Below are 288358 nucleotides of genomic sequence, written 5' to 3' on the forward strand. Positions count from 1 at the left end.
AAGTTCAACTTGGAGCAATCTCTTCACGTTCCATCACACAAGTGTTTGAGTCTTTAATAAGTTAAATTAAGTAATACAAAAGACTTAAATGGTGCAAAAACAACAGCTGTTTTTTCCTCGTTTGCAGACAGCAGTCCACTCAAGACAACATAACAGATCATTAGATGAAGTGTCATCTGATTATATTTAAGACTATGACTTCCACCTACATCACTCTTTGTATCCAGTTGTGGCTCTTGAGGATGAAGACAGGCATGTGCTACTTTAATAACATGTTCAAGTTTCCGTGGCTGTTCTTCCACTTTTGCAGCCAAAAACAATGCTGTAGGAGAGATTATCTGAAGAAGAAAAACATATTTTTATTTACTTTTAAAAAAAACTTTTTACAGGTAGGACTTGGAGGGTCTAAGCTTGTAACTAGAGCTTGTAACTAGAAAAGGCTTAAGAAACCGAATTTGTCATTACAAAACCCCCAAATAGTTCTGAAATCACACACAGCAACAAAAATAACTAGTCAAGTTTTATTTTACAATGGATGTGATCCTCTCAGCAGCATAGGGAAGGAGTAACAAACGCATTTGTGAGATGCCTGAGGTCAAACTAATTCTAGCTCAACATAAAAGGAATAGAATGGGACTAGATTTAGTCAGACACGAAGGGGTTCAAACCCGACTGCTTCAAGCTAAATATACTTCATGAGAAAGTTCATCCAATTTCTTGCACAGCAGTGAGCCATTGCACCATCTTTTCTGTAAAAGTCAAACCAGCCGATCACAAGTTCTGCTGATATTTGCTTCTTCTACAGAAACTTAGCAGAGACCTTGAAGGAAAACAGCTCGTTACATCAACACAGGCTGTGTAAGTAACAAGCTGATAGAAACACAAGGATTCACAAAACAGCAGTTACATCAAATGTTGGTAAAGACTACAGATTACATTTAAAGATGACTTTTTAATCAAACTCTGGGTGTCACAAGCTGACAGCAAAGCACTGATTGGCACTGCAGTATCACCCAGGAGTCAGCTAGGGAGTAGTTTTGCTGATGGATCTATATATGGGACATGGCTAACCATAGATGACTTGGGAGGGCTCAAGAGTCCTCTTCACACGCAACGTCGGCCACGTCAAACAGGAATTAACGACAGCAGAAATCTTCATGGAGGCATCAGGAGATTAAATTGGTTAAAATTAAGCCAGTAGAAAGCATTTCTTCAGACTGAAATAGCTGCTTGTTGAGTGCTTAATTAATGCACAGTGCAAGCAGTGCAGGTACTGGATTTCTCATTCAGTGGCCAAGTAGAACTAGACTGACTGAACTGAACAGCAGGCATAGCTTCCCCTAAAGCAGGGGGTTAGGGGAAGGTATTTTGGTTAGCACACAGCCCTTTCCTATGCCAAAATACAACACTTGGTATGAAAATTCACCATATAATAAAAACTACACTTTTTGCCTCCTCAAAACCCCGAAATGTCCACCTGGATCTTAAGCAAAACTTAAGTTGGCAGACCTGAGGAACTCTTTCACCCTGGGAAGGTGATACCCTTTAATGCACAGAAACGTGCCATGAAGACACTTAGTATTGAAAAAAATCCAAACCACCCAAAACAAGTCACAGGAAATGAGTTCTTCTACAGCAGGCAGAAGAGCTGTTTTCTTTTTAAGAAACCTGCAACTCAAACCTCACAAACATACAAAATAAACCCCCCTGAAGTCAGATGTTGCTGAACAAGGCCATATCCACCCTGGCATTTAAGACTTCTGATGATTTTTGAGAAGTTCCAATCCACATTGCTTGAGGCAACGGCTTGAAATTCCCTTTGGTAGGGACATACTACTCGAAATACATCTCAGTTATCCCCTAGCACCAACATTCAAGCCTGAGCTCTTCTAGCTTTTTGTACAAGTTCAGTTAAAATATGACCTGGCATTTTCACAATTTACCTTTCTAAAAAAAAAAATCAGCTTCCAACAGTTACCATGAGATATTTACATTTCACAAAGCCATTCTCTGAACCAAGTCACCAATAACTGCACAATTAAATCCCCAGGAAATTCTCACTCCCTGCTATTCTACATTTGACTGCATTGAAGTTTTACTTCATCAGGCTGACTTCAGGATATTTTCTAGTTTACTGAACCAGTTCTAGCCAGGAAGTCTCCAGACAATTCCTGACCTCCAAGACCACAGCACAGTTCTGAAGGCTGGTGCCAGTCAAACTGATTAACTGGCATTTAACTCTGGTTCATCAGAAATCTATGTACACCCCAATTACCTGTGTCCTTACAAAAACCCCAAACTGTTGGCCACCAGGCAAAGAATTTCAGGTCTTCATCTTGGTTCCCACTTTCAGTTTAGAGGAGGTCAGTATTGTTGCCTCCCTTGGTATTTACTCAGGAAAACAGACATCCTCACAAAGTGTCAGAGTTGGCATGCACAGAGTCTTCAGTAAGATGACACACCCTGCTAAGCATATAACTGGCAAAGTTACTCAAACTCTCTCATTCATTTCTGAGTCTCAAAAATGACAGAAAAAGCAAAGTAGAACAAAAAAGAGGCAAATTTAAAGATACAAACTTGACTAAGCTGTAAGCTTCCTATACATAAAACATAGTTTAAAAAAGTTATCTCATTCAACCAAAATATTGAGGCTTTGAGTGGTATCTTCAGAACACCACACATGACTTATGAAATTAAATCCCATTTTTTGTACTGGCTGAGAATCTCAGAAACCAAATCTCACTGCAACAGAAAAAACAAACCAGGAGAGCCTTATTATGACAGTCTGAGGGCATTATACAGCAAGTTTTATTGGTCAGTGTGGTACAAGTCCTTTTTCACTTAAGTAGTACAAGACACAGTAAAAACTGTGTTGCTACAACAAAGGTATTTAGAGTAATCTCAGAACACACACACAGAGTTTCCAGGGAACTCCCTCTCCCTCTTAATGCTCATATTAGTATGTTTTCAGACTTTAGTGCCCAGTAGTCTAAGACACTGAATTGCCTATGATAGAGGTTTTTCAAGTGCAAACACAGAGAGTTGCAAGTTTTTTCTTCTTATAACCAGGAGCTCACATTGCATAAAACCACCAAATATGCTAAACTGCAAGATTAAAAACAGAGCTGAAGTTTCCAAAACAGCCTTGCTAAAGTTTGGCATGCATTATGAAAGTTTTAAGAACTTTGCACAACTGCAGAGTCAATTGTTTAGTTCTGCAGTTTGGACAGGGCACAAGAGATGGGGAGGGAATATTGTGGGATGAGAAACAAACCACTCCACATGACTCACCTACCCCACACTTCAGTGAAAAAACTCCTAATGCAGCCTTCTCTCCTAAGTTGTGCTGCATGTCACACAAAAAAAATCCTTGACATCATCAAGTATATTTTCAACTGGTTGTCTGGTATTCCACATAGCATTTCTAAGGATTATATTTTGAAATACAGCTACCATTTGGATGCCTTACCTCTCATTGACAGCATACCAGGGATTTTTCCCCCCTTCTCTGTTCTTCAAATCACACTGAAGAATAAGCCTCTAAAGGAGATATTTGCTATATAACAATACCAAACACACAAAGTACTACAGAAACAGTATTTCCAGAAGAATTTTAATTTTCAGTAAGTTTTAAGGGATAACAATCAGGCTAGTGTTTGCTATAAAAAGCCAGCACGCTCCCTCCCCACCCCAACATTAGCACTGGCTAACTTCATTATGCAGCAAGCCAAAGTTAACCACGGCCTGGCCAACAGTAAAGTAGAAAGAATAAGTGGGGACTGCTCCTGAGGAGATTCATAGTAGTTTCTGATGTGTTATTTGCATGGCTAGGAGGACAAGAATTAGTAGCCAGGGCACCCAATTCTGCTTACCAGAGTTTGTAAAGCAAGTTTCCACCCTGGTCCTGAGGGATAGCCACCTTGCAACATCTTAACCTGCTCTGTAGACAATCCATAGCTACTCAACAGTGACTTTCTAGCCCACAGTAACATCACAAAAATATGGATATTTGGTTATTAGAGCAGTAAACATAATACATTCAAAATGAATGAAGATACATTAACTGGTGTGGGCCACCCTTGTGGCTCTACAGATTGAATTGGGAATTCTGTTCCCTACCCACAGTCGACTCAGAATCTTGGAAGCCTGTAAAATTTAGTAGCAATTTATACTGAAGGAAAAAAATAATAATTAAGACAACAGCTGTTCAGTAAATGAGCTTTGCTAGAAGATCTGTTTATTAACAGCTAAGTGCATGCAACTTCCATGTAAGACATACATGTGTATTTGTATAATCCAGCAATTACATATGATGGTAAATATGTGGTTATACTTGACTGAAACCATGAACCTACCAATAAACTAAGAAAACAATGCCTGTATGTTTTTGGCTGGGGATCATAAGGCATTCTGACTAATGGCCATGTACTTTTCTAGTCCCAGCCTTCAGATTCCTTCTTGCCATGCATAAACATCACTACATGCACAGGAAGAAATACTAGAGATGCTCCATATACTGTAGAAGATTTTAGCTAGGTCTTAGCTTCAAGTCTGCCAGCACTTTACTATGTAGCTTCTAAGTTTCCTTCTTGCAGTGGACGAGTATTGTTACATTTTTTAGCTTGGCAAGTACTCTGGAGATTTGATATTAGGTATTTGTTACAGCCCTTGGCTTTTGGTGTCTCTGCAGAGAAACTGCCAGATGGTTTGGGAGGATCTTAAGAGAGTCACTTGTGTTCATTTTGAGACCACCCCCTTCAAAACAGGTAAGAATGGGCATTTGCCCATCAGTACACACACAGAGCTGCTGTCTGGCCTTGCTCTCATTAAGAGCTACAGGAGTAATCCAGCAGCAATCAGTATTTCTGAGTGCTCACTTGCAGTGCACTTGCCTCTAACTTCCATTTGAATAGGATTACCTGGGAATTAATTCAGCAACACACTGCCCCCTCCCACAGCAGCTGGGGTTTCCATGACATTCAGCCCCTACATGGCTTACTTGTGAATTTTAAGATTCATAAAGATAACTGCAGGCAGAATTTTCACAACAAGGGCGCTTTACAGCTTCCAGTTCCCAGTGACCTGCACTTTCCTGTGTCCAGTGAAAACCCCAGCACAGCAGCTAAAGCCTCTTGCTACCTCAGTCTACCCTGGATCACCAGCTGACAGTAGGAACAGTAATCTAGCAGGTGATGCATGGAACAAGCCTCAGCCACAGCAGCTCTGTGCAGAGCAAACTCTCCACTCCAAGCAGCTCTGCCTTAGTTTATCAAGTCCACAAACAGCCTCAGAAGACTTCAGATGTCTCACCAGCTCCTCTTCCACTGGCCAGAGGTTACTCCTATGTGGGCAAGTGCAGGGAAAGGGAAAAGATGGAACAAGTGCCTTCACTTGATATATTACAGAAACACTTTAAAAGGGCCTATTTCACCACAAGACTTGCTGGAACTTCATTCTCACATGTTCTATTGTTGCTCTAAAGCTAGAAAGCTGTTTAGGAAAGTACAGTTTGATATGTATATCCATTCAATATATAGGTCTCTTATCACTATATAAGCAAAACCTACATTATACATTCTTTTCTGGTTAAAGTTTATGCACAGTTAGCTCAGGCTGTGCATAAACACACTTAGCTTTTATTAAATACAGACACATAGTGCTGTGGTTTGGTAACAAGCTGGCTACAAGTTTGAATCTATCTCAAGAGTTTTTTGCACAAAAATAACACACTTCTGAAACGTACCTACAAACTAGCATCTCTTGCCAAATAAACACACCAAATAAGATGTCCATTTTCTCAGCCAACAATGAAACAAACTCAGACCAGACCAAAGAGTCTGTTACCACTGTAACACTCTGTGTGCCTGCCCGAATTTCAGACAGGGCAAGGTTTGCAAGACTTCCCCGCCCTTGGTCTGCTCTGGTCTAGACCATATCTGCTACAGTCTCAATCCCTTTATTTTACCATGAAATGCCAAGACTTGAGAAAACTCATCCTGACCACTTAGTGACATATCACCACCATTATTAACTGTTCCTGCAAAGTTAGTATAAAATATTGATGAAAAAGTAACTTAACACAAGAATACCTAGAATGTTATGTTACTGACTCTCTAACTATTCTGTCCAAAACCAGACACAAAAATGGCTTAAAGTTTTCAGCTTGGTATCTCAAGTTCTGTTCCTCTTGGAAAAATCACTCAACTGAAGACTTCAGCTCCTCATAACATACTCTATTCAGATGCAGCACACTAGGTTCATTAATTGAAACAAGAGGGACAGCATTTTCTCATCAGGCTTAAAAGATTTTTTCTTATCTATCTAATATGACTTATCATCAAGCCACTTAAGACTAGACTAGTTCAACGAATTCACACTGTTCCCTAAGAACAGATACATAATCCATATGGATACACACACACTGTAATTGCCAGACACACCATGCTAGCACTACCACTGCCTTCATTAAGAAAAACGTGTGTTCCTACACAGCAGCCTTTCAAACTACAGCGCCCAAGTGCCAGCCAGATCCCAAACAGCCAAATGCATCCTTCACACATCAGAAATGTGTCTGCTGCTGGTGCCTAATTTTTTTTTATGTTGATGGCAGAAGATAAAAATTCAGTTGCCACTAGTTAAAAGATTTCAAAGTTTAAAAGAGAGATCACTGCTGCTTCTCAAGCACTGATAAGAAGCCAGAATTCCCATCAACAGACCAAACTCTGCAACCCAGCAGAGGAATACAGCGCTCAGACTGCCAAAATTACAGGCGTGTTACTACTGCAAGCACAGCCATACTTACATTTCGATTAAACTTTGTGAAGGAATGATGCATATAAAACCTGTGCATGTAAACAATTGCGGTATTTATCGTCAGCTGGGATCTGGAAACTTAAATTAAGGAAACCACGCGAGGCACGGAGAGAATTGTTTACAAGAACTGAAAGCCGCGCGGCTTCGACATCAATCACCGCTCCCGACATCAATCACCGCTCCCGACGCGCTGCCTTCCACGGGGAATTAACTAAGGGCGCGACACTTCGGGACCGAACGACATTCAGCAGGGCATCTCCCATCTGCCTGGCAGACAATGTGGAGATTCCTACACCGGGCTGAATGAGAGAGAACTCCTCAAGGGGCGACACGCACCGACACACCGCCCAGAGCGCTGCTCCCTGCGCTCAAGCTACGATTTCGGGAGGGGTCTGAGGCTTCACCCTTCCCTGCTCTGGGCTTTTTAAAGAGAGGAGTCAGACCGGGGAATGGGTGAATGGCCGAGGAGGCGATGCCCGCCGGGGGGAACACGAGCCTGCGAGCAACCGGCATCTACTCTAAAGGGTCTCAACCCGCAGCCAGCGGTACAAAGGCGGCCGAAGGCTGCCTGGGAGACCCTGAGGCGTCCCCACCGCCAGCCCCAGAGCCCGCGCCCCGCGCCCCTCGCACACGCCGACAAAGGCGGCGACGCGGGGGCTCCGGGAGGCTCCTCCTCCCATTCTGTGCCTCAAGGCCACAGCTCCATCCCACGGGAGCGCCGGCCGCGGGCTGCCGAGGGAGCGGGAAGAGTCCCGGCGAGGGGAAGAGGGCGGCCCCGCCGCGGCCGGCGGGTAACGGCGCCGCCCGCCCCGGCCCCTCGCCGCCGCCGCCAGCCCGGCCCGCGGCCCCCGCCCGCCCGGCCCCGCTCGGATACACGTTGAGGCGCTGGCCCATATCTTGAATGAGGTTGGCCGCCTGCTGCCGGTACGAGAGCTCCTTGTCGGCCTCCACGCCGCAGCGCCGCGAGGGCGTGTTCTCCAGCTGCTCGCGGCTGAAGAACCAGCGCGACGCCGTCGAGGAGCCGCCGCCGCCCCGTGCCGCGGAGCCCGCGCCCGAACCCGCCGCCGCCATGACACCTCCTCCCCCTCCCTCCGCCACCCCGCCCGCCGGCGGCAGAGCCGCGCCCGGCCCCGCCTCCCCGCCCTCCATAGCGGCTCTCGCGAGAACTGGCGGCCCGGCGCCAGGCCGGGCCTCCCGCTTTTGCGCCCTGAACCATAGAGTCTGGCGGTAGCGCAGCTAGAGCGGCCGCCTGTGGGTGGGGAGAAGGAGACCACGTGATCTACGCGGCGGCGGCAGGCGACCATCGCTGCCGCGACACGTGACGCGCGGGGTAACAACAGCTCTAAGTCCTAAAGGCTCTCCGACATCCGGAAGTGACGGGACCGGGACCCTTCTCTTCAGTGGTTGGCCGCCGGCGCTGATTGGCTGCGGCGTGGCGGGCCCGTGACGCCGCGCGGATAAAGCCCTTCCGTGGCGCGCGGGGCCTCGTTTTGGGTTGTGGGTCGCGCGGCCTCGAAGGCGCCAGGCTCAGCCCGGCGGCACGCGGCGGCGGCGGCGGCGCGCGCGCTGTCGGAGGAAGCGGCAGCCGGCGCCTCCCGCCTCGCGGCCGCCTCAGCCCAGCTTCCCGCGGCCGCCTGGAGCGGGCGGGGGGCCGCGCTCACTCGCCTCGCCCAGCCCAGCCCGCTCGGCAGCGCCGCCCGGCCGGCGGCTGTGCCCGCGGGGGGGGTGGGGGGTCGGTGATCCGAGCGCGCTGCGTGCCGCTGCTCGGCAGGAGCTCGAGGCACCGCGCTGGGAGGGCGCAGGGCGGTACCTCCAGGCTCGGGTGGCTGCGGGTGGCTGCCGATGGCAGCGAGCGCTCCGCCGCCGTTTGCCTCCCCCGGGACCGTTACGCGGGCAGCGCTAACGGCTGCCAGCGCGGGGTCTGCAGGCGGTTACAGCTGGGCCCGGCGCAGCTCTGAGATGATAGAATCACAGAATTGTAGGGGTTGGAAGGGACCTCGAGAGATCATCGGGTCCAACCCCCCTGCCAAAGCAGCTCCCTAGGACTTATCACTCAGATAGGCGTCCAGACGGGTCTTGAATATCTCCAGAGATGGAGACTCCACCACCTCCCTGGGCAGCCTGTCCCAGGGCTCTGTCACCCTCTCTGTGAGATGCACGGGGGCAGCGCGCCACGGGCCCTGTAAAGCACCTGCACAGTTTCTACCTGCAGAGGGAACGTACCGTCAGACCTGTCGTGACCAGGGGCTGATGGGGATGGCGTATTTACTGCCTTGACGGCGTATTTCCCCATCATAAGACTCCTCACCCAGATGTGGCATGAGCATTCCCTGATTCCCTACAGTCCCCATGTCCCGCCCATCACTGCAAAACCAGTTCCAACCCAGAACTCCCTCACAACGGATTTAAGGCACGTTAAGGCTATCACGTTAAATGGGGACAAGGTCAAGCACCCCCCTTGAGCTCTCCAGTTTCATTACACCAGTAAAAGAAGGAACCAGTTACGCAATGAGGTGGAAATACAGATGGGGCGGATTGAATGTGACACTGGTTAACCCAACCTTGAATCCTCTGGTACGGTAGCGTGGGTTACGAAGCGAGACCGCCTTCATATCATGCCTCCCTTGGACATGTACAGCTTTCTGACCCCCAGCAGGTGCCACCCTGAGCTGTGCTGGGGTTAACTGCTGTGTCCTGGCAGAAGGATTCTCTTTTTAATGTGCACCCGTGGGGGAAAAGAAAAACAACATTGGTGCCACTGACCCACACCAAGGATACCAGACGTCTGTTGTAAGCAGGGGGCTGATCTCAGCCTTTGATTTTTGTGCCTTTAGCAATCTTAAAAGTGCAACGATTTACCTTGTGGTGGTGGTTTAGCCCTGGCTGGAGGCCAGATGCCCACCAAAGTCAGTCTATTACTCCCTTTCTTAGTTGGACAGGGGAGAAAATAAGGCGACTTTGGCCTTGAATTGCTCGTTGTTTATAGTTTAGGCTGTCAGAAAACTGTAACTGCTGCTTAAAGAAACTGTCTCAGCAGCACAGGCTCACAAAACTGCAACACTTGTTTAAATCACTGTGTAAAACTCATGAAGTTTGGGTGTTCAACTATAAAAAAGTTTTTTTCTTTTATCCTTTTAGTAACTGGTGGAAGAGTATTAAGAATGTGCTCGTCTGTAATTAGAATTTATATTAGCTTTGTTAATGAGAAAAAAGGAAGATGTGGGGAAGATTATATATATCCCCCTCTTAAAAATCTTAACACATCAAGAGTAAGTAGAATATCATTAAATAATGACAGTGCATAATGAATATGATTTATGCAGGGTATGCACATTAATTAATTGCCACGCCGAGTGCTGCAATCACCCGTTCAGTCACAGGTTAAGGTAATTAAATACTGTTCTTGCTACTGGAGAAGTTCCAGACCCTGATCCCCAAAGATGCTGTATTCTCACTAAGCTATCAGGTTTCATTCATTTTAAAAACTGAAGAATTAATAAAATGTGTTGGAGGAATCACAGTGGATTCTCCTCTTCATTTAAACATCTGTGAAAATCAAATATGCTGAAGGAAAAGAATATTACATGAGAACAATGTCGAAAAAAATCATACATTTAGGTGGTTCAACACTTTCATGTAGATACTTAAATAAAGGTCAACAGAAGTCTTGCAAACCTGAGGACAAAAAATACTGTTAAAGCTATTTTATCTAGGTCCTCTTTTCCATGAAAACTTGATATTCCCAGGGCCTAAATCTGTGAGCATCTGTGTACTTCAGCTTCTGATTTCCAGTTGACTTTTTTGGAACATACATTTTATATTTTTTTTTTTTTTGAGAAGCTACACAGTAAAGATCCAAATGCAGATTCTAGAGAAACATATAATTAACCTGCATAAACCACTTTTTGTGGGTTTTTTATTGTTTGTTTTGTTTGACACTGTGAAGAAGGACAAAGCCTTTTTGTATTTCAACAGAGACTAGTATCAGCAGGAACTTCTGATGTTCAACATCTGTCAGGTTCAGTCTGTGACTTAAGGATAGCTATGGACACAGCTACAAAACCAAATTCTGTCTAATGTTTTTTTTCCTGGAGTCCTAAGACTAAGCAGAGGAATGGTGACACCACATGTAGCTAGCAAATGGTCCCTTGATAATGGAGACTTTAAGAGCTCATCAGCATTTTTCTGACTCACATAAAATCCTCTGAGGAGGAGGATGCCTGTCCACTCACCAGGTAAGCATGCAAACCCATTTCAGTCAACAGTCAATAAAGCAAGCCATCTTTCCATTCCTAGAGCAGGACTCAAACTAGATAAATCATTAACATTTCAACATTTAAATTATCCAACCTGACTTTCAGAAAGGTATTTTTTGAGGAATGGAACATTAAACCATAGTGTTGCTAAACACTGGTATTTATTTTGACAGCGACAGTGAGACACAAAGTATTGCCCACACAAATACATCACTGCTGCTCCTACAACCATATTGTTCAGATTGTTTCTGACTAGTAAGTTGCCAGCGGCGTGGGCAGCAGCTGAAATGTGCAAGTCCCCACAGAGACCTTTTTTAACCTACTGTAACATGTATGAACTGTCAGCGCATCTACCTGCAGCACTGAGCTGAAGTGGGGTAATGCTGCAGTTTCAGTCAGTAAGGGCAAATGCTGCCTTTTACTGGGCATCAACAGAGCTCTGTTTAAATTCTGTTTGAAGATTGTTCCAAATCCTGTTTATTTGGCATAACAAAGACTGAAATGTAACAGATATGAGTCACTCTTTTCTCTGTTCTTTCTTCCTGGGAATCAAATCCTAAGGAGATGGCACTGATTATCATTCAGAGGTTCTTATTTTAACTGCAGAAGATGAAACCTTTCCTTTTGTATGAAAGCTGGGATTCCAGGGTTGTTTAAAGACAACCTAAATCCTCAAATATACCTATGCACACTCATTTCCAGCACCCTGGCTATTGTTTGGGAAATAACAGAAGACTGTAATATACTTGTAAAATTTATTTTTCATCTGCATAATTGCACATGCAAACTGAACCATCCCTAAAGATCCAGCATAATTTCTGAAGTTTGATCTCTTCAGTATATTCACAATTATTCAAACTGTTTTCTGCTAAGACCCAAAAATTCCAGAGCATTGCCAGCCTTGAGTTTATCCTGTGAAAACAAAACACATATATAATATATATGTCTGAATGCGCTTAACTCATATTTTACCTAAATTCTTTTACTCAGGCTTTAAAATGAGCTGCTATAAAGAGACTAAAAGTCTTCTTCCAGTCTTTGTGGGAATCAGTGGACTACACTGATTTTTCAATGCTTTAGCTCAGATCTAAATGTCAAAGCTTGAACAGGAAGGGAAAAAAAATCAAATGTAAAGATCATACCTTCAGTTTATTGTCAAAATCTTCCATTGACTCAATCAATTTCCCAGGTTCCAATTCCCCAAGTGGAAAAGGGTAATCTGTCCCCAGAATAACTTTGTCCTGGTAATAAAAAAAACATGTTGTACATATTAACATTAAGCAATATAATTGCACATGCTTTGTGGAATTTACAAGAAACTGATGGAAATTGCATGTATATATTGAACTGATGAATTATGAAAGTAAATATGAAGATCATCTTTTGAGTTCTGACCTTCATTAGGAAAAGAAGGCTTGAAAACAACGACTCAAGTTTATTTTGTGAATTTAAGTTTGAAAAAAGTATAGGTTATTTATTGGTTTTGTGATGTCCAACTAAAGTTTGTACTCATACTGCTTCTGCAAGTAGTTAGCCTGATATGCAATGATTAATCTTGGTTAAGTATTGCCATAATTAAGTGGCCAGTAAATGTTACACACAGTTTCCTTCTGTTTGTTGACTTTTTGGATTCTTTTTCATGTTCATTGCGTGCCCTGCACTGTTGTGTGCAGTCCAAAAAGAGCATGATAATTTTGGACACGTTTCTGTAAATATCTCAGGATACCTAAACTCCATCAGACTCAGTAAAGATGCTTGGATTTGGATTCTTGAATTTGAAATTCTTAACTACATACACACACACAGAGACACAGACACACACAAGCTTGAATGTGAGTAGACTGTAATAACAAATAAAAAGCAATCACAATTGTCTTTTGTGTGATACTTTAAAAGCTGTAGTAGCTGTACTGTGGTAATACTTAAACCATGGTACAATGTAGGATTACTACAAACATTTAAATAAAGTGTTTCATTTAACTAGCATTCAGCTTCAGATAACAAACCCAAAACCTCATCTACAAAGTTTCCTATATTTTTGGAAGTCTGTAAGTTTTTTAAAAAGTCATTGTCTTTAACTGTGACTGGGTATTAACTGTGCATCTGAAATGTGTATCTGAGAATATGAATGACATGATATAATTTGTTTCTGAAAGCAAGTGAATGAAAAGAATGTTCAATAAAACTCTGTATGCATCATTCCTGTTACCAGAGATCAACATAAACAGGCAGATCCTCAATAGGATGACTTTTTTACCCTGGAATGATGTCTCTCCATTTTATCTACCTTGGAGAGTGCATACTGCCAGCTCTCCTGATTTTATCAAATACCTATTTTCCTTTGAGCTTCGTCTCCTGGAGACATGAATATTTGAAAACCACAGTTTTCATTAAAAATACATGTTTTCAAATGCCTCATGAATTTGAAGTCAACTTCATGAATTGGGGTACCTGTTATAGTATTTGAATTCAGTTTCCAATACTGAAATAGGATGAATTTATGAAATGATTCGTTTTTCTTATTTATTAAATATTGCTTTTTTATTTATGTTTTTACCTCCAGTAGATGTCACTCGAGAGTCTCTGAAGAAACCTATACAAAACCTTACACGAAATCCAGACAGACAATGCACATTCTATTGTTCTCCCTGGATTGTTGTGTTACAATTTATTACAGAAATGTTGCCATGAGATTGGGAGAATCTATACACTTTCTCTACTAAATCAAGTTCTCAGTGTAGACTACACAAAATCTATTTGCATGTGTGTACGTTTAAGCAGCTAAATACATTCATTTATTTGTAATATTCAATCTGATACCAAGACATTCTCTTCAGATATGGAAACCAAATGTATGCCATATAGAAAAAAAAGAAACAAGTAACCAAGAAACATACTAGCTTTATAGGAGAGAATGGGTAAGGAAACCCAGTATTTGCCCAGCTGTTTTTGAGTGAAGATTAAGTAAGCCAGGAAGGTTGGTACAGTCTTATTTACATCTCCTATCTAACAAAGCAGAAGGAAATCTCATGCCCTCATTGGAATATTTATATAATTTCAACTATATTATTCTTTTCCTCTAGTTAAAAGTGTTTCATGGCTAATAATAGGATCTATTCAGTAGCAGTAAAATTAAGAGCTGTAAATTAGTAAGAAAAATTTAGAAGCAGCATTATTGCTCTGCTGCCAGTGATAGTAGGTTTTTTATTTCTACTCTGAGCTTCAGTTTTGTACCCATCAATATAATGGGGATTGCAATACCTGTCTTTATCTGCAGAGATTTCACAGGACTTGCTAAAGAATAGTTTCAGCATAATACATGTATTATTATGGTATTCCAAAGGATATCCTCTAGCTTTCCCTAGAAGATTTACAGTTCAATACCCTAATTAGTGCATCTCGAAAGGTACATGTGGCTAATGATTTACCTCAGTGGACCCTTCTACTCAACAGAACTTTCTTCACAGTAATAGGACCTGAATCTTAAAAAGCATCAAGCATGAATTTGTCCCCTTATATTAGAGAAAAATTGTGTTTACCTTGAATCTCACCTTCTTTGCTAATATTAGGGTACATCTCAAAAAAAAAAAGGCCATGTTGCTCTAGCTAGTTCAGCTCCAGTTTCTAGCCAGAGAATGTTTTACCTTCAGGTGATGGGAGGAATCATCATGGGAAAGTTTTTGCAGAGATTCACTTGATCATTTAATCCCCTGTCAACCCAGTTCTTCACTTTTTATAGCCAGCATCGTTAGGGATTCTGTGTTTATTTATATTCACTTCATGCTACCTCATCATAGGTGGAGCAAAGCACTGCAGCAATTTTGCAGCCTTACAAAAATTCTCTCTCAGGAACGTGTATTTCTGCTCCCTGTAACTGGGATAGGCTCCAATTAGCCTGCACCCAGACCTAAGGAGGGATGAAGTTAAAAGTATATGACTCATCACAACTGTCACTGGGTTTTAATATTCATGAGCTCAAAGCCAACACATTGCACTGTGATGCCAGGTAACGGCTGTTCCCTAAGGACCTGAAGCCATGTCTAAGCACATCTTTACACACACCGATGCCCTTCCCGCATGGCTCTTAGCTGTCCTCCAGAGAGCTGTCCTATTTCAAACCCTCAGCTCATAAAGTTACAGACCCAGCCACATTGTTTTCAGCCCAGCATTTATTCATCCTGTATCTGCTATCCTGCCACAACATGACTGCACTGAAAACACTGATAGACTTGACATTCTCTTTAAGCCTTTGCCTCTTGGAATGGTATTATGTAAGAATATCAACTTTCAGTGGAAAAAAAAGAAGGGACTTTTTAATGTTCATGAAGTAAAGCTTGAAAATATGATGTGGAAGCTTTTTTTCCCCAAGGATAAGATGCCATAGGCTATGAAAAAAAAATTATTTTCAAATTCTCTGAAGTGTTAAAAATGTTGAAGTTTTTGGCATCTGACTCATGACTTCTCAGCGCTGTGGTTCCACCTGATGTCATATTGCTTGAGCTCAAAGTACTCAGAGGAGCATTAAATAAGACACCAACATCTCATGTAGTATACTGGTCAAATCGATTGCAGTGAGAAATTTAATTTCAGAAGTCTGCTGACAAAACAAACAAGATACCAGAGAGGCTGTTGCTGAAGTGACTTTTAGATTACTGAATTAGAATCCATAACCTCTCTCTTCAAACAACTAAATTTCAGTTGCAGAGACTAATCATGATTAAGGACGAGTGTTTATGTGTCACTTCTTAGGAAGAAAGGTCGAAAGTTACAGTTTAAGTGAGGTGTGAAGAGAGCAGGTTCCCACAACAGCCATAGCTTACAGCAGCCTTGAGATGCAAAGCTGACTTGTTACTGTAAAGCAGAGCTGCTCTGAGACTGGCCTTCCACACAAGTTAGAACAGAAAAAAAGTTAAGTTTGTCAGCTCTCAGTTAAGTTTGTCAGTACAACAGCATTCTGTTGTACTTGTTCCTGCTTTGCTCTTGACATCTGCAGCTCAGCCTAACAAAAATCAGACCAGAAAGAGAATCTGTGGGTCTCTGCCACGCTGAGTCACACAGCTTCTAATTTACCAAGGTCTTTCTAACAATGGCAAAACATGTCTCTCAGCATTTTAATGTGGGGAAAAAAAAAGAGAATTGAGCAAATGATCTTGTCTCCTTGACAATAACAAAAGGAATCTAACCACCTTAACATGGCAATTTAAAATTCAAGAACTAGACTCATCCTTTCTATACTATAACTGCACGTAGAATGACAATATATTTAGGATGAACATCATCTAGATTTGGGGAGACCTCACAAAAGGAGGTAACTGAAGGCAAGTGCTAAGCTGTTACTCTGTAAGACTTGGGGTGAAATAGAAATGCACATAACATCCAGTAAAATTTTCAAATCTATTATAAAAACTACTTAAAGCCACTTGATTACTGCAAGCTACAGTTAGATTTAAAAGGTAATGCATAGTAAAATCTCCTGGACTGTTGCCCGTGATGTATTTACTATTTAGAGATTGATAACAGAAATTAACAGAGAGCAGTATTGGGATGGAGCCCTGGTATTTTGTTAGTAGCCTATCTGGTGCCTAAAACTTCATCCCTGGCACAGAGATCCCACCATCAGTGCTCACTAGGACTAACACTACCAAAAATATGGTTTATCATGTCTACATGTGTGGAAAGAACCTGGCTAATACCACCTGAGTTAATATCCACTCACATTAAGAAATTTCCAGTACTAACAGCTTATTAGCAGATCTTTTGACATATCAGCTATCCTAGGTTTTAGCTTAGTTGTTTCTGATGGAACTAGGCTGCATGTTTTCTTTGTACATTCTGTGGGGCTCATACCATAAATCTGGTTTTGGTTCATGGTGGATATAAGAGAGAGATATTCCCTATCCTCAAAGCTGTATTGTTACTGTACATGTACATACATATACACTTCAGAAAAACTTGCTGTGGTGTTGTTTCAAGCTGTAGTTGTTCTGCCATGCTGAATTTTTCATTAATCTTCAAATACAGAGTTTTCCTGAAAGGCACGGGTATGGTAAGGGAGGTGCAGGTAGAAGTCCAGTCTCAAAGCTACAGCTTTCCTGTGCAGCACAGACTGAAACCCCATGGATTTCCAAGGGTTGATGCTTGTGCTTAGACTACCAAGATACAGAAAAGCAATAGTTTCTTCTGTGTTACTTTTGGCTGGCCCAGGCAGTAATTTCTGTACCAGTTCTTGTACAGAGATCAGGACACAACTACAGATCTCTTCTTTTGTAGTGATCCACTGGAAGTTGTCATGAGTGCTGCTACCTTCACCCCCTTCCTCAGCATTTACTAATTATTTGAACGTATTGTGTTTTTCTTTCCCAAGAGGTACCCAATTTAAACAGGTTTCTAAACTACAAAGATTTCTCCATGATGTTTAATGTGGTCTCCAGGATCTTCACAACATTTTTATTTATTATTGACTCTTCTCTGCTTACAACTTTCCAAGTGGAACTGCAATTTCATTTCTTCAAGTGTGCACTTGAATTTGAAAAGCCATTTGAAGATCCTGGTTCTGAATGAAGCAGCGTTTCTTGCAGTCCCACGTTGAACAACCTTACACAAGGAACTAGCCTCACTGAACTGAGGCTTCTGAATTAAACCATTTCAATAGCATTAATAACATTATCAACATTATCAACATTTATAATAGCTCAGGTTCTGATTTTACAGGATGAATATGTTGTCTGCTTCCTGCTTGCTTCTTCTCGTGCTGTTTCATACAGAATTAAATACTGAATGACTCACCTGCTTCTGGAAGTGGAAGCATTAAAACTCACCTCGCCTATTACACTTGTTAGCAGCCGTAGTGCACCACGATCATGGACAAGAGAGTCTGTGTAAAATGAACCAAGGTATTTCCTTGGATCCACCTGATTATCCACTGCACACAAATCAGGCCGCACGTTGAATCCGTGGGAGATTCGCCCCACTGTGTATGGAAAAGCTCCACCTGCAAAAAGGTGTTTTCAGTAACACAAGCAGAAAAACATGCAGGAGGAAAAAAAATAGCCACATTATCCACAGAAATCTCTAAGTTTTACTGTCAGCTATTTAGAAACAAAGTGCTCTCTGCACCAGCAATATTTTAGTTTCTTTCTCTATTTACCCCACTTCTTCAATATGATAATACCGAAATTACTCCACCCATTTCCTTGTCCCTTTCTCTGAACTCTCCTGTCTCCTCTTCCTCCTCATTTCCATCAAAGGTTATTTTAACAGTTCAAACACTGTCTGAAACAGCCTAGAGAGTGTTCATTCAAGCAGTAGATCCGGCAGATACCTTCTTTGGGGTAATAGTACTCAGCTGGTGGCTGGCTTAAAGTGATAACCCTATTAGCTGGCATATCAGAAAATGCAGTTGTACCATGCCCAACTGAAAAGCAGGTGTTTCACATGGTATATTACTTACCCCCATGTGCAAAGCAAACTTTCAGCTTAGGAAATTTTTCAAAAATTCCTCCCATAATCATGGAGCAAATGGCTATGGTTGTTTCTGCTGGCATGCCTAAGAACAAAGAGAGCTTTATTTTATGAGAGAGCTTTTGTTTTTTTTTAATTCTCCTGTTTGAGTTTTAAATATTATCCTCATTTTCTTCAATTAGCCTCGAGCCTCCTGAAAAAAAAACCCAACAGTTACAGAGCAGCTGCCAAAGGTTACACATTATTTCTGTTAGAGAAACAGAGCTGAACGTTAACTGAACTGAGGAAACAGGATTGGAAACTAAGATCTTCTGAATTCTAAGCCCAGTTTTTTCCTACAGCACTAGGACAGCTGACAGGCAGGTTGCATATGTCCTGAACTGCACAGTACAGGCTTGATTCCCCAGTTATCCAAGCTCCAAGACAGGTCTGGAATACACAAGCTTCTCTTCTCCCCTGTGCTTCTGAGTTTCTTTTGTGTAGAAAGTGAGGCAGAAATGCTGGTGGATATTCCAACACAGGTTTGGGGTTTATTAATGACATCGTGCCAGTTCCTACAGTTTAGAAATAACTTCTTTTTCTCTTTGTCACTGGGTAGTTTGGATGTGTTGGGAACATAAACAGCAATTTAGGTTCCCACATCAGGTAGGTATCAGTGTCTGAGCATACCTAATATATTTAGAATATCATGCCATTTATCTGTCTAACTGCAGACATACAGCTTGGAAATTAGGAACTGAGTTCCCCTCATCTGTGGGGGAAACAATACGTATCCAGCTCAAAAGGTTATCTTTCATTAATGTTTTGCCATAGGCTCAGATGGAAAGTCTTACTAGGCTTACTAGAAAGTCTTATTAGGCTTACTAGGAACATGTTTTAATTACACTTCATTAAGTAAATGCAATCATTTTAGTCTCTTTTTAAATCTATGTGTTTCAGTCTGCTCTGATTAAGACTAACTGACATTGATTTAAAATAAAGCACTGGTGATTGTGACACTTTCTCCAGTGTATGTTGCAGAACATATATTTTATGTATATTGTGTGTATTTTTCAGAACACTTCTACTGGAGGCTGTGCAAAACCATTCAAAACAAAACAATGCAAAACAAAACAATGCAAAACAAAACAATGCAAAGCAGCATAAGTGAGGCTGGAACCAGCCCTAAACATTTATAACAGCATAAACTAATCCCTGTTATTCATTGTTATTCTGATTTGCCTAGCAGGGAAATAACCAGCAACTAGTTAACTCCCTACATCTCTGAGGAGCTTTCAAAGTCCACGTTTCAGCTATAGTTGCTATGAATTTAGATTTATTTCCTCCCTGATAAACCTATTTCTAGGAAATAATTGAAGAATTTCTAGGAAGTAATGTTTGGTTTTGCCTACTCCATCATTTACTCACACTATTTTTGAGGAGCTCATTTCAGAGACAATTCACTTTTCCTTAGCTATCTGCTCTCGGTAGATAGGACAAAAGAGAATACTAGATTCTGTTGCTATTATAATTCTAGGTATTTAAAAGTTAGACAAACTAAACAAGCTTGAAACTGACTGCTGAATTTGCACAACAGATTTAATTGTAATACTATATTTAATAAAAGATTGACAGAAAAATCACAGAGTTTTTCTCTGTACTACTACCTTTGTAACAATACTCTGTGCACAGTCCAATTACAGTTCATAAACGTAGATTAAGGAAAGTAAATATACACTCACCTATTAGCCAGGGAAACCAGTACTTGGACATCCTTCCATCTATCTGCATGTCCCAGGGATGCACAAAGAGACAGCAATTTAGTTGTTCAGCAGCCTGCAGCAAAAAGAAAAAAATCAGAACCTTGAGTAAACATATGAAAAGACATTTTTCTTCTTAGCCATGCTTTAAAGATTACCTGCAAAATTGTACTGAGCATTAGTAGTAGTCATGAAAATAGGTCCAGAAGTAAGAACTAAAAGCAAAGGAAAAAAAGTTCTTTTTGAGAGTTCTTTTGGAAGCCAAGTGTTCCTCAGATTAATGTGGCATAAAATGCATTTTTAGGTGTGTTTGTCAGCCACCCTGCAGTATAAAACTCAGTTCACAGTAGCATCCTTTTGGTTTCATTACATATGTAAAGATTAATTCTCTCAATTCTTTATAGAACCATTTTAGGATGGTTTTGCAGAATTGTTCCAGCTGCACTCAGGAATTTTCATTCCTGTTGCAGTACATTTGTCCCCTCTGGAATTTTGCCTGGATTAAAAAAAAAGTTACAGCTATTCCTAATCTACCCTAAGAGTTGTTTGAAACCTAAATGTATTCTAATCAATAATCCATTTCCACTCTGGTATATTGTTTTTTCCAAAACTACTGACATCTTTGGAAAGGAAAACAAAAGAACAATATAGGATGCTGATTTCAACCAAGTAATTTAAGTATGTGCTTAAATTTAAGTATACAGACATCAGTCATTCATATGCTTAACCAGCATTTAACAGCTTCATTTTGTCAGATGTATTTCTGGACCTCCTCTTGTTGCTAAGGAGATTATCACACATTTTTAAAAAAGGGGTTTATTTACCCATACATACATAAATAAAGCTGCAAATTTTGGATTGTATGGAGTAATTGCCATCTACATTTGCAAATTAAAAATAGCCATTCAATAGCTGGCTTGGTAGATTGATAAAGTTCATTATCAAATATGGCTTAATTTTGGCCAAATGTGTCAATCTTTACTATCCAGGGATGTTTCTAAAAGTAGCAGAGGTTACTTCCTACATGTGCTAAACAAAAGCTGAAGAATGTATGCTATAGGAGGTTGTAGTACAAGAGAAAGGCCCCAGTATAAGAAAGAAACTGGGCAGGGTCCGAAGACGGTGAAGGGACTAGGGCATGTCTCCTACAAGGAAATGCTAAGACAGCTGGGACTGTGTAGCCTTGAAAAGAGAAGGCTCAGAGGGGATCTCATTAATGTATATAAATACTTGAAGGGAGGGTGTAAACAAGATGACCCAGACTCCCTTCTGTGGTGCCCAGTGACAGGACCAGAGGCAATGGGAACAAACAGAAACACACAAGTGTTTCTTGTGAACATCAGGAAACATTTTTTTTTACCGTGGGGATGACTGAGTACTGGCACAGGTAGCCCAAAGAGGCTGTGGAGTCTCCATCCTTGGAGATATTCAAAAGCCATCTGGGCCTGGGCCTGGGCATCTGGCTCTAAGTGACGCTGCCTGAGCAGGGTGTTGGACCATATGATCTCCAGACGTCTCCAGCCTCAGCCGTGCTGTGATTCCCTGAATGTGTGCATCTCCAAGAGTGGAAGCTGCTAACTGATTGTGTATGACCATAAAAACAAATAGTCCAGATGCTGCACTAACAGGATTCTTGAATAAATTGAGCAATTCTGAAAAATAACCTCTATGGACCAATTTCAAGCTGACAGCTATAATAACCTGTGAAACAGATACAGAATGTATGATGATTACACTCTGCAATTTAGGCAAATGACCATCCTCATCTGGACCTGAAGCTATTTGAGAAATGCACTCTATAAATTAATTTGATAATCAGTACATTCAGTTTGGAACTTTTTGGTCTGTAGGGTACTTTGGCTCTATAGGTGTCTCTGAAAATCTCAGGGACTTTTATCAATTATTTCAAAAGGATTAGACACAGTAACTAGAACTCAGAAGCAAAAAGTGCAGAAGTGCTTTGTTTGGTACTGTTCTTTAACTTGCAAATGTAGAAGGCAGCTCTACAATGACTTTGTTATTATCATGAAGTATGTTTCAGAATGTTTTATATTGTGTCACTGTCATTATACCCTATAATGATTTATCATATATAATTAAAGCTGAATCTCTCTGATCACTAAGCAGCTTCAAAGGCCCAATTGTTTTAATGTACCTATAAATTTTGAGGATGACTGTAAGACCCAAGATATTTTTAGATAGGATTCCATATCACAGAATTACCTAAAATAAAGAAAGAAACATGTACTCACAGCATAAATATCATACAGTTCTGGTGCATTCAGGTCCCATTCATTGACATGAGATCCTATTTGTACTCCAGGAAATCCAAGTTCATTCACACAGCGATGCATTTCTTTCACAGCCAGGTCTGGAGCTTGCAAAGGTAATGTACCCAAGCCAATAAACCTCTTGGGGTACTTTTTTACTGTAGCAGCCAAGTCGTTATTTAATATCTGTGCTAGATCTAAGGTATCCTGGGGTTTGGCCTGGTAAGATATTAAGCAGAATAGTAAATTAAAATATAGTTCTCAAATGTTATCACCTTTGGAAGATATTGGATAAATGTCACTGAAAACAATTCAGAGGCAGGGTTCGAACCTAAAATTTACTTTACAGTTCTGTATGGCTGGAAATCATTAGGGCTAAATTCTGCCTCACTTTAAGACTGATGGGTGCTGTTCTGCTTCTTGTCTTGAATATTTTATCAATTGCTGTTGCCTTTACTGCTCAGAATGAGTGTAATAAAGCCCCAGCAGCTGATGCACTTAAGTATCGGGTCTTTTGTGTAAACCACTCTTCTGGTTTTGCTTATTCCAATGTAAAAACCTCAGCATATAATTTTTAAACATAGCAGTTACTCTTCTGTTACTGAGGTTGAAGAGATAAAAATAAGAAATGTTAGATGCTGGGGTATGAGAATTCTACTGAGAAAAATTGAGCAAACCCCTCTAACATTTAGAAGGAGATAACAGTCATAATTGTAATAAGGGAACTGCAATATCCATGCAGTCAGTTTCCCATTTCCCCCCCTAATACATATTTAATGTAAAATATTCCCATAAATACCAGAATAAAATTTTAAAGATAGGTCACCCAACAAGAAATTATGAAGATCAGTGCTGTGGCTACTACTACTACTACTACTACTACTACTACTACTACTACTACTACAACTACATGGCCTTAATGCAGTGATTTTTACTGCAGCTATCTGTTTATAACAACTTGGCTGGTACACATAGCTAAATAGTCAAATTGAGAATGTATTTAGAACAGCATTTTGCTATGATTTATCTTCTCAGACTGTTTTTATTTCTTTGATGCATTCAGGATCAACATGCAGGAAACATACTAATTTGAATTTGCTACTGAATTTTAAGGTTCAAAGCATTCTAGGTCAATGAGTCCCATGCCACATTTAAAAGAAAGTGGGACAAGACCACTTTTACAGCTTTTTTTTTCATGAGAAAATACAGATTGATGTCTAGCTTTCATGGAATATGTATATATACATTTACCTGCTAACCATGGATTCATGCTGTATAAGTTCTCTCTGCGTCCAGCTACCCCTATACGGTCCCCAGAAGAAATTCTTTCTTACTGGGTGTATTGAGAGTGGAGCTTTGCCAGGACAGTTGTCTGCTGGGTCTTCTGATACCTGGGCTGTTTTTCAGGGCAGAACAATTCCCCATTTACTTCAGTGACTACTTCAATCACCTAATTTATAGGAGGTTGCATTTATTTTATTTTAATTTTCTAACATAGGAATTACAAAATATGCAAGTAGGAACCTACCCAGTAGCTGAACATTACAGGAACTGTGGAAAGTACTTGGACTGTGACTCCTGAGTAAGAAAAAAACAGTTATCACGGTTTCTTTTTTTTAAAATTTTATATTCATAAGCTGTTAAAAAGAAAGCACTTTAGTTTGAAAGGTAGAAGGTAAAAGTTTTAATGGTAAGACTGATTTAACAGTGATATGGATACAATTTCTTTTGAGGATCATGGTAAGAAATTTTGAGTTCTATTGGCTCACTAGGATTGGTATATTTTTTACTAAATAGAAAAAGAACACACTCATATTCATACTAGATTATTTTGTAGACTATATGTATTGATTTTAGAAGTATTTGGTATGCACATGTACAATTAAAATAGCAATTTACTCTCACATAAATGAATGTGACATTAAACCAACAGAATACAGTATCTCAAGTTTGCTTTGAGGTGACATTTATAATACTTATCTAATAAATAAGTACCTCAGCTCAAAGATAACAACGTTATGTTAACAATGGCTGTTAAACAATGTGCTCCTCAAAGCTATATTGCGTTTGGTTTCATTCATCCTGTGTCTGGACTACTGAGGTTTTAAATATGAGAAATTATGACTGTTTTTAGAAAGAACTTTGATGTTAGGAAAAAAAAGAGAATTCTATGTTGTTTGCTTTCTGTTCCAAGGGGACTGTATGCCACAGCTTTGTGTGTGACAGGTTACAGAAATGAACACAACAAGCCTAGCAGATTAACAACAGAAGAAACAATAATTAGGACTGTGAAACATTTTTTTCTTTTTAATTTGAGGTCTGATTGTAATATTTATGCACATATTTTATCATGCTTTAAAAAACTTAACTTGGTTGTTATTAATGAAAATAGTAATGCAAAAGATGGCAGAAAAAACTCTAGGAGAATTTCTTCCAAGACAATGACCTTGCCAAAGCACTCAAAAGTTTTACAGAATTATTTATTCTCCTCAGTATTTTCAGTAGGAACCAAGAGGAGAAGCTGACTCTCTCTTACAAGATCTGATTAATATGTACAGAGGTCATGGTTTGGGGTTAGAAGATTGGGTGTGCAAAATTACATATATCTCAAAGTCCAGCCTTAGTTGTAAGACTCACCAATATGCTACTGGACACTTGATTAGTATGTTTGAGAACATTCACCACGTTTTCCACAATAAGATTTGCATCTGGTTTCAATCCATTTTTATGATTCTGAACAAATCTGGCATAAAACTGAGGGGTAAATTTCCAAGCTGAACACTTCTAGGCACTAGCTTTAGGAATAAGTATCAGCATAGGACAACCTCTATTTTATACCCTCTTCAGAGAGTTTTTCAAATGAGAAAATAATAATAATAATAAAAGGCCGTTATGTTTAACTGAGAGATTTTATCCAACAAATTGTAATCACTTGTACCACAGAACTGTGATGTTAATTACCTTTACAGCTTGTTTTATTGAGTGGATCAAGACAGAGGTTTGTATACCAAGTAGACCTAGGACATATAATTCTGAGAACTAATTTAGTCTCTTTGGTACACTGGCTACCATTTTTTATTACTGGAAAGATTTCTTGGGCATCACACAAACAAAGGAGGAGAGTGAGTGAGTGGCTCTGTGGTGTTTAGTTGCTGACTGGGGGTAAACCACAGTATATCTTACAGCGACTGAGACTGGTTTTGTTCTGTTGGACACTCCTTGCATCTTTGTTTCAAAAATTATTCCATGTTTGGGGGTTACACTTTAGGGTATAATTATCTCAGCCTGTGTTACAGAATATGGTCTTTGAAAGTAACTACAGCTTTGTAGACTGAAAAAGAATAAATGTAGCCCACGGTCTATCATTAGAAGACCAGTAGGAATGAAAAACACAAAGATATTTTTACACTTAATTGGTTGATGTCCTCTGAGTTCTGTAATAAAAGGGGACGTTTTTATGGCACAAGTCACCAGATGGTGCTGTAACACATACTTTTAGATTTTTTTTTTTTTTAACCAGATGAGCACTGTTAAACTTGTGGAGAAACACTATGAAATACTATGGTGTTGGCTTTATGATGCATTTTCTTTTCTGGAGACCTGTTGCAAAAATTTGAAAAAATTGGTCCTGTGTTTTCCCTTTGTCTACAGCAAATAGATGGGGCAGAATGGTTTTATAGAAACTTGCTATTAGTGTCGGGAGAAATATCTGAGAGGGAAAGATGCCCAAAGGCTATTTATGATCCACACTGTGTTTGAATGATGTAGAAATCCCCCAGATCCCTGAGGTAACCCAGGCAATGATTACAGTCTAGTCAAGGCAGCGTATTTCAGAGGGGCTGCAAAGACATTCTAGCATTCCCATTAACAGACTAATGGTTGGAGTCTGAAACACTGCTTCTCCAGGGTAAAAATGAGGTAGCTGAAAATTATCTAAATTGTGTTTACATACATTGCTCAAGAGCTCTTGAATTTCTAAATTGGTTTATGCTATCTGTTGCAGTAAACCTCCATAAGGAGAATGACCCAAAGTATCTCCTAACATGCTATCCCATGAAAGAAGGAAATAACCATCATAAAGATGCTACTTAAAATATCTGCTTTTTCAAGTAATTCAGATATTTATTCCTTACAGAAAGTTGGAGAAGATGTTCAAGTTATGTCTACTGAGAATTATCCAGGCCTTAATCTAAGAAAAAAAAAAAATCTTTAGTTACAAAACATTGTCTCTCAAAAGTAATTTGGAATTACAGTGTTAATAAGAAACCAACAAAAGTAGAAGTTCCTTCTCCCAATCTCAGTCTCCCATCTTACAAATCTTATTTAGTGGCATGTAAGTAACCTGATTGAAAATAAATCTGCAAATTTGGCATTTGGTTAAGTTTCTTTCTAAATCAGGAAAACTCTTTTTTCAGAAAGTAATTGCATCAGTTATGTAGGCTCAGAGTCCTGCAGCAAAAATACAGAATGAAGTTGGAACATGTAAACAGAAGAGTTAGAAAAGGAAACAAACATACAATAAATGTAATAAATCAATAAACAGAATCTTTTAAATATTTGGAACAAAAATGAAAGGGCTTCCTCTTTTATGTAAATCAGGTTTATACCTGGAAAGTATGTTGCCTTTTCAAGTCCACATTCATCCTTACTTACGTCACCTTGTATTAACAATCCCACCAAAAACATCTAATGTCTGAATATAAAGCATATCAGTTTCCCGTGACTTTCAACAGATTTAAACTAATGAATCATCATGCTAAACCTTTTATTTTTGATATTGTTATTGATCACTTTCGGATGCACTGAAGGGGACGTTGCTGTTATCCTAAATGAGACACAGAGATTTCAGTTCCTTTATGGAAGTACCTGATAGGTCCATCTCTTTAATCCGTACTTCTGGATCCCAGCAGTTCTCCTGAATAACTCTAAAAACCTTTCCATCCTTCATCATCTTTGCCTGTCCCTGTGAAATGACATTTTCATATATTATAAATGTGACAAAGTAGTACATGCTAATTTATGGTCGCTTGAGTATATCATGCTCCCGACAGAAATTTGAAGACAGAATTTTGTTCTTTTTATTTAGTAGGTATTTTTAATCAAAGACTATTTTAAAACTAATTAAAAAAACAGTCATTTATAGTTCAGATGGCATGAATTCATCACAATAAAAAAAATCCCTTTCTTTTACAATGTGTATCACTGTATTTGTTTGGAAAATATATCAGGTACCTTAACCTAACTTTATCCTCAAGCCAAATTTTGACCTCAAAACAATGCTCTAATTAAATCTGTACTAAATTTTCCCCTCGGGCATGTGTGTGCTCTTTTGAAGTCAATAGCATCACAATGATTCCAGTAACTACAGATATAATTGTGCAACTGTTAATTTCAGTCCAGTTTCATACCACCAGTGATACTGAGAGAAAAGCAGACCTGTTATATTTTCTTCATATTAGATTTCCTCCTGGGGCAAAAAAAAATCCTGAAGAATTTGTACTTGGGAAAAAAAACTAAATGTAGTATAAAACTGTTACTTGAATTAGTGCAATTCCTTCCTCACATGTCACCAATTCCCAAACTTCAAAATACTATCAAGGTAATGAAATTGAATACTGCTCCTTTAACTATGAACATGGAATCTTCATTTTTAAACTTAAATTTATGGTTGATCTGTCCATTGTCCAAAGTTGAGCAGACAGAGCATCATCACATTAAGCAAAGTAAATTGTAATAGTTGTTTGTATTCACATGTGCCAACAGACTTGTAAAGAGAGCCAAAAGCATCCTTCTGTTGGCTTATGCCTGCACAAATTGATGCGATACAATTCACCAATGCTTGCAAGAATCATAGAATCACAGAATGGCATGGGTTGGAAAGGACCCCGAGGATCATAGAACTTCAACCCCCCTGCCACAGGCAGGGCTACCAACCTCCAAGCCTGGATCTACACAGGGTTGCCCAGGGCCCCATCCAACCTGGCCTTGAACACCTCCAGGGATGGGGCATCCACCACCTCTCTGGGCAGCCTGTTCCAGCACCTCACCACTCTCTCTGTAAAAAACTTCCCTCTAATATTCAATCTAAACCTTCCTTCCTTTAGTTTTAATCCATTCCCTCTTGTACTGCCATTGCAAGGCCTGAGTATTTCTTGGTTACTTGCAAGTACTATAGGGATAAATGGATATGGGTGAAAATCAGAAGACCCACATGACCCTGTATATTGATGGGTAAGCATGGTCGTGCAGCAGACAACACACTGTATCTGCAGCTGGAAATTGGAAATTACATAAGAAAATACAGCAGCTACTATTCCTTCACCTTCACAGTGAACAGAAGCTAAGGGCAGGGCAGTTTTCTGACCCTTCTAGAAGAGGAATTCTCTCTCTCCAAAGGCCACTTCACTGCATTTGTTTATTTAGGATCCTGCATATTTTTCTAAATAAAACTCCTGTTAAATCAGAATATTCCCTACTAGTATGCTAAAATGGAAATAACTAATAAAACACTATTTCTTACAGAGCTGGGTTGCTCTCTCTTCATTCTGAGAAGTCACACTGTTCTTAACCTTGAATTTGTTATTAACTTCATACATCATTCACAAATATACTGCCCTAATGAATATTTTAAACCTCTCTTCAACAAATCTAACTGTGGTGCCTTGGCAAACTGTCAAGTTACTTGTTAGCTGTATCAGAGGTTGTGAAAATTACTTGAAATATTACAGTCAGTAATAACAACTACATAGTCCTGATCCTCTGATAAAACACTTCAGGTTCTTGAAAAATTGATTTTCCAACTAGACAGAAAGGTTTTACTGTAGCCATATACTTCAGTACATTAAAAAATATCAGCACATTGCTGCAGATTGCTTAATAAAGAGAAAAATATTTGGGGTGTGAGTGGAGAAAAATACAGAGCAGAACCATGTGTTGTATCACATAAAAATAGGTCATTCAGCATTTATTGGCTTACTGTTGGGAGTATTTCTGTGAACACAGGTGACTTTTAATTCTTTCCTCAGACACAGCTAAGGCATAGCAGCTAACCTGCTCCAATTTTACTAGGAACTCTGAGCTCATACCTAAATGCTGAGATAAATTCTCTGAATGCTGCAGTGGTTTGCAATACAGGAAAGGTTTCTAATAAGCCACGTGCTGCTTTCACTGAATAATTAGTTGAACACTTGGCTATTTTCATTTGCATTAACCAGTTCTTTGTGAAAACACTACAGGTCAAGGTTAAGCTCATATCATTGTGTGTTGGCAATAACAAATGGTTATGCAGGAAAGCAGAACATGATCATTTCAATAGATTCACACTCATGTATGTAAGGATAGAAAGACCTGGTCCAGCAACACTGTGACTGGAAAAAGGTTCGTATTGCTATAGTTTCTAGACATGGACACTAATCTGCACCTCATATTTTTAAAATGAGAAATTACTCAGCCTCCTCGTATGGGAAACAATTCTTAGAGTTTTTTTTGCATTAGTAAGACAGAAACCAGGATCAGGAAAAAAACTTACAGGTTCCAAAGCAACAGATGCAGTGCTCAAAATCTCACAAAACCCAAGAGATTTTCCTTTGTGAGATTAATAGAACTTTTTAAGGGCACAGCTGAAGAGTTCTATCATCCATTCTGTTCCATTCCATATTTAAAGCTTTAATTAATTTATGTGGAAATTAAGAGAGGGATTGAAGAATTAAGTCCAGCAGGCTGATTATATTCAGCAAGTTACCTTTAAAATTATCCCATCACTGAACTACTCAGTCACACCCCAAATTGCACTTCTTTAAAAATGCAGATAATTATTATCTTCCAGTATGACACTCACGTTTCTTCATAGAACAATATGAAAAACTTTTTCTTTTTAAAATGAATCCAGAACTTCACTTCCACAGCTCCAAATACCTGAACAGGATTTTATTTTGCCATGCACTTTTTTCATGCAACATTTTCAGACAAAAGTAGGCTAGACAGAATGTATAAGGCTATTATTGACTTGCTACAAAGTTCCTTTGGAAACTATTTTTAGCAAGGAATTTTAGCATCAGACCTGTAACAAACAGCTAAGCTGCTAAAAATGTCTCCAACTATTCTGCCCTTCCTGCACCTACCATGTTTCTCAGAAGCTGTGCCATCCACACTTTGGTTCAGCAGGTGGCTTGTTCTCTCCTCCTATGCCTGCATAGACTCAGATCTGGAATTTCAGCACAGTATCTATTTGCTTCTCATTCTTGGTCCCCACCTTCATATTCTCTGATCCTTTTCCATAAAGGGCTGTAAGGCATTGGACCCATTGCCTTGCATATTATAGAATGGCCATTGTGTTTCACTAGGTTGCAACAAATAAGACACTCTATCCAGTCTTGTATCCATTTTATCAGCTTTTTTCAGTTACTATATGCCTATCACAAAGAAGTATGGTATTACAAAGTGACAAGCAGATGAGGGAATGTCTAGTTCAACTGAAATGAAGAGAAACTATGTATTTCAATACCCTGGTTAAGTGGAAGATGCAAAGCTAGTTTCTCTAACAACAATAACAGTTGAATCTCTACAGAGAGTGAATGAACCGACCAGCCAAGTCACACGATTAGCAAAGAAACACTGAAGAGGCTGGGAACTATTTTCTTTAGAAGGTTACCCCAAATAGGGTGAGGCACTGTCACTTAGCTGAAAATGCGAAGTCCTAAATCTTTCTACCACTTACCCCTCTAGTTTTCAGTACAGAATTCCTATAGAGATCATGTCTGAATTTCAGAAGATGGAGACAGATTAACCTTTGTACAATGCAGTTATATATGGCCTGACAGTATGTAACACAGCTGGGTTTGGGCAGTTATTTGTACCCTTCACATGCTTTAGGTGTGTTATGAGCTGGCACTCTTCGTTGAGCTATTGTTGCTTTTCATTTTGCATCTTGTGTTTTCAAGCTTACTATATCCAAATTGATCTTTCTGCTTTTATCTACTCAGTCTCTATTGTCTTTGTATTGTTTTCCTTAATCACTTGGCTGATGCCTTCCATTGCTTTTATTCCTTTTATAACTGTACAACTCAAAATGTTCCTGAGGCAGGCAATTACAGATGAAGTTTTTCAACTTAGGATAGGTACCTATGACCTACTGAGGTCTTCTGAGACTTTTTAATGCCATCTTTCTAGTCTCTCTCCTTCAGAAGCCAATGCCATTTGCAGTGACAGGCTCTCCAAAAGATTCCTATGAGTGGGAAGCTGGCTTCCTGTGGCAGTGTTTGAGACAGACAGGGATATCTGACTGCTGAAATTATTACATGGTAACATCTTTAAAACTAGCTGGTACAATTAACCTAAATAGTAATTTACAAAGGAAATTCTTTTGCTATATTAGCCTTACCTCTCCAGGTCCTTGTGCCCTCTTGTAAAAAAGCACTAATACTGATAATACTTTAATGCTCTTATCAAAAGACAAACTGCAACATTTTGATATGGCTTTTAGAAGTTTTAAATTGTCATGTCACCAAATGTCACTGAAATTACTGCCAATTTACTCTAAGATAAGAATCAAGCTTTTAAAAAAACAATTCTGTCCTCATCAGAGTAAATACATGTATTCTGCTAACTTCAGTGCCAGCAGGATGGCCTCTGAATGCAGATGGACTGTTAGCAGAGACTCATGGCATCTGGAGACATTTCAGTTGTCCTAATGTAGCTCAGAAGTGCCTATGCAAAGTTAATAGGTGAAGTAAAATCAGACCTAGTCTGCCTTTTACTTTCCAATAAGCCTTAGGGTCCCACTTTTCTATAGAATGGTTCCCAAATCTATGGATTGTCCTTATTGTTCTTGTACTTAATTCTCCTTATCATGAAGTTACAGAAATTATTCCCTTTCATTCAGATGTGAAGACATTTTCTGAGTTCTTTAACTTCTACCATTTCCTTTTGGTTTTGCTTCTCATACAAATGACTGCATTTAACAAAAAGACCCCACCAGATCCAAATTTAATCTGCTTTAAATTGACCTATCTTATTGAAAAGAATTCCTTAGAGCCATCCAGTCCAAGTGTTTATGAGTTCGTATTCCTGATGACAACACACGATCAGTTTAGAGCACAAAACAGCCCAAACCTTGCAGTGATGATCCAGCTGTACCCATCCACCATAACCGTATCTCTGAGAAAGAAAGAAAAAAGAAGAAAAAGCCAATTTTAGTTAGCACTCTGCAATAATAATAAAAATCTCAGTTCTTACAATCCAGCAGGACCTTCTTCAGGAGAAATACTTAAGGCATATGCTTGAATTTGAGCCTACAAGAAGCCCCATTGCTTTCAGCAGAAGTACTGCATTTGAACTGGACTGGAGTAATGATGTTTGTAAATCTGAACGCTTAGCTCAGTCCAACAATGTTTTAAAGTGAGTTCTACATTTGATTTCAAAGTGCTTAAAGTCATTTACTATACTGAGGTTGTAACTGGAACGATTTTAACACAGAAAACAACAAATCAATCATTTGGCAATGTGAAAATTGAGCTGCCAATTTTCCAATCTATGATCAGTTAATCATTAGTACAACGATGTATTGATTCCACTTGCCAGCTTCCATGACTCAGCAGCAGGACTGAAGGTCAGTCTCTTGTCTATTAATATTTAAACAGCCAAGAGAAGCTAAAAAGGAGCAGCTTAGATGCTCATTGATTCTTCCAGAGAGATTCAAAATTGTTTCTGCAAAGAGCCAAAACCTAAAAAAGATTATTTCCTTTTATTTTCATACATTATCAGATGAGAAATAAAATAAATCTTGAGATATCATAATAGACTGGAAACAATCCTCAGAATTCCCATTTTTCAACAAAGAAACACGTCCAATTGGGTAAAAGCAAATGTTTCTTTCACTGAAGTGTAAACAATTTGAATTCAGCCCTGAACTTCCTGTGATAAGAAATCATTACTTAATGCCACAGTGAGCTTGCCGAGAGTAGGCGTGCAGAGCCAAGCCCCCAACTTCAGCCAATCAGAGACTCTGACTGGGGCTATGTTTTCTCTGGCTATGTTTAGTTGTGTAGCTATGCATATTGTATTTAAATATGTAAGTTTTTTTAACTATACATGTAAAGACATTTAGATCCAGGGAAAATTTTTGTCAGTGACACCTCATGAGAACTGTACATTTCCACTAGCTCCACGCTAATTGCAATTGTAAGCTGTGCAGGAAATTAGTACCTTAAAAGTGGTCATGGAGCATTTAGGCAGTAGAGAAACTCAGTGGTCTGATTTTGAACTTCATGTCTTCTTTCTTCCCCTCAGTTATTAGTTGGATGCATTGACAGTACTTATTTCATTTATTTCTATGAATTTTTATACTTACTAGGGGTTCCTAAGCTTATAAATAAGTATCTGGACAAGAGAATTTTCTAGGCATAGTTTGAAGGTTCACTATTTATAAGACTGTAAAAAAGGAAGAAAAGTTTAGCACTGTGTGTGCATGGTAAGATTGCCTCATTGGTTTTCCATGCATGAAATGTAGAGAACTATGTTAATGGCTTGAATTTCAGAGGACTCGAGGGAATTCTGAGAGTTGTTTCCTATTCTATGCCCATTAATAAATCATGGCATCAACTAATCTTTAGAACAGAGGAAAAAGAACCTAGCAGGTGGAAATTAACTTTTAAAAAATTGGTATTTGCCTCTTTATCAGTGTTTAAATAAATGCAGCCCTGGCCTACAGGGTCTAATAGTAGTGAATTCAGCCTTGATGTACATCCATGAACACCAAGGGATTCTTGGGGTGATTTTATCTCAGTGAACTTATTGTCCTTTTAAAGCATACACAGACAAAAAGAATCTTTAGGAAGAATGAAAAAACAGAATAAAGGAATTTTGTAGTTGGTACTATAGGGATAATTCAACAGAATCTGAAATGAGCAACAGTAACCTGCCTTTATAGCCTGGATATTTAAAGTGCTATCCTTTTAAAACAGACGTAATTGTTCTAAAAGTATGTCATCTCACCTACATGAAATAGTGTACATGGGTTTTTTCATTGAGGACCTTTTACAAATAAGAAGTTAAAATCAACCATTAACAAGAACTGCCTAGGCAAGTGAGGAAACAAACATTTCTTTCCAGGAGGTTTTGTGTGTAACAGCGTTACTTTTCACATGCATGAAAATCAGATAAGATATATGAAACACCTGAGATTTTGCCACCAACAACCTCAAAATAATTAATTGAAAGAAAGGAACAGTGTGTGACAAAGCTTCAGTTAGTGTGTCACATGCCAAAGAGCATGTCTGAAATAATGGTATTCTTTTGTTGGCAAAGACAGGCACAATGAAATCAAGTGGTTCTATACTACTGTCACACAGGGAATGCTCATGGCTGAAATAAGAAAAGGATTAGATTTATTACATGAAAACCAAAATTACACTTTCCACTCTCAAATCTTTTTCACAGAATCATGAATATTATTAATGACAAGAAGAAATTAGTGTCATTGAATAACAATTATAATACCACACAAAGATTTAAAGTTAAAACAAGTTGACTTATAGCTTCAGTGTTACTTTCTCAGTAACTGAAAAAAATAACAGATACTAGTAAAATTATGATCATCAATGAACCCCACTGCTATTGAAGTTAATGACTTTCATGCCTGAGGGCATAAGATGTGAATGAATTTTGTCTTTAATAACATTAAGCTTGTCTAATATTTGCTTATTTATCTTAATTAAAACAGAAGTGAGTACTGGTTGGGAACCTGTCAACTCTGGTTTTATTTACAACATGGCATTTACACCTCATCATTTGACAATTTTAGGTCTTGCAAAAGCCTAAGCAAAAATAGAATTGCTTCAGACTAAATAAAGAGTGGAGAACAGAGCCCAGTTTTCCATCCCTTTCTTACTGGGACTCCTGCTTTGCAAAGTAATTCAATACAAGTATCTTAAAGCTGGAAAAACAAAAAAAAATAGACAAAAATGTAGAGATATTTACAAGACAACCCTTCATTAATTGTTCTTTCAAAAATTAGATTGGTAGAAATGGTAACAAAAGGCACTGAATATCTAAACTCTTATTACCTTTTTTAGGTCAGGCCATTCCTTAGGTAGAATGTGGCTATGAATATCGATTTTCATTTTTGAAGTACCAAAGGAGAAATACCCTTTCAATGAAAATGTTTTCTGTGTAATTGCCACTGTTCTTTTTGTCCCTGGTTTAGCAGGTTATTAACTTTGGCTGCTGTTTAGATCCACCTGCTGTCTTATCAGTAGAGCTGGATACAGTGACCAACCAGGGAGCCTAAATCCCAAAGGATTGGCTCTAATAAAGGAAAAAAGGCTTCGAGCAGAAAGTCCCTGTTAATGCATAAACTACAGCTGACCGAGGGCAAAGGGAAAACGCATGGTTTTATTTGCACTATGAAAGGATTTATTTTACACAGAATCCAAAACGCAAGCTTGTTTATGGCTGAAAATCATCCAATAAAATTGAATTAGAATGTATTAAACATGCTGACTTGAATTTCTTCCTTTATCCCTATTAGATTCTGAAACAATTTGTAGGGAGCATATAATATACCCTTGGTAGATAGTCATACCTCCTCATGTACTCTCTTTTCCTTCCCTTGCATTTTCTTTAAACTTATATTAAAAAAAATCACAGAAACACTGAATGATAGCCAAATCTATGCTCTGAACTTTGTTTTTCCCTTCTGATTATTGTTTCACTTAAGATATTTACTCATGCTACTGCATAGTGGTGCTGACAGCCTTTCAAGCTGGCTCAAAACCTGGCAGAAGAATGGCTCAAATTACCTTAGTAATTAATATTAGTGGAGTACACCAGCTAGGATGCAGAAACTGTTTGCTGTAAGTTAAGCTTGACTGGAACTAGCTCAGATTTCCTGTGAAACTACATCTCATGTTCTGCCATTAATTACACTTCTTCCCTCAAGATACCCCTGCTTTTCTATTTGTGATGTCTTTTTCTCTGCAATTTATTTCCTCTATAGTTTTATTTCAATGTGTGCTACTTAAATAGTGTTTTCTTGCAAGAGCTGGCTAACTATTTCTTGATTTGTTTCTAATGAAGAATGCTGATTTTTTCAAAACAAAATGCTGTTGTGAATCTTGCAACTTGAAATTAAGCAACTTGAAAAACAAGTGCCTGTTTGTTTCATGCCTTCTCTGTTATTTTGTTTGGACTTCATTAAAAGAAAAAGTCTAGTATTTCCCTCCTTGTTCACTCATTAAGCAAGTCTGCTTTTGATTTAGTCAGTCAACCTTCTTAGAGTTACTCTTTAAATCAACTCCTTGTAACAGGGCTGGTTGGTTGCTTGATCGTGTGCTTCTCTGCAACGTGAGATCACTGAAGACTGAATGTTCAAAAAAAGTAGGGAGCAGCAGCTTCGGGAGAGTATGCCCTAAGTAAAGCTGGACAGCCAATAATTCACTTTAAAACAGATCAAAAACATAAGACTGAAAATAGCATTTATTTCCATCTTAAAATCAAAACCAATCTCTTCATGACTAGGCTGCTTGGTTAAGCAGCAAATTTGCTCTCCTGCTCCCAAATGTGATAGCTATGTTATATGATCCAGTGCTATAGTGTTAGCCTGTTGGCAAGCAAAGCTAAGAAAGAAGTATTGATTCAGCTGTGGGAATTCTGCATCATGAATCCTATGAATCCACAGACTTGAAGCGAAGAGTTCAAGTGAGTCTTTCAGTGAAGAGATGCCTGGAAGACAATTCCCTATTTAAGCATAGAAAACAGAGGTACTAATGAAGGAGAGGGGCAAGAAGAGATTTGTGTATCTGAATAGTGTGACTCCTAGTTTCTTCTCCTAAGTCACCATAGCTGCAGGCTGCCGTGCCGAGATCAGCAGCATTTCTTCAACAGTGTGCTTTGCTTTTCTCAGCTCTAAAAAAAGATGCAGTTGGTAGTTGCTGCTCCCAAGACACAGTTTAGCTTGCAAACAGTGCAGAACTCCCACACTGCATTTCATTTAACAAAATACATCATTTGGAAACCAGTCAAAGGCAAAACTTGTATCCATTTCACTTGATCAAAGTGAAAGTAAGACATCTCTCTATACCCAATATGATCCATTGGATCATCATCAGAAAGATCATCAGTGGCTACGAACAACAGCATCTTCAGTTACCCAGACATCCTACCTACTTTGAGAGCCTGGCACCTTCACTGATAGTTTTGACAATCTGTCTGATACCAGCGAGTGACTTATGCCTCTCAGTCTCTATATTTAGTTTGTGTCTTAATGCCACAGGATGCTTTTAGCAGGGCCCTTTGCTTTCTGTATCCACATGGTTGTGAGTTTCTGGAGCGTGAGGGATGTACAGGAATTGCTGACAGTAGCCAGGAGAAAAACATGCAGCTGTCTCAGATGGACCTACACAAACAGAACTGAACTTAAATTCACTGGTATCTGTCAGGCTGGAGGTCATGACCAGATGGAAACTCTCACATGCACAATGTGAGCAACAGAAAGATGTATATTACCATTTGTGGGCCCATATCAGACCTGAAATGTACCCATTCTCAGGCTACGCACAAATAATTTACATCCTAAAGAATTTGAATGAGACCACAAAATTGGTCAGAAAAATCTGAAAGATCAGCCAATGGAGTGCATTGCTAGAGTTGAGAACTAAAATACATACAGATTTCTTTCAGCCAAGCATGAGGGTGGGATGTACATTAAAATGGCATGCCCCACCTACCTCAGTACACTTCTGCATGGCATATGTATCTTTAAGATCACATGCAATAAAACATGGATTTTTTTTTTTGGGGGGGGGTGGGGGGGGTGGGGAGTGCATCACCTGCTCCCTATTTGTGTGGGTTCAGATGGCAAAACACAATAAGCAACTCCTTCAGGACAATTTAGCTAGAGTCTATTCAGGTCAAGGCTGATTTCAGGTACGCAGACACAAGCCTAGCAGAACTACAGGATTTTGTCTCACTACAGGGACAAGCACTAAAGTGAAAGTGGTGTTAGATGTAGGGCATTAAATGCTCTTTTCCAAAGCTATTTAGCTGCTTTTCTGAAACAGTTACAGAATCTGAGATTTAGAGTCTTCAAGCTGGAAAAGTGCTTATCTGGGAGAAAATATTTCCTTGTATCAGTGGGAATACCGTGACACAGCACTCTTCAAAAGAGGCTCTATCAACAAACATGGGTAAACTCTGCAGACAGCTCTGCCACAGACTTATTATCAAGGCAGCCCATTTTCAAGTAGGATGAACACAGAAGCAGAGAGGCAAATTCAGGACACTGTTAGAAAGTGCTCAAATACTTGTGCTGGTTTTTCAAACCTTCAGTTTTGCATGTTCTTCCCTGGCACCTGCTCTTTAAATTGCACGTTTGTGTGTGAAAACTCACTATTTTACACATGTGCACAGCTCTGGAAAAACAAATGGAGAAGTCTTTGTGCCCAGTAGCTAAGATGAAGTACTTAAAGAATATGTCCCTTTCTAAATGAAATAAATGTTGAGCAGCACACTTATATCGGTTGCTTAGCAACAGGTTGTCCTTTGGCTGTGCTGGGGACTACACCGGTCCTTTGAGACTGCCATTACCGACCTGCTTGGAAATGTCACATTTGGAAAGGATGCAAAAGTCGGTAATTCTATTTTTTTTTTTTTGTGGTATCAAATAATTAAACCTCTCCTATTAAATTAGCCTGATCACAGAACATTAACTCTTCTGGGGCTCCAGAGATCAGAGACTTTAGAGGAAGTGGTATGGTTTCCCTTCTACAGGGTATAACAACAATGGTTATGGTTTGCCTTCTAATGAGGGATAACGTTGTGCAGTTCCCATGCAGCACTCCCCATATGTAGATCTCGTGTGCTTTACAGTAAATGCTATTTTTGATAGGAGGACATTCATATGCCTTGCATAGCTACACCAGAAAGACACGTCCGGCTAGTTACACCAGTAAAATCCTTGACAAAGATGTATCCCTGAGAGTGGGTGGCATTACGACTCCCCATTCTTAAATGCCACGCACCAAGCACTCCACTGTGACTGTCTAAACTCCTGGTGGTTTCTACAGCTGGCTGGATTGCAACGTCTGCATTTCATTTAGACACGTTTACAGAACATAACAGAAAAGGTACATACATCTTCAATCTAGAGCCGCCATCAGCTCAGGATAGCAGCAGTGCAGGTGTATTCAACATTAAATACATTGTTTTCCAAGATGTGAAGGGTAGTCGGGTAGGTTTTTCATTTTGTTATTCAAAAGGCTTTGCAGAAACAGAGAACTGAAAGAGCCTTTGCTCTGACAAACATCAGAGCTGATGCTGGTCTGTATCTGAGTCAGCTTAGCCTTACAAAGAAGTTGGGCTTTTTAGCTCAGATGTGATGCTGTACTGATGCATCTCTGATGCTTCCAAGCCATTAAATTTGTGTAGCGAAGCTTTATGGTTGTACAAGCTCAAGATGATGCTCACCAGGTGGTCTCTCTATTAGACCTGCCACAGCCACCACAGTTGTGTCACTAAATTTATAGTGCAAAGGTAGCCAAGACTGCTGACGCCTTTGGCAGCACACCACACTGCTTTGTGACTATGAGCCTAGCAAGAGTTCTGATGAATCACACAGTGGTGAAAGCAAACAACGTGTCCTATGCCAAATTCCTGACCATTACTGTGTTCTCTGCTATGTAAGTTGAGCCTTAATAAATCCTCATTTAATTTTCAGGTTTCTAGAAAAATGACATTTCTGAAACTCAGCTCGGATTCTAAATCAAAAGACAAAGATAAGTATATCTTTCAAATAATGTAATTATTTTCTTAATACATTAAAATTGCAAATCACAATTACTGTGCATTTATTTTGCACAGAAATGTTCTATCAAAAATATTAATTATATATTTTCCAAAATGTGAGTACAAGTAAAATAGATGTTTTATATTTGTAGACACAAAAAATTAATAAAAAAGACTTGATTTAAGCACATATCATGCCAAGTGTCACTCTTGTGTAGCAGGAGCAACTAGACAGATACCAGTAGCATAAATGTGAGCCAGAGAGAACAGATGGAATGAATCTTACAGATACTGATATTAAAAAAAAAATAGTAATTTTCAACTCAATGCCCCATAGTAACATCTGAGATTGATGCAATTATTTAGAAGCTTGGTATCTAAATAAACAAATAATAACTGTTGCCAAATGTTGTCTTAGCAATTTTTTATCTGTATGTCACTCAACTCCCCACCTTTCTCTCCTTGCAATGGCCTCTCTGTGCCACTGTTTGGGGGTATCTGAAGTTTAGTCTTCTCATAGCTTTTACTGCTTTGGAAAGGAAGCCAAGGAACCAACATAAAAACCTGGTATCTGAATCTGTTCAGCCTCTTCAATGAATTTATACACCTGTCTCTAGAACTGCAGAGGCATGCTTATACCTCCTCTGCACTACTAGGATGGGGCTAATGAAACAGGCTTCTTCCTGGGTCCTCAAGGTCTGCTTGAGCATGAAGCTTTATCTTCCATCATTTCTGTGTAGCTGTAAAGCCCTGTCACCAAAGAGATCTTCTGCAAGGGACTAAGATGAAACCCTGGCTCCCAGTAAATGTTGTGCAAAGAGTTAGTCATGACTATAGACTGATGATGCATTTACTGAGTTTCTGAGAGACAGGAATTTTTCTATCTGTAATTACTGCAGTGAGTGCCAAAGTAAAGACCTTTCCAACTATGCAGATGTTTACGATGTAAATGTTTAGAGTTTAGTACTACAGCTGCATTTATTCATTCATCTGGAAGATGGAGCTTGGCAGAAGAATGTCTCCACTGAGGATTTCTAGAGCCTGCTTTCACTTGGTGAGTTCAGTTACAAACACTTTTCTGTCTTTAAGTCTCAGGATTTATTTTTCCACATACATTAGTTCCAAAATACTATTTATGCCTCAAAATTGTTTCTTTTGAAATTATGGACCAGATAGAGAATACAGTTCAGATTAGCAAAGGAATAACAAAGATCCAAATACTTTCACTCATTCTGCTTCTTCCACAGAAGTTGTATCAGGTGACATCAGCAAAGCAAACTTTGCCTGTGAGTTCCAGAAGTGGAAAGGAAAGAATATTACCTCTTTTATTGGCTTCTAAGAAAGATCTTTGTTTCCCCTATAAGATACTTTCACTTTGCCTTTCAGTTTCCTTTGTGGAAAGGGTTCCATTCCAAATTGAAACAAATGCTTTGATTTGTGTTTACTAATAAATATTTAAATTAATGCCTAACTTTAAAACAGTAGGACCACTAGAACTAGTAGCACTAAGTTAAACAAATGGTATTCGTTGCATTCCTACCTGAGTGGTCACCTCAGTCCTGTTTATATTTACATGCAACAAGCTCTACTAACAATTATACACACATAAAGACAGCACAGAAGGAATGGCTTCAGGAATGATACTGAAAGCTCTGTGGAAAGAGTCCAGACTACTAACTCATGGACTCCACTGAAGAGTCATTTTGGTTCCACATGCTCTAGCAAGCATAAAAGCTCCACCAAGTTACAGCCATAAAGCATGTGTCTTCAAGAATGATTCAGTAAATTTATACTATCCTTACAGCTAAACAGTCATGTTATCCATTAAAAAAGCACCAAACAATTCCAATTTGTATCATACAAAATCCAGAAAAAAAGACTTAAATCCCATGCAACTGCTTACTGCATCTTGAATTATTTTCTCAACTGTCATAATTAGTTTTTCCTCTCAAGAAAAGGCAGGTACTGTCTTTTTCATTTTAATTCCAACATTTGCAATTTAACAACATCCTCTCAGGATGAAGAGCCTTCTTCAAAATTACATAAAAAACAAAATCTTCCTGTCTGTGTTTAAATGTGCTTCATTAGTTTGCTTTTTTATTTTTTTTAAATTTTCCTCATTATTTGTGGAAAAACATTAAGAAAAGTGCACTTTCTTGGTCACAGCTGCAGCCAGGACTGTGCTGCAGATACATCAGAATCATAGAGTGGTTGGTGTTGGAAAGGACCCCAAGCATCATAGAGTTCCAACCCCTCTGACACAGACAGGGCCACCAACCTCCAGGCCTGGAGCTACACAGGGTTGCCCAGGGCCCCATTCAACATGGCCTTGAACACCTCCAGGGATGGGCATCTACCTCTCTGGGCTGCTCGTTTCAGCACCTCACCACTCTCGCTCTGTAAAGAGCTTCCGCCTAATATCTAATCTAAACCTTCCCTCCTTTAGCTTTAATCCATACCCCATTATCCTGACATTATCTACCCTTTGAAAAAGGTGATTAGCTCCTGTTTATAAGCTCCTTTCAGGTACTGGAAGGCTGCAATGAGGTGTTCACTTCTGAGTGCAAAGGTCATAAACAAAGCCACTTCCCAAATAAGATGTTTTTTTCCCTTAAGGACATTGCCACTCATCTCAACCTAGTATTTCATGTTAACTTTTTAATGATCTAAAAATATTGCAGAAGTTTTAGAAGTATAATTAATCATTTTGAACCCAAAAGAAAGTCCACTGAAGTCCCCAGGAAATCCAGTTGTTTCAGAAGACATCTATCAAGCTGTGGTTCAAAATGTAGTTTTAAGCTACTCAAAAGTCATACCAATTCAAATGAGGAATTACAGGTAAACTTTTCCAAGGGTTTAGCAACTAAATGCAAGGGCAGTTTAGTGTGCTGGTTTTGTATTATCTTTGATTGCTCGTGTCAGTATGGTGCTTAAAAAACCAACCCAAAAATAAACCCTAAAACCATCCCCAACTGCATTATAAAATCATAAATTTGTTAATTAAGTTGGTGCAGCTCACTGTGAATACTACAGGTTGCAATCTGTAGTGCATTAAGTGGAGCACCAAACTGTGACTGCAACGTACACATAGAGCACTTATTCCACATTGACTAGAATGGATTTTGCCTGTGGTAAGTGACATGAGCTTGCGCGGTCTGATTTTGTGGCTGATGTTACAATGTCTAAGTACAACTGGGTTGAACTGCTGCTAAGTATGGTGGATTTGTAATGAATGTTTTACACATTCTTATAATTCATAGTTTGTTGAATGGGTCTTTTAAAATTCCTTTGTCTCCTATAATACAGCATTTTTAGGAACAGAAAGAATACGTGTTTCCAAATACCCATTTTTCTAATGTGCTGGACCATATCTGCTCTATATTGTTAAAGAGCTGTATGTATTAAAATCTGAGGGCTTGGAGCATTACCATTTGGATCACAATGTAGAATACATACTTCAAATACTAGGGTTTGAATGTTGATTTTCAGTAAACACTCACCACTTACCAAATAATAAAAGAAATTCTCGTCACTAGCCTTTTTCATATGAAAATTTGCTAACTGGTGATAAGATTTGATACCATTTTTGAAGCTCTCAAGTTTTGCACCTTAGTAATAAACACTGTGTACTTATAGAAATTAACCAATAATACTAATAACAATAATTAATTTCTAATATTATTAACCAACAAAAACCTACACTCAATCTCTTCATCTCAAGTGACAAAAGGAAACCAGTTGCTCTAATTCAGTGAAATGATATCCTAGTCTATACTTGCAGTTTGTAGTCTCTTCAACAATATAACTGGAATACAGTTATATTGTATTCCAATATAGTGGCTTCTTCAATTAGTCTGTTTTATGTGGTACTCTGTACTTCACTCTAAATCTCAGAATTTGTTTCATTCTCACTGGTATGTATGACTTACTACATGTATACTACATCTTTCAGACTCTCATCTGCTTGCTAGGGAACTGGCCAGGAAATAGCAAAGGAGGGTTACCACAGCAAGATGGACCCTCTGCTGTATTCCCATGGAGACTTCATATTTAATTATTTATTGGTTTCTTGGGGAGTTTGTTGGTAATTTTTTCTTCCCCTCCCCCTCCTTTCTTCTTCCCTAACATAAAAGTCATGCACACTGCAAGTGTGTTTTACCCTTTGGGACCCAAAAATAATCATGTTCAGACATCAATGTCTGGAGGCCCATAGTTAGGTCCAGTGCAATCACAAGTTTGTCAAGGTCTGTACTGCCTAGAAGGCAACAGGATCTCCTACTGAGCCAGTAGCCAAGTATGTGCTCCTGCCTTTTCCTTCCTTCACAGCCTAGCTATTGATCACTTAAAAGTACAGATAGTACAGCAGGATGCTACTGCAATTCCAAACACATTCAAAAGCAAATACAGTCAGAATAACTGGGCAGCATAAGCACTGTGACATTGGTGAGATGCACAATGCTAGCCTTTTCCCCCACCCTGCACTACTGGTGCCCTTGTGTGTCTATCTTCAGAGCAGGGCAAACAGAGGACCTGAGCTACATTGTACCCTCCTCCCTAGTTGGCAACATCTCCCTCTGTTCATAGCAAAGAAATGTAGAAGAACAAAGCCCCTGCCATAAATGCATCTCACAAGAGCAGAGAGTGAGCCTGAGCTGGTTGGAATAAGCAAATGGTCCCTTACCTCAGCATGACAGGAGGTGTCTTAACCACGAGCATTAACTTGTGCTGCAGTCTCCATCCAACAGCGAGGCACCTGTGAACAGATTCTGCCCCTGCAACATGAGCTGAGGGATTAAGAAAGGAGAGGTTAGTGTGGGAAGAAAGATGCATGTTTGTCCAAACTTTCGTGATGCCCACCCTACTGACCTAAGATTCCACAAAGTTTAGTAGCATTGTGGCACAAGGCAGGTATTATGACATTTTTTGTATCAGTGTTACAAAAAAGCTGAATCATATTGACCATCATAGGCAAACACAAACCATAAACATTTCTGTGTCAAAGAATCCTATGTTGCATTATCTACAGCCATGCACTGTATAGGACAATTAAAATTAAAGTTTATTAAAGCTCAGAGGTGTAGCACAAGCAAAATAAACTATTTTTATTTTCTATTTAAAATTTTAACAGCCTACATTTATGTCAAAATTTTGGATAAGGTTTTAGAAGTGGCATTGGTATGTCCTCCTCGTAAAAGCCTGATTCAGAGACAAATTTTGGCACAAGTTTAACTACTTTTCTATTACGTGTTTGACCACCATGAGAATTTAAATGATCTGTTTAATACTGAGCTAATATATAAGTGTTTTCTTGTCTTAATGCTTTTCTATTATTGGTCCAGGCTACATGAAATGGTTCATCCAGCTTGTATTCTTAGAGCTGAACATTATACCAGATTGCTCCTTTCCAGGCCGAAGCCCCTCACATTCCACATAAAGAATCAAGAAAAAAAAACAAACCAACTCAGAATATGCAGTGCAGGGAAGTTTGCCCTGGATAACACTTGTTTGATCAGTAATTTGATGGGCACTCTTTTGTGAATATTATCTCTAGTTCCAGAAGACAAGTTTAAAATAAAGGACCACCTCTTCTCTCCCAGAATATAGACTTAAAATTGATACCCATGTACCTACATACACCAGCATGCATAAAAAATCAGCATGTTTGGCATGAAAAATTTGGGCTGTCCCGTCACCGCGTTCTTCTCCCTCTGTGGTTCCTCTTTACCTGCACCCCTGGCTTTGCTATCTGTCCCCATTTCACTTCCTCCCTCTTCACCCTGCTTCCTTGATTCTCACATACCTAGTCCTTGCCATCGCCTTCTTATTGCTGGGACTGTTGATTTCTCCATGTCTAGTCACTGGTAATTTTGGGATTAAAACAAAAGTCCCACTAGTCAGTTCTTTTGAATGTGTTAGACTTCACCCCACATCAGATGGTGCTTCACTGGTCATGGCCTTATGTTCTAGAAATTTCATGCTTGATCACCATGTAATTTTGTAAGGGATAGCAAATAGTTCATTTCATCCAGGTAGAGGAAACAACAGTGTATTTTAAATTTGCAGTGATAAATTATTCTGATAATCTATCCTGAATTAGCTCCTGAATAAAAAAAAAAATGAGGCTCTTTATTTAAAAGCAGTCCTCAGCACAGCAGCTTTACTTAGGATATCACTTCAGCTGAAGCTGTGTAGTCAGAAAGGAAGCAATTTGCAGCACTGAAGTCACTTTAAACGTTAAATGCAGAAAAGGTTGGAAGGGTTTTATTCCAAAAGACGCATTGCACACAGGATCAGATATTGTTGCCATGGCTGACTTCCTTTATTGCTTTGAGTAAATCCATATTTGATGCATTAAGGGTGGATTGGGTTACTGTTAGGTAGAAGTAGGTCAAGTGACTTTTAAGCCTCAGTTCTTTCACTCTTGCATAGAATAAGAAGAAACACCTTAGATCATTTCTCACTTTTAAAATCTTTAGCATGCACTATTACAGTTAAGCTCATAAATTAACTTGCAGTTAATGCATAATGCCATCTAGTGGAAAAATCAACAAGTATAGATGCAACAAGTCTTTAAATATCCCAGGCTATATGAATCTAATTAGTGCTGCAACCACTTGACAGTTTTAATACTAAATTTAAAGCAAAAGAACTATAACTTAATTTTCAAAACCTACATGAAAAAGTTAATCACAAAATTTAAATATCTTCCAAAGATATTTTATCTTCAAAGTTAAGATATGCAAAACAATCTTCGTGAACTTGTATTTATAATGATTGTATGATGTAAGACAGAACTTGAAAGGCCCTTGATTTTATTTCCTAATTTAATTCATTTGTTTTTGGTCAACAGAATTGCACACACTTCCAATGCAATAAAGTAGACAATTCAAAGAAGTTTACTAATACATCAGCCAGAACAACCTGTAATTCCAGAGCATTTCAGAATTAATGATCTTTATCTTTATATCTATGAGGTCACTTTTCTAGGTCCATAGATAAAAAAGAAAACAGCAGAAAAAAGAGCCTAGAAATTGAAGCCATACAAGGTCAAGGAAATCAGCTTGTCATAAAAAGATTAGGGTAGAATAAGGGTCCTAGAGAGACTATCTGATTGAATAAGTAATGTACTCCATTAATAGTCCTTCTTAAATCAACAGAAAAAGGAACAAACTAAGAGGAGTAAGTCATCAGAATTTTATCCTTCATCAAAACACAACACTTGCCCTTTATTGATAAATTAACTTGCTTTTAGGCATGAATTAGCCCTGTCTCTAAACCTCTGCACATTTTGTGTCAACCTATTTTGATATTACTTAATTTATCATCATTTACTAGGTAAAACCTTACAGTTACATACCCCCAATGCCTATATTGGTTGAATCGTACAAGTGTAGACCTGGAGGACCCAATGGAGATCATTTAGTAAGACTCTCTTCTCTGGGAAAGGCTGTAATACACCTGGTGAGCTGTGGTTACTGCTGGCTTTTTTCCCCAACTGAATTTAGAAATGCTCCAAGGAGGAAAGTTTCCACCATCTCTCTCAGTAATGTCTTCCAGTGCTGCACTAACAACACAGTGAAGAATATTTTTTCTTATGTCCTATCTGAGCTTCTCAAGACAGTTTGTGACCACTGGCTCAGACTATCCTTTCTTACTATGCTGTAGTGGGTCTGTAAAGGCATTTTGAGGCTGGAATTGACAGTGAGGTCTTAATCCTCTGTCTGTGCTAGAATATTAGCCTACTTGTTAAAAGTCTAGCTAATTACAAAAACCATATCCTTCCCACCTTGCATCTTTCTCACACCTTTATATGAACAGCTGCTGACATGGATGGCATAAAGATGTGGACAAGGTACAGACACTCTACTACAATTCCAGACTTGAGCTACCAAAACCTGTAACTGTGCTCTGACATTAGGAGCACCTTTTCTAGCAGTTAAAATCAGTGGCTGATAATGACCACCATAAGAGACACAGAAGATCATACATCCTCCTGCAGTGCCAGACAGAACTGTCAAGCCTCATACACTGAGCATGAACCCCAGGCAACTGCAGTACTGAGCAGTACTGCCCTACAGCTAAGTCTGTTTCCTGCACTCAAAGCATACTGCCCTGGTTAACCCAGTCAGGAGCCCCACGAATGCCAGCCCAATCTATGATTCACCAAACAGGGCAAGCTACAGTGCTGGTACATACCATTATCAAGACAGCAGCTACAGATTTCTTTGTCAGCAAAGAGTTGAGTCTCAAATGAAGAATTACTTCTGTAGAATTTCAGTAAAGTGAAACTGAGATGATTCTGGGAACGGAAATAAAACCCAAAGTTGAGTGCTCTTGCTTTGTTTTTCTCCCTTCTGCAAGCTGACCACGACAAACTTTCAAACTTGATAGAAATGAATTATTTTCCTTGTGACAGACAAAAAACCTATCTGAGCCAAATATGACTGATAGATGACACAGCTGAGAAGTTAATTTAGAATGCATCTCCTGCTAACAAATTATACATGGAGATTCTAAATATGACACAACCCAGACATATGGAATGAAGACACTTTGGTACCAAGATAAGACAAAATGTTTAGGTTTGGGGTTTTTATAATTAAGCTAACTGGTGAAAGCAGCAGACACTTCTGGACAAAGAAATCCTTCCTGAAATTGTAAAGACTGTACACCAAGCTACACTTGAGCATATTAGTTGGAAATTAATTAAACCAGTTGGTTTAATAAAACATGATTAGTTTTCTTTTGAGAGTTGTTGCCTCAGTTTGCCTAAATTTAAGTACATCTATACCTAATTTATACAGACCAGTGACAGCTGTGATAGTCAATGGATAAAGTAAAATAAATACATTTAGGTAAACTTTATCAGTAAAATAAAATCTCTTAAAATACATGTTTTCTAATAAAAAAGTGAAAATTAAGTGAAACTTCTATGGCTATAGAAGCATCGCTGCACCCTGATACTGAAATACATATAGCCTTGATGGTGGAAAGGAAGCTATTTTGTTTTGATTACTGTATGGCTGCCTGTCCCTTGATTATTTTTAGGCACCATCAACAGCTTTAGAGAAAATTTGAAAGAGGAAAAAATCGAATTTTGTCATCATCTGATTAAATTATATAACTGATATCTATCTCTTCCTTTTTGGTTATAGGGCAATTTTATTGCAGCAGATTCGAAATTTTACTGACTTTTCAAACTCCAAACTACAACTGCCTTTAAATTTGAATTTTACTGGTTGTTGAAGAAGACAACAATAGGTTAAGTGTTTTTAACACTCTTCATTCTACAGTTAGATTTGTAAATGTCAAACATCTGCTTGAGTAGATGTTAACAAACAAAACAAAATCATGGCACACAATAGAATGAAGAACATGGTTATGAAGAAAACGTTTTGTAAAAAAATTCATTTTGGCTGTGGCAGACACCCTTTTTCCAAACACTTTCTATAATCATCCTAGTAAAATACTCAAGGGGGAATGTTCAGAACCCTAGTTACAATTCACTTGGCATAAGAAAAGGATAAGATGTTCTTTGCCAACTCTCAAAACAATGTGGCTTAGCTCTGGCAAATACCATAACTCAATGTAACTATTCCTTTTTCTCATTAAATCCTTACCTTCAAGATAGGTGATTATGATTCTTGCAGGTTTTTTAATGCATAAGGTAAAATTTATAAACTATAAATATTTCATAAATGCCTAAGTCTAACCTGACTAGGAAACAAACATATGTCTACCCTTGCACACAGTCTTAACAAAACTTAGGTCTGATCTGGTGGGAAACAGCTTTGCTAGACATGTGCATTGGGAGGAATGGGCACTGGCTTATTTATTGTGCAAATATGATGGAAGTGTTTAGTCATTAAGATGCTTCTGGATAGGAATTATCATCAAGTAATCATAAATTATACACACAAAAGTATACATACAAAATTATATTGACTGTTGCTTCCTAGGAATTTCCTGTCTTTCTTTTTTTCTATTCTTTGATGCACAAATGAAATCTCAGCTGCTTATATTCATGTCACCTATTAGGCCATGGTTAGAGTCTCACTGGAAGAAGAAAGATCTCTCCACATTGTGTGGGAAGAGATCATTATTACGCAAGTAACAGGTTGCCACTGCTTTAAAATTCCTCTCCAGTACTTGTGAATATTACCAATAAAATAAAGCCACAGTTAAATAAGTCAGTTTTACTCAGTTACATAAAATGGAGAACAAAATGTCTTCAGTGATATAAAGAAATAACATTGCTTGGAATAGAGACATGTTATCTTGCATGACTGCTCAATAGTCCTCTGAACAAAACAGGAAGTTTAGTTTTTGTGGGTAAACCTTTGGTTTCCCTATCCACACAGCAATCTAATTAAAATCAGCTTTTTAAACAGCTTCAAGATGGAAAATTCTTACTGTGAAGAATATTTTCCAAGATTGTCTGCTCACTTTACGATGACATATTTAGCATTCTATGTTTTTATTCCTCCTTTGTTGCCACAATGGATTTCATTAATACTCATGACTCTTGCTAGCTTTGGCATTTTTTGCAAATATGATCCTGCAACAACATCATATAGAGGAAGAGTAGGTGCTTATGTGAGGTGTCATCAATTACTTACCAAGGTCACCACATGCTGTATTCTCTGGGAATCATATTATATGCACTCTTTCATAGCCTGGAGGAAAAGATACCGAATTATCATATTCTTTTTTCAAAATAACGTTCTGATTATTTTTGACCCAACTTAATATTCAGTCTAAAAGTGCCAAGAAGAGAGATTATTTCAATTTAAACTATTTAGCCCAGTGTAAGAGAAAAACAGTACATTGGATAATAATTAAAGTGTGCTCTGCAGTTTAAAAACTAATGTATAACTGTTGTACTATTGTTTTATTTTAAATTAAAAAAAAAGGTTAACTAATACTAGGTGGAGAGGTGTCAAGACCAAGTTAAAAGAATCTAGAGTAGAATTTCTCATCCTGTTAGCCCCTGGCACAATTTGTGACTACAGGTGATCTACTAAACAATAGCAAAACCCATTAAAATAAAAAAAACCTATTAAAATAAAATATTAGGTTCGTGAAAGAAGGCACTGAAAAACAGAATCTAGAGACTTTCATCACTAAAAAGACTTAATCTATTCATTTCAGCTGAGGACATGTGTCTAAATGGCAAAGAATGATCTGAAGCATCCTGCCATCTCATCCACACAAGAGGCACAAAATTATAGCTGATGTGCAAACTATCCAAGCTTTTAAACAGCATGAACACTTCCTGAAGGTGTTGCTCTTAGAATTATCAGGACAAATCAGCCTCAGACTTTGGTCCTAGAGGAGTAACACTGAAGATTACCTATAATAATAACCTGTACAGGACCGACATCTGCCTGTCCATTTAGAATTGGGTTGGTACTTGGTTTTGTTTCAGATGTGTCTTCTGTAAAACTGAATGGAGATGCCATTACCTCCTGCTGTAGTTCCATGTAAGTCACATTGATGAAAGCAAGAAGTGATTATTTTAATTTTTTAAAGTTCTTTTAATATCAGGAATGAGCCATCGATGACTAAACTAATAAACTGTCCTGACTTAACACACTGGTACTCCCCAACACTTCAATACAATGCCAATGACAAATTTAGAAAAAGGCAGTAGGAAAAGGCAGGTTTGTGTTTAGTATGTGCATGAAACACAGCCCTGCAAACAAAATGGTGAATGGTGATACTATCATTATCTTGCTCTTGGGCCTTTAAAATACCAAAGAGAAAAAAACCCTCTAAAAATCACTGGGCCAGCTGACCAACTCTTTCCAAACACGCAAGAGTGCTCTTACTTTAAGTGCTGCACTTAAGATGATGGTCAATATGGAACATTGACTAGTTAACATCAATGAAGTCAAGCAAAATTCCTTCTCAGGAGCCTCTGAATCCATAGCTGTGTTCTGCTACTTCAGGTGAAAACAGTCAGTAGCAGTAAAAAGAAAGGGAAAACCAGGAAGCCCAGAACATATCCAGCTCTCATTTTTAGAATGAAAAATGAATATACATATGCTAACACATCCAAACTTGCTTAGAGTGAAAACAAATTTATTTCAGTTCTGCAGAGACTGAAGAGGAATAACAAATGTTCTGCATTCATATAATAACTCTCATTGCTGAGACTTAAGGTGGGCTTGGAGGAAGAACCTCAAATCTGACTGATATTTCTCATTTATTCAATAAAAAGGAGAAGGAAGGGTAGAAAGAAAGAAAGAACCACCACAAATAACCACAACAAAAGCAGACCACAGAAAATCCAGGTGAAGAAAACTAAGAGAAGTTCTGTTAGTTGTTGATGGTTGCTGTGGTGCAGGAGACCTCCATCCTGTTTGGAATAACCTTTTTCTGAAAGTCAAAATACTATAGAAATTACAGGCAGTTGCAGCTGGGAACAAAGTTCTGCCAGCGTGTATTAATCTTGCACAGCTATAGATGGTGTCAGTCGATGACACCAGAGATGGTGGGTTTTTCTTTTCTTTTTTTTTCAATTGATCTTGGCTTTTCCTAATTCATATCCAACAAAGGAAGGTTTGAGTGGCCAAGAAATAAAATCATATAATTATATAGCTATTAGGGTCAGGCCTTTTTCTCTTCATGGACTTTGCCTACAGGCTTCCTCCACAAGAAGTCCAACAAGGCTGGAAAATAGGATCCACATCTTTAAAACCCTAGCCCTCTGGCATTATCCAGTGAAATATTCTTTGGGTGAGAGAGATGTCATGAGAAATAAGAGGCAATTCTGGAAAGCAGCTTCCAGCTGCTATGATATGGCAGTCTTTCTGCTTGTTCGTAGCTAGCTTGTATAAATGATCTGAAAGGCTCTTCATTCTAGATCTGCTTAATATTTTGAATTTGTATTTGCTAAATGCAGAGTATATTCCTTCTCACATGAGCTCATGTTTGAAAGCACTGAAGAGAGTAATTCAAAAGAAACTATAATACTCTCTGCAAGCCTTGTATTCTTTGCTATAGCCTGAACACTATATCATTTATACAAATAGAGACAGCTGCAGCCCCTGCTAGACACAGTTTCATGTAAGAACAGCAATGAGAACTGGAAAAAAAAGAAAAAGAAAAAGAAAAAGGGAATATATTAAAGTTTCAAACCTGTGGTTTGGTGTTCCTAGTTCCTGTATTGCTCCAAATCATTTGGAAACATACCACTTTTAAAATAACTGGAATTAGCAATCTCCAGGCACTTTTCTCTTGGGTCAACTTCAGAAAGTTGTAAGAATACCAAAATATCTTAGAGAGACTTAGAGAAAGGAGAGTGACTGGTGAATTTTTCATTTATGCAAGAAATAAGAAAGTTCCTTCTGGAATAGATGAGATACAGACTTCTCTCCCTAAAGGAGGAAGGATCCTGCAATGATTGCATTAGAGAGTGTTACATCCATTGCAGCAGTTTCAAGTGACTCTTCATGGCTTGTAGTGGATGCTCTCTCCATTGGAGTGTCTATCCTCAAACTTTCTCACCAAAGGTTTCTCTATCCCTGCCTGGTCCCAAAAAGTGATTTGGCCCCAATCTCATCTCTAACCAGGTTAAAAATCTGGTTCTACTCATTCAAAGATTTTCACTTTACAAACACATTTCAAGTGAGAGAACATGGCAAGTAACAAAAGCCAAGTCTTCTACTTTTCATTGATCTCACACACATACACATATGGATCTCGCTTCTCACAGGTTCAAGGTCACCAGAGCTTAACAGCCCATAAAGAAGTTACTGGTTTCCATCCCTCCCTACCTCTGCCCAAATCCCCAAAATAACACTTCCCTCAAAAGAACTCTTTTGTTAGATTATGCACATGAGAACCTCTTTTGACATTAACATCAAATAGGCAGTCTGTAATTCAGTATCCATTACACGAGGGAAAGGAAAATACTTTGGACATTGCTTGTATTCATATTAATGCTGATCCCACGGGAAGAGTAAGAGCTCTGGTATCACAATTCAGGATAGGGTAGATAAGGATGAAGGTGAAATTTAGGTGAGAGACAAGAAGACTTCAAAACATATTTCATATAGTAAGTAGATTATACACAAAGAAATCATAAGATTAGGTAAAATGCAAACACCAATCCCTCACTCCACAACAACCATCTCCATTCCACAAGGCTGTCAGAATGACAATCAGTTTCTAAAACAAAATTTTACGTCACTTACCTTAACATTCACTTACATGTACTTTTTCAAACAATTAATTCTTTAAAATACAGATGAAAAGATTTAGACTAACATGTAACATTAAAAGACAATTTTTAAAATGAAAACATTTTTATAGTGATGTTTCACTAACCATTCCCAAATAGCTACTACTAAACTACTGCAAAACTTTTTTTTAAAGCTGACGTCAACCAGATTGTGACAGTTTATAAAATCATTCCCTATGCTAGCACAGATATTAATTTCTTGCTGGCCTTTCCATACTTCCCAAATTTGCTAATTTGTCAGAAGAGAAAGGCAACCTGATCGTCATATAACTTAAATGGGGATTATCTGCATTTGTAGCTGAGGACCTGGACTGCAATGTCCAATTGTCTTCTAATATTTTCCTAGACAAAACACCATACCGTTTCAAAATTTACCTGCATGCTAGTGAGCATGCAACTGTGAGACTGTGCTGGCACAGAAAACGCTTTTGCTTATTTGCATCTTGCTATCTAGTCATTAGAAACCAGCAGAGAAGTAGAAAGCAGCTGTGGCATGGATCCATCAGTAAAATACACACACACCCCCCTTTCTGTTCTCAGGTTTTAGGGGTTTTTGCCTACGTTCTTCTGCAGCCCTAGGAACAGCAGGTGAGCTAACCAACAGTGGTCCTGAATGCCAGCAAGTCTCCAGCTCTCACCCCATGCTTCAACACTAGTCTGCTACACGTTCTAGGAGAGCTTGTAGGCTCGTATTGGTAAAACCAACTGTCGGCGTAACAAAACGTCAGTGCTGAGGGGTCTGAGAGGTACGTATGTGTGTGGGGATTCAGTCCTGCTCCTCAAAAAGGGCTTCAGTGTACGGGGAATGAGCAAGTCCCCCAGCAAAGGAGAGCTCGGGGTTTTTACCTGTGTGAGGGGAGAGGAGGTGGAGAGGGCTCCAGCTCTCACAGCCCTCAGGAGTGGCACGAGGTGTTTGCCTCACGCTCTGCTGCACAAGGGCTTCAGGTTTGGACAGTCACTGGGCAACTCTTCCCCCTGAGAGAGTCGGTACCGACAGAGGAGGAAAGCTGAGCCCGTCATGGCGATGGGAGATCGAGAGGCCTCCCGCTTCCTCGGCCAGCTCCGGGGACTTACTTTAAGCTCGAGATCCAGCCGCACCTTCGGCAGGTGCCTGCGGGCTCTCTAGGGAGAAGTGCGCCTGAAGCGACTCATCAGAGCCCTTCCCGCCACCCGTCCTGCCCCCACACGCCGCTCCGCACGGGGGCGAGCTGCCGCCCAGACCCGGCTCCCGCCCCCGCCCCGCTGCGGAGCCGGGCGCCGCTCCCGCCGCCGGAGGTGCTCCCCAGGGCGTGGAGGGGAAGGGCAGCGCGGGGAGGCGGCACCACTCAACCACCTGCCCCCCCCCCCTCATTCCCCCTCCCGCCGCCAGCGATGTTAGTGATGAGGCTGCCGCGAGGAGCGGCTGGCGGGGAGCAGCCGGAGGAGTTTGTTTGCTGCCTCTCCCCATCTCCCTGATGCTCTGAGCCGGAGTCTCCTCCTCTCCCCGGGCTCGCACCCGGGCTGGATGCTCCGCTCGTTTCTCGCTTCGCTACCACAGTCGCCAGCCGCTTCCTACCGCCCCGCAAGAAATGGAGCCGTCTGCTGCCCCTCTGGACACCACTCCGGACCCCGCCATCGTGCAACCCCCCGGGGCCAGCGCGCCGGTGCCCCCGCGGGAGCAGCAGCAGGAGCAGCTGCGGATCGGGGAGAGCGGGCAGTTCAGCGAGGGGCTGGAGGACAGAGGTGAGCACCTGCCCGTCCCTCATCCCGCACCCGCCTCCCTGCACGCTGTCCTCTTCTGTGGCATACCCCATCACCTCCCCTCTGTCCGGAGAAGCCCGTCTCCCATCCCCGACAGCTTTTCTATGTCCTCCCTGCGGCACCCTCACGCCCCGCTCTCCTGGACCCCTGCCTCCTCATTCCGCCACAGCAGCCCTTCCTGCCCACTCTTCTTCAGCCCTGGCAGCCCCACACCGACTCCTGCCCTCTTAACTACCCCCGCCAGAAGCTCTCTGCTCTCAGCCGCCCGTCCTTCTTCTCAGAGCCCCAGTCTCTCCTGGACTACCTTGCTTTTCCCCCACCCCCGGTTCCCCACACCTCACGGCAGCCCCGGGCTCCCGCGGTGTGCGGGCCTGCAGGCCCCGCTCCCGCCCTGCCCCTACCACCGCCTCAGCACCCCCCCGATCGCTTCCCCTGAACCCGCTGCTGGCACTCGCTAACTTTCCTCCCCCTACGCTCCGCCCTCGAAGCTTCTCCCCTTTTTAGTTCCCGTGCGAGCACCCCGCGACAGCTTTGAAATATTTTTATAAACTCTATTCGTGGCTGTTCCCACCTCGCCCAAAAACTTGCCTGCCTGGTGAGGGAACGGGTGCCGGCGGCACATGGCGACGCTCCCCCTCCACAGGCGAGAGGGAGAGCCCGGGCTGAGGGGCGCAGGTGGCGGTAGGGGCTCAGGAGGCTGCCGGGAGGAGCAGGCAGTGCCAGTGCCGGAGGTTAAATCGCCGCTGAAAAGCGGGGGGAGGCCGCTAAGGTTACCTGCGGTGGGGCTTGTGGCTGCCGCCTTCCGAGCAGGGAGCTCAACGGGGCGTTTCTGTGATGCTCCGCTACAGCCCGGGCTGGGTAGCCAAGTCAGGGCGCCTATCTTACTCCTTGTCTCCCTTCCCCTACCATATAATGAAGTCCTACGTAAAGAATTTTAAAATATTTGCCTATATATTTGACCGGGGATTGAAAGCTACCAGCTTCCAAACGTCGATACTCTTTAATGTGAAGCACACCCAATTCGGCGTGTGTGAGGCACTCACCTGCTGCCCATAAAGGCAGCTGCCATTTTAACCCTCTCCATTGCCCTGGTCTCCACAACGCCTCCAAGCTTCTCTTCCACACAATTTGTCTCCATTTTTTCTTTCACATATAGGGTTTCCTTAGCCTCTTGTCTTTTTGTCCTGTCTGGTTTTGCTTTCAGCATCCTGGAGTCCTTTTTATCTTCGTGGTCTTTGTCCCATCCTGCATGTAGCCCTTATATCTCCCATTCTTTCCCCAGCTTTCCAAATGCTCTTCCCTGCTCGCAAATCATAGACACAAAGTACAGAAGTAAAGGGGAAGAGCAGTCACCATCTTCCCTGACAGGTTTTGGTCATGTTGGGGCACGTAGTCCCTTTTCAAGGGGTACTCTCACTGTTACTGCTAGTGGCAGATAACAGACATTATGACTGACGGCAATTTGAGGCTTCAGTTCTGTTTCAAATAACAGGAACTGGGAATTTTGAATATGGTTTAAGCATGGGATTTTGCAGAAATTTTTAATTTGTTCCCAGTATGACAGAGCCAAAGATGAACGCTAACCCTTTTGCTATTAAGGGTAATTCCAGAAATGGAGAGTGTCTTTTGTACCTAACTTTTATCTATTTCTAGGAGGGAGATGAGATTAAAGCTGCAGATTTTATTTCCTCCTCTTCCTTCACAGGCTTTCTATGGCCCTTGCAGTATCTTTCTTTTAGTCTTTCCTACAGTCACTGACTCTCTATCTACCAGGATAAGTCCTAGCCATTGTAGAGAAAAATGTGATCTGCTTTTTGCAAGTTGTCCCTGTTGAAATTCTTATAGTCTGTCCTTTTAGGTTGTATTTTTTCTTATGATCCTTTCCAATGAATCATAGCAGATCTGGTTATAGAGATGATACTTCCATGTTTGCTAAAAATAAAACCTAACCCTAAATAGTGGAACAAGATACTTGCTCTTTAAGAGCCAGATCCAAAATCAGTGATAATTTTGTGGATGGGGTCCTTAAATTAACATCTTTGATGAACAATTTTTCTATTAGCCTTATCTCTTCCACAAATTCTAACTTGACATTTAAAAATGATCCCTTAGCCAAATAGAAAAGTACTTCTGGTAAGTCAGCATATGGTAAAGAATATCCTAGAATCACTTCACAAATATGCCAAGCTTGTGTTCTGCAACTGTTAGGCAGGTTTTTTTTCTCCTTCTGATTTTTTTTGTGGGAAGAAAATCTGTTAATATATGAAGGTACTGAAAGATAAAGTAAAAATCCAGTGGATTTATCCAGTTCATCATCTTTTCTTTACCTTAAGGATATCCGTGTGTTAAATAAATTAATGGCAATAAAATTATTCAGTATGTTAATTTTAGGGCATCAGAATTTTATCAGCAGATAGTATTTTTTTATTTTTGCAGCAATGCAGGTCATATTGAAATATTATCTTTCAGCATCCTGTGGATGCTTAAAACTTGTTTTCTTATGGTCAGTGGAAAAAATATGGAGGTTTACCTTGTGAATTGTGTTACTGTGTGTAAATTAATGAGCTATTGTTGCTTCTAAATAATTTTCACGCTATGGGCTGGGTAGTCATGTGAATGAGTTTGTGTTTTTGTGTGCTGTCCCCTAGGACACTCCTAAGAATAATATGATCTTTCTCAGTGGTGAAAAATGTGAATACAGAAAATTTATTTGAATTATTTTAGGAAGAAAGGGATCATGTTTCTGACAGCTAGAATATGCCAGCCATTTTGAGAGAGAGAGAGAGAAAGACACACACACACACACAGCAGAAGTGGTTCAGTTCTAATAAGGATTGCAGTCTCTGTCATACTGGACACATGCTTGACATTTGAATAGTAATCAGCAGTGCTGCACTAGCTGTGGGACTTATTGTTCATTTTTCAATTTAATTAGGATATTATTTGATTAGTAAGTATCAATTGTGTATGTTGGACTTCCCAGGTAATAGTGAGCTGTAGCCATGAATTACAGGATATCTGAAGAAAGAAACAGGTGAGGATATCTGGCATTCTGATCCATGCTTCTTTGAGGTTTGAAATATTGAGAATCAAAATTGGCTAAAGAAATATACTTTGCTTTACATTCCAACAAGATTTGGGTTGTAATTTAAAGTCCTTCATTTGGGGAGGAGGCAGGAGGGGCGAACAAGAAAATGTGAGATGTGGGGTTTTTGTATTTCAAGATGTATTGTTAAATTACCTCATATCAGTCAGTAATTAAACTGCATCATTATATGTAGTGGCAGAGGATAGGCCAAACATTGGGAGGAAAACAAATTCTTCACACAAATGAAAGTGGGTTATGTGAGAAATAGCTGTGTGGTACTATCAGTAAAAGACTCAAACCTTTCAGAGTTGTCATCTGGTAGTTTTCATGTGTTAGATGGAGAATGGGCAAAATAAGAAATAAACATAATTTCAATATAGGGCCCAGTAATTCTCCTGCATGCAAGTTTGCCAGTTTGCTTCATAGAGGGGAGCATGTACTGCAGAAGTGAGGTAGTATTTTAAATTTTTGTAAAACACAGTACAAGCATGAAATTTTCATAGTGGTTCTCTGAACTACCATAAAGTCACTCTGCTTTGTTGTAATTGAGATGAAACAAACATTAAGAATTTTTCCAAGAGGCATGAATCCCAGGAATTATGCCGGGATTAGAACTCATAATTTTGACAGGTTTCAAATGGCAGAATAAGATCTGGTGGCTTGAATTGTTACCACCCCTGGTTGCCTGGCCCTCTGCTGACACATTGCCACCCTGGAGGCATAGATGTCTGATTCACTTCTGAACTGGTTCCAAAACCATTGCAGTTTTCAGCCAGTATATTACAGCCAGTTGAAATTAATATCTGTTAACGTTAACAAACTTGGTTAAACATGGTGTGTGTTCAGGAGTACACTGATAACCAGATCAGGTGTCCCTGCCTTGGAAGTGGCAATAGTCATCAGCGAGAAAAGTGGGGAAAGTGGGGATAGTAACTGTTTCAGTTGTTGGTTTAATCTGCTAAACTGCCAGAGCCCCTGGTCTCAACCCTTTGTCCTGCTACTGCAAGGTTGTGCTATTAAACCTGTGCACCAATCCTATGCATTCAGTGCAGGCAAGTCCCTCTGAAAAGTGATTGTCATCTAAGAGGAACTGCTCACATTTTCTTGAGTAATTAATTAAGAGAGTTAAGTCATCCAGTCAGGTGTTCTCTCCAGTTAAGCAGATTTGAGCTGGAACTTGTTGAGGAAAAATAGTTGCCTCAAATTAGGTGCATGTATTAAGCACAAAAAAATCTGGATGGGATAAACAAAAGGTAAGTATCTTAAATTATGAATGCACTTTAAAAGTGGCTTAAGACTCAGTCTGGAAGAATGAAAGCCAAAGAACATTGTTATTGTCTTTATTTTTAACCTGAATTCCTCTCTGTGTTTTTACATGAGTGGACAAAAGACTACTACAAATGAAAGTATCAAAAAAAAAAGAAAGCAAACCCATTCCCTTGTGTGCAACAGACATCCCTGCTGATTGCAGTGAGGACAGAGTTGGTTCTTCAGTTAGTACTAGATGGGGATGTATTCTTATCTCACATGAAGGACATTCTGCTTCCAGAGGTTTTTATAACTGAGATAGTTTTAATTGTGAAGTATGCTTCTGCTTTTATACTCAATATGTGCGTTATGTTCCCATGTGTTAGTAAGTTATTTTGTAGAGACTGGTGAGCATGAGTTTTTCTCCTATGTGAATTATGTTCAGGATCCTGAAGTGCTGAAACAAATTTTGATCTGAGTTAGTACTTTCCTATGTAGAAATACAGGTGAAAAATGTTAAGAGATGTGAATTTCTGTAACTGGCCTAGAATGGCTTTGCTCTTTTTTTAACGTGTGGGTCTTTCTACGTGACGTCAACACAACCTGTGTGTGCTCTCCTTCCTTACACATTTGTTTCTTGTGGCTTCACTCAGTTAACCTTAAGAATGTGAGCAGGATTTGGTTCTGTATTGACTCTATATGTTATATAAAATGTAAATACGTGATCTAGGTCTGAAGTAACACAACTGTTTTTAAAAGGAACAATGTATTGTTCATACCCTCTTTGCTTATTGCTTATCAGGTTTACTAGAAAGCAGTACAAGGCTAAAACCTCATGAAGCTCAAAGCTACAGAAAGAAGGCATTGTGGGTTTCCTGGGTCTCCATTATTGTCACACTGGCTCTTGCAGTGGCTGCTTTCAGTGAGTATTGGGAATATTTTAAATTTCACACCTCTTTTTTTTTTTTCTTTTTTTTTTTTCTTTTGGGTGATCTGAATTTCTCTTTGTGGAAGCCTTCTTGTGCTTTTTTTTCTTCTTCTCAACTCCTTAAGAGGTTTTTTCTCTAGACTGCCTGTGTCTGCATGGTGCTTATTAATTAGTAAAACTGTTGGTTTTTTCTGCAGAGGGTAGGATTGTTGAAGGTCGGAGGAAGAAACAGGAGATGTTGATTTCCTCTTAGCATTATGTTCATTTTACAGAATAGTGTAAAAATCATTATGCAGTGGATTGCCTTTAACCAAAGAGGTCAAATATGACAAGTCTTAATCCACATAGGATTTGTAGTGGGAATGCTATAATAAAGAATAGTGAATTGTAAAGGAAAAATATAAAACTTACCTGTATTACACTGACAGATATTCTAAGACAATGCTAATCTGGAGAAGTGCCAATTTCTTTTTAAACCAGTGCTTTTTCTTTAAGTTTAGAGACATTTGTTTAGTTTGCTGGTCCACAAAGAATTTGGGGAAAAAATCCCAATGACAACAAAACCCAAGAAATTACTTTTATGTAGGAAAAAATGAAACATGTTTCCTCTATTTCAAAACAGGAAAGAATGCTACAGGGTGTAAATAAAGATATATTTCAGTTCAGTGCAGATTTGTAAAATACCACCTTTCTATCTTGGTATTAACACTGTGCTACTGTAAACCAAATGTGGAATCTGGAACAAAATCTTTGCAATGGCACATTCTCTGTTTAAAAGAAGGAAAAACCAGAAGTGACTGGATATACATGTTTATATAAACAAAATGAAAGCTCTTTCTAGGAGACAAATCATCTAAGATGTCTGAAAACATCATTCTTCAGCTTGATAAAGACAGACTTGCAATTTTTCTTTTCCCTGAAGCCGCAGCAGCATGTGTTTTATTATTCTAATCTGCAGTGTGCGACCTGCTGCTGGAAGTTGGTGTCAGCTCCCAAGAGACATTATTAGAATCTGACCAAATGGTCTCTGAAAACTCAACATACAACACTGGGAGCGATTTATATAGAAGCACAGGTACAATAATTTGATTCAAAAAGAAAAGGGAAGGAACACTTAAAAGCAGAATCCAACATTAAAGAATTTGAATGTTAACAAGAAAGCTGGACATCTGAGTTTCCATTTTGTTCTGCTTTATGGAAAAGCAATAATCTGTCTTTGTTACTGAAGCATCAGAAATTTAAATACTGTGCTATGAAATAACTTATTAACAATATAATTTTAGGCAATATTGAGAAATGGTTTCTTTTTATTTTACGTTTTTATTTGTTAAAATTGCAAGACGTAAGTATAAGATGGATAATTGAACACTCAATTTCTTTTTAAATGTTTTTTTAAAAAAACCCTGTAAGATTAATTAGGCTATCTGAAAGCTCATATTTCCTGTCTTCCTTTTTTTGTAGCACTCTGCCAAAAGAAATATTAGGGAAGGTAGTCCCTGCCTGGATATACTGTGACTGTGTACTCAGCTGGAGTGGATTTGCATTGAAATACTGAAATTAGTTGTTAGTAGTAGGCTGTATGTTTATGGGGTGTATCTGTGGTTTGAAATGGCTGAAAGTTTGGAGAATGGAAGAGGAATCAGCATGCAGATACATATTAAATCTGTATGGAATCTCTTAATGGACAGTTAACTTACATGCCACAAAAGCATTGCCATAAGCTTTTGATATACTTAGTATTAAAACCTTTTAATCTTTGAGGAAAATACAATGTTTCTTCTAGAATCTCTCTGTTCCCCCATGCAATTTCAGCAGTTCTGCTCAGTTTATCATCTCACATTGGCTGCTCTTTTCCTTTGTGCTGTCCTTTTAGCAGGTTCTGCTAGCCAATCCATGAGTTGGGAGACATGCCAGGTGACCAGAGTTTGCTGCCTGTTTGATATAAATGACTAGTTGTCACTTTGGGGTGTCTGATGCTGCCAATACTTTGCAAACACCTGCTATTTAAAGCATCCTTTTCCTTTTTTACCTCTTGTCTGTAATGGTAAAGTGTGAGCAATACAGCCCTGATGTATCATTTCAGTGGCAAATGGGGACCTGCTGTGTTAACCATCCAGCTACACAACTGTATTATTGTTACTCTTTCTGATGCCCCTATAGATTATTTCTATCAGTTTCTGATGTATCTTATATGCTTCAAAATACCTTCTTGCAAGTGTATTTTATGCTGCTGCTTTTTAACAGCCTATGCTTAGACCAGGGGTCTGACATTACTTGGTAACTGTGGTTTAAGGAATAGAGGGCATGGGGTGTAAGAAAAATACTAATTGGAGTGATACGTGTGAGCAGGGAAGCGGTTCAGGAGCCTTCTTTTTCTATGGGATGCTCCCTTCCTTGAGTGCAGCAGCTTGATCACCATCCTCCATTTCAAGACTAGTCTGTCTGCTTCTAAAACTATGTTTTTCTAGCTTGAGAGTAAGTTGGAATGGTTTATATAGACTGGTATGAGGTGTTTTGTGTTGATGGAATTATGATGATGCTCTGTTTGAACTCTGATCTTTCAATTGGTATATTTGAAAAAGATTGGTTAACCTCAAAGTTGTTCTGAATCCATAAAGTGGTTTATTTATTAGATTAATATCTGTGACACATGAGGCGTGAGATCCATTGATCTGAACTCTGGGTGTTAGACATACTATTAAAAAGAACCAGTGTATAGTGTATTGTGAAGGAGTTTAAATCCAAATTATGAAATACCTGTGTATGTGTAATTTACGTGCTATGTAACAGGTGCATGGTATGTATTCTCTACGGGATGGGCTGTTTTGTGGCCTAAAATACCAGAACACAGAAGATAAAATGCTGGTGTATGCATCAAAATGTTTAATCTCTATAGCTTTGGAAAGCTGAAGTAGGCTAGTCTAGATATGGAGTGTAATGAAATTGTCTTCTTTCATTCATTAATATTGAGAAACAGGGCTTACAGAGACCATAAAAGTCAGCCTTTTCCTATAGCTAAAAGAACAGATCTCTTACTATCAGGTGCTTAATATACTTAATTTTACTACAGAAATACTGTCCTTGCAAAAGACCATTTGGAAGCTTCAGCTGCTGTCTCTAAGCACAGCTCCTGTACTGTGTGGTAATTATTGTGGTCTCATTGGCTCTGGATGCTGTTGAAGGTGTTGCTCTCCAGTATATAGTTGCACAGTGCTTCAGTAAAACCTTTGTAGACTTAATTTTGTAGATTAGGTTAGTGGAGACCTATGGTATCATCTTTAGTGGCTGAAACTTAGGATCAGCTATGCATATTCTGACAAGTGGTTATGTATCTTATGGTCAGATACTGAGCAAGGCCTGATGAATAAGTTCATTTTAGTGCTGCCTGAAATATGCATGCTTGTAGAATTCTCACTGAAAATGGATTTACATTTTATAAATCTATAGTAATAAACTGAGACTGGGCATCATAAAAATTACTAAAATTAATATTTTTTTATTCCATAGCACTATAAGTACTGGAATAATAATTTTAATAATGTGTTTCTGTTTTCTGTAGCTGCAGTATGCTAGGCTCTTATTAAACCTAGTTGCAGAATCATAATAGAAGACAAAAGACTATTACAAGTGGAAGAGAACTTTGGTGTTCTGAATCCCATCTATCTTAGTTTCTTGATGTTTTTGGTTCCAAAATATAGTTTTGAAAAGTATGCAAACATAGCTTTTTTTGTTAGAGTTTAATTTCAGCTCAAGCAGCTAATCTCTGATAGTACTGTCAAAGCAGAAAACAAATTCTCCTTCTATCTGGTATTTCTTGTCCAGTGTAGACTTGTGATTCACAGAACGTAGTCTGTTCATTCATCTTCCTGATTTGATTAGCTAAAATTGTTCCACAGTGAATGGAGTAGTCATATCAATACATCAAAACAATGTATAGACCAAATTCTGCACTAAAGGCTCTCTTTGTGGGCAGAGATTGAGTAAAGATTTAGAATGTATGCCTTTGTAAATGTGAGCTTTGTAAAGGGCTTTCATGAGGCAATGGCAGAGAGAGAACTTGTAGACAGCCTGTCCTAGGGTGGTCAGAGCCTGGCTGAATGGGCCCTCCGTGCTAATGCTTCACTGGAACCCTTGACTGAGGATGTTTGGAAAATGCTGGGGAAATAGCAAGCAGGTTGAGAAATTGGTCCTCGTGGTTGCTTTGGAGATTACTCCTTTCAGATTGCTATAGATGATTTGATGGGTGAGCTTTATAGAAATAGCTGAAAACGTGAGTGCAATTAATAGGCCTGTGATTTGAGGTCCTCTCCTGAGAAGTGTTTATTCTGGTGTAGTAACTACGCATTCCTATTTTGAGCAGGTGAGTTCTATTAATCTGTGTAGTATTTTAGATGGAAACTTGGTAGATATAATTATGTAAGTGGGAGTGTTTTGTAGGATGAGCTACTGGCCCATGGATATGATACTGCAAATAGTATCCTACAAGATAGAAAAGAAACGTTCTGATTTTGTATACAAGAATCATCTGTGTTTCAAAGTGAATACTGAAAAATGATTTATTAACAGGACCTTCTACATGCTTGGATTAGAGTTTTGTTTGAAGTGCATGATCTATGTGCTTAGAAATTTCAGGGTAGAGCTTGCTTTGAGATTAAAGCTTCATTCTAGTTCAGACACGGACAGATTCAAATGCTAACAAACCTTAGAAAGTATGGACCTAGGTCCACTTTCTTCATTGGAATGACAAAATTGAGCCATAAAATCTCATCATCACTGTAGGACACGACTGCAAATTTTCCTCCCGTATTATGATACACTGTGGTGCACTGCAATTGGAGTTACATGGGACAAACATTGAGCAACTGAAGGTGTTATCCTCTAGATGCTCAGATGTGGATGTATTGATGTAATCTGTCATTCCTCATCTCAGGCATACTACTCAGACAGCTGAGTTGGGGAGTGACTATATTAATTTATTGGTGAATATATAATTTTCCCAGTGACCCATTCCTATTCTTGTGGAAAAATTAAATATATGTGAGCTTTACCTTATGTTTGCACAATTCTTAGTATACCCTGGGCACAGCTGTGATTAATAATGCTAATATTGGTACTGCTAATAAGGAATGTAGGTGAAAGCTCATGGTTTTGAGGCTTTTATGTTTGATGTCCAATTTAACATTCTTTAAAGGTCACTGAATTCCAGACAAGTGATGGGCATTTGGAAGTCAGGCCTATTTTGAAGAGTCTCAGCTGGGTACCTAAACAGAATTCTCCAGCATCACTACCACATGAAAAGTCTTGGTCTTTGTGTCTTTGTGCTCTGTTTTGTAGAGACTATATAGAATTGCATTTCTCACTCCTAAACACCTGGCAGGCGGTTTTGGTGTTGGTGTGGGGGGTTTTTTTAGGGTTTTTTTTCTTTGTTAGAGCATACTACATTTTTTTTCCAGAAAGTTACATTCCAAGTCATGATACCATGCAGATGCTTAGAACTAAGGAAAGGCTAAATACAGCTGTATGCAGATCCTTCATTTTACATATTTCTCAGGGCATATAATTACATCCCATACAGACAGATGCTTCCAAGCTGCAGTCTTACAAAAGTGCTAATGAAATATAGAACTTTAATTCCCAAGGTAGAGGTCTGATATTGGTGACACTTGTGCAACACCATTGCCCTCTTTATAGCTACATCACTACAGTTGAAAATGGTTTGGTCCTAACCATATTATACGTAAGATCTAAAGGACAGAAAAATCCATTGCCTGTGTAGCACTGGCAAGAGATAGCCTTTGGTATAGGTCAGTCTGTATTTAGTAACAGCAAAATTCAATTTTCATTCTCTGAAAATAAAATGAGAGGCCAGTAAGGGCCTGTCTTTTTTTAGACATACAAAACTAAGTGACTTTCTTGGGAGGAGAAAATAGCATATGGATGTCAAGTTCAAGACTGATAGCTGTTGAACAGAAGTATAGGTCTAAAATCTGCAGTGCTTCACACGTCATGAAATCTTTTCCTTAGCTGGCAGGCTAAATGGTGATGGAAGTCTGTGAAATCTAGAACAGGCTATGTAATGATGATCTCTGTCTATGTATTTGAACAGTAAACAGTTTAAAAAATTGTTGCTGTGGTGGAAGATATTAGAACTACTGCATTTGGGTTTAAATGCTAACCTTCAAAGCATACAAACCGTATGTATTTTTGCATTAGAAAACTGTGATTTAATAATTCCTTGTGTGAAGTACTGATTCCTTCCTGATGAGAGAAGATCATCTAAAGACTTTCGAAATTTAAACGGGATGCTGATATTGAGGGAAAACTAGTCTGTACGATGTCTGGACCAGTAAGAACTGTAATGCCCTTTATATGAATTAATTATAATCAATACATTAATTTTAGATTACATAATTCACACCATATAAAATATATAATATAAATGTTATAATATAATTTTTTTTATATATCAGGATATTTTGGCCACTCAAAAGCTGGTCATCAGGTCTCTGCTAGGATTCCATTAAAGCTCACTTTGTGTTTCATGCTTCGGTGGTTTCAACTAGGAGGATATAGTTGTGTTGTAAGGAACAATATAGAACTAAGTAAGGTAGGTAACTTGGAGTGTTAAATAATTGGGCTGATGTCAGAGATCCTATTTGTATCCCTGAGAATTATCTATGCTGTTGGAGGTAGGTGCGAGTAGAGGCTGAACACTTAGTGGGGAGGAGTTTCAGCATGTCATTTGGCGATAACTGCATGGTGTGGGAATGCTGTGCCTTGTGGCCATCCCTGGCCTGTATTGTGTGAAAAATGTGTATCTTGGCTAAAAGTAAATAAAATAGAAAAGGAATATTAGGTATATTGCACATGATTGGTGTTAACTGTTGTCCATAAAAATCTGCTTGACTTGAGTTTTAGTGGTCCTCTAGTACATGCTGGAAGTGCTCTTGCTTTATTGGTATATCGCATAGGTAAATGGTTGTGCACCTGCCGTTTGAAGGAGCGTGACTGCAGTCCTAAAAGTCAAATGTATTTTCAATCAATGGATGTATTATCAGTTCAGCAAAGTAGTACCTCAGCTGTTGCAGGCTTACCTTGTGCAAAGGCACAAACGTGTTAACACGTTTATGTTAACCGATACAGCAGTAGAATTTGATTTTCATTGATCATGAGATACTTTCTCTGCTCTCCCATTTTAAAAACACACTTCATTGCTTTTTGGTGAAGATTAACTTGCAATCCTTCTCTATGGAGCTGAAAATCAAGATTAATGAAAGAAAATGAATGTTTAATATTCATTGTACAGTATCACAAACTGAAGTTTATGAGGTTGTAAATTACTGCTGAATTAAAACAAACTTCTTGCACAGCTGTGAAAGTGATGAAAGGCAGAATGCAGCTTTCTTTTCCATAGGTTTTCTTCTGCTAAAATATTCACGTGTTTTAACTTAACAGACAGCAAAATGTAAACTTCTTCATTATTTAAGGTTTTTGATAAAAATGTATTTTTCTTTACTGAGGACATGGATAATGCTTGGTGTTTCTTGGCACTTTGTGGTTGTGTTTTTTTTCAGTAATGGCTTTTGAGTTCCTTTCACTGAAAGTTGAAGCTTGTTAGATTTTAATACTTCTTTTGAAGGAGAACATACTTTGAGTTGGTCGAGACACATGCTTCCCTGTTGCCAACTCTGGTGAACCAATGGTAGTGCTAGATGAGAAATAGGGGCATCTGAGAGACTGGGGGTATATGCAGAGGTAATCACTGGAGGTAATAAACTGTAATAGAACAACATTCTGCTCCATTAAACAGCAGTCTTGTCCACTGTTTTGGTCCTTGTTTCTGGCACTTTGTAAAATGGTGCTTGTGTGTGGTTTGATCTGTTATTGTACCTTACTGAAAATATTACACAAATATTAGTCTAAAGTAAAATTAGGTAAAAATACTGCGAGGCTGGGTAATTTGGTGGTGTTGGGTTTGGGGTTTGTTTTTAGGCTTTTTTTCATTGAGGGGATAGTATTGGGATGATAAGGACCTACAGTTGTTATGATCTCTATTTTTCATTCCTGGATTTTGATATCCTGTGAAGCAACTGTGTCAGTTTGTCAAGTCTTTCAGGTTGAAAGATTGGAAAACTTTGATACATTGTATTAAAAGGGTAATACAACCTGTTGAACACGGTTTTCTTCAAGTAAGGACTGAAACCAGAAGTCTGGAGACTGGGGAAGACAAGATAATTGTTAATAGATGTGAATTTGCTAACCAGCCTTCTTCAGTAAAAATGCAAAGAGCTCCTAACTATGTCTTCTGATTTTTGTGTGTGACCCATCACCATTCCTTTTTCCCCTGGAAGTGCACAAAAAGGCACAGAAGAGCTTAGCTTCAGAGTTAGGAGCAGCATATTAGTCAGTGTTTAGTCAAAAGAAGAGTGACCAGAAATAACCAGCTGGTATTTTTGCTAGACAGAAAAACTGGAGAGGAAGGGGATAGTCTGAAAAAATACTGAAAAATAGTTAGACAAGAGGCATCTGCCTTCCAGGAACTGCTGCAGAGTAAGTGGCTTGCACCACAAACTCTGCCTTTCTGGAGAGATCTCTGGGCGATTTTTATGCTAGGTGCAATGCTGAAAACATGAGTAAGACCTACTGCAGGACAGGATCCTCAGCTGAATCCTAAATGAAGGTTTCTCATCAGATGTGAAGACTGTTTATCTTCTGTTATTAAAGATTATGCATCAAGGAACTGTTAAGTATAATGTATATTTTTCAGTATATCAAGGTGAGGAAAATAGACCTCTAAGTGTGTTGTCCTTGGATTGCATTTCTAATGAAACATTTCAGTGGCCAAAAAATGACAGTATTTCCCCAGGCTATGAAAAGAAAAATCTCAAATTTTAGAGCAAAGTTTTATGGTTTTTTTTAGTGAGAGGTTTAATAGAATGGAAATGCATTCTGCAGTGTCATCCAAGATGTGTAGCTGGGGAAAAGCAGTTCCATGCATTCCCATTCTGGTAGGCCTGATAGACAGGTTAAAGGTATATTTGAAATGAGTCTGAATTAGAAAGTTCCTTAGAAATAGTGGTTTGTAGAAACCATACAACTTTACTTTGATCAAAGGAATGGTTTGAGATCCTTCTATATAAGAATGCTTCTTAAAAGAACAAATGCCTTCACATATAGAATAACAGATTTGTGGTGTTTGGAATGGTTAAACTCTCATTTAGTGTCAATTGACTTAACCCAGGAAAAACAGTTCCCTCAGTTCCATGGAGAACATAGGGCAGAGCCAAGTAACCACCATAAGACGTGGCTGGCATTCTGGAAGCTGGATACAAAACTGCTAGTAATTGCAGTGGTGACAGATCACTTCCTAACTATGTGGCTAAGAGTTCCATAATAAAACTGCTGAACAGCACCAAAAAAAAAAAAAAAAAAAAAAAGAGAGAGAGAAAGAGAGAAAAAACCCCATACTAGCATTGCTTTATGTTGATCAATTTGTATGTGTGTAAGTGCATGCTGCTGGGGGTATGGAAAAGCAGATGAAAGGCATCAGTCTTAGCTTGTTGTTTTGTAAGAGAGCAAATGAGGACTATATGTATGCCTGGAGGATTATTGTTTAACTCCCGACTTGACAGACATCACTATTCTCTGACTTGCTGCTGCTGCAGCTAACGTATCAGACCATAATGTCTAACTATGTGGAACTAATAGCACCCAAAAGAGCCCATTCATTTGCTCATCTTTGTGGCATGTTATAAACTAATAATAAACAGTGTCTCCCTTTTATTTATCATGGCTTGATATTTCTCTGTGCAATTAGCTGCAACAACAACAAAAAAAGACAGATTATTTAAAAATTCTCTCTAGCTGTGAACAAAACAGGTCAGTAAACTCATTTGTACAGATTGGTAGTTAAGGAAGTAAAATTGATACTTAAGTGCCTTTTACCATGCGAGTACTGATTGTGGGAAACCCCTGGTTACTGTTTGTACATGTGTTTAAAAAAACCCAACAAAATAAACCCACAGACCAAACACAAAGACTTGACACTGTCCCTCTCTCCCCAACCAATCCCACAAAAAAACCCCCACAAAATCCCCCAGAAATTCTGATATTGAGATATTTTGTATCCTGGTGAACACACAAGTAAGTCCAAGCAATGGGAGATTTCCTGCTACTCTCCCACCAAGAGGTTATTGTGTGTCCATTTCCCTGATGAGAAGCATTTGGTGGATGAAAACAGGAATTGGATTTAATGGATAATGTTGTAAGTAATGTTTGATGGCTTATGGGATGTTTAGGCTTGAAATCTCTGACATATACTTAATTTGTGGGGACATATCTTCAGTATTGGGGTACATAGATGTGTTGACTTCCATGGGTTTTAGAATTTAAATTTTAAATAGAGAAGCATCTGCTTTTAAAGCTTCTGGAAATTGATAGCATGAGGGGTTTTCAGACTTACATCTCCTTTTAGCGTTTTCTTGGGGTTTTTGATAGTTACTCTTGTCTCATTTTGTGAGACGGTATTTGCTTGAGGCAGCCTGTTTAAACTTTCACAAGCCTTTTTAAATGCTGAGAAAAAGAGGTGAATTAATGCTAACTCAGATCCTACTAGGTTCAGAGACTGGGCCAAGAATTTTCTCCAGGGACTATTCTAATCCTGCGCATAGCCCAAGTTTTCTTTGTAGCCTTGGGAAAACGATCTTACTGCTGTAAGCTTGTTCTTCATCTGCACCCATCAGGTTTTCATACATGAAAAAATAACTGATTTTGAAACCAAAATATTAGAATGTTTTGCAATATAGTAGTATTTGTGAGTATCCTTAAGTCTTCCATAGTGACAATAGGCTCTGAATTATGTGTACAGTTCTAGGCAGGTATTGCAGGCTGCTTTGTGTCAGTGCTAGACCTACAGATATGTGGGATAACTTCCATTACTTGTTGTTCACCTTGTGAAAGCTCTTTCAAAGTCACAGAATATTTAGTGCTGTGATGCTTGTGATACGTGTTTTGATGAATTTGGCTTCTTGTTGCTTGGGCAGTAGTAACTTTACAGTTGAGTAATGTGTTTTGGGTTGATGGATTTTGAGGAACGTAGTGTCATTCTTGTTGGTGTTTTGGTGATGCAGTTAGCCCACTTGCTGCTGACCTGGAACAAAGTAAAAGCCCTGCTAGAAAATTAAGAGCAAGAGGATGGGATTGTGCAGGGTGGTCGCTGTTGGTGGAACAGCTTCATGTTGTGCAGTGCCTCTCGAGGTTCGTGAAATGAAGGATTTAGAAACTTTTTTTCTTTTTTTCCTTTTCCCCCCCTCCCTTTTGTAGATGGTAGAGAAAGGTCAATGCTATTAACATGTGTTTTTCAGTTCTGGGAAAACTTGTGTTTCTGCTGTTTCTTTGAGTGACCATTTTCATTGGTCAGATAAATGTTGGAAAGAACTTTTTACAACTTAAAATTGCTCTAAATGAGTACCATTGAGAAATAAAAGAAGACAGAAGGACACTAGGAAATAACCTGCCTTGAATTATGAGTGCATGAAATTTCTGAGATCGAGGAAGAGATCCTTATGAAGGATGGCAGTTAACATTTTTTAAAGTCTCTTTAAGCAGCAAGATGGCTTTAATCATTAACAATTGTCAGCAACGCATTACTGAGGCCTTGACTTTTAAGAAAGAACCTGTTTTTTGGAGTTGTATGTTTGACCTGATGTTCAGTGTAACTTTTCATGTCAGCACAAGTCTGAAGTTATTTTTTGCAGGCCTGTGCTAGGTTTGTTGCACATACTTTTTTTTTTTTTTATAAATTAGTGCTTGATGTTTTGAAAGTAGGAAATTTTTGTAACAAAGCTCAGCAGTCCACAGTTCAAATGTAAGGTTTGAAAGCTGGATCAGAAGTGCAGTCAGATTCCATGAGGTTACCAGAATGCTTTCTCCTTTATTCCTTTCTTCACTTTTTTTTCTTCTTGCCAGGAGTTGAGCAGGTATTTGAGGTGTGGCTGGCTCAGGGGTGGCCTTCTAAAAGTAGGTAAGTTACATCTTTCATAGAATATATAGACAGATTGAGCACTGCATTTACTACTCTGTAAGATCTGCTGATAATTTATAATTGAGCTGGAAATATTTTTCAGGGTGTGACAGAAGGAAGTGAAACGGGTCAGACTAACTGCAGCATATGTACCTGTGAAGATTGCTGTAGTGTTAGAGGATGTGTCACCACTGTGGCTGAAAAAGTCAGCAAGGATTTATGATGGCTAAGGAAAGTCTACCAACATGAACATTGATACTGTCTACCAGAATGATGTCCTTAATGGTTCTCTTAGGTGATGGAAAGTTCATATATACCTGTTCTAGAATGGAGACGACAGTCTTGCCATGTTTTTTTAGAACAATAATAGACCACTTTCAGCATATAAAGTTTCACTTCATATTTCCTCTTGGTATGCATAGAGATCACTGTGAAACAAACGCTGTTTTGCAGTGACTGTTAGGCATGCTGTAGTTCAGTGGAGTTGGTGATTTGTTGCTCTTGTGATGTACTGTGTGCATTTTCTGCATAGGCTCACTGCTGCAATGCAGCTTTCTGTTCAGCAGAAAATATCCTCGCTACGTTTTGCTCTTACAAAAGCAAACCAAGCTAATACGCAAACTTCTGCAGTACAGGAAATATGGTCTGCTAAGTATGGTACAGACTTAAAACAAAACAGAAAAAACATCCCAAATACTGTGTAAAGTTTGTTTAAAAATTAAGACAGTGCTTATCACCAATTACATCGATTTTTCATAATGAAAAGCACATCATTTGCTAAATGTATGAGGTATACGTTTCTGTGATGATACATTCTTTTTGGTCCTGTTAGCCTGGTCATGTCAATGCCTGGCATAGAGAGGAGCTTTGGATAGATGGTTTGAGGAAGAGCTACAAAAGAACTGCCTGATCTTCCCAACTATTGCATGTAGTCTCATATGATAGTCAGCGTTTGAGGATGCAGATAGGAATTAGGTAAGATATACAGAGGAGTTCTTAGAGACAGAAGATTATATGCTAACAGTGAATCTTCTGGATCTACAGGTTAGTCCTGAGAAGGTTTTGGTGTCTTGTGTGCCACAAGTTCTGTTTGTCAAGTCTTTGAAACAGACTTTATTTGCAGAGCTCCTTTGAGTCCCTGAGTCTTCACTGTTCTGGTTCACACTAGCAATGCTCAGTGTCCCTGGAATGAGAAACAGCCAAAAGCTTGTCTAATCATCATATGGGCAGATGACTTGAGTGCTATTAAAGATGCATTTGTGGTTTTTTTTTTTTCCCTTTCCCTTGGTTATTCTTGGTTTTATTGTAAGACTGTAGAGGTGAGCACAATCAGCCTTTGTTTTAATGACAGCCTTGTCAATGTAGGTGGACCTGAGAATTTCTGTGATTTCCACATAATTCAAGAAAGCAGATATGCGTCTGGTTGGGAAGGAGGGAATGAATCTCGTGATGTCAATGCTGAACACATGTGGAAATGAACTCTTAAATGGATCATCCAGGGTAAACCACACCAAACTTGGCAGCACACCACTTTATGAACTGTGAGGTGATATTCAGTCATCCCGTCCTACATAGTAGAGCGTACACATGAAAACAAATTGCAAAATTGGGTTGCCAAGAAGCTGTAAATCAGTTTAGAAATGTAACATGAATGTATAAATATAGGAATGGAGATACTGTGATTTGAAGAAAGAGCTCAAACTGGTGTATTGCTAAGTACTGTGTGATAAGGAACAACATTGTTTGGATGCAGTGTTCCTTAAAAAGCATTCTCATTTTCAGATGAAATAAGCTCTCAAGGGAGTTAGGGCAGCTAAGGGACAAGGGTTATAAAACCGGGCTTGTACTCTTCTGCACTACAGTCAATTCCCTTGCTGCTTGGCACAGTGAGCAAGGTTGTTTATGGCAGATAATGATACAAAGCTGATTTAATTCAGAAGGAGAACGTCCCAGACTGTCAGTTTTTGAAACATGAGGAAATCTTAAGAGAAAAAGGTAAAGATCTGATTTTGCTTTTGCTGATGCTGTGTTTTGGTTGATTGGTTCTGGGTTTCTTTGTGTATGTATGGTTTTGGGTGTTTGTTTTGTTGATTTGGGGTTTTTTGTGGTTTTTTTTTTTTTCTTAAAGAATTCAGTGTTTCTCATGCAAGTATAAATAGGTTATTCATCAGAAGGAGAGGACACATGAGGACCTGACCTTTGCTTGTAATGAATCTGTTTAACTACCACCCAAGTGATACATTTTACAGTTAACTGTAGTTTAAGAAGTGATACTGCTACCTGTGCTTTACAGGCAGTCTTGCAGTTACATGTTAGTTTTATTCCAGAAAACTGCAGATTTGATCTTCAGTTTGAATGTGCCCACCTCTGGGGTCCAGTTAGGAATGAATGCAAATGGTGTGCTTTTCCTTTCCTGGTGGCCTAGACTTCACATCTGCAGTGAGCTGGAACTGCAAAAAGTCTTTGTCGCTACATGATGCAACACCACATTGCACTTAGAATGACTTGAATCGACTGCAGTCCTCAATCTAATTTAACACAGAGAATTAGGAATTAAGCAGAAGTTAGTACTTTAAATGACTGATGTAATTATTTGCTTTGTTTATTCAAACCATATTCATAAGCCGAAGTAAGATCGTGGTCTTAGGCTTTGAGATTTTCAAGAAAGAGTATCTTTTTTTGAGTGTTGGTATAGTGTAGAACATAGTGTAGAATTCCACGAGTTCTAAGAAAACTGACAGTGCTAGGATAGTTATAGAAATCCCAGAAATACAGAAGATCTTCAAGCAGGTTTAAGTGTAGTTGCCTATGGTTTTATTGCTTTTTGTCCGTTTGGCTTCATCTATTAAAAAGTCACAAATGTTCAGAATTCTAATACTGTCTTTTTGATGATCCTCAGTCCTCCTAATGAGGTTAAGTGGGATGGGATCAAACTTTATGCTTCCACTTCACCCATAAATATATCACTGTACAGTCTCAGGTAGGGATGAGAATCCTGTCCCCAAGGAAGCTTGCTTGCTTTCTTCAATACGTCCAGAATGCTATTTGCTAATAGTATTAAGAATTACAGAGAGTATTTGTTTTCCCCATGAAAAACATTTGCTTGGCTTTTATGGCTGTGTTGGAATGTGTTCTGTCTTTGGTTGTTATGATGAAATCCATAACTTGAATATAGTTTTCTGTTCATGAGTAATTTGTTAGTTTTGTGTTCCAATTCAGTGGTGGAGTTCAACTCAAAGTGGAAGGGACCTAAACCTTCATGTCCCACAGGTATATTTAACAATGTTTTAGTGCTTTATGTCTCTCTTGCCTTCTCTGTTCCCATTTTTATTTTAGGAGAAATCTAATGGCTACTTAGAAAAACATTGGGCTTTTTTTCCCTTCTTGCTCCCTGGAAGGACAAAAGGTTGTAGATTAGTACAGGAGCAATTCTATTGTGTTAAAGTGTCTGGAAGCACAGGTTTTACAAAAAACCCTGAAAAGTCAAATTCAGGCTCTGAAATTCGAGTAAATTCCTGTGTTTTAGAATGGGATGTGAATTCATGGAATGTCTAAAAAATTAAATGTATATTATTTTTTCATTGAGGGGCTAATGATACAGAGTGAAGTCTTCCTGTGAGGCAGTGGGGACTGAGGAGAAAATGAGAGAAACACCCTTTGATTTTAGGTTTTGGGATTTCTAAGTGCAATTTTAGGTCCATTTTGAAAGGCTGATAATCCTTGATATATAACGGTGTTCATTGAGAAACAAAGAAGAAGCAATAGCCACTGTTGAAAATACAGCTATTCAGTTTAATTTTTTTTACAGAGAGAACAATAGAAACAAGCCCTCTTTCTTTTTTGTACACAGTATGGCTGACTTACCTATAGAAAGAAGCATCATGTTTCAGCTGTATGATGTACGCCGGCATGCTCTGCTTTCTAGGCCAAATTTTTCCACCCTCTGTTGCTTTTTCCTGTAGTAAATGGAAATAACAATGTTTTATTTCTGTTTCAGAAAGAGTATCTTACTAAACTGTGTTAGCACTGCCTGGTAAAGAAAGTGCTTCAGATCACAGGCTAAAGGAGAACGCTGCGCTGCTATACAGGTCATTCTATCTTTGCTCTGCCCTCATCACCACAGCCATTTAGGCAAATTGCTGTTAAAGCAGTGTGGATCAGTACATGTAAAATGCTGGAAGAAGAGGCTAGCATAACCTGGAGTGCATAACTGTTCGGATGACATCTCTGAAGGCTACGTGTTTGGGGGTCCCTGCTGAGAATTAAGAAGGTGGTCTGTTTTGCTGTGTATGCCTTAGTGTGTGGTACACAACTTTCCTTTACACTTAAATTAGGTTTCCTTTCCTGAAAGGTGTCTTCTCCTGGGAAAAAGTATGCCACTATGGAATTTAACTTTTTTATTAAACTAATCATGCTATTCTGATTAAAAACCATGAGGTCTGTTTACCTTCAGTACTTAATCGCTTTCAAAGTTTTACTTAGTGTTTTGTGATAGTAGGAAATCTGACATGATACATGCATATTTCTATCAGCATCATTTAATCTGTTTCCCATATGAAAATAGTTACTTCAGAGCACAGTATCTTTATATGAGTTCAAAGATACAGATGAAGGAAATGGCACTGCTTTAGTTAGAGTTTTATTTACGGTATTTAGGGGTGTACTGGACGTATTCTTTATGCTCCCTGGATACACTTTCGTAGGCTGTTTGAAAAATCTAAGCCAAAAAGTACTGTTGGATGCTGGTTTTGGTGGGTAACAGCAGTACCAAGATGTGGCAAGCCTGATTTCTTGATTTCTACCTCCATACAGAGACAGACTTTTGTCTCCTTGAGAGATAAAGGTGACAAAGTTTGGTCATTGACAGCTATTAATCTTCTCAATTTTTCATTCACCTTCTTGTTGGCAAGGGCTACTGTACTCTGCTTTATTTCATGGAGGTTGTGATCCTGAATCACACTTAAAAGCTCATACACAGTGTCTGCCTCTAGTGCCATGCCCACTTCTACAGATTCTGATGAAGGAACCAGAACATCGTGTTACTTTTCTGTTTTGTGAAACGATGATTAAATCTGAGCTGGTTTAGAAAATAACATAGTGATTCATAGCACTGCACACAGCGCATGTTGGATTTTGAGATTAGTAAAAATAGCAGGAGTAGTTGCTTTGAACAACTGTCAAGTTTGCGAGTCCAAAATTAATTGACAATTTTTTTTCTTTCTCCTATGATTTGGTTGGAATATAGAATGGCAGAATTTAGCTTTAAGGGGTGGTGTGAAAGCAACAACCTGGAGACGTGAGTTCTTGTGTTACCACTCAGTCATTGGATGAAATCCATTTTTAAATCAGAAAACTTTCTTAGCTTTTTTTTTTTTAATGGAAAGATAGATAATTTATGTAGTAGTTTAACAACATTAAGCAACCACCTCTCTTGTGCTCACTGTATAAAGAATGATTGATATTTCTGATGTTTCATGGTATGAGTCTGGCTGATGTAGTTCATGCAGTTAATTGCCTTTAGCTGGAGTTAGGTCAGCCTTGTAAGTAGTGGTCCTCAAAGCAGTTGGCATTTGTGTGAATGGCTTTCAGTCCCTAGCAACTGAATAGCTTGTCATCTTAAAAAAATAAATTAGGTTTTCCAGTAGTACTTGATAAAGCAATTGTTTTGTAATTGAGGTTTAAAATTGAAAATGAATGGTTGGAGAAATAGAGGCAATCTTATTCCGGGAAAAAAACGTTCCCCTAAATGCTGTTTGTTGAGTGAGAGATTGACAGTCAGGAATTGTATTTGCCTGTATTTCAGCATCTGAAGAAGGGAAGAAGTAGTATGCTTTTGGTGTTTCCCAGACAGGGAGAATGAGGGAACTGATGTGGTCCAAACTCCAGTTATCTGTTGGGTTAGTAATTCTGAAAGAAAGATGAATACAAATTCAGAGTCAGATCTGGTGTATGCAGTGGGATAATTTATTCCCTCTGATAATAATAATTTATTTATTTATTTATTTATTTATTTGATGACTATATAAATTTTCTGAAACACAGTGAAAAGTCTTTCTCTTCTGAAGAAATAACTTTTAGAATACAAATTCCATTAGAATTAAATTACATGCTTAATAATTTAAGGTACTATTTTAGAATTTATAAAACCTAAAAGAACTGCATATTATCTCCTACCCCTTTTTTCCCTGTTCCTGGTTGGTTTTTTGTTTGGGAGTTGTGTGTGTGTTTGTTTTTGTTGGTTTCTTTTATTTCTCTGAGTGCCCATTGGTTTTTGGATTTCAAACTGTGCTTTGTTCCAGTGCCTGAACAGCACATTTCAAACCATTCTGATCACTAAACCCTGTATTTCACATTACATCGTTATCATTCTTAAGGGAAAGTCTAGTTTATATATACAGCAATTATTGTCATTAGGGGCAGGTATCTGTTCTTAGGCTGTTAACCAGGCTTTAAATAAGATTAACATTGATAACCTTGCGGTGTGGTTTCATGGGGGTTTTAACCAGGTCATCTTTGTTTCTGTGGTTGCCCTAGACCTAACTTGGCTGTTGTCCTGATCTTGCCTCAGAACTACAGACTTAGATCCCGAACCTGACTATGTTGCAGTATGTTATGGGTTTGGTTTACTTTTTATCACAAGCAACTTAGTGCCTGTGAATTGGATCATATTTACTATTCAGTGCCACTGGGAAGGTTACATTGAAGAAGAATCATTTGAATACTGATTTCAGAGGCCTAATTTTGACTTAGTATCTCAGATCACCTCTTCTAGTGTTTTCCCAGTGGATAGTTTTGTATTACATGGTGTTTTCCTGAAACTCTTTGAGTTGGTATAGAAATAATGCAACTTTTTTCCTTACCTCAATTTCAAGGGACGTTTGTTATCATATGCTTGTTAATAATCATGTTTATGTTTATTAATGTCAAAGGCCAGGACAGTGGTCTTCCATCAGGTTTCTTGTTTTCAAAATCTAATTGTGTGTTGGGGATTGGCAACTCAGGATTTCAGAACAGTAAAGTTTCACACCGTGTTTGCCATGGAGTGCCCTGTGTTAACAGGATTTTTTTAAAACTTATCAAGTCAGGTTTTGAAGTTTGAGTCAATGCTCAGTAAGCATTTAGAACTTTAGTAGGAAGCCTGTGAACACTAATGAAACGATTGTTTAATAACTGTTTGAGGCATGTTTTTGCAACATATATCTTTGGGAAGCACAAAATGTTAGTTGAAGCATGTTTTGTTAGAACCAAAGATGAAAAGATCGTTGTGTATCAGGGAAGTATATTAATGAGTTAGTAACAAATATTTATGTATAGTCAGCATCTGACCTGCACTCTGATTCGGGCATGTGTTGATTTTCCATGTGTAACAACACTATAATTATTAGAAAGAAAGCAGAAGTTGGTAATAGTCCTCATGGGTACTTCCAATAATAAATATAATTGAGTTCACTGAATACTAGACCTAAATGTGCATTGATTTTTTGAAAAGAGGAAAAAACAGGAAAATTATTTCCAATGAAATATTTATTTTATTACTGCAAGGGTTCAGAAGGAACCTATAAATTTTCAGCTCTGCTTTGAAGCAATCTACTGGGGGAAATTGTAATTTTAAAAACTACACCACAAGTTAAATTTATACCAACTCAAAACACCAAGCTATTTTAACAAGCTGTGTGCTGTATAAATGAATAGATTAAAGCTATGTTTATGCCAGAACCTGAAGGTGCTACCACTGTGGAGTTCTACACCATCAGCTTTCACATGTCACATGTCATTTAGGTAGGTCGTATCACTATTTAAACAGTGAGTCTATCAAAGGAAGTGCCTTTGAGGTGTCTGATCTGTTTCATCTGATAATTAAATGGTAATTATGCAACAAACCATTCATGTGAAAAGGTTTGGTTAGGGCAACATTGGAAATGAAGAGCTTATGTAGAAGTAGAGATTTTTCTGCTGGTACTGTGCACTTTCTTGATCCTTAAAATTGCCTGTATCAACAAAAAAGCTGTTCACAGACCTAGAATAAGAAAGACTCTACTGAAAGAAATTGAGCAGAATGTTCTAAAGTGGCAAGAAACTCCAGGAGAGAATTATAGAGAAACTTAAAACTGTCATGCTGTCATCAGTGGTTCAAATGTCTGGCATAGGACTTTCCACTAGAGAATTTCATTTAAAAGGTCCATTCTTTAAAATGTCTTGTTTTATTAGAGAGGAAATAGATTTTGAGCTAAATAAAAGCCTACCGTATAGTTCCATACAAAGTAAAGTGGTCTTTCTTGCAGAAATATTGGACTTCAATAAGCCCCCCTTATTGAAGAGTATTTTATAATCTTGATACTGGTTGGATACTGTCTAAAATCTCTATATCCAAGAATAGACCATATTTCCCATACTGTATATGAGCATGTTTTCCTCTGTAATGAATTCTGTCTCTTTTGTCTCCCAGATGTAGTTTTTTTACTGGATAACTTTGTTAGCCCCAGTTTTTCTTGTGTTTGTTTCCTAATTCTAACTTTTTATCATCATATATATTATATAGTCTTTGAAGGCCAATTACATACTGTACCTGAAGGGAATGGTTGAACTGTGTGCTTTGCTGCACTAGTGACTTCATAGCATGAGCTTTTCTGGTTCTGAGTTTGCAAGTTGAAAACACTTGGAAGAACTTGAAAATCTCACTTATATTTTTGGTAGCTAATATTTTGCCTAAGGGGAACAGTTCCTCCCAACTTATGCAGTGATTATTTCCTACCCTGGAATAGTGCCTTCTGATGTCTTAGCATTTGGAAGTACAAGTGATGCTTGATATAAATTATTCAGTGTTCTTGAAATATCACTTATAATATAATACAGTATAGTCTTACGGGTGGCTGCAAGATATACTTGGCCTGTGGGCTTACTTTGTGCAGACCTGGACCAAAGGTATTGAAGGGAGCAATGAAATAGCAAATGGCATGGGCAAGTGGTCTTCCTTGCTGCTCAGCTACCTTGTCACAGTTCTCTGGCTTTCTCTTATTTTGTCCCTTTGGACGTTCACCATTCATTCCTCTTATTAAAACAGTGGCCCTGCCCTCAGCTGGGTGGCTGGCTGTAAGCCGCAGCAGTTGAACTGATCACCTTCCACTCAAAGCTTCATTGGAAAAAGAAACTTTCTGAGTAGATCTGTTGAGCTGATCACATGTTTTATTTAGGTTTATGAGCAAATGCATTTCAACTTTGACATGTATTTGCTCATGCAGGTCTCACTATACATCCACAGAAAGAGGTGTTTTGTGTATGTTTAAGGAGTGTAACTGTAGTTTAGTCTCAGAGGTCTGTTAGGACAACACCTGTTCTCCAGACATGTCTTCAGCAAAACTCAGGAATATATTCGAAATGTAAGTGAAAATATCTAAAGTGTTTTTCTTTTAAGGAATTTTCTTCAAAGAATTAAACATATTTTAGTTGTTGATGAGTGTGTGCACCATGTCTGAAGTAGTTATGAGTTAAAACTTAGGCTCTGTGCTTAGAGGTCTGTAACAATCAATCTGGCATGAGGAACCTGAGTACTTTTCCGTATTTGCTCTTCTAATGCAGTAAAATCCTTCAAAGTCAGATGGAGTTACGTAGGCAGCACATAGATTGTTGGTATACAGTTTAAGGAGCACAACCATCAGAGAAAAGCTGGGCTTTATATTTTTGCTAATGGGATAGTAACAAGTAATGCATGTATATTGAATTGCCTGATTGTCATTAGTGGGCTCTGCAGAGGAACACGAGAGCCACAAATACAAAACATAAATATGTCAATGGAATCATTTTAGTGAGGCTCACTTAATATTAGAGGGATCACTTATAAAAGCTTATGGGATATTTCATTTATGGCTTGGTGCTTTGCTTTTCTTGGAAGAGGATGCTCTTTGGAATTATAAATACATTAACACATTTTATTCAAAAAAAAGTTTAAAGATAACCAATAATTGGAGATACCATCCTTTGCTGACACTCACATGACAGAATATACTAGGCAATTTTCTGGTACTTTGCTGGTGTCTGCTTGAACTGCATGCAATACAGTTAACTGGACTCAGGGCACCACAAAAATGGTAGCCTGGAATAATTTCTCTCTTGCTTTGCTCCCCACCCCCATTCCAAGTTGAGCATCCTTGCGATAATTGGTAGTGCCCTGGCATAAATAAAAGTCACTGTAAGACTTTCTAATGTATGCTGTCTACTAATGGCTCCAAAAAGCAGAGAACCAGAATGTCTTTCCCCAGTAGATTAGATGGTGGATGTTGTAGGATCCACTGCCTATCCTCCCTCCTGCTAAGGATCTTATTTTATGTCAGAATGAGTCCCTAAGAACCGTGTAGTATATATCTCTTTTGCTCAGATTCATCAGTGATATGACACAAAATGACTGTTGCTTATTAGAAGCATCCTTTTAGCTTTTTATTTAGTTGTTTACCCTAACAGTATTTTAAAAGATGCATTTTTAATGTGACGCACCTGAGTGATCAATATCATTAAAATGCATTTTAAGGAAAAGCTGTTGAGTGATTTATTCAGAAGATGCAGACCACGGACAGGAGATCCTTGTTCCTTGCCTGTATACAACTCACATTCTAACCATTAAGTCTAATGACAATAAGAAATGCCAGAATTTGCAGTTGCTGCTATTAATCTTTCTTAATGAATGTAAAGGGTTTTAGACCTTAGTTATGTAAAAATTGTTTTCAGATAGGAAGATTGTGAATTATTCATGTTGCAGTCATGCATCAACACGTATATGGGTCCCTTGAGAAACCAGTGCTGTGTATTCTACTGTTTGCTACGTTCGGTTTTGTTTTGTCAACATTTTGTGGGGAGATTGGCAATTAGTAAACCAGCATAACTGAAAGCTGCTCTCATAATAGTAGACATGGAAAAGATAAGTAATTTGATCCATTGGAAAGGATTATGTTTAAAATGTATTTGAATTTTTTCTATTTTATCTCCCTACTAATTTAACTGTTGCTATCTTTTAAATAAAATAACTGTAATAGGCTTAGAGATCCACTGAAATACACTTCTGCAGCCTCTGTGCATAATGGCCGTTGCTATGCAAAGCAATATTGCCTCAGACTGAGGAGATCCCAGGGATTCTTGGTGGTACATTGTGCTTAAAATGCACTTTTCACAATGACAAATGCAACCCAATTTAGTTTTATTTATTAGAGGATGGGGTCTCTCCCAGCTATTGCAAAATACTCTTGAAAGGCTTTTGTCTTTCTGTGCTCCATTCGCATAGCTTGCATGCATAATGGCATACAGCAATGCAATGATAGTCTGGATTTATGTGTGTAGGGAGCTATAGTGGATCTGGAGAGCACTGCTGTTCTGACTGCAAATGCTGCCTGTGTTGGAGCTCTTCATGTATGTTTTGACCCACAAAGGAATGTTCTTTTACTGGGGACATCCAGGTCATTATTTAGTGCAATGGCACTTGATTGAATGCTGGTTGGAGGGACAGACTACTAGTTAACACAGGTTAAATCAAAGATCTTCGTGGTTTATTGATTTATTAATGACTTGAAATTAACTGGCAATCAATAAATAGAACATTGAGGATCAATATCAGCAATGCAATCAATAAGCCTCCATATTAGACACTTAAAAAACATTTATATGCAATGGCAAATTTTTAAATATTATAACTAACCCTGGTATCCCAAGGTTATATATATATCTATATACACATCCCCCCCCCCCCCGATCCCCTCATTACAGAAAGAAAGGGCTATGAGACCACCATCTCTGGGCATGTGCTGGGCCTGTCGCGCACCCTGCCAGTTGGAGATGTGGGCCCCACACAGTGATATGCATGCAGGGTCACTACATGCTGTACCCCATACTACTGCTTTGTGGCTTTCAGTGCTGGCTCCTCACAGGGTCTGTGGAGGAGACTGCTCTGTAGCTCCTAGGCAGAGGTTGTTGTAATGCTGGTGGGGTGACTTCTGGTAGTGCCAGACCTGGTTCGATTACTGGTGTCTCTACCACTGCTTACCTGCTGTTGTTACATATGGTTATGGTCTTTTGTTTCAAAAGTTTCCTCATATTTCTCTTTATGTCATCTTTAGCATAGTCAGTTTTGGGCAGATGCTCTTTTTATGTCTTCTTCCCAAGCTTTAGTGATGACTTGAATCCTGGACATTTTGTCCTCACAGACAAGGAGTGATGAAGGTTCTTCCCCTTTCAATTATGCGTTTTAAAGACTGATATTTCTTATTCTCTCTGTTATGAATTCATACAGGGAGGCCAAAATTTACCAAGCTGGTTGGGCCCTACAGGGATCATTACTTTTTACATTTTGTGGAAATGGAACCCCAGAGATCAGAACTGACAATTTGTGGCTTAAGTGACAGGGAGAGGCAACTCTGTCGTCTTGTTCTGGAATTCTTATATGCTCCAGCCAGCTTCAGTTTTTCTGATGTTAAAGCTATGATAGGTATTGAAGTTGTGGCAATAATTAATATTTTGTATGCATCCATATTTCTTCTTTGCATTAAAGTCTCCATGCAGTTTTTTAGTAGGTTTCATGTGGATACCTATATGATGAGGGACCTACAAAAAATATGATTGTAGAAAGGGTATTATCCCTGGGCTTTGGCTCTTTGTGTTGAGGAGTAAGAATTGCAGCCTTCAGCATTTCTGGAAACTCTGAGAGGTGTAAGCGTTGGCTTAGCTAAAAAGCTGAGTAATTCACTCAGAAAACAGTGAACAGTCTGCAGAGTGGGGTTGATTTTTTTTCTTCCTCTGAGCTCTGCCAATGTATGTTATGGAAAAATGGCTAAATGAGGAAACTCATGAAAACATTTCCTCAATTCACACCTCCCACTCAACTGACAGTTCAAAATCTGAGTCAGAAAGGCTAAGAATTTCTCAAAAGTACTGTTGGAATTTGGCATGGACTTTGGAAACAGGATTTCATTTTCAATTTGTAGTACAATGCCTACTGCTGTCATCAGCTGCTCGAAGTATTGACCAGTAAAGGTCCTTCACTGAAGATTAATGGTTCCAAGTCAATTTATTTTGTTCTCTTCTCACCTATTACTCAGATTTTCCATATCAGGAATCCTTTAGACTCTGTTTTTGGCAGCGGAACAGCAAACGGCTGTTGTGTTAAATTCAACTTCCTCTTCATGTTACATATTTTAATAGATTGTGTTGAACTGCACTGTCCATAGTTATCTAAAGAACAGAAGTACTAATGAGTTGCCCTTGTAACAGTAAAAACCAAGTGTTAATTCTCTGAGCACCAGGAGGCAGTTTTACTTCAGGTATTTTGTAGGCAGATGTTTGTATAACACACCCCACTCCATAGAATAAAAAGCAACAGCTACTGCTTGTTGAACTCAAAATTTCAGCAGCTGAAAATCAGACATAGGAGATTCTGAACTTTGAGCCACCCCAGATGGCTTTGGCTTACCCTAAAATATTTCCCTTTATGTCATCTTCTTTAGCATAGTCACTTTTGGGCAGATGCTCTTCTTATGTCTTCTTCCCAAGCTTTAGTAATGACTTGAATCTTGGACATTTTGTCCTCTCAGACAAGGAGTGATGAAGGTTCTTCCCCTTTCAATTATGCATTTCAAAGACAGATATTTCTTATTCTCTCTGTTATTTTCAAAAACACTTAGACCTCATTTTAGGAATATTTCTTTATTATGACAGTTGTGAGTCCTATAGTTCATCGATCTGTTGTACCATGAAGGTAATGCATACAAAAACTGAGAAAGTAAGAAGGCAGTTCATCAGATTCATATGGTGATCATGAAAACTTGGTATAGTAGTAGAAAGGAACCTTATTCATAACAGGTTTAACTTGGGTTTTTTGTTTTTGATGGGAGCAAGGGGAGGGATAGGGAGAAAGTTTCAGAATAAGCACCCGTGTTATACATATTATTTATTTACATTTATTTATTTGAATTAGTTTAAATTTGAATACCACTTGACATAAATAGGATTGCCTTAGTGCATGTGCTAAGGCTTGAATTGAATTTGATTCATGATGGAATTCTGTTCTTATTTTCAGCCAGTATTAGTCATCTCCAGGATGACTTTAACCTGCACGTTGTTAGTTGTATAAAGGTTTATATGTGATTCTTCAGTAACAGTTGAAGAAAGTAAGTTTCTAGGAACTTGGCATGTTCAGAAGCATTTTCAGTAGCAAAACTGATATTACATTATACCAGAGCAGTATGAGGTTTTGTACTCAAGTGGTAATTTTTCTCTGGAGTTTTTTGTGGAGATTTTGTTTGTGTGCCTTGTTGTTTGTTTGGGTTTTTTTTAATAAAATAGAATCTGATCTGTTTGAACATACACAGTTGCTCTTTTTGCTTGATGTTTGCTCTTTTTTGCTTGGATAAACAGAACTGGCATCATGTAAGTAGAATTTAATTCTAAACACTCTATAGAGTCTTTTAGCTTCGATTTGAGCAATCTCTTTCTGTGTATTGCAGTTTTAAGTCTTGTTTTTGGGAAAGGACTGACCACAATAATACCAGTGGTTCTAAAAACACTGGGACATCCAATATTCTTTCTGAGGATTTTAATGAGTCTTTCAAAAAAAGCCCCCTACTTATAAGGTTAGTGTTTATATAATTTTCTTGTTATGGTAGACTTCAGTTCCATGGTTTGTGTCATTAAGTGCATCTGTTTTGCCCCAAAATTACTCTTCTTGTTGACATTAATATTTGTGTTTCAAGGTCTGCGTTCTCAATAGCAAGTTTGACAGGGAAAATGGAAAATTCTGCTCTAGGGATGCTTGTTATACATATGAAAGTTTGTACCTATTGTTTTATTCTAGTTATTGTAAAAAATAGAAATAAAACAGATTTATTTTTTTATATAGGCATTTGAATACAATAAAATTAATAATAAAAGAAAATCAAAAAGGAAATGCTTTTGTTCTTTAAATTTGAGTGCCAGCAGTCTTTGTGTGGTACAACTAAGGAACTCAAAACTTTGTTGCAGTTTGATGCTGATAAAGATGTAGTTACTCTGTAGAGGTACACACTAGATGCAGTCCTTCATACTCTCCAGAAGTGAGTCTGAAGCATCACTACATTTGTACTTGGTGAATAAGTCTGAGGGGAGACAATTTTGGTGGCAAATGCATATAGCAGAGAATTGAAAATAAAAATGTTTCTCATAATAGTAATGTAGAGATTAGTGATGTATTCTCCTCCTGAACCTTAGCTGTGCTAAGAGAGAAGAGTAGCTGAGCCTGTAGTTGCACATTCATTAATGTGGGACATTATTTTGCTAAATGTATTGTCCAGATGGCTTTGTTTTGAATATCCCTTTCCCTGTTCACTCTGCTTGATCTGAGAATTCTGTGAATACACCAGTCTACTGACCACATCTGTAACATCTGCAGAATCCCCACCATATCTACTCATCATCCTCTCATTTGTATGCCACAGGCAGTGTGACAATTTCATGTTACGTAGTATAACTTCTCTTTTCTGAGCAAAATGTCTTTGCCTTTCTTAGGAGGCATTAAGGGAGCTGGACAAGTAGCATGGTCTGAAGTGTCCTGCTTTCAGATCCCGTGCATGACAACATGGATGAATAAATGTAAAATCATTTACTGATGAAAGAACAATTGCCAATGTTTGGGGTAGAGCTGCCAGATGTGCATTAAATACGTGTGGTAACGATTACTACTCCTTTTTTGAAGACTAAATTCCTTACCCTTTACTGTATGTGAATAAGAATGTCTATGCTCAGAAATCTTCAACAGGGTATAGTAAGACTAATCTATTTACAGTATCTTTATAGCCATGAACAATAACAAAATATCCCTTAGATTTCTACATGTTACCATGAAGACTGATGTGCGAAATAATATCTATGACTCTTCAGTCATGGGTTTCAAAATATTAGATAAGTTTTAAAACAACACTTTTGAAATAGAACACATTTTGACAATTAAATAGTTGATGATTAAAAAGCCATAGGGTTGGAATATTTTTCATTATTTAAACTTCAAAACTTAGGTGCCTTACTTGCAAAAGCAATCCCTCAAGGAAGTATAGATAGGACTGTGAGGTACACATTTAATTAAGATGTTTCTAAAGGCTTTCTAAAGAATGTTGTCTTTACTGGTAAACCATCAGCTCTTGTTGAGCAGTTCATACATTTCTTTGCCTCTTTTTTTTTTTCTAAAAAAATATTCTTTTTATCTTAGCATGAGAATGCTACATGGAAGTGCCATCGGACAGTTTACATTTATCTTCTTGAGTAAATTCAATTAATAGAAAAACATCAGCACATTACACCAGAAATGCATTGTAACTTTTTATGAATCTATTATAGGTAAGGATTTTTACCTCTTTTGGTCATTAAAGGAAAGGTAGATAGTTTTTCATGTATAGAAGTGTACACAACTTTTTTCTTTTTTCTTTCTTTTTGACAAATATTCAAGTTCTGCAACTGCATAAACAATCCTTGACTTTGAGTAGCTCTCTTGACTTCAGTGCTCAAAGTTCACATCTTGTAAGTACTCGGAGGCTAATGAACTTAGATGATGTCTTCATTAGGATTTTTTGTGGCTCTGGAGTTTCTGGCAGAATGCTTCCACGCTGCTAGAACTTAGACACACTTGGCTGTGTCTGCTGCTGTCAAATGTGCTGCAAATGCTTGCTCAGCAGTGAATAAGACTGCAGTGTGCAGCTGCCAGCATTGATGTATGTTTTTTTCTGGCTACTGGATAGTTGGCTGAGGTATCATTTTGCTTGTCTGAGTTACATCTACTCACATTACTGTACAATGCTGCTCAGATTTTGGGAGTAGGAGACCCTGGAACAGAACTGTCATTGGTATGCCTTGGAAATAACGGAGGAGGCAGCAGCAAGTCAGAACAGTCAAGGACAGCAGCAGCCAAAACTCTGTGCCATAGTTTGGTTAGCTGGGAGGAGGTGAAGGAATAAACTCTCCTACTGTGAGGGCAAGTCTGACAGCTCTCTCTTCCTGTTACATCCCTCCTGGTTACAGATGTCTAATTTGTTGATTGAGTTACAGTTTGGGAGAGATTTAGTGGTTATAGGTGTAATTTCTGTAAAATCTGGTGGTCATGTATTAACTAAAGACACAACTAGACTTTTTTTTGTCACCTGGTCACATGAGTATCCGGCAGCTGTGGCTTAACTTTTTAAGGAAAATGAAGGACTGTGAAAAGAAAGTCAGTAAGGAATGTGTAATGATAAATGGCTGAAAAAAATATTCTTCAAGCACATACTGCCTGAGAGTGATTATTTATTACCATGTGTTCAGCTCTGATGGGAGCAGCAGTTCAAGGTTTCTTTTTCAGCTTATTTGACCAGTATATTGAGTCATCTTACTACCTTTATTTATCTTCTATTGCAAAAAGCTTATAGGTAGCAACAGTGCATTGAAACTCATGATCTCCAAATCCCAGTGATAAAGTTGTAACCTTGCCCAAATATGTTGTAATTCTCAAATTTCAATTCATCTGTCACAGATAGCTTTGATCCTAAGCCAATAGTAAGGTGCACATCTTAGTGGCACTAACAGAAGTGTTCTCAAAATACATATTATATACCAGGACTTCAGCTGTTCTGGCAGAATGAATCATGTTTGCATCATATGAATATATTAACCACATGTTAGTACTTTTAGGTCTGGCAGACAGGGCTGCATGTTTCAAAAGCATCATAGAGCTAAAAGTGAGACTGCCACAAATAGTATTTCATTAGTAAGTAAGTTTCTTGATTGGATTTGCTGTCAGAATTAGACATTACAGGAAAAACTGAGGAATTAAGGAGTTCTTAGTAGGGACATTTACAAGATTCCCAGATGAGCAAGAATTTCTGTTTGGGAAGAGGCTGCTTGGAAAACTTGTGACTTCTAAGAATTGGTCTTTGGTCATTATAAGTGCAAAATTCTCTTCTGTGCCTGTCTTCAGTTCTGCTAGTAGAAGGAAAAAGAAGGGAACTCTTGTACCTAATGAATGACATGCAGCTATTAGATATGCTTAGTTTTTGTGTTTGTGCCCCAATCTGTCAAATAGTTGCTTAAACATGCTTCTTATAATCTTACTTCAGAGTCCTGCCTGGAGTTAGATGATTTTGAAGTATAATAGAGCCTTGGGTACTCTGCTGCCCAGGACCAATTAACACAACTAGGTTGTTATCCCTGGAATACCGTGGTTGAAGGATCCCTAAGCATCTTTGGTGTATTCCCCCATATTGTGCTCCATATAGCATGCCAGGTTTCTTAGAGATGTCTGTGGGTTTTTTCCTGTGTGTTTTTTTTTGTATGGTGAAATCCTACTGAGGATAATTGGCAATTAATTCTGTGAAAGTTATCTAAGTAATGGGAAATTGGTGTCATACAACTTGGCTCAAGAGATAAAAGGAACCTATGTGTCTGTATGCAGCAATGACCCTGTGTTGTCATTCCTTAGTGTATTTCAGGGATGTAAAGTCACAGGTCAGGAGGGCTCCAAATCTTTTCATATTTAACCTATAATCTATTAAAATAATGAGTTACTTAAGAGAACCTGGATAATCTTACAAGTTTAAAAGGAACATTAAGCATGGCTGAAATTGCCAGTTTCTGTGGGGATTTATGGAATCAGGAGTACTATTTGGTACATCTGTATTGATGAGATTCATAAGGATCCTTCCTTTAACGCAAATTGTGACTAAGCGACTTGCCTATCATTTATCACCTATCACTTACCACCTTTTGAAGCAGCACACCATCTCCCGTGCTAGGAAATGCTATATTTGTAAGCTTGTCATTTGCAATTAGAAATAACTTTGAGGTGTGGACATTCATCAGCAAAAAGGATGATATTGTGATTCAAGACTCTATCCATTTGCTTAATAAAACCTTTACTGTAGTGGTGGTAATTAACATATAGCATAAGAGTCCTAGCAGAGTAAGTTTAAACCTGCCTTTCCACCAGCAGCTCCAGCCTTGCATGCGCCTTCTTTTGTAACTTGCATGTTTGCACTAGGTACAGATTTTCAGATGTAAATTAGATAATCATCATTAGATGAGGAGCGGGCATGGTGGTACAGTTTTAAAATAACCCTATGCCCTTCTCCCCTCAATGCAAATCATATTATGGCACTATTCACACTATTCAAACAGCAGACAAGGGCTAAATCTGATGCAAAGGCACATCCTCTTTATTCCAGAAGGAGCAAGTGTTGATTGAACACATTTATGGAACATCCCTTGAGCCAGGCAGCTCTGTTTATAGTATTTGCCTTTGCTCTGGAGGAAACTGATTAACTCTATTTAAATGCTGCAGCAGCCACAAAAAGTGATCTGAAAAGAAAAATTAGAAGGTGAAATATCTGTCTATCTGCCTGCCTTCTCTATAAAGAATAGACAGGGAGTCATTAAAGATGAGCCTGATCATATCTCATGCATTTCCTTATAGGTCATTACAGCATTGCTGTGTATTTGCAAACAAAAATACCCTGCTCCCCCATGTCATCTTATTCTGAACTAGCTGTACGTAAGAAATAGAAAATTTGCATATATGTTATGAGACATCAGTAGAAGCCCCATTTTCACTGTGTGGAAATAAAGGCACAGGATGGAGAGCTCACACTGATTGATTTCCATTGTGGGCAAATGAACTGAAGGACGTGGTTTTATAAGGGTGGTCAAGTGACGCTGTTCCTGATGTGAACAGTGTCTGCTGCAGTCCGTGTGCTCCCAATTCTATGAGCTACACTGAGTCCTAAGTAAACATGGATGGAAATTATCAGCTGTACTTGCAAAGACGTAGGTCTTTCCCCTAGAAGATGAGCCTACTAAAAAAACTGGTCAGTATCAAAAGCAACAATGTAAAGTGATGGCAGTGTATGAACTGTGTGCAGTTTTACATTATAATACCTACATGAATGTCTTCACAGGCCTTTGCACTGGAAGAGTACTGGGTTTTTTTGAAGAGCTGACTGATCTTTTTTCTTAGTGTTTGTTCTAAAATTTGTTTAATGAAATGAAAGCTAACAAGATATATTTTATTTCTAGGTTTTTTCCCAAATATTCTTATGAATGCAACTAATAATTGAAAATAATGGAGTCACTGTTACAGGTTTACATGTATGTGATAATAGAAGCTATACCCTATTCATAAGGTTTTTTTACTGATTTTCAAGTGCAGAATACCCCAAGAGAAAGCATGGCATCATGTTTTGTGCTTTGAAGCTTGATAAGAGATAGATGGGAATGGTGTTATCCTAAGAAGATTTTTCAATGTTTATGAATAATATCCAAAAGAAATTAAAAACTAAAATGTAAAAAACCCTCTTAACTGGAAATCTGTTAAAAATGCTCAATACAGAAACATATACAGAAATGCTTTTACTTAAGTTTCTACATGGAAAATAAGCTATTGGAACCTTCTTTTCCAACACACGCATTTTTCAGGACAGAAAATTTGTCCTTTCTGTACTTAAGATATAGAGAGCCTTACTATGCTGCTTTTTGTAAAATATATTAATGTTATGCTGGGTGGGACTATTGAAATTTTTCATTGTTCAATGAGTAACGTCATGACTGATTTATCTAATATTTCTTTCTCTGATAAAACTGAGAAGAATAATACTGCCCCCATTTTACAAACAATAGCTGCATGAGATGTATGAAAGATTTATGTTCATTTATACAATATTTAAACTCAGAGCACTTTGCAGCATGGGGAGATGTCAGAGTTGTCATGGCAACAACTGAAGATGTATCATAAATGGATGAAGCAGAAGTCTTAGGCTTGTCCAAGCTGAAGCCAACACCTCATCTATTGTTTTGAACCTGCAGCCTAATGAGCTGAATGCTGCTTCTCTCCTTTTGCTTTGGCAGCATATATTGTATTAGATAGAAAAAGGAGGCTGGCTTTGGGTATTCGAGCTTGCAGACTTTGTTTAAGCCTGTGTACAATTCCCTTTGCAGTCTTCCACTTGAAGTGTTTTCTGCTGATGACACAAGGCCAGGACCTGATGAGGAATCTGCTGGTGATGGATGTTGACAAGTCTAGCTATTGTTTCTTGCTTTTGTAGGCCAACTGTATTTCTCTGTCTTATCTCACAGACTAGCTCAGTATTAGTACAGTTCTATGTTTCTACAAATGGAGTAGTATACTGCTATAGCTATCAGCTCAGTTTGGTTTACTTTCCTTCCTCCCAATGCTTGTGTATTTGTGCCTACATGTTCATAGGAAACACACAGAAGCATATTTAGCGTTGTTGTGCTAAACTGTCCCTTTTGTTTAATTGGAAGATGTGTGCAAATGACTAGTTTGGATTTGGTTTGATTCGGTGTGAATGATTCTTTGTTGTATTTCACTGCAGCTTCTTGAATTCTTAGTAACAGACAGGGGCTGAGGGACTGGCTTTGGCCAGCTGCTTTTATCGTGTTTTTCATCACTTGAGCAGCTTTGTTCTGCAGCAGTTCCAAAAAACAAAGGAAAAATAAGAATACATGCTTGTATATGTTTCATGTCCTAATAATGTTCTTATGTGTCACAAGAACGTGTTCCACTAATATCTATAATAAAGAGAAGACCTGCATATTTAAAGTAACATAAAGGGTATTAATTCACCATATTATTTAGGAAATTTGAATTGCAGGACTTGCTATGCGGTCATTTGTCTTAACTTTTAAAATAATCTATATGGAGATCTGAGAAATAACATGCAAGGTATCTGTTTATCTAGCCAACATTTCTGTCTGGTTGCAAAATAAAAGGTAGTTACATATTGTTCTTCAAACTGTGTTAGTGTTTCTTTAAGAAAGGCTGTAATAAACTTTTAGGTAGATTCTTGAATATCTCTTTCAGAGTTTAAGGATGAATCAGTACCTTTCTGAAGTGCTTTGGCTTTTTTTTTTGCCTATGAATCACCATTTTTTCTTAATTTGATAAGGAACTGAAAATGTTCTCAAATTCTTGTGGAAAAACTATTGAAATAGCAGTATTCAAACACAGGGCTTAGGTAACACTGAAGGAACATAAGTGCATTAATTTTGTTAGAGTTAGATTAGTTTCAAAAATAGGACACTTTCTTTGAGGACCTTTAAATTAGAGCTTTGTTGTGAACTACCTTCAAGAGTGAGTTAGCAAAGAAGCCAATAAATTATTTAGAGTTTTATGGTTTAGGCTTTTGGTCCTTTCCTCTCTCTAAACTGTCACTGTTGTAACTCAAATGATTTACGTGGTTTTCATTATATCAGTTTGGAACGACGATATTCCAAGAGGTAATTCATATGCCAGACCTTTAGATAACATGACTGGGTGAGTTGTACCCCAAGATTCCTCTTGGGTGTTTTGTGTGCTCTTGTGGCTGATGACTGAGTGCATGATGTAGTACCAAGTGCCACAGCAAAGAAAGTGTACTTGTAGTCCACCTGGTGACTGGTCCTGAACCATGACTCTTCTTTTTCTGTCACATATTTATAAAAGATGTGAAGGAGGCCAGAAATAAGTAATGATTTTCTTTGAAAATACAAGCCTATAAACATATACATATAGCATAAAGATTGGCTACTGGATCAAAAATCTCCTTGGTCAGAAAGCCTTTATATTTGCCTTAAGTTACTGCGAATCCATTTTACAAATATGATTAGGGCTAACTGTCTATAATATATGTGTTTTCAATTATAATTTTTATTTTATCTAATAGTATCATTAATCAAGTTATCTCTATAATTTCACAGGAAATTTTTAGAATTTTTTACCTCACTCTCTTCAGAATGGGAAATTTGTAAACTTAGGCTGAGTTACAAACACAGTCAAGTATATAAAGGTTAGATAATCATGTACTATAAATAAGCATATCTGAAGAACATGATGTAAATTTGCAGTGTCTGACACTTTGGACAAGATCTTCTCCCATGCATGCAGTCAAGTTATCATGAAATACACTGTGAGGTGGAGTTGTAATGCTCCAGAACTCACAGTAATTTTTTTTTATTATTTTGCACAGGCAATAAAAAGTACCTGCTTCTTTCCACTTCCCAAAAGTCAGTGACTTTTTTCTCATACAATATTATTAAATGTAGTAATAAAGCTTACTTGTTTGAGTGTTGCAGTATCTTCTGACTTGAGAGCTGACCTGCTTGGAGGTAGAGGCAAAATATTTTTTAGTCTTCTCTCATGCTTCTACAAAGATATCTAAATTCTATGTATTAACTTTAGATCGTTTACATTAATTTCACACTGCTAATTTGATTCTTAATTTTGTTTTTAAAGTGGCTTCCTTGGCTTTTCATTAATTTCTGTTGTCTGCAAAGCATGCTTAACGTTGTAGTATGGCTGGAAAGAAGAGATGATTAAGAGCAGGGGAAACAATACAATAATTTGTGAACTTCAAAGGGTGTCTTACCTGGGAAGGAGGCTGAGAGATCATCAAAAGCACTAAGTTAACATAGTTGGAGCTATAATTGAATATGAAATTCCTATCCTGGTTTGGAAGGCTTTGCGAAAGGAACATCTTTTCTTCATCAGGCCGCAGGCAGCTCAAATCACCAGGGGCAGGGGTGTTTGCGTCATTGAGGGAATTGGACCGAAGCTGCACTGGTGCATCAGGCCAAGAAAGTTCAAAGCCTTTCTTCACCAAGAAGGGAAGTGGTAACTTCACACAGTCAGAGTAGTGAGCATGACATGTTTGGCCAATGTGAAATGCTGCGATAGTGTTAGAGTTCTCAGGAATCGTCTTAGACTGAAGGATGAAGGTTGGTGACTACATATTAGAATTAATGGATTTTTTTAAGTAAAAATCCAGCATTCTGGTATTAGTAATTCCAGGTTTCTCCTTTTAGAATTAAACAAGTATTCTCAATGTTATTTACAAATGGGAAAAAAGTATCATTGGTTGATGCATGAAGCAAATGAATGACTAGATACTGGCTGCTCTCTGAACTCAGAGCAGATGAGGTTCTAAGAATGATAAAAATGTGTGTGTTTTTTCCCTTTCAATAATCTGAAGAAATGTTTGGATAAAATTTTCATTGCCAGCAAAAAGTTTTAGAACTGTTGGTGTCATGATTGCAGAAGGTACATCAACCCTTTTACTTCTGCTCCTGGCAGAAAACCTGAGACTGGACTTTCAGGGACTTTGCTTATCATTTTAGAAAAATTAAGACAGGAGAGTTTACATAACTCCCTGGATTGTTGGTGCTTAGGGTCTTCCACTGAAAAAATCATTACATGTCAGTTCCACTTTAAACATTCCCTGTATATTGAAATGTTTCTTTATAGTTTTGATGCAGTTTCATCACCCACCCCCCCCTAAAACAACAGAAAAACACCACAAAAAAAGTAACAGTAAAAGCCTTTTGTATGTTAAAAGAAGAAGTATATGCTGGTTGCTGTAAAGGGGACTGTGTCTCTAATGCTTCAAGGTCCTGTTCCTCAGAGTAAATGTGCACAGTAATTGATGTGGTTTTATTGCCATGCCTACATGTTGTAAATAGCAACTTTGTAATATCCTCATGTCTTACCACATTTTTTCTGATGTTACCTGGACAATTTTTTTTTTCCAAATAAATCCAGTTCATCTCATGGAGACAGGATTGGAAGTTCTCAGTTACTTTGATCGGAATTCGTAGTAGACGTGTCAAGACAATTACTCTGAAATTGGATAGGCACAAAGTAGTGTCATCATTTGCTATCTTTTCTATTAGTTTGAGAACTCTGCATCTTTCAGGGAAGCTGTTACAATCTTCCTGGTCTTGTGAATTGCTGAGTAGGATTTTCTGCTGCTACCTGTTGTCAAGATTCTGCAACTAGAAGAATAGTGTAATAGTTTTTGAATGTTTTTATTAGAAAATCAGCATTAGATGTTCCCACGCATTAAAAAATTACTTCCAGAGCTTAATTAAAACGCACAGTGCAAAGGGTATTTGTTATTGAGACTATACATTTTATTGTAATTTTTACTTAATTGCTTAGAGCCCATAGTTAATACATTGGGTTTGCTTTCAGCTTGTATACAAACCCTGTCTGCAGTGCCATTTTGTGTGTGCATGTGTCTCTGTCATTCTTGTGGCAGAGCATCTCCATATTGCTTCACTGAAGCAGGATTGATGACAGCCTCCTTTATTGCAGCCCTTAGCAATAGATTGTTAAGATTAGTGCATTGTCTGAGGAGGAGATTTGTCTGAAGGTTTGCAGTTCCTTCCTACAGTTAAATTCAACAGAGACACATCAGGCAGTTGCTTCTCTCCCAGAAGGTTTGTTTATATTCTGGCCTAGAAAGATAAAAAAGGTAACACAGATTATTCCTTCTCTTTCTTGTTTTCTTTCTGACTTCTGATTTGTTTAGAAGAATTGTCTGTGTTCAGAACTTGGATGTTAAATTAAGTTGGTGTAAGAAGAGTGATTTTTCATTGCTTGGTGACCTGTATTAATGGAGCATTAATAATCCAGCTCAAACTTTAAGATTTCTTTACTTTCCACCAGCTGTAAGTAAAGAAGCAAAGCAAGAGCCTTCTGTGCGTTAGTTATTGGGCTGAAATCCTGCTAACAACACACCTGTCTTAAAGTGCCTGTCTTAAAGATTTATACTGGTATGGCTTCCTACCTTCTTTTTTGGGCTTACAAAATGGTCTTCATTAAGAAGCGATCAGGAAACATAATTTCCTCTGTGCTTAGAGAACTCCAATAAATGGCTTTATACATATTAAATCCTAGCTTCATCACTATTTTGTCCCTCAGAGCCCTGTTGACTTGGTCTGAAGTCAGTATGTTCACCAGTTCTCAGACACAGTGAATAGCAATACATAAGCTTCCAGTTCTCTCCCTTCTTTATCAAGTACGTTTTACTTGCAGTTACCTGAACTTTTTAACCAGTTTCTGCAATTGTGTAAAATTGTGACAGTTTTCCAAATTCATTCTTGTTCCAAAATAAATATTACTTTATCCCAAAATAGCTCTTCTATGTTTGAGCTTTGATGATTTGTTAAATATGCTGCATACAACAATTCTTGAACATACAGGCCAGGAAAGGGACTGCAAGTGATTTTGCACTTTTTAATCTGCAGGTTCTTGAAGTTTGGGATTGCTGCTGTGTGAGTCTGGCAAGCGTAGGGTGTTAAATGGTGGGAATTGGAATCTTCAATTGTTAAAACTGGAGATTAAATGGAAAGATTTAATGGGGTATGCAGTAGCTTATTTCCTGTCAAGTAGTACCTAGAAGTGTCCTTTGCATGATGTGCTCTGTGTTCAACATCTTCACCTCTGAGAATGGGCCCTCAGGCTCCTACATACTGAAACAGGCTGTATGTCTACAGCTGGAGAAGTCTAATCAATGTCTTCTCCTGTGGTTAGGTATTTAAAACTTTTTGAACCAAAAAGCAACTTTAAATTTTCTAACATGTATGTAAAAGCCAGGGTTAAAAGCTTCCCTGCTAATTCACTGAAATGTCTGGAATGGTTTGCATTCTTAATCTCACTTTGTAAAAAGAGAATCTCTGTAATATTGTGCTATATTCTGGCAGCCAGCTTAATTGTATTTGGCAGTTTGTTTTGGTTCTGTAGCAATTTACGAGCCATCTAATTAAAATGGGGGGTACCATGATATGTGACTTATCTCCAAAATTGATAGGAATGATGAAAAGGCTGTGAAAATAAATAATTGTTTTTCAGCAACCAAAGCTTTTCAGTTCAAATCTCTGCTGGTTTTAATATTTCTAAGGTCATTAAAAATGCTCAGAAACCAAATATTTAATGTGAGATTAAATGTCACGAACGAGAATTCCTTCTGGTCTTGTCTTCACATACCATGTTCCATTCTTTGCATGTGCAGGAAACCTATGCATAGAGAAATAACAATATGCCTCCTTTTTCTTTTCTTTTTTAAATTTAGTATTTTTGTATTTTATTTACTTATGATAAGGAAAACCTATCAATCTTTCCATTGTGACACTCCTCTTGTGTTGTTCTCACAGACAATTCGACTTTTTAAAAGGATACAACTTTTTAAAAGGGTAGACAAAAGGATTCAATTTTTTAAAAGAATAGACAATGTCAGGACAAGGGGGAATGGATTAAAACTAAAGGAAGGAAGGTTTAGATTAGATATTAGGAGGAAGGTTTTTACACAAAGAGTGGTGAGGTGCTGGAACAGGCTGCCCAGAGAACTAGTGGATGGATGCCCCATCCCTGGAAGTGTTCAAGGCCAGGTTGGATGGGGCCCTGGCTTGTGTAGATCCAGGCCTGGAGGTTGGTGGCCCTGCCTGTGGCAGGGGGGTTGGAGCTCTATGATCCTTGGGGTCCCTTCCAATCCATGCCATTCCATGATTCTATAATTCTATGATTCTAATAGATGGATTCAGTTGTGCCATTAGTCCTTGGCTAGAGTAGGAAGTGTTAGGGAAGGCACCGATCCACTTGGAGAGAAAAAGTGGGCCAGAGCTGCGTCCGATCTGACTTCCAGGCTAGAGTGACCATTCCAAGTCCTGGGATCCACTGAATCACAGATGGGCTCCAGCCAGGGCCTCACATTTTTAAATCCCAAATGGGTATGTGCAAATGATTTGTTCTATTTCTGTTTATCTTAAGAACAGAATTTCAGGACTTAACCACCTGCTAGCTGAGGGAGGAACCAGACAAAAATACCAAGGAAAGTGACAAGCAAGTATCTTATTTTACCTTTGTTCCTTCTGACAGATTTCCTGTTGCAATTGTGTGATTCTTGCAAAAAGAAAAAACCACAACCCACAGATAAATAATTACACTAGAAATCATGTTTTGGTTTTTTGTTTTGTTTTTAAAGTATGAGCCTGTCTACATGTTCTCATTTAGTTTTTAATAATTATTTTGGCTGTTTTCATTATTGTGTGTCCAACTGACAATTTTTGTGTGGACCCATTATTCTGTGTCCCAAATTCAGTACTTTTCAACGGTATCTAAAACAAGGGATGCTTAAAAATAGTCATGGGTCTCCCTGCATTTGTGTTTCAGCAGGGTCTGTAATAACCTATTGATGGGCGTGCACCATTCATATCAGTTTCAATAATTATAATTACATCATACCAATGCAAGTTAAAGGACAATACAAAATTATTTTTAATATGACTGTTTTCCCAGCACTTGATACACTTCTGAAGTACTGCTACATTTCTGTATAAAAGGACACCTGCTTTGATTTTCAGAAGTCTGTTGAAATACTTCTAGTATAAAAATAGATTATCTTACAACTGTTAAGTTAGGGGAATGCCATAAAAATGATGCTGATCACTTCTAATTGGGTGACAGTTTTCAGTGAAGTTTGCATTGCTAAAAGTTAAAGTAGTGCTTTGAGAATATCAAATATCATAAAAGGCAAATCACTATACTAATCACTTTATTCAAACATGTAAGATAATCATGGTGCTTGATGTCACTAGATGCTTCCATATGGTAAAATGATGTGTGTATAGCAACCTGAAGTGCGGAAATACTTTTGTTCCATTGTATAACAACCATAAAAAAGGGAATGCTTAAGGGTTTTGTCGACAGTTACTTACTAAGACAGTATGATGTGTGAGACTATGACAACCACATGGACCTGGATGCTTTTTCAAACAATTATGCTTCCTCTTCAAAGTCTAGTTGTTCTAGCTATTAAACTTATTCTACATCCCTGATCTTCAAATATCTCCTAAGATCCCTGATCCAGTTCTGTTTCCTTATTCATGAACTAGGTAGACTAATTATGTGGTTTGATTTATTCTTTGAGGTAGTTCCAAATACATGTCTATAATGACCTAAAAAATATAACTCTCTCCACAGACATGCTGAATTAAAGAGTTAAAATCCATCAAATAAAGGAAATAGATTGTAATATTTTTGGAAAACACTCTATGGTAAATACAAAATTTTGCTATTCACTGCTGCATCCATTGAGCTCACTAATGCTTTACTGAAATTCTAGGGAAAAAGATATTTAACCAAAAATTTGTATATTGACATTCACATGCAACTCCAGTGAAAAGATTATGATAATTATGTTGTAACTAGAAACTTCACCTGTGTTGTGTTGTGGACAGCAGATTGTAAGAAAAGGTTCTTGCAGTTAATGTAGGAGAGTGGGAATTTACCCAGTGCTTTTGTGGACTTGTTCGAAATACTCACCACAGCTAAAATGGGTTTCTTTTCTCCAAGTTCAAAGGCGGCCAGGAAGAATCCAATTTGTAGATTTATACCACAGATAGATTGTTGTTTTTTTCCCCCTTATATTATTTTAAGATCTCTATCTAAGGTACAGGATAGTTGGAATACGTCTAGAAGAAATCCAACATGTGGCAAAGCTAACTAAATCCTCTCCTAATCTTAATTCTCTATGTTGCACTCCAGTCATGCAATTTATATGGAGTAGAGGTTACACTGTAGTGTGATTCCAGGTGTTTAAAGCTGTGTTATGTTTGTCTGCTGGTGTGAGGAAAGCTGGATGATTATTTATGTTTTTAAGAAGTACTTTTAAATTGGACTTGCATAGTTTTTTAACAGCAGCAACGATTTTTTTTTCTTTTTTAATGCTTTTGATGCCTGATGTGTCACAACTATTGAAAAGACAATTAACAGTCAAGTCATGATTTAAATAGTAGCAGGGAAAAAATAAATAGTATGCTGAATCTGGAGGTTTGGCATTTGGAGTTTCAGATATATTTCATTTAGTCTAAATTTGGCAACCTTCAAGTTAAGCATGTTTTTAAAATTAAACCACTAGTTGTCTCTATAGTAGTGGGGAGAAATAATGGAGGATTGGGGAATGTAGTTCTCACTGGTTGTGTTCTTTTAAATGTGGTTATGTTCTAAATAAAAGCTGATTAGCAATATTTTTTTTCATATAGACACCAATACATAGCACAACCAGCAATCATTTATTTGTTGTGAGTTGTGCTGCAGTTAGCCTGGATCATTGCATGTGAATTCTGTGGCAGTGTGTATCTCAGCTGTAGCTTGTGTATGATATTATTTATCTTTTTGAAAGGATCTCCATGTCTTTTCAATGTGACCACAGGTCAAGAACATACCAGAACCCGAGAATAACAGCAGTATTTCAGGTGTTTATTAAGAATTAAAACCCTTCAATAACCAGTAAAATTGCTTAGCCAATATCCAACCTATTACAGCTTTGGGGATACACGGATAAGATATGAGCTCACAGAATCTCTGTGACTTTTCTGGAAACTCAGTTGAGTCAGATAAGCATTTACAAACCTTCAGCTCAGTCTTCTGGCTTATTCTGTTAGCTTGGGTAAAACCTGTTTTAAATCAGCTGACCAAACTCCCAAGATTAAATTCTTTTTGCTGGGTAGCATCCGAATGCTTCTTTGCTAACTTTGCCTCCAGTCAGTAAAACACAAAGGATGAGGGAAACGTTGCCTTTGGAGAGTCTCCTAGGTCATTATATCTGGAATACAGCAAGTTACAAATCTTGGCCACAGGGCTTTAGAAACTGCTGGTTTGTATGTCTGATATCACTCGACATTTCGGGTCATTTGTGGCTATTTTAGCCAACATACCACTTGTTCCTTGTCCCTGTCTCCCTGTTCCTTTGGTTTTGGAAGCTAGTTTTGTGCTTGAAATTATAAGGCCTGTGCATTTTAGGTATAACCTGTAAAAGCTGCCTTGGTAAATGAGCAGTTAAGCATATTTGCAACATTCTAGACCGTTTTGGTTGTTATATTTGGAGTAGGGGCATCAATAATAGATTCATTAAAAGACAGTGTGCTTTAATGTCATTGCACTGAGTTATTTTGGGTGATTCAAATAACCTCATTTGAAATACAACAGATTAAACTATGCACCAGTATGTTCAACTGCAGAGAATTTGCACCATGTGCCTGGAAGAAAAAATAGTACATTTCTTATAGATCTTCAGGTGTTGTTATTCCTGTTCTTAAATGCACACGTATGCATTTAGTATCCTGATAAAGCTCAAATGGAGCTATAACATATGGGCCCTCTTTTAGTTCCTGCCCCCTGGAAAGCCAAAACTAAGCAAAAATACCATTCGTCCTCTTTTTTTGCATTTATTTGTGTTCTTTTTTTGAGATGATCTTGTTTGAAAACAGAAGGTTGGCACCTGAGAAAGGAAGCACGGGAGTGTGTGAAGCAGTGGGATGCTGGACAGGAGGGGTCCTGCTTTCCCCCAGAACTGGCAGTGCAGTGCAGTGCTCTGCACAGAACTTGCACATAACATAATATTACCCCTGCATGGACTTTTGAACAATCCTGGAAATTGCTCTGAGCTCTGTCTTATTGGACTCTCCTTCTTTCCCTATACAAATGGTTTCTCAAGGTCATCTCTAGCTGTGTGGGAAAGAGTGATACACAAAATTGACTGCTTTGGTGTATTTGGCTGTTGTATACTCATTAAAGGTGGCAAGGAAGGTCTGTTGTATATACAAGTTATTTCAGCAGCTGTTAAATGAGAGCCTGGGAGTTATTTTTTCTGAAATCAGGAACAGATTTACCCTTGGGGTGTGTGTGTGTGTGTGTGTGTGTGTGTGTGTGTGTGTGTGTGTGTGTGTCTCCATCACTTAAGGTTTGCTTGGTTTTTTTGTATTACTGGTATGCTCTTGGGGACTGTCTACTGTGTGTTGTAGAGAAAGATGGCTCACTGTTTTCTCCACATGGCTAACTTTTTCATCATTCAATCAGTAATACTTCTGTTGTTTATTTCTTTTGTTAGTTTGTTTTGGTAGGATTATTTCATAGTTCAGGACTCAGAAGTCCTGCTTGGGCTGTTCAGTTCTGGGTGATCTTTTAGTAGTGAATGGGAAGATGAAAACAAGTTAAACAGAAGGGAATGAGGAGACCAAGTAAGTTTTAGGACTGCACTGCTTTGCTATTCTTTGAGATTGTTGTGATTGGTGAGCACCACACTATAATTTTCCTACAGTCTGGGAAATCTGTGTCCAGGCTCCTGTATGAAAGCCAGTACTGCAAATATTTAACCCCTGAAATGGAAGTCTTCTGATCTTTTACCATGAGGCACCGATGCAGCCACAAGATATATCCCAAAGACATGTGAACTAAAGTGAATGAAAGGAGAACTGATGCTTAATTCTTGGATATCTTGCAAATAACTTTGCAAGAATCATGAATATAGGTTTTTTTTTTAAAAAAAAAGAAAAGATCTGAAATTGAAAAATTAAGAAACAAATTATTTAAGGTAGAAAAGGCTGGAGTCAGAGGTGATAACTTACTGGTTTTGCTAATGTGTCAGCAAACTGGAAAGAATTGCTTGGATTAAACACAAAGGAAAATTTTGCACAAAGCCATGCAGTTTTACTGTTTCTATAGTAAGAAATGGGAAAATCTTCAACTGATATACACTGTTGTAGTTCACTGAGTAAAATGAAGTTACAGAAGTTTGCAGCTGCTTGACCATTGCAATAGTTACAAACAAACAAAAGCTATTATCTGTGTAAAAGAAGGAGATGGTAAAGCTGATTGATTAATACTTTTCTGGGGATTGTACTTTCTTTTTGAAGGAAGTACTAAATCCCATATTCCTTAGCTTTATTGCTTTTGTACGCATTTAGAACCCAGAAGATTCATCCCTGCCTACAGTCCAGGTGATGGTAGATACAGACTGGGAGATGCAGCAGCTGCTCTGAAGTGTATATAATTGGTACATAAAAAAATCAGAAAGTGGAAAAAGAAAAAGCTAGAGAAGAAACAGGGGTATTTTCCCCAGTTTATACTTACATCAGCATGGTATTGAACTGATTTTGTATAGATAGGTTTGGTTCAGTTTTGGGATAGAAATATGAGTGTAGGAACATGACATTGATAGCTTTAGATCTGCCTGTGTAGATTAGATTTGAAATACTGGATGTTTAGTGGCCATTTGTAGCTAGTGCACTGATAGCAGAAATTCTGGGCATGTGCATAAAGAGTCTTAAATCTTGCTCTACCAAAATTTCACTGTGAGGTGAAGTTGCCTGAGCAAATGTATGTGTACCTGTTGGTCCAGGTCAGTACAGTTCATTACAAGTATTAAAGGTATCGGAGTCATGTCTGTTCTTTGCCTTCTGTCATTGTGAGGGATTTTTTTGGTAGGTTTTTAAAAGTATTATCATTTTGGTGTTCTGTGCTTGGAATGGATTTATGTCAGAACACTTATTGTAACACTATTATTTGATGTTTTAGCAACACTGGGTGATGAAAACAGACAGTATTTCAGTTTCACTTCTGATTCAGTACAACTTCCAGTTCCGATTGCTTGTGACTCTGTACAACCTGCAAGATATGCACAGTAATGTAAACAGAAATAAATCCAGTGCTTTCAGTGATGTTAAGATTGCCTACCTGATTTCTGCTAAGTGCAGGCTGTGTGCTTTGAAGCTGTGACATTGTACATACTGACATCCAGGTGTGTCTTTCAAAAAGGTTAATTTCAAAGTGAACATGATGGACAGAGTAGCTGTTTCTCTGTACCTTCTCTCATTTGAAGCCAGACTCATCCCTGTTTCGGTGAACTGGAGGCAGAGTTAATTCCCTGTCCTATTTCTTGCCTCCTACGTTTCTGCAAAACATGTTCTCTTCCAACATAGAGAAGGAAGTGAGAGGCCTGGGGTCGCTGCAGAATCCCAGCTCTCTTGAAACACATTTTAGGTGGATTAAACCTGGCAAAAGCTGGTGAGAGACTATATGGCTGAAGAGTGAAATTGGAATTCTTTTGTAGGGTTAGAGCCCCTAGTTACAAGATTTTTGAGGTACATGGAAACTAATTTTCTTGAGGGTAGAATGTGTGAAATGGGGCATTTTTCTTTATTTGGAATCACTTTGGAGGAGGTGAAGGAATTACAGCAAAATCTGACCTGTGGGTTGGCAGACTTCACAAATTGATGTTGCTGTGCAGGTGGAGGCACTGGTAGATTTGTGGCTTACAGTGCTGGCTCTATTTTTAGTTTCTGACTGCTTGCAAGTTCCGTTCACAAATGTCAGGGAAATGCATTATGTTTACCTGCTTTATTGGAGAGGTAATAAAATGCTGTCTGGTTGAGCCAATAAAATAGCTAAAAGCAGGCTCCCACAGTCATGCCAGGGTAGCTGCTAAATGTTTATGGTAGCTCCATAGGATCGTTAAACTACCCATGCTGTTTTTTCCTCGTTACTTGTTTCCCACCATTCTACTGATTCAATACACAGTTTAGGAATCTGGGAATGTTTTACATCGGAGGGTCACCTGGGAATAACTGTAAATATGTATGGAGAAGAAGAAAGGTGAGGCTTCAGTAAAAGCTCAGTGATCCATCCCTGCAGTGCAGTATGTTGCTCCTGGAGCACAGCAGTGGTACTGGAGGCATAAGGACCACTGGTTATTCCTTTGTCCAGGGGTCTTCAATTCTTGGATGCTAAGTATTTCCCTAAATATCCTTTCAGCTGCAGTACCTAGAATGGAAAGCAGTTGTCTTTAGAGGATGTGGTCAGTCTGTACCCTGTCAGCCAATATTAGAGTTGCTTTCTCTGCCATAGATCCTAAACCCATGGACAAATGTCCCATTTAAACTGGGGTGACTCACTGGTGAGCTTTGTGACTGTACTTGCTAGCTAGGACTATTAATGTGCTCAAGTTGGGGCTGAAGGTGCTTTAACGTTGTTATTGGAATCTGAAAGACAAATGGGTTCTTTTTCCCACTAGAAAACCAATATGTAAATAAATACTATCACAATATATATCTCCAGTCACTACTACTTTTATTATGGCCTTTTACCTCTACAAGTTAGTATTGCAGGGAGTCATTCCTCCAGTTGTATTCACTAGCTAGCAAAAATGTTTGAGCAGGCTTGTGGCACTGTTAGTTAATACATGTTTTCCATTACTGTTTTAGATATCTCAAGCCAAACAGATTGTGTGTTAGTGCTGTGGATATTCACTGTGGTAGAATACATAAAAATACAGACAGCTCTCATGCTGAAGACCTTATGCTTTAAATACACCAAATATGCCCCTATGAGCATTCTTAAGGTGTAGCTATCTGTATGCCCTTCATCACCTGTAGAAATTATATTCCCTTTCTAAGGGAACCACAGAGTTAATTTGGTTTAGGACTGGATTAGAGCATGGAAAAAGCTGGCAATTTCATAAAAACTGAGAAGCTAATTCCACTACAGAGGCAAGCTAGAAATAGAAGTAGGAGTAAGAGTGTGGCTTTGAACTGCATCATATGAAAGCAGCAACGACAGGAACATTGCAAGCTTGTGTGTACCTGTGAATGCCCCTTTCTTTTTGATGCAGTTCTGCAGTTTTTGAAACTGTATGCCTCCTTAGAGGCATGCAATGGAAAATTGATAGGTGATATATGATTATGCAGTGAAGTGCCAAACTTGCAGCTGGATCGCTGTAAGTTAGCATCAGCTTGTCAAGTATGAGTCTTCCCTGGTATGTCTGACCAAGAAACATGGCCTCTTTTTTCACCTAGGAGATGCATTGTAGTTTGGGTTGGAAGGAACCTTTAAAGGTCATCTAACCCAGCCTCTCCTGCAAGTAGATCAGCTTGCTCAGAGCCCCATATGATCTGACATTGAATGTTTCCAGGGATGGGGCATCTACTAGCTCTCTGGGCAATCATTTCCAGTGTTTCACCACCTTCACTGTAAAAAAAATTCTTCCTTGTACCTAGTCTAAATCTACCCTCTTTTAGTTTAAAACCTCTTGTCCTGTTGAAACAGGCCCTGCTAAGTTTATCCCCATCTTTCTTTGACCCCTTAAAAGTACTGAAAAGCTGCAATAAGGTCTCCCTGGAGCATTCGCTTCTCAACCCCAACTCCCTCAGCCTGTCTTTATAGGACAGGTGTTCCATCTCTCTCTGATCACTTTTGGGGCCCTCCTGTGGACCTACTCCAACAGGTACAGAGGACCCCAGAGCTAGATGCAGTACTGCAGGTGGGGTCTTACAAGGGTGGAGTAGAAGGTGAGAATTAAAAGAAATGGGAGTCTGTGAACTTGAAGACTTTACCTTGTGTTTTGGCCAACTGTAATGATAAATTCCAAATATTTGTGATATCTGGCGTGCTTCTGGCCACAGCTAAGTCTTAGATCAATGATAAAAGGGTTGGGTTTTTTTTTTTTCCAAGGTTTAATTTTCTGTCTATCCAGATAAGTGCCACAGAACTGCAGCTTGCTGTTACTGAAAAGAACAGTCAAACCATAGTGGCTCTGTTTTTCCAAGCTGTTCTAATGAATACTGAAAATCAGATACTGTATTTGTCAGCCTAAGATTGACAAAGTTGTTGATGAGTCTGGATGGTTTTTATGTTCAATTGTTATTTTTACAAAAACATGTTTTGCTTAGTAAGTTAGCTGATATGTGATTATAAAAGGGTAGTAAAATGAATCCTTTTAGGCCTTATTCTGAGCTCTCAATATTGGAACTAGAGTGCTGTGCATTTTAGTCAGGAAGCAGGAAGCAGTCCTGTTCTTAATTGACAGACTACAAAACACGGCAAGAAGGTTATTGCTGCTCAATGCTTGAGAGCCTGACATAGCCATAGTGGTGCTGTTAGCTGCTGGGAGAGTTGCAGTTTGATTCAGTCCTGTCTCGAGGTGAAGGCTGTGGTTTCAACATATTTCTACTCAAAACTGTATCTGCAACGCAGCATGTCTCATAGACTGTTTCTGAATGCTATGCTAAGGTCTGCCCCATTATGGTTTTGAAGAAAGAAAAGCATCTCTCAAGAGCCCAACCATTTCCTGCAGCACAAGCCCTTTCTTCTAGACCTTTTTAAAGTGCCAATCAGGTCGTTCAACCCATGTATTGAAACTAGTTTTGCAGTGCTTGGGCAGGAGAAGAAGGGATGCAAAAAGGATTTGAAGTGATTCTAAATAATATTTTCTTTCCTTCAGCTGTCTCCGTAATGAGGTACAGTGCATCATCATTTGGATTTGCTGTAAGTAGAGATACAATTTCAATATTCTCTACCTTTTCTAATGGACTTTTTCTGAACTTGAAATACTGTATTTTTTTTTTCTTACTGTGAGTTCATGGCAGGGTGAGCAAAGTCAATGATGGATTAGAAAATAATAACCCTGGAAAGGATAGTAAAGATACTTTCATTATATTTTGTCAGTTTCTGACTAAAGTCTTATACTAGTTTTAATATCAATACCTATATTTTGTCATTGATACTATCCTCCAGATATGGTTTTCTCCTACAAAATCTCTCAGCTTAATCTGTTCTGTTGTTGAACTTGAGCCAAATTCTCATGTTCCCTTTTGAACTTTGTGACCCTTTTTCTATTGAAATCTGTAGTAAAACTCCTATTGACTTTGGGATGACAACTTTCTTTTCTAGTAATTGCTGTGAGTTTCCTAACTAGTGGCAGAGAAAAAAAAATGAAAATATTCCTAATGACAAGCCTGTAACAAATTTCAAATATATTGGCTTTTGCTTTCAAATTGGAAGGTTAGATTGACTCTGTAGAAAGTTTGACTTGAGGATGAAAGCTCTTGTGGTGGGACAGGCCTGTGTTTTGGTGTTACCTAACAAACTTTGATTTACTGGAAGTACAAACGTGGTAGACTTGCTGGTGATAGAGAATATGAAATCTGGATACAGTGGGATGTTGAAAAAAGTTAATATTTTCTTGCTTTGAAACAAAACCTTGTATGGCAGAAAACTAGTGAGTTTGAAGGAAAAAGGAATGCTGGAGGGGCATATTCAAACACCTTTTTTTAAAGAGTCTTTGCATAAGAATCATATTAATATTTTAACTCATGTCATGCCACAGTGGCTGACTTAGTGTTAGGTTTGGTTTTGTTTTTTACTTCTCAGCTGGCAATGGATTACAAATGAAAAAGTTTTAATCCTTTGATTGATTTACTGAGCTCTGAATTGTATCATTGTGCAATAATACATGGCAAAAAGAAGATCAATTTAATAAAAGTAAATCCTGCTTTCATTAAAATGGTTTATTTGAAGCTGCTTTTTGCCTGTGCAGCAGGATAGTAAATGCATTACTGTTGGTACAGGGCACATTTAATGGCCCACAAAACAATTGACTCTGTGTCTCTTTCAGTTTGATGCTACCCTGGATGTTTTGTCATCAGCGATAGTTTTGTGGCGTTACAGCAACGCAGCTGCTGTGCATTCTGCACACAGGGAGTACATGTAAGTACACTTAATTACTTTTGGCTTTGATAGAGGCCTGCAGAGCTTTTGCTGTCAAGCTGTGATGCTACAGATTCCAGAGCTTTGACAAAAACCATTTTGTCATGTCAGCAAGTATTCCTTCCTTCTGCCAACTTACTGTTTGGTCCCAAACATATAGCCTTTCCTTAGGCAAGCCTCCATGTGATTCAGATTTTCAGTTTCTTTTTAGCCAAAACAGTAATTGCTATGGCTTTGAGGGTTCCTCCTGCCCCTTGTAGCATCTGTATCAAATGAGCTGTATTTGCAGTCTGTAAGGCATTTGTAAATATTTTGTTTTACCCCTTATTCCATTATTCTTCCTAGTGTTTGATTTTCGAATTGATGCTTGTATTATATTTGTGCTTCCTTTAGCAAGATTGGAATATGAACTCCTCTTTGAATGTAAGGCATTTCAACTGCTAGTGATATTATTAGAAGTTAAGGTTACAGAACAACTGATAAGCTTGAGCTTGTATCAAAGATGTGATAGTAGGGTGACACAGTTTATTGTGACTGCTGTACAAAAAGAGAGATGCCCTTTTTATTGCAGAGATATTGAGTTTTGGTAAGTAAGAACATATCAATACTTGCATGTTGTCTTTATGGAAAAAAGTGTATGCTTGCAAAGTAAGTATATTTAATGATGGCTATATGGATTCAAGGGATAAAAACATCTTTAATTTGCTGTGCAGTATTGATTACAGTGGAAATTTTCTGCATCATTGTGTGTTTCTATATGCCATGCTTGTGGTAGCGGAGATGAGGTGGAGGTTGGCTCAAGAATTGTTCTAGCTAGTGTGTAAAGATAACTTTAACTGAGATTTTGGGTACATCTAGATGAAGAATTGTAGGACATCATCTGCTTTGGTTTTGTTCTGTGCTGCCATTGCTATCGGTGTCCCATCTGGCTTGTTTGAAGATAGTTCAGCTGTCCCTTGGAATGGAATACAGTTTTAGGATAAGGGGGGATAAGGTAGCTTTCATTCTGAAGCACTTCTGATGAAGTCTCTTCTACAAGAAGGGAAGCCTGAGGAAACTGAGCTTTTACATAACTGGTAGGGTCAAGGTGGTTTGGGTTTTTTTTTGTTTGAAAAAAAAACACACAGAGGGGACTATAACTTGTCTTCACAGTCCTTTCCTGAAAACTAAGAAAAGATTAAGCAGTGTTTTTGCATGCATTAACTCAGCCTCATGCAACAGCTTGCCAGTGCTGTGAGTTCCTTTCTGGCAGGGCTCCATACATAACAGTTTGGAATAAAAGGCCATGGAAGATTGATGTGGCATTGATTCATAAAAATAAATCCAGAAATATGTGATTAAAATTAGTCTTCCTGCACAAATTTGGAGATCTTAACAGACATTTCCTGAGTATCTTGCTTTTGTGGGCGTCCACAGAGATTCCTGTCAACATTCAATTAACATATTTTTGAAATCTCCTTCTGCTGAGCTTTTTCAAGTGAACCTTGTAAAGTGCTTTATAGAGAAAATAAATCCCAATACAAAAGGAGAATCAACATATCCCTATGGCTAAGCCAGCAAAGTGAACAAATAAAGTAGAAAACATATTTTCCTGCTTTTTATGCTCATTTTTAATTTGCTTTCATCTAATCCCTCTGCTTTACATAAGGCTAAATTAAGTCAATGAATTACTTGCCATGCCCTCTAGTTAAAGACAGCTAAGATTACATGATGTGATCAGTACTGAGTGAAAGAATGTTACCGTATGCTGGGAATATGAATCACTGGATAAGCAGTCTGGTTATCCCTACTTTTCTGGAACTGACAGGAGAATCATCACAGTACCAGTACCGACAAGTAAAGCGATGGTTGAGTCTCTTAAGGCAATTCTTACTGTGTCTGACTTCTGAGGGAGACACATTTCTAATTTCCTGTTGTGTTTAATCAATATCTTGCTGGAAAGACTGCACATCATTATTCTTTCCTCCATGCTGGGAAACTGTTGCGTGACTCCTCTTGGCTGCTTTTTTACCTTTTCTATAATATTTGCATTATACGTGCTGTAACTTCACCTGGTCTTTCACAGTCCTTGCTTTCTGTGTGACAGTGTCTCAGTGGGTAAGGGCTGCTCTCAGAATCCTGGACAAACTCCTGTAGGTGCTTAGGTCGTGGTCTGTGTTACTCCTGTTTCTGTGTGCCTACCACACTTTGCCTTCGTGCAGGAGCTTGTGCAAACTCTGCAAAAGCATTACTCCTGTTTAGCAGAGTAAGGTCTGTCAGAGTGATTTGAGTTTAGTTCTTTATCTGTGGGTATGTCTTTTGACTTAAACATGACATTTGTCTGGGTATCCTAACATAGTAATGGGAGGTCCTTGAGAAAAGGCAATGGAATTGCCAGTTATTATCCAAAAGTTCCTGTTTCACTAACTTGACAGCAAGAGACTGACACAAAATCTGTTGGCATGGGTGGAAAGCCTTTCATGGAAGGGCAGCACTAGATCTAGTGCTAACAGTTGGCTGTTGTTGAGAGAGAACATAAAGATAGAACAAAACCCAACCCCCCTAGAAAAAGACAGAGAATACAGCCTGACTCATGATGTGGTATGAACTAAACACTTAGACTAAAATGCAAAGATGTAAAAGAACTGTGTAATCTTACTTTAAGATGTAGCCATATGGAAGTTAGAGATGCAACATTTCATGAGCTAATACTCGGAATGAACAGAACAAAACTATTTGCTGTGCCAAATTCTGCTAAGCTGAGCCAGTGCATTTCCATCTTACTTCAGGGGAACTGTAGTGCTGAACCATCACGACAATTTGTCCTGCTGAGTTTAATATCTTTCATTTTTAGTAGTTTGTTTGTTTTTTCTCATTTTCTGGGGCATGGTAAGAAGGTACTTTTTCAGCATACATGTGAACTAAGTTATACAGTGTATGTCTTTGTTCATTCTCATGGTGGTTTAGATGTAGCAACTGCAAAATATATTTTAACTTCCCTTAGTGAGCTGCCCCTCTTGAAAATTATTTTATATTGATGGCCTGAGAAGCTAAAGGTGGCAGGCTTCTTATTGATGGGAATTTTCCTTGTCATAGTGAAAAAGTGTATCTGGTTGTGTTCAAGGTATGTCTTAAATTATGATGAAATGTTTATTGTTTTATTTTTAAATATACCAAGTGTCTTTGAAACGATAATGTATGTTCGTCAAGATAGGGTATAAAGCACTGCAAGACTGTAGGCTGTATGAGGCACTGCTTGATTCTTCCCAGCTGCCTCGTTAATGAAAGAGTGTGTGGGAGTGGGATGAATTTGATGTGTTTGTTACTGGTACTTTTTGGATGGTTTCACACTTCGCCATCTTTCTGTCTTGGCAGCCAAATAAAAGAGGGTAAAACCAGGCTACTACGTTTTCACTTATTTTTAGAAGAGTGGTAGAAGGAATTGTGTGTCTTGAGGAAATCAAAAAATTGGGAAGGACCATAGAGATCTGGAAGGAGAGTCACAGTACATAGTTCACAAGAGCTTAACTGCTCAGCATGATCTTCTGGGAGGCAAGTTAAAATGCTGGAAACATCTATGTGAACGTAGGAAATGTCTCTTGTTTGATTCCTTCTACTCAGGAAAACAGTACCTTCCTCATGGTAAATTGAGTACGTTGGCAGCCTGCTCAGGTTAAAGGGAGTAGTGCTACTTCTTGAGCTATAAAGCAACATCCTTATGGTTGCATTACACTACAGCTTTTTTTTCTCTACCCCTTTTTTTTCTTTGCTAATGGGTTTTGTTTGAGCTTGTATGTTTGGTATTTCAAAAGCTAACTCTGTGCAGCATATTTAACGTAGTGATTCTTGACAATTGCAGCTGGTGTTTAGTATATATTATTTTGTTGATGGTACCAAGTTAAATTTTGTGTTTCCCAAGAACCAGTCTGTCAACATCTTTCTTAACCCAGTGCCAGAGTAAATAGGAAACCTTACTCATAATGAGCAAGCTGGATAAAGCCAAGAGCAGAAAGCTCACGTTTCTTTCACTGTTGAGGTTTGGGGTTTTTTTTTGGTATTGCATATGTCAGACTCAGCTATCTTTCCTTTATTATTTTAATAAGAAAATGAAATTGTGTTATGGCAAATAATTTCTAATGATCTTATGGTGCTCTCTGTTCCTATTATATAATGAATGCAGATATATCTGTCTGTTTGTTGTGGGGTTTTGTTTGTTTGTTTGTTTTTAAATATTGGTGAAGCTGTCCTCCAAAACTTTGGCAGTAATATTAAAATAAGAAGAATTACCCTGTGGCAGATGGGGGTGCAGGTATCACCTCTGCTGGGAGAAATAGTCATTGCTGGTCTTGTGATTCTGGAATGCTCTATCTTTATGGCTAGGATGACACTTTACCTGGAACTGTAGGTGGCATCAGTTATCTCAGTTTCTTAATTTATTTTGCATATCTTTTCTTACCTGATGTTAGGTTTAAATACAATGCATCAAGAATTGGGAATGTCTTGCAGCCTTTGCAGCTTTACAAGTAGTCATTATTTACAAACATTGCTGTGTGTCAGTAACTCCACTTTGATCTCCATACATGAAACTTCATCTGTAGTAGCTGGATTTGATACTGTCCTAGTACCAAACACATTGGTCAGTGAAAAATACCTGTCTGGAGGCTTTGATCCTCAATGGGTTCTTAAATTATGGGGAGAATGAACCTACTTTCACATCCAGATGAACACAACTGTGTTCCACCTTAGTTTGAGCTAAAAGCAATCTCTAAGAAAGGTATTTGAATGCTCCTGAGAGACAGAGTAAATAAGAGACCTGACTGATAATGAGCATGTTGGATGCAACTATTAGGAAATTTCTTGTATCTTTCACCACCCACTGACAAAAATGTACATCTTGGTTCTAATCTCTGTGTGTGCATCTATATATATGTATATATATACACACACACATGCACGTGTATATACATCTTCAGTTTATAAATGCTCAGCACTGTGTCTTTTTTCTGTCTGATGAAGGAAGAACTTGGTGGTTCACTGGGGTTTTCAGTTGTCAGAGAACTCTAGGAATCCATTCTGTGAATATCTATACATGTGGCTTATCCATTACATAGTGATATGTAATGAAGTGGGGAAGGAAGGGAATATTCTGACCCTTTCCTAGGGTCAGAATTTTACCACTAGGAGTGAAACTTACAGCTATGTAACTGTATGAAATGGGAATTAGGATATTTAAAAACATTTTATGAAACATAATAATATCAACAGTCCTTTTAGAATATCCAATAACTGCAAAATTACCAGTGTATACCCATCCCTTTCCTTGGTTGCTTGGGACATTCCTGGGTTCATACTGTGTCAGCTGTTTTTTCACAAGACCTGCCTTGCATTCAGGTTTTGATTCTAAGTAACTTCTGCAGGTAAATTGGGCAGTGCAGCAAATAGGCATATTAGTGTTTCAAATACTGCCACAGATCTGTGGATGTTTATCAAGCACAAGGATACAGCTTAGAAGAGTTTTGCTTTTATAACCTTACATCTTCTCAGGCCTGTGACCTTTGCAGAAGCCTAGTGAAGTGATTAGAAACTCTTACTGGTTGCTTAGTTACCTTCTATCTGGAATTTAAACTTAAGTGAAGAGCAGTAATAAAATAATTTGTACAACTCTCTGTATGGTAAGTAGACAACCACTCAGTGTCGTGTATGCCTGAAGGAACTGTCCTTTGTTGTGGTGTTCTCTTTGTCATCACAGGTATTTTCTGGAAAAAATACTCCCTTGGCAGATTGTTCTCCTGCTTTTTACTTTCTGGTGCAGTTCATTTCTGGAAGATGGGGGAAAATCAGATATGTACATGGTATCCTTCCTCAGTTGCTAGAGAGGAGTGCTGTATGGCTTCATTAAATGATACCTTACTGCTCTGCACCACATTATCTCTGAATTGCAAATCTACTTCTGCTCTGTAGTCTCCTGTCCAGTTGCTTATGGCCTAGTACCGAGCACTCCAGTGGCTTTCATCCTACCAGTGGTTTTTGCTTTGAGGAGGATTATTGGAATTGCCCTTTATTGCTGCCCTGTGCTGATTCTGCAAAGAGCAATCACCATTGCCACCTCCAGCAGAGCCATGTCTGCTGATAAAAGAAGTGGGCATGTCTGTGTGGCTTTTGGGTACCTGTGGGGAGTTTATATAAAGGCTTCTTTCTTACTGAGACAATGTGATGACAGTTTGGACCCTAAGACAGGATGAGCCTTTCCTTCCAAAGTGATCAATGCCCCTTTTTCACTCGTGCTTGTGTTCAAATGACACCCCTTGAGAATATTTACCCCAGGGTTTGGTCATGGGGAGTCTTACTGACATTATACTACATATATGTGTATTACAATTAGGCATGGAGTATGGGGACAGTGATGTATTCTGCTCTTGCACCCAAAAAGCTTAAAAGAATTAGAAACCACCGTTCACAGGAGGAAATGGCTGTCATTCTGCCAGGTTATGTCTGGCTCTTCTTTTTTTCCCCTCTGTTGCAAATAAGAGGGCATACTGATCTGTATGGTTGCAGGATATATTCTCTCTTGGTTCACAGAATTAAAATCCCCCAATTTTCAGTATTAGGACTGTATTTAAATGTTCTTGTTTGGATTGGCTTTGCTGTACTGGTTAGCCCAACTAAATGAGCACTGTCTATTTAGGTAATGTTGAATGAAAATAATCCTCTCAATGCAGACCCAACATATCAGTCACATTGAAAAAAACTGTGGATAATTTTATCTGTGCCATATATACGAAAGAGACTTGAAGCACAGATGGCAAAATCCACACCTACCCACAGTTCAGGGCAAACCTCTGTGGCTGGAGGAAAAAACTCTTTGTGATGACTGAATGGAATAGCAAAGTGATCTGGAAAAGTGTTGAACGCCTGGAGATAGCCTACAAACTGCAAATAGCTAAGAACATCCCTCTGCAGCTCTTGTTTAGTTCTCAGCCACCATGAATTGGTCCTCACGTGGCACGCACTAATCTCTTCTACCCAGTGGAGCATGGTGTAGAGTTGGCAAAGTAAGTGTTCACCTATGCTTGTATATCTGCTCTACAGGAGGAGAAACAGAGTTTCCTTTTAACCACACGGAAAAATTGTAAACCATTCTGAAATATTCAGTCAAAATACTACATCCAGGTACAGTGCTAGACACAAACTTTCAAAGTGCTTCTTTAAGTTGACTTATTAAAATGCATGATTTCTCCATCAATCCATCATCCCATATTCAAGCAAAAGTGAAGCAATTGTCAACTTTGCTCTTATCCAGGCAAAATACATGTATACATACATTTATGCACACACAAAAAATCCTCACACATAGAATTTATATTAAATATGAAATAGCAAATGTATATATTTATACAGTCTAAAATCTGTTTCTAAAAGTGTGGCATCTGTAGACTTGGCAATGATTTTACTGGAGCTAGATGTAAAATCCATCTTATTTACGAAAGCCTTTCCTTTTACTTCACTGATACTTGATTAGGCAATATTTGTGTATATTGTCTAGGATTCATAGCCTCATATATATCTATCAGAGAGGTGGTGGTGTTCTGTACTAGAATTTGATGATCACCGTAAAAATGACTTGAGAAATTCTCAAAAAGCTTTAATTTCCAGTTTCAGGGGCATAACAGACTATCCAATCACCTGCTACAATGCTAGGGGAAGCAATGAGCTCTTCACAAGCTAGAAAATAGGTCATAAGAGTTTTCAAAACCTGAGTTGTAGAAATGTCTGTTAGATTTTATTGGTAGATATTTAATACCTGGAAAATCAAATTACTTATGGAACTGTTGCCCCAGTTCAGCTGCATGATTTTAAACACACTGTTCTGCAGTGACTACTTGAACTCCTGGGGATAATAAAAGTTTTAGAAGGCCTGTAACATTTTCAACATGAAAGGATTCCCTAGCATAGCTAATCTGTCTCAAGTATGAACAACATTTCCCCTGCATGCTTTTAAAGAAGAGGTTAAGGCCATATAATAACACAATATTTTTTTTAATATAATAATTGAGAAATTGCCTTTTGATGATCATTTGGACTGTTACTTGGATTCTGTTTGGGGGGTTTTTTGGGTTTTTTTTTTTTTTTGGTGGTAAGAAAAAGGAGTAGATGATGCAGATTCTGACAGTTGGAGGTAGATTATGGACCTCTGTGATAAACATTGAGCTCACTTCATTGCTTTTATAGTGTATTTTAAAATGACTCTATTCCCTCTTTACCCAGCAACAGACAGATGTAAATACTCTGAATATCTGTGGCAGCTCTATAGTTCAGTTCAAGACTTCCAAAGTAACTAAACCTGGTAACAGATAAGCTACATCACAAACATAAACAAGCAATGTAACTGTAATTGGACACAAAGAAGCTTCAGATTAGCAGTGGAGCATGACAGAGAAGCAGGAATGTCAAGACTGATGCTGATATTGCCTCTTTTGCCTGCATATAAGAGCAATATGCCACAGTGGCTAGGAATTGTTCATTTTAGAGTAAGCTCTTTGATGGATTTGAGAGACAGATTTTACAGTCTTCACAGTTCTGGATGTCACCATAATGAAATACGTGGCTAGAATTATCTCAGCAATATTGCAGAGAGGGTAGCAAGGTACAAATGTTACTGAACAGCCACATTGTGATTTTAATGCCCCTATCTTTAAAAAACAAACAAACAAACAAACAAAAAAAAAGGTAGCTGAGCTGTGCTTGTGACACTGCATCTGAACAGGCCCTTTCCTGCCTGGAGGTGTGGTACCCAACCACAGAGACTGACTCTGCTGAGTCTGGGGTGTGGGCAGGGGTGGCTGTTGCTGTGCTGACATTCGTAGCATAGCTGCTTAGGTCTACTGCTCCTGTTTCTTTACATGCTCTTCCTTGGTGGCAGGAATGGTCCTTGCTCAATTATTGCTGTTTCTCACTTGTGTGACAGCAGATGAGGATGTGTAGATAGCAGAGAGGCTGCTGTGGATGGGGAAAATAGTTGTGAGGAGAAGAAAAGCTGTGGGTCTCTGGAGAACATGGATTGCAGTTAAGAACACGGGAAGAGAAAGCCAACCCTTGGCATGTCAAATGATGGCAAACCAGTACAAACACTTTTGGTCCCTTCTCTGTGAAATATCCTCTGACTTTTTCCCCTTCCCATATTCTTTGTCCACTAACTTAGTTCTGAGCCCTCTTCCATTTTATCTACCATGTTCCTCTTCCTCCCCATTGTCTAGAACCCACTGGTTTTCCATGAGAAAATAATTTGTTGGTGACTAAAAGCTGAGCTGTTTTCTCCCAAGTTCTCACCCTTTGAGCATCAGCATTCAATTTTGTCCACTCTTGAGAAATCTTGGGCTGGCTGTGACTGGAATTTTGTATTTGGCTACTGTCATCAAACTGTAAGAGCTTCCATAATGCAAATATTAAATGAAAGTAGGGCTAACTTTTGTTTAAACAGGCTGACTGCCTCTCATCTGGAAGGTGATTATTGCAAACTCCACGTTACTGGTGAAGGAGCATTCACAGAATGCAATTTGTATTTTTTTTTTATGGGAACAAAGAATGAAAACAGGAGGACCAGCAAAGCTGAGAGAGAAAAAGGTTCCTGTGATGTGGCTAGACACAGAAGACTATTGAGAAAAATGTAAAGAGAGATACAGAATTAGATAGTGAATAAATACTGTGTGCTTAAAAATGTCTTCCTAACTCCTGACATAGCAAAAATTCCTTGGGTAATTGCATTGTGTGTTGTGCCATGTGATTCTCCTGAATGATTCTATACGTGGTATTCACTCTGTCACCCACTAATAATAAAATCCTTTCAAATCATAGGGAAACAGGAATTAGTACATTTATAGTTTTTTTATTGAAGTAATTACTTTTATTGTTTATATTTTTTGTTCCTTAAACTCCAGAGATTTCATTAGTGGGTTTATTCAGAGATTAAATCCTGTATCCATCAAAAAACTGATTTGCTTAGCTTTGCCAAAAAAGCTCACATTACTCCTGGGCTAAGAGCTCATACTGCTCTCATTGGCCTGCAGCTCATTTTAATGTTAAGTTACAATTCCTTACAAAGTAATAGTTTAAACACTACCTCTTCATTACAGTGATGAAAACAGTCTGTAGAGATTTTAACATTTCCTTTTCTGTGGGCTATTAGTAACCATTAGTACTGAAAGATCTTGACAGAGCCTGCAGAGATAAAGATTTTGTGAATAAAAATCTGTAGGATCATAGGATAATTCAGGGTGGAAGGTGCCTGGGGAGGTCTCTAGCCCAGGCCCTTGCTCAAAGCAGACTTAGCTATGGGATCAGAATAGTTACTCAGAGCTTTATCCAGTCAGGTTTTGAAAACTTCCAAGGATGGAGATTCTGCAACCTCTCCAACCTCTTCAGGCAGACTGTTCCACTACATCTATGGCAGAAAACTAATTTATCTTAGCAAAATATACCACGGTGAGATGCTTAACAATGAAAAAAATACAGTATTAAAATAACCTATGGTCAACTGGTTCTTGGAAGCTAACAGAATTGTATGTAAGAATTAGGAGTATTGTCTTTTATTTATAGTATTGTAGCTGCTAGAGAATTGGATTATGACCTGAAGCTTGTTTTGGTGGCAGATTTGCAAATGTGAGAATACATGTTCTACGTTAGGAATATTAATAGAAATTCGAGTCATTTATAATATCTTTTCTCACAGTTCTCTTTTTCATGTTTATCTCTGTAGCTCTGCTGAAATTATTAAAATATTAATATTAATAAGGTAAGAAATTGTTTTCAAATATAAAGTAATCTTGGTACAAGAAAGAAAATTTTTTTACAATGAGAGCAATCAATAACTGGACCAACCTCTTTGGGGGCATGGTAGAAATCCCATTGCAGGTGGTTTCCAAATTGAGATTGGACTGGGAGCTAGATAATCTCATCTGGGGTCCCTTTCCCATGGACCTTGTGCCAGATGATTTTTTGAGGTCACTTCCAACCTGGGCTGGTTTGTGGGTGTGTGAGGTTCTTTACACTTGTAAAAGTGATTAAAAAAATGCAATAACTGAATCAAAAAAGATCAAGTAATCAGAGATATGGAGATGAATCAAAAAGGTGGGAGGATAGCACAGTATTTGACAAGAAGGTTAGGGTTTTAATACTGCATTTAATTCTATCATATGCTAACAAACCTGGGAAGTTATTAGACTGCTACTGAAAACCTGTTTTTATTCCACACAGTGTCATCATGTTTCAGGGACTGTTTTAATGAACTTGACGTGTGGTGGTGAAATAGGTTCCAGGTTGTAACAGACATACTACCAAGTACATGAGACCCTTTCCCTCTCCACTGCCCCAAAATAACTGTCTCTAGGAGCTGCTAACAAAAAGTTAACACATTTTTTTCAGACTGTATTTTTATGTATCACTTATTTTTTTTGCTGAATCCTTGAATCTGTTGTGCCACCTTTGCTGCACATGAGTGTCAATTCACTGGAGAGGAATAATTATCAAGAGCTTCACTACAAACCCTTGTTGGTATTGTGCCACTGTATTCCATTTGCCAGAAAGGTAGGAAAACAGGAACACTTACCAGTCACCCTTCTGTACCTTACCACAGATCTATTTTTGAGGTAGTATATAGCAGAGCTTGTCACTGGGGGTGTATTTGTAGCTTTATTATTAATATCTATTTCTTTTTAAACAAATGTTAGAAAACAAGTAGCTGAGAGTCTTAAATCTGCAGCATTCAGGTGGACTGCTGCTTACATGGAAGAGCAGTCCCTTTGGCTGGAATGGGTCAGTGAGTAGTCAGTGTGGCAAGAGTCATGTTAAGGTAAAATTGCTTTATTATGTTGTAGAGTAATCAGCATCTGAGTGAGATTAGTCTTTAGTTCTATGATGGAAATACTATAGAATTTCAGTCTGTAGGGAATCATAACAAATAATTACAAATGTAGGGCAGAATTAAGGATAAATCCCTGAATTAGAAAGCTTTTTTGCTGTGTCTGCTAGATGCAAATGAATTGAGTAGTTGGACTTTTTCTCCTTAGGAAATTAAATTTGTGATAAAAAGAGGAAAAAAAATAGTTAACTTACTAAGAAAAACTTGAAATTTGAGTTTGTGGGGTCTGAGCCCCTCAATCTCACTGTTTTTCAAAGCTACTTGTTTTAAAAGCAAGTAGTTATGCAAAGCAACAACTTTTTGACTTATACTATCAGGTGCTTACAGTGATAGATTTCCTTTTCTTGTTTCTGTAAGAGTTGTGAGAATTTGTCATCAAAATGAGAAATTGCATCTATTAGACCTGTGTACAGGGAATGCCTTATGGAAAAGATGAGGTGGGAGCTGCATGTCATGTAATGCAGTTACACTGATCTTATTATGATGGATGTGTGTGCAAATATCCAGGACTGGTGTAATGCAAAATAGATATTTACTGAGTTGTATAAATATAAGAGGTTTCTAAGTTATAAATGGGATGTTTATGGGTTGCTAATATCTTCTGGATTTTCAGATAGAAATACTGCATCAAAAACACATCAAGAAATATCTCCAGCAGATCATGATCTGTTACTGTGAACTATAGCAAACTAAAGAAGACTTGGTGGCTTCACCATTAAAATTGCAATGCTAAATTTTCTTTACTGGCAATTCAAATTACATTACACTCCTAGTGCCATTGCTCTAAGAAAAAAAACCTTTGGAAGTTTGAGATTTAGTTCACATAGGAGTTGATTATTGCCTGGATGTCAGAGAGATGCTCTTGCCTTGTCCTTTCTGGATTAGTTTAATATTCTTTAAACTATACTGAAAGATTCCAGAAATCTTACTGCTTCTGAAAAGAAAATCATGGCTTTCCATTATGTTTTAAAATGTTTTGACTAAATGGCCTCTGTTCCTCTTTCTTTTTAGAAGCAGTTTTACATGGAACTGAAGGAAATTTCACATTCATGCATTCTTCATTTGACCTGACAGACCTGTAGTGATCACTTATTTTACATTATAGATCAATTATATCTCTAATGATGTAGTAGCTACTTAGAGGGAAGCTCTTACACTAACTTAGGTAGCAATGGCTGTAAAATGAGTACACTATCTCCAGCGGGTGCTGGAGGAGTAAGTAAACTGTACTGGTGGCATATGATACACGGAAATGTGTTCATCCTAGGGGTCACTGGATAGAGACAAGCCTGTCTTTTAGCAAAAAGATACCAACATTTTGGAATATGAGAGCATTAGGTGGACCACCAGTTATTCCAGAGTGCCTGAACTGCTGACAGTCAACATAGAGGAGCTTTGACATTGAGGAGAATTTATTGCCCCAGCTTAGAATCACCATAGTGTAAAATCTTCACTGGATTTTCAGTCAAACCTCACGTCTGTACAACTCTTTCATTAATTTTTATGGGTACTTCTGAGCTGACTTGAACTTGTTTAGAAACGGCAGTTGGCTCATCTAATTTAATGGAATGTTATTAATGAAATTGCATTTGCCAACAACCTTGGCATTAACACCCTTCCTCTGCAGTTGGAAACACTATTTAGTTACAAACCAGTCGAGTAATTGTCAGCAGATGGAAGTTAGCAGGCTTGTATTAAAATTTTCATTGTCTAATGGCTTGAAAATAAACCAAGCTTACAATAACCAATCACAGTTTGTTCATTATGTATTACAGTTAAAATTTCAGATTAATTTTTGGAGGTTTCTTATTTTGTACATTTGTACTTGAATTTTGCATGATTTGCAGTCTAGGTAGAAATTGTTTTTCTGGCAAATGAGTTTGAAAGAAGGAACTATGCAGTATCTTGTTCTAGTGGTTTTTCAGATAAAGTGATACATGCTCAAGAAGACAAGAAACATGTATTTTTGAACTTAAAGTACTATGCCATTACTCATGAATTTTGCATGGCTGTGGATTCTGAAAGTCAGCATATACAGGAGAAGGTAGGCTTGCTAAATAGGATGACTGAATGCTGATTCAAACCTCAGACTGCATTTCTGTCTGCTATTAATACCCTTGTCACTGTTATTAACATCTTCCTTTTTTCTTTCTACTTTTAGCTATTTCTGGTTAAGTAGGTGTTTGGGAATTCTTTTGACACAGTAAAACTGATCTGGGGAGTAAGAGAAGCAGCTCAAGACTGCTGAAGTCATTACTTATCTGCTGACATAGGCAAAGATGCAAAGTATTTGCTGTTAGGCTTGGGTGGTTGCAGAGATTAGAGACAACTCCAAACTTTCCAACATAACATTGTTCAGATTGGAGAACTGACTCCAGCCAGTGGTCAGAGCAAGTGCTGGTTCCCTGGACACATTAGGCTTGTGCCAGCAAGGCTCCTGTCAGCCTTGCTGGTCTTCATCAGAAGATGTGTGCAGGGAATAGGAGGTGTGCTTAGGGAAGGTGAGAGTGCTTTGCTGTCTTCTTTCCCATACTCTTGGTATTCAACACACGTATTAGCACTAGGAAGTTTAATCCATTGTGTCCAACTCACTGAATTGTGGTTATGTTGGTTTAAGCCTGCTGGGAATGACAGAAAAGCTTGTCTGTCAGCAATGCTTTCAGATGAAACATCAGCATATTGTTGGATGAAGTGTATGTATCTTAAGTCAACCTGTCACTGGCTCAGCAAATGGCCTTAGGCAAGTCTGTCAACTTTTGTGGACCAGTTCTGCGTTCAGGTTACCTAATGCTTGCATTTACCCCAGGTACATGAGCAGAACTTTTAGTATATATTTCTGTACCTCATTTTAAGAAATAAAAAATTACAACTGTGAAGAGTTGTGCAGTTTAAATTTCTTAGGTTATGGCAGTACTGAATACTACAGAAGTAATACATAAAGTTTGTTCTGAGAAGTTTTGAGTTTGACAGAAGTAGGTCAAGAGGCTCTGGACAGGTCTCTGGAGTCATCCATTCTGATAGAGTGAAACTTCCAGTCTCTGAAAGGAATCTATTGCAGAACAGGGACCTGCTTACAAATATGCATTGGAAAATGGAAAGACCTCTAATTTTCAGTTTTACCTTTTGGGAGATGAGTCTCCTCCCATCTGCATTGCCCTTTAATGATCACCTCTTGCTATAGGATTCACAGAATCCATCCTGTGAGTTTCTCCTCTATCACAGATGATAAGCCAGTTGTGTTTGAGTCTAAGGGAAGGACTCTACCATAACCAGACTGTCACAGGCCTGCTTTTGACCACAGGTTATGTTTAAGAAGAATGAGGGCTGTGTTGCCATTTACTACAGGGGTGTTAAACATCTTTTGAAATTGCTGTGGCAGAGGTTTGCCTACTTGAGATGAGTAGTTCATCTAGAATAGCACTACATTGCTAGGAAGGATGCTAGACTTATGTTATCTGTACTCTTCTCCAGAAGGGTACTCCCCCTTACTGAGAACTTGTCTGTAGGATTATGTGGATTGCCCAGAGTGTGGTTTAGTGTCGCTTGAGTTGGGGAATAAAATAACCAGCTACTTGCCTGTGCCAGTGCTGCAGCTGCGTCTTCTGACTTAGGCAGAGCAATGCCAGTTCAAGTACAGCCTCTAGATTGAGCTTGATGTGAATGTTACATGTGCTGCCAACCACCAGATGGCCTGATGCCTGAGTTGTTGAAAATAGTACCATGGTACCAGAATAATTATAGCATCTGTAAACTCAATTAGCAAATAGGTATCAAATAATGAATAACAAAGGAAGTAGGGCTTTTGAAGAAAAAGATACAAGTGATTCTTCTTAACTACCATACTTTAAAATTGCTCTTACTGTATATCTTTAGTAAAAGGTTTCATATGAAGAGCTATTATTTCAAAAATTATGGTTATATTAATACTGTAGTAGACTATCACTTACTGTTTGTGTAGGGGAAATCAAAGGCTTATATCCCATTGTATGTTATGGCAAAAGGAACTCTCTGAGTAGTATCAGTCCATATGTTTGAACAAAAGTAAGAGTTTTGTTTTTCACTGTGAGGTTCTGGGTATGCATTATGTGCTTACTAAGTCTTCTTGTGCCTGTGTCCTATATAACATTTAACTATTCTGTTACTTCTCCTCATTAACCCATTTGTTTGCTTGTTATAAGACTGGGTTGTAAGCTCTGCAGAGCGGGTATGGAGAGTCTAATTCTGCACAGCATCTGATTCTGATAAGATTTTGATGCTTATTTAGGTTTTGAGAGATCTTTGGATAGCCTATGAAGTGATGCACCTACCCACACTTTTCTCTTCTTTTACTATCTGCACTTAAAAATGTTTTTTCTTGGAGATTTGGGGAGGAAACAGATGTTTCAGGTTCTGTTATGCTACTGATCAGACTTAACAAACATCTGTCCTGGTTTGGTAAAGAGAATGAAGTTCCCTTGATTATTTCTAATGTGAGATCCTAGCAAAACAAATAAACAGAGAGAATCAGACCTCTAGAGGACTCTGTGATAAATCATCAGGGGCAGAAGAGAGGCGTCTTTCTCTCTGGCTCTGAAACATCATCTGGTCTGCCCTGTTTTCTCACACACCTGGGTTTTAAAAGCTGGGAAGGACCTGGACTTTATATTCTCTTCTTTAATTCCAGTTTCTATCCTTAGCTCCTTAAGATTTTATTATTAATATTCAGTAGTGTGTTATCCTTCAGAAGTTTGAAAATTGATAACTCCAAATATGTTTTTAACATTTCTTTTTCTTTTTTTTTCCCCCCTCAGAGCTTGTGTTATCTTGGGTGTCATATTCCTCCTGTCATCTATATGTATTGTGATCAAAGCCATCCATGATCTTGCGAAGAAGGTGCTTCCGGAAGTGGTAAGGTGATTCACATTCTTTAAAATGTTCTCTTTATTCCCTACACTGCCAGTGAGACTGAGAAAGGCCAGTGCCTCCTTCCAACAAGCCCAGCTGAACTGGGCAAAGCTGTAGGAGAATGCATTTCCTGCCTGGCTGCGCAGACTGGTCCTAGTTTTCAGGCAGTACTTTTTCTTTATGTGATGTAGTCTAGACTTTATGGGTTTTTATAGGCTTGAACCCATCTCTTCTTCTCCATGGTTACCTTTATGGGCCAAAACCTTCTCAGCATAATCACTCAGAGCTTTTATACAGGAGTTCACTTACAGAGAGGTCCCTCTAGGCTTGATGAAAGTAGCAGAACTTTATGAGAAGAATGTTTCCACATTTAACTGTTCCAATGGCTTTAGTAATTTATTTTTAATGTGGAAAATTCTGGTTTTGGATTGTATTTTTTTGTTTTCCAGCTCTTGCCTCCAATACCAGAGCCATGCGCGAGTAGCAGGAATGAAACAGGTGAGGGGAGCATGTTGGGTGAAAGGACTGGCTCACCATGGAACATCACAAAGGGCTTTTCTCCTGCTCTCTGCTTTCTTTTGGTTATGAAAGCCAGCACCTATCTGGCCTATAGAGCAGCTCTCCCCAGCAGCCTTTCTCTCAGCTCTGCTCTGTCCTGTCCTACTTGCTTCCTTTCAATACTGGGTATTGACTTCCCTGAGCTCTACTCATCCAAACCAGCTACTCATTGGGAGAGCCATTTGGCAATAGTTCCAGTCTCAGAAGAATCTTGCAAACTTTCTGAAACAAAATGAGGCTTCAGTTCAGTTACTGTATATACAACCTGACTTAGACCTCTTGTGTTCAGTCTTCTTGAAGTTTGGTCTGTTTGTAAGTGCAGGCAGGTTTTCACATTGGGCTTCACCCTGCCAAGTACCACTCTCAACACATCACTAGAGAAACCTACAATCCTTGTTTTAAACCAGGAGATGGAGGCAGAGCTGGAAAAAAAAAAAAAAAAAGCCAAAATGGAATTTCAACTTGTTGCCCACTGTTAGCAGTGCAGATGACCTACCGAGTCGTGTGCTCCCATGGAAACTTCCAAGAAGCCAGACAACTAGAGGAACTTATTTATAGTAATTTAGCAAAACTTGGGCCAAGTGAATAGAATAGCAAAAGTCCATAAACTCATGCATTAGTGAACTGCTGCCAGGTGCATTGTTTGACCACAAGTCATGTTCTCTTTCCAATTTACTTTTCTTTTCCAGTCTTCATAATTTACCGCCTCCTCACCTCTGCCAGCATAACAGCACATGTTGTTGTTCACCAGCCTGGTTCTGTCAGAATGATCTAGGTTAGCTTAAACACTTTGAATAGTCAGTTCTTAAACTCAACTAAAACATTTTGACAAAACTGGGTTAGGGAGTGAATGTGGATGCCATTGAGCAGTAATGCTGAAGGAGATCCTGGTAGGGGTGAGGGGAGACCCTGAAGTGATGGCCAGCTAAAGGAAAACCTCCTAACTTGGCATTACCCAAACAGAGAATACAGCTACAGTTTGACTCTTGTTTAATTAAAAAATATATATATATATACATATATATATGTAGTCTTGACTCTGTGAAGCAGAAGTTGAATAAGATGGGAGGTTACAATAATAATTAAAACACCCACTTGGTGAATTTATGTTAGTGTAGATCAGATAAATATTCATGTGTCAGTGATTCATTGGGAGCAAATGCCCTAATAACTCCAGTAGCAGCAACAAAAATGTAAAAGGTGTGTCATCTGTATCTCATTCTTCCATCATTGCAGGTAGATGCTCTTTCTTATTGGGCAGAAATGTATCCTACTGCAGCATACATGTTATTTATGACTTGCAGTCATGTAGTACTACTTTTTTTTCTTTCTTTTTTTTTTTTTTAATTTTTGAAATGCATTTACAACACGTTAAAGTGTGAAATCAGACCTCCAGAAGGGCATCCCTGAAGAGAAAGTCCCATTACCTTTCAGGTGTCCTGTAAGAGTAATTTGTACAAATTCGTTTTGTCTCGGATTGCCTTGTATTCAGACTTCTCACTAAAACTGTGCCAAGCAGGTAAAAGTTAGGGTGAATGCTTCTTACATTTGACATGGTATCAGAATAAATAGATAATCTTGTTCTGGGACATTGGGCTGAGTGTTCTTGTCCATTTAGGCAATCAGCAGTTTGAAAGCTATGTCAGGCAGGGCACAGACTGTGGCTGGCTGGTGGCAGGCTGAAAGCTGCATACACACACGTAAAGGAGTTTCATACCTTGCCATTCTGCCTGGAAAATAGCTCAGAATAAGGGGTGAAAAAGAGATGGTACTTCTGCTCTGTGTGTCTTAGATGACATGGCAAGGTTTCTCATTTCAAAGTCTTTCAGTGCATCTCCCTGTGGGAAAAAACTGATTCAGTGAGGGTTGCATGACAGGTGAAATATCTCTGTGTAAACTAAGAGTAACACTGAAAAATGTGGAGACCGAGCATTGCTGCTGCAAGTCATGGCCAGTGAGCTGTTATGTGTATGAGTTGCCACATTAAGAACAGTTGGGGGAAAAGGACATTGATTAATAGAAACCTTTTCAGTTGCTCTTGCTGTGCCTGAATTTGATGCTGATTTTCTGTTTGCGTAATGCTCCAGTAGCTGCTCAGTGTCTCATCAGAAATAGTCATTCTTTGTAGTAGTTTGTGTCTTTGCTGATAGAGTATGTTCTCAGCTAATCTGCAGCTGCCAAGGCGATACCACTAGCATCTTAGAAGGGTGGAAATCTGCTCAAATTAAATCAGTAAGGCAGAGAAGTTTCTGGCTCTACTCTTTTATCTAGACTTGCTGACTTCTTGGACCACCATTGAACTAATTACTAATAGAACTAATTACTGTAATACCCTATCATATAATTTAGTTATAATTAATGGACATACAGGGAAAAAGAAAAGAACAGCATTTTTTTGCTAATGGGGTTTTGCATAGCAGTGAAGTAACAGAGTTCTACATCAAAATAGTGACCTGAAATGTGTTCTGATGATGACACATGTGTTACTGAGATTTCATATTAGTGTGCTACGCTGGTGCCAAGGAAGTATCCTGGTGGTGTGAGCAAGAACAGAACATTAAGACCAAAGAAATTTAGTCTAATTCCACCAGTGTCACAAACTGGCATAAAACTAGGGTGAAGAGCTCTGTACTAGACTAAGAAGACGTATGCTTCAGCAGAAGTTTCACATGTGAACCACGGTTACATGGGGGTTTTTTTCTGGTACAGTTTACATCTTTATTAGTCTTTCTTGAAGCAAAGCTCGTTGAAATTGTGGTTATTTTTTTCAAAGCTTTTTGTGACATTTTAGTGGTCTGACTTGAATTTTAGGGGAGATAACGTGGCTAAAACCCAACTGGATGATGAACACAAAGCTAGTATTGTCAGTCTTGAAGACAGAAACAGTTTGGAGTGCATTGCTCTACTGTTTGGGGAGATTCAAGATGAATGTGATGTTAGACTGCAATGTTCTCAGATCTATGAAGTTTCTTTTTATAACTTCATGTGTGGTAAACTTCAGAGGCTTTGTCATAATTGAAAACTTGGACCAGTTATAATTTCTCTGAGTTCATTTTAATTTCTCTGAGTTTTGGAGAAAATAGTATGATATGAGCAATATTCACTTAAATATGAAACAGGGCAAGCAATTAAGTGCCTGTGTTAATTGTGAGGTGCTATGATTTAAAATCTAAAAGTGTAGTCAGCTGCTTCTGAATCATTCTGGATCAATTACACGAAGTTCATTATATTTCTTGTTGCATATAAAATACATTGGTTACTTATCTGTCTTAATATGCACGTAGCAAGAAAAATACTGCTTTGGAAAGGATTTATGAGATCTTTGATGTGGAGATTCTGTTGTCCTTGAAGTGGAACTCACTAGAGTTGTCATGAAAATACTGCCGATGAGATAAGATATAAAATTAATGCAAGTAAGAAATCATTTGCAATGCTTTTTCAAATGTTTTGAATACAGATTTTATTTTGCTTATGTGGTCATTTAGAAACAGGAGTCTGCAGTGGGGGTTTTTTGTCATTTCATGTGATGATTTCAGCCCCAGGTCTGACAGTCCTCACCAGGATTCAGAGAAGCGAGAGTGACATGTTTACAGGTTAATGGCATTTCCACCTTGAGTACCCCATCCTGTAAGGGACTTAAATGTTCACAGTTTCTTGTTAGGCTGAAGACAGGAGCTATCAAATTTACAGGACAGGAGCTCAGGTTTAGCTTGATCAGGCTTTTTTCAGTCACCTGTTTGAATTCTCTTGTATTCCATGCCAAATGTAATTTCACTGCAACCCTGCGAATGGCAGCTCCTGATCTGCACTGGCAGGGAGGGCAATTAGAGCTCCTGACTTCCTGCATTTCTTAATGCTGCTTCTGCCATTCTTTTCTGCTTTTGTATGGTTTACCCCTTTGTCTGTGTTAAATAAAAATAAATATTAGGTAGTGTATGTCACTAAACATGCTTTGGGCACAGGCTGTAATCCTTTTAAATGCTTCAAAACCTTGGGAAACACAGAGACTAGTGTATTTCTCCTTTTAGTTACCTTGCTTGATATGCCAAGGATTGTAGTTACCTTTGAAATAGCCTGTAAGGCAGAATGTGAATAATTAGATAGTTGGTTTGAACTATGGATTATTTTAATGGTAACTGTTCATGATGTTGACTCCTGGTAGTACATGTGTTGTACATGCAACAGCAACCGTGGCCATGCTGTGTTGGTCTAAAGGCCTAGATTTTGTAGTCACTGACTGTCTTTGTGCCTTTTTTGTGGTGCATTGGGGCTTTTTTTGGATTTTTTTGTTGGGTTTTTTTTGTTCTGTCTCCATTTTCAGATGGGGAAGCCTCAAGAGTGCCCAGGATTCCTAGGGGTCACCAGGGATTTATACAATATATCCCTTTTTCTTTTTTTTCCCAAATTACTATTGAGCACTGAATTGGTATTTTTACAGCATTTTAACTGCAGATTCTATCTTTTACAGTTAATAGAAAGTTCAGAAATTGTCCCTATTAGGTAAGCTTTGGGTTTTCCCTGTGCACAGTACTCTACATAATAATTAAAAAGAAGCCTGCCCTGAAAAATGGCATCCTGTGTCAGGAGAGTTGGCCAGTGAATTAATTATACTCTTACTGTATAATTCTGTATTTATATTAATACAGAATACTTAACTGTCATGGGGAAAAACTTCTTTTCACAAAACTGATACATGTATTAATCCTCAGGGTTTCAAGACACAACCCTTGGTACTAGCATTTTGAATATTTGCAATGCAGAGCAGTGTTTTCCAACAACCGATCCATAGAATTGATTTTATTATTGTGGTTTTAATTAATTTAATTAATAAAGTTGGGAACTACAGAGTTGGTGATAAGGTAGATACAGGAGAAATATTGCAATTGATGGGATCTGCTTGTCCAAGAAGTCTGGAAGCTGCCAGTCCAGAATATAGGCAGTGAGAAGTATAAAGCTTGGACATTAATTTTAGTGAGAGTCAGGTCTCTGATTTCTGTATGGAGGAGTAATTGATGAGAATAAATCTTTCATGTCCCTTCCAGAGAGATCTGTCTGTCATCTAACCTTACTTTGAATTTGCAAAGGTGCTTCATTTTCCTTTGGAGGCCAATTAGTGTGGGGGTGTGTATGTAGACGCAGTTTCTGCATGCATCAACGCTTACTCACAAGTCACTTTCTTTATCAAGCTCTGACCTCCATTCTTATTTGCCAGAAAATATTTTTAATTAACATTTCTAAATTCATAAAATAAATCTTTATGTATTTGGTAAGATGTCCTGTAACATGTAGGTGTGTACATGTGCTTTATAGAGCACATACAGCATCCCCAGCCCTTCCCAACATCTTCAGTCACACTTGCTTGTGATCTACAGTGGATCTGCCCAAGCACTTATGTGTATGTTTGCAATGAGGAGTAGCTGTGTACCTGCTTTTTTACACCAGCAAAACAAAAAAAATAGGAAAAACCACAAAATCCAAAGAAAACAAGTTTTAATTTTTTTTTTCAGGAAAGAGAGATGTGCCATTAATGTGTGGGAACACAGCTACAAATACCACTTCTGTCTGTGCTGTTCTCTTTTTTTTTTCATATAGCTGTGAATTTCTTACATAGCTGTGAATCTTTATTCTTTGAGGGTCTGCTTCAGCACGGCATGCTGCAGTTATTATTTCGGTTTCATAGCATCGACCCCTAAGGAAATGTTTTTCACTGATCAGATCTTTCTCTTCCCCCACCCCATCCCCCTTTTCTTTGTTCCTAATACACTTACTGGAAGTGCTAGAAGAAGTAGGCCAGCTGGTCTTCTTTCTGGGGAGTTTGGAATGAAGATTTCTGATTATTTTAGCTGTTGTTCAATACACCTGACTTGTCAAATATGTATTACCTTTGGAATATAAAACCTTCAGGTTTTTTTTCTACAAGTTGAACCCAAAATAGAATCACTTCTTGTTGGCTACAAAATGATTTACTAGGTTGTTTCCCCCCTAGCTATCAGATTCAGAATAGTTCCCTTATTGTTACTCGCAGCATTTGTTCTCCAACTGATTTTAGCTGTAATAAGATAATTCTCACTAGGAAAAGGAATGGTAGTTCCTTTATTGGTGCTTCAGAGAGCGATATCCTCAACCACTGCTGACCCTGAGGATTTGGTATGCACGCATTTCATTACAAATGAAAAGGAATAGTAATATTGCATAATATTCATGCTTGAACTTCTGTGTATATTTTAGTGATTTTTTTTTTTTAAATATATTGAGAAGGGCATTTAAATGCAAATTAAGCCTAGGTTTTGACCATTGTCTTGCATTTGCATTGCTAGCGTTAATGTTTGCCATCCTCTGATAAAAATCCTTTTTCATTTGCCCCTTTACCTTCTTCATGTCAATGACTGTATATTCTTGGGTAGTATAAACATAGTTTAAGTGTAAACGGCGTATTTTATTTTGACTCTTGCCACAGACCTTTTCTTGTTTATTAAAGAAGGCTAAAAAAGCCCAACCCAGCCACAGTGAGAATGACTGTTTTAATTTCACCTGGGGTTGTAAATCAATATCCATTTACTATTCAGTTACTGCTTGCATTTCCCTAGGTAATAGTATAACACATGTAATGTCAATGCAGTTTGGCATTTGTCCTCATTAGTATGGCAAAGGACACTTTTTTGCAAGAGTAAGCAAGCATCATGCCATATTTCTGACATTTCCTGCAGAACAAAGAAGGAAAAATGTAATCAGTTTGTGTACAAAAGAGGTGCAGCACATCTGACGTGGCGCCTCCAATGCTTTTATAAATGAATTCACTTGCAGGATTAGGCTGCGTGTAATTCTATCATATGCTATTGATTAGAGCTGAGACGGGAAGCCAGGGATCACACAGTGAAGCTTTTATGAGTTCTGATTTATTTACTAATTTCATTGTATATAATAAATACATCATAAATACATTTAACAGTTCCAACACTTGAATTACAGCTCAATAACAATATAGCAAAAAATATTTGTGATTATATATATGTATGTCCTTATATATACTTCCCTATAAATTTCTGATCTATATATATATAATTTATTGTTTTCCAAATTCATATCAAAGTAGCATCTACATTAATTATACATTAGAATCCCATTTTATAATTGTTACCTGTTATGTATGGTTTGCCCTTAAACAGTGAATTTAACACTTGTGCTTTTCAGAGGTTGGTGAGAACATTGTGGATACATGAACCAGTTAGTAAGTCAGGGATAGGAAAAACATATCAGCTATGCTCCAGTCATTGTTCAAGGGATTGGTGGAAAGTCTCATTTTCAGGCTTTACCACACAGTGATAAGAAATAAAAGTTGGCAAGTGCTAGCCACTTGGTAGGTTATGTGAGATGTATGACTGGTCTCAGTCCCTGCTGACTGGAGAAACAGCAGCCTCACTAGAGAGGCACTTCTGAGGGCAGGCAAATACCAGTTTAAATTAGGGTGTATAGCTGTTTGATGCTAAAGCAATGTAGGTGAATTCTGGCAAAATATGAAGCAAAAGTGATCTCAGAGGTTCAAGCAGACCCTCTGCAGGAGTCCTAAGGTCACCTAAGATAGTTCTCTGGATTCAGTTGTTGGTCCCTGTGCCCCTGCCGCAGCATTCAGTGAACCCTGTCTTTGTTATCTGTTTCTTGAAGAAGTGCTCTGCACTGTGGAATTGCTTTGTCACAGCATGTCAGCACCAAAGATACAAGTTTAAACATTCATATTTTTTGGTACTAATAATAGGTCTTTATATCACCATGTGAAGAGACTGTCTCCAGCTTGAGTCAGACACGGGGCTGTTGGTTTGTTTTCTGACAGTGAAGTGCAATTAAAACTCTTGCCCCTTTTGAAGTTAGTTGGCAAGAAAGACCCTCCAGCTTCCCAGAAGCTCCCTCTAGACTGATTGCATAAACTATTTATTACTTGGGAGAAAGTGTGATAGAGATTTAGACCTTTTTTTAAAAAAAAAAAAAGAGAAAGTGTTTGTATTAGGAACATCTCCATTACCATTTATATACACAGAGTCTTTCAGGGGAAAGCGGGGGTAAAACAGTCCTTTTTGGTTAAGCACCATGCTGCACAGAGGGGCTTTTAATGATCTGACAGGAAGCATGCCTAGATGATGTGTGAGTGGCAGAGGGACCTGGAGGAGCAGGAGGCAGTGGAACATGTGTGGAGGTGAGGATGAGGAACGAGCTGGTAGCAGGACTTGATGGGTGCTGGAGAGAGAATGGTGAGTGACCAGTCACGTGGACTGAAGAATGGTCATTGTTAGAACCTGTGGGACAGATGGTGAGCTGCAGAGACTGGCAAAATTAGTGTTTAGCAACACAAACTGAGCTCAGTTTGTGCTAGCCATGACCTCGCTCCTGCCAACTGCATCTGTAGTGTTCCAGTAACGCGTCCCTGCCTCCTCAGCCAAGATGAGCCAGGCTCAGCAGAGAAGAGGTGTAACACCATGAGACACTGGCTTCTCTGAGAGGGAGTAAAATTGGCATGGAAAAGGTAGTACTAGTAATTTCCAGCTCCTGCTGACTTGGGGAGGTGGGATCAGCCTTTGGGCAGTTCACAGATGGAGCTGGGGGAAGGCAGAAGAATGGAGACTTGCAGCTGACCTGGGCAGTAGAAGCAGCTTGTTTTGGGGTCACACTAGAATGAGCTACCAAGGAGGACCACAGAGTAGGATCATACGTAGATTTTAGTCAGTATTGTATGCTTTGTGACCACTGGGGAGGAACACTGAACATGACTTCTTCCTCCTGTATCAATGAATTCCTTTTCTCTCCACACTGCACACATTGGGTAAAATGAGAACATTCTTACATCCCAAAAGTAGAAGTGAAAGGGCTGTAGTTAACAAGGGAATGAGAAGGGAGTTGGTAGAAATAATATGTGAAAGCAGGGCAAAGTTTTAGGGTCAGAATTAGTGATCTGCATTCTAGGAAAAGATCAGGAGCCAAGTCAGCAGAAATGTAGTTACTGGCAGGGAATTGGGTTAAAATATCTCCACCTAATAAGCCAAGTACTGAAGCGTTCCCTGTGGTATGCTTTTATTTTTTTCCCCTGCAATAGATCTTCTTTTGGTGAAATCTCTGAGAGCAGGGACAGAACTGTTGTTGCATTTTTCAAGATCCCTCTTAGCTGTGCTGGCGAGGACAAGCATTTGGATGAAGTGTAGGAAGGCTGCCTGCTGACTTCTGTTATTCCTGTTCTGGGACTGAAAGAAAAGAGCATCCCAGGCAAGCTTGCTTTTGGGAAACTGTCACTGCATAAAATTTTGCATAAAATAAACCTTAAATGGGAACATGGTAACTGTTAGAGTGCTGTGTAATGAGGTGGCAGTCCAGGATGAGCACCTTACTTTATGTAAAGTGCTGTTATATACACAAAGCCATCTAATAAAATATAAGTGTCCTTTAATTAAGGTCTCATGCACAGCACAGTGGTAATGAGGGAATATGATGAAAAGAAATAGAGAAGGAAAGAGCTTTATTTGCCATGCTGAGAAAGCCTTTATCATATGGAAATTATCAGAATTTAAATTTTTATCATCTGTCACAATTTGCTGCTGCCTTAATTAAAATAACACCGGGGCCCTGTACGGTGACTCTGGCTAGATGCATCTCGTGCTCCTAATGACTGTCAGATGGGAAGGCAAGGGGTACAGAGAGGGCAGGGCTGCGGGAAGATCCAGAGGGAGATGGTGCCAGATGGCCAGGCTTATTTTATTAATTTAGATCTCCATTATGGCTTCTCTTTTCTTCATTTCTCCAAAGGATGGGTTAGTTAAATGGGAATCATTTCACAGCCACAGTTTGACGTGGTTAACCCTTGAGAGCCCATAGTGCTGCAGCACAGTGCGTGTGTCAGTCCCCCAGCTCCAGCCCTGGGGGGTTAGCCCACAGCAGCCTTCCCTCGAGTAATTCAGTGAATCCCTCTTTGCAGGCACTTCCTACCACGATGTTCTTACTTGTAGCATACCAGTGCAGCCAGCCACTGTCCTGAGCTGGTTCCAGCTTCTGATTGCTGGACCAAGGCTGCGCTGAGGTGATGTTTTGAGCCCAATTCTGTCCAGGCTGCTGGGCTTCCCCGTGTATTTTGGGCTCATCTCTAAGAGCTGCAACACCTTGTTTGTAGAGGGGAGCTCTTGCCTGCCTGCACGCCCAGAAAGCACAGCAAAGTACTGAGGAAAGTGAAGATCTTTTTTCCTTCCCCCCCCTCCCCGCACTGGTTTGTCTTCTCTCAGTTCGGCGGTGTCTGCCGCCTCCCGGTGTCTGCGGGAGGAGCTGCACGCAGCGGGCGGGGTGCGGGAGATGCTGCGTCCTCTCGGAGGCTCAGAGCCTCAGCAAGGAGTGTTCCCTTCCCAGGGCCCTCTGGGCACAGCGCAGGGCAAGAAACGGCAGAGGTGTTTGCATGGAGAGCAAGGCTGTTTGATTTCTTCCCTTTCTGTGTACACTGTGGTAACAAAGGAGCTGTGGTTTGTCAGGTCTTCTGCGTTACCAGTGGTTATTTGCATTAGTAATAGCAATAAAATGATTGCCCCTATGATTCAGGAAAAAAACCCACCAATTTTAGGAAGAATTTCTAGTTCCTGAATCTTCCATGAAATAAATTCTTGTTCATTAATTCACTTTGAGTTGATTCAGAAATCTTTATCACATTTGAGTCATTCTTGGATTCCAATAAAGCAGCTAGACTAATTTTGATCACAACCACATAACTGAGCAAATAGCAAGATCCATTTCTACTACGGGTTTAGTGACATGTGCAGGAAAAGGTCTGAATTAATTCCAAAAATCTATAGTATGTACCATGACAAGAAACAATGAAACAAGCTAAACAGGGAATAAAGCATAAAATTTTCAAGAATCTTAATTAAATACTTGGAGTTTTGAGCATCTCTCACAATAATTATCAAAATTGCTCATATTGAGATTCATATTTTTTTCCCAAACTATGTGAAGTTCTACCTGTTTACAGGTCCATCCCCAAGAACATCACAGGTATAGGAAAACAGCCTTTTGTCAGCCCAAGGCTGACTGTAGAATAACTTTTGACAGCAAATTGATACTGTCACTGTCACTGGGTCTACAATGTTTGCTTCTGTGCTAATGACAATGCCTGAGCTTTGCTAAGAGAACAACGAAGAGAAGATGTAGGGATGCTAGGGATGCCTAGGAGCCTTCAGTAAGCTTTTGGAGACTCTGTGGAGTGATGATGAAATAAGAGATCTCATGTAGTCATTGAGCATTGGCAAGTGAGACACGGGAGAAATGCAGTGTTGAACAGTGAGTTACTCCATCGAGCGCTCACCCAACACACCTTGCCTGTGGAAATCTGGGGCTTGCCACTGGCCTGTGCACAGCTGAGAGCACATCAAGTTTGTGCACCCCTTTGCATCACCCTTTCCACCCCCTCCTCACTCACCATGTAGTGAGAGGGGGGGTTTGCTTGCCACGCTTCTTGTTACAAGTGATTAAAGTGAAAGCCAAGCCCGTGCATCTCTGGGAAGCTCACATTCTGTAGGACAGGGTGGGAATGGCACTCCGCAGCCTGGCGTGGTGATCATGAGGGTGGTGGAGCGTATCATTCTGCTTCAGGTTATTCTGAGGTCTTACACATGTAGCATATTAAATATTAGGTAAAACATCTAATAAAATATTAGATGAGATTAAGTAAAATCTCAAGAACAATCCGAATTTGCCAGACTCTTAAGTTAGAATAATTATTTGTTAGAATAATTTTACAAATGCTTTTTATCCTACCTTTACCTCTTGAGTTCTGTTCTCACTGCTTCTATTTTACTCTCTTTCCTTAAGTGCTTTTTTGTCTTAATATTTAATATTGTACCAGGCCTAGAGAGAATGAAAATTATATGACATTAAAAAATTGTATAAAAATACATTGAATGATTTATTTTGGATGTGAGTACGTTGTACCAGTAATCTAATTCCCAGTATCTTCCTAAGCAGCTTTCAAAACCATATTTTTTATTTCTTTGGGTTTTGAATTGCTGTGAAAATAATGAAAATGGATGGAGCTGATGATGAATCATCGTGACAATGTTTACTATCAGGGTGGATTTTTTTTTGCCAGAGTGTTTTAATCAGTAACAGGGTCCCAGTGGCACTGGCCGACTTTATCCACAGATAAAAATAAATACAAATTCTTGCTGTTTCCTTTATTTGTACAGGTGATGCAACAGCTTAAGTTAAGGTTTCTATTACAAGTAATGAATGAATCTGTTTCAAAGCTCTGCGGTTAGATGGCAGGCAAGCTGACTTAAGAGCTCGCTTGGGTTTCTCTGTGTAGCTGATGGACCTCCAGTGGGGAGCAAGGCATGGGGACTCCCTTTATAGGCACCTTATTCCAGTGCTGGTGTTTCAGTGTGTGTTTCTTCACACTCCAGCCAAACACCAGGTAGTCTGCAGGCAGAGGTAGGTGCCTCCAGATAACCTTTGCAAAAACACGTGTTAAGCAATAATTATTTGTCCTTATTTGCTCTACATAGACACTCAGCTTTCTGGTGAGGGAGCCTAGGGAGCCCACGTTATAGGTTAAAATTAAGCAATGGGGATTTTTCTGTAGCTGTGAAATGAAAATCCATGGAAAAATTCTTTCCTAAGAAAGAGCTGAACCTGACTTGGCATATCAGTATCAAAACTCTTAGGGATGTAGCTTGGACCAGACTTTACTTTAGAAGAAGGTAATGAAACAAAACTAAAGCAAGTGCAGGATCAGAAACAATATTAAATGGTTACTTCTCACACAAAAAATCAACAGAGGTCTGGTAAGTGGGTTTCTGCTCTCAAGCCTTTATCCTGCATGTGGGGACTTCATTGCTGGTTGCATGAGGCAGACCACAGTTTGCAATCAGCCTGCAGGTATATATAACCTCCTGGTTCTGAGCAGTTTGGGTCAATTCAAAATTGGTTGCTTGGAACTGCCCTCAGTTATGCTTGCAAAAGCAGCTACTGATGGCAACATAAGCCAAATAAGCACCAGCTGTCGATGCCATAACTCAGGAAATCTTTTTCTCAGATTGTGTACTTCAGTGGCACCAATAATTACACAATAACTACGACTATTTGTCATTTATTATGTAGCCCAGGACCAGGAGGCATACTAATGTCTGACATCTTTCCTTTCAGGATGACTTTTTGTATAGCGTCTCCGTTTTAAGTGGAATCCTTTGCACTGTCTTGGCAGTAATCAAATTTATGCTGGGGAAGGTCCTCACAAGCAGAGCACTGATAACTGATGGTGAGTGTGAAGTCCATCCTGTTGCGTTTATAAGGCTTTTCCAGGTAATGTAGACACACAGGCTGTGTGTGAGCCCTGCACAATGACAACTGTGGAAGACCATTGAAATAAGTGCCACTAGGAAATGTCAGGAAAAGACCCCCAAAACCCTAGCCTGTGGTACCACCAGCCTCTTTCCTACATACTTCAGCTGAAATGGGTATGTCTGGTGGAAGTCAAACAGCTAATTTTGGATAGTAAGCAATAATAGAGAGTTAGAGGTAAAGCATATAATAAATGAGGGGTGTGTTAGTCAGAGGTTCCTACAGAGGGGAGATAGGACACCAATTTATATAGCTTTAGTGAAGTCACAGCTATCCTCACTGCCTGTGCCTGGTAAACAATTTAATCCCTACAGTTATATATATTTTAACATATTTATATATATAAAGTGCCTATCACCATATTGATAAACATTCTTTGGTACCAAAGCAAGTCTGTTGCAAAAAGTGCAGGACTCACAACCATCTTTCATTTCATACATACCCTCTGCAGATGTGATTTGCCACCATAGTGCTTTTCCTGCCACTCAGGAGAGCTGGTGGAGCAGTGTGTGTGTGTGTGTGTGTGTGTGTGTGTGTGTGTGTGTGTGTGAATCTCATCTACTAGGTCCTTAGAAGACCTCACTGTGTTGGCTCAGGTGTTGGTTTTAAAGGTATCCTTAAAGGTGCACTTTAACAGTAGGCCTAGATACACCTCTTGCTAACAATGCTCAAGCTTGTAAATCTTCACAAAGTGATGGGGAAGTGCTCTGCAAACAAGTGAGGCCACAGTGATGGTGGAGACTTCACCCTGCCCGACAGATCTCTGCCAGACTTTATCTGTAAGCCTGGGACAGTTTGAAATGCTTGGTAAGCACACACTGTAGGGTGCTAATGATTCATGGATTGTGGTACATAAGTTGTTGCACTCTGCTAAGGTTTCACTTTAAGGAAGTTCTATTTTCAGCTTACTGTAGGAATACATCCAACTGCTTTAATTTGAACAATATAAAATTTGTTTTGGTGATGTGCAATGCCACATATGATGAGTATTTATATTTTATATCACCCCATTCATATAAATACTTAGTGAGTATTTTTATTACAAACACAAAATAAGCAAAAAAAGGATCAAAACAGCAGTGCAGAGGCTAAGATTAAGCTCCCAGAATTTGTGATTCTTTCTGAACAGATCACACTGTTCAGTAATCTTACCCTTTCTATGGACTCTGCCACCCTAGATGCTTTGAAACTAAAAGATCCCCAACTTGCCAAAAGGACCCTGGAAAGCATCCTGGGAGCTGCAGACCAGGGACTATGACTTCTGTCAGAGTGTAAGTGGGATGTGTTGAGCATGTCAGAACTGTGCCTAGGCAGGCAAATGAGGAACAGTCCATTTAAAAAAAACCACATGTATCTTGTTTGTAATTCAGAGAGGTTTTTTCAGACAAAATATTAGCTGAAAAATTCCTGAATCACTCTAGCTCTGAATCGGTCTCCTGCATGATGCAGAAATCTCTTCCCCCATAATTACATCCTTGTGCAAATTGTATTGCTTCTGAGCTGGAGACTGCTCATTCTTTGATTAAAAAAATTAGGGAATAAAGTATACAATTACCTGGAGCTGCTTTTTATCTCTCTTTTTCTCTCCCTCAGAACTAGTTTAGAAAATGTAAGAGGCTGGTCTTACTGTGTGTGGTTAAATATCTTCTTTCACAAGATATATTTACATTTATACTTGATTTATTAACAACCAGGAGGAGATAATATGATTCAGCAGCTAAGACAGATTTAGCACTCCTTTTTTTAGTGTTTTCTGTTTCCTGCTAATTTACCCCCTGCGATCGCTGCCTTGTAAGAGCAACAAACTCTTTTGAGTAACAAAGCCATACATTTTCCTTCCTGAAATGTAGGTTTATTTTCAAGACAGCAAATTCTCCCTTATGCATGTCCATCTTTATTAATAGTTATTTTAAAGAGTAACTTTGGCTTAGTGTAGGACTTGACAGCACTGTCTCTTCAAAGCCTAAATGTGTGAATCCTAATAATGCAAAATGTTACTTGCACAATTTGTTCATAGCCAAAGCTCGTGGCCTTCTGGATACTAAGCCCAGCCATTTCCTATCTTGAAGTTTGTAACATCTCTGAGGGCAAGTGCAGATGTGTGACAGTTAGGTGATGTCAGCCAGCTTTCCTGTAGGTTTTATGAACCTGTTTCCTTCCCAGGTTTAGCCACCTGTTTTTTTCCTGTCCCAGCCTTATGCACAGAGCGTGGCAGCTGCATTAATACCTGTAGCCATGACGTGATTTTCTGGCATGCCAGCAAAGAAAGGTTTGGCTGAATGACAGTCAGGAAGAGAAAACAGTTTCCTTTGTAAGTAGCTTTTAGATCATTTAGAATCATCAGCCAATAATGGCAAAAAATGTATTATTCCTGCCTTTTGCATATCATGCTGATTTGATTCTGACTGGAGCAGGGGAAGTAACAGTGGTTTCAATTTATAGTTAGAGACTATTAAGTATAAATTAATTAAATATTCTTGATACAAACACACACTACATTTCATTGACATGTCTTAGCAGTAAAAGTCATATTCCCAGGGAATAAAAAAGGGTGAGGATTCTTCTAGACGAGAGTGTTGACAGAGTAATTGTCTCATGGTTTAACTATACTGGCATAATTCATTCAATAATCAGGAATTTACATGCAATGCCTGTGAAACCAATTGTAGAATGCACTCCTTAAGTCCAAAAAACTAAAGTCCCCTAGCCTTTTTTCTTTTGTAGGGCTGGAAGCTCAAAACATTTGTGTGGCTTGTGCAAGTATTTCAGCTGTAGGGATACTGAGGAAAGGTCAATTTTTAACCACGTCTTTCAGGAAGATTTAATATGATTTAGGTAAGGAGTGGCTGTGTGAGGTCTGGAGTGAAGTTCAGGAATGTGTGAAGTTCAGTGTGTGATGTTGTTGGTGGTCATGGGGAATTGGAAGAAAAACTGGCTACTGTAAGCAACAGCTGCCTAGAATTGACTCACCAAATCAAATAGGATATTTGAAGTTTGGGTTTTTTGTTTTTCATTTGTTAACTAGGTTAAATGGTACATGCATCTACCAAATGAATAGATTTTCAGGGGCATTTGGTTTTGTAGCAGTGATGTCTTTTGGGTTATGGAGGGGGGGAAAAAAAGGGAATTTGGGGAAAAATTAATACAAGGATTGCTTTAAAAAAGCCCAAACCATAACCCAGTCAGAGAAGAGTTGGAGGAAAATGGCATTAAGTATGTCAAAAGCTGTGGGAGAATTTTGAAGGGACCATCATGGAGGCAAAGAGAAAGGGTTTAAAAAAGGAAGAGAAATCTGAAATGATGTTCATAAAAATTGCAAATAATAGATATAAAGCACCTGTGATATGCCTAAGGCATAGAGGCATAAATAGAAAATATCCCTAAAACCATCCTGTTTCTCCTCTCCCCTGTGCCACAGACATGGACATTAATACATGGCACAGGTAAAAGGTTTCAAGAGAACATCTTTGAAACGTTGCTGTGTAAAACCATTTTCCTGTTCACGAGCTCTGTGGGTTTGCTGGCCTCCAGTTTGCTCTTTTTCAGAGAAATTGAGAGCCTCTGGGTACCTTATGAAGCAGCCCTTGAAGTACTAATTAGGGATATTTGCACACACATCAGTGGTACCTGGGTTTTGAAGATGTTCTTTGGAAGACAGCTGGGCTGCAGCAGTCATGCACAGGACTGCAGCCAGCCAGCTGTGCTGTTTTACAGCTCTGAGATCTCTCATTCGTGAGGATAACCTACAAGAGACACAAGTGCTTGGCTGTCAACGTGTAGCAGGTCCAGTATTTTGAAGGAATATTTGCTGTTGGGACAATTAGCATCAAGAGGTGAAAGCTGTATGAAACAGGCAGCAAATAGAATGAACAGAGGCACCGCTCAGTGATGTCTCCTGAGGGTCTGCACCCTTTCTGGTGGGACTGGTGTAACTTTGCCCTGTCTCCCTACAGATTCCCCCCTCTTAGGTGAGATGGTTAAAGCAAATTCCTTGAGAATCTGTTCTTTAACTATTCTTTTTTTCCTCTTGTAGGTTTCAACTCTCTTGTAGGTGGAATAATGGGATTTTCCATCCTTCTTAGTGCAGAAGTTTTTAAGCACAATTCTTCTGTCTGGTATCTGGATGGCAGTATAGGAGTTTTAATTGGACTTACAATATCTGCCTATGGAATCAAGTGAGTATCTCCTGCTCACAGGTATTTTGGTATGTGCAGCACACTGGCTGCTTAATGTAATAAGCCATAGCTCTTAAAGGCTTCTGTAACTCCAGTAAAATCAGTCACTGGAATTTATTAGACTGGCTGCCAATACTGGAGCAGAGTGTGTGGAAAGGGATAAAAGATTGTGTGTGTCTCATCAGTTATAAAGAAGCCAGGACTTGAAAAGAAATTTGAATAATTTTAGAAGGCATTTATATACCTAAATTTGGAAATACAGGGTTTGAAAAATTGGAAAAATTACCACAAATCTCTGGTAAAAATCATTCCCTGTTGCTTTTATGGCACTTTTCTAAGCACTGTTTTTTCCAGAGAAAGTCTAGGTTAAAGGTAAGGTATCCAAGTGTAAAGAATGGTCTTGCTAGCAATTTCCAGCCTGGCCCTCCCCTATATCAACTTCAGAACTGAAGCTTATCCAGTTGTGTTTCAAATCTTTCTACTGAGTTTGAAGATGCTTTCTTGATCATGACACCAGAAGTAGAATAAAATCAAGTGAAGCTTTGCCATGCACTTCAATACTGCCACAATTTCCTGTGGCTGCATGGAATCTGACTAAGGGGTTTGCTTTTCATCCCCCTTTCTACCATAACAGAATGGGGAGACATAGCACCTTAGCAAGCTGGAATCATGCCTGTTGAGAAGCAGACCTTGGCCAGGCTGCAGTGGGCTGTCATCTGGAAGCTGTGTGGGGTTTTTTTTAAACTTGGAAAATTAAATGAACATTTTAATGGGGAATACTATTCTTGGGAAAAAAAAAAATCACTATAATCACTATTTCCATTGTAAAACTAACTGTTCTGGAAAACTGTAGAGGTAAATCTGTAAAAAAACATTTAAACATACTAAACAGCTTCAGAAACTTTTGTAGAGCCACTGAAACTCAGGCTACATCCCTGCCAGGAGTCTGCTCATGTGCTCAGCCAGTGCCTCACCAAGAGATGGTGAAGGCTAATGAAAGAAAAAACTAAAATCTGTTTTGGCAACTACCCCATTTTACAGCTTGTGCAACTACTCCAGTTCTTCTCTTAGAGCAGCCTGGTGTGAAACAGGTTGCTGCAACCTCCCCTGCACCACCAATCCCTCCATGGCTTCTCCAGCCAGAAGCAGCTGCTGCCGTGCAGTTCAGGTTCTCAGTGCGGCTGTGCTTCCTCCTGTTTGTTCCCTATTCCCTTTGGGGCACGATTAATTCTGATCAGGAGAAAGCAAGATAACACTGTTTGTTAGTACCTCTGAGTTCTGAACCTGTAAGCAAAGAGAACACCCAGTTGCAGGGCCTGCCTGTGTCACTGCATCAACACCCCTGTGCTTTCCTCTGCAGGCTGCTCATCGATATGGTGCCCCGTGTAAGGCAAACGCGCCACTACGAAATGTTTGAGTGAAGCTCACGCCCTCTCCTCTGTAAGGACTGTAAAACTACAGCATCATACATTTTGGCAAGTGGTGCCAACGGTATTTTACTAAATATGCAGTTTGTTTCCCCGTGGTCTGGTTTTGTTGAAGTTTGTTTTAATGGGAACTCTCTCTGTAAAACTGGCCTATGTGCACACTGCTTGCAATTCAGCGCAACAGCGGCGTTGTTTTTTTTTCAGAGTATGCTATTGATTCCTGTGACAATAGAAAACATGCAGTTTGCAGTTTTAACCCAGCAGCCATGTTGTATATTCCAGAGTGAAAGTGTTCTCAATGGTGTGATAATGATAAGCCTGTGGGTAAAGAAGTGCCAGTTTCAAGATCTTGGTTTTTTTCCCCCTTCCCCCAACCCCCAGCCTGTATTTTCCCAACACTGTGCTGTAACAGAAGTACAATCCTTGCTAACCTCTTCAGCTAACAGAGTATCCTGTGTAGAGTCTGGACACCGAGACCTGTGTTGCTTCAAACACTTAAGTAGCTACTTCCTTCCCTCCCCTGCCCCTTGTCCCGTTCAAATGGACGCACAGAAAGAGCAGGTACAAACCTTTCTGTGACCAGAGAGCTACTTCAGTTTAATCCTCAGTTAACTGAAACTATACCTCTTGAATTTAAATTCTATTTTCTTTCTTAACGAGACACTGTTCATAGCTTTGCATGGACCAAAACAAGCACACACAGTATTACTGTACAGACCAAAGCCAAAAACCTTGGGCAAGGAGGAGGAGCTGCTTGAGGAATGGGATTTTCGTCTTCTATTACGCTATGCGCAGCTGTACCAGCCTGTGTGACGTTGTGGTTGCTCTGTAGTCTGGCGGTGGCGCAGCGGTGGCTCAACCCGGTGGTGAGATACAGATCTATTTATTAGATTTAGATTGTGCTGTAAAGTGTCGCTCACCTTCCATCACACATCGTACATAGTACTTAATAGCAGGTTAAATTATTAAAGAATCTTGATGTATAATCAATAAAACTGGTATCTATTTTCTACGGTATCTGTAAGTAACATTTGAAAACTATTTCCAGAATGTATCATAGAACAAAGTCTTCCTGTATAGCAGCCTATTAAACTGGATTCTCTGGCTAGATCTACTCTCTCTTTATTTTATATATTCCAATGTGTATATATAAAATACGTATTTATATGTTGTTTCCAGAACACAGAACCAGTATTGCTGCTTCTGTTTATTACAGGTGGAGAAAAAGATAGACAGTCCACTGTAGAGTTTGAAATAGGACCATGGTAAGTAGCCAAGGCCGTGACAATATGCCACATAAAGCAGAGCAGATGTGCAATTAGAGGGTTCAGTGATTATGGACAGTGAAGACATTGATTTTTATATATAATTTCTTTTTTTTACTGGTGCCTTGTGATGCTAAAACTGTATTTCGCATCATGAGACCCTGGTGAGGTCTCAGCCAGGTCCTCAGGGATCTTTAGTAAAAGCCATCTCCAAATAATAGCTGTGTAGGAAGAGCCCACCCAAAGGTTGCGCTGACCTGAGGGTGCCTAGATGAGGTGGGCGGTATTGGAGAGATGAGTCGGTTCTGCCTGTCATGGGAAATTCTTTATGGCAAAATGAATTTGTTCTGCTGCTGTACTTTATTACATCTGGTTGGGATCAGTTAGGTTTGTATAAACATTTGTGTGCAGACTTGATTACTGTTGCTGCTTGTGCCTTGCTGTCACAGGGTGATGTTGAAGCTCCTGATGTCACTCAGCAGTAAGTTGAAAGTAAGTACAGTGCTTGAGGGACAAAGCACATACTTCACAACTGCATTCCACAAACACTGCATAGAGATGGTAAAGTGCAGGAGCTGTCACTGTCCCTATCACAGGTGGATTTTTAAATATCATACACTACCCCACGACCCTTCCTCCCATGACTTCCTAATTTATTATGCTTTTGCTTAGTCCTGACACTGTGGAACAGAGCTCTGCCAACTGGTTAACTACCTTTGGTCAGGCATCTTCAGCCTCAGGATCAGAGCAGCAGGACCTGCACCCACCTCTATTAGACATTGCAGGGGTTAGTTGTATTAGTGCTGTTACCCTCCTCTGCCTACCCAGGGAAGTTGTTGCCTCTCCTGCCCCGTTGCTAGTTGTTAGTGACACTTGGGAGCTACTACAAGCAGGGCCCTGTGCTCCAGCAGCCTGGTGGTAGCAGAGGGCAGCGCTAACAGCTTCTGAGGGAAGGGGAGGAGGTGTAATTGGTTGTGGCAAGGTATTAACTCCTGATGTAACCATGAGACCAGTGAAAGTATGTAGGACTTCAAGCCAAGACCCCACTCAACCATGAAATAATTCTGCTATAATGCTGAGTGTAAATAGGAGCCCAGGACTAGGCAGATGTGTACGTGCGTGGAGCAAAGCTAAGCACTGAGTAAATGAAGTTTCACATGTCTTTCTGGAACTCCACAATGCTCCAAGAGGATGTTTGTAAGTACAGACTCCAGCTGCATAGCCTTTGAAATGGAAATGTGGTTAAACAAGTTAATAATACTTTTAAAAAATCAATTAATTTACACCAGTTGCCCTAACTTTCCAGTTACCACAGGTGCTTCAAAGCAGTTCTGATACTAGCAGATACATACAAGTAAAGAACTTTACTTAAAGGAAAAAGAACAGGAACCAATGACACTCAGAAATGGAAGCAAAGACATGCTGATGAAGCCAGCTGCCAGCAGGAGATGTTGCATGGTACGTGATGATAGGAAAGAAAATACCTGTGCACCCCACTTACCAAAATCCTCTGCTCTAGCCAGCCATCCTCAAAGGTAACACCCTGAGTTGCTTTTCTGTATTAAATGTCTCTGCCAGGTGAATTTTCACACTCAGAGACCAGCATGCTTCCAGCTAGGGGAAGGTGGGCTTTTTGGAAGGTGAGCTAGCGCAAAAGCACCCGTGCTAATCGCCTGACACCAACATTAGAGCGCGTTTGGTGAAGGCTTCAGGGTTCAGACAAGGAACAGCACTGGCCAGTACAGAGACTGCAAACTGATGCTTGTTATAGTCTGGCCAAACTCAGAATTGCAAATCGATTTCTGACAGAGTCACCGTCACTGAGCAGATGCTTTGAATTTGGCCACAGTGTTCAGCAGCGAAGCCGGCTACCCAAACCTGGTGCAGCAAGGATTACACCACCTGCGCTCGGGAACATACACCAGGTAGCCATGAAGTGTATTTTAACAGCCAATAATGAGAATGTTCCAGTGCTAGCTAAAAGCCAGATGGCTGTTTTTGAACCCAGATTGGCATCAAGTACTCGCTAGACTACCATCCCCTTTCCTCCTAGCACTAGTAAGTCAGCCATAAATAAGCACGATCCAACCACTGTGGAAAAATAGAGCCTCAAACAACAGGCCTTGCTGAAAATTATGTTCCAGAACTGGTCCTGAAGCAGATGAGACCCCAAACATGAAGCTTCTCAGACAAAGGCAAATTCAGCTTTATGTCCATTTGTATCAGGGAAAGTACCACGAAGTTCCTTACTGCTACTCATGCCCCTTGCATTGCTGCAGTCCCAGCCCTGGGGAAAGCAGCAGAGGCTGGCCTGGCATCCCTTTGTGTGGCTGGTTCCCGGAGATGCCAGGTCACTAGACAAATACTAAGCATTAACAATGCACACACCAGGAAAGTGGTGCCAGCCTGGCACTAGATTTATACTGGAGCAATGCCTGTATTGCCCCTTCCCCTCTGACATCTTGGATGTTGTGTGAAGCAGGTGCTATGTGAGCAGAGCTGGCCCTGGGGCTGTCGCAGGCCGAGCTGGGAAGCACTTCGCTGTGCTTGCAGCACCCCCAGTTTCTGACCCCAGCTCTGAAGAGCCTGCTGCCAGTGCCCCTGAGCACGCTGTGACAAAGCACAGCCCTGAGCTCATTTACAGAGGACCAGTAACAGAAACACATTCCTGTGGCCTGGCTGGTGGGCCTGCCTTATGGAGGGTTTAATGAAGTCAACTCACAGATCTTTCCTCTCCAGCTCCTCCCACTTTGTCAGCACAGCTGCTCCTCCAGCAGCCTCCAGCCTGCTCACTAGGAGTATGTGAGGGCAGAGCAGGAGAACCCCGGCCTGCAGCTCCAGGAGTGACAGGCACAGGCACTCACAGAGCCAGAAGCCTGCAGAGAAGGGCTGCTCCCTTCTATGGTAGTTGGGCAAGTAACCAGGAAACATTTTGTCAGCTAACACACTAACACCGTTCTGAGCTCACCTCCTTGTGACACAGCCCTGACCAGCTTGTCTTACCCTTCACCTCACCACAGAGCAAGGAGTGGAGTAAAGGTGACACCTGCTCTAAAAATGACTAAGTGACAAGAAATATTGACCTCCTTTTAACAGGGTCTGACCCATCCCAGAAAAACCCAGTGTGCACCATGGTCTTGGGCATAAAACGTGGATTCCTCCCTCCTACAGAGGCAGGGAGGAAAAAGCTGAGGGGAACGAGCAGCCATCACATCCAAGAGCCCTGTACCTATTACTTAAGTTGCAAGCAACAGTTGTTACTTGCTGAAAGAGCAGTGCCTCACACCTTGGTATGATTGCTTTAGAGGTGGTGTTACCCTTTCACCACTCTCGTCCAGAACATCCCACTTTGAAGCGTCCCTCCTCACAAACAAGCTCAGAAACATGCTCAGGCAGATGATGCCTTCAGCCAGCCAGTACTCCGAGGTCATGCCACAAGCCTCCTGGGAGGAAGGATCGCCAAGCCAAGGGTCCACAAGATGAAGTAGGACATACACAGGGACTTGAACAGCTGCAATTTGTTGGGGCAAGCAATATTAATTATTTTTTTTTTTTTTTGGCAACAAAGCTCAACTGCCAGGATTTTAGTTAAGGACAAGCTCCATGACCAGCAAAATATTAAAATATGCAGCTCCTGACATGCATAAACATTAACACAGGGCAAGGTACAGCAATAAACCAGGGTGCTCTGCCTCCTGCACACAGAAGAGGAAGCGCCAGTGTGAGGTGAGGCTTTTGAGACTGCAAACTGCTTCCATCTGTGGATTCTACCAGCTGGCATTTCAACCCAGTCTAAGCATGTGGGAGCTGAAGGATTCCATAATTCAAGCTCCCCAAAGCTCTTTCCACTACAGCTGCACACCATGCCTATTTTTTATTCCAAGTTCCATTTTTTTCATACTTTTTTTCCCATTATGTGACGCTAACGCAGCTGACTCGAGCTGCTCCCCATTTTACAGATGTCTCCTTATAATGTCAAAGCTGAGTAGTGATTAGAAGAATGAAACAGGAAGGAAAAGGTTTCCAAAAATAACCAGAACAAGGGCACTGACTGAGCAGCGTCCTCCAAGAATTCATTCTGCTGTTAGGAAACATTTGGGAATTATGGAATGTTGAAGATAACATAGAACCACCAAACCTGTCACCCATTTTCATCAGAGGTGAAGCGTGCCAAGAAAATACCTGTAAAAAAGGGGCGACTGGTGAGGGATATTCAGGTACTTCACCTCACTGAAATAGTAGTAAAAGGCCCTCACAGCCACACTGTCTGCCCCGTGCAGCAGAAACACATCACATGTAGCCACAGTGCCCTCAGGTCCCAAATCCTGGCCAGGGAACAGCTTGTGCAAATGGATCTCCAGTCCTACGGCCCCAACCCTCTCCCAGCCCGTGGGTGTTTCACCTGCACACTTCACAATTTTTTACTCTTCAGTTTACTACTGCATCCTGCTCCCACACTGATTGTTCTACTGCCCTTGGACACCTCCATCGACACCTCTCGCCATCCCTAGTGGAAGCTGGCACCAGAGGAGCTTCCCCTCAGCCTCAGCTGAGCTAAAACTGAGGGGAGGCAGAAACAGCTGTGACAGAAATCAGCTGACCTTTTGTGTAAGAGGTTTCACTCTCTGGACAGTTATACTTACATATTTTGGGTGTTTCTGTTCGCAGCCTCTGAGGTGATGTAACACGGTGTGCTGAGTGCACGCTCCGCTCCCCCCACACCATGTAACTTGCATCTCTGGGATAGTTTTGGCAGAGACCACCTGGGGCCCCGCTCAGCTGGTGGCTCCTGCAGCACTAGCTGCTGTCAGCTGCAGCATCCTCACAGCAGCGTGGGAGCGATGCTGGCTGAAGCAGTGCAGGCACGTGGTGCAGTTTCCTGCTTCATCTCTTGTTCCGTGTGTGGTCCGTAAGCCAACCGAGCTCCCCCTGTTTATGCCTGGATCGTGAAGGGCAACACTTCCTAAAGCTGCTGGTTGACCATGATGTAGCTTTTCTTTCTGAACCCCACAGTATATTGCACCAGTAGATCCCATGTGCTACCAGGCAATTCTGCAGTCCTCCTCATGTGCTGAGATTTTCTAAGAAACCACTTAACTACTGCTGGGGCAAAACTGCCCTCCTAAAATCGACCGTGAGTTCACCCATTATCCAACCTGCGCTTAAACCAAACCAGTAAAAGGATTATTACTTGCCTGCTGTTCCTATGGTCCAGGTGTGGGTAGACAGGACTGTTTACACTCCCCTCAGAAGGGGTGGGCCAGCAGCAGAACTGCAAGGGTAAGTCACACAAACGTGACTTTGGATGAACAGCAGCTCACAGACTTCCCGCTGAAGCACAAAGCAATCAAATTCAAATCACACAAGAAAAGGTTTATTGAAAAATAAAGTTCTCCCTAGGTTTTTTTCTACAACAGTGAAAACAAAGCATTTTTCTATACCATTAATGTACAGACAGTTACTTTTCTAGAAACAAAATAAAATAAAAATTAAAAAAAAATATTAAAGAGATCGCATCCTATTGAACCCCAGTAACTTGACAGTATCTGAACCACTGTGTTCTTTCCTTTTGGAGTGTAACTGCTTGAACGTAATATAGTGGAACACAACCATTTAAATAAAACAAAGGATCAACCTCTTAAGAGAGAATTCAAGCCAAACACACACGGTACCAGCCTGACCCTGAAGTTCTCATGTACGTGTAAAAACTCTCGTTGACTCCAAACTACCATCTGCAAAAAGCAACAATCTCTTCTATTTTTACAGATTTCAGTAGGATTGTTTTCAGCTTACAGTGCCACAGGGACTGTTCAGAGAATCCCCTTCACCCATGGAGAAAGATTGCTTCAGGGAATGATCTGCAGAGCTGCTCCAAATTCCCCTCTGGAGGATGTCCCTGCATCCCTGCACCAAGTGGCCAAGCAAGCTCAGGGCGACCCAAGTTACCTTTGTAAATATTGCCTCATGTCTGTCCTTCACCTCCCCGAAGCTTCAGGGTAACTCTTCTCATCAAATGATTGTTCTGCCTGTGGTAACACCTGCTGCTCCCTGCACCGTGTTCCCTGGTAAAACCCAGATAAAATCATGACTTATTAAAAACGGCTTTTGCTGTCACCATACTGCAAGAGGCCTGTTCATGAACTTAACAGACTAGCTCTGGGTATTCCCTGTAAAAATTAACAGCCTTCTGACAGCAATTTAACTTGATTTACCCTCTACCCAGCTGATACTTCAAACTACGATGCAGCTGCTGGAATCTGTGTCAGGCTGCGTTGCGTGCCCATTGCCAAGTCCTGGATGGCTCCAGTAAATGCCACGGTGTTATTTACATGCTCTCCTTAAGCTGAGGATTGTGCACGGCTGGTCACCAGTGAGCACTGACCCAGGGTTAGTGTGTACAGGGATGGCAGCACAGCCTGACACTGACCTATTTCCTGTGCGGAGAAGCAGCCGCGTGTGATCGCTGGTGGGGAACGCGAGGACAGTGGAGTCCACAGTGCTTCCACTCTTACACAAGGCAACAGATTTGGCTCCCAGGTACAGCCCAGTTTAGCACCTGCACTGCTCCTCCCAGCAGAGAGGGGGTGCTACTCCCTTGATACACTGAACTGTTTCAAAGCAGTTTCTGGGCAGGCAACACGACCTTATTACTTGTGTTTCCAAAGCTCGGAGGACCCGAAGGTGTTTGACCCATTTAATACACAGGCAGCTAAGTGCTGCCGAGAGGCCGGCCGAATTGAACACACCATTGGATTCAATCTGTGCACGTGGAAAGGGTTAACCCTGTAAAAGCAAGATGTGTTGGCAATGGCTGCACTCGGTCATTTTTCCCAGGAAGGAAGAACAGGAGCGATGCCTCACGCCCGAGGCGTTCTGGGGCTCAGCCTCTGGCAATTTCAACACATTCCTACAGTAAACATCTTACACGTGATACACAGAGTTTGCTGGTTACACATTCCATTTAAATATAATAGTCAGAAATTACAAGCTAATTTAAGAAAAACAACCTATAAAGTTGCTTAAAATTATGAAGATGAGGTTTAAGTGGCTGCCTATAAAACAATTTGCTTTGATGTTACATTTACAGCAATATTATTAAAGCATCTCTCAATGAAACTGCCTGTCCTGGGACTTTTCAGCCTGAACAAAGGCAAGTATCTGTCAGTGCATTATTCTCCTCGACTTTACAGTGGTCCCTAAAACGATGGGACCGAAGGAGAACTACAAATGGAATGAGATCACAAGTCCAAAAGAGGCAAAGCAACTGTAGGGCAAACACCACAAAGAAACAGCCACGCCAAAAGCTAGCACCCCTGGAAAAGAGACTGAGATTGGGAACTGGTAACTAATAGTCTCTTAAATAAAACATGCTCAAACAACAAAACAAACACCCCACCCCTCCAACTCCACACCCCAGACTGAACAGCTACTTAATCAGGTTTTGCACTGATACTGATACCAGGTAACACCGTTAGTCAGAGATGATACAGGCTGTAAGAGCGAGCAGCAGGGGCTGCTGACAGGGTTACAACATTACCTGCAAGCGCTGGGTCTTTATCTTGTAAGATACAGCGCTTTATTAAAAAGGGAGAGCTGCTTTTTTAATTTGAAGAAAAATTACTGGAGGAGTTCTGCTATCAGTGAAGCCAGTGGGAGTAATGAAGTTAATTAGACTTGGATGAGATTGTATCCAGCCTGATTCATCCCATTTAATTTATTTTACTAGCAAAATCTGGTCCTGAAATGCACTGTGAGCAAAACACATACCTGAGAAAGCAATTTGGATTTTGTTTATGTGGAAAGTGCTGCAAACTCGTAAATCACCTTTGTAATTTAGACGTGCCACTCATTCTTGAGAGGGGAGGGCATGCCTTTCATATCAAGGATAACCTAAGGACATCGGTGAGGCTATTAAAGGACAGCAGTACGACCTGTTTAAGTGAGAAGACATGGGCTGACAACCTGATCTGTGGCTGATACTGCCAAAAACTTTCAGCAAGTCCATGTGCTGGTCACCACACAAGGTGCCAAAGGCAGCACAAGGAGCAGGGCTGAGTGGGGAAGATGCAGGGTCCTGGCTCTGTCCACAGCCCCATTCTGCCATGTCCAGCTGAAAATCGGTCAGCAGCTATTTTGCAAAATACTTTGAGGAAAGTGGAGCATTAGAAAGAAAGAAAACCATCTGCAATAAGCTGAATATCCAGAGTTCCCTCCCCACTGAGAGCTGTAAACTCAGGTATGGTAAAAGGATCATCGGCATCCTGGTGGCTCCAGGAAGCAGCCCATGCACGTCCACGTACAGACGCCTCTATCTGGAAAGCCAACCCCTTGGAAAGGTTCCTGTGGGTTGTCAAGGTTCCTGCTGAGCAAATCGGACTCGGCTGTTCTGGAGGTTCCTGTCAGTCTCCTGAGGGCTTCAGCTCGCTCCCAGGTCCCATCCCAGCAGGAGTGCTCATGTCAGTATTCAGTAAAGGATATTTTGCTCTCAGAAGCAATGCTTTGCAAGAACCATTAAAGTGATAGTTTTCTCTTATTAACCCTTACCCTACAGTTTTAGAACAGCTTTCCTCACTACTTAAAACACTTTGAAATTCATACTGCTAAGCTGTAGAGGCATCAAGCACTGCTTTAACCTGTAATTAGTGTTCCATTATACTTGTTCAGACAGTGTCCTTAATCCAAACACCCATCCAAACCCCAAAGTGAAAAATAAAAGGCACATAAACATTAAATATTTGTAGGAGAAACATAATCTGATATAAACAAGCAAACACACAGCTGCAACTATAAATTACAAAAAGAAACATAGAAACTAAGCAAAAAATGCAAAAAGCAACTCTATTTATACATGTGCAAATCAACTTGCATATATGAAATAAATGAGGTTTTTATTGGCATTTTTAAACAGTGTGTATTTACCAACCTTACCTTTCAAAGGCAAGCCTTGTATGTTTATTTTAATAAATATGTAAATGCTTCTCTCAAGTTTTCTAATCTCGTAGGAACAAGATTTTTGAAAAAAAAAAAAAAAACAACCCAACTAGGTCACATACAAAAATACAAAATTTTAAAACAAAGAATGTCTTGATATGAGAGATATGTTTAAAAGCTTGTAAAATGTTTTTATATTCAACTTTTGACATTATTTTTTCCCCATCAATCTCTGATCAATATATTCAAATGCAAGTCATGCAAAAACCTGATTTCTGAGTAAAGGAAGCTGCAAGCTTTACTGTCAGACTGAACAGCAGCAGCACAGTCCCACCTCTAACACCCCTGTTCAAGTGCAACAATTGGACTACATCTTTATTCTTTAATTACGAAGGAAAATAGCTCTGGAGCTTGGACAGAAGGCTGCCCTCTATCCTGAAACGTGGAGATATATATTACACTTCTCAGTAAATGATTCAAATTTTTAAATAGTCCTACATGGATGTGCCTGAGTGCCTATCTGCAGGAGGATGCACCGCTCACTCGGGTACTGACCAACAGACAAACGCTGCTGTGTGCTGGGAGTGCCGTATCGGCTTTAGGAGAAATCCTGACACAGTTTATGCACTGACACTTCTCACACCACAGCCTCCTTTCACAGAAATTTAGCTTAAAGCTGTGTTTCATATTTCTTCAGAAAAAAAATGTTTAAAATGGATAATAGAGGCCTATCAAATCATACACCTTGAATCTTTTTTCCTTAACGAGTCTTCTTTACAGGTTTCACTGGACACGACTGATTCTGAAGCCAATTCAGGTGGCCTGGCCCTGCCTGAACGGCAAGTGGCATCGCTGTTTGCAGCTTCATCTCTGCCAGCCTGCAGTAACTCCCTTCTGCAGCCTCGAAAGCAGCAGTGCTACAGCTTGAATAAAAGCCCAGAGCTTGTAACAGACTCTGCCTGCTGTGGTAAAGGCAAACTTAGCATTAAGCAAAGCAGCAGCCCAGGAAAATCGTATAACAACAAATACCAAAACCCTCCCAATCTTTAAATTTAAAAGGTTCAGAGGCAAAATAAAATGCAGTATATGCCATGAGAACCATACAGGGGCCAGGGGGTGGGGGAAAACAAGCAAATACATATTTACAGCAAAGAATTACACTACAGCAAAACCCCTGTGTGTTTTGCATTCAGTGCACACACACAAACCTGTTTCTGTGTGATTCTGAGATACCTCATTCCGAACTAAGTTCCTGCTTGAGGAACCTCAAGATGAGCGGGTGAAGACAAGACCCGCGGCTGCCTTTACTTTCAGCACCAGGCAGAAGTAGATACTTCCTTTAGCATGTAGGATTTCCCAGTTGCACCAGTACACACAGGGATGCAGGGAACATTTTACATAACAGCAAATGAGTTGTTGCACCTGCTCAGACCCCCTGTCCGGCCTCCTCCCCCAGCTTTTCCAGGGAATTTAAACTATTGCAATCTCTGCTCATGCTGACTGCAGCACATGCCAGGCTCTGGTAACAGTAAGGATTTTCACACTAGACTGTTTTCTTTCCATACAAAAGTTTGCCTCCCGTTACAGAACCAGCTGTTCTGCTTCTGGAAAATTACTCTAAAACACAGCAGATTTTATCGGTATCACATCCCAGGTACTGCTGACCCTGCAGTTCAACAGGTCCCACTGATCCTTTTTGGATACTCAACAGTCCCTCGGGATTGAGTTCCTGTATAGTCCACAGCCACGTTGTGGAGTGTTACAGGGTAACACTGGCAGGAGTGCAGAGGCAGGAAACAAAAACCTTGAAAAAGCTAATCCGTTGCTTTTAAATTGAAACTTGAAACATAAGCTGTTCTGTTCTCCTGTTCTGAGATTTTATCCATGATTAAATGGTGTTTCCCTTGCTTGATCTTTGGTATTGATCAATATTCACACACAGATAAGGAATGCCAGTTACAAGAACAATCTGAACCAACCAGATACATCCAAGAAAGGAAAATTTACACTATTTCTGCTTTGCACTATCACCTGGTCACGTTGGTTGGTCTTTATGTGGATTTGAGGGTTTTTTCCACTCTGATCAGAGCACGTCCCAGCTGTAAACCTGCAGACTAAGAGTGCTTTCAAAACACACTGCAGGTTGTTCCTCACTAATCTGAGCACGGTGTTTCCTGACTACAAATGGTGCTGTCACACATGCCACCTCCTGCTGGAAATAACAGAAATTACCTTTATGAAAAGAAGGTGGGTTAGAACATTCAACTTGCTGCTCTAAAAAAAAAAAAAAGAAGTTTGATTTGAATTCCAAACCCCCGACTTCTCCCATTCTAAATTTGTACCTGGTGTGCCTGGTAAAAAAAAAAAAAAGAAAAAAGAAAGAAACACTCCCCAAAACAGAAAAACTATCAAAGGACCCACGAGATTGATCAATGCTTTTCTTCGCAGTTGTCTCCTCTCAGAAAAAATTTCTCTTTAAAAACCTAGCTAGTTATGAAGACATTTTACATTTCTACCATACAATAATTATAGTTAGCTTAGTTTAACCTTTCTATGTCATTCAGCAACACTTTAACTACTGGAAGCTGTAGCAAACTGAGGCTCTAACGATAATATTGCTCCAATGATGCTGAATACTTTTTGCTTCACACAGTATTTCTAGTAGACAGACTACAACAGAAGCATGGGCAAATTCCAAGGATTACTCTCCAAATGGGACTAGTAAACTGCAACAGGTCCATTTTGAAGATGGCAGTATGTTTCTGTAGCTGTTCCACGCTGAAGAATGCCACAACCCGCGTCAGCTGTCGAGTCACCAAGATGATGTGTCACACGCTGGCAACTGCCTGTTTGCTCCTTCATGGTACTCTCTGTTTAGACTGCTCTGATGCAGCAGCGGTGATGCAGACAATACCTTGTTGTGTACAAAGATTTTTTTAAAAAAAAAAACCAACCCTACAAACCAAAAAGGAAAGAAAAGAAAAAAGACCTGGGCCCACATAACCCAATAACAGGGTACAGAGCTCTCCTGTGATTCTGAGTTCTTGTGAAGTAAACCACTTTATAGCCATACAAGCTAAAGCAGTACCCAAAACAGTGCACCTAGAATAAAATTGTTAGTCCTCCCTCCCCTGCACCCCTTCCCTCAAGCACATTTGCTTCAGTTTTCTACTGGAATGAAGTTGAGATCCTTTAGCTAACCATGATGGGGGATGTCCGATGTCCTAACTCATAAAAAAATAGAAAACACTTCACCCAAACAACAAAAAGGAGAAAAAAACCAAACCAAGTATTTTGATGGGTCTGGGAATTTTCTACAAACTATTCTGTGCAGTCTTCTTCAAATCACTGTAGAACATGAAACTCATTTCTTTTTGCAAACAGATGAAGGAATCTGAAGAGTTACACTGCAAGTGTTCTTACAGGAAAAAAAGATCAGTTAGCCGTTGGTTATGAATCCCTCCTCTCTTAGTAGGTAATTCTGCCCAGCAATGATAGCTCTGCCCGCAGCAAAAAACCTGGACAAAAGTGCAGGAAGTAATAAGTAGCTCCTCTCCAAACTACTTACATTTTGTCCTCAACTCAAAAGCAGCTCTGCTGCTGCTATAGGCAGTCCTTACAAAGAGCAACCTGCCCCTTAATATAGTCTCTGCAGGGGCAGATTCTTCTGTGGGTTGGGTGGGATCCGGCGCAGCTGAACAATAAGAGGTCACCTTGGAAGACACAGTGCTTCCTTCTTCCATCGAAAGAGGGGACCAGAATATCGTTTGCAGATTCCATGGTGAGACATTCGATATTGTGCCTGAAAAGCAAAGCACACCATCTAGATCACAGGAGTTGGGTACAGCTTTCATCCTTCCTCTAACAATCACACGCTGTATTACACCCTAAATCGAGTACATGTAGAGCTGCAGATTTCCCAGAACACGACTCGCATTTCTTTTCAGTGCAGATTCTGCAGAGGGCAGTACAGCCTTTGCCAGCTTCACTCCCTTTCCTAACGATTAGGAAGTTAAAAAGAAGGAAAAAAAAAACCTTGTTTGTTCCCTAAAGCATAATATTTAAACACACTGTGGGTTTCTTATAAGACAAACCCAAAAATTCTGGAATCAGGAGATGCTCTCATTGACTACAGCAAGGATCTCCTTCCCCCAGACACGCCACACGGTGCCAGGCAGCCCTGGGTACCTGGAGGTCGTTCAGCCAAACTGGGGGGAAGGATGTGGTGGGTGATGCCACTGTCACAGCAGAAGCTGGTCAGAGCAGGACCCACCACTCCCAGAAACAGCCAGTGCTCTCTGGAGAAGGAAAAACTCCAGTTGCCATTTTCTGACCACAGAGCTGAAGCATGAGGGTAGCAATTCCAGCAGAGTCTTGTTTTTCACTTATTCTGGAAACACTGGTAGCTTTCAGAGTTCAACAGATTTATTTTTTTCTTCCCCACACAGAATTAGAATTTTGTCTAGACAGCTAGAAAAGGAGCTTGACAGAGTTCTTGAATTGCTTCTGAACTCCACTGGAAATCATAACTTTTCAAACAAAACACCAACAAAAAAACCTTCTACAATTTAATTTAGCAAAAAGTGGAGCTATAAAACGTAGAATGCAGGTTCCCTAGCAGCTATGTGCTGGAGCCCAGCTTTGAGTGCTTTGTTTTCATCTGGAAGGAACACAGACACACTCCCAAAGAGACAGCACCTGAAAGCAACGTTAATTTCCTTAATACATAGCTGGTGTACTTCATAAATCGGTACTAACAACAACTAATGTGCAAGGGTTTAGAGTTCTTTACCTAGGCCACTGCTGACAAAAGGTTTGCAGGACAGTAATTGCCAAGTGCCAATGAATATAGATGTTTCAATCTGGATGTTAAAGACGGACCTCAGTCAATACCAGCAACACTTTGGAAGTGCTGTATTTAACACTGTGTGACTGACTGATAGGAATCTCTCAGTGTCTGCAGAGCTCTACTTACTGCAACAAAACTGCTTGGTTTCTGCCCCAGCTGAGTGAGCACAGGTCGGGTTAGTGCTCAGAGCCCCACAAGCTCACTGCCTGGCAGAGGCTATGGAGTACAGCACCCGCTCAGCCAGGGCTGCAAAGGGGCCATCCAACCCCAATGACAATCCTGGCATCTGCAGCACGAGCACCTTTGCTCACTGCAAGCAGCCCAACATCAAAGGGCACAGACAGGAGATGGGAGGGAGGGGAGGGACGGGATGTGAGTTTCTGGCCTCGGTGCTGTGCTCCTCATTGCAAAAACACACTACGTGGAACGGTGCTCTCAGCACACAGTAACTCCTACAGCCACAGCTACAAAGGATGGACAGCCAACCACACAGCTTGCTACAGCCAGACTGTACTTCTCTCCCCACCTTCCCTTCCACAGAACTTGTACATTAAACTTCAGGTGTGGCACAAACTGGTACCAAAGACTATCTTTGTATTCTGAAGTACTTACCTAAGCAGAGCTTTGTCCTTGTTAAGATGCTGGAAGAAGGAAGGCTCACAGATGAGCTGGCTTTCCTGACAGACTTGTTTACAGGATTTCCCAGGTTCAGCAATCTTTACTTGAAGGGCACTTAATGGGGGCCACATCACCTGCCCGTGACAGAAATCCTGCAGCGACAGATCATGTTTTATTAGGATGCATTCAGTGCCTTGACAGCAATTTTCCCCATTAGTAAAATAAGTGGTTATTATCACACTCATTGTGCAGCTCATGTCTGTTTTATTAAAATCAATGATTGAAGCACATTTAAAAATATTTTAATTTTTTTTTAGCATAAGGGAATTATCACCCTTGATTGCTACTGGAAATATGGTCCTATCATTCTTCCCAAGGAAGCTTCTTGTCTACCTTTACCTTTTAAAACTTATCATAAGCAACTCTAGCTGTTCTCCTTGCTTCCACATACCCAGCCTGTTATGGATTTCTCAGTGACTTCTTGCTTCACTACCTCAGCACAGCCACAACTACTCTTGTAAAAACACAAACACCAGGAGGAAGTTGTGGTAGGAGAATTCCAGAGGAGGCTGGTTACCTGTTAGGTGAGAAGTGTCTCAAAGTGATCCCTGTGGAGAGCCATGGGGAAAGGATCGTGAGCTCCTAGCACTATGGAGTGAGCTGAACTCATCAAAGCCTGAAGATTTCTATAAAGCAGCCAGGACTCAAAGAGTCTGTTTACTGCTCTTGGTTGAACTGGTAGTACAAGTGCTCCCTCAACACTGGAAAAGATTGGCTATAAATGATGCATGTGGTGAGGTGTCACCAAGGCAGAAGAAGGGAAGGAAAAAACAATATCTAAACACACCTGCTAGCAAAAACTGTTCCAAGACAAGGTCTTATGGTCCTGACATTTAAAATGAGAAAAAAAAAAAGCAAAGAGAAAATGTTAATGGCTGGTTTTATATACTGTGCCACGGTACCAGCCATTATTTTAACATTTGGCAATTCTCATCAAAAGGTGATCAAAACATTTGGGCCCAGTCCATCATAGTTTGCTTTCTCCTGACAAAACTAATACTTGTATGAGCAGGTCCCGCGCTGTGACATAGAGATTAGAAAGGCTGAGCTATGTGCAATTTTAATGAAGCGAAGAGCCCAAACCTTTATCCAGTTCTCAGTATCAGTTTGGTGGGTTTTCTCTGTTAAGTACCTTTGCCCCAGTCTATCCTGCCCCACAATCCTACATGCATAAGGGTAAAATAAAGAAAATATGCAATTTAGAAGATTAAGCCTTACCAGAGACTGCATTTATGTTTGCTTTACCAATAACCACAAATTTTAAGGCGACACAGGCTTAGTTCTGCCGCCAAAGGAGGTGTCCTCCTCCCTCTGGCTTTCCTGCTCTTGGATGAATGTCCTCACTCACTCCCTTCGCCAAGCTCTGGTGCTCAGCTGACCCTCTCCTGAGCCAAGTCTCTTTGTTAAACTAGTAGAGCCCTGCCAAAAACATTTTCAGCTGGGTTACCAAGTATTCTGCTCCACTACATCTTTCAAAATCAGCACGTCTGTTCCACCAGCTCAGCCCACCTCACCCAACAGCTCCCAAGTTTGCAAGAGGGAACCCTGCAGCTGCTCTGGCTGCAGTTGCCTGGCTGCTCCTTTGACTGCAGTGACAATTTAAGCAGTCACACCCTTTGGTTCCCACCCTGCACTACCACTGTGCAGTGCTGATCTAACTGTTTGTGCAGCCACAGAGCAAACAGGTTCTAGGGATGGAGTCTGCAGATGGCACAGAGGCACCTAACAGCCACACCGGGCTGCTGGCAGGGACAGTGCACTGGCAGGAAGGAACAGCTTGGAGCGAAAGCTCTTCTAATCCAGCTGAAGGTGGCACAGCTAAATGTAAAACCAGAGCTCACAGTAATTCCTTATTTCAGACCCCAAAGCCTGTCAGAGCTAAAGACGCAGGGAATTCACTAAACCTCTCTTGGGAACACTGCCCACCCCCTCCTTCGGGGCCAAGGCACCAAAAGGGGAACTCCAGGGAACGCCTATAAAACCTACAGTCTCACTTCTCCATAGGCTGACTTGTGGGTGAGTATAGCTGGCCTCATCCTCTTCACATTCAAACATTCCCTGAAGACCATCATCTCGTGGTTAACGCACCCCACAGCCTTTAAACCAGATCAGCTCCCTGCATCTGGAAGCGTGTATTGCTTCCCCTGTTCTGCCTGCCTCCCTCCACCAACTCTTCCAAATAAGGCCTCAATCTTCATTTTCGCTTCATCTGACACGTTCATCAGGCACAGTGCTAAGCACACGCAGCTAATAATGACGCTTAAGCATCCTGGGGACTGTGAAACAATAATGACTTTTGACAGTCAGTCAAAGCAATGAACAAAATTACAATGCTCTATTTACTTCTGAGAAGCACACAGTACAGGCCAGGGCTTAGCTCTTGGGGGAGGTCCAGAAGGGAGAGAGAGTTTTGCCCCACAGATGCTGTCTCTGGATTGTCTCTTTTTCTCCCTTACACTGAGCTCTGTTTCTCCCTGTATTGACAAAACCTCTCAATTACACTGAATGCCAGCAGAAGAATCGAAAGCAGCAGAGATACTTTTACAGGCTGTGCCATCAATATGGCCAGAGAAAGCAGGAAGGGTTTACTGGCAGGAAGCTGGAAGTACCTATGTGATGTTGGCTACCCTTCCGATCTGAGGCTGCATTACTCTTTATCACTGTCTGTAATACTGGCCTCTTTCAGAACTACAGGAACAGGGGCAAGTGCAGTGCTTTTGAAAGAAATCCTGGGAGTTAACTGGTGTAACAGAGATACACGTTACCCCTATCTCTCTTCTGCAGCAGCCAGAACAAAAAGCAGAGCTGCCACCACAACAGATCTGGCCTTGGGCAGAAGTCTGAGCCAACATACCATTTCTAGAAAACAGGATCCCATGTAAATCTCTGCAGTTTATTACTCCAACTCAATTCCTCTGCTGCTCTCAGCTGGCAGTAATGCATGGGGACCAGAAGTCCTTTAAGTAACTGCTTTCCAAACCATTTGAAGCTTTATCGATTAAAACTAAATTCTTGAAAAATCCACCCAGAGGCTTTAGCCTGAGTGCAATTCTACCACAAAACTATCTCTATATTTATGTGATACTTCATGATCTAAAGACTTTTTTGTGTGTACATAGTGAAAGAAATCACATATACACTGAAAAATAGCTTTATCTTTCTGCTTTGATATAACACCGAGGACTGCACAGCTACTATTTCTTCTTCAACAGCAACAACAGTGAGGAGCTTTAAAAGAGAGAGTCATCCCTTTGACATAAAACAAAAGATCCATCCACAATAAAAGTTCATACCTGTCTTTCAATGAACGCATTCATCCTCTGAAGCATCCCCTCACATGTAAATTCATAGGGCAAGTAAGGGTCAATCTGTGGAAACAGAGTGTGTTAGGTTTACAAGGTTTTTTGTTTAAATGAATTTGCAGTGCACGGTGTGATACCAGCTTGCATTCCAAATACTACATTATAGCTTAAGCAGCAACAATAAATGCAAATAAACTCATTAACAAAATGCAGTTTCACAAAACCATCAGCAGTTGAAGCTTGTTTTTGCTCCTTTGTTACTGCAGTAAAGGTTGCTCAGTCGTTATCTTTAAGGAAACTCAGGGTATGCTGCAAAGTGATATAAAGTTAGCCTGAGACAGTAACCCTACGGGATTCCAGAGCTCCTGGCTTAACTAAGTTCAGCTCTGGAGCTGAAGTGAAAAAGAAAACATTATGACAAAATAAGAGTGTGATACCTTAGAAAATTACTTCCAACTTCCTCCCCCTTCCCCTCCTGCCCCCCATGAAGTGGCCTTATTATACCATGGAAGTGCATGAGCACTTCAGTGGCCATTACACCAAGGCTACAAGATCAAGCACAAGTGTTGAGCGTGTATTTGGACAGCCTGCAATGCTTTAAGAACCAACAAGGAAACTTCCCCACTGAATGATCAGAAAATAGAGACTGCTGTAGAATTTAAATATGACAGTCACATTTCTATAGAAATTCCCTCATGCTCAATTTTTTTCAGGTAAAAACCTCACATCCCCAGCACTAAAACAGGATAATCAGACACCACGGAGATGTAATAATTTTTCCCCCAACAGTCTGCCAAAGTGCAGCACTCTGCTTTAATTAGATTAACATTAGGAAGCACTCTACGTGCAGTACACAATACACCTTGAGCACTGATGACACATTGAGAATACATTTCTCACCTTTTGATTCAAAATTGATTTCACAGCCTTCTCAACTTCAGAGAGATCATTGATGTCTACAGTCCAGACATGGGGCTTCCCAATGTAAACTTCAGCATAGGGATGCTGAGATGTCAACTGAAAGGAGGAAATGATGTTAGTTAAAATGAGTGCATCAAGATACCCTTCCTTCTCTTCATCAGACTTTTTGGATGAAATGCACTAGGATGACACAAGAAATCAGCTAGAATCTACCAGCCGGTGTCACTCCTTTGAGTTCCCTTTCAGATTCCCTCAGTTTGAGCTTAGAGTGAATGTAGCTGGAAAATGGAAAATCGTAATAATGCACCTCACAGCAACACTTGAGCACCTCTCCTTTGTAGCTTTGCTCCTCATAATGACCCACACTGCAGAAGAGGGGATGGTTACTGAAATCACTTTTACCATGTGATCCTGCTTCCCCACAGCTCATTCACAGAGCAGCCCCGTGTTTTCAGAACCTGTAATTGCCACCAGTCCCGGTTAGACCTGCATGACTGGCTTCCTTGCCCCATCTCATCTTCAGACAACATCCTCGCTCTGTCTCTCCTTCAAATTTCAAATATTTCCAAGCTACTCTGAGCAGCAGTGAATAACGAATCAATTACATGGGTTAGATGAATTCTGACTCTCGCTGCTGGGAGTACAAGGGTGATTTGACCTCAACGGGAGCGCTGACTGGTGTTTCGCTCACCACCGTGTCAGAAAACAAATTCAATAAATACCCAAGTGGATAACTAAGAACAGTCATACTAGAGATTACTTTCAAAACTAGGCCAGCACTAAAAGTCATTTTTGTGACAGGTTGCACAGGAGCGAGAGGAACATGCAAATGAACGCTGGGAGAGGAAGCAAAAACTGCTGAAGAGAAGGGGAGTGTCTCACAACGGCCACAGAAGAAAATTGCTTTTAAAATAAATACCAAAAAATCCCCTGCAGGATAGATTATTCACAATTTTTATATAGCTGCCTCTTTATGCACGATACAAAGAAAAATCCAGCCAGTGCAAAAGCTGAAGTAAGAAACAGAACCTGCTCCCACACTGGGCACACACCATACTAGCTTTCCTCCTCAAGCAAATGCAAGAAATCATTAAAATGTTGTTTTGCCTACTGTATTCTGCTTGTGGACAGGAGAAGCCAGTCTGCTAGTCTCATACTAGATCTGTGGTCCCAGACCAATGCTGCTGGACTTTGCTGGTTCCCACCCTTGGCTGCAGGGCAGCATGGTGATGAGGGCGGGTGAACTGGCTGGAAGCCTGCGGCTGGGGCCGGTCACCGGGGCTGCCTCTGCACACAGACGGCTTCCAGAGCTGCCTGCACTCACCTGCAGCCCACTGAACTTCTGCTTCCATTGGCGTATTTTAGGTTTTTCCAAAAAGTCCAGGCCTTCTTGAAGGCTGATATATTTTAACATTATTTCAGTAATATTTCTACTGCCACTGAAAAAAGGTACTTCAAAAATCTGGGTTACCAAGGCTGAGTTCCCTGGCCACTGAAGTCTGGACTTCAGACAGCTATAGCTACATTCCTACTGCTTTCAAAAACAACAAAATCCCTTCTACTGCACCTTTAAAATTATGACCATAAAACAGTGTTTTAAATTCCACAAAGCTTTAGGAATTAAGCCTTGGACCTCTCTTTCTCTACCGTCTCAGAGAGCACTATTAAAACCAGATCTCATCTGGAAGACGAACAACAACATTTCTCAGTAGCTGTTTTAAATATTAAAAGAAACGTTTTCATAGCACCAGTTTTTCTACATCTATACTCAAAAAATATTAAGACTATTTTCTAACACTGGAATGCTTTAACTAGCCAAGGTTTAATGTTTTAGGTATTTAGGAAATACCCCCCTATGTCCATAATTACTATCTCAAGTAATTCTTAGATTACCTTAGATATCTATAGTAATTCTTAGGTAGATTTGGAATTTATTTCTAATTTCAGCTCTTTTTCTTTTTCTCCTTCCCTCTTCCTCCCTAAAAGCAGGAAATGAAAGAAACCACATCCTCCACCAAGCGTGCAGTTCATCCAGATCTAGAATAAAACATTTTCATTCTTGGGCAGGGTGGGATGTAGAGTCGAGTACAAATATTGGTACAAAACAAACTGCTTGAAGGTGAACTTTTTTTTTTCTTAGGAAAATCATGCCTCAAAATAAAACAACTGCTGATCTAAAATGGAAATTAACGTTATCACTTCCGTGTTTTGAACATAGTCTTCACTACAGAACCTCATCTTGGGGGTAGAGGGGAAACAGTTTAATGCCCAAATAAAGTCTATCTAGAAGAAGAAAGAAACAGCAATTTGCAATGGTTGCTTTAAAAAATACTAAACACTGATTTTACCTTCAGATTTGTCTATGGAGAATCAATTTGCTGAACTACAAAAGCTTTTTTTGTTCTCCTTTAACACCTGAAAAATCTAAGAGAAGGATTTAAGGACTTTCTTAATCCCAAAGAACCAGTACACGGATTACTGGCAATCGGATCTAAACACAGTTACGAAAACCAGTTAGAGAAAAGGTTACTCTTATGACTGGTCAGCAGAGCATGTGAACACAGCAATATTCATGATGAGTGTCCCTTATATTGTTCTGTACTAAAGCAGTCAATAGGGATTATTTTTCTGTCCTAATCAGGTGCACAGTATTTCTGTTTGTGCCAAGAAGTGTCAGCAGGGTTTAGCACAGCACTCTGAGTGTTAAAATTCCTACTGAAAAGTTTGGTTGTTCCAGATCATTTACTGACACTGACCAGTTACAGCATCTGGGCACAGAACAACTGGAAACAAGACAGTCAAGTGACCCACGGAAGAAAAGCTTCGAAAGGTGCCAAGCCCAAGGAGAAAGTTTGAACAGGCTATTTCCCCCTATTACTAACAGAGAGCTTTCCCTTCAGATAAGTTTGCAAAGAAAATACATCTCTGAACAAGCCATGGGTAGAGGCAAAAGTGCTAATATCAGAAATGGCTACAGGCTTACAAGCAGGACAGGCAGACTTTTACCTACACTGAAGAAGAAAAATATTCCAAAGTCAGAGCCAGGATGAGGGGCTGCTTTACTGTGCCTCGTCTGTCTCGTACTAAACACACTGGCTGTTTGGAAAGCCTGAGGTTTGGCTTTCCTGTTCTATAGAAGAGTCAGTTCTCCAAGTATCTTCAGTGTTTAACCACAAGCACGGTGGGCTGTGACCAGTATACCTTAGCTCAACAGAGCCCTGAACAGGTCTTTTCTGGAGAAAAGCAACATATTCCAACACACACACAACCACCCACAAACACCATTCTTATAGTTTCCTTAAATGCCTATTTATTTCCTGCACAGTACAGAGCAACGTTTGTTTCTTCAACAAATAAAATTGCTTTCAAATGAAAGATCATGTATCAGATGATATGATCTCTTCCTGAGCAGAACATCAGGCATTCAAGTGAAACTTCAGTTTATGATCAATCTATAAGTGTTAGCAGAACGTACATATAAGCACACCTAGAGGCAAAGCTTAACAGGATGTTAATGAAAAATTTTGATTACCCTATAAAAATGAGGACAGTTAACCCCACCAATGACTAAAGAAAACGACAGTTGACCTTTTGCAGTAAAGTGTGAACAGCTATGCACTTCTTTCCTACTAAAAAGAATTCTACAATCCTTTCTGATAAAGAAGTTACCAAGACTGATAAAGCTTACCTCTCGAAGTGTAGGTTTGCCTTTGAAAAATTCGGTGTTTTTGCTACTTTTTGGTGGGTTAAATCTTAAATTTAGAAATGCACATCCATTAGCAATAGCCTCTAAAGGAGCTGGCCCTTCATATGGAAATCCAAGACCAACAAACAGCTGAAAAATAGAAAACAACAGTCTTAATTTTTGTCATTTAGATAAACTGAAATCTAAAAGGTAACTTAAAAAAAATTAAAGCATTTTAAACGTACCAGCCTAAGAATAAAGAGTAACATTAAGAAGAAAATGGTTGACATTCAGCAGCTCACTCCCTCCTACACAAGCAGCAAGGGAGTGTCCTGTAAAACACATTTGACAATAATCTTCTGTAACGAGCTGAGGTGGTTTTTCACAGAGCTGAGACAACAACAGACCCTTTCAGTTATTTTTTCAGGGGAAAAATAATTAAAAAAAAAGTCATTTGGTGGTTTGATTGGTTTTGTAATGAAACCGCTGGGAGCCTCTTGCAGGTTTTACTGCGGCAACCTCACAGAACAGCTACATAACTGTTTCCCCCCCTCTCCCACACCAGCTAACCTGCTGGTTTTGCCAACATGCTCCTGCCAAACTGATTAACCCTTCTAATTAAAACTGCAAACAGCAGCTGAAGGCACTGCACCGAGGCAGCAAGAGCTCCGGGAAGGATAAAGAGGCTCCAAGGTAAACTGAAGGAGGAAAAATGCATCACGAAGCTATTCTTACATCAGCCAAGATCACAGGTGCTCTGTAAAAGGCAGTGCTTGTCTCCCATGTAAAGAAACGTATTATTTTTCTCCAGAGTTGCCTGGCTTTTATTTGGATTTGGACCCCTTTCCTGGCCAGACAAAATTCAGGCAAAAAAGCCAGAATACAGGATTCTTCATCTTTATTTGAAAGTGTGTGTACCACGGGAGAATTACAAGCTCTGATTCGTAACAGTGATTTCTCTGCACTGCCAAATGACTTAGCATGTGTGTGTGTGTATAGATATAGCCACTGTTCTTTTCAAGAGAAGGAAAAGCAATCTTCATAGCCATTAGGCTCATGTATACAGGATGTACATGTTCAAAGAGGTCAAGTTATACTATTCTGCATTACATTTTCTGCAACACAGAAGTAATCCTAGTAGCAGAAGATTCGAAACTGAAGGTGCTTTCTAGGAGCTGATCTTAACATAGATGCATAAATCTGTAGCCAGCGTTGTGGTGCACAGGCTCTGCAGCATCAATCCTCTCTGACCCGTGGCAACAACAGAACGAATTCGGAGTCGGCTCATTTAAAAAAGAAAGTGAACACTTCTCAGCATAGTTGAGGACAATTTTCCCTGCATGGAGCGGAATACTTTTATTGCAGTTTTCAATTTTAAGGTTAAAAAGTCACCTACTTGCAAAAAGTTTCTCAGCCATCTTGCAGATTTAAATCTTACAGGAAACTCTCCAGTGGGTGATAAAAAGAATAAATATCTGGAAGACTATCTCCACTAGAGCTGGATTATCTAAATTTGGAGTTTATATATGGCTTATGTTACCTTTCAGTCAGAAGAAAACCCCAAACCTGTCCTAAATTTCATCTCAAAAGAAGTTTATTTTAAGGAAAGGTAATCTCTTGAAAATAATGAATTACGGACATGAAAGCATTTCACGCAATCTGCACACATAACCTTATTTATTTAAACTACTCCTTAGTTCTGGCAGAAAACCAGCTGAGAACCAGCAATTAAAATCATCTGAAGTATCAATTCTCATATGATCCTGCCTCTGTCTGTTATGTAGAGAACGCTGGTTTGTTTGCTTCATTTTCCCCTGTTTTAATAACCTGCTGCTGTGCGGTGCGGAGCGGTTCTGTGTCTGACTGGTCCGTTTGTTTCAGAGGGAGCTCCGTGGGGAAAGAAACCTGGTTTTATGTTTTGACAGCACAGAGCACACTGTCAACACTTAATCTATAATAAATAGCTTACCACCTGTTTCACATCCATTTTCCAACCTTACCTCTTACACAGCATCGTACCTTTGAAGAAATCTAGCAAGCAGGATGTGTCTGGCTGCTAGGACGGTGGATGCGTGTGTGCTGCCTGTTGGCCTGAGGTTCCAGCTGGGCTCACAGCTGCCCGCAGCCACCCACACCTCCTTCTTTCAACCATCAAAATCTTCTATTGCTCTCCATCGTACTGTCACCAGGTCAGCTGAAATTCCTAAACTGAATCTAGTCCCTGCTCCTGAAAGTTGCCCCCTCCTGGTTAGGGAGCTAGTATTTTTCTATGGTATAAAGAGCAAAACTGAGCAATATTTTCATTGCCTCAAGGAAGTCACATTCATTATGATGGAAGAAGCAAACAGAGAACACAGGTCATTTCTGTAACTGTTTCTTATGATGCTCTAATTTGCTAATCCTCTGACTTACATGCAGCTTGTTATTTCCAGAAAGGCTAAAACAATCTGTCAAGGTGCTTCCTAAAAGTATGCAACAAGTGCTGTGACTCATTTATTGAAAAAAGCAGTGAAGGGGGAAGAAAAAAAAAAAAGGGGGAAAAAAAAAGGAAAATGTAGAAATAATAGGCAACAATTTTAAGGTACCACTGAAGCAAGCATCCGTCTTCAGTAGAGTTGAAGTTGTTGTGGAAGACAAGGCTGCTTCTCACAAAACAATAAAATTTTACAACAGACTGTTTTGTGATACAAACACACACTGTTGCCTCCACATAAGGTTGCTGACTATGACTGTTAGGGTACTCTCTTACTGGATGCTGTGCCTGGTAACAGTTCACTGTGGGCAGCTGCTTTCACCTTACAGGTGAAGATCTGGAATGCAAACCTCCAAATTTGACAAAGGTGGCAATTTACCTGAGGATACACATGGTTCAGAAGTGTTAGCCCCAATCTTGCTTTGTTAGCTACAGCAGAATTGCTATGCAGACTAGAATTCCTTTACGCTTTGCTGCTTGATTAGTGCTTAAAACCATTCCCTTTTCTGCATGTCAGCATTTTTCTCACCTTTCAAATGCTTCTGAAAGCCAGACCGTTATTTTTCATACAGTGCTTTAAGTAGGGACACACCACTGCAGGCTCTGTATGCTAATGCCCCATCTATCAAGATGATTGCTGGGAGAAGTCTGCAGTATAAAAGTATATCTAAAGGAGATAACAGCAAATACAGATGTAAAATGATTGTGGTAACAGCAATGTGTGGGCTTTTTAGGTTTATTTGGTTGGGGTTTTTTTTAAAAGAAGAACCCACACAAGTTCTTCTACCCAGGTGTGCCTGTGCCTATAGGGCTGCATGAATCAAGCAGGGGGATTCATATCTGCAATCTCACTTGCCCAAACTGGGTAAAGCAGGTGTTGAAACCCTCAAGCAGGAATACTTTGATTTTCAGAAGAAAGGCTCCTCAGGCTCCTTTTCTGCCTCTGTAGTGAGCTGAACCCCTGGTTTGGAATTTCAGCCTTTTGAGTTGGCCACCCAGCATCAGACCAGCCAAGACCCCATTCTTTCCTGACTATAATGCAGGCAGTCCTTTCATGCTCTAGGAGCTAAGTGGAAACCTCTCTGACATGAAACGTGCTTCACAACCACTCCTGTGAAAAAAGCGTGGGGGGTTGCTTTATTTTTTTGGAAACCTCTGACTTAGTTGACACTAAGCAGTTTATTTGTGGCATTTACAGCACTGGATCAGACTACTATTGAAATGATTACTTGAATAAACAGTCTTTCTAAATGACAGCCAAAAGTATAAAATAAGGAGCGCATGTTTTACTTCACTGACTGTAAATCTGACTGGCTGAATATTTAGGAGGAAAAAGAAAATCATATTTCAGAGACTAAATGAGTGTTTATCTCTTCTCACCTCTCTAACATTACTGCGCTCGCTTTAATCTATCCCATCGGGCTGGTAGGTTTATCATCACTTTTGTATGCTGCCTTACTGAACTTATATTTTCTTTTCTGAACCACAGAAAAGGAAGTGTAGCAAAGGCTGTTGTTAACTATCTTGATATATTTTTCTCATGAATACAAAATACGTTCTGGAGAAATTCAATCCTTTTGTGATTGAAGCAACTTTAGAATAGAAACACTAGTTAAATGTCTTTTCAGCTGATCTTATGAAGCATGTGGAAGTATCACTTCATAAAAGGCAATATAAAAGAAGTTTGTTTTCCTATTTCTGCTTATCCAACCCTGCAATGGGATTTTTCCCAACCTGTTTAAACAAACCCTTGTTCCTACTTTTATTAATCACCATTTAGTAACAGTAAATGCCACTCTGGAAAAGAATTTGGTTTCCCTCACAAATTCACAGTGACTCAAAGTAAAAAGTTGCATCTGAAACTTTCTCAAAAGGACGAATATTTCTCAGGAATGCAGTACTGGTTCCTTCCAAGACAGTCTGGTCCAAGTCCTCCAGCTGCCCACTTGGCAAGAAGCCACGTAAGTTGGCAGGAAGGCTGCCTGCTCGCCTACCCTATTTTCCTCTGACGTGATGAATGGCTTTACATCTTCTCATTAGGAACTGGTGACATGTCTCGGCTTTTGTCACGCACTACACAGCTGAACTAGCCATGATGAATCCCAAACAGCCCCCTCCTGCTTGGAAAAATGCACTTCTGAAATGCGTTGCCAGTGAAATGGCAGCTGCATGCTTTTGAGAATAACTGATTCCTGCACCAGCTACTGCAGAGAGACCACGAACATTTTGGGAATGTACAGCTCTGGGAAAGAATCAGGAGTGAGCGGTCACCTACCAGTATTTTGGGATCCAACTGCAAAATGGAGCAGTGCAACATAAAATGACACTTCTGATTACACTGAATGGCACGATTTGTTAAATTCTGAGCACTATGTGTCAGCTGAAAATGAAAACGCTTGTCAGCTGACCTAACAAAAACTTGTTACCACAATGTTGAAATCACAATGAAAGACATCCCTTACCACTGGGTCTAAAAACATATGCTTAGAAAAAGAAGAATCTGAAAGTTTCTGCAAGCTTAAAGACAAAGTTTGCTCCTTGGAGACAGCAAACAACGGGCTCAGATAGTTCAAGTGAACATTGTCCCCACAGATGGCGATGACATCCTCGAGTGGTGGCTCTGATTGTCTAGTGACAAAACCCCGTAACTAAATTCATTATGGGTCTCTGGTCACGTTGCCTAGCGATTAAAGTGATTATGATTAAAAAGTGTCCTTGAATATCACTGGATATATGTGCACAAATACACAAGACTCCTCAGGGCACAAAGCTCCCATTCAAATCAACTTGATTTTAGTGGAAAGCCTGCACTTATTTCAGCAATTCAATCCATTTGATATCAACACAATTGACCTACACGTGCTGCAGGTGGCCTGCGGACACAGGTGAGTGGGGTTTTATGCTGTGTTAAAGGATTGTCTCTTAATGGAAATCAAGATCTGAACCTGAAGTATGTCTCTTCATCAACACTGAGAAGCAACCATATGCTAGCACAGAGCAGCCAGCGTACCTATGAGATACTAAACGTGAGCTAGGAAAAGAGCCCAACACAAAACACAACTCAAATCCACCTCCAACTGAAACAGTCCAAACAAATTAGAAGGTAAATCTAAGTTTCTACTTCCAATCTCAGGATGCTGCTGTTTTTCTTTTTCTGTTAAACAAGATCTATTGGAACAAGTAGATATTAGACAGGAATAACCACCAAAATTGATGACACAGCCATATTTCATTTAATGTTGTTGCAACATCAGAAATACACTGCACTGCCATTTGCCAGACAATAGTAAGTACTAGGAGAAGCAACTGCTTGTCATCAGGTTTTCTTAGGCTGGCTGCATTATAAATAAATAATTTCCTTAAAAGGAAAAGAGCTTCTGTCATTTGCAAATCTGCTAACAAAAGCTCAGAAGAGCCATATGAAAATACTGCTTGCAGAGTTAAAAAAATAAACTTATTAATAAAGATTGTATCAAAAAGATAATATGATAAAAGCACTGGCTTCCTGATACAGGGTTCTGAAACAGCAATGTGTTTCTCAGTGCCTTCTACTAAGAAACACAGCAAGTTCTCAAAGGATTTTCTCCAATTTCTTCTGCAGAAAGAAAACAACCCAAAAAACAACGCACAGTATTATAGAAACCATTAAAATGTAAAATGCTTGCAGGATGCTGAAAACAGTAGAGTGTATTATGCTTTTCACAAAAAGAGTGTTTATAAAAATAAGCAACTGGCTGATCTTGGTAATATTTCACAATCACAAGACAGTATCTTCCATCTGATATTGCAATTACTAGTCAAAACCTGAGTGAAACTAGTCTGGCTACTTCCTGTGTCACAAAACCCCCATAACTGCACTGTGCTGAGCTGCATAATATCTATTTATCAACCCAAATTTGTCCTAAATTGAATATGTCCTTGCAATACGTCCAAACAACTAGATGAGCTATCTACTTATATACTGAAAATCAAGATTTTTAGTGTAATATATGCAAGAAGGTTGATAAAGAATTAGAGGAAGACTTACTTAAGCATAACTATTTGTAGGAACTGTACTTTGTAAATCATGAGGACCTTTACAATTCTGTAGGAAGTCCATTAGCTTACTGTATTATTCCAGTGAATAAAACTTTCTTTTTCTCTCTCTGCTCCAGAAAGACATGACTGTTCGTGCTTGGGGTTATTACAATGTCAGTATTTTTCCTATGTCAGTATTATGATTAACACAGCCATTTCATACTCCACACAGGCTAAAGCTGTGTAATCTCAGTATTATCTATGACGAACATAAATGTTGACTTTTTAATCCACAACATTATGTGTATCTGTATGCATCAAATACATACACACAGCGGTTGCTTTTAAAAAGTCATAATTTGCCAACAGCTGTCACACAGAGATGTCAAATTACCATCATTTCCCCAAATATTTCAAAAAGGAGATCTCTGCAGTTGTGTGGGAAGACTGGGAGGTGCTAGCTTTTTTCTTTTCTTTTTTTAATAGACTCTTCTGTAGAAGTGCACAGCAAGAAACTATCAACAACGGGGAGTAAGTGGTGCAGTTCCACACATTTTGCTAATTTTAAACACACAAACCATTGCTTTCACCAACTGAAAGTTAAACATCCTATTCAAATGTAATATACTAAAGTGTTTTAATGTAAAGTGCCACAAAGATTATGAGAATGGCACAGAAAACCCCACAAAGCATTCTAGCTATGGGGACAAAAGTTTATTTATGCCAATGTATATGCTGTCCCTTATCTTGAATTCCCTGGACCACGGGGCCACAGGCAAAGCACGTTTTCTCTTTTGCTCATTCGCTCCGCACAACTGAAGCGGAGGAAGAAGCTGAATGGAGAATGAAGTCCTTGCCTTTCTTCTTTTCTCCCCCAGAGAGCAGGGTCACTCTAGGTTAAAGTCATTGGTAGGGCAGAGCAAGTATGCCTATTGTACAGCTTTCAGAACTACCTAACTTTCACATCAGGGATGTAAAACAAAGCACATTCTCAACTGATAATCTCCTTGAGCTAAAGATCACAGCTAAGAAAATGAAAAATGCATTTATCCATGTTTCTCAGGCTGGCTGTTAAATGTGTCTGCAACTGTAGGTTGTCATCACAATTTTCTAATAATAGCTGTCAATCCACAAAATATGGACATGATGAGAAATGTATTCTTAGCACACAGAAGACAATTTAATCTCCTTTACATTCGGTCTTATATTTTTCCAATGCTTTTAAATTAGGAGCTCATTCGTAGGAGGTGAAATTCATGCACTCAGATACTATCTGTAGCTATTTTTGCCACTACTCCCTCTTGACAAACTTACTTTGGTTTCTCTGAGCAGAAACTGCAGATCCCGCCCACTGAGTATACCATGGTTTTTTACGTAGCCGGGAATATAAATAGTGCTTGTCCCATGAACTGTTCCGTGGACTTCCATATAGGTGTGGATGATGTCCAAATAAGCCTTCTTATCCTGTAACAACAACAAAATATTTTAAGTCTTTATTTTTTTCTCTCCTGCCATAAAGCAAAGTTCACTCATATTAATAAATTTCAATTTCATTTCATTACTAATTTTCTTTTCTACCAGATTAGAAGAAAACTGTAGCTTTTTTTATTCATAGTGGAGGTATAAATAAGTCAATACTAAGGTCCTATTAATTTCTAATTGGCCAAAAACCAGGTCACCATCAGATAGCTGCAACCTCAGCATGCCTGAACGATACTTGGACAAAAATGCTAAACCCCTCATTTTAATACATCAGATTTTCACTCTGTCCGAGATGCAAAAAAATTAGTGATTATTTATCTTCCTTGTGAAGAAAAAGGTTAATTTTACCTTAGTAAGATGTACTCTTGCCAGCTGAATAACTGATAAATACCTAGTATCTGCATCCCATGAGGTATCTACAAATATTCCCCTTACCTAAAGTTTTAAAGGTATTTTGGAAGAGGCCTACAGAAGAGTGGCTTAAGTGTTGCATTGAAAAAAAATAAAAATAGTATGCCATCCTAGTTTGCAAACAAGAATTACTTTAATTTCCAATGCCATATGTTTTTTGAGTTTTAAAGACTAGTAGCATTCCAAAAGCAATTAGCTGTAGACTCTATTTACAGCCAGTACACAGCACAGATCAGAGAGACTCTCCCTCAATATTTGCACATAGTCTTAGCAATAGCTCTGAAATCAGGCAACACGTTTCTGTACTCCTTGGCAGCATGAGAGTTTAAGAATTCCACCTTCACTCACCATTTTTGTCATGTAAATTCTGTACACTGTTCCTCCACAGCCTTGTGTAAAAGCTGGCCAACAATTTTACTGCAGTTCACTCAAAGGGCAAGCAGAGTGGTGAAAATCCTGTCTTTTCAAAGCTTGCAGGAGCAGTATGCTATCAGGCCTAGCTGAATGAACCCTATCATTGCTCTTGAAATTTTCTTGCTAAATTAGCCGCTGGCATATATTTGAATACACAGGGCATTTAATGTCACATAACAACTGGCTTCTGGCTTTGGCTTGCTCTACTGATGATACTGTATGTGCTGAAGTGGATTGCCTGCCTCATTACTAAATCACCCTGTACCGGTAGCTATGCCAAGGCCACACCAATCAGACCATGTCCCGGGCTAAGGATTACATAAACCAGCCAACAAACGGAGACAAACGTGCTCTCTTGTTTGCTATGGTTGCTGTTGCTGTTAGTCAACACAAATTATTAAAAAAAACTCCTAAAGGCTTTCTCTGTTATTTATTTTTCCCTTAACACTTCACACGTTTGAATTACTCTGAAAAAGTGTTCCTCCCAGTATCTGCAAAGCAGCGTGACTAAGAACTGGTGAGAAGTTCATGTATTTTGTTTAGAGAAAACACACAGTAGAACTTTTTCCTCAGTAGGTGTGCAGAGGAAATAGAAACGGAGCAGCCTGGCCTTCTCTGCAGAGCACAGCAGAGGCCTGTCGCTACAGGCAGGACTCAGTCCTGCCTGCCTCGCTTCCGGAACAAGCCGGGCCTACGAGACAGGCAGCAGGGTTCTGAACGGGAGGAGAAGGCAATGAAGCAGAGATACAAATGCCACGATCTGCCTAGAACACTAATGAATGCGCCTCAGGTCTTACTAGCTCGTGTCACAGAAACTGATAGACATGAATGCACTCTTAACTCAAAAAAATAGAAGCAAGCCGCTATAAAGAACAAAATCGGGATTACCTGAAATTGCCCTTATTTTCAAGATTTCGGTGACAATTTTACAAGCCTGTAACAGAATATTTAGCTGCTCTAAAATAAAATCTGTGACATTAGAATTATGTAGTCTTGACAATCTTTCTAATGGTTCCTGAGAAACTGCAGTGTTGGCTTTAAGACTATTGAAGATTTTATATAGGTTCAAAAAGCAATTACTGAAGAAAAAAACAGGAATTGTTATTGAACACAGAGACATAACTTTTGCTCCAAGAAGCCCATGAGCCGCTTGTCATTGGTGGCACTGAACCATGATTTCACCTTCTTCCTCACACATCAAGTTTTGGCTATTTTTGGAGTCAGAACACTGGACTTGGATCTGAACTGGCCTTGCTGCCATCTCCTTATCTTTTTAAACTTATTTTCAAAGATTAATGTAAAATTGACAGAAGGAAGCATAACATTTTCACGTGGCTCCTGTTTATACGTGATGCCAATAAAAATCTAGTTGGCTTCTGAGAATCATCTGTGAAGTTTGTTGCTTAAATTCTGCTGGAAATGCCAATACATCCAATGTGCCTTGAATGTAGCCTGAAGTATCCCCCAAATCATCTCTCTTCTCTATGTATGTGCTGTCCTCTATACAAATACCAGAAATACCAGGACTTGATGAGTACAAAGTAGGGAGTACAGATTTTAAAAAAAGAAAAAAAAAAGTACACATATATAAAAAATAAAATAGTATACTAAGGATGCCACGCTGCAGTATTTTTAGGGAGGAGAGCAAGGGCTGTTTTTACTTAAACCCTTGAAGTTACAGAAACATGTAATAAGTATCACTAGTAAATTCAAATTAGCTGAGCAGAAATATTATATTTAAAATTAATGTATAATCAATCAATATGATCTTGCAAAGCAAAGCAAAAGCAGAGTGATAAAATCAGCATGTTTTAAGCATCTCCATAAGTGCAAAGAAATGTTAAATTAACCACCCATAACCTTAGTACAGAACATTACTTAAGCATGCAACTGATGGTTTTCCTGGTTCAGAGTCTAAAACCACTGATGATAAATTTAGTATCCCAAATAGCATTATTTAGAAAAAACATGGACTTTAAAATGGCGTCACTGGGTTTTCACCTCCACGAGAAGGGTAACTGCAGTAGACTGTGCTGTAGAGCCTATAGAAATCATTTTTCCTCACAAAGGAAACCTCACTGACAGATAAGTGTAAGTAAAGGGATCATTATGTAAGAATTTTATTAATTAGTTTCCAAACCACAAGAGTAAAAACATGACAAAGCAACACACACAAGCTGGGGAAAGTCTTTCATCCCATAAGGGGCAAACCTCCTTTTAATCAAAGGAAATTTTAGAAGAACAATAGGAACAGAGCACAGCATCTTTGCTTTATTCTCTGTACATAAAACAATTGTTTTTAATTTTTCCAACAGCATTTCTGAAGGAAACAAACCAAAAAAACACCCCCAAAAACTCAGAAAGCACAATCCACATAACTGTCACTCTTTTATTCCCTTATGCACTTTGAGTCAAAAGCAACTGCTTTCATAATCATCTGTAAAAGTACCATAAAAAAAACATTACCACTTTACACCTTGCACAGAACTCTAACATTTGTCTCCTTTTGCATTTAAGTAGTCTTGAATTTCCACATTCCTTGAAGGAAAGCATTACTTTTGGATCACAAAAGTATGTGCTGTAATGAACCACTTCACAAAAGTAATTAAGACACAAAACTCAATTCTAAATATTAAAACCACTGAATTAGAAATGGAGAGCATAAATATGCATTTATAAATAGAAAGTAACTAAGCAAACAAAATATCAACATTCCTTCAACTGTTAATCCACTTCCTGAGTTTGCTTCATCGAGTGCAGATACAAATACTCTTCTATCTTAATGAATTTGCCAGTAAATTCCAGATTTTTACTTTCTCCAAAATGAATTCAAAAAGAAGAGACTACAGGCTGCTGGCTAGTAATGCAAAACTAACATTCTCTACAGAGTTTGAGTCAGACTGCATTATTCACCTGCTGTCCATACTGCAAATGCATGAAGGATAATCCCAGAAAAAAACCAAACCAGAGCCACAAATACCAAATCACTTCTTTTAAGATTCAAAATTGGAGAATAACAGTGAGTAACAGTCATACAATCCTTTTTTGAAACAATTTTCAGCAGCTAAAATAAACATGCCATTCAAAAAAGTACTTTCTGTTGATCATTGACTGCAGAACTGTTATTACTGCTCTTCAATTATTTCCACCCACTTTTAAAAGCACCATCATAAGGCCTTTCTTATCAAAAAAATCAAATGACAACTGTCTCATAAGTCTTTCCCTAAGATAACGTTGACAAGAAGACACAGTCTGAAGGGTTGAAAATTTAAGTTTGGTGGGTGAAAAATTTAAGTCAAAAAGCTACAAAAACATGTGGTAGAAGCACGATGCATTAAGAACTAAATTCTGCTTTTGGTTTGCTGGTGTGGTAGATGGTGGCAATTGGCATCTGTGCCATCAATGTGTTGGTGCTTTGCAGTTTTAGACTATCCAGGTGCCCTTACAGAACACCAGACACTCAGCACTTAATGAAACTAAGCACCATATATGCAGAAATGCAGGCCAGCTACACTACAGAAAAGCTTGAATCAGAGCCCTAAAGATTTACAGGTTGGAAGTTCTAACTGCACCATGTATGTAAACCAGCCCATATCCCCAGTCTCACTTTCTTACATTGAGTAAGTCGGAACACATCAATTTTACAAAGCTTGGACAAATGTAATGCAGAAAAATAAGTAGTGGGAGAGATCTTTTTATTGCCTTCAGCTCTGGGGTTCCCAGTACAAGATAGATATGGAACTGTTGAAGCGAGTCTAGAGGAGGCCACAAAGATGCTCAAAGGGCTGGAGTACCTCTTCTAAGAAGGTAGGGTGAAAGAGTTGTGTTTTTTTAGCCTAGAGAAGGCTCCAGAGAGAACTTACAGCAGCCTCCCAGTACCTAAAATGGCTACAAGAAAGCTGGAGAGGGACTGGTTGCAAGGGCAGGGAGTGATAGGATAAAGAGGAATGGCTTTAAGCTGAAGGAGAGGAGATTTAGATTAAACGCAAGGAAGAAATTCTTCTCTGTGATGGTGGTGAGGCCCTGGAACAGGTTGCTCTGAGAAGCTGTTGCTGCCCCCAAATCCCAGTTTCTACTGGGGAAACTAGAAGACAGCACAAATGCTGGAGAACCGAAGGTACAACAATATTCTGTGGGTTAAACCACTGGTAAAACAGAGATGATGATGTCTTTTGGATCTCAAATGTGAAACTTTCAAACTGCTGGCCATGGAGTACTTAATGCAGAGTACTGAGTTTATAAATGGATCTGGAGAGGATTCCATGTTTCATGATGAGTGTGAAGAAGTAATGTGAAACTAATAAAGTGCAAACTATAACCATATAAACCCAACAAAATTACAATAGCCAACAGAGATTTGAGGTATTCCATGGCAGAGAACATCACGGAAGCAAAAAAGATTGCATAGGCTCATGATCAGACAAGTGCTTTGAAGTTACCTCTTGCTGAGATCTCAAGAGTGTCTCAACAGTCAGTTTATCAAGACAGAGACATTTAGACAACACCTTGGGCTGAAAAAAGCTGTAAATAAAGAGAATATGCTAAGGAAGCATGACACAACTTTGCCATGTTTTTGCTCTTCTGTGAATGTCTACTTACGGCTTCTTTGCTAGGTGCCTACCACATACCTGCATAAAATACACATTAGCACATATATACATATGTTATTTATTTGCACACACATAATCTTTGCCCAAAGAAGAAATAAAACATCAGAGTAAAGACCTGGGTTCTTCAAGATCTGCCAGATATCCTGCTTATTCAGTTCCCTATCCTTATATTTATTTCATTCTTCGTTTGTTGCAGTTGCTTATCCATGAAGTTTTCTCCTTTTCCTACACTGAGGGTTTTTTTGAAAGATTTGACAACTTAATTGTCATGTAACACACACTAACACCTAACCAGGAATTTCTTGTCCTTTGAGTGGAAAATTCCAGAGCTAACAATGAGACTTACTTGTGCACTGGAAGCGCTGAAGCACAAGAGTGAATATTTATTGCAGAATAAAAATAGGAAGTGAGACCACCGAAAGAGAAGGTTGTGTTGGTTTTGTACTAATCAAATACTAGTAGATGACTGAGTTAATCGGTATCATAAGACCTCACTAGTTCATTTCCCAGCTGCAGAGTTCTACAAAAAGGGAAGCAGATCACTGACGTGTCTGAAATGCTGAATATTAATGGAAAACATTTTCTGTCTGTCCTCATAATAAATGAAATTCAATTTGTAATACAAATGCTGAAGAATAAGCCTTCAAACCTGTACACACGTATACTTATTTAGTGCACTTAGTTGCTAATTTGCTTTGATTTACTTATGTTTTGATCTATACTTCTTTCAGAAGCAAATGGTGAATATCAGGCACGTTGGTAACTAGAGTGTCTGGCTCATTTTAATATATGGCATAAAGCAGGACAGTGCTCCTGATGCCTCATGACAGCAACCAGGGTAGGCTTCTATCAAGAGATAAGCCCACAGTGCCACTGCAAATTTGGAGGAAGACAAGAACACCATGAGACAAGTTCATGAGTGCCCTCATGAACTGAGCTGAGAAGGGTCTTTTCTCCCATGATGTTTGGTTTAGCTTAAAAGAAATGAAGTGAAATGTTCAAAGTCTGTTGTCAAACGTGAAGCACAAAAAGAAGAGAAAGGCAATGCTGCCAACAGCCAGACACTGATCTTTGCTCAGAACAGAAATATTCCTAGAATATAATTATTCTCTCTGACTTATCCCCACTTTCTTCCTCCCACTTCATGCAATAGGGTATATGACAGGGAAACCACATGTGTCACAGAGGGCAGAAGTGAGTAAGAACAGACTTGGTTATGGACTTTCCCATTGAGAACAAGTTAAATGCAACCATTTGCCATCTCTGATTCTTAAAGCCAGCTATGCAGACTGCATGCATTCAAGAAGAATGTTCATCTTGTCAAGTGGCATTAGTAACAAACTCGCAGATTGATTTGTCTTTAAATATATAAATATTTTAAAGACAACTCCAATAAACTATAATAAATTCTACTAAAGCAATCATCACTGAATTGTATGTTAGGCACTGATTGGTATTTTCTGACACAAGCAAAATTCTGACTTCCCTCACAGCACTCCACCAAAACCCCAGCAAATAGTGTAAAATTATCCTTGACTCTTTTTTTCTTTCTAGGATTAAGGGTAGAAGTGTTGGAATAGTATGACAGAAAGTTGCAGAAAGAACAACAAAGAAAAAGACTTCCACAAGAGTCAAGATGACATGAAAGGCTTCAAACATTCCCTTTTAATTGCAATATTCTGTAATTAAAGCCAATTGTGATAATGGAGAGCATTATGGCTTTCACTCATATTTTATTCACTCCTTATTTTTCACTCTGGCAGAGATAGAACTCTCTACAATTTAGCCCTGTCAGAAATCCCAGACAAAAACCCAAACCTTGGATTACAACAAACATCCAAAACTTGGAAAACGTTGCCCTTGAGAGCTCTCCTCTAAGGATAACCTTTTAGAAATGTAGTGAAATTATTTATCTAAAAATACTACTCCTATTTGTAACCCTCAACCTACTTAAAAATGATTCAGTTATCAGAGGGAAGGTAACAAGATGTATCTTACAGTCTCTGCAGCTTATATCCTTCTTGACCTCCAGCAAGATGTACTGAGACTTTCCCACTGTTACACTGGTCTCAGGCCATGGACTGACATTTTTTCCTGTATCCAGCTGAGCTAACAGATATCATCCCTGTATTCCTCCCACTGTTACTCTTCACATTCATACCAGAGTTTTGCCCCATTGAGTGATGTGTGAAGATAGAATATTGTCTGTTAGCAATCCATAATTCTCTTTAGCTACAATAACCCAGTTTATGCAGTGTAAGGGAGCTGTCTGAGCTAGCCTCATCCACAATGCTCAGTCAGGCAGCAGAGCTGGGAATATGCTGAAAATGGCAAGTAATTTGGTATGCCCCTGACTATATACAACCATGATGGCAGTTAGCTCTTCTAGTCCCACCCACAGGGAAAAAGGGTCCTGTGTGTACTTCAGTTCTGTTTCAACCTGGCTGGTTTAAAATTAATTTGCAACTGATATTCTCCAAAAGTACCTCAGTCTGGGACCAGAATGCTCTCCCCTTCATACTGTCCTTCTCTAAGGACTGATCAGACCCAGCAGTGACACATGTATTCTGTGAAGATTTACACTTTTTGTTAATTGACCATGTTCAATATACATAAAAGTAGCAGGATAAATAGATTAGCTGGGTTCAGTACAAGCCATGGTGGCAGATGAAAAGGGATCCAAACAGAGAAAATGAAGGAAACATGAAATAAGCATATTACACAGACACAAGATTAGTCCAGGCTTTCTGTTCATCGTAAGAATTGGATTTTATCACTCTAGATAAGACATCCTACACTGTCACCAATTCAAAACCTGTCTGCAGAGATTACACTTTATGTACCAGTGCACATGGGCCTGACTGCAGTTACAGCCTGCAAATTAGATTTAATGTGCCTGATGTAACAAGCATACAGTAAGCATTTTAATATGGCCAGGTATTAAATCACACATTTTGGAAGAAACAGGACAGGAAATACCTATAGAAATGGAACAGGGACTTGAAAAGCTGTAGGGCTAAAAATAATAATAATAAAAAAAAAGATACAAGGATTTTGGCTGAGAAGTCATCTAAATACAAGCTCCTAATGGTGAAAAGAGGACCCATGTAATAGTGCATATAGTATTTCACACTGATTTGGTGCTGGGATGGCAGTGTGCCCTTTGCTAACACTTTTCAAGAGGAATGTGAACAATCTGGAAATGGTTGAGGGAAAACACACATGAGAACACTTAAGGATTAGAAAGCACAAAGCTCTCACTGGTTCAGCAGTTCACAGGCTTTTCAGGAGACAACTACAGGTTAAGTTTGACCTCAACCTATGTATTCCTAAAGGGAAACAGGACAGAAACATCATCAGTCCAGTAGACAGTCTGTAACTGCTACTAAGACTGGAAACTACCATTTGGAAATCTGTACTAGAAATAATGCAAAGTCTTAAGGGAGAAGGCAATTAACTCAGGGATTTTACCATAGGAAGTAGTGGAGTTTCCATCGTGAGCTATTTAATAATCCAGATTGGATGTTCTTCTCCAGAAAGTCAAGGTTTTGTCTTAAACAGCCCATGAATATCCTGTGTGTCTCACAGAGTCTCAGACTAGGCAGTCACAAATCTCCCCTCTGGGCATATAAGCCATTAATACCTATTTCTGAAATCATGCAGACTGAATAAACTGAGAAAGATATATATGTCAGTGAAAAAAACCCCACCCCTGGTGACTAAGCAAATCTCTTGTTCCTTAAATCCCATCTCCAACAGGTTGTTCTGCTGATATGCACTACAAATCAGGTCAAGAAGCACAATGAGTACTGCACACAACTGTTCCAGAGAGACTGATAATGAGATCACGGACTAAAAGCACAAGAGCCTCAGCTAGAAGACTTGAAGGAAAGGATCCAGCTCTGCTCTAGCATTCTGCAGACAGAAGAGACTGCAGATGGGGTCACACCAAGTTGTTCTATACCCTGAGCCAAACAGACTAATTGTCACAGTATTTGCTACGATGCGATGTGAAATTTCCTTTTAAGACACAGATTAACATGGCTTAGTGCAGTAAGCTCACTCAGATACAAACCTGAGAGATCACAACCAAAAATACAATTAATATACATATTTTTCTCAGCACAGAAGCCAAGAAGCATTCAGCTCTATCTTTCTGCTGCCATAAACACTGGCAACGTTCTCCAATTTCTTTAATTTTTTGGTTTGTCCCAGAGATGGATCACTAATTTGTAAGTAATTTCTCAATAATTTATGCTATATAATCACAATTATCAAAATAAATGTTGCTTTTGTGTTCAGAAGACTGTGCAAGACTGATATTCTCATGCCACTGAAGAGAAAAGGGAAGAAAATGTGAGAGATGGGTGCTCTCAACGTTGTCCTATCGCTTGGTCACATGCATGGCACAGCAAGGTCTGATCAGTTCCTTCTTCAGTTGACAAGAGACTTAATATCTGTTTAGGCAGGAGAGAAGGCATATGGAGTACATGGGCACACAGAGCAAGAGGTAACTTGGAGGAAATTCAGTTATTAGCAGGTAATCACTTCTCTTTGAAAACCACATGGGACTCTGCCAGGTGTGGCAGCCTGGAAGGAGCGCTAGAAAAAGACAGTGGACAAAAAGCTGAGACCGCAGTGAACTTAACAACAAGTTAAGTTGCTTCCCCAAGCCTGGGGAAAATATGACCAAACCTTGTGTTATTCAGCAGATGGGAGACAGGGCAGTAATCCTAATATTTAATAAAAAACCTGCTGATATCATTACAGGGAGATGAAATGAGATTGAACATTTCCAGGGGGGGCTTTAGTGAAACACAATTTCCAGTTGAAATGCAGAACATTTTTGATAAATATAAGAAAATAAATAATTGAAAGACATGTTTGCTTATGACTGATTAAAGTTCATGAAGCCTCTGACACCCTAGATTTCTTGTTACTTCTAACACCACCTACATTTTCCAAAATTATTCCGATGCCAGAACTGTAAAAGCTTTTTATTCTATCCAAAAGGTGTTCATAACTAGCACAGAAGCTTCCTCATCAGAAAGAATTCAAAATATTCCATATCATTATTTAAATATGCTTATTTTTAGAAAAAATAAACCCTAAACAGAATTAAAGATAAGGGATACATTTTAAATTCAGAGTTAATGCTTTATTATAGTGATAAAAATAAATTTGCTCAAGTGTATGAATATAGAAAACTCACCTTCCAGAAATTATCTACTTTGCCATAAACGAGAGATTGATTCTGCCTTTTGATGTCATTAATGTGTTTAATATCACTGGAATTCAGATGCTGCTCTACCACAAATCCAAGGAAGCTGTTATCCGGAGTGTGAGCTGCAAGAAACAGAGCATATTCAAAACCTTTTGAAGTAACACTTAATGTGACTAAAGTGCGAGTGTTGTCAGAAAAGTAGGTTTAAGGAACATAGTATTCCACAGATCACTTCCTTCACATTCATACTGAGATACATTTGTTTGCTTTATTATCAAGTGTAGTTCTTCATAATTTTAAGTTGTGCCACTTATGTCTACTGAAGCAAGCAGGTATTTTCTGGCAGTAACAATTTTGTAGCTGGACTGAGGCCAATGAGACTCATTTTGTGCCTCCTGAGCTTTATTTTACTGTTGGAGATAAGAGAACCAGAAGAAATCCAGCTTGACAATCTCAGAGATGCAAGACCAACAATTTGAAAAAAGCCCAAGATTTGTGTCTGTTAAAAAACCTGATTGTTTCTCAATGTCATAAATAAATTTTAGTAAATGTGCTGGGTTCACCTCCTGTATTGGAAGAGCTAACACCAACCAGCCAACTCACTGCATATCCATACTAATTACTAGCCTACAGAGTCATACTATGCCAATCAAAATACATATCTCACTGCTAATTCACTTAGATAGATCTGTCATAAAATATTGAATGGTGACAACTGATGTTAGAAAAATTGTCATGTTAATTCAGTGCCCAGACAAATAAAGTTCATACTAAGGATGTGCAATTTACTTTTAGTTTTCTGCATTATTTTTAGCCTCTGTTGGTCTCTGGCCACAGTGACACCCAGCAATACCAGCTACTGTTTTTCTCCTATAAAGACAGAGACCTATAGGCTCACAAACTTCTGGGATTTGTTGTTGGTTTGTTTTGTGTGGGTTTTTGGTGGTTTGGGTTTTTTTTTCCTCCCTTGCTTAATTCCAGAATGGACTCCAACATTCAGGGCTCCAGGTAAAAACCCATCCCTACCATACAAAAATTTCACAGACGTGTGGGATTTTTGCACCCCTTTGAGAAGCATCACGGCCTCCCTAGCCTATGTTGAAACAGGCTGCAATGAACATTAGGATCTCCTCTACAAGCCTCCTTTTTAAATTCTGGCACTCAAACTGACTAATTGTTACAAAGCACACTGTGTAAAGTTAAAAAACAAAGCCAAATCCCAAAGACAATGCCCTAAGCACTTAAGATACATGCTAAGCCTGCAGCTGGAGTTCTAAAAAAACCAAAAAACAAATACCCCAAATCTATTGCAATTATGAGGTTTTCCTTTTTGATCCCTGAAGAATCAGCCAACAGGATAATGCAGCAGAACAGAGAAACCACACTCAGCATACACTTCCCTCTGCCATTAGATTTAGTCTTTCAAATGACAGTTACTCTTCTTCTGCAAAAGAAATGCCTCAGCAACAGCCAGGCACTTGCTTAGGCACAAGGACTTGTTAGACTTCAGCACAGCAAACGGCGTGTTGCAAATATGCCCTAGAAGGGGCATTTTTCCATCCTTTCATATTTTTGGCTGACTGCATTCAGAAGGAGAGGCAAGGCAGTATACACTCAAAAGAAAAACAAACCTTTGTTGAAGTTAGCACTTAAGAACCGGTGGAATTCAGTGCCTCAAACAGCACTGAGATTTTTTTAAGCAAGATCATACAGTTTTAAAACTACCAGTGCAGTTATTTTACATAAAAATAAATTAAATCAAAAATAAAAAAGGGAAACCCCCTCCCCCCTCATGCTTCTGGAAAGCTCAGAGAACAGTCAAGCATTTAGCACTATGCCACGAGTTTGAACATGGCTTGCTTGTTGCTCAGTAATAATTTTCTGCTCTTATAATCATGAGTTCTTAAAACATTAATAGAGTCTGGGGATTTTGGGAAGCTGTCCAGAGTTCCAATCCATCATAAAGTCTTTACTGATGTAAAGCATGCACTTTTAGCCACAACCCCATAAAGATGGTGCTGTCTCTGTAGCAGAGAATAAAAAACAAAAGAGAATTTTAAATGTTGCAAAGCATGCTGACTCTTTTGCACCTAGTACAAAAAGCAGCAAAATCCTTGAATAATCTATAGCACTGGAATCACTCATGCTTCAAAATGAATTTGCTTGCAGTTTATTTACCACTCTTCCTGCAAAGGAAAATCCACAGTCATCTCCAGTAGTAAAAATGTGAAATAGCTATATATTGAAATTCCAATAGTCATAGTCTTCTGCAAATTCATTATGAAGTGATACGCTCTGAACAAGAGACTGTAGCAGCAGCTTTTACTGCCAGAGCAGACATCATCTCCACAGAGATTTACTTTCTTCTACAATTCATGGAGTGGGATTGAGGAGTGCAGACACACAGCACGCAGCTGCACCACAAGTATTCACACAACTGTTTTCCTCAAGTGCATCATCACCCTTGCTGCTGTCTTCAACAGGACTGCACACAAATTTCCCAAGAGCTGGACTACTTAAATAAAGCATGATGGAGCTTTTGGCTCCTTTTCTGTTTAGGACCTAAACCAATGAATATTAGCAAACCAGGTGGATGTGGAACAAGCTTCGCTTACTAAGACACAAACTCTGCAACCACTTCCAAGTCACACTTCCCCACCATGCATTTTGTTACTTGCTTGGAAACAACTGTGAATGCAGTCTTTTATCTTGTGAACAACCTTCACTTATATTTCTGTGGAACAACTTGCACAGCAACTGTTGACAGACAAAATATGCCTCTCTCAAGAATTTTACAGGGCAACTCAACTCAAAAGCACGTCAACCAGGCAGCAGCATGTATAATTCTCCTATGAAAAGCAGAAAAGTTTGAAAGATTTGACTAAGAAGTGTGATGAGAGCCAACAGTGAACGCACTGGCCTTAGTCTCAAGCAGGGACCACCACCAAAGTTTGGAGGTCAGGCAGGTCACTACCAAGTGTTTCTTTACAGACTTGGGCTGAGAAGTTTGTGCATGCAACAGCATGCAGTTTCCTCTTTCCAAAGTCTCACACACCCTCAGCCTCACTGGCAGGAGTGAACCTTTTGCACCTTTCAGAGATAAACCCAGACTAATGCTACAACATACAAAAGAAAGATACTTTGCTTCTAGAATTTAGTGCTGTAAATTCAAAGATAATGGCTACTGCAGGTCACTGATATAATATAATCTGACACAGTTTATACAAAACTCTTTTGTGTTGTGTCTTTTTCAGTTTTGTTTTTGGTTTGTTTTTTTCCCCTAGATATTTAATGATACTTCAAACATCCACAGCAGTGCTGGAATCTACTACTTGTTTTTCAATATCTTTGTGCACTCCTGGCAAATAAATGTGCATTGGGTCCCCTCACATGCTCACAACATGAAACTAAGCTAAGTGAAAATTTTAAGAAATCCACAAAGAAGTAGAGGCAAAAACCCTAATTTTGAGGAGTGTTAATTTATTAATCTTGAAACATCAAAGGAATTGTGCATCTCAGTAGTTGTGGGAGAAAAAAAAAACAAAGCAGAGAGACACCACCACAGTCACAAACTTCAGTTTGATTCCACAGCAGGATTTCAGAAGGCAAAACTAAAAAAAGCTTGAAGGAAAAGCCAGTCACTGCTTTCCAGAGGTGCCCTCAGAATAAAGTTCCCTACCATTATTCATATCAAGTTGATACTGTTCTTTTCCGATTGCTGGATGAAAGCATGATAGGGCAAAGCCTACAGAGACTTATTGACACAATTCTGCCCATTCAGCAGCTGCATTCCATAAAACCATCAACTTCTCTGTTGTCGAATAGTTTCGATTGGAAAAGGCCTTTGAGCTCATCAAGTCCAACCATAAACCCAGCCCTGCCTCGCCCACCAATAAACCATGTCCTGAAAGCACCACAACCACACATCTTTTAAACACCTTCAGGGGTGGTGATTCACCCACTTCCCTGGACAGCCTGTTCCAATGCCTGACAATCCTTTTGATGAAGAAATTTTCCCTTATATGTCCCTGGCTCAACTTGGGGTTATGTCCTCTTGTCCTATCACTTGTTACTTGGGAGAAGAGACCGACATCCATCTGGCTATGACATCCTTTCAAGCAGTTGCAGCAACTAATAAGGTCTCCCCTCAGCCTCTGACTCTCCAGGTTGAGCACCCTCAGTTCTCTCAGCTGCTCATCATGAGAGCTGTGCTCAAGACCCCTCACCATCTTCACTTGTAGTCTTTGAACATGCTCCAGCACCTCAATACAAAACTTCTACAACTCCAAAGCAAATTATCTAAGCAAAACTCGACAAGCTCCAACTTATTTGGAATCAGGAGTATACTTACGGAACATTGTATAAAACTGCTGTGGATTAAGGTTCCACTTTCCCCACGGTGTCTTGTGGCCTTTAGACTGGGCATAATGGGCATGGTTAAATTCTGGTTCAGTTCCAAAGGAATCCAGAACTCTTAGCATACACCTAAAAAGGAATTAAAATTTATGTAGGCACACAGGTATATGTATATATAAGCAGGTGTGTGTATATACCTAGGAATGCTAATTAGGATGTGTTTTGCTTTTGTTTGCAACTGTGGGTGATTTATAAACAGAAGGCACATTTTAATTACAATTTTTTTCTGTTTGTATTACATTCACAAACACATTACAATCAACAATTTCAAGGATATATCAGACATACAAAACCAACCCTAGAGCTTATTTAGGGTGTCTTTGTTCTTTAACATCCAAGCAAAGCTTGCGGGAATTGTACTGTGGTCACCTACATTCCTGGGGCTCTGAAGTAGAATTTAGACATAAGAACAGAGAATTCTTCATTTGGTTTCTAATGTTCTCACCCATTACTATAAAACCAATGCAACATGTCAAGAAGATCAGAGCAGAATTGTACTTTGTCTTTAGACAATTGTATTTAGTCTCCAGGTTCTGACTTTCAGGTTAATTAGATTTACTGGAGAAGCACTGAAGAGAGTTTAATTTACTGAATGTGCGTAGTCAGACAGGTCATTTAGTTGTTTTATCATTAAACACTTTGTCAGAGACTTTTGAAGAAATACTATAACTGCAACAGCCATTCTACAACTGAGAGGAACCTTGGCATCAGATTAGAAAGGGTCTGGGATGAAAGATTCACCCTCAGTCCTTTAAAGTCCTAATAATTCCTTGAAAAAAATTACTTCATTTACAAGCAGATCCCTTTAAAAAAGAGCCCACAATACATGAAAGGCAGAAATCTCAGTATGATGATGAGGGCAGACATTGACAGTTGGACTTAGTGATCTCAGGTCTTTTCCAACCTTAAAGGCTCTATGATTCTATTCCAGCATACAGATTCCAGAATTCACATTTCCAAAATGCAGCCCACCAAACCAGTGACCACTGACTCCACTGCAAATGAACAGGATTGTATAGCACCAGAACTGCTGACCTTACCATTTTTCAGTCCTCCACAAATGAAATTTTTGGAAAAGACTTATATGGGATGTGTTCCTACATGATGTGCCACCATGTTATAAAGTCATGAACTTTCACCACAGTGCATTGTATCACTGGGCTTGTAAATGCCAAGGAAAAAATGCAACTTCACAGGTGACAGAGAAGTGAGGTAGCTGCAAAAATTGCCCTTAAAAATGTCTATATTTCTCACAGTCTTAAACATTTCCCATGCCCCAATTCCCAATACCAACATCAGGATTTGGGATTTAAAATCTGTCAGAATTTAGCCTTCCAAAAGGTGAAGGAACTTCACTCAGTTTTCAGCTTTCAAAGATGAAATAATCCAGTCCCAAAAATACATTTATACATTTCTTATGTGTTGCTCCTTTCTCTAAAGTATCCACTGAATTGTGAAATAGAAAAAAAACCACTTCTAAACTCTCATACGAAATGTCACCTTTGTATTTGAAAGTACAAATAGAGGAAATTTACTTTTTTCCCCTCTCTATCTTCACAGAGATCTTTCAAGCAATAAGAAAGTCAAAATACACAGCACGTTATGATTCACCAAACCACAAAGCTGACAGATCAGTTTCTGTGCAGTGCTTTATGTCAACTGTTCTCAATGAAAATATTTTACAACAGTGGCAATTATCTCTGCATCACACAAAATACTCCAGCAGGACCAAAACAACTTCTGCACTGATGAATCATTCAGTAATAAAAGCCCTTTTATTTCTTGGCAGGCCTTAAAACAAATTTCTTATCAAATATACAGCTTTTGGCCAGGTACTTGAGTGCGGGGGAATAAAAACTTGGTGAAAGCTACTGAAAAACTGCAACATCACTGGAATTTGTCAAATTATATAAGTAAGGAGCACTATATCACATGTGATCATCTCAATGCTTTGTTTCCTCTCTTTTTTCATGCACTGAGATGCATTAACTGTTCAGTGTCTCTATGCCAAATACACACAGGGTCTCTGAGGCAGGACAGGATGTGGGATGCAATGGAAACTAAGCTGAGCCAGGAAGCAGGGGAAACAGACCAAAAAATCATATGATTTTGGGCATAAAGTTGGCAAAGAGAGAAAGTGCAATTATGTGCAGAAATGGTATGAGAGATCAAAGGTTAAAGTGGTGAACTTAATCACTGAATTGCAGCAGGAAAGGACTGTGTGGTGGTTCAGCCCCAACTGGAGGCCAAACACCTACCAAAGCCTCTCTATTACTCCCCTTTTCAGCTGGACAGGGGAAAAAATATATATATTGAGAGGCTCAGGAGTGGAGATAAGGACAGGGAGAGATCACTCCACTCTCAGTGTGATGGGCAAAACAGACTCAACACCGAATAAAGGAAAGAAAGCTAACTTATAACACTGCACACCCAGTGAAACCGGAGTCGGATAATAAGAAGTGACACCAGATCTTAAAGCACCTCTCCCCACACCTCCTCTCTTAGCAGACTTCACTTTAGCCATGATTTCGCTCCCTTCTTCCCCCCACATCACAGTGTGGGGAGGGGCAGGGAATGGGGGTTTCAGTCAGTTCCTCACAAGTTGTTTCCCTTCTTAGCTGGGGGGGGGGGCATTCTGCACACCCTTCCCCTGCTGCACTGTGGGGTCCCACCCAAGAGACATTCCTCCACAAACATCTCGTGAGTACTTTTTGGCAGGGTGTCATCTCCTCACCATGTGCCTCAGCACAGCCCCCTTCCATGGGCTGCTGACCTGAATTCGCGCCCAGACTGCTACAGCCTGGTCCCCCACAGAGTCAGAAGTCCCCCAGCACACCTGCTGTGACATGGGTTGGTCTCTTCACAGGCTGTAGATGGAATCTCTGCTGCCTGTCATTATCAGGGGGATAATGTCTGCAGGGGGACAGCTTGCTTCACCATAGTCTTCTCCACAGGCTGCAGGCAAGTCTCTCTCTCTGGCACCTGGAGCACCTCATCCCCCCACCCCTCCTTCTTCCCTGGCCTTGGTGTCTGCACAGTTTCTTACATCTTCTCACTCCCTTCTCTGGTGGCAAAATGCAGCTGCTTACATTTTTTTCCCTCCTAAACGTGACTCCCAGAGGTGCTGTGACCATCACTGATGGGCTCAGCCTTGGTCAGCAATGACTCTCGCCTTGAATTGTCTGATGTTTACTCTCTGGGCCCTGCAGAGAGCTTCTGGCTGCTTCTTGCAGAAGCCACCCCTGCAGCCCCCCCTTCTCTACCAGGACCCAGCTACACAGAACTGCAACAGACTGGTAAAGATTGAAAATTTAGAAGTGAACATAATTAATGTTTTAACCTTTTTGGGAACGCCTTGGTTGTCTGCCCAAGTACCATATTCCCCATTTGTTTCGCTTAGTGGTTTAAAACTCTTTCAATTGAACTATTTTAAAGTCAAAAGGGGAAATCTGCATACAACATTTTAGCATTTCTAATGTGCAATAACTCATATCGAAAATGGCAAAACAGTTTGGGTTTTTTTTTAATCAGGGATATATTTTAAAGAAGGAGGTTAATTTAGTGTGATTTTAACTGTAGGTTTTTCACTTCGGTCTCACTTGCTTATAGAAACATCCATATTAACGTCTTCTTTTTTGGGCTTAGAAAAATATAACTCAGGATTATCACCATTTTTGAAGTGAGCTGTTTTCCATAAATATTGGACGTAAGCACAATTTTAGCTGGGCTGATCTAGTAAAAAAATTTATACACATTTATTCATATCCTTCTTCCACCTGAGGTTATAATATGCTTACATATGCTTCACCTTTGTTTAAACAAGCAATGCTGTCCAGCAGCACCCATTGCTGTCAGCAGCTAGTGCTCACGTCAGCACAAACTGCTAAATAAAGTGTGCGTATATGCCAGTGGCTGCAGACATCTTCCTGGGAGCAAGCTGGTCAAAACCCAACCAGTTCTGGTTTGGAAACTCTGTGGGTGCACTGAACTCAGAGACAGCAACCTGCAAGCACAGGCACACGGACTCCAGGCTGTTTCGGCTTATGTCTAGCCAGCTCAGCTCAGACCTGCCTATAGAAATCCTTTCAAACACACACATCAACTTTCAGGCCACCCAGTCCTTGCATTTAAAATGTAAAAACTTAGTCAGAAAATAACCCTTCTAGAACAGATGTATTCTGGAGAACGTGTAAGAAGCAGGAAAGTTGCTCATTTTTCAGGGTAGCTGTCATGATAATTTATTTCAAGAATAAAGCCAGTTGGATTCTTGGCATATGGGAATGAGTCATTGCTAGAGAGACTGTGGAAAAATGAAAAAATACCAGATTCTTATGTGCTGTATGGAGGATGCGGGTGCTAAGAAAGGCAATGAGTTCCACTCCTTAAACTATATTAAGCTACTAATTTTTATGTTGCTTCATTGCACATAAATTGCATTCAGATATCCAGACTTCAGAACTGAAAAACACGGCATGCCCAGGCGTTCTTCTGCTTGAAAATAAGGTGCACTCAAAAATGAGATCTCTTTTGCTATATTCACACTATCTACAGCACCAATTATAGCACAGATAAAGCACGTACTACCAAGAGTCATTGGTGCCACAGATCTCAGATGTACAGAACACTATTTCAGATGTTCAGAAATGCTCAGAGCAGCAGGGTCATTCTTTTGAGCTAGCAGCTCTAGAAACCTGATTTGCAATTACCAAACATTTCCTCAGGGCTCAAGTTGACTCACAAAGATGATAAACAGCACTTTTAGCAAGAGACTGTTCTCAAAGCATAGGTGTGTTCTACCACTCTGTTCCAATCTGAAGTCAATAAACAAGTTGTAATTTATTTGTATTTGAGACTGGTCTGCATGAACCAGACTGAGCTGACCAGCACATCTGCTGAAAAATACATGGAGTAAAGCAGAACACTGCTTTCAAGACAAAGAATTATTCCTACTGCTGTTAAATACAACTGAGAAAGTGAAGTTTGTAAAGAACAAGGGCTATAAGGCAGCTTTATTTGTGACTACATTTCTTTTGCTAGAATGAATTAAACGAAGATATATATTAGAAAATCTCATTTAAGAAATACTGAGACCAAAACTACAAATATTTCTCCAATTGTATGTGATGTGGACCTACCTGTGTTTTGTGATCTTGCTCTGGCAGGTAGGTTGGACAAGATGATCTTTCAAGGTCCCTCCCAACCCCTACTATTCTGATTCTGTGAATTACACTCTTACACTGGACTTACTAGGTTTAACCTAAAAATATTTTGATGACACAATTTACAAGGTAACTCATGATGGCTAGAGAAAAATAATGATTGTAAGAACATCATTAAATAGGAGGTATCTTGCACAAAGCTATGAATTAATTCTGCTGATCTAATAAATTCTGGTAGTCTCTGCTAGACTCTGGACCTCATTTCGTACGTGGAATTTGAGGAACAGTATCAAGCAATTAGAGAGATTCCCAACAAAAGTAAGAAGTTTCATGAAAGCTCTACAAGACCTGAAGTATAAGAAAGCATTCAAAACCATGAATTAATTTTCAAGAAAAGCAAATGAAGGAAAAATCAGCACATATGATGTTCTAGAGGCTGGCAGAGAGGATAAGGAAGTAATTCCCCATAACCCTAGTAGAGTAAGAGTAACAGTTTCAAGAAATTAAGCCAATAAAAACACTTTAAAGAAAAATTTATTACTATAAAACAATAGCTAGGGTTATCTCTTGGGACTCTTCAAGTAAAAGGTAGACAAAAATACTCCAAGAATGACATATACATTCAGTCTACTTTTCGGAAGGGCATGGACTAGATATGCTGTAGAAGAGAGGCTTCGAGTAAGATTTTCTTCTTCAAAAGCCTATCAAAACTCCTATACTCCCCTAAGGTATTCATTTAGAGTTAAATTTAATTCTACTCTACTAAAGCAGAGAAAGTCAGTCATTACTACAAATTAGGAATCAATGAAAAACAGATTGACAATTTAAGATTTAACGATTCATGAAATAAGCAGGAAAAATTGAAGAGCTAATCTAATAATCTCAAAGTCACGGTGTATTTCTGTATCTCCGTTACAGAATATATCAAATAGGAAATGGAAAATGAAAGGGAAAAAACATTTTGAATTTGTATGTATAGTTTTATATCCTGATCACAATACTGCATGTGATTGCCTAGTGAAAATTATATCTGGCAGACAGACAACCAACTGTAGCTCAGTGGAAAATGGGATTATCTTTATTAGCAGGCTCCTAAAAACCAGAATATCCATTAACTCCTCTGCTTCAAAAAAGAGATTAAGACTAATCTAATCTGCAACACTGATCACAGTAGTCTCATTTAAAATTACACTGCAAAGGCCCAATGCTCTAGAAAATCTTGAAGTAGAGAGAAACAATTCTCCTGCCAGCAGCAAACACCTTTCAGTACCTTCCTTCAAGTAGGATTTACTGAACTTTATGGATCATGAAACACAGCTAATTTGGTAAGGTAAAGAAAAATCAGAGCCAGTGACTTAGATTTGGATTGATTTCATGCTGATACGTATTTTAGATCAGCAAGACTCACTTGTGTTGTACAAGTTACTGGCAAGAAGAAACGCAGTAAAGCTGTACCAAGTAATTTCTTGTGACTGCCATCTCCATTTCTAATGCAAAGATGCTTACAGAGTACAAAAGCAACAACAAATGCAGTTACCAGCAAGTTTACTCTTTAGAGCTACTCCTGAAGACAACTCTCTGCCTAGCATCTTAAGGGATGGAACAGAAAATATTGCACTGTGGTTATTGGGGAATGCAATTAGAATGGATAAATCTCCACAATGACAAGCAAAACATGCCTTTTGTATTCCAAAGGCTTTTCTTTTCTTTGCTCTGAACAACATAATATAATAATCTCTCAGTTTATCTACTGATTTACGGAACAAAAAGGAGGGAGGTGTAAAGAAGGGAGGGAAAGAAAGGCCAAGATGTTGAGTCAGCAAGATTATACAATTCTTGAAGATTAAAAAATATTTTAATCCAAGAATCCCAATTTGTTAGGTAGGGAAGGGAATAAAGTTGGTATGCAACACACAGGTAATTGCCCCTTTATTACTAAGAGTTAGAGATAACAAAGTGCCACATTTTTACTTTTAAATAAAATCAAATTCACAGATATATGCTCACCTCAGTGTTTTGACATAGCACTCAACAAAACCTCTTTAACAAAGCACTTAAGAGGTCAAATAAGTGTTAATACTTACTGGTAATGTACCCATGATGGACCAAGGGTTTTCTTGAACTGAGTGAGTCCCACAATGTCAATGTAAATGAGTTCTACAACTTTGTCCCCCTGGGTAGGGCAGCCAGATCTGTTACCAACAACCTTCTTCATAATCCTAAACAAAGAAGGGAGGAATGTGGAAAAGTATTACTTTCTAAATGCCTTAAATAGATGCTGCAATACTATTTATACCAATAATTTCCCTTTCAAAAAACCTCCTATCTTTTTCAAAGCAGGAAACACGTAAGAACATTGAAATGCTAAAGATACTTGGCATTTAGCAAAAATCTGTTTAAACATCAGTAAAACGCTGATTTTTACTAAAAAACTCATATAGTTTAAGAGAGTAATACAGTATGAATGCTTAAAATAGTGTGCTTTGAAATTATCTGAAATAAGTTCTGACTTCTATTGATGGCTTTACAGCATAAGTGCTTCCCATAAAATTGTGTCATGTTTGTTATAGAAAAATGGAAGCTACCGAAAAGGTATATGTGCTCAAGCTTAAAACAGACAGCTGTTGCCTAATGCTGAGCTAGTATGCAAAGCAAGACAAAGAGGAGGCACCAACTTGAACTAACATAAGCAATTATGTACATCAAAAGTAACATGTTTAAAGGATTTAAAGCTTTATATTAAAATAATCAGAGACTGTGTAAAGAATAGCAGAAGCTGAAGGAGCTGACGCAGAACTAGGCTAGTCTGTAACATTTCCCATTACAGCTGGTTGAAGCACCTGGAATGTTCAAGTATAAGCTGCTTAGTTTGAATATTACAACGTTCATTTATGAAGTCTCAGGAGCCTGAAGCTACAATGAAAACACATTATCTTTTTCACAGCACATATACTTAGCTCATGAAAATAATCTTATTGTCTGTTTAGTGAATTATCACTTTCATTTTAAGCTTCAAGAAATTATATAGTGTTAATAAAAGCATCAAGAGTTTACAATTCATTTTTTTTGCATTCCAGTTTCAAAAGTGAAAGTAATCTCCTTACTCCTTGAGCTCTGCCAGTGAAGCTGAAATCCTGATGTCATGGCCCAGTAAGTAGAGAGATGTAATTAAATCACTCCACTGGACTAATTCACCAAGTGGGCCACCGCTAAACGCATTTTCTGCAATCTTGAATCCAGATTCTTTTGTCAAAAGTCCCAGATGAACAAGAATCTGGAAAGTAAAGTCATATGTTAAAGATATTAGACATTAAGCATGCAATCATTATACCTCCCAGCATTTTTTTCCTTCTATTAAATTCCAACTATGACCAAAAAAATCCAATACTCCCACCCCAATAATTTAATTATGCAATTGGTCTCTAAAACAGTATTTAAAGAATGTTACCATGTTGTTTTGCACTATTATCTGCCACCAGATTAGTAATTAAACAGACCCCCAAAACTGGTGTTATTCACCAAATAATCACAGAACATTAGGAGTTGGAAGGGACCTCAAAAGATCATCTAGTCCAATCCCCCTGCCAGAGCAGGATCATGTAGACTAAATCTGTAATTCTACACAGAAAATTATGGGTCTCATTAGCTTCTTTTGCGAAGAAGCCACTAAGAACTTGGGAAGACCACATAAGCATAACAGGATGCTTTCTGAACATCTCTCTATTGCCACAGGAGGAGAGTCTTCTCTGTAGTTCCTTGAAATCTGTGCTTGCCTTTCCAACGAACCACAGAACTCGAGTTCCAAACACTTCATTACATACCTGGGCTGAGCGTGGGTACATAACAGTGCCAAGCATAAAAATTCCCAAGCATCAAAAACCTTTTCCCTCACTCTTAAGAACAGTGGCAACATTCAACAAAGCATTACACTCAAATCTCCTGCAGCTCCCAGAACTGAAGTTGACGTATTAAGATGAAATCACCATACGTTTTACAGAGCACCCTCAAAGGACTTTTAAAAAACAAAGAATAAGCACTAGAGCATCCCATCAAAGCTGCCTGTGCAGGACAGCAACACTTCTGTTTATTCTTGACTTTATGTATTCTCTGATGTTGTAGTATTTCATTGATAAAACAGGCCAGAGGGCTCCTTGATATAGGGTGAGACTGCTCAAAGACTGTAGTATGTCACAAACATTAGAGCTCCAATATGGAGTCTAGACCTCATGTGAGGGCTGAGAATCTCAAGCAAGAAACTGAGATACAGCTAGCCAGGCTTAAAAGAGGATAGAAAAATGGCTGTGCATAGTCTGTTGTTGCTCAGGACTGGCTCCAGTAAGAACAAGGCAGTAAGGGAAACCCATTGTTGTGTTTACAACTTTTGACTTTATCTTAACTAGTTGAGCTAATTAAAAAAGTAAACTAAATAAAATAAAAGGGAACCTTTCACTTCAAGAGTCTCATGGTTTTTAAAGTGAACTCATTAACAGGAGGTCTTAACTGATCTGATCCAAAGTTGTTATCTTTAAGTCTACTCACATGCAAACCAGGAATGCACCATGTAAAGTCTCAATTTTAGAGAGAGCATGTCCAACTGTTGTTTTCTACAACTACATAAAATACTCCCTTTCATCAGTTTGCAGCAAATTCAGTTATTTCCTATATAAACTACAACATAGACTCTATCCAAAATTAAAGAGGTTAGAAAACTTACTCAAAGATCAACTTGTGGAAGTGATGTAAAAGTACTTGTAAAGCAAATACACATTGTAACAGTAATTTCAAATGGCAAACTACTACTTGAAAAGAGGTACAAAATAAGCCTTTTAGAGATATTTGGTATATCCACTCTGAAGTCACTCCTGGAACAAAAAGCTTAAAAGCTTCTGTAAGTGGCAGGAATGAAAAATTTATTCACCTACCTTTTTTCGCTTTCTTTTCTCCAAATCTTGTTTTTCTGCCAGTGATTTAATTGCTTCAATCCAGGTATCAGCCATTCGTCTGATTCGCAACATCATCCACCTGAACTCTTCATGTCTTGACATCATTTTGTAGAGATTATCAAAGTTGATACGAATTTCAGCCTTCAATTAAAGCATTAAAAAACAAACCCCAAAACATTATTCTTCAAATAGTGTATTGTGCAGAAGTGAAAAAAATTGTCAAATGTGAACTCCCTTCTTTACATTTCTTATTAAAAAATATAGTCAGGTTGGTTTTACTTAAAATATTACATATATCTTCAAACAGACATTTCTAAGCCACATAAATTCCTATTATTTTTAATTAGTCGCATTTGGAAGACCCCAGAATATGTTTGCAATGTTTCACAATGTATTTATTTCTGTAATGCAAGATTTGCTTTTGTTCCCGTGCTTCAAAATGAGGTTGAAGTATTTCTGAAACACGGTATAAAATCAAAACACTATGCTGAAGATTCACGTAGTTCATGAATTTTCCAAATACAAGGAAGTCTCCCATTATATCATGAAGGAAGAAAGATTACTAGAGTATAATTTTTAAAGGAAATATTAAAGGTAGACTGATCTAAGAACAATTGGTTTTACAAAATGAGACAGCCTATATCTCAATTATGTAAGCAATGTTCATATACGGCCAAGAAAATATCCTAAAATACCTAAGTGCTACATAATTAGGCTATAATAGTTTAGAAACAACTCTGTATAATGTAGAGTTTTAAAATGGAAAAAATAGGAGTAATCAAAATGTTGCTACAAAACTGAAATATATATATAAGCCTCTTCCATTAAGGCATTTTATATATAAGACCAAGACTTATGGGACAATAAAAATGTACAGTTTCAAATAGGGTCACTTAACGTTAGTGAATGGTCTCCAGATTTGAAATTTTTCTCAGTATCTACATAAAACATCTCAAAAATTTAAACAAAGAAATGTTTTTAAAGGAAATCTACCATCAAAACTGCAGCACAATGCAATGACTGGAGAAAATACATGATGAGCTACATATAGACAATCAAGGATGTTTCCCTTCAATTTTGAAGAACTGAGGAATAAAAATGGTAAATTCTAGTCTCCTTAGCACTTATGTGGCACAGAATTCCTGAATCTTTTGTAAAAATGACAATTACTGAATAATTAATTCTAATGCTTTCCTTACCACTGTTTTTTGATCAGCTTCTTCATTAGGATTTTTTGCTCTCCAAGGTAAACGAGGACACCAATTTTCAACCTATAAAACAACCACATGAAAACAAATCATTCTATTCTACTTTTAGCTGCTCTACCAAAGCCTCTCACCAGCTTTAGATCACACCTTTTTATGCCTTAAATAAAGCATGGGCTGATTAGTAAGTCACTGCAAGGTAAAACTGCTTTTTGTAATTCAATACTATTTTAACCTTGCAAATTCGCAACCAAAAGTCACATTTAGATATTCATTCATGATAATGAATACAGATGATGAAACCCTTTCAAGATAGAGGTCAGCTGTTAAATGCTCTAAATACAGTTTGTCTGAGCAGCTCCTAAATGTTTTCAAAAGCACTAAGTTTTTATGCTTCTAAACCTTAAAAAAAAAAAAAACATATTTTGGAACATTTCCCATCTTTACAAAATGTCAAAGACTGATAACCCCCCAGGATCAAAGCTCTACCTTGTAGCAATCTAGACAAAAAGTTGAAAGAAGAATAAAGTCATCCTATTTAGAGGGCATAGGTGACAAAATTATAACTTAAGTGGCAATATCCACATCTACTAATAGCTGTAATTCTTAGAGAAATGCAATCAGTGCAAATGCAATGCTTCTATTATTGTCTATCAGAAAGAAATGCTACAGCTAGTAGTTAAGGAAGAAACAGCAAATGGATGCAAGCCACTGGAAGCTCCTGTGCTCTCCCTGGGGACCTTGCTTGTCTTGTAGAATCTGTATTGTTCTTGTTCTTCAAGAAATTAGACCATTCACTTTGGGGAAGAAGGAATCTGACTGTTGGAGGCAAATCCACAGAAACATAACTGTACTGTGGAAAGGGAGAAAGGCAAAAATTCATAGGCCAGTTAAGATACCCCATCACTACCCATTAAGTTCATAACTCTCAAAATCAGAGCTGCTTTTACGGGTCCTCTGGTCATAGACCTTTCAAAACACAATTTTAGCTTAATCATGCTGCAGTAAGCCTGAAGTATTAGAGATTAAAAGCTTAAGATCATAACAAATGATTGTCTAGAAGACCAATCCCACGAAAATAAATTAACAGACATCATAACCCTATTAAAGGGAAGAAATGCATCAAGCTTAGGTTCCTCAGACAAATTATATAGAAGCATTAATTTGAATGCTATGACTTAATCTACTCAACATAACTAATGCAACTTTTGAATGCGGCGACTCAATCAACTTCATTTCAAAACATCTGATTCTTCAGTGGTCTCCAGCTCTGGAAACATTCTAGAAATTGCAGGAATTAGCAACCCTAACATTAACTAGTGGATGTTGTTGAATCACAGCAGAAGAGAGTTACAAGCTCCATAGTAAAAATCACTCACAGTCCCCCTCTTTTTTTTTTAATAGTACAAATATTTTGGATTATTCCGAGCGTTAAAAAATATCTATATTAAGATATCACATTTCAAGGACTACTGTACGTGCCTCTTTTCTGCCTTCATGTATTTCACATTGCACCATCAGGCATCCTAAAGGAATTGAATAGCTTTCAGAGCTGCCAAGGACAGTTAGCAGCCTGCTTCACTGACTGAAAAACAAATATAGGTTTTTGTGGTGCTTTTAGAAATATTCCCTCTAGTCTGAATTAAATTACATTAATTCTAATCACAAATAAACAGTTAGGAAGTAGACACAAAGTAATATCAGTGTATGCAGAAGGTCTAGCACTCATTCTGCCTTATTGATATTCTCAGTCAATCCCTCTTTTCATTGGAAAGACCAATTCAACTCTCTGGATGATGTTTAAACACATTATCTTAAAAATATGCCAGTTGTTTTGTTATACTCAGGACTGATAAATGCACTAGGAAGAATGAATAGGCATCGTCCTATGGAAAAAGGAAATAATTCTGCTCATTTTTATGAGCTAGTGGCTCACAAAGCAAGAGTTGTTTGATGGGGACATAATAGTTAACAAGAGCACCAAGACAACAAAGATGAAGGAAAGTAATCTGGCATACCATAGGAAGGGAAAAGAAGGGGGAAAAAAAAAAAGAAGGAAAAAAAAAAGAATTTAACTATTGTCTCAAGAGAAAGTGGAGATGGAAAGGCAAAATACCCTCTGAGAAACCAGCCAAATTGGAATCAATTTAGTAGTGAATTTCAGGCAAAAAAGATCAGAGATATACAGGCCCCTAAGATGGAAACATCATGACAGCAAAAGCAGCCAAAATACTAATACAAATCTATTATCAGAATTTGGGTTATTTCCTCAGATCATTACTGGAATTAATATTTTACAGCTCTAAAAGAAACTGAGAGGAAAATCAGAATACAGTTAGGGTGATGGCAGTGGGCAGAACTATCAAACACTCAGCACTGAAGCTCATGCACCAAAAGCCACTTCTATAGCACAGTAGACATTATGAGGTAGATGCAGAGAAAAAGTGAGAAACTACAGCAGGAAAGCCTACACAAATTGTAACACCAGCACTTAGAGGTGTCTTGTACTCAAGAACTATCACACTTCCAACAAAAGGTTCTGGCTCAGGTTCTGGCTTTCTTGTTTCATGAGAGCTACAGATGATCAACAGTCCACACACACATTTCAGTAAAAGGGAAAGGGGTTTCAACCTCTGCAACTATAGAAGACAGCAAAGACTTCAGAGACAGCTTTTATAGAGCTACTGGAAAAGGAAACAATAGCAGTGACAGGCTTCTCCTGCAGCGTTACAAAGCCTGCTGATTTGATGGTACTTATACAAGATACCTGAGCAAGTTGCTAAGTTTTATTGCTGCTTTCCTCAAAAACTACATTAATTGCATTTCTATATGTATTTCAAGTAAAAAAGCTTCCAGTTAACTGTGATTTTGCATTGAACTATGTAAAATTAAGGTCTATAGCAGTACAAAGCCTCCGCAAAGACTGCTTTAAAGTCAAGAACAGTACTCAGTATTTGTGTCAGAATTACGAGTAAAAGTTACACTGAGATGAGTAGCCAATTGTGCAGTGTTCTCTGTTTAGCCCCATGTAACGATACACAGTAGTGCAGAATATGTACTACTTCTGGTGAAAATAATTTAAATAACTATACTGATGCCCTTCTTCAAGACAACCACTTTCTGCTCTTTCTTTTGCTCTTTCCTTACTTGAACTTCCTCTCTTGCCTAGTGTACCTGTATTCAATTCCAACTGAGCACATAAGCATTTCCCAATCCAGAACATGTAACCTTTCATCTTTAAGCCTAGGAACTACTTCTAATTGAAGCAGGACCTAAAGTATCATGAGAACTTCAGGTGACAGGATTATATCACTAAAATGCGTCTAGATGAAATCTCCATCAGAGACATACTTCAGCTTTGTATTTGTTTAGGTAAAGACTATCTACATGCCAAAAGTCCTAAGCTTGAGAAGCAGTGTTTGTTTGGATCCTTCTCTTCAACTTCTTTATATGCTTCATTTGATGGTTTAAGACAAACACAGAAGTTGGGTCCAAAGGAGGAACCCAGACTCTTCCCTTTTCAGGACCACCTTCCTCTCGGTGGGTTAGCATCAGTTCTTTCTCTAGCTTCATCTCTCCACAGCAACTGTTACAGTCATGCACAGGATTTAATAGGAAGGATGTTGTATCAGACTATGGATGAGCAGTTAAAGATGGCTGCTAGGAAACAGTAACTGCATATTTGAAGACTGACCACTTTTTGAATGAGTGATATCAACACTATTATTTAGAAAAAACCCTAGATTTATCTTTCTACTGTGTGCCTCCAGTACCTTGAGTTGAGTTCAATGTCAATCAAGTGCATTAGGTAGCTTTTGATCATGCTTAGGAAACTGCATCCACCTGAGATGTCAAGTGTTCCCTACCTGTTTGTGAACTGCAGTAGACACAGCACAGCATACGTAGCTCGTTCCGTAAGGTCAGGCTGTATTGTACTTCACAAGTCCAAAATTAAAGTGCTACATGATTCCAGATATAGTGAAAAGCTGGTGTTCTGAACTGCTTTGGGATGTGAATGCCCAGATTCTGCTTAAACTGAACATCAGTGTTTCTCTAATCCCTTAACATAGACTTATGTTACTCACAGTGACTTTCTCTTCATGCACTTTACTAGTAAAATGACTTTACACCAACCCCCCCAAACTTAAGAAATAAGAACATGTTTTATAGAAGTTTTGCAGGTATCTGTTCCAATAATTCTTCCTCAGAAACACACTGAAAATGCAGGGAAGCCAAGGTTGCAGCTCTTGGCTGTCTCACAGAGCAAGGACTTCAAACACAGTTACAAGAACTTGACAAGTATCTGTAGCACCAGGGCAGTCTGAGCCTCTTCCACCCTGAATGAAATTATTCTCTGTCTGCAGCTCTCCACATCCAAAATTTCAGGAAGTCCTCTATGCTTTTAGAACCATAATGGGAGTTTAACACAGCAGAAGCTGAAGGGTACTCTCTCTAGCCACTTGGGATAGTGTTCATTTTGGACTCTTCTGAAGGACAGGCGCAGCCCATCTGCAGGGACACTAAAGCAACTTTCTTTGCACGTCAAGCGAACAGCTTTATTGCTCAGTGTAATTCTATCCACGGTGAAGTGCTTCTACTAAGTGTCTTATGTCAGTCCCAGAGTGGGAAATAAAAAAAACAGCAACAAAACCTAGTGCTGCAGCATTTGATGAAAGAAGGTGCATCCTTAAATTGATCAGGTAGTATGAAGGCAGGCAGAGAAAGGAACTCATTATGTTCACTTAGAAAATCCAGTGGAGAATTTGATGCAAAAGAACTGCTCTGATTGGGAAGGTGACTTTCTCAGCTGCTTTAGAAGGTGAGATACCTGTCTTTTGTTTAGCATTTCCTCTGGGATACATAGTAATTTTGAAGGTGCTACAAAATCTGTGGTGTGCAAGACAACTGCTGCCTATTCAGTGAAAGGGCAGAGTGCACAGGTTTGCGCAGTGTACAGGCAATCCCAAATGTTGACTGTTAGGCACCCACAGTCCCACTGACACTGTAACATGAAGTTTTATACATAACCATCAATCAACAAATGGTCTCTTATCTAAGTTCAATAATGCATACTAAATTTGATTCCTGTCTGACATGGCACCTATGCCTTTTGCAACCAGACAGAAAAATACTAGTCTGAATTTAAAACGACAGAAGTAGAAAAGATAATTGAGCCCTAATCACCCAAATCCAGACCAATACACTAATGGATGATTTGGGGACAAAGTACTGACTATCATTAGCATCTAATTTCTTAGGGACACATGTATGATAACTACAGAAATCTGAGCTTTTCCTGCTCTGCATTTCAGACTACAATGCTATTTTTGTCAGTCTTCCAAATAATTGAGTAGAGTTCAAAGAAGCTGGTTTCACATTATGTTACACTGAAGAAATGCAAATCATTAACTCACCTCAGTGTCAGAAATTAGCTTACACACACAGCAGAAGTTGTGGAAAGGGGACTTCCATAGACATGAACAAACTGCGGTCAACTACCAAAACCACAGAGATTTGAGATATTGGTATAACTACAATTCCCAGGTGCTTTCTGTAAAGTGTGCCCCAGACTATAGTTTGCATTCTGGAAACAAACTCAAAATCAAAATCACCTTCAGTTTCTGTCTTTTTGCATTATCCCCCAAAGCAAAAGTAACAGCATAAAGAAAAATACTCCTGCAACCAAACTGTGCATTCTGTTTCCAAGTCAGAAGAACTGAAAACCAGCATTCTCTCTGGAGATATATGAACATGTGCTCAAAAGCTGCAGGAGTTTCAAAGACTAGTCTTTGAAACAGTTTTACTCTTTTGAAATATTGGATCTACTTCCAATATGGGCACCAAACATCATGCTTGCACCTGAAAAGCAAGCTGGGTATCCAAACTATGGGATTTTAATGAGATCTGACCAGCTGCAGCAGTCAAGCATCAATGTAACGACACCTGGGCAGTGGTACTGCCTGGCCATCAGGCACAGCAGCAGTCCTACTCTTGTGTGGCAGGCAGTTCTTCTAGAGAAAGCACCTATCCAGATGAAGAAAAAGAACAACACGATCTCTCATTTTATTATTTTTTTTTTTTTGGTAGGCTGGGAAACTGTGTGCAAAATTCATTTTCTAAAAGATATTTTTAAAAGCTTCATTCTTCAGCTGCAAACTGACATTTTGCTGTGAAATATATTTTCATACTGTCTAGAAATTCATTTTTTCACATTTCTCCCCAGAGGCAATGCCATCCGTGAAAATTACAACTGCGCCAGTGACATTTCGGCGTTAAACTTGCTTTTTCATACCCAAATGCTAAGTTTAAAAGGAAGCAACTCTTCTCAGCAGACAAGTTTGCATCACAGTTAAAAGGAAACAAGTCCCAACTAGCCAGAAACTGGGGAGTTAGCTTAACTTGCTTTTCAATTTTTGCTACTTTTATTCCCTGTCTTGGTCTGTTATTCAAGAGAATGTGTCTGGTTTTGCTATTCAGGCCATTTGTGTCTCTGCCAGTCTTTTGAAGGCTCCAGCACAATTAGCTCTGAGGAGTGCACGGTTGCATATCATCCACCAGGAGCGATCTGGTGCCTGCAGCAAAGCAGCAAAATAGAAGTGCAGAAATCCTTGGAGCTTCATCTGCAAGTCTGTGCAGGGGACAGTTTAAATAAACACATAAGCCTGAATGTGCTGGACTGCTTTTGGCTTTCCTTCTGCTGCCACGCTCACCTCCCATTCTGCTCAAGCAGCCAAGACAAGATGGGGAGAGAAGAGCTGTTCAGCTTCTGTGTTCCTGCAGGAGTCCCACCCAAAGCAAATCAGGGGAGGCAGAACTCTATTAACCTGCACTTGTGCAGACACTGCAGGAGAGATGACTTGGGGCAGCCTGGATTTTGACTGCAATGTTTCCATAGTGCAGACACACATGGTAGAAACGGAAGAAGGGCACATGATAGATACCCAAAGACTTGAGTTTTATTCCAAGCTTTGTTCCTGAAGCTCTGTGTAAACTGTAGGCAAGTTACTTCATGTCTCTGTGGTTCTGAAGCCGCATTACACACCAATTTCAAGCTCCTCTGTTTACAAGTATAAAACTGACTTACAAAGAGTGCTAGATGAGTGTAATGTAATACCCTAACTGAACTGCTTCAGAAGGAAAAAGGAGATGCCAAAAGAGTATGAAAGAGCACTGCACAGGGGCTTGTCATACTAGACTGCAGAGGTGATATTAAGAGCAAAAGCAGACGTATGAACAATTCGATGCATATTCTCTTTTCAAACGGAGGTTGTTCATAATTTGATGCCTATATTGCCCTTTCAAGCAGTGGATGTGTACACAACCACCTTATTCCTATACCGTAACCTTAAAATAAAACCAAAATATTTTAACAGTAATATCTTTCCAGTACCCTAATGCATTTTAATATTTTAAATCAGCAGTTTTGACTTGAGAGCTCTGTAGACGCATTTATCATTCAGCTGTGCAACCGTACTATAAACTGTCAACCCTTCATCACTGTCCACTTTGACAAATTACTCCTCCAACAGCATTTCCAAGTTATCCTTAGCAGCCAACACACCTCATAAATCCACATCATTGTAGTGTTATTAGAATTTCATTTCATGCTTGCATTCGCAAACATTTAAGCTTTCAACCTCTGCTGCTGGGCATTAATCATGGAATTAATCATAGGATTAAGAATGCCAAATTCAAACTCAAGGTTAATAACATGCTCACCCAATATTAGTTTTACATTCTGTCATGGGATAACACTTTAAAGGAAAAGTACAAGACCTTTGCCTGATGTTGCCAAATATACACATAAATAATTGGTACTGTTTCATCATGGAATGGGAAGTTGCCCAAATTCAATATAGCTCCTTAAAGAACAATTTAAAAATCCCTAGAACTTTGGAAAATCAAAGTTTTCAAAACTGATGATCAGAAAGGACTGCTACTGAAAATGCTGTTAATTAAAAGAAATACAAAATAATATATGTCATTCAAGAACATTAGAGTCTCACATTTTGTTGACACATATCTTCATTTTAAGATGCATCTGCATTAAAAACATGAAGCACCAGCTGGTTGACAGAATACTACTATGCAAATGTAACTCTGCTGATGTTAAAACATAACCTTTTAGTAAAAATTTAGATCAAGTTCAGATGATTATGAAACCACTTCTCTCGCTTCTATGATAAATAAAAGGTTAAATAATACATTCATCTTGTATCCTTCCCTACCCCAGCTTTATAGCCCATAAATAAATCAACACTTAGTAACAGCAATGGAATACGTGTTTCGGATACGCATTTAGCTATTACTACTGTTTAAAGCGATGCCCACAAAAGTTCAGTGACCATCAGCTGAGAAAGCTAACAGAAACTGATTTCATTACAATCAGGTTACTTATACTTACTGTTTTCATCTCAGATACATAATTTAAAAACCCTCTCCCTGGAAATCCTGTAGAGACCTCACAATTAATACTAGTTTGCAATTCTGCAACCACACTGGCTCTTGCAGTGCTTTCCAAACAGTAAGCCACTAGATATCAATACCCCTTCCAAAATCAGTTGCTGTAAGTTATCAAAAGAAGTAGTCAAGTGCAAAGATATCTGCAACCTCACTCAAAAATATGACTTTCAGGGGGTTTGTGTCCTGTTAACAGGCTGCAATTCACCAACATGACCTAAGCAGGAAGTGGCCACGCTTCTAGGTGCATATACCACTTTGTTCCACTTCCTACATTTTACATCCCAAATCCTTCCTTGTAACAACCTCAAGAGCTACAGAAAGCAACAGAAAAAATCGTTCAGAGGCAAAGATCTGTGACTGAATTCATACTTGAGTTAAACAGGATACCTAGCGTGGAATCCCTGGACAGTTGCTGCTTACATAGCTTCAGTTACAAACATTAGAGTTCTCCAGGCTAGAAACACATAGAGGATTTATGAATAACTCCACAATAATTCAGTTTTAATAGCTTTTTGCTCTCCACAGATTTTTTTTTTCTGAAGTTAGGATTTCTTTTGAGAAAAGTTTACCAACAGTTACCAAAAATATTGAGGCACTATGATGTTCCCCTTGTACAGACTGAAAGATTACTGACCTCACTGAGGTAAATAAAAAAGGAGCATGTGGACCCATCTACACCATAACTTGCATAACAGGGATCCGATCGCCACATATCTTTCATCCACTGTAAAAGAACAAAAGCAGAGTCTGTTAGGGTTAAGTGCTACATAATTACTCTATACCATTACACACTGAACTGGGGAATAACAGGGGACAGCTGCAAGCAGCTCTAGCCAACCAGATAAAAATCCCAAATAACAAAAAAGGAATTTCGTTAATATTTTGTAGCATAATGCATCTGTGCACTCAGCTACACTGGGGAGTAACTACATACCAGACATGAGCACAGTTTATACAGACTGGTAGCCAGGCAAGCAGAGACGAATATCAAAAGGAAAATATAATCAGGATCCAGACATATGGGTGTGGCTGGAGTTCACTGCACTGCCCCCTGTTACACTTGCTCTGGAATTTAACAGATCATTTCAGCTACCAAGATTTCCATCTGACCAGTCTTGCCAAGAATCTGCCATTTCTGCAGAAGCCAGTAATTAATTTAAATTCATGTTTTAATATTCAATTAATGTATTACACAGTCACTATGCAGACAGTTTGCCAAAACGGATCAAAACAGAGCAGAGATTTAAAATTTACAGATTATTTTCTTTTAATTACTACTGTCTAAGGATTTTATTTAGAGAAAAAATGGCAACATAATTTCACATATACTGTGGTAATTATTTGTTTTCATTTTCAGATTAAACTGTAATACTTTGTAATGATATTTAAGTGCCCAGCAATTTCACTTTTGTACTCCACTACTAGAACAGTACCCTTACATTTGAAATACTTGTTGGGGGAAAAAAAAGAGAACTAAAACCCCCATCTCTGCAGGTTTTGCTTTTTGGGTTGGTTTTCTTTTGTTTCCTTTCCAACCAAAGCCTGATGACTTTCTGTATCTGGCTTTTCCAACTGCATTATTAGTAAAATACAGAATTTCTGCTGTGTTCTTGTTGCACACTTAGAGACTTGTGAGGGGAAGAGGCACAATGCTTCTAGCAGAGAAGAGAAGAACTGGACAGAGCTGTTGGCAAAGAGGGGAAAGAACTGTAAAGCCATGTCTTGCTGAAACAGGGAAAGGACTGGAGTGACACACACACAGAATTCCAGTCCTAATGAAGGGAAATGCCAAATGGCTCGGAAAACAGGGTTTCTCAAAAAGGAGAAGAAAGTTTCTGAATAACTAGGCTGCGTTCAAATAATTAGGCATTTTATTAGAAAATATAGCATCTTAATACAATATGGCATTTTATGGCTGTAAGTAGTAAAGGCTTGAGGTGAGCAGTGCTGTAGTGGCTGACACACTTTCCGAAATATCCTCTTTTCTTTTTTGACACAGGTGTTCTTGTTTTACACCATTGTCCAAGTAGTGACCTCTTGCAAAATATATTAAGAGAATGTACATAGTAAGATTAAAAACAGATCAGTTACCTTTATTTTCCCTTCACAGTGAGGAAAACCATCCATAGGAGGCAATTCACACTGTTCTTGGGCTCCATTTATGAGATCTAAAGAGAAACATAGACCATAACTGAATTTCATTTTACAGTTCTGACAGATAGCCTAATGAATCCTTCCTTTTATTTTCATGAATCCACAATCCAGACTGACTGAAGAGTCCTACTGTGTGATATTTATTGTAACATTAAAACTCTGTGTGCACTTTTTTGACTGTACAAGAAAATGACTGCACAGATTTCAGCTCTGACTTGCAGTAAAAGCACTGAATTAGAAAAACAGGTCTATAAAGCCTTTAAAATTAGGCTAATCCATGCTGAAAATAATAAAAAACAAATTATCTTCCTAATCAAAGTCCTTAAAACTACTAAATTGCCGATTGTGAAACATTGATAAGATGTATATTGCTCAAGTATAAACTGCAGAGTTCCAAGTTCCAAGTTCTGCTATCACTTCATCAAATATCCATGATCAGCAAGTTGACATTGGATATACGACCCAATTAATAAAAGTTACAAGATGATCTATAACTGAGTAGCACTACACCACATCTCATGAGAAGAAACTTCCTACAGTCTCCAAAGAATTTTCTTTTTTGCCTATTTTAATATTTTATCAATACAGGTTTTGTTTAACAGTTCCAGCCCATGAGCCAAGGAGAAAGGAGGCGTTTTAAAAGACATTACCACATCAACTCCAGGGTGGGACTTTCTACTAAAAACTTAAAAGAATGCTCTAACATGGACCTTTAAGACAAGAAGAATTATAGCATTTTGGAGACATTCTTGCCAAAAGGTTTTCACCACAGAGTTATCTAAATTACACCCACATCATTTCTGGCTTTCCCATGGGCAAGAATCAACATCATTAAAGGCATTCACCCACCAACTTAGGAACACTTCAGGTTATGGGAGACAGTGCACAGCTTCACCCAGAATCTGCTAGTTAGAAATCTCAGAAAAAAACCCCAAAGGCTTCAGCACTAGAATAGTATGGGGACAAGATGGGGGTTAAAAGTCAGAACATTGTATTATATATGAAAAACACCTCCTGACTTATCTGAATATTTTTCCAAATATATTCTTTTAAATATAAAAACCTGAAATCTGAGTGTAGCACTAACAAAATGGAGTGGCTGGGGAAAGAAGAATCATGCAAGGAAGACGACACTTATTTGGCAGTCTCTGCAACAGCAGTGATTTGACAAACTGAGCTGTCTTGCCAGTGACAATAACACTGAAGCAAAATAGATTTAAAGACGATTCTGTAATTTTGGATCAATGCACCCTTTCAAAATGTTCTCCCTTGTCTTCTTAAAGGATTTTGCAGACCAGACCCCTGACATCTAGGGCTCCAATTTCTGCTCCCAGTAAGAATGCACAGAGCATACATACAGACATCAACAATTTCAAAGTATGTTCTAAATTCAGTCAGTACAGCTAGATAACAATAGGACTTTCTGCTTTACTGCAGTTCAGCAATCAGACTTTCCACTTGAATCACACTGAAATCAGTTCTTGAGATCAAAAGGTAACAATCCAAAAACCTTAAACCCAAAAGAGGCACAGTTAAAATTATGGCAATTTTCAATAATTAGTATTATGTCATTAGAAGAGCTTTTATACTCTAAGCTCTAGGGTTTTTTGTTTGTATGGTTTTTTTGACGTTTTGGTTTTTTTTTAACAAACTCTTAATGCTGAATACAAAACAAGTACAGAGCTTTTATAAGGCATGTCAAATTCCAATCTTCCTAAAACATAAAAGGCGTCTTAAATTTATGATATAACATCAGAGATGGAATTTAACCACAGGGAGAGTTCAACTTTCAGCATCATACAGAACTTGAGGTTGAAAATTCTGGATGTCTGGTCATTCTAGTCAATGAAATCAGTCTTCCTACCAATTTCAGCTCCATTCGCACAAGTTACGCTTGCCACAGTCAAAGGGGATTTTTTGCTCCCCCTGTAGCTACTATATATAGACCTAACTAATTGTCATTAGCAACTTTCAGAAGTAAGAGACAATTGTTAAACCCTTAAAAAGAAGGTATTATCAGTATTCAACATGCACTTCCACACAGATTTTCTGCCGCAACAGTGCTTTCTTAAGGGTTATCCTTCCTCAGCTACCCCTCACCATGCCAGCACTACCATTCACCTGACTCTTGGTTGGATCACTCCTATGGTATCAGTTATGAATACTTCTGGTCCAAAAGAATGACTTAAACCCCCCAAAATTACAATTTTGTGATTGTCACTACAGAGGAAGCAGGGCAGAGGTGGGAATGACAGTTATGGCTATAGGAGGTGTGGCTGGCACAGCCTAGCAAAGCCACTCAAAGCATATCACACTGCTTGCTCTGGGCTAAAGGATCCTCCTCTGCAAGATGGTCATTCCTCCTTAGACTTAGTGTTGCTCCTTCAGCAAAGTGCTGCTGAAGGAGCAAACACAATTTGCAAAGGGTAGAAAAGTACTCTAAAGCTACTACTTTTCTGCCCTTTCGGTTGATTGGAAGGTGTAGGTTGCCAACATGAAGGATCCATGACTTTTGACTTCTATCTCAAGCTATCTATGCTATCATATGACTGCATTCCAGTTCAGAGGGCCAGTTGAGCAAACCCTCTTCTCAAGTCCCTTTAAGTCAAGGTAATACATAAAACAAAAGCTATTATTCTTTATTTTACAGGATGAACATCTAGTGTTGCATTAAAATACATCATATTGTATTTTAATGGGTATTTTGTGATGTGTCAAAGGAAGGAATGATGGAAGAAAAACCCAAAGCATGGACTCAGTTTCTGTAGAAACACAACCTTAGTCTAGATACCTGTTTGCTTTTGTCATGTATAAGCACATTTTCTGCATGCAAGTGTATTTTGTAGATGGGAAACCCTTCGTTGCTACTGTTCTTTGCTCTAAAAGGTTTACAGGATCCCTGTATTTGCAAGACCTACTTGCAAGGATAAAATTTGCCTTCTTACCATAGGGACATATTACACCAGGCATACACTTCAACAGCTCAGCTGTGGCAGTCAGTACTACATGCAGATACTTTCCAAGCAGAAAGGCTACTCTCTCTCTGTTCCTGCCAATTCCAAGAAGGAAAATGCAAGAGCCAGACATTTATGTCAGCACAAGCTACAGATTTTCCCAGGCTTCCGGTCTCCTCTGTGGTCAGCTTCATAAGAGCTTTTCCAGAGCAGTCACACTCTTGCTCTTCTGCTGGGAAGATACGCACACTAACAGCATACTGATCTCCCCAAGATAATCTATATGTATAATGAACACAGAATGCCCACATTTGTTACCCCTAACCACGTTAAAATGCTTAGAGAAGCATCAATGCCTGTAGTAGTATAACCAAAGGTACCTGACATCTTTCCCCCTCCTTGCCAGCAATAGTACTTGCTCCTAGGTATCACTTTCCTAAAAAATGGTAACACCTTTTTCCCATCTTTACAGGACCTGAAGATAATTTACATGCCCACCAGCTTCCCACTCAGCTTCACCACGGATCTAACCCAAACGTCTATACCAACTTTCCCTTGCTTTATTCACAGCTGCTCATGAGGTAATACCATAGTGACAGCAGTCCTACACAGCTTAAATATAAACTGTCCTATGAAACAACTTACATAAAGCATTATCCAGAGCAGAACAACATGGAGCAACATATGCATACAAGACAAAATAGATGTCAAACAAAGAGGAGACGCAATAGAGAAAAACAATTCTTCCCCAGGAATATTCCCTGGAGTGTCTCTCGCTCAGCGTGGGCCTGTACTGTCAAATTAGCTCACTCCCTCTTCTGTGTACAGGCTTCGCTGATCCACACTAACTAGGAGTTGGCTCTTCTGACACAGAAATTCAGAGGTAAACAAATCTTGCATATCCCATGGACAACAGGGATCTACCCCAACCAGATACCAGCAATTTACACTTTTGAATTGATTACAAGGGCAGGGAAATGAAACAAGTGAAATCCTGAGGATGCTGATCTACACATCTGGATCTTCCAAAGTATAAAATGCAAAGAGTTCAGAGTTTCTTCATCATTTGAGGCTGATGAAAAACCCCTAATGCCTTATGAAGTTCTTGATAAAAAAGTTCTGGCTACAAGTCTTATGCTGTTACCAAATTAATGTTTCATAGTTCTTTCCTGAAGTGGATGAAATACATTCTTAAGCCAGACATCAACATTACCTCTGCTGGAAAACAGTATTTTCAAAACCACAAGGATTTTTATCCTTAATAAGGTTTTATGTAATTTAAGATGCAAGTTCTGAGATCTCTTTTGCCAGACAAAACTCAGAACCTATAGCCAAGAGTTAGAAATACATCAAATACACGTTAGTATAAAGCAACAGTAGATAACACACACACTGCTTTCTCTTTAACTTTTCATGAGCCATGATATTACTTTCTATTCTACAGACACCTAAGCATTTTTTGAAGTCATGTGCAGCTTATTTCCTCTCAATTGCTGTATTAAGCTTTTAATCTCACACGATGTTTCATTAACAGTCAATTTATTGATAAATTGAAATGTTGAATGTGAGCATTATAAATGCAGGAGCACGCAGTTATTAGTTATTATCCTGGAAAAAATGGAAAATATTGATAAAACACCAAGCAACTCTAGATTAAAAAACCAAAACAAACAAACCCTTTAAATACAGTGCCCTGTTTGTGAGGTCCTGGGATATTCAATATATAACTAACCAAAACTCCATGCCCATGTTTAGAAAGGAGCCATATGTTCAGATTGCAAATGTCTGTGGCTGTTTAAAGTTACACAGCTTTGCATCAGAGATCGTTAGTGCACAGAAGATGAAACTGAACTTGTGAACAACCATCAGTTATTCCATTGCACAGTCTGGCACATTAGCATGAATGACTGGGTGCATCTAAGAGAAGCCACTGGAAAAAATACTTTGCCCTTCTTGCTCTGTATGAGCAACTATACTGCCTAAAGGCCCATGCCTCTCTTTAACAGTTCACAGGTGCAGGTCTTCATTTTTTGCAATTAAAATTGAAAAAAAAACCCCTCCATGTGCACAGGTTTAGTTTGTGCTAGTGAAGGTCTACAACACCCAAGAGAGAATTACATTGTTAAAAGCACAACTTGTCACAGGGAATTGATTTTTTTGTTTGCTTCCTTTAACAAAACAGTGAGTGCTACAAACATACTTTACCCCTTGCCTATATTGCACCATCCTTTAAATAATGTGTTTTGTAGGAGGAGGCTAAAAAATTCTGGTTTGACTTTTCTCCATCAGACAGTTAGAAATAACCCAGTAACACAGTAAGCTGAATAACAGTTATAATTAGGTACTCAGTAGTTACTGTTTATTGATAGGTATTGTGTCAGAAGAGTTTTAAAATATCAAATGAAACAATAAGTAAATCAAAAAAACCCACAATCCTGTTGAAATTGCAAACTGACACCAGCAGCCTAACTAGTCTGCCAAGGACCAACTTAATTCTTCAGAGAATGGAAATATCTTAAGATATCTTACTATCTTAAGATTTAACACATGACAAAAAAGTTTATATACTTTGGAAACTTGAGGCTGAAACCCAGATTTTTAGACTAAGGCAAAAAAGCATATTAGAATATCTTTTCATGATATATAACATAGATAACAGTTCAAGTCAGTGTTTCCCATCAGCGGATCTCAAACCAAGGAACAGTCTTACTATTAAAAGGGCAGAGTCATCATACCTGATCAAGTCTTCTGTCTATTTGCTCTTCCTCTGCTTTTGATCATGATACAAAAGTACTAGTCTTACTTTAGTTCACTGAACCCTTCTCTCGTTCCTATTTCAGTTCTGAAATCTGGTATCTACAATTAGACACCACACTGTAGTTAAGGCTGGTTTAGCTTGTGTAAGGTCTCCTTTCCCTTCTCCCACTAATTAACTCATTCTCAATTTAATTCACATTTTTTACTCTCCAGCTGGTCAGATTTCTTTAGAAAGAGAATTTGTAGTGCTGAAAGCACGACTGACATATCCAATGAAATGAGCTAAAGGTTTCAAGACTTTAAATGCAGAGCACAAAATGCTTTCTACTAACATTTTAGAAACCTCAGTAGCAAAGCATCAGTCTGATGCAAAGAAAATCAACTTTTCTACTGCTAGTCCACCCTCACACCAGCTGTGCTGCTGTGTTCCATTAATGCTACTGAAATCAATGCAGACTTAGGAGAATTCAAGTAGTAGTCAAGTGGTTAATCAAAATGCGGCCCAGGGGACCACTAACAGCCCCCTTCAGCATTACTAATACAGCTTAGCACTGCTGTGGAAAATATTCACGTGTGGTCTTCTGCACAGTCATTACACTGTGCAGCAACAGCAAGGCTTGGAAACACACAATGCTCTCCAGCTCCACGTTCCTGCCTTTGTGGGAGGCAAATGGACAGCAAAACGGGGAAAACTGCTTGGTGTTATATACAGTGTGGAAAAAGAATACAATGGATAAAGCACAATAAATACAAGTCAAAGCGAAGCATGACCTTGAGACAGCTGACATCTAGGCTATTAGAACTAGTGCAGCCCACATCCTGTTCTATCCAGTGCACACACTGGCGTTTTGTGGGGCAGATAGTTTGCTTTTTAAGGCATGACCGTACAGAACATTGTATGTACTGTGGTAACTAAAGAAAAGCCTACTGTAGTTCTCTTAAGACAGGAGAGAACTTTTAGAAATTCAAAGTAATATGCAATATCTTAGCTTTTTTAGTTTGTCTCTGCAAGCATAGAACTATGGGGTGAACTACGGCTGCAACTGTTAAAACTAATGAGGGTGTTACAAGTGTAACAGAGTTCATCAGAAAGAGAGCACTGGAAGCAAATCAACTGATCATGAAGTCACTAGAGTGGTCCTCCTCACCTAAAAGCCCCATCTTTAGGAGGAAGGACGTGGAAATACCACGACAAAGGTCCTTCTCACCATAGTAACGTTAGGAAAGAAGCCTGCTTGCAGCATTGCCAAAGCTGTCCTGTCAGCTGCCTCGCTACATATGCGCGAAGGATGCCAGATATCTGACAGGCATCCAAGCCATCATGTCTTAAGATGACAAGTCTGCATCCTAATGAGTGACTTTAAAGATGTTAACACTAAAGTTGTTAAAAGAGAACTCAAGAGCCAATATAGCAGAAGAAGTTAATGGGTAAGGTGGAAAAGGTATGGAAACTCTGAATGGATACGCTGAAAATCTTCTCCCTCCCTGAGCAGCACTACATAGAGCAGCCTGATACTTCACTGCTCCTGGTGCTGGAAAGAGTCCTCTATGAATCAGGTATGTGCAAGGGGGGCGTGGAGAAAGGTTGGATGTGAACAGTCACTTGCTCATTTTTATGGGATCAAAGAGACACAATTAAAATCTTCTGAAGTGACACTTTTTAAGCCAAAAGAACACTTTGTAAACAACCAGACTGGCACAGTTTCTGGTATGATTATACTATCTGAGGTGTTCGATGGTTACACTTATTAAAAATTTAGCTTTTCACTGAACAAGCACAGTATAATGATGACAATGGGCTCAGAGCACCTTGGCCCTTGCATTAAGCATTTTTATTTTTAAAAAACTGGATTACAACGTGCACATTCAGAATTAATACCACTATTATTTAGTAGTGCTTTAAAGCCTGAGGAATTGAAACCATTTCCTTAGTTTCCTTAAATCAAGTTTTTCCCATAGCTGCCAGAACACAGCAAGAGTTCACAATTTAGGGGAAAAAGAAAAACCAAACCAACCCCAAAGCAAAGCCCAAGCTAAAGCCAACCCACAACACAAATCCCACACCCTCTGCTTACCAAAAAAAAAAAAAAAAAAAAAAAAAAAAAAAAAAAATCACATGAAGAACACAGAGGATTCTTTGATCATGTTTGTGCAAGCAGATTGCCCTGGCTGATGAAATATGCTTAGTGCAATAGTGTCCCACCAAAATCAAGGATTTCTTTCATAGTTATCTTAGAAAAGCACTACTGTTAAAAACCAAGCTGTCTAAACAGAACTATCCTGTGCCTGTCACATGGAGCCAAGGATTTAGCTACAACAGAAGGAGCCATATAGACATGTGCCATAGTTTCATACTTCCCCATTTCCATTTAATCATCTCCAAATCAGCAATTTAGGATTCACCTAGGGTGTTATTTGTGCACTGGCTCAAAGCTTTCTGTTCTAAAGGCTGATGGAAACACTTTATCTGGTAGGCAGGCTTAGATGAGTATTTTTTGTGTGCATGGGAATAGAGTACTTCCCACAAATGCAGAAAGGGTGGCTACCAAATATCTTAAAAGCTTTTCAGATACAACTTGGCTAAAGTCCTTGGAAAGAGTGCTTTATTGCTTCTGAAACCAATCAGCTGATGCCTTATAAGTGTTTGCAGTAACAAGTCACTCTTTCTTAAATGAAATGGAGGTTCTGAAAAAGCTGTTGAAAATTGTCTGTATCAAAACAGCCAGATAGTTTGATGGTTTTGAGGAGGGAAGAAAAAGGAAAGAATGCTTGTTATTTCATACATGGACTGGAGGAGGGCAGAGAAAAGTAACAGCTAACCTCTCACTCAAGCTACCCAAGGTGCTCCACAGCCATGCTTTGTAACAAAATTTGTGCAGCCTCACCCTCTAGTAGAGGTCCCATTACTCCACACCTTTGGGATTAGGAATTAGAGGTATTTGCAATACTAAGATGCTCTACTACCCTTTCACAAAACCCAAAAGAGAAGAGAAACTGTTTTGTTCTTGGGCTTCTCTCAACAAAACTAACTTCAGAGGAAGAAGCCAGGTGTACTAGCACACTACAAACCTTAAACCTAAACACACTAAGAATGCAAATACACACTACAGTCTACATGTGAATTGACAATGCTACTAGCCTGTCTCTGAAAGGAATGAGAGATTTCTGGTCTCTAAATGGGAACTCCAAAGTGATTCAATTAAGTTTGACTTCACCTACTTCAGAGGCAGCTGAGTTACAGTCCTTGCTAAATCCAAATCCTCAACATTTCCTCCTACCAACTGTTATCGCCTTCTTATTATGAACGAGCATAATCCAGATGGATTTTCTTCAGATCCTTTTATCTGCCAAAAACTCCCCACACCAGCACAGAGCGCTATTTTCCATCACAGATTTCACCACTGCTGCCTCAATTCCTTACCACACTTGACAGACAGAGGTGGGGGAGAAATTCTGGAGGGAGAAAAAAAAAACTGGGAGGGGAGGGAAGAGAAGAGCCCCTACATTTGAAACATTGAGTCACACTCTTAAAAATGCCTGCATATCTGCTTAAAGTACAATTACAAATCTTGGTCAAAGAGTATATTTTATTTATATTAGGTAATCTCCAAATGCCAACATCTTTCAGGTTTCAGGATGTTAGTGAAGAGGTTACTGAAAAAGTCATGGGCTTGGTACCAAGTAATACCTATTGCATAAACTGCTTGTTCAGGCTACAGTGGTGAAAACACAGGCTAAAAATTGACCAAAACTGGTTTTAGGAAGCCACAAACATTACATAAGGCATAAATAGCCACAATGGCCACTGTTTGTCCAGAGATAATTTCTGGCTGTACTAACAAACTCAAGATAGGTTTTTTTTTCCAAACTACTAAACAGTTTGATTATTTCCCATGCCAGCACCTCCTTTTTCCTTTGCTGACAGGCTCTTTCAGAGAGGGTATTGCTCATCCCTTCATCAAGTAATTTATAGTGTTATGGCCTTAGTATAATACTCCAGGTTATAACACCTCCCAGTTGAATGCTTATTTGGACTAAACTTTGCAGTTCTCATTGCTTAACATCTTCCACAGCCAGGCTACATTCTGCCTGGTTGAACACCATTTAAAAAACCCCAACAACCATCAAACAAAAAAAACCCCAAAACCAACCCTCTCCCCCCACACCCACCCCACCCCCCAAAAAATAAAAAACCCAAGAAAACCAACCCCAACTTTGGTAGTCAGATGCTCCCTTAATGTTTGGGGTTTTTTTCCCCTCAATCATCCTACCTAATTTTATCTTCCTGCTACTGGTGGTATCATCTATTCACCAGGAAAACCTACAGAAGTTGCTGATAAAGTTTTTGAAGACATCTGGTAGCCCCTCAAATGCCATCCTGACTACCAACAGTAGTTACAGTTGTTTTAAAAGGAGCTACAAAACTCATTATTATTATTATTATTATTATTAGAATTTCTCTCATCCATATGGTTCAGAGAAAACCTTCCATCTGTTTTTACAGCTGTAAGGCTAAAAAGGCTGTGTATTCCTTCATTACCACTGTCACAGAGTTACAGGCAACTACTGCTCACTAGTACAGAGCAGTTCTGTTCCTCAGGGGGACATGAACTACTCAGATGAATTTGGCTGTGCAGCTGCAGTGACCACTCAAATCCGGATATCTGTGTCCCCAAAAGAATATTAAAAATACCAAAAAAGTACATAGAAGGGTTTTTTCCTTCATCAGAAAGAACAATGATAGAATCTATGTTGCAATATCAAGAGTCTGCAGTATCTTAATGTATTTCAGCTCAAATGTAGTGTGTTAGCAGAAGTAACCTTGAAAGTTTACTAATTATAAGAACTTTTTTGGGCCAACAGACATTTTGCCATCAAGATGCACATTGGGCAAAATGAAATCCCCACTGATCATTGAGAAGTGTCAGCATTTTAAGGAAATTGATTTTTCAACCAGTTTGCTATCGACAACCATTTCTCAACATACATTTTTACCTTGATTACTTAGAGTCACATTCAAACTCAGATCTGAGCTACAATAGAAACAGTGTATATACGAACTGAAGGAAGCATCCATACATTCTAATACTATAAATGTTCCTTTTTTATACTATTATTCTAGTTGTCTGCACAGAAAAGGTGAACAGGAGTGGATTTTAAAAGACCCAAAAATCCCCATATTTGGTCCAATTGGCAGTTTCCTTATTCTCACAGAAAAGAATTTTATAATCCATGAGTCTGAGTCATGACCACATACCAGCTGTATTTACGTCAGATAAAATTATAACCTGGACTGATTTCAGTAACATGACCTTGGAACTAAGCCATGATTCTTGCCTTATCCCAATCCTCTCTCTATAGCATATCCATACTGTTCTCAGGGCCACTGTCTGAATACAGCAATGTACCTCACAAAAGAAAATTGCCCTTGTAGAGAGGCTTTGGAAGGAGAAATGTTGACCAATCATAATCCCTGTTCTTCCTTGTTTGCAGATAAAAGAACACATGGAAGCATTACTAGTATTAAAAATACACAGTGAGGAAAAGTTCACAGCACATTCAGATTGACCAGTCTTGCCTGCCATGGTGGTCAGTTTTAAATGCTAAAAAAATAATTATGGTTTGCTCTAGAGTTTGTGTCCAGTCATGATCAGCAGTGAGGACAAATATTTACAGTGCAATGACTTTCCTGTCAACCTATTATTCCTTATTTTATCACTTACATCTACTGAAGCAGTATGCAACACACAGTAAACGTTACACAAGATCAGTGAGGACAAATTGCATATTTCAGGATAATTAATGACTCCAGTATTTACTACCAAGGTTTACAAGAAATGTCAGTAGATGCTATGGTGCAGCTTAAGCCTGCACGAAGCTTCATTTATTTCAGAAAGCCTTTACATTGATAAAGGGGCATCATACAGGTTACAGAATCAGGTCTCAGTGTACTGTTCCAGCTCAGTCCAAAAATAATAAATGCACAAAGTAGTTCCACTGGAAGTGGGTCTCTTCTGTGGAAGTCTGCTAATGACACTGCACTGTTGCACTGATGAGCGAGGCTACAAAATGCTTCATTTACTTTAGTTTTAAACAGCAACTCTAAGGCACATAAAGATTTGCAAAAAGATAAACTTCAAGTCTTGAAAAAACATTACTAGAAATTTTAAGTATGATGTGGTTGGGATGCTCCATAAATACTGTAGTCGTCCAGATAGAGTGAAATTACTAACAGTAGGTAACATGAGTTTGTCTGAAGCCAGCATTAAAACATTACAGCTGATAAGAGAGAAAAGGTACTCCTAACAGGTCTGCTTTCTGTGATCACTTCATAGAGCCAACAGCTGAATAAGCTATTATAAAGATGACAAAGGAAATACCATGTGTGTTTGTAAACACACGTTTCAGCTCCAGTAAAATGACATACTGTTGGGTAACAAAATGCCTTCTCCACAACAATTTTTGGATTATCTCAATTGCTTTAGCACAATAAAAAGGGATGCTGGTGAAATTGTACAGACAAAACCAACACTGTAGCTGGTACTGTAATCACAATGTTTACTCACCTAGCTTATTTTTTGAACAATTCCTTGCTAACAGAGAAGACAATTATATTATGGTTTTACTGGAATAATATGGCTTCCAGAGTTTGTTACTGTCAGGAAATTCCTATGAAGACAGAAGTAGAAACAAGTTTTTCCTTTCCATTTGGCTGCCTCTGATCAGATTAATTTTCTCCGATTGTTCCAAATGGATAAATAGTAGGCACTTTAACTCAAGGATTAGCTTCACACTCCACCCATTAGTACTATCCAGGATGGAGACACTTCAACTCTAAGATTATCCAGACACCAGAAAAATACATTAATGAAACCTTAAGAAACTGCTTCCTAAAGGTATTTCTGGTTTTGCTGTTCAATAGAGTTGCTTCAAATATTTTAAACTTAGTGTACCAAGAGTCAAAGGTAAAAAACCTGAAGCTCCAATAAGACAAATAATGTCCTTTGCCACAGAGAAAGCCTCAGGCAGCAAAATACTATGTAAACAGAGCAAACTGAAAACTCCTACCAAGGTTTGTAAATGTTCCTTGTGAGTACTAAAATTGTGAATCTAGCAGACTCCAAGAATAACAAACAAAATGTAAATCACCCTAAGGACTCATAAGAGATGTTTCCTGATCAGATAAGAATAATGATCCTTTGCCTATGTGTAAGCAGAGACATGAGTATGCTTCTTCAATTATCTGCAAATCTACTGAACTAACACCATCAAGTCTCTCTTTTGCCCAACTACAGAAAGAAAATATACAGGGATTTTTTTCCTTTTATATATAGCTCATAAACCGTAACAGTACTGTATTAGCTCACTTCCCATCAAAGCAGATCTTCCAACAAAGATCTTGTGATGCACACCCTGTGGTAGCAACATGACATACCCTATCAGTAGTCTGTAGCTGCTATACCTCTTCACTTATTTATTTCTAATCTGTCTTCAGTCTAACCAAGACAAGAGAGACAAAGGGGGTAAAAAAAAAATGGTACCACAAGGCAAGCAGTAGTAAACCACACATGCAAAATGCTATTGTAAGCACCTATCAGCATATTTGTACTATGCGGCAAACGAGGTGAGGTCTGTCTCACCAAGAGATAATATTCCTTTAACACCCTGGTACAGCAGACAAATGCAGGTTTTTGATGATTCAAATGCTTTGATAAATTGTGAGTCCACTGAAGACAAAATACTTGCAATGGCACTTTAAAACATGTATTTATTTAAGCTGAAGGTATGATGTAGGCAGCGCCTATGTGTCAAACCATAAGAGCTATTAAGCAGAGTAGGGAAAGGACATTTTGAAATAATAACTAGTAACAAACATAGTAAGTGTTTTCTTTCTCTTCATAACCAATAAAATGCCTATGGCAGGTATGCAGAGCAGATTCATACCAACTCAAGTAAATAGACTTGGAGAATAAAACATCTGCCCAGTTTCATTGTTCTGAAGTGTAACCATCTTAAGTATGGACCATCTAGTATGAATGTGGCAGACTATCTCCCTTTGGCAGAGAATGATTTTCTTCCATGTGTCTGAGTAACCGTAGGAGAAAGGGTAACTTCCTTCCTCTGAGCTTATAAACACCCACTGGACTTAAGATTGATGCAGGCTAGGCTTTGAATTTTGTTTTCTAAGACATTACAAATATCTAACAACAACAAAAAAACCATGCTGTGGCTAAGTAAGAAAAATATGGACTAAACAACCTATAAATATTTTAAACAATTGCCATACCCACCTGCTACATTAAGCTTTTCAACTGCTCCTAAACTGGGAGCAGGAGTGGTAGTATTGTTGGTAGAGTTTGCTCCTGTTCCATTAAGTACAAGATTTTCCACCTTGGACTCCAGCTTCCCAATGCGTTGCAAGATATTATCCAACAAGACAGCAAGAGTTTTCTTCAAATCTACAAGTGAACATCAAGAGTTAAAAATGCTTAATAATGCAATGGACACTGTCAGACAGAATCAAGACACTGATATGAGCATGAGACAAATATATATAGAAACTCTCTCAGTGCAAGTGTTTCCCACTAGCAGTTCTATGCACTAACGTTCCCTACTTCATTCAGGCTCAGATGTTTCCCTGGATGTGGAACTTGTCTTCCTGTGTGTTTTACAAAGCACACTGCAACTCATACACATATCCTATATTCACAGTGAAGTGTGCACCTTTACGGGTACACACACGGGAACAAAAACCAGGCATGTTTTTAGTAGCTCAAGCAATAAGAATCTGCTTAAATAACAGCAAATCTAAACATAAATCCATATTCAAGCACTGTCAGACGAATGGTCTCAGATGCTCGGTCACCTGGAAACAAAGATCCCTTTCCCAAAAGGGACAGCTTTGCCTCAGCTAACCCAGCATCTCTACCTCCACCACCACCAGGTTCTGTGCTGGCAACAGAAGTGAGAAGTTTCACCTTTCTGTCATATACACAAAACACTCACTTTCAAATGCAGTTTAACTTCTCCTAGGGAACTTGACCACTGCTTGGCAGCAAGTCAATTTACTCTTCAGTGGGATTTGGAACAGGAAATGAATGCCACAGGCTGCAGGGGGAACTCAGCTTAAGGAGATGCTATACCCTGGGCCCTAGCTAGGGCACATATTAATGTAGCTACCCTTCAGTTTCTGGAGGCATATTGTTTGGGGTTTTCTGTTGCTTTTTTGTTTTCCTTCTTCAATTCACTTACCATCAAGCACCCTTACAAGATAATGGGACACTGATGATGGCTATATAGCAGACAGGGCTGGGGTTTTTTAACCCTATGCACACAGCTCTATGGACCTCTACTTGCTTGGAGGCCTTCAATCTAACTATGGATCTAGTACCACTCTAGCTTCTGTTGCTTTGTAAGATCACAATACCAGGATAGTTCAACATGCAGAGTAAGGATGGCTTGTTACTTAAGCAACAAAGCAATGTAACTGTTAGCATGCTTGGGATGATTATCTCAGGCTTTCAGGCAGGCACCTTCACACAAACTGAATTTTTTTTTCTAGGGGAAAAACATGGCAACAGAAACAAGACATAGAGACAACCCCCCAACAGGGTATTTTCATTACATGCACCAAAAACTGAAGAGTCTTAAGATAAAACTAGAGAAAAGGGTGCAGTTATCTGTTATATCCTTTGTCTAAGCCTACAAAACTCATCTATCCAATTTCTTAAGAGCAATTAAGGCAATTCTAAAAGGAAACATATCTAGGTGACTAATTAGCCATTAACTATCCAGATAGCCTGAAAGTGCATAGGCAGGTAGGAAAGAAAGTGAGTTTAAAAAATGCTAAATAAGTAATGTGTATGATGTGATCTTACCAGACTGAAAAGGGGCCAAATCTAATGTGAAATTGGATTATATTTTTATTCTTATAATATTTTCTGATAACATGCTTCATTCTTTTCTGCAAGCTTTGTCTCACACATGCACACAAAATTAACTCTGATGTTGTACAATATGGAAGAGTAAACATTAAAACTTACTGGCGAACAAAGTACTGAAACCCAGAAAAAGTGTTCTCTACCCTGAGGCAAATATATTTAATTCAAGCTTCTGCCAGATAAACTTAAATGTTAAATAAATTGCCTGAACAAAGAAGCAAAGTGGGAAAGAAAAAAAGAAATAAACATAGCAGGTCTCTATCAGCAAAGAAGTTCTTCCACAATGAATTCCTTAGATCACTGACACGTAAAATGAAATGCCTCCTGAGTTTCTCAAAAAACAGCAGAAAAATTGTTTGGTGGTTTGTTTTTTTTTTTTTAAATGAAGCTTTAAAATCTAACCTGAGGCATACTAGATATAGCTACTAGACAGACGCAATAAAAATTAGCAGACAATTTCATTTCCAAGTGACTGGAAACATAAAGTTTGTCCTGTTTCATACTTAGAAATGAAGACTGCTTTCTCCATTTGTGCAGAAAATTCACAGTGCAAAGTATTGTCAATTGAGCAGGATTATGGAGTAAAATGCTTGTATCTCTCAGAAAAAAATTAAATCAGACTGTCATTTAATCTAGAGCACACACTTACCATACGCTGTCACTGTCCCAACGTAAGGTCCATCGACCACATTTTTATTTTCTTCAGCTAATGCCTTGATGTATCTTTTGCTGAGATCCAAAATTTGCTCACGCAGGACTGAACTGCTTTCATGTTGTGTTTGCTGCTGAATAGTAAAATGCAGAAGCATCATTCCCCAAATGAAACCAAAAGTCACCAGAAAAAAGCCGAGTTTCTGAGAGGACAGCTTCCATGGAGAGAATGCCATGATTCCCAACAGCTTCACACAGTTACTATAAAGGTTCCTAAAGCACGAAGCCAAACAGCAAGTTCATGGTCCAGGTATATAAATATCACAGAGCAGGACTCAATTTTATTCCAGCTCCTTCGTCAACGTATATCCGTATTTCAGTTCCATCCTGTTGCAAGAGAAAGGAAAAGAAGCATAGTTACCACAACACATTAGAAGTTTTTACTAGCCACCCTAGGTCTTCACTTCAACTGGCACAAAATAGAAGCAGACAATATGCTTTCTTTGTAAATGTACTGTACTAGCCACAGCATAAAGCAGCAGAGAAAAGCACTGGAAAGAGAACAAAGAGGGACTGATGCGCCTGAGCAGGTGTAGGACACCTCTCATTATCTGGATCAAATTCAACGCTCAAAGAGGATTCTAAGCTGAATTTCAAGGTAAGGCTGCTTTTACATATTGTGTGTGTGTACACAAAACTTTGTGAAGCTGCCAGTGCAGCAGTTTAAAACAATTCTCAACATAATTCCATTCCCAGAAAACAAGTAATTTTAGCTGGCAGCGACACTGCTCGGAGTTCCTGGCAAGAGCTACGGCATATGGCTAGATAGGTGATCAGGAAATCAGACTCCCTCAGGGGTAAAGAGGAAAAAAAAAGAAATCTACATTATTTAAGCCAATGCACTCTTCTCCTGGCTTACACTGCAAGGAGTCAGAAAGCTGGAATAATCTCCTCTTGCTCCTGTGTGGCCTCTGCCATGCAGTTACTGCTTATTCATAAAACAGAGTCCAACGAGTTTGCCCTTTGCAACTCAATTCAAAACATACTTCTGAATGTTACAGCATCTCTTTTGAATATAAAATTAATATTCAAGGAGCTTTTATCATACATGGGGAAGACAACTGTAACAACGGCCTTTAGGACGCAGTAGGACTGTTTTTTCATGGTAAACTCAAAGACAAAATCTGGCATAAACAACACAAAGGCAAAAAAAACTCTGTGATGAGGGCTAGAGGTAGGGTCCTTAGCATAAAACCCAACAAGAAGAAAGGTGATTAAAAGGTAATTAAGTGTAACCTATCATGTTAAAACACAGATTTGGTAAAATGTTATCCTTTTAAGTTCATAATGCTTCCAGACAGGATTACAGAACACAATGTTCCCTTCCATTCTGCACTTGCACAGATAATGCAGATGCTACTCTGTTTTAATAGGATAATTACACAAATGCCTGCTAGCAGTGCTCCCTGATTGTTAAAATTCCCTTTAGATCTTCTGCATTCAGTCGAACCAGCAGTTCTGCAGAGGGGCAGAAATACCTTCGGACCACTTATCTTCCAGCAGGGCTGGCGTGTGCATTTAGCAGCATCGATTGCTATTGACTGCAGGGTGCATGTGCGCCCCATAGTAAGCTCACAACAGACCTAAGGCAGCGACTGCACCGCCCGTTTACCTTGCTAAACGATCAGTCTGCAGCCATCTTCAGCTTAAGGAGGAATGGTGCAGAAAAAAAAATGAATTGCAAATACAGTAACAGAGATCATAAAGCCCTCAAGTTGACTTTTCTACGCCTAAAATATCTCAATAGAGAAAACGAATGGCCTCGACAGAGAAAAGGATTCTGTTCAATGCTGCTCTCCATCAACTCAACTTAATTTTCCAACAAAATGAAGAAGGAAGTTTGACTTCCTTCAGTTTATGTAACTATAGCCTTGGGACACTCTTTAAGCTGACTAAAAAGTAGAGCATTGTTATTTCAATATAAACTGAATGGTTTACTCTTCTCCTGCATTATCTGGTATGAGGGAATATAGAAAATTCTGTAATTTAAACCAGCATCACCACTTCAAAAAGAAATATGAAATACTGAAGATTAACTCCCTCAGTGACTTGATTTCAAGTAAGAATTGATAGTGTCCTCCACAGCCATAAGATCTGTGCTTATAACAGTCAATATTTCTTCCCCAATTATCAGTTTGTGAAGTGGAAAACACTGAATAAGAAAGTGAACCTACCACCAAGTTCTAACAAACAAGTGTTAATGATTTTTTTATGGCTAGATGTTTAGGAAAACAGCAGTTTAAAATGCAAGTTTTTCACAGTCTTTTTTTATTTTAAGTTCTAGAACAGAAACAAGGATGATTACAAAAAAGTATATGTCTAACCTTTGAGAATGATCAACTTACATACAGCTATTGACTTTACTGTTCTGTTTACCAACAAAGACTTAAATCCACTCCAAAACTGTAAGAAGGTAGACACAAAATATCAAAGTTTTGCCCTAAGAAAGGATTAAAATCCCCTGACAGATGCAATGACACACCCCACTTCTCCCCTATTTCAAGTGCTAAAAGCAAAAAAAAAAAAAAAACCAAACCCAAACTAAAGCCCCAAACTAGCCCTCTGTTAACTGCCAGTTAAGAATTCCAGTGGCTAGCAACTTGCTGAATGCACAACAATGTGTAATTGGGTTTACAGCACTGCTGGTGGCCATGGAGGTCCGTGAAGTGCACAGAAGAATCTCTGTGCTTCCCAGTGCTTCCATGGCCAAATACATGCCCACACTGACTTTGGTATATTTTTAATCCTAGATATGACAGATTTTAAGGACTGTAGCACAGTTCTTCCACAGTTAACGATCACTACATACCTATAATGACTCATTATTTGGTATCTAAGTGGACAGTGGTCAGAAGATAGCAGTGGGTTATGTGGGAAGCACAGCAGCACAGAAACGCCCTTGTGGTGTTTCAGTTAATTTCCTGTCGAACAGAAGTGAGCAACAGTTGAAGCAACAGACACACATTTGTGTACTGTAAGCAGGCATGGATTTTGGTAGTGTCTGCTGACTAGTTATTTCTCTGCCCACACCAAGCGAGCCATTCCCAAGCACAAGGTGGTACAGTACTTCCCTTATTCTCCTTTTTGCATTACAAATGTTCTCAGAGCTGAGACCATTGACGATTAAGGCCTTTTCCTAGTCTAGTCTCCAAAACACACAATGGGAGTCATATCTACAGAGGATATGGAAACACTTTTATGGTCTCACTCTAAGACAACTCTTGAAATAATTCCAGCACCCCTCTGGAAACTGGGTATGTCATAGTTGTGAAATTGTTTGTGCAACTGTTACAAAGATAATTCCTACTGCTTTACAGAGAGTTGTTAATGTACCAAAGCTAAAAATTAGATGTGAAAAACAGGGTGAAAGTGAAAAGGCATTAAAGATTTTCTTGCCTTGCATAAAGAACTTCGCTATGTTCTTCCTTAAATTCAACTCTAAACAGCCAAAATCCCACCACATCTGAACCAACACATTGGTGTTTTGTTTTTCAACAGAGCAGATACGCCCTTTGTGATAAACATACCACAATTTAAAACAGAACTACCTCTACCCTTAACAAAAATGTTTAGAATGTATCTTTGGAAAAGGGCTAACCTTACACCCATTTCCATAGGCATAAGACTTAACACCTTTTGCACTTCTAGTCTTTAAAAAAAGCTTCCTTAAAAACACATTTTGGTTTATATTTAACAAAATTGTGCACAACAGTGGGTCAGTTCACTAGTTACTGAGAATATGATTACCACACTTCCTCTATTGCAGCAAAAAACCCTGACCTCCCCCTGTTTAGAATTGTATCAGGAAAGCAAGCCAAGGCTGAAGTGATCTGTGGGCCAGAGATGCAATCCACACATTTCTCAGCATTTTAATCTTTATTTTTCAAATTTTTACATGCTTAAAATAAACTACACACAGTTAATCTTCATGTGAAGAGATTTGTATGACATTGCCATGTATTATTCTTCACTTTCCAAGAAGAAATAATCATTGATAAGAGATTAGGCAAAGTCTCTAATGTATATAGTTATACAAAGCTTGATGTTCTCTGTCCATCAGCACCTCTGTCCTTGGAGCGGTATCCTCAGGATGAAGAGCTGAATCCTGACTATCAGCTGTATGCACTGGTTAACACTAGCTCCACAATTATAAAACCTTAACTGCCTGTAGCCACAGCAGAAGCTGTTGCCCCCATAAAAGAAACAGCAGATCGAGTAGTATTTAATTATTAGCTCATTATGAACTCAAACATAAGCAAGCTTACACAGCTTAACCAGTAAACAATTTCAATGCATTTTTGAACCAAGTGTCTGAGTGAAAATAGTATTGTCACCTCCAGGAACAGGTCACAGGCCTTATGCCAATTGTGTTCTTACACCAAACATGCAAGGCCCAAACCCTGCCCTCTTATGCTTGTGAAATTGTTAGAACTTGTGTGAGCTAGAGCTGGGTTCCAGGTGCCTATTGTTAGGGCACATAGCTTAGATATGAGAGAACAACAAAAGCCTTGAAAACAGAGGCACAGGTTGAAAGCAGGGGCCCCAGATAAATATCTTGCCATCAAGGACCACAGCTATCAGTGCTGGATACATGGCACCAGATCTGTGGTACTGTGTGCTCACAATAATTTAAAAGATTGTTACAGGCTAATTGCTTTGAATATGCAATGGTAGTGACAAGGAGGGAGATAGCTATGTGTATTGTTAACGAATATCCATCTAGTGAGGTTATGTTACAAAGTTTAAAGGTGGTTGAAAACTTTTATGAGCCTGCTAAACCTTCATTCATAGCCATCTCTCACTCATACAATGTGTATTCAACTTGCAACATCACGCCACCACGCCTGACACCGCCCCCCTCCCCTCCCCATTTGTTATTGTATCAGAACCAGCTCAAAGACCTGCTCTTAAAAACCCCCACATCAGGATCCTAATACAAATGATGGATTTTTCCAGACTTTTCTGAAGAGGGCAGGCTGCACTTCTGTCTGTAACTCTGGTTCTGCAGAACAACTCGTTACAGTCCAGAGCACAAACATCAAGATGCGAATTTCCTCTATTCTTATGAAGGGTGTGTTACCCTAAAAGCTAAGGATAATTCAAGTGTCAATCCAGTGGGCTGCCAACACACCAGAGCTACAGCCAGAAAACACAGTGGTGAGTGAAAACACCTGCCACATCCTAGCACTTCTCTGCTAAGGGATGCCAGGACTCGTGCTTCGTGCAGAAGCTGATGTAATGCATCTTAAAAGGGATAGACAATCCTCTAAAACCTCCTTTCTAGAAGTAATGAGTCCAACTGGGACTGCTAGATTTTAACAGTTTAAACCAGACATGCTTCAACATATGCATAAACTCGAATTCCAGGCTGATGTTAACCGCCGACTCCTGCGGCAGCTGCATTACCTAAACAGATGTGCACTATACCCCAACTGAATGGAAAATTAAAGGATTTCAGTACTGCAGTTCTGAGCTCCTGTGGGAATCTCTCAGCAGATGTCCCACCCCAGTTGGCCAATCTGAAATAGTACAATCTGTGCTGAAGACACCCTGCCCCCCAATTTTACTTATTGCAAGATGCTGGCTTTAGTCCTTTTGGAGGCTGGCTCTACCCTTCCTTCTTTCAAAATACAGAGCTAACAGCAGGATAAGTTGCACCTTGCTACTTAATAATACAGTCAAGTGAAATCAAAGAGCAGTCATATGCTGTGTTGGAAGAAGGTAAGAAAAAATACAGTAGCTCAAAGAAGAAAAATGAAGCCTGATTCTGCTAAGAACACCTGCATTTCAACACAATGTCTGCTCAGGCCATACCAAGTAACTTTCTACCAGTATATTTTGACTCCAGTACTGACATGGCAATTAAATAACCACTACACATAGGAAATATGTTCTATCAACATAAAACCATCCACACACCTAAAAACCCTCAGGGGTCTCAGTTATACACTGAGGGTTCAGAAGCAGTTTAGCTCCTGTTTAGTGACTGGCCATTGCAAACACCAAGTGGAGGGCAGACAGTAGGACAAAGGCCAGTGCCATGCCTGCTTTGGGCAAGAAGGGCGCTTTTATCTTGCCCTCCCAGCCTGACTAGGTCACAATGAAAGAAGAAAACTAGAGCCCTGCAACCCTCTGAGAAGTTACATTAGCTGTTAAGTTTTTCTTCCAGGAGATAAATTCAGCCATACAACATTTTGCAGGATTTCACATATTAACCCAAAGCACCAACCTGGTGATTACCCTTCTGAAGAGAAGGAAAATATGATGAGATGGCAGTTAGTTTATAACTAATTGTGGAAGACTCCACTGATTTCAACAACTAATTAGTAAACAATTTACTTCAATAGTGAAAGTCATAAATTTTAAGGCACCTCAAAACATTTTTTGCTGATCTTAAACTTTCTGACCATCATTCAGTTGTGACCAGTCCTATAAAAACCAAGATTCATGACAGCAGCTTCCAGAAGGAGAAGAAACATGCTAGCAAGGTCTGGGATATTAACCCATACCTACAAGTCCAAGGTCTAGGTGAGGCTTCCAGCCAGATGAAGGTCTACATACTCCCTCCACACCTTGCAGGTGGTCTCCCTTCCCAGCACCTCAGGAAGAAGAGGTAGCTGAGAAGTCATGTCTGGTAACAGATGTTTATGCATGCTTTTGTTAAGTGCATATTTAATAATTTAGGTTCCCTAGTATATGAAATAAATGCAAAAAAAAAAAATTTTCCTTAGCTGAATTATGGAGTGTTGGTTTTGATCTTCTTTCTGCTGCTCGACTATTTTCGGCAGTGCTTCTGCCAACCCATTCTTCACTTCTGGCTGACAGATGTCATTACGTCTTCTCTCTCACCACCCATCTACAGTTGAAATGGCACCATGTACTGTGCCTGAAGTGGCAACTCGGGACGCAATCCCATGAAGTGAGAAAAGCAGAACAACATTGGGTCACAACAGTAGAAGCAGGACAGATGGACTGAGGGAGAGTAAGAATATAAATACACAGGGTTTGGTTTAGGTTTTTTTTTAGGTTGGGGGGATGTTTGCTTTTATGCATGTATATGTAGTAGAAATTGGCAGGCGCTGGTGGGATGAAAGTTGGAGAAAAAAGATCTTTGATAAGATGCCATAAACACAAGTAAATTTTCATCTTGAGCAAGCAGCTTGCCTTCACCTTCAAAAATAAATTTCTCCACTTGAAAACAGTTTGGGTGGCAACCCCACCATAATTTCCCCATGTATGCCTGTGGCTTCACAGAGCACTCTGAAACGTTTCCAGGTTTCTACCTAGCACATTGTTTTCTGTAGTGTAATCCTACAGAAATTAAACCATTAGATGTTCTTCCTTTTGTGTTGTTTGCTTATTTCAGGGAGAAAAGAGGAAAAAAGAGAGGAAGGTTATGCAGAAAAAAAGTCCAGGCAATGCATTTAAGGCCATAGTCACAAACTAACTTGATCTTCTTTTAATGAAGTGCTTAGAGATCAAAAATCTGAATTAATTTTAAGACTAGGAATAGGACTTCCCTAACCTTCAGAAAACCAGAAATATTCCTGACCTTGAACAAACGAAAAAAATATATGTTTTTATAGTCATTTACAGGCAGAGTACAGGGTATATTAAAAACCTTGTTGCTGCATTAAAACAAGATGCCCAAAATAGCATTTTCTCACTGAAAAAGAACGTTTTAGGATGTCAGCATGCTGATCAATAGATAAGGAAATATTTGAGCTTTCTCATTTATTTTGCAAGAAAGTAACTTACAGAGACTGGGACCCCCAGTCCTCATTTACAACATGCACAAAACCAGTGAGACAAGTGTGCGTGACTCATGCTCTCATGCCTTCGAGAGTCCCCTGTAACTGAACAAACAAACCTTTAAGTTACTTCATTAATTTTATTGAATTTTAAAGATAGGACTCATGGCAAATAAGTTTTATCATAATTCTAGTGTGAATAAAATACACGTTTTTCTCTTCCCTTCCTGCAACTACCCACAAAGGCTAATATATGACATGCTCTTAGGTTACTCTTAATTTTCCATTCATTCTGAAAGGCATAAATACTGCACCTGCTGAGAAGCATGTTCTCATACTTTTACATCACCTGGAAGTTCTCCAAAGTTCTATGCAAAACATATAACTCTGTGTGCAAGTTGGTCTCTGGTAATTTGTCTCTCTTTTGCTACCTCAGTTATACTTTGTCCTAGAGTTATAAGCGTTGCTATGAACTCATTGAAAAAAATGTATTTATTTTTAATGAATAATAAAATTGTCTTCAGCTTATAATCAAAGTAACCAAATTTCTTAGCACTCCCAGAAGTAGTTAATTATATAGAAATTGGATCCATTAGCTCATTTCTTGTATCAAGCAGATACTCCAGACTCCAGTCTCACTCACTGCTATTAACCACAAATCAGCCTGTTACATCATATCTTGCACTCTGTCCAAGAGAAAAAACAAGTAACTCTGAACAGCAGCTCTGTCCAACTCACAGAGGAAAGTCAAAAAGTTCTTTGTATACAGCAAGAAAGCTCTCATGGATGTGGATGTCCAACTACCATGCCTTGTCAACTTGATGGTCAACACACTAAATGTAGTTTGGCAATTGTGCTGGACCCCAGATGGACAGCTGAATGTGAAGTACAAGATTTAAGGAAAAGTCCAAACATGTTTGTGCTCAAACTCTTACTGAAAAAGTTTTTCAAAAATAGAAGACAAAAATACATCTAAGAGAATTAATTTTCTTGTATTTCTTATCATTTGCTGGGGATGGAGGAGAATCAAAACAAAGACATTTTCACTAAATTACATTTAAATAAGTTGTTGTTACAGGATTCTACATCCAGACTTTCTGTAAAGGACAAGTGTCAATGAAAAAAGAAGAGTCAAGTTAAAACAGAGGAAAAGTACAAATGCACAGAAAAATCAGTGTATGTATGCTGTTAAGCAAGTGTGTATCAGATCTTAGAGAGGGAAAAAAGCCCAATATCTGTGCTGAGCATTAAGTTTGTCTTCAGAAATATTTATTTCTTGTTGCTTTAGAACATCTTGAACTTGGGTCAAAGTATAACATTTCTTCAAACGAATTTGTTCTTGGCAAGCATTTTGAACACATTCCAACTTCTGTGGCTAGACAAACGACTGAAAACACAAGCTGCATCTCCAAAGCACAAAGTTTAATGGAATTAAAATTTCAACACAGTCACCTGTTTGGAAGCAACATTGCTGCTGATTATTCCATTGTTCTAGTTTCTGCTTTTAAGTCCTTCTCTTTATTATTGAAAAGGATGAAATTGCGATTTGCCTCAGATATAATTTGAAAGTTAGTATGACAGCAAAATATTTTAACCTATTTTCTGCACCATCTTTACATACCCTGATCAACACTGGTACTTATAGACAGCTGATATTGCCAAAGATAAAAAATCATTTTCATTGAAATGAAAGCTGTTAATGTTTCTTATTTTTCTTTGTAAGTAACAAAAATTTGTCACAGAGATCAGTTTTGCATAGCATTAAAAAGACAGTCTATTCCATCCTAAGTGACTATAGTGTAACTGGGTCAGCAACAACACCAAGGCAACACAGGTCATTTCTTTGTTAAATTTAACAACCTCTTACCACAGACCCAGCATTCCCACTGTCAAAACATTGAGTGCCACACATGTGGTTCTGTCCATGGTCTATTAAGACCTGTGAGAACCTACAGTCACACAAGACAGAACTTAAATGCAGTAGCAGGGCTTGAAAGTCATGCTTTTCCCCCAAAGGCACAGGACTACCTTAGGGGAAGGGATCCACTGAGCAGCTCCTCCAGGAAGCATTACACAGGAGTTTTGACACCTACGCAGTTCTGATCCATCCAGCCATAAGCAGATGGTAATAACATGAACCTTCACATAAAACCTCCCTGCTCACCATTCTCACAATGCTGCAACAAATGTTAAAGTTTTAACATAAACTATGACAAATATTGAACAGCTTAGCCACAACCACAACAGCATTTTCAAAGGAGAGCTAGTGCCAGGCCAAGCATGACCACATTCTAACCTGCCACTTACTATATTATAAGCACTGTGCTGCTGGAAGGCTATCAGCTTTCCAGTTATCTGCAAGATCTAATAAACTACACAAGCACCAGGCACAACTAATGAACTGTTCTGAGAAGGTGGAAAACAGCCTCCCCTCCCACCAACCCTCAACAGCTGTAGGAGCACTTGCAGTGTGAAACTCTGAGGAATACCTCCGTTTCAACTGTAGCCCTTGCAAAGCTCGACGGGGGTGGGGGTGGGGGGGGGGGGGGGTGGGGGGAGAATAAAAATATTAAAACATCTGAAGTGTAGAAACCAGCCAGCAAAGGCAGCATAAGGCAAGTGGAAGTTGGTAGTTTCTTTCTACACCAATGGTAGGTAGGAGGACACAGAAAAAATGCCCATAATCCAGGAAACAGTATGTCAAAGTCCTAGAAAGGAACATAGGTTTCCACATAACATTGTACATTTGTTTTGCATCACACTACTAAAGGTTGGATGCAGAACCCCATAAGCTCTCTTCATTCCTTATACCCCATCGTTAAACATCAACACCCCTCTTTTTAGCCTCTCAAATTTTCAGGTCCTCTAGATAGCTGCTATCTACAATTACTTGAGAAAGCTATTTCATCTGCTGGTTCTGGTCCACAGTGCAGGAATAGCTTGGGGAATGAACTTTCTTTAATGCCTCAATGCTTTCTATAAATCACCAAATTATTGGAACAATCCTTTCCAAAGTGTGTTTTGTTGAGGCTACTGTCAATACTCTCATTCAGGGTCTGGTAGCAAAAGTAGCTTCATTTTCAGTACTGAAAGCAAGCACTTATTCATCCTGCAGCACAGTTCCACAGTAAATGTAAATGTTAACATTTTGGCAAATTTAATTATTTACAATATCAAATGCTTGAGTGGTCATGAATTTCCTTTCCCTTCTCAAAGGGCCTAGTTAGAATTTACACAAGAAAGTTATCCTTAAATAAACCAGGAAATGAAGTCTGAATCTCTCTTTAATACACATAAAATCACACCTTAGATCTGGAAATCTCTATTTCTGTTAGCAAGTACCACAGCAGAGCAGAAGCATATCTGCAAAACAAAATGATAGGTTTTGAGTACCTGACATTCACACCAGAGGCATTTCAGCTCGGGGTGTGGGTGTCTATCTGGAGGACAGCACTGTGGACTGTATCTAGCCTGGTCTTAAGGACTAAATATCACCAGTTCGAGGACATTATTTACAATCCTGGAATATTTTCATCAGAGGCATTCACATTGTAATCTCCAAGAGTACCCTACTATATAAAGCCAAGTGTTGTTAACAGGGTTATCAATTCACCTAAAAAGTATTTTTCATTCAAACCTATCTTTGAAAACATGCTGAAAGTACTCTGAACTACCAAGCTCATTGACACCATAGATACTCGTCACAGAAATTGCCAAGGAAATAAACTCATAGATCAGTTACCTGCAGTTAACTCTCAAGCAGCATAATACAATTCCTAGTGTTAGTGGCCAAACAGGCACACAACCCCCCTATCCCTTCTTTCACAAGCATTTTGGTTAGACAGGCACACCGCCGCAGTTACTAAGACAGAACACACCTGAAACCAGAGTTCAGCTCGTGTTTGAATGAGCTGTAACTATTTCAAATAGGACTTCTCGAATTCCTGCAGCACAGTAACATGCTGTGGCTGCCAAGCACATCTCAGATTCATTTTCAGCCACATCACCACTATAACAAAACACACATACTTCAAAGAAGAGTAGCAACTTACTTCCTCTGCATTTCATTTTTTCACTGTCTCTTCTGATTCTACATCTTTCCTTATTGTGCCAGTGAGTAATTTACAGAAAGCTTGCAGAAAATTCACCATCAGTTCTATTGAAATTCCAATGGGAACTGGGAGTTATGAGGGACAAAACTGGAGGACTTGAAAAGCCTTGTTTCATTGGAAAAACAGACTAAAAAGAATCAGAGGCAAAAATCTGTATTCACATTGGAAAACAAAGCTCAGGTCTTCTCTTAAATGATGTGCAACAATTTGCAAACATCATCATCAGTAATTAATGTAATTGCAGAATAACAGATATGAGAAGAAAATTGTAGATAAAAAGATAGTTGTTATAAAGCAGGAAAACTATCTTAAAAATCAGAACAGGGAGAGGGAAATATTCCTTTAGAAAGACTAGGTATTAAACTGGTTAAGAAACTGAAGTGAGGCAGGAGGAAGAAAAATAAATGTCCTGAGTGAGGAGATGAAGTAACAAACTGTTTCAGTGAAGTCTAAGAGAGAGTAAACAAAACTTATGTTAAGCAGATGAAAAGGTACTAGAAAGAGCAGCCTGATTGACAAGGGCTAAACAAACTAAATGGCTGAATGCACTGTGAAAGGCAAGATCAAGGAACCAGATCAAAGAACATTAAATAATGTTAAATCAACGTTATGAGTGATATGCCAACAGACACAAAGCAGAGTACAAGTGCAACTGGTAAGGCATAACTAATAAAATTCCACATACAAATAGGACTGTAACTACTGGTAGAGGAAACAGTTTGTCAAAACCCTTATCAGTATTTTCTGATACATTTAAGCTGATAAAGCTTTCATCTTGAGCAAGGAATACGGTTTTTTATTTGTAAGAAAGCCACAAACAGTGATTAGAACCTCCTGTTTCAACACCTTCCTTGGATAATTTACTTAAAATAAAGGGAAACTCCTTCAGAACTACTATTCCCCAGGATTACTGCTGTTCTCAATTTAAAAAAAAATTCTCACAAGTAATTTATCTTCCAAACATTTGCATTGATTTACTCTATAAGGATCTGACCTTTAGTGTATAAAATAAGATCTGTTCCACTACATCTATATACATTCACAAGTATAATAACTTCTACAGCTCTCGGTAGTCATCAGAGACAAAACATCACATTACCTTTGCATAAGGCATGACAGGTCTACGTTAAGGTTGCTGAACAGGCAGTAAGAGGATGCTGGAGACAATAATAAGAAATAAAACCACAGACACTGCAAGAAAGTATTCAAGATTTGCATGCAGGATTATGAAAATATTTGGTATAAACTACATATTAAGCATTTACAGCCCATGAATCCAAGGTCTAGGGGCATGTTAATTACTTAAATAAATTGGTGAACATTATGTCACTGACCACATGGAAGGAGAATTCAGAATTCCTTTAAACTTACGTTTTTCAAAACTGAAAGTAATACCTTCAAATGTTCCATAAGTCACTCCCTTCAATACATTATACATACACAGTCACATAGTCAGACAGTCAGAAACGCTGTACACCCACATATCTAACCGCAGGTGATGGAAGAGACAGATAGAACTAACCAGCCTTCAGCTAAACTAAAGACTTCAGCAATTTCCATTAGTTTCTCCACGTTTGTTCTGAGAATACATTCCCCTCTATGGTCTGACAATGCATAATTAATTGTATTTATTGATGCTGAGTTAGGCTACTAATCAACAGTTCTCATTAAATATTGCATCAGAGGGTCAAGAGGGATTTTTTTGATAGTTTGTCCTGGTTTTCAGCTAGGATAGAGTAATTTTCACAAGAAGCTGGGTGGGGGCACACAGCCAGAACAAGTGACCCATACCATATAATGTCATGCTCAGTACCTAAATGGGGCTGGCCGGGGAGGAGCAGCTGCAGTGGATGTCCTGTATTTGTCCTCTTGTCAGGCATCGTTTAACATGTAGCACCTGTTTTGTATATTCTAAGTACTGTTGTTGTTATTTTCCTCTCCCTTTACTGTCCCATGAAATTGTGGTCTTCTGATTCTCCTCCCTATCCTACCAGAGAGGGAAGGAAGTGAGCAAGTGGCCGTGTGGTGCTCAGTTGCCAGCTGGTGCAAAACCACAACACTTAAATCTGAAGATAGCAAGAAAAGGACATCATATTTTTAAGCACACCTTTGTGCACAGTTGTAGGTCAGGAAGTAGAGAGTAAGGTGAAGTTTTCAGCTGGCTGCTCTGCTTCTGTTACTAACACAACACTATCTTCCAGCCTATGTACAACTTTCCAAGTCTGCATGCAGTCACTTTATCAGGCTTTCAAATTCTACTTTGCTGGCAACAAAATCTGCTTCTGAAGGTTAGTAAACACACTTCATCACAAGCAGCAAAGCTTTCATATCTCATACTGGGAAACATCCATACCGTTAATGTTTTAACAGGTGGCTGCGTAGTGAGTGTCAAGCGAAGAAACACTTGCATAACACCCTTTCTGCATTTTTATATAAGCACAAACCAAGAAGCACATACTGCTAGAGGAAAGAATTAATTTGGTGCATATCAGATTTTTCAGATTTCTTCAAGTATGGTTTAAATATCTCATCCCTTTCGTCTTCCCCTTTTGCTTATATGCCATCTAAATGCCAAAATTCAAATCCAACAAAAGAACAAATACTTGGTTTATAAATACAGTAAGTTTTATGAGCTTGGCTGAAAGCAAAAGGTTCCAAATTGTCAGGTCTGCTACTCATGAAACCTCAACCTAAGCTCTGCTTCAGCTTGCAAAGGAGTCAATGTTAACCACTGAGAAGCACAGCCCGTCTTGCCATGCCTTTATCTTCATCAATAAATTCAAGTACACAGAGGACTAAAACAGAGAAAGCTTCTATCAGCTTGACTAAGAGAAAAGATACCATCCAAACATATCTGTGTCATTAAACAAAGCCTTTTTCCAACAGACACAGTCAATGCTTTCATCTGCCTTGCAACCTGCGCAGTGCTCAATGCCCTGACTGCAGTAGCTCCTTGTGATTTATGACTGCAAGCCAGAGGTCACTGAAGTTAAGAAAGTAAGGCTTGGTTGGCTGTAATACAGGTAGAGTTTCACTTGCAAAAGTTGCACCAGTTAGTGACAAGGCAACTGGCTGCATGGGTACCCAAATAAATGTTCCTGAACCCAGTTCTCATTCTACATAATGTCAAAATCCAGAAAGTCCATTACTCACATAGCAGTGCAGCAGAAAAATCTGGACTGACGAGCCTGATTGGCTTCAATTTCCCAGGACATGTTATATTTACATCACCAAAGAACACAACAGTCCTCAAGAACCTACTTACAACTCCACTGAGGTTCCACAGGCAGAGAGGAAACACAGATAAATCCCCCTCAGCTAGATGGTTTTGTGGTGGGAGTGGGGCAGGGTGTTCTTCCTTCATTGCATGAACCTGCAAGTAACACAGTGCCACCACTGACCAAAGATCATCTGCCATCTCCCTATCACATCCTCATGCTCTCTTATCTCTTCCCTCCCAGTTCACAAGGAAACTCTCCAGTGCCACACCACCTTCCCCACACACACCCCTCCCTCCTCAAAGCAGTAAGGTGTCACAACAGGGATGGGGATGCATACAGATAATTCAAGGCAACCATTACAAATTGCAGTGGCAGAAACGTTTGTCCCTGATGCCTTCACATCTCCTCCTCCTAATTTCCTGTAAGTACCATTCCTATCTAATACTCTTTATTTTATGGTACTAAATGCACTGCCCCTCCATCATATTATGGCCTAGTTCTTCAATATTTTCCAATTAAATCAGGATGGAAAGTCACTTTTTAAAACCTTTTTTTTTTCCTATGACAAAGGTATTTTTCCACACTTCAGCTGACATTTTAGTCTTTTGAGGGGATAGAAAGAGTTATTACAGGAGGTTTTTTACACTTTATCTCACAACAAAAGACAAAATCTGACACAGCAGCAGGTTCTAAAAAGAATAACAGTAATTCTCATTATTCAGCTTTTGAGTATTATAATGTACTAGATGTAAAACATGATAAAACCCATTTCATTTTCCACTGAAGGCCAGCCATCTCTGAGGGAACCTCAACAATCAAACAGGAACACTTTTATCACTTTACATTAAGAAGCTTGGGGGGGGGGGGGGGGAGGGGAGGAGAAAAGCATTAAAGTGTATTTTGACAAACATGCCCAACAGGAGACAAACAATTTGCAGATGTGTATATTATAGAGATAAAAAAAGTACATAACTTTTTGTAAAATGTGCTTTACAGAAATACAGAAGAAAACCACCTTTAAGACTGCATGATAATGAAAATGTAACCTGGTAGACTGACACTTCCCCCAATTTAGTCAACAGCTCAGTCTTTTTAGGGGATTGGGAGAATGGAGGAGGAATTTGAAGGCCAAAGTAGGAGCCAAGAATAACAAAGATCTAACATTAGCAGTGGGTGAAGAATAAATGCTTATAAAGTTTTAAGAGCAAAACTGAAGTGACATTGCAAACAGTGAAAACAAATAAACAGCAGGGAGATTAAGAATGCAAACCAGCAAGCCTTAAAGAAGTGTTAGCAGAATAACTAACAAAAACCCTCCTCACACTACAGGCAACTCCAAGAAACCTGTTTTTAAATAACAAGACCAGATAGTTTTTGTCTTTCAGAAAAAGAAATGTGCCAAGACATCCCACAATTTTTATTCAAGAACCTGACAAGAATTCATTTTTAAACTTAGACTTGCATAACTAAAAAAAAAAAGTTATCCACTGAATGCAATTTATTTTAAATAAACATATATTCACAAACATTTCCTATTCTTCCGCCTCCACTGCATTTTTTTATTTCAATATTGCAAGAAAGTTTCAGAAGATCAGGTTTGGGAAGAATATTAAATTAAACACCTGCTGTTTAACTTTTCAGGAAAAAGCAATTAAATGAGAATGGTTTTGGTTTTCGGTTTAGCCAAAGAGTGAATTCAGGCAAGGAAGAAAAGCAGCAACTCCTAGGTTTTAACAGAACACAATGTTATGTACTACTTAAAATGAAAACAGAATTAAAAGAAACTAAAGGAATAATACAATTTGTAAGAAGATAAAGCTGGCAACAAATGCCAGTGAAACAGATAATCCCTTCATCTCCATCTGACCTAAGCTTCCAATTAAAGCAGGAGGGAGAAACTAACTCCTCTAACAGTATCATTAGAGGCTACACAGTTAAGAGGTTTTGTGTCAATATGTAAGATGAAAGGACTCAGCACAAAAGCTCAAACACCACATATATGCCAGAAAATATACACACATAAAATACAATTCCTGTGAATCACAAAATCTCTATAACCCATACCAATTCCCATAAGTCAAGTTGCAATTCTTGTGTGTATTTTTCTCTCTGGAAAGTTAAATTAAAGGTGCTTGATTCAAAGTGCACAATGAGATACAGTCTGTAGAACAACAGAAGAAAAAAAGAAGGGAAAAAAAAAAGGAAAGCACCTAGAGAGGTGGTTGGATTTCACTGGAATGCACAAGTGAAAAGGTCAATGTACAGACAGGACTTTTAGAGTAGTATTTGCATTACAGTATATTCTGCATTTGGATGAAGAGACTTTGGCTTGTCATGTGACTGTACCAAGGACAAAGATGTCTTGTGACCAGACGCAAAACTGTGCAAAAACAGATGAGAAGGGGTGGATGGACTGGAAACACACACACAAAAACTGTAGGAAGCAGCTCTAATTGGACTAGGAGGGTCATTTGGGTTTTTTTGTAGACAAAAAAGAAGCAAACTTGGGTTTTTAGAAGAAATGGGAGAACAGTGAAGTAGTTCTCCTGAGATTAAAGAGGGAGTTCCTACCTGTGTTAGGGAGGAATAAGGGAGAAAACAAGCTGTCAACCCAGCAAGGCCACACTGGTGAAAGCCAGTGAAAAATCCTGTTCTATAAATTATGATTAGAAAGGGGAGAGGGGTGTCTGCCTCTTAAAACAATTACATTCTATGACAGGATGACCATGACCTCAGAGACAGAATGTCAAAACTGTGGGACTCATGCTTGGGTGTTTTTGTGGTGGGGCTTTTTTCTGTGTGTATTAGACATTTCCTGTTTTGTTCTTCTCTTCATATTCAGAAATTGAACAGAGAGGCTGTTACTGTGGCTAGGAAGGACTGGGAATGGAGATGAAAATGGCTCCAAGAACATGAAATTTGAATTATTAGCTTAATGGAGGCTTACTGTGCAATATAGGAATTACGTGTAAGAATATGTCATTGAAAAAACCAAAACCAAACCCCAAAACAAAACCCTCATTTACAGTTTTTATTGTTAAATAGAGAAAGCTATGTTACTATCCAAATTTAACCACCATGACTATTAAGGAACAAGAACAAATTCTGTATTTCTGCCAAGATGAACATTTTCCTTTACTACAGAAGTGTGCCTTAAATAGAAGTAACACACAAAGAAAATGAAGGTTTTTGTCAGTCATACCAGATGACTGTCAATAAAAATGCTCAGAATTTGTTAATAGATTCTAAAATATTATTCTTCTAAGTTTCAAAGAATAGATGTCTCAGAAGTGTAACTACAGAAGTGTTTTTTATTTAAAAAGGTTCTTTTTTCATTTATTGTTAAGAACTTTTAAAGCACAGAAGGTCCTTTTCTTGAATTTTAATGTATCAAATAGGTTAAATAATTCCACAGAAATCCTTCACTTCATGCAAAGTATTGTCCTTGAAAGTTTTTTTTTCTACCCTGTAAGTCCACAGCATTACAATTTCTTACAATTAACTAAGACCTATAAGGCATGTCCTAAAAAAAAGGTCCTCTTAATTATGGCTACTGTCAGTGACACAGCAAAAAAAATCAAGGATTTTAAAGAAATCTCAACAAAGATGCAAAGAGGTGTCTAAGAGATTCATTACCACACCCAAAGATACAATCCCCTTGTACCTAATGAGAAACTCCTGGGTGCTCCTGTAAGTGTCTGAACACTTCCTACAAGTCAGGCTCTAAGGATATGTCTTCATACCTGTGGTCCTCATCAACATCGACTTGGCATTGTGGGCTTTTGACACCTCTAAAAAAGCCTACACATTAAGTCACTTCTGATTATCTCCATCTGTGCACATTTAATCTTGTAGAAAAAGTATCTCATCTCTGTTTACAGTTTAAATCACAAGCCTGGACCTTGGGTTCACACATGGAGCCAGGAATACCAACAGCAATTCACAGAAGAGTAGGAGTGAAGTTTGAATTTTTCAACACCAGCTTTTCCTTCCCCACTCCCCACCTTTTGTTCTTAATGGGCTAAAGGGGAAAAATAGTTTTTAAAAAATTATAACTGCCTCAGGATTTGGTATATCATATCTGCTACATTTGGAAAGTCTATTTAAACCACAACTGTAACTCCAGAATTCATAAGGAAACTTTTTGTGACATTTAAACTGTTACTGAAAATTATCTTTTCAACTATTTCTTGTGATATGCTTAAATACTGAAAAACTGAGGGGACCCAATCTAAGTTTTGCATATTCCTAACTATCTTCCTAAACAAGAAAACATAGTTTACTGATCTGCTTTTTTACTGTATCAGTTTTCTACCTGAATTTAGGATATTTTTCATTATAATATATTTTCTATGTCTATCTTATGACTATAAATACACTCATAATACATACTTTTATATACATAAATACAAACGAACATAAAAACAGTTTTAATATAGACTTTTTTCCCCAGTGAAGAAGGAAGAATTTGAGTCAATTCTCCATCGCTTGTCTTTTGAGAGGATGGTCAAAAGCTGTTTAATTTTGGTATTCAGGAAAACTTTGATCAGTTCAAGGACTATCCTCATTAAAAGCGTATATATTTAGTAAATTCCTTCTTGGCATCATCTTCAGAACATTCACATTAACAGATGGAATAAAAGTGTGGCTTATGGGCAGGGTGGACTGACCTTTCAGGACAGGACTCATTTAACCCAAAGGCAGACAAGGGCAGAATGCTCTAGGAACGCTGCCAGTTTCTGTCACTGGTTAGCTCAGTAAAAATTTGTCTACGTCAGTCGCTCAACCCTGAAGACCTAGTACTGGTCTAACTTCCTCAAGTCCTGCAAACTCTTAATAAATCCAAGAAAATGCAGATATTAGAGCCAGGACTTCTTCGTCAACATGCTGCCTCTACAGAGGGATTTGTTGCTCTCTCCACTGTTAACATTATTGAGAAACGTGGCCTTGCAGAAAACAGGACAAGACTGATAAAGAACCTTGCAGAGGCTGCACCAGGCAGGGCCTGCTGTCCTGTTGTCTCCAAACTCATTAGCATTGCACAGCTGATGCCATGCAGTGACAATGACAGCCCGTAGGGATCTGACAAACACAGGTGGCAGTGAAGGTAAGAAGAAAATGATTAGAAGGCAGACTTTAAAAAACGTGTTAGCCTTGGCATACTGCAGCAGACTGCAGGCAGCAGAGGCAGATGAATGTTTCCTTCGCTGAAAGGGTTGGCAGCATTGGAACAGGCTGCCCAGGGAAATGCTTGAGTCACTATCCCTGGAGGTACTGAAATGACTTACAGATACGACTAGATGTGTACGTATTGCTTAGGGACAAGGTTCAGCATAGACTTGGCAGTATTAGGTTTAATGGTTGGACTTGGTGATCTTAAGGGTCTTTTCCAACCTAAGTGATTCTAGGTCTTTCCTGGTGAGTTCTTTGACAGACTAGGTGCATGTCATGAATTTGCAGAGGAACTGGACCTTGATTAGCTTTCTTTAGAGATGCCAGAGAATTAGAAGTGAAGAGATGGCTTGACTACTTGCATATTGGTGGAACGAGGCTGTTTTCACTTTGAAGAAGTTGCAAGAGCTCACAATTACTTCAAGAGGACACACTGTTTGGATATGAATTCTAGTCTGTGCTCAGAGTATTAACTAGCATTTGACTTGTGGTAAATCACCCTTCCTGTCTGAAGAACAGGGCAGTCACAGCCTCACAGGTTAGTGTAAGGACTTAGAGCTTCCTGTTGTGTTCCCACCAACACCCACCATGACCATAGCAAGCCAGCCTCACTCTTCCGGCTCAGGAACTCAGCAGACAGACTACACATAACTCACTAATATGAAAACTATCCTCAACTACTTCGCTGCATTCTATCAAAGGGTATAAAGCAAAACTAGAAAGCTCTCCAGAAATGTAAAGTGGAAAACATTATTTTGAAGGTACACAGACTTATTGTTGAATTACTTACAAGGAATTATGTAATTGCACAGCTGATTTCTACAGCATGAAAAATTAATCTCTTCTTTTACCAATAACTCATTTGAATGAAGAATTGCCAATGCTGGGCAATGCCAATGCTGTGTTCAGGCACAGAAACAAGGAAGTATATCTGGGATCAAGTAACAAACTTAATCAAAAATAGTTAGAGGCCGGTCTATGGAAAAGGTTTATACTATGTTTAAAAAAAATTAAAACAATGGCTTTTAACAGTCTAATAAGAAATCATTCAAAAATTCATCTTAAGGATGATACTCAAAAAACCTGGCATTTGTTTACAGCACTGAAAACATAAAGACTACTATAAAAATCATCTCCACTCACGCATTTTTGTGGTTTTGTTAAGAAATGAAAGTAGCAGACAGTTTAATTTAGGAAAATAAAGCATAATATATTGAGTGATTACACTGATAACACTTGAGAAGAACAACCCACCGTTAAATGCACTTCAGCCTCATTTTATAAAAGATCATTAGCAATGCACTAATTACAGCAGTAGAGTATGACCCAAAAGCATCATTTCTCTCTTTACATTTATGCTTTCAGCATCATGCCCAATCTCTTCATCATCCCTTAACCCTACTGCAAAGCATGGTAACAATACATTGTTCCATTGCAAAACGACTGAGCAAGTCCTTAAATTTATTTTTTTAAATGAGATTGGAAAGAAAGTAAATTAACCCCTTTCAATTTTTTTAAAACTCAGTCATTTGTCCAAACATGAAGTGGTCCTGTTTTGGAAAACCTGCTAAGTGGTAACTTACAGATAATTTTTGAGAGCATAGATGTTGTATCCAGTTTTTGAAATGGCAGCTGGCCTTTCTCTCCTCTTGCCCCTTTCAGGAAGTTAATTGCCGTAGTCTACTGATACACTCGGCCACTTAAGAATCATTACTTAAATGCCAAGCAGCACACACTCACTACAGCTATTTTAAGATTTAGTATTAAAACATAAGGATTGTTGTGTGTTCTGATTTTAGATTTAGATCACATTTTTTTTCCCACTACAGTAAAGTTTTTAGTTGGCTTCATGAGGGATTAGTTTAATTATTTTTGAAGTAAATCCACCAAACAATTCACATAAATACTTCAAGGTTTGCAACAGTACTCACAGACCCAGACATGCTGGTGTGTATCTGGAATTCACACAAACCACTTAGAGGACTGATGCTCTTTGTGAGAGCTTTTATATTCAAATTTATCTTAAACAAGCAAACAACAACAAAAAAGTAAACTTTGAGCATCTTATCTTGCCATGGGGCATCTTTGAAAAGAGTCTGTCTCTGTTCTCATTACACCCTCTAATATGAGATTTATAAACATTAATAAGATTCCCTCAAAGCTGCTCTTCTCTGCCAGTCCAAAGCTAAGTAGGTAAGGCAACCTGTTTTTGACAGACTTGAAAACCAGTTAAAACTTAACACTCCAAACCAGCCCCACCAAACAAAACAGCGCACATAAACGTGGATATTCTAGAAGTTTCCATAAACATGGGACAGAAGCAATTTGGTTACTATTCCTGCTAGCATGGCATCATATGTGGAAAAAAAATTCTTAAGAACAAAATGGTGTTTAAATACAGTACAACATGGAATGCTAAACATAAAGTGACTCAGGGTATGACTTGGGGTTTGAAGACATTTTCAGTTGTGTTGTTAACTGCAAAGGTGTTTTAGAAAACAATAGGTATTTTAAAGCTGCTCACACTTGTTTAAAGAATTATATCATTACTAACACAAACCTATGTTTTGCCATCTCAGAAGCCTTGATTTGTTATAAGAGAACTATTTTTAACACAGTTGAAAATACCAAAGACCAGTATGAACATTAGTCTATCTGTAACTAGACTCAAAGTAATAACCAGCAGCAGTCAGTGTCAACCCAAGTGAGAATATACATGTTGGAGACTCATGTATATAAAGGTACAAGGTACCAATCTGGCATATTGTATAGACTTTTAAAGGCTTACTAAAACTGCACTGGATAAAGGAGTAAGTTCCTTACTTCAAATATCTATTCCAAGCATCTTATTTGGTTTATGCACAGGTGGCTTTTACAAACAACCCATACAGCTAAAGAGTTTTTGAACCAGTACCACGATTCTTGCCACCATTTACTAGAAAAAGCTACTGAAGTCTTGCAAAACCTTTTTCTTTTTTTGCAAGCAACAAGCACCCCTTCATCTACAAGTTCTACCAAGCATCACATGCATGTAAATGTATTTCAGACACAAAACTTGTCTGCATTTAGCTAAGTAACTGACACAAGACTTTTGAATTGCTTGGAAAGAGCTGTATCCCAAGTATGAAAGAAAGTACAGTCAGATATATTACTCCACTCAGCAGCTTTCCATAATTACAGTATTTTATCAATTAATTTTATCAGAGCTACTACAAAGCCCATTCTCTTTCCCAGACAGTCCCAGAATACATTGCACAGTATCATTAAGCAAGTGTGTGAAATGAATCTACTTTCATCCTAAGAAATGAAAGGCAAGCATGGTCAATTCTCATATTTAAGCTTAGGTGTACTGCATTCTATTGTTGCCTTATTTCAGGTCCCTTTCTGAAGAGCAATCCTCCTACTGACTTCTTTCATGTAACTTCTTCCTCAGAAGGATTCTGTTTTTCCTGTGTTGCCTTGTGAGTCAGACATCAACATTTTGCTTTAAGATGTCTGTCCCTAAGTATCCCTACAAACGTGCACTCCTCAGGAATATGCTGGATATGAGTAGAACTTAACTAGCACCTCTTCAAACAGATGGAAGTCTGTCCTAGTGTAATGAACATGCTTCATCCTATGCATCCACATATAAATTAGGTCAAAACCATTTCCCACAGCCTCAATCTGAGCTGTGTGATTTTTTAAAAAAATAAATCCCAACAGCTTGGGTATCTAGGCAGCACAGCCTCTTTCCATGTGAACACTGCCAGCATATCTAAACCAGGTAAGTGAAAAGCAAGATAAAGATTATCCGAGTGATTTATGCAATATTGAGATCATCTGCACACAGAGAATTAAAATTTTGATAAATATTTACATCTTCAGAAAACTTTCACAAATTAATCAGGCTCTGTAAACGTTTGATATTATTTATCTCTATATTGTAAGAGCAAATAAAAACCACAAGTCATATACGGAAACTAAAGAGGAATGAGCAGGGAAAAAGATAAGGAAGTTGACATGCACAGCTGTTAAGGCAGTTCTGAAGGACCAAAGGAGGCACAGAGAGCTTCAGTGAGAAATAATGCTCCATCTACCCCAACAGCTGTGGTAGCTCAACAGCAGTAGCTGAATCAGTTTCTTCCCCGAAAGCATCATAAATATGTCTCTTGAGCTGGTGTGGAAGGCAACAGGGAAGAAGGAGGGGGGAAGGCTAAAAACTACACTGCTCTGCAAATCTGCAAAATTTGTCTTGACTTGTGTGGGAGAACTCTTGGGAGTTAGTTGCTCTTTCACTGTTAATACTGCCCACAGAACTGCAGCCTTTTCTGCTTTCAGGAGACAAGAGCATGGTTAGAACTGTATGTGCTAGGATGCAGGGATGTCACACAAGGCATGGCATAGCTCATAAGAATGTGACATCCTCCTACTCTCCTCCTTTTCACTTCAGCCCCCATTACCAATGAAACGAAGACCTTGCTAAGCTATCATGGGAATTTTCTGCGTAAGAGCAACAGAAGAGGCTTCAGCATACAAAGTCTATGTTGCAAGGGCTCTTTTGAAGCAGTAAATCTTGGGGCAGGGGGACAGAAACTCACAGCAAGCTCAGTCTAGTATATGTCCTTTCACTATAAAGGGCAAAACCTTTTAATATTAGCAAGCCAAGCAGTAACAAAACCCACACAATTTGAGCAGTATTTTAATACAACACAGTATTACTCATACCCATTACACTTCTAGTGCAAAGTCTCATTTCTCCACCCTGCTTTGGCATCCCTTCCAGTGAAGGGGGCGTATACAAAATGGAAACAAAACAGCTACAGGAGCTACAATCCCACATACAGCACTCCAACACTTGATCTACAATGGCTTTTTTTCTGCTTCTTTACACTTTTTACAGAGTTTAACAAAAATTCACAAAGGTGACCTCATACACAGGACTGGCATACACTCTGGACTTGATCTGTAGAAACCAGGTGACAAAATATTTGCCTTCCAAATTAACACACAAAGCAGATGGCAACCACAGAATGTTAGAGGTTGGAAGGGACATCATAAGATCATCTAGTCCAACCCCCTGGCCAGAGCAGGATCACCCAGACTGAATCACACAGGAATGAGTCCAGGCCAGTTTTGAATGTCTCCAGAGAAGGAGACTCCACAACCTCCCTGGGCTGCCTGTCCCAGGGCTCTGTCACCCCTAAAGTGAAAAAGACTTCCTTATATTCACATGGAATCTCTTATGCTCCAGCTTGCACCCAGTGTCCCTTGTCCTATCACTGGACATCACTGAGAAGAGCCTGGCTCCGTCCTCCTGACACTCACCCTTTATATATTTATAAACATTAATAAGGTCACCCCTCAGTTTCCTCTCCTCCAGACTAAAGAGACCCAAGTTCTCTCTGCCTGTCCTCATAAGGAAGAGGTTCCACTCCATCATCTTAGCAGCCCTGCACTGGGCTCTTTTTCAAGTAGTTACCTGTCCTTGAACCTCACACCAGGTGTGGAATTGAAAAACAAGGTTCTCTCTGCCATACGTTTTAAATACATGAAAGTAACTGCTAACAAGGAAAAAACATCTGGAAGATAGTATTTATACATGGAACACAGTTGTTAGTAAACAAACAGAGCTATGAATTTGCATTTGTTAGTTTATCTATAGTCTGGCTCCTCTGCAAACAGCTACAAGAAAACATAAGAAAAATCCAGAAGGAAAGGCTCAAAACATTTTTGGGGCAAAGTGTACACAATGCTTTTTGAGTGTGTGCAAAATTAACCACTTCAATGGAAGACTTTCCTTTGTTTAAGCATTAAAAAAACCCAGCACTTTTTAAATGCATGCATACAGAAAATTATGATGCAGAAGAGCATCACAGCATGAGACAATTTGAAACAAGCAAACAATCCTTTGCTTTTTCAGTACGTTTTCCAGTTGCCATTCTAAAGTGCAACAGGAAGAATTTAAGGACCTCTCAGTTTTCAGATGAAAATCCTATTCCTAAACAGGATTAGCTGGTAGCCTAAAAATATCAGCCAGTAATCTCCAAAAGTCATAAGCTCATGTACCCCACAAAGTCCTATACCAATCACTAACTAAAAGAAATTAGGTCAGAACCCAAATCAGATCACACTAGTGTAGCATCAATCTTCTTATTCTAGAGCTGTCACATTTTAAATCTTTCATACAGTTTCCACATAAATTATTAAAAACAGAGATCTGTCTTTCAACAGAGACTAAACAAAAGTGACATTCCAGTTTAATATCATGGTTTAATGAAGACATTAAAAAGTTTATGTTCCATCACATAAGACACATCTCTAGATCTACTCCCTGTCAAGCAAGCAAGCAAACAAAAAAAAAGCCATCAGACTGCTTCAGCTTCCTTAAATTTACCTGCAATCAGATGGCAGTGCTTCTAATACTGCAATCTGACAATACAATTTCTTTCATGATCACATTCCGTGTGCAATTTCTAGCAGACTGACATAGTCTATCTACATCAATACCAGTAAAACTAGAAAAGGTGTTCCTGTTTCAATTCTGCACATCTATAGCCTCATCTAACAGATGAGCTGCAAACTAGAAATTCAAAGATGTATTATGTGACTCAGCCACTAACCTACTATCCCAGTACATTCCCATATCTTATTCACTACATATAAAATATAATAAACAGCATATAATATCCTCAAATCTCCATGTCCTGGAGTGCCACATGTACACATGACTACTGTGAATTTTTATTGTATTATCAATTGATTAATTGGTCAAATGTTTGATGCAAATCACTTCCTGTACTATACCCTAGCTTCCTTTTCACAATGCCAACAGTCTTTAAAATGCAGACTCCAGGATCTTACCTACATGTAAAATGATTGAGCATATTACAATAACTTGCATCTGGAAAACATCAGCTGCACTATTACAGAAGTGGCTACTTCAGCTAATGCTGTTACACTCCAGATCTTGACTGACTGCCATTTGGACAAAGAACACAAAGCTTCAATGAAAGCATCTCATTGGTACTGTCTTCCTGGAAGTGGCATCGCTGACTTAATGGCAATTATCACCGATGCATCCATTGGTTGGCACAGTACATTGACTGACTCTACTGAGAAGGACAGGCAGGTGACAGATATGACCAGGAAAAAGTTTCAGCTAGAGTTTAGATATAGGCTGTCTCTTTCCATAATGAGAAACAGCATGCTATGCAAGTCCTATGACTTCTTCAGCTATAAAATTCACACTTTAACTACAAATTTGTCACCAAACTGGATAACGAATGACAGCCAGACACTTCAACACTTATTTTGATTAATTTTACAGTGACATTTATGAGCTGTAATGAGCTATATGAATCAGTGGCATAAACCTATTTAACACATAATGAACTAGAGGGCAAAATAAGTTGTTTGACTGCTAATTAAACAATACTTTATTTTTTTGTGATGCAGAACACAAATTACCTCGTATTAAATATAATCAATTTAGACTCGTTATATAACAAGTGTCTATCCATCCCTGGCTAAATTACAATAACAATCCCAAGTCCACTGATCGGCAGTTCCTTTGGGAAGGGACATTTACTGACTGCAGATCGAGAAAAAACAATGTCTTGAGAAAAGCCCACTAAAACCTTCACTCCTCACACAAATCCACAAGAAAACCCTGATTTACCTAACAATTTAACCGTGGCTACTGCCTCATCCATGCCAGAGACACAAGCTCCCTTTCCATATGTGCTCTGAGCCTTTAAGAAACTAAAGTATAAGCTGAGATGTGAAAAAATGCTCTGTAAACACAGGGTGCAACCAGAAGAGACAGTTTTCCTTCTCCTATGTGGGTCATAGTAGTTGTGTAAATTACACTGATCGCTTTATTTTTTTATTTTTTAATTTGACTAAGTTTGCTTGTGGTGAACCATCCCTGCTAATTCCACCAAGAGTCCTCAGTCAATCTGAATCAAGAGAAATCCAAGTATCTTCTCAGGAATCCATACTCACAGGCATACATTCTGCTACTGAACTCGGAGCACACTGACAATCCTACTTTGCATAGTCTTGTTAGAGGCAAGGCACAAGGAAGGAGTTGTGTGACCCAACTTACACAGTGTGCAATGGAAAACAGATAGGAGAGGAATTCTTCCTAGCAAGCCAGACTGACAAAAAAAGTTTGCCAGGATAGTTAAACTTTCTTGCTGCCATAGCTGCCTCAGCACTCCAGCTCTGCCTTTTGCTTAACTTCAAGAACTAGAGAAGTTCTATAGAAAGAGTTAAACATCTCTTTTCCTCTTCTGTCCCCACCTCCCCTGGGGCTACAAATTAATCACAAAGGTTTAGACAACTATACAAGTCATCAACAAAAGACAAGCAGGAGTATAAGCAAATAAACCCAGTAAAGTAAAATCCAAATTGCAGGCAGGCAACTGAACATGCTATTCCAGAATTGATTTCAATATAAGCAAGGTTGCAAGAGAATCACATTACAATCTAAGCCTCAAGTGCAAGTTTGTTTAGACACACATATAAAAAAAAAATAATAATTTTTTAACGTAGGAAAAGAAAGCACAAAGTATCAGCTGAAGTATCACTGTTCCAGTAATCATCTAACATTTGTTCACTGTTAAAAGCTTGACCTGCATTACTAACGTAAGCATTACGCCTCCACGGCTTGAGAACTTCCTCATTTTGAAATAGGTACCAAGACTAATGTTTCTCTTCAAAGAAGGAAGAGACTTCCCAAATGTCTCATCAGCTCACCCAAATGAATATTCTTCAAAAGGACTTCTTACAGATCTCCCCATTTAAGTTCCAGAACAGCACAGATCTTGTGATCCTACACAGATCCTACAGCTACTACTTACGGGTTTATCTTCGAAGAAAATACTGTCAATGACACAAGGGGGTAAACTCTAAACCATCCCAAACAGTAGCTACCTCATAGTTGTTATGAATCAAAACCATTTTACTGGTGCTAATGTCAGAATTATATTTTGACACAAAATCCACAGAACTCTGTTACCACAGCTGTGAAGCATTGACTACTCTAACAGCTTTCTGATTGGCAATATTTAAACAAAAAAGTGCTGCTTTTTCAAAGCACAGATGCTCCTTAGTAAGAGGTCAAATAAGTCATAAAGATCAGTTAATCAAGTATGTGCCAATACACTGTGGACACCTTCTCCTGAAAGCTATATTAATGGATGTTTGCCAGCCTACTTCAAGGGAAGCTACAAGTCATAACTAAGTCTTGCACCTGACCACAAACTCCTGAAAATGTATTCAGAATCTAAAGGGGAAGGTAGAGGGAGAAGTTGAAAAAAACCATACATGACTTTTCTTCCAAGGGCAAGAGTTCTTAAAAAGGGCTGAGATGGCTGAACATTTTAGAGAAGGACATTCAAGGCAGATTCAGCAAAAAATCAAGTGAGTCATCAAAGGGACCTTCCACAATGGCAATAAATGCACTTTTAAAAAATAATGAGGGCAACTACAGAGGAAAAAAAGTACACACACACAACAAAATAGGATGGGGCAGAAGAAGAAAATATTTGGCAGAGTATCAAGATCTTTAGATTAGAATTTCCTTCATCTTTCTTATTTCTCGAGCTGTTAATAACCTGGAATATATTTTGCAACTCTGTAGTAGTGCCCTTTCAGAACCAATGCTCAAATTAACTAGGATTTACCAAACATTTTAAGTAGATAATCTTAAATACTTGTCAAAGTATTTTGATACATGTTGCAAAACACTTGGTAGTTAATATTTGATGGTTAGTTTACATTAGTGGGTACTTTTGATATCCTATTAATTAAGATGGGGAAAGACTTTTTTGTAACTAAAACAATAGTGAGGTTTTGTCTACATATTTCTTTGAGGACCATTATAACGGGACACAACAAAGGGTTTTTGATCACCTAGATTAAAATCTGATAAATTGTAAATGAAGATCACAACTGCTTCTATTTGAGCTGAAGTACTTATGTTGGAAAACACGCACATGTCCACCTGGTACTCAGTAATTACAGACATTAAAACAGTGCTTCCTTGGTCTGCTTTTAACCATTTTTACTGCTACAGTAATACTTGATCTTCTTAGGAAACGTAATCTAAAGTCATGCTGTTAAATGATCACAGGACTACGCACTGTATGGCGTAAGCAGTTTATTAAGCTGGAATTTTTAAAAGCACTTGCTCCATAGTAATAAGGGAAACAGTTTCTGTAGTTTTACGTCATGCAGTTAAATTTAATCCACAGACAAGGCAAGCTAATTTCACACCTGCTGAGCGATATCCTGATGGATGGCACCACAGCAGGTCATTAATTTTCTTTCCTTTTGATTAATTTCACACTACACGCTGGACACAGTGTTTTGAGTTACGATGTCTGAGCTCAATGCTTAATTCCTGTAAAGGGCTCCATCAGTTTTTGACTGCTTGCCAAAATGTATCACATCTGGGTTCTTTGCAAGTGAAAGGAAGCTTCACTAGACTTGGCACTGAACTCTGACACTGCTCCAGGTGTGGCAGGACACCCTCATTGCATTTTAAGCGCGTTCTTGAGAATAGACTCAAAACCATGAGATGCTATTTTTGAGGTATCTGTTATAAAAAAACCCAAACCTCTGAAGCATCAATAGTGCAGACAGTGACACTACTGAGAAGTTGAAATTAGCTTTTTTTTTCTGCCACAGAAGCACTCCCATCATATAGTTACTGACTTTATACCTAATAAGGTATAAAGATGTACCAAGACTACCATATCTCCTGTTTTCAAATTAAAATCAAAAATATACAGGGTGAAAGAAGGGGAAGGAAAAGGCAACAATCAAAGATGACAGCAGCAGCTAGTGCTGCCATCACAGCATGAGGGGAAGTTGTGGGCCATTTTGTGCCTGGGTAGTCAGTGAAGACAGCTGGGGCCCTTGGAGACCTTGAGACCCGTGTGAGAGGGTCCAGCCAAACCAGATGGCTGAGCTGAGCCAACAGCTCACAGCTGGGAACAGGCTAATCTCACTCCATACTTCTCATCCCACTGCTCCAAGCCACTCACTCTCACACCCTCCTTTGTGCTAGATGTGCCAAATCAACAGATCCCTCGATGAGCTGATTCAGATCATGAAAACAAAAGCAGCTTTTTTCTTACATTAGCTTTCCACTTGTTTTGCAAACCAAGCTGTCTAACAGATGGGGTCAGGTGGGTATCAGAGCTAGTGGAAGTGACAAGGAGAAATTGTATCTTTCCCTAGTGAAGGGATGTTTCAGCTTACTCCTCCTTCCCCTCTTCCGACATGACTCAAAGCAGTAACCACAAAAGCCTCATCCTCTGTATTGACTATGGAAGGACCTGATCTTCCTAAACTTAAATTAGCATGTGCTTTTCTTTTCCCTTTCTCCACACCCCAACATCTTTCAGCACAGCTAATACCCAGGAACCGTTAGTGCTCATTCATCTCTCTTGTTCTTGCTTCCCAATATAGTACAAGCAAATTTTTAGTCTCTTCCTGATCATGAAGAATAATTCATAGAACAGTTCTCATGCTTACCAGCAGCTGGTTTTGGTAACAGAAGCTAATGCAGAGAAGTTGAAACAGTGGAGAGTGTGATGGGGAAATGGTTTTGTGAGCTGATAAATGTAAATCACAGAGAACATGTGACTCAGTATGCATGGCTTAAATTTCTGAGTGTCACAGGCTGAGGCCAGAAAGACACGAGCTATTCTGGATCCATCTGTGCCAGCAGACTTCTCTAACCAGAAGTCATTGCCTCCTCACACTTGCCCATGGACTTAACCAAGGTGTTGCCTGAACATTTCAGTCAAAATAAGTAGGGCAAGTAGTAATTTGCTATTTCAACTACAAAGCTGGTCTGGCTATTTGGATCAGTTTAGACAATATAGTTATTGTTATATTAGACAATTATAGTTTAGACAATACAGCAGGAATCTTTTCCATCATCGTCCTGTTCTCTTCTGGTTCAGCATACAGACATCATCACTGACTATCAAATACTTGATCAAAGGCTGTGCGTGAAGCTTGAACAGATTCTCATTTGATGTGTATTATAATGGTCACCTGTTTACTTGCCAACATGTAGTTTTCAGCATGAAGAAAAAATTTTACTGTCAACTCTTATAAAGAATTTAAATACAGGATGAACTAGGAGCTGGATTAAGCAGGACTTAGCTGCTGAATGGAAAGTCAAAGTAAATTATCTCAATCATCAGAAGTTGAAAGCTCGATTTTTTGGACAGGACTCCCATTGCTGGCAACCAATTATGCAAATTCTGAACAGTCAGGAGTATCAAAGGAAGAGCTACAGTTTGAACATTACTTACAGCAGTATGTACTTTTTCCTCATCATTGCACAGTTCCCATCATGAACAGGAACGTGACTATTTCAGTCCTTTCCTCCAAAACCCGTTATAAAAAGTTTGAAAGGTAACTAAGGTTTTAATGTCAACATTTTTAAGTGTCTAGAGGACACCTAAATGCCCTTCCCTTTATACCTTGCAGTTCTAAAAATCTGCTGAAGAAGCCAACTCCCCATCTACCTAAAAATCTCCCTGTAGCTGTTATGTCTTAGACCTCCTTCCCCTACTGCAGAATGCAATCACTCTCTCTTCAGTCTGGCCGTCCTCAGATTCCTCTAGTGGGTGCTTCAGAAAAAAACAAAACGAATGAACATCACCAAAAAAATCCATAACTAAGACACACAGGTCATGGCCCTCAAATTCTATCAACTTCCTCTCCTTCCCTGAAAAGAACTTTCAATGAAGAGAAACTTAACCTTCCTGTATATAATTTCTAACAAAAAAACCCAAACAAACCCAAGCCACTAACTCTGAAGCAGGGTCTTAAGCTAGCTTCTCTCCATCTCTCACAAATTATAAAGAATTAAGGCGAAATTTCCTTAAGTGCATGGATTAATGCTTACAAGATACCTTTAATTTTAATAGCAACTTGTAAACTAAAACCAAAGTGCAATAAAGAATGAATTTTAAATTGCTGTTTGTTTGCATATATTCAATATGCACATCACCATATGTCAGGCAGAATCTCTGAAGGTAAGACTCAAAAAAGTGATTACCACTGAAGCAACATGATTGAGAATAAAGTAGACAAGTGATATATTTAGCTTCATCCTGTCTTTGTCCCTAGAGGAAAGAGTTCCTTCTAGTGTGGGAAAGAGAGGAGAGAAAAACTTTATTTAGTATGTAAAAAAAAAAAAAGCCTAGAAAATGAAGGCATGTTTTTCCCCAACACTGATGACCCACTTTAAACTCTTACATAACTGTAAAATGAGATTATATTTGCCTTGCCATGGATTTAATCTTATGTTTTTCAGTTTGAACCACATCATTATTTTCCTCACCTGCCTACCATAGTTTTCTCAACTTTCTCAGTTTAAATAATTCTGTCCCTCTCCATCTTTTCAAACCAATTAAAAAAGCTCACAAAAAGTTGTGAGGTAATTTTGCACTTAGCTGAACTGTACAAGGATAATATAATCTGAAGCTATGTAGCTATGTTTAATACATGTTACCCTCTTAAAACTTTTCACCAGTTCTGGAATTCCACCAGGCATGCTCTTTGGCATGTTCTCAAGCATGCACATTGAGCTATAATCCCTAGAGTGCTGGAAGCAGAAGTCATTTCTTAGAAAACACGTATAAACAGAAGCATTATCATTAAATAAAATGGTTTTCCAAAAGTTAAGCAGAAATGAAGCCTCTTTACTAGGTATTCTCTTAAAGGGCTCACAAAATTAACTTTCTATTGCCGTGGCAAAGAGCCATAGAATAGAAACTACTCTGGATGCTGTTCAGAGGGATGGAAGAGGTAAGAAACCAAACAGGTCCTGTCTAGCAGAAAATCTTGCAGAGCACAAACTAAAAGCTCCTTCCTACTCTGGACAGAGACTAAAGTAATTTGAAAACACCACACAGGAACAACAAAGCATCCACGTATTTGTCAAATAGGATCTGAATCACAGGGACAAAATTTACAAGGCAGTGAAGTCAGACTTCCATGGGTCATTCAAAGACATTAGCTTAACTATTATGCTAGTTCTCTAGTGTTTCAACAATACAAGCACATTATAAACAATGCAAGTGTAAGCATCATGGATTCCCTCCTCCTTGCTCCCAACATCAAAGGAAAAAAAAGGCTCTAAAAAATACCTCCAGCTATGACAAGCAGTGCCACTGGCACTATAGCTACGGCTATAATCTAGGTAATATCTTCCCACTGTAGTTGCATCCTAATCCCTAGCCAACAGCTACAGTAGGTCATGTCCTACTGCAAACCTCCTTAGTGTCCTTAACCCCAACAGTTGCCTGGAGAAAGGAAATTCAACAGGCATCTTTGTCCACCTCTAGAGTGGAGACAGTGTAAAACTGTACTTTGAGCTAACAAGGAAAAGTGAGGAGACTTCTCAGGACAAACACAGGGTGCCCCAGAAGGAGCTTCCATTATAAGCAAGGATGACATTTGGGTTGCAGCATACCATATGCTCTACCTAATGTTTAATTAGATGAATTGCTCTTAGGGAAGACACTTTGTCTCAAAGGTGCAAGCCCTGTATTTCTATTTGCTGATGTTCTTCTGGACTTCCAAGGTAGGCTTGGCATCCATTCACCCAGCCTGCACCAGAAAATGTTTTCCTTGAACCAAATTATCATGTCCTATGCAAAGGCATAAAATGTGAAATAAACCTCCAACTCTGAGACATGAACACTCATCCATGAATCTGTACCCCAAAAAATCTGCTTTCAGTCAATAAACTTCAAAATTATTACAATCCAGCAGCTACTGTAAATGCATACAAAGCTGCCAAAGGGATCACTTACAGCTATGATCAGAATTTAAATGGTCTTACAACAGTACTGTAGTACTAGCAGAGAGGAAGAGAGACCACTACATTGACACTAACACAGCTGAATGGACTCTCTACTATTTAGTCATAGCTAATGAAGAGAAAAAGATAGGCAGAGAGACAGGAACAGATTTTCTAATATTATGAAAATACTCATTCCTTTCTACACACTAGGGAAATGTACCGGCAAATATATCTTTAAAAGATAAGTTGGTAGAAACCCCTTTCTCTTTTAAACTCTGTATCACTACACTACATTGATTTATCTTTGTAACAGCCAGGATTTGACAGATAACCTGCAGATAACTACTTAAGGCATTATCTTAGCACATTTCCACGTGCAGAGCAGTCCATTTGCTTTGTAAACTACAAGCACGAGGATCCAAGGGAGACTATCACACTGCTGTATCATATCTTAGCCTACTGGCTTACACCCATGTTCCACTGCAGAAAGTAGATAAATTGGTATTTGAGCCATGTGCATGCAGACTATAACAGTATCTCTAATTAGAGGAGGAGGGAAACAAAACCCAGCAGCAGTCAGTCACTCAAGTTTATTAGCTCTGGTCTTAATGAAAAGAACTGTTCATATTAATAACCTGACAAAAGGAGGAATATATTTTCCCAACAACGTTTCCCTCTGTATTTGAAAAGGGTATGGTATTTCATTCTACAGTTTTGTATCATTCAGTAGCTTCCAGGCTTTACTCCAACTTAGGCTGCTGTTTTAATGCTGAGAAAAGATGTACCCTACAGTTTGGAATTAACACATGACTTAAACCTTAAGTCTGAAGAATGCTTTGGAAATCTTACATAAATCTACTTAAACACAAAATTATTATTACATACTGCATTTTGGCATATGTCTATTAAGGGACTTTCATTTGCATTCCAAATTTCAGAAAATATCTTCAAGACAGTTGAGCAACTAAGTCATTTTTCCCATATGTAAGGTTTCATTTAACTCCTAACCTCTCATTAACTGCATTGTTCCTGCTCTTCATATTCAAGTCTTCTTTACCTCAAAGAGACCAGTACCCAACCAGATGTTCTTAAGGAGTCATTAAGAACATCACCAGCACTACCACCAGATTCCTTTACCTATCATCCTGTAAGGTTCTTTAGAATTGGAAGGATTTTTCCTTCATTTAGTTTAAAAGATAAAAAGCAAATCTAATTACTGCTTCATGGCTGTAAGTAGCTGCTATGACATTCACAATTCCATATTATACACCTAAAATCTGTATACAATGAAAAGTTCAAAAAGGAACTCAAAGCCAGCTTACAAAAGAAGCTGCTTAATTATGAAAAGACAATAGCTAGCATGGATTTAACAGAAATTGAAGAAAACAGTATTTAAATGTTGTCTAAATTCAGATTTATTTCATACCTTGCTCTGCTCAGCTTTCCTATATTCTAATAGATCACTGAATCAATTTAAAGTAGCAAACTTGCATTTTCTCCATAATATTTTGTTTATCCTAACTGGATTATTTTGGGGGGTATAATGATAGCCTTACAAGAGATTTCTATAGAAACATTTAAAATAATCAAACTAAATATATTACTGCAACAACATATTGAATATATCAGCAAAAATATGGAAGCCAATTCTGGTGCAAATAACCCCCAGGGAAAAAAAAAACCTTGCAGATCCAAACTACAGGACACTCAGTGATTACTTAACTCTTCGATGTGCTATCTATAGGTTCAAAGCTTGTGCAATGTAGGCAGTCAGACCTTCAACCACTACAGATCCTTGCTCAAGGTCAATTGAAAAAGCCACAGCAGAACAAAAAGACAAGACAGAGGATGTGTGGAAAAAATTATTGATGTGACAAAGGAAAAGATGGAAGATCAACTGGCCTTCTGAAGGCATGCAATCCTTCCTTGAAATCATCTGTTTTGATAAGTAGGTGGTGAGCAATCCAAGAGAAAGTTTCTAATTCATCTTTTATCTATTGTTCTAGATTATTAGCTGATTATAGTAAAGATTCAGCACAACTGTGCTTATACCATTCAGAGATACTATCAATTTAGTTGTACAGAAGAAAATCTATCCAGGTGTGTTGAGTGGGCAGGGTGGGATGAGAAGTTCTGGTTTAGTCCAACTGTAGAAGTCAACGAGCTTAGTAAATAAGGACCTTTCACAAATGATTTAATAAAGAAACAAGTTACACAAACACGAGAAAGAATTTCCAAAGTACACTTTGGAGGACGGAAAGGAATGCATGAGGTAAAGCTTATGTGTAATGTGTGTGAAAAAAAATCCACATCACGTGGCAAAACCTCATCCTTGAAAATGAGATGTCTGGAGGAAAAAAGCAAAAGCCATTCAGAAATTAAGATTAGAAGGGAGATTTTGCTTTTTTCCAAGCCCAGTCGAGGATAGCCAAAACACTTCTCTCAAAACTGAAATCCAGTTTGACCAACCACAAAAACCCCAGACTCAAACTAAGCATACTTACAATTGGTAACAGCTGGGTTGTAACACACCTGCTGAATAAGGTTCACTAGGTTTTCACAGTCTAATGGAAGGCTGTTTCCAGTGCCAAGCAGAACAGAAAATACACATGCTGCTTGCACAGCCCAAATGAAAAGACAGCACATGATTGGCCCTTCAGTCTTTCAGGATATGGAACAGCAGAGGCAGTGCTAATAGCAATAATTGAGAGACAGTGACAATGAAAACATGCTGCAAATTACACAAAATAGAGAAGAAAGGAGACAGACACAAGCCAAGATGGAAAGAAAAGTATGACTGAAAGCCTGAAACCCATTACACACTGTTCTGGGCAATTTCTAATACTTTTCCACATTCGTTTATTATTTTTTTGAATCAGTTTTACAACTCAAACACCATAAGGAAACTTTATTTCCTTATAAAATGTATTTAGAATATCACATAAAGACCTTAACACCATAATACACTAAACAACTGTCAGCAGTGGACCCAGGCACACACACAGGTCAAGTGAGAATGTATCAGGGAAAGTATAACTAATAACATCTGACAGACTTCTTCCTCAATTTGTCAAATGCAAGGGTGACAAGAACTGGTCAGCACAAAATAAACAATGGAAAGGTTTTAATCTTGTGTTTTTGTTGCCCGGACAAACATTTATTGCTCAGGATAAAAACTTGATCCCCATGGCACAGGCAAGGTGGACACATTGAGCACTGTAAGGATCCCTGAGTAATTTCTGCCAAACTACAATGCTGCATCAGCAGCTTTTAATGAAATGTCAGATTTTAGTTATTTAAAGAATAAGGTGGGTGGCATGTTTAAAAATACTCTGCAGCTTGTGAAAGGCCAAGAGTAAACCTTCATTAAAAACTCTTTTCATAATACACATCTAAAATCAATAGCATAAAATCCAATATGTATATCAGAAATCATTGAGAAGGAGCCAGGAGTTGGACTTGATGATCCTGATGGGTCCCTTCCAACTCAAGACATTCTGTGATTCATCTTTAGCCCTCTCCAACCTCCTTATGGCTAAAAGGTGAAGACAGATAGGGAATGTTGTCATCATGAAACATGACCAGTCAAATGCCAAAGAGCCATTTACAGTCACAAGCTTGTCAGCCAGTTCAACACACCACCACATAAATGCACTGAGAGGAAACAGGGAGAGATTGGTGTGACAGCAAAAATCTCATCTAAATGCAGTCTTGGTGAAGACCAGAAGACTAACAACATTCCCATATAAAACCACCACCAAGTGCTGGTGTTAATTCTCCTCCAATCAGAACACAGAACATTTGATTAGCATGAGGTACCACAGATTAAAAAACATTGTTATGAGACCACTGAGTTACACAGAGTACAGAGTATTCTAAACATCATACTCTCAAGTACCAGGTTATCAGTTGGAAAACAGAATTCGAGTTCGTCATATCCAATGGGAACAATACTCAAGGGTAGAATCAAGCTAGAAGCACAGAGTTGTCTTGGCCTCTGTTCAGGCTAACAAAACAGAGTACTAATGGTGGATGGAGAAAAAAAATAAAAATCAGTTGTTCAAGTACATGTGATGTAGAAAACTTGTACTCCAAGCACAGGGATAAAAAGCCCCTTACTAGTTTACATGCAAAAATTTACGTAGAACAGTTTTCCCCATATATTTTTCAAGTACAGCTTTTGCAAAAAGTATCTTTTTTTTTTCTATTTGTAAGTCTCACTGTTTTTTTTTCTCTAGATGTGGCCAGATGCATGCCAACATCTCAGTGTGTAAGAAAGTGTTCTTAGACATGTTTTAAGTAGCTTAATCAATACTGGTATTCTTCTGTGACATTACACAGTGTACAAGCCATGCAACCTGTACATATGGAAACTACTATGCCAGGAAATGAATCACGGTACAAAGACTTTAATAGAAGCTCAACAGAAGCTAAACCTGTTACAAGCTTTTGCTCTGTATCAGCCAGTACAGCTCTCAAAGGAAAGTTTAAGTGCACACTTGGGCCTCATTGTACTAGCTGCAATATACTGAGCCAGAGGTTTAAATAGCATCAGCTCAAAAAGAGCTTAAGTAAACTGCAACATGCCTTTTACACCAGTGCAGGACTTCACTCACTGCACTTAAACTCTAGCTTCATCATTACAAAAATCCACACCTTTCTCTACAGGCCAGTGGCACACTGAATCGCTGCTGGTAACATTATCAGCAGTGTTGCAACAACAGGTCCCTCACTGAAGGTTCAGCAGCCAGTATGTATCAGCTAACTCACCACATTCCCAAACTTCCAGCGGGCAAGTACTGTTGTCACTGAACTTCATCTCAGCTGCTAGTAAGCAGCAATTTATAATGGAGTCCATGAGGGAGGCCAAAACTTCAATCATCTTCCAGTCTGATGCTCTTCATTGCTTCCTCCAATATTCTTTAACTTAGCTTTGTGAGAACTTTGATAACACAGGTTAGGTGAAAGTTACTGTAACCTATTCAAAGGAATGTGTAATTCCGTAACGCTATCAATCCAGACCCCAAGGAAAGTCACTTTGGAGACTCAAAGCTTTCACAAAAATTAGCAACTGGGGCCATAGAGTCAGATCAGTGAGCTTCCCCAGAAGTCTCCAGCCACTGAGATCTAGATTCAGACATGCATCAAATTGCTTTTTCAAACACTTATGTAACTCAATTTCATTTCTAACATCACTGGAAAATTCAGAAGTTTTTATTTTACTAACAGTCCAACTTCTTGGACATAGGACTGTCAAGCTATTGATAAAATCAGGGAAAGTATTACAAAAAGAACTACAGATTCTCTCTCACCTATAAGTTGTACGGTTTATATTTTGCTTTCAAGAGAAGCTAGAACAGCAATGCAAAGATTTTTTTCTAGAACTGATTTATAAATAAATGCAATAAATTCAACTGGTATCTAACAAAATAGCTATTAAAAACAGCAATCTAATGTTATACTTTAAATTATAGCCATAATGTTAATTTAACTTTTTTTACAGGCTCTTAAAATTAGACTAAGTATTCAGTACTAGTTGATTACAGCTATAGTAAAATAGCTGTTAGCTTGAGTAGAAAAACTACTGGTAGCATTTGCAGCATTGTCCTCCTGCCTGCTTTTTTTCCAGTCTAGTATAAGAAAAGTAGCTGTGTAACACAAATAGATATGAAGCATAAACAGAATGATATTGCATTTCACCATGTTCCTGCAGGATCAATAGTGCTGATTGTGAAACCGTATTTCATGAAGAGAAGTGCAGGGAAGGAAGCTGTTCATTTTTACAAGAACTTACAAAAACAAACCCTTGCACTAAGGAATTGGTAGGAATAATATAGCTTTAATCATCTGGTCAAATACTCTGTACAACCTAAACTGAAGTCTGGTAAAGACTGAGAAATCTTTGTGTCTTTTTTATTTCCCCTATACAGTGTGTTCCACATCCTTTTCCTGTTCTGCCAGATCAGGAAACACAAATATGAGTTAACTGCTATATTTTGGTAGGATTTTGTCAATGACAGCTCTCAACTCTAAGGATAAAAAAACCCCAACACATTAAATATTCTAATTTAGCTATGTGCTTATTAAAATTCAATACCTAATTTCTAAATTCAGTTTGACTTCCAGACAAGCAGTGAGTTCAAAAACCTCTCTTGAACAATTAGTTTTGTTCAGTCCTCCAAACAGTCTTTCAAGTTTTTTTCCTGATCTGAAACTTTTTTCTACTATCCTTGCAATAGACATATGTATTTTAACATTTCCTACCTTAAATTCCATCAACACACACACACAGACTGAGAAATAGTAACTTTTCTGCTCCTACTCACTGCTTGCAAGTATGCCTCTAAGGGCTCTACAAGTCGAGCATCAACGCAGTGCCTTACTTGGACTGCTTGCCCATTTGTTTTTTAAACATCTTATTGCTATCCAAGGAATAGCTACTCATATTGCAGCCCTTCTTCATGCCAAAATAATTTCTGAATCCACTATATGTCTACCATTAGCCAAGTGCATTTTCATCAGTATTGTTAGTGTGCTTCAGAAGCTGAGATGCTGTTGGGATTTGAGAGGTGCCTTTTTTTTTTGGTGTCTATCTGTGTGTGTGAAGTAGGTGGGAAGGTTTGTATCCACATACAATTTATTAGTACCTACAGAGAAGACTTGTCCAGCTCCTTTAATTTTACTGCAGGAATTTGCCAAAGTGTGCCACAGCTTGCCAAATAGGTGTGAAAGTTTCTATTTTAAGAATATTTCTGTTTTTTCCTAGGCATGAAATATATATGTTTGCTTAGTTTATTTCTTTCTCCCCCTACAGAGAAAGATCCTTTGCCAGGTGGCTCAGAAATTTCAAGATCAAGTAAACAAAGGCACAGCATGATAATGCTCTATATTATTATTAGGAAAAGAGGGGCAATTTTAATGTACAGTTCATACCAAAAGCAAGAGAGGAAGAAAACTCATCCTGAGACTCCGAAGATGACAAAGATCTGATTGTCATTGTTTGCTGACTATTTCTACACAGATTCTATGTTTTTAGTATTTATGGCTGTTTTAATTATTAAAACCAGCAAGCTTCAATTACAGCTAAACAGAAACAGGCAATCCAAACCAGCACCAGGAGAACCAAACTATTTCTTGGTTCATGCTACTTGAAATAATGTTAGAGGCATTAGCACTGGCACCATTTCTTTTAGGGAGAAACAGCCTCCACGCTGTAGTGCACTAGTAACATTGTGGGGTTTTCATTCTACAGTTAAGTCACACCAATGTTTCATTCTGTATTCAATACAATCATGTTACAATTAATAAACAACATCAAACCTGGATAAATAGCAGGTTAGAAACATTCTTCACATTTATTCTAGGTCTAGAGAGAGACCATCTTCATTCAAAACACATTTTATACTTCTTACAAAAAAAAGAAAAAAAGAGAAGGTCATGATAGCAGAAAAAAATACAAATTTAGTTATATGGTGTCCTTAATACTTAAAATTATCTTCCAAGCACATCACATCCTTTCTACATTCATGCTCTGCAGGATTCAAGGGAAACTTCTGAAAACTGCATGGAAATGCCTTAGTTGTATGGAGAGAGCAAGGGAGGGGAAAGAGCAAAAAGCAGAGAAGAGGGATAAGACATACATTTTAAAGACAACTACTGCCTCAGTGAATATATGCATAACATTGTACTAACAAGGATCTTGTGCTAGAACGTGTGTTAACCCACTTCAGTCACACATGCTGCAGACAAGAGGACTATCACATAATATGGCAGAGCCCAAAGGTTCAGTATCTTGATATGTCACATGCTCATACACAACCCAGACCACAAACCAGAACTTTAAGCAGGAATGATGATTCACTGCAGCTTGTACCTTTTATGGCAGCTTAAAAAAAAAAATCACAGAATCATTTAGGCTGGTAAAGACCCTTAAGATCATCAACTCTAACCATTAAATAACACTGCCAAGTCTACCACTAAACCATGTCCCCAAGTGCCACATCTACACATCTTTTAAATACCTCCAGGGATGGTGGCTCAACCATTTCCCTGGCCAACCTGCTCCAGTGCTTGGCAACCCTTTCAGAGAAGAAATTTTTCCTAACACCCAATCTACTATTTGATTAGTAGCTACCTGAATGCTTTTCTAGGACCTCAATACAGGTATTCTAAAATGCTGTACCAGTCACAGAGTATGTATGACTTGCCTGCTTCCTAGGGAAGGGAGGAACACAACCTTAACAGACAATGGAAAGGATGTAGCAATAAACTTCATTACCTAACTCTCAAATGTGAAGAAAAGGTCTCACTTATAAAATTATTCCAGGGGAAGGTAACCACAAGGAATACATTATATGGAAAAAAATTATATACAAAGAATTGCAACAAACTACATGACCCATGAGCAACAACCGATTAAAAGTCAACTCAGGTTCTGCCTACTACTTGTAACCTTGCAAAATCCCTTTGTGTAAAGGACAACAAGGACAAATGCAGTGGTTTCTAGCTTTCAAAGATTACAGGCCTTTATCAGGATACAAAAATCAGCATGACAACCGTCAGTTAGGTTAGACTAATAATCAAGGTTAAACAATTTGGAATGCCTGTGGGATGTATGAAGAAACACAGTTAGCTAACAGGAATAAGAGGACCTTGTGAGACTCCAAGGGCCAGGATCACAGGATTCTTAACTCATACAAACCATAAATAATAAATCAAACGAATCACAGCATTGACTTCAGCTTTCCTCATGAAAAGGACTTTGCTACTTAGAGCACTCTACGAGGCAATCCCTGTCCCCCAAATGAATTTTCTCTCCCCTGTTCTTTTACTGCAGTCTCTCCCTAATACACAAGCTGCCACAGACATAAGAAAATGTTACAATTTTGGCAAAAGTTCCTCAAAGGAGCTACATCCTGGCCCACATATAGGTGTAAACCTTGGGCTCAAAGGATTCACCTGATTAAAGCAAACAAGAATTCTTCTTGTTGGAAGGCAAGAACAAAACCCCCAACATTCATCTCATGACAGCTGAACTATTCTAGCTTCAACAGAAAAATAAGACTATGCACCCTTATAAAACTTTGCACCGTCATAGGAAGCCACTGCCATTATATTACAGACCTGAGCTCTTCAAGAAATGAAAGTGAAATGGATAAAGCAGGATTCACAACTTCAATAATGTATGCCAACAGCAAGAGGCTAAGGGAGAAAAATTTGAGTGCACAGGCATACACAGAGGCAAATACAAAATGCCACTTTTTCTTTTAAACCATGGAAGACAAAATATTTTTTAGGCTTCGGTGTCAGGGTTTGTTATATTTGTATGTGCATATGTGGTATAAGAAATGAAGAGATGCACAGAGACTAACTCTATGCAAAGTAGAGAATATTAAAGGATGACCTTATTCCACTCCAATCAGTTAAGTATTTTTTGAAAATGAAGATGCAGTAATAGCAAAACTGCTTGATTCTTGAAAGAGTTTCTACTCATCAGATTCCCAGCTGATTAGCACTGTGCAGCATGTTCGTCTCCTTCAGCAGATGCTTCCGATGTTCGTTACCAAGAGTTGCTGCTGGAGTACTGCCCTGGTTCCAAACTGGGCTGAAGAAAAGAGTTCTGCAGACACTTTAGGGATAAATGTCATAAATGAAAATACTATCATAACCTGGATTTTTTGGGTATTCATCATATAGTATTTCTTTCCACAATCTATTCAAGAGACTAAGTATAGAGGAAGTCAGACAATTTGACAGCAAATAACCATGAAGTCATGTTTGTCACCAAATCTCCCTTGTCAGTGCTCTTCCTATCAATAAAATCTAATGAATTCTCACATTCTTTCATGAAACACCAAGACAGTCTTCTTTAGATCTCCATCTGCTCAAAACATGACTATTGCATTCACATAAAACTTCAAATTACCTACCACCAAGCTAATAATCAAGTTACTGTATTGGTGAAGTGCAGCTAATGCCAACAACTCCTGAAGTTCCATTAAAATTTTAGAGCCAATATGAGGAAGAAAACTGCAGACTAGGCTATTTTATTGAACAGAAGCAAAAGCAGAGCTTGTTAGACAGCAGCATCTGATGCCAAAAACATAACATTGCAAACGAAATTTAAAGGGGAAAAAAACCTTTAAAAATATCAAACTTGAAGGGGAATGAGTGGTGCTAATAAAATTCTATGTATTAGCTCAAGCAGAGAAGTTAAATGTACAAAGCTTTTCTTTAAAAAAAAAACAGGGGAAGGGAATATGGTTGGGGGGAGACGACTTTAAATTGGAGAGCAATTGTCTTTATTCTAAGTCACTTTTGGAATATAGAACACTGCATTATTTTGCCAGATTCTACTTCGTGAAGCAGATTAAGGATTTTAGATGACTTGCAGTGTTGCTGCTGCTTCCTAAGTTTTAGGCAGTTTAGTTTTGGGAGCTTAAAGAACCTGATCTTCTTATCACTTGGTCTTTCAGCATCTTCTCAGTCCAGGCAGTATATAAGCTGCCTTCCTCCTGGACAGCAAGATGGATTTATCACCCAGAAAAAGAGGAAGCATATGTTCGTATTTAATCCTTATTCTGCTCCTACAAAATGAATCCATGTTATACATAAGAGCAGCAGAAAACAGTCTACATAGGTTAAATTCTGAAGAACGGGTATTTCCTTTTGCTAAACATGCTACTCCATGGGCCATTTGAAGAGTAAACCCTTCCCTACATTATCTCATACAGGTAAAGAACGGGAAGCAGTAGTGAAAGTTACCTGTTATGCAACAGAACCACCAGAAAAAAAGGTTAAGGTTTGGTGGGGTTTTTTTCCCTCCCCATTATTAGGCTTGGTACAGCCACTGGTAATTATGTGAACTGTGGGTGTTGCAGTAAGCAGAGTTTCTCATGAAGAACAGTCAGAGTCATTACACAGAGATGAAGAAGGAAAAAGGTAAATCACCCATTGAGAATAAATTGGACTCAGTGTCCCCAGGCAAAATGGTTTCAATAATAAACAACAAGAACTAACCGGTTCGTCCTTTTTGGAAAGCTCTTCAGTCTTTTATGGAATGGCAAAAGTATTTTGAAAGAACTGAGATCACTTCATTGATTTGGGAATAAAGACATAACCCTAGTCTGAAAAGAACTTCAAGCATTGTCCTGAGGACAGAGATTAACAGATACAGTACCTGTCATTCCCTCTACCCTACTTGCATTTACTACACACAATGCTGTTTGCCGAGATAAAAGCACTTGCACTGCACTAAGTCAAAATTCATTCCGGTCTTTAGGATTAAGAGTCATGCTGTTGAAAAAGCTATCGTACTATTTCACAGGGCAAGGTGACAAAGCTTTTCATACAAATTAGACTGTGCACTAGAGTAACGTGAATCTCAAGGGTGAGCCTGTTCTATTCTTGATGCAGTTATCAAGAGAGATTTGGTGTACTGAGACCTCACGCAAGAATTAAGCACTTATTCTCCCAAGTTTATTGATAGAAAGCAATATACACTCCAAAAATAAGATTGGGTCTGGAAAAGCTGGACCTTACACTCCCTATAGCAACAGCAAGGAAAACCTTTATCAAGATCTGGTTCTGTTAAACTGAGCAAAATGTATTTATCCCCTAAATATATTAAAAAGTCAGCTTACATTAAATAGGCGCTGAAACTCAAGGGAGACAGTAGAAGAAACCCCCCAAATTCTTGATTAATGTATGTCCGCACACCTGAGCGATCACATCAGGTCAGCCAGTGCTTTTCCCTGAAAAATCCCACAGCCAAACCACACGGCGATGTCGATGCGTGAGACATACCGAACCTGCCAGACGCAGCGCATTGTTATTTCCCGGCTAAACCCCGCCGCACGTCTGGCGAAAAAGTAGGAGACGGGCAGACCGAAGGGCAGTGTGCGGAGAGATGGCAGCTTGCCAGAGCCTTTCTCTCAAATTCACTTCCTAGAGATTTGCGAAGTGTGAAGAGGAAACGAAAGCGGCATCTTTCTGGCTGGACCCGAGTCCCGGATCGTAACGGGGAGGTTTCCGCACACTTTCGCCCGAGGTTCACCCCCGCTCCCGCGGCACGGCTTGCCACCCGCGCTCCGGCAAAGCCCCCGCCAGCGCCGCTCCGTCCCTCAGAGGCGCGCCCGCCCGTCCTCCCAGGCTGCCCACCGCCGCCCAGGCACAGGGCGGGCGGCCACCGCCGAGCTCCCGGGGCCGCCCCCGCTCTAGCGACACCTCCCGGGCCCCGGCTCCGCTCGGGGGGCGGCTGCCGCCACCCACGGAGGCGCTCCCCGCCTGGACGGGCGCAGAAGGTCGTTACGCAAGGTGACGGGGGCGGACGGGCCGCGGCAAAGACGGGCCCCGCCGCACCGAAGCGGCTGCCTCAGCGATTCCCCTCCCTCCCGTTCCGCACCCTCGCCCGCCGCCGGACCCGCCCCGCGGCACCCGGCTCCCCCGAGCCCAGCCGGTCCCCCGGAGAGGACGATGTGGCCGCGGGAGAAGGGAGGCGACCCCCGTCCCGCAACGGCTGCGGTGGCCGCGATGGGGGGGCTGAGGAGACCGCTCTCCCTCATGGCCCGCGGAGCCGCAGCGGCCTGAGGGGGGCAACGGCGGCGGCGGCGCCCACCACAGCGAGGCTGGGCGCGGCACCGGTCCCCCAACCACCCACAACCCCGGCACCGCCTCACCTCCTCCGGCGCCGCCTGTGCGCAGCCCGCCGCGCCGGGAGGAGCGCATCGCCCATGGTCCTCGGCGGAGGCCGGCGCGGGCTGAGGGGCGGCCGCCGCGCCCGCCGTGGGGGCCGGGCCACCTGGAGGCGGGCGGGCGCAAGGGAGCGTCTGCAAACTGCCAGCCGCGAGAAAAAGAGCGCGTGAGGCAGTGCGCGCGGGAGGAGGGGAAACGCGCGGCAGCGGCCCGCCCGGCCGGAAACGGCCCGTGACGGGCCGAGGCCGAGCGAGGGAACGTCTGCAAAGTGCCTGCCCGGCTGCGGAGCGCGCGCGCGCGCACGGGCAGGCGGGGAGGGCGGGGGGGGTGGGGGGAGCGCGGCGCGACGCTGAGGAGGGGAAAGCGGCCGCAGGTGCGAGGGGAAAGCGCTCGCGGGAGGCCACGGCCGCTCGTGCGCAGGCGCGGCACGCTGTGGGAACCCTGCGGGGGGGGGGGCGCCGCCGCGAAGCGCTCGCGGGCGGGAGACGCCTCAGCGCCCCTCAGCCCAGTCAGCCCCGTCAGCCCCACGCTCCTGAGGGGCAGCCTCGGCTCCCGCCGCCGCTTCGGCAGCGTGCAGGCCCTTTTCCCCTTGCACCTGCCTGTGGCCGGCCCTTCCATCGCGGGCGAGCGGCCGGTGGCCCCGCGGAGTCGCGTTCAGGCCTAGCGGAGCTCACTGAGGGGCCGGCGGGGAGACACAGCCCGCGAAGCCGCCGCCTCACGGCGCTGGGCAGTTTGTCAGCCGGAGGTCAGGAAAACAGGTACAGAGAAACAGGAGTGGAAGAGCGCTGGCTGACCCCGATTCCCGGAGCAGCGCCCGAAGGGCCCTTTTCTGTCGCCCTCCCGCTGGTTTCGCCCGGCACGGCTCTCGGCGTTGGCAGCGGTCGCGGGTTGGGCCGCGCTAGGTGGGCGCGTTACATCAGCTGGCGCTTTCCCGGGCGTTACACACACGCAGGTGTGTGTGCCAGGAGTTGTAGGCCATTCATCTACTTCTTAGGTTGCCTTTGAAACACACGCTACAAGTTACTAGAGCGTCAGTGCTTGGGAGCCATTAGAGCAGAGGAAGGGAATGTATTCTTGCAATGAGACGATGACTACGTTTTGTAGTGGCGAGACAGTCTGTGTTTAGCACAGCTTCTGGAGAACGGTATGTTTTCCCCAGCCTGCGTGCCTGGGCTTGGAGAGAGCGAATGGGCGATGGGTGACATCTGGCGGCCAATCCCCTCTGGTATTGGCAGAAGCTTCTTTCATAAGGAGTGGATGAAGATGAAAATTTTTTAAAAAATATGTTCCTGCTTACCTCTACAACCTAGTATAAGTTAGAGGAAGGATAGTTATAGCTTGTAATAAGCCGCAGAACTTAGAACTTGCTGAAGGGCACCCGTGTGTACCCACAAGCATCTGCAATAATGCTGCGCAATTTTGAGTTTCACTTTGCATCCAGCATCACGCTGGAAACTCAGCAGCATTTAATGAGAGGCTAGGGATTTGGAAATCTTACAAGGCATTGAATGATGAAAGCCTTGGGCCTCTTTCTTTGTAAGATGGGTTAACTTTAAAAAGGCCTGCTATCATTTGCAGAACCGGCTCTTGTGACAGGGAAACAAAGCAGGTGAAATAACAGCACCTACAGCATTTTTATTCTTTTCTATTTATTATGCTTTTGATTTATGAATCTTCTATGCACAAACTGACCCAACATGGCAGTCACTTTTACATTGAATCAGTTCTGGTTTAGGAACACTATGTATCAGAAAATAGCAACAGCGGTGTCCTAGCAGAGCTGGTGCTGAAGGGACTAGTAGACCTCATTATCTAATAGTTTTTCAAACTGAAGTGTACCAGCCAGATCCTTTGGTCAGCAATAGGAAGGTAGGCTACATATTTTACAGTATGTATCTCTGACATAGCTAAATGGAAGAATATGGCAGAGGGTGAGCAAATTACGTGCATTGATTAAGGAAGCAGGAACTCTATAGGAGAGTGGACTCCCTGGTCAAGGATCATTCCCTGGGGGGGAGGTTGGGTTCTTGAAGCATAGGGAGCAGGAGACTGAGAGAACAGAGAACATAAATGCCTGCAGCATTAAAGTGTTAGGAGAATCTGAGACCAACCTAGCACATGCTTATGCATCGTTTTAGTGTTAGTGTGTAAGAAGTAGGCCACCAGTTATTCAGATTTAGATGTTTGTGGCCTGTCCCACATTCAGCATGAAGCTTACGCTGTTAAAGCATTACCCATGCAAGATGATGCTGGCATCTCATCTTACCTGTTTGCATCTCAGAGCCACAGGCTCTCTCTGGCTCCAGGACTCTGCTTTACTGATCCCATCACCCTTGGGTTAAAGGACAAATGGCTTGTCAGTGCTACACTGCAATTTAGGATGCCTTCTAAGTGTGTCCTATCTGTTCAAGGATCTGCCAGGAAGCATACTTTCTTGACCATGTGACACCACATGTGTTTCCTGAGTGTCACTGCTCATAGCTGCCCAACATACAAACAAGCACATCCTGTGAGCCAACATTCAGTGATTAAAAAGAAATACCTAAACATTGTATGAGGCTAGGAATGAGGAACTTGTATATAGCTGTTGTGAGAGGAGAACTTTTGTGTTACTCTGATGTGTATTATCCTTGAGGAAAACAATTCTATTCTGGTGGAAACATTCAATAAAGCACCTACTGATGCTGTTTTCCTGCTTGATTTTGTGTCCAAAAGTTGCAGTTATAACCCTGCCCTAACAGAAACTGCCTTGTGTATGCCAATCACAGTTTAGGATTAGTAGAGAACTCGGGCAGATCAGATTAAGAAGTCACATCTATACTAGCTTCTGCTTGCTTACTGTAAACTCAATATAAAATGGCAGAAATAATCCTTAGAAGACATTGAGTGCAGTGGAACTGGTCTAGGAATGTTTATGCTGTGATACCAATTCTTTTGCACTTCTCTTTAATGAGTTTTGGGGAATTCTGTTTATGGACCAGCAGTGGATGATAACTTGAAATATAAAGGCACAGGAGTCACCTGTGCTTAATGTCACCTTTGAAGTCACGTACTTGCTGAATTTTCTCTCCCTGTTCAAAGAATAAGCTGCTGTAACATGGAGAAATGTGTCTAGAACGTGGAAGAATTCTGTCATTATTTACAGACAATACCCACATAAACCTTTCCTTAGGGAGGTATGTGTAGGTTGTGTTTCCTTTTGGCTTGTAATGCTAGGTAACAAAATTACAGCACACATAATAAAATTCAGTTTGACTTTTCCTACCGTTATTATGAAATACGTATTATTGGAGAATTTAGAAACAGAAAATATCTTTAATATGGAAGTCTCTCTTCTGAGGTAGGCTACATCCAGCATTCCCAGCTTTGTTCCAGTTGACAGCCTCCTTTTGTCTCAGGTAGATAGTGTTACGTCATTTTATGCTTCTTGGATCACTGCAGCAATTAAACACTTGGGTTATAAACTAGAGAACATGTGCATTATGATCAGCATCTCCTTCAGAGCCCTGTTGCCTGGTCTCTGGAAGCTGTCTGTGCAGAGTTTCTTACCTGCTTTTATATCCCCCCAGTCCACCTCTCTGAATAAAGAGTTAATTGTTAACTTTGCAGATAGTAGTGACTCTTTGGTGGTAGGCTGAGTATTGTATTATTAATGTTGAACATGACTTCAATAAAATGAAAAAGGAGGGAAAAAAAAAAGGAAAAAGTGAAATTTGAACCAGATAAGATAAAAAGGCCTTCCTGAAAAGTATCTTTGTCTCTTCATTGCCAAACACAATCTCTTTGTCTTGAGACTTCCAACACATGCTTTTAAAGCTTTCTATTTGAAGTCTGCCTCAGCTTTATTGATACAAATGAACTTACTGCAAAATGATAACTGACTCCAACTACTGTGCTAGAGATCAGAAAACTTATGTGCTCTTGTTCAAGAATTTTTTGTTTGATTGCTCTGATTTCTCAGGACCTCATCCATGCTTTTTGAACTACACTATAATTCTGAAGAGCTGTCATATTCAACCCTAAAAATATTCTGATCACAAAGTGAAATCTTAGAAGACTTACCCTCTCCCTATCTTTTGCTACTTGTTCACAATTTGAAGTTGCTTTAGGATAATGTTGGTTTAATTCTGTTTAAATATCAGAAGTCCTTTCCCCATATTCAAGTAAACCCCATTTTTTAACATAAGGAATACTTTGCAGGCTGCAGTTGTGTCCTTCCCACCAAGTTTTTATGGATATGAAAAAGTCAGGTTTTTAAAAGGTATTATAAACTCTACCCCATTACAAAAGAGCAAAGCCATAAATCATTGACTCTTGCCTTTGAAGGTTTTATTCTGTCCCTCCTTCATAAATGTAACAACTGGGCTATAAAATTTTCCATCACCAGAAAACATTGATCTATATTTCAACATATCTTCTCATTACCACAGACATTGTAAACAAACTGTACAAACATTTCCATTAACATTGCACTGGGTTATCAAACAGGAAATAAGCCCTTGTTTTTAGGTACCAAACCAGACATTTCTAATAGGTATTTAATATGTCTGTTAAGTGTACTAAGGAGCTCCCCATGTACAGGAAATTATTTGGAATTTCTTTTCAGACATCACAGTAGTGTGTCGGTGCAAAGTGTCATGAAATGGTAAAATTTAGGGACAGTATAAATCTCCTAGAGCTGATTCTCCACTGGCTTTTTCCCTTTGTAGTAATTAGTAAGAATGATCATATTTCATATCTGCCTTGCACAGGTTTGAATGACTGCTCAAGGTGCAAGAGATGCTCTGTGTTCTCATTTAAATGCAAACTGAAATTGCATCATGATTTATTTTAGAGATTTCATTGGACCTGGAGGAATTAAAGACTTTCCTGAGGAAACAAGCCACTGGCCACTCGTAGAGATTTGTCTAAAATACTGTGTGGTAGATGAATTATTAAGGTGTGAAAGGGGAAAGACTGAAAAAGAACAAAGGAAGTAAGGACATAGTAGAAAATCTGGATGGATTATTTGTATCAGTATTTGCTATTGAGGTAGTAATCTTTAAGTTTTCCCTCCAGTGTAATCTTTATGGAGCTATTGTCTCAAACTGAATAATCAATAGGAAAGTTTTTAGATTGAATCAGTAACATTCACAGTACCAGGGCTTGATGGTATTTGTCCAAGAGTTTTGAAGTAACTTGGGTAGGAATTTTCAGAGTATTTGTCTCTGCTAAATTGTCTAAAAAGCTATTTTTCATAATTATTTGCTATTTTTTTCTTTTTTCATAATTATTCACCAATTTCAGAGAGGTCTGTAGTGATAACTCTGAAAATTAGAAATGGATAGATTCATCTGACTTCTGCCTCAATGAATCAGCTGGAAATATACGTAGGATATGTACATAGCATATATATAATAACTTCATATCTATACATGATCCTCTTCTATAGAGGATCTACTGATCTGGACAGTAGTCTCTATTCAGATATCCATAAACATTTTCACAAAATCTTGAGCCAAACACTTACTATCACTAAAGAAATGAGATTGTCATGGGATATGTCATTAGATGCTTAAAAGAGGAATAGAAAGAGTAGAAAAAAAGACAGAAGCAAAAATAGAAATAGGAATATGGGATAATTTTTTGCTGTGGAGGGAGTTTATCTTTGTGACCTTGATCTGGAAAGGGGATGAATATTGAGGTGACAACTGCAGATAATAGAAATTGCTGAGAATAATAAAATCTAAATCTAATTGCAAAATGCTGCAGAGGGATACCATGAAACATGACAGGAAAATAAAACTGCAGATGTAATTTAGTGTTGATGTTACTTTGCATGCAAAGTGGTGTTAGAAAATGAAGTGACTGCTTATACAGCCAAATGGACTTTTGATACTGCTAATCAGGAATGAGATTGTGCAATTTCTTTGAAGAATCTCCGAAAATATCAGCTCAATATTCAACAGTTAATGGGAATTATTAAAAAAGAATATGTGAATGAAACAAAGCATCCCTATATGGGTAAGGATCTATGGTACACTCAAGTTTGAATCTGGCAATTCTTTTTCCATACCTCAGAAAACATACAGTAAAGCATTGAAGGATGATAAGAGTAATCAGAGACTTTGAATTTCATCATATGAGAGGAAATGAAGCTGACTAGAAGTTAGAGAAGACGAGGACTTTGGAAAGAGGTGATAAAGATTGTATAACACTAGGTTATGAAAGCAAAGATCACACAAGGGTGAATGGGGCAGAATTGTTCAGTATTTGTCATACCAAAATACCCTGTGGCACACAGTGAAATTTGGAATAGTGGACTTAAAAAAATAAAATTAAATACTTGTCCAGGCAAAATCTAAGTTGATACATAGAATCTGCAGGATTTTCTTGAGGCTGAAAATATAAAAAGAGTTGCATAGGTCAAGGATAAGATGTCCTGTAGTGGCTGTTAAATAGGTAACAACTTTAAAGAAGACTCTACGTGTCTCTGACTGTTAGGAAGCTGGGAAAATGTTCTTTGTGAGGCATCATTCTGTATTTGTCCTGTTTCTTACACTGTTCACCCAAGTGTTTCCTCATAGTCTTTCTTTGAGATACTGAGGAGTTGGTCCTTCAACCAACTCAGTATAGCTGTTACAGTGTCTTTATTCCTTCCTTTTATTTGCTAACTCATCTGGGGTTGTGCTTCTTTTCTAAGGTCTGACTTCATCACCTTAACAGAAATGACCTGAACAGGACATAATGCCTTTCCTTTGTGGTGAAATTCAGTCTCTTCAAGGTGCAGAACAGCTCCAATTCAACAAGGCCTAACAGCTTCAGGACTCAATACCTTTTCCTAGCTTTCATAGGTTCCCATGTATCTCCTGGCATATTTTGAACAGTGAGCTGAAACGAGTTCAAAACAACATTAAAAAAAAAAAAGTCTATTAAAAAACCCCTAAAACTCTGCTGAGTTCTGTATGAACTTTATATCTAATGTATATCTCCATACCTCTTTACCCCCCAGTACAGCCCCAGTCATTTGGTGCTGTTGTACTACATCTCATAGAACTGTGTCTCATGGATAAAATCTGGAAAATCTTCATATTAGAGGGGTGAATTCCTATTTTGTAACTGATGAGCACCCTTAGTGCAATAGTGTGGGTGTGGCCAATGTAACAGAGACATGATTTTGGAATACAGAGTATCTGCTTGGATCTCTGCCACATTATCAGGAGTTTAACAAGACTCTAGATCAGCACCAAAATAAAATAATTCATTCTTTTTCAGCCTTAACTTAGTTAAATGTATCTATATTTCTGTACCAAAATAAGTACTAGGAGCCAAATAGTCTTTATTTTTAATCTGGCTTTACAGTTTGAACAAACTAGGATGCCAATTGTGATTTCAGCATAAGGCCTACTGCTTTAAGCAACAAGACATCCAGGAAATACCCTATTTCCTATAAATCTCCTAGACTTTTGACAGACTTCACATTCTGGGTAGTATTGTTGTACCTGCAATTGTTCTTAAGTGACCAATAATTGTTCTTTTTTCTTTAAAATATTTTACTAACTGGTTCATTTGAGACTCAAAGGGATATACAGACTCAGAAATGTACCTTTTCAAGTTTAGTCTTCATTAATGCTAAATGCT

At 39.2% G+C, this 288358-nt stretch overlaps 4 protein-coding genes across 5 annotated transcripts in view; 1 reads left to right on the forward strand and 3 right to left on the reverse strand.

Moving 5' to 3' along the window:
- Positions 1 to 7962, reverse strand: part of CCNT2 (cyclin T2) — a gene marked incomplete at its 5' end in the record, with an annotated part of 21528 nt that extends 13566 nt beyond the window's left edge. For both annotated transcript variants that reach the window (XM_084264673.1, XM_084264674.1), the window contains 3 exons: positions 210 to 338; positions 6803 to 6884; positions 7688 to 7962. In XM_084264673.1, the coding sequence (XP_084120799.1) occupies positions 210 to 338; positions 6803 to 6884; positions 7688 to 7962 (486 nt within the window). The remainder of the gene's footprint in view (positions 1 to 209; positions 339 to 6802; positions 6885 to 7687) is intronic.
- Positions 7963 to 11810: 3848 nt separating this feature from the next.
- Positions 11811 to 35802, reverse strand: ACMSD (aminocarboxymuconate semialdehyde decarboxylase). Its single transcript, XM_084264812.1, has 10 exons — positions 35601 to 35802; positions 32650 to 32694; positions 27406 to 27502; positions 24068 to 24117; positions 22522 to 22758; positions 20252 to 20345; positions 18520 to 18615; positions 17888 to 18060; positions 12212 to 12310; positions 11811 to 11981 (listed from the first exon to the last, which is right to left on the reverse strand). The coding sequence occupies exons 1-10, from the start codon at positions 35655 to 35657 to the stop codon at positions 11919 to 11921; spliced, it is 1011 nt and encodes a 336-aa protein (XP_084120938.1). The 5' UTR covers positions 35658 to 35802; the 3' UTR covers positions 11811 to 11918.
- A 20331-nt stretch (positions 35803 to 56133) lies between these two features.
- Positions 56134 to 147994, forward strand: TMEM163 (transmembrane protein 163; the record flags this gene model as incomplete). The annotated part of the gene is made up of 8 exons (XM_084265292.1): positions 56134 to 56287; positions 61444 to 61563; positions 110443 to 110486; positions 111616 to 111707; positions 128391 to 128487; positions 142204 to 142315; positions 146432 to 146573; positions 147934 to 147994. 8 exons carry the CDS (start codon positions 56134 to 56136, stop codon positions 147992 to 147994), a joined length of 822 nt encoding a protein of 273 aa, XP_084121418.1.
- Positions 147995 to 161799: 13805 nt separating this feature from the next.
- Positions 161800 to 233141, reverse strand: MGAT5 (alpha-1,6-mannosylglycoprotein 6-beta-N-acetylglucosaminyltransferase; the record flags this gene model as incomplete). The annotated part of the gene is made up of 16 exons (XM_084265358.1): positions 161800 to 161998; positions 163658 to 163815; positions 167017 to 167091; positions 167926 to 168042; positions 171635 to 171781; positions 179436 to 179585; positions 190251 to 190384; positions 194614 to 194747; positions 201922 to 202056; positions 202942 to 203111; positions 204760 to 204921; positions 205980 to 206051; positions 215083 to 215172; positions 216540 to 216616; positions 230605 to 230772; positions 232904 to 233141. 16 exons carry the CDS (start codon positions 233139 to 233141, stop codon positions 161800 to 161802), a joined length of 2226 nt encoding a protein of 741 aa, XP_084121484.1.
- Positions 233142 to 288358: the final 55217 nt, after the last annotated feature.

Source organism: Gallinula chloropus, assembly GCF_964237585.1.
Source record: "Gallinula chloropus genome assembly, chromosome: 5".
NCBI classification, from domain to species: Eukaryota; Metazoa; Chordata; class Aves; order Gruiformes; family Rallidae; genus Gallinula; species Gallinula chloropus.

What these genes read in the sequence shown, in the direction of transcription:
- ACMSD (XM_084264812.1), bottom strand. Translation starts at nt 35,657, where the DNA reads ATGAAAATCGATATTCATAGCCACATTCTACCTAAGGAATGGCCTGAC. An exon ending in TAAAGAGATGGACCTATCAG is followed by an intron (nt 24,118 to 27,405) that starts GTACTTCCATAA and finishes TTTCTTACTCAG; the next exon opens with GAGTCACAGTCCAAGTACTT. An exon ending in ATTTTGACAATAAACTGAAG is followed by an intron (nt 11,982 to 12,211) that starts GTATGATCTTTA and finishes TTGTTTTCACAG; the next exon opens with GATAAACTCAAGGCTGGCAA.